We start from the raw sequence: 273,405 nt of genomic DNA, 5'->3' as shown, positions 1-273,405 counted from the left end.
GGAGGGGGTGATGAGCGGAAGTGCGGTCGCTCCCTTTTGGTGGTGTGGATTTTGGTTAGGGAGGTTTAGATTACCAGCAGGAGGGAGCTTGCATTGCAATCTTCCGTTTCTAGCCTTGGAAATACGGGTGTTGTTAAACTCACAGAGCTTTCTTTGATATAGGTATAGTATACTATATGTATATACTACTATAGTATAGGTCAGGAGTCCCCAAACTTGGCAACTTTAAGACTTGTGGTCTTCAACTTCCACAATTCTCCAGCCAGCATAGCTGGGAGTTGAAGTCCATAACTGTCTGGAGAATTCTGGGAGTTGAAGTCCACAAGTCTTAAAGTTGCCAAGTTTGAAGACCTATGGTATAGATTCTCCTGCTTGAGCAGGGGGCTGGACCCGAAGACCTCCAAGGTCCCTTCCAGCTCATTTATTCTAAAGTTTATAAAAGCTCCACTCAATGTTGGTCGCGGGTGGATTTTCTTTTAGGATATGTGTTTAGTTTTTGAAATATCCCCATTCCCATCCTTTCTCCTTGCGGAATTACTGGTTTTGAATAGTGGGTTCGGCGAGCAGAAGTTTAGCCATTGAAACCACGTAAGCATTTAAAGGCAGAATGTTTGTGTCATGCAAAATAATTGGCAATCTGAAGGAGATAAGATTGTATGCTTTTGTATGTGTGGATATGTGCACACATAAATTTTGCAGCAGGGTTAACAATGAAACTTGGCCAATAATATTAATATTAATATTAAGGCAAGTATGAGCAATTATCTGTCCATGGTTGCTTAAAAAATTGACACCAGAATTTCTTGCCATTTTTGGATGGGGACTGATGAAAACAGTAATACAAATCTTAAAATTGAGATTTTTTTTTTTAAAAAGGAAAATAGATTGTACTTCAGTTTTGCTTAGATGTGTGATTTGAGTCAACCGTTTCTGATATTTAGACCACCAAATCTTAAAGACTATGCAGATGGTTTGGAAGGGGTTAGTAGCAAAGCTAGTGTTGATATTGTGGAAATTAATGAAACTGAAAATTACAATGATGTTATTGCAGGGATGTGACTATCTAGCTAAAGTTGTTTCTCTGACATTCTAAGACTTAGATGTCTGAGTGATATCAAGATCTTTTGATGGAAATTCCAGATTGGGTGATAAATCTATTTTCAGATACTGAGGAAGATGGGGTAGTGGAGGAACAACTCATAGAGCTGCAAAATGACATTGAGCTGAAGCCAAAGTTTAAGAAATCGTACCAAGAGGTTTGGTTACAGAAAGAAATTTCTGATCGCTATCCTGCACTATGGACAGTGGTTAAGAAGCTCCTTGTTGCATTTCCAACATCATATTTAGTGGAACGTGGCTTCAGTGTGGTCATCCAACTTCTCTCCAAGCAAAGAATTTGACTCCAGATTACTGAACGTGGTGATTTAAGACTCCTGCTAAGTGACTTAAAACCAGACATTGGGAAACTGGTATCATTTCGTCAAGCCCATCCATCACATTAAGAATTTACTGAACATTGAAGTAGTTACTAAATGTTACTGAGTTTACTAAGTTACTAGTTACTAAGGTTCTTGATAAATGACTATCAGACTTTGAAAACCTAGTATCACTGGATCATGTTCAACAATTTTGTTGAATTAACATTAACTAAAAAAGTTTTTAAATTGGATTTTGAATAAATGTGCAATTAATTGTTGCAGTTTTGAATTTTACTGTTACTATCTTCCTTCCGTCGTGCAAACCGCCCAGTCACATGACCACGCCTACCAAGCCACACCCACAGAACCGGTAGTAAAAAAAATTGAATTCCACCACTGGGTGGGGGGCACTGAGGATCAGTTTGTAGCACCAAGGGGGCGGTGGACTGAAAAAGTTTGGGAACCACTGGTCTAAACGAAGCACAACTCGATCCATGAGAAATACACAGAAATCCGCCCTTGAAGACAAGGCACTCAACTTCAAGATACGTCTAGTGGAAGTGATCGCCACTAAGAAGACCACCTTGAGCGTGAGGTGCTGTGTACTAACCATCCTCTGTGGCTTGAAGGGCTCCTCCGTAAGAGCCTGAAGCACTAGTGGTAAGTCCCATGTGGGAAACGTGTGGACTACCGGTGGCCTGAGATTAGCAGCCCCCTTAAGAAACTGCTTGATCACCAGATATTGAGCAAGGGACCTGTCCCCTCACCCCCTAGCACTGTAGACCACCTGCCTATGGATGGTGTTGTGAGAAAGGCCTTTCTCCAACCCATCTAAAATCTGAGGAATCGAGGCCGTGGCAGGAGTCATGTGCGCCCTCCTGCACCAGGTCACAAAGGTGATCCACGTGGCATTATAGATACATGTGGTAGACTGCCTACACAAAGCCACTATTGTTCCAATCACTTTAACAGAGAAGCTGCGGCACTTAGATGTTCCCGCTCAAGCACCAGGTGGATGGGACAGGACCCCCTGGCACAGAACGTCCTCCCCAGGAACCCTCCAATGGCGGGGCTATAGAGAGGTACAGTAGATCCGCAAACCATGGTCTGCGAGGCCAAAAGGGTGCTACCATAATCACCACCACTCTCTCTGTGACCACCATCCTCAGAACCCTGAGAATGAGGGAAAGGGGGGGAAAGGTGTACAGGAGACCCTTCAGTCACTGGCAGCACAGTGCATCCATGTCCTCTCCTCCCCGAGTTGGGAATTGGGAGATGAATCTGGGAAGCTGGGCATTGGTCAGTGATGCAAAGAGATCCCTGAGTGGTTGTCCAAACCTCCAACAGATCTGGCGAAAAAGCTCGGCCTGAAGTTGCCACTCCCAGTGGTTGACAGTGGTCCTGCTGAGCCAATCTGCCTGCTCGTGGTCCACACTGGAGATGTGCTCTGCCATCACAGACAGAAGATGACATTCTGTCCAGGTCCCCAGTCTGAATGCCTTGTGCCACAGGGCCACTAAGTGGCCCTTGCTTGTTTATATGAGACTTGGCTGCAACATTGTCTGTCAGCGTCAACACAGGTTGGCTGGCGATTCAGGTTGCAAAGTGTCTGAGTGCCAGATGGACCGCTCTCAGCTCTAGCTAGTTTATATTGTGTTTTAAGTCTGCCGGGGATGGAGATCACTTTCAGTTTCCAAAGGCGACCGATGTTGGTCCGCTGTTCGCTTCTCCGGTAGGCTCCTTTTAGGAGCACAGGCGGTCTTGGAGGGACTACCTGCCGTAGGGTGGCTTGCTGGAACCCCCCGGATAGGCGGCAGCCATGAGGGGTTTCTAGTTTCACCTTAGGAGCCGGGGAGCATAGGGAGTGCATAACAGCACCTTCGCTGAATGGATTCTGGAAGGAAAGAGTTAACTACATGCAGCGGCTAAAGTGCTGGAGGTGAGAAATTTGCTCCAATCTCCTTAATTACTTTTAACTGACGAGTAGCGGCTTTTTTACAAGTTGTGGATTCAATCTGTTTGAAATAGGAAGATTGGAGGGGGGTTGCTTTTTTTCTTCTACCCCTCTCAGGCAAAGCAGCATTTGGACTGTCTCTCAATCTCAGAATGGAGATAGAGAGCAAAAAATTGAATTAGCCACTTGAACTAACTATGTGAAAAGATTTATATCATAATTGCAAGAGCTGATTGCTGAGTTGTTTTGAAAGCCTTATGGAAGTTTTTTATGTTCTGCTCCTGATCCCGAGAAGGAGCCAAGATGGCCTGCTTCCTTCTTCTTCTTCACACTTATAAATGAAGTCTGCCTTTTGAAACTACCTTTGAAGAAAGTTTGGCTTTATGTTATTCCCCCTGAAGGACTCTTGGAGCCTCTCCTGATATGTGGTCTTTCTGGATTTGGACTATTTGATTTCCTTTTTGTTTGTTTTTTGAGTGACTTCTTGGCTTGGAACTGTGACAGAGGGTTAATTTTCACTTTTGGATTTGCCTGTCTTCTCAGACTTGCTTGGCTACACGCTTCACAGACACCATTTCTTTTGCAAAAGATTTTTACTCTTTCTGAACTTAGACACTGGGGCCCAGAAAACCACCTACAGGCAAAGCAGCCTCGGCACTGACTTTTACTGCATCCACTCCAACGATTCAACAGACAAAAATTTCATCATTTTTACAAGGAAAGACTGGAGAGAGTTCAAAAGATTTATCTGTTACTCAAATGTTTCAAGCTATTATGCAGGGACAAAATGAGTTGAAAAAGGAAGTAGCAGATTTTAGAGATGAGCTTAAAAGTGTGCAGCAACAAATAACAGAAAATAAACAGAGAATTGGTGTGCTAGAGGAGGGCGTGGCTGGGCTGGGACAGAGGTTAAGGCAGTCCAGAAGGGGAATATAGAATTGGAAATTTTTATGGGAAAGATAGAACTTGAAAGAATATCCTTCTTTCTCAGATTCCAGAACCTACCGCAGACAGAAGATGAAGATCTTAAGGATATTATGAGTACAATTTTAGCAGAATATATTAAGAGATAAGGAATAGTTATGGTGGGATATGGATCTGGTTTATAGGATTAATTCAGCATATGCCAGAACATATAATGATCCAAGGGAAGTACATGTTAAATTCCTTAGGAAGACCACGAGGGATGAGATTCTAGGGGCTCAGAGGGGGGGGACCATTAAAATATAAAGATAAAGAAATTGCCATTCTTAAGCAAATTCTGAAAAAAATAAGAGATAAGAGGAGGAAGTATTCTTCCTTATCAAAGAAATTATATAATAAGGGAATTTGGTTTAGATGGTTATTGCCAGAAGGAATGCTGATCTTCTGGGAGGGAAACAGAATTAGAATTAACACAAGACATGAAGGAGGGAGGGGCTGCGGCTCCGCCTGGGGACAGGGGGAGAGAACAATAATGGAAAGACTCAGATCACAAAAATAAATATATCTGGAATATCATTTTAATTGTTGATATATTAGAAAGTAGCAAAAGAGATGATTGAACACATGGTTGATACAATGTATAATAAGATGCTGTTTCTGCTTATCTTTTATTTATTTATTTTTTCTGTAAAAAGTTGTGAGAATTGGAGAGATTCCTACCTCTAGCACGATGGAGCTGCCAAAAATTTTTTTTGTATATCCACCTACCCTTTTCCCCAAATTTTTTTAAAAAACCAATAAAATTCTTTCAAAGAAGTCTGCCGGGGACCACTGACCTTGTGCCAGCTGCGAGTCCAGCAATGCTCCCCAGCTGAAGAGGCTCACACCTGTGGTTAGAGTGAGGCGCATTGGATCCCTGAAGACTGATCCTTTCTGAAGAGCTGGTGACAGCCATCACCACCATCACAGGGACAAGAGGACCTGTGATGGCACCTTGATCTTGAATGACGCATTACTGGTGCTGTTGCATTGGTGTGAAAGAATCAGCCACTGCAGCATCTGGGCATGGAGGCAAACCCACGGCACTATAGCAATGCAGGAAATCATTTTCCCCTGTAGCTTGGACAGGAGGAGAACAGGGATAGACCGCTCTCTATGGACCTGCCTAACTAACTGGGTAATGCTTTCCCTACGCTCAGGAGAAAGATGAACCTTACCCTCCGAAGCATCAATAATAGCCCCAAGATGCTGCAGCCTATTGGAAGGAATCAAATTGCTCTTTGCAAAATTCACGAAAAACCCGTGTTTCTGCAAGGTCCGAATGGTCAAGGCTAGGTGAGATCCTGCCTGCTGGAATGAAGATGGCTGAACCAAAATATCATCTAAATAACACTGAACTTGAACACGTACTGAATGAAGATGTGCAGCCAAGATGACAAGGACCTTGGTAAAGGTCCGAGGAGCTGAAGTGTGGCCAAATGGAAGCGCCCTGCACTGGTAGTGGGTGCCCGTATAGCAGTGATGGCGAACCTATGGCACGCGTGCCACAGGTGGCACGTGGAGCCATTTGTCAGGGCACGCGAGGCGCTGCCCTGTCAGCTGGCCAATGCGCATGTGCGCGCTGGCCAGCTGAGTTCACCCTTTTTTAAAGCCATTTTTTGCCCTCCCCAGGCTCCAAAGGCTTTATAGGAGCCTGGGGAGGGCGAAAAGAACCTCCCCCCCGGAGGCCCTCCGGAGGCTTCAGGGACTGTCCAGAGGCTTCCTTGAAGCCTTCCGAACGCTTAAAATGACCATCCGAGCAAACCAGAAGTCACTTCCAGTTTGCTCGGAGGGTCTTTTTGAGCGCTCCGAAGGCGTCAGGGAAGCCTCCGGATGGTCCCTGAAGACTTCGAAACGCTTAAAACGACCCTCCGAGCAAACCGGAAGTCACTTCCGGTTTGCTCGGAGGGTCGTTTTGAGCGTTCCGAAGGCTTCAGGGAAGCCTCCAGACAGTCCCTGAAGCCTCCGGAGGGCCTCCAGGGGGGTGTGGGAGGCTCTTTTCGCCCTCCCCAGGCTCCTATAAAGCCTCTGAAGCCTGGAGAGGGCGAAAAAAGCATGTAGAATGGGGGGGGGTCGAGCGTTGTGCGCGCATTCACACTGGGGGTTGCGCATTGCATTATGGGTGTGGCAGCCTGCACACGACCCCCCTGCACTCCTCTCACTTGTGGCACATGAGCCAAAAAAGGTTCGCCATCGCTGCCCTATAGGAAAACCTCAAAAAATTCCTATGCTCTGGAAGAATCAAGATATGGAGAAAGGGAGATAAATTCCAGATGAAGGCCGAATCTAATAGTGTCGAGAACCCACTGGTCAGTGGTGATAGAATCCCACTGATCCACAAACAAGGAGAGGCAGCCACCATTTGGAGAAATCGGTTTGAGTTACTTTCCTCTGCGCAAGGGGTGACCGCCTCTCCCCCGAAAGGGCATCTTGTTCTGGTGCTGATATCGGGACCAGGCTCGACGATATGTCCTGTCTGATTGCCTATCCTGTTGCCTATCGCTACAGGGAGAGAAATACATGGATTGCTGGACTTCCTCATCTTGCAAGTGAAAGGAAAGTCTATGGTAGTATGGAGCAGGCCTCTGGTCTGACTGCTTGGTCGCCGTGGGCAAAACCTTCTTTTTCTTGCCAGTTGTGAAGCCATAAAAGCCTTCTGGAGGTCACCGACGTTGCCAAGGCTCTGGATGCATATTTCACTGCATGGAGAGTGGCAGCTGAGGAAAACTGAGTGACAGTCATTATTTTGTTCAAGTCCTGCTGCAACCATTGGTCATCCAGAGGAATATGTTCCTGCATCTGACGCAGCCACAGCAATGTGGTTTAATTAAAGAATGAAGTTGAGACCGTTGCCTTAATGGCCCAGGATGCGGCCTGAAAGGTCTTTCGCAAGTTAAGATCCACCCTTTTATCCTCAGTCTTGAGATTATTAGATATAACCCCTGAGACAAGGGAAGAGGAAGAGGCCAGTGCAGCCACTGGGGCATCTATAGTGGGCATTTGTAATGCCTGGGAAAATCCCGGTTTTAAATTGTAAAACCTTCTTTCCTTGCCCCCCGGGTGGGGAATGCCCCCGGCTTTTCCCATTGGTTTTTAAGAAGGCCATAAAAAGTTGGGGACCTGGAATCTCCACCTTAGGAGCCTGAGGCTTAGAAAAGAGCCCCCTTCCCCTTCTTTGCAGGCTGGAGGGTAACTGGGGCAGGAGATCCCTCCTCCAAATCAGCAGTGGCCTTAGCCTTGCATAAAAAGGAACTAAAGATCTGAGGGGAAAACAGACCTAAAATTGCTGGGGGGGTCTGGGACCGCCTCCTCCTCCTCCTCATCAGACAAATCTAGGTCAGGCTGAGGCCCTTTACCCCTCCCCCAGACCTTCATTGGCCAAGGAAGGAGAGGCTGGTTTATCCTGATTCAGACCTTGAGAGTGCGGTCGGTCTATACCACCTTGTGTGGTCCCCCACTGAGGCCATTCAGGTGAGGCTTATGGCCTCTGTTGCAGGCCAGTGGCTATGCCCTGGGATATAGCCCGGGCTATGAGCTGTTTGTAACATTCTTGAAGCTCAGGCAACAGAGGAAAACTGATAGTGGAAGAACCCCCAGGGATAGGGGCCTGTGGGGCCAGCTTGTGCCTAACCTGAACCATGTGAGCAAAGGGTTCCCCAGCCTCCTGCCCTGGGTTCTCAGGGGAAAGAGGGGGAGACAAGGATCCCTCATCTCCAGCACTATGTTCAGAGGACCTACTAGAGGGACCAGGAATGAGTGAAATATCAGGGAGAGATCTCGACCTAAGTGGAAAAGGCTAATCCTTGCCATTTGGGACTGCTGAGCCCTCTCCACCCTCATCCCCAATATTTTGCTCCTGCCTGTCCTGAGGAACTCTTGGTAGTCGAGGCTGTGGGCCTGGATCTAGTGCCCAAGGTGGAAGGAGCCTCCTCTGGGCAATTGCAGCATCCGCCATTTTGACTTCTCCCCCCCTCCTCTGCCAGGCAGTACTCACGCGGCACCCAAAATGGCACCCGACTGACTCCGTGACGGCAACCTCTCCCAGGCAAACGTCTGGTACTCCAATGGCCCCTGAACCTTGCAAGAGGCTTCTCGCTGCCTCTGAAGCCTTAGAGCCTCGCAGGAGGCTTCTTGCTGCTGCTGCTTTTCACATGGCTTCTGATGAGCCCCAAATCAAGCTGTCACAACTCCATTGCACCACGTGGCTTTGCTGCCAATCCCCACTTGCCAACAACACTGCTGACCTGCCGCCCGCACAGAGGCCATCCCCTGTTACACAGAATCTCAGCCCCCCCCCCAGCAGATTGCAGAAAGCTGCCTTTGCGGCCACTGATGCCTCAAAGAGGCGCTGGTCCCAGCGACACTCAACGGGCTCCACGTGGCCTGCAGGAGCAAAATCAGAGCACCTGCCAGTGCCCTCAACCCCTAAGCTCCTATGGCTAAGATGGACTGCCACTAATCAGGAAAGGCCAGGAGAGAGAAGGAGGGGAAGGTGAGAGTTCAGGAATAAGTTATCTCAAATCCAATTGGGGAGCCAACAAGAAAAGGTGTCTTTCTTGGGCTAGACTGAGTTGAAAGTGAGTCAAGCACAGGAAACAGAGAAGTGTGGCTTCAAATTTAACTAAGTCTCTGGGCAGATTGGACATGAGAATAAGCAATCCTGGACGCTTCCACAAGAACCTACGGAGAACCAGTATAATCCCACCACTGGCCAAAACTAGGTAACATAATCATTGATGATTTTACCTAGTTTGGGTAATGAAACATCTGCAACAAAACAACCAAGTTCAGAGACCACCTCACTTCAACCCTGCAAATATTGTTCTCAATTGTCTTCTATTGAATGCCTTCACCTTTTTATACAGAGCCTCTATTAACAGGCTAACAGAGGCTTTGTATAAAAAGGTGAAGGAATTCAAACCTGTATGTGTTGATCACTGTTTCCTATCAAAAATATTAGGAAACACTGAGTAATAGAAGTGATTGTACAGGAGAGGTGGAGCTGACGTGCTGTTACGGTGTACTTTCCATAGGACACTATGGAAGTTCACTGAATTCCTTCTGCCATAGGGTCCTGAGGGACCTAAGCCACCCTGGAGGGGTGGTGAAGAAGAGAGGACACTCCATAGATCACAAGGAGATCATAAACTCCTTGTTTGATCCAGAGGAAAGCTCTCAATCTGGCAGGAAGAAAAAGATGGCCATTGCGTGCCTGACTGAGGTTGTGACAGCCTGGCCGGAGAAGAATGGGTGAAGATTGAGGAGGAACAGGGTGGCGACTGGGTGAGACTTTTCAAACTTCTGTTGAGGAATTTGCCCCATTTAAAACTGACTTGAGTGACAGTTGGACTGTAAAAGAAGGGGGTGGATTTGTTTATCTTCCACTCCCTGAGAATAGAGGAAATTTGGACTAGTTATTCTAATGATAAAAAGAGGAAATTTGGACTAGTTATTCTAATGATAATATTAATTGGATTTTATAGAACTAAAACTTTTTTGGGAATATAAAACCCGGGCTCTGGAACCCCTAAAGGAAAAAAATGACTTATGTTAAAGGAAGTTAAAGAAGAGGGGTAGAAGAGAAATAAATCAACAGTGAAACCTGCCAGCCAAATAAAAATGTTACGGAGAAAGTGAAGAAAAGAAATTGAGATTAACGATTGACCTTGGGTGGTTTATTGAAATAACATTGTTACAAGACTCAGATAAATTGCTTGCTCCTGGGAACTGTTTACAGAGAGAACTGCAGAGAAAGAGAGTGGAAACAGTGTAGGTTTAAAACATTGTAGCTCTCTGATTGGATATGGATTTTATAAACTGAGCAATTAAAACTGGAAAATAATAGAAGGTGTTTATAAAGCAAGTAAAGAATTTTATCTTTTAGCTCTCCTTTTTGATGATTTATAACTTGTTTGATACAATTTTGGGGTTTGGCAGGCATTTGTGGATTACAATTTATCAAAAAGCAAACAACCTTTTTGAAGAGAACTTCAGACTATGGATATTTTGGCTTTGTGAAATACAACAGCTAAAAGTGAAGTGACTTGAGGTCTGAAAACAGACCTAGGAATAAGAAAGGAAATTGTTGCACTGCTTCAGGTGTATTCTTTAAGTTGGGTACTCTGGAGTATTGTTTTGTTTGATTTATTATTGTTTGTTTGATTATTGATTGGTTGTCTCTGTTAAATAATTATTACTTAAATATTTTATTGCTTAAAATTATGAAAATGACAAGCAATACAACTTTAAGCAAAACAGAAAAAATGCATCATCTGCACCATCAGCAGTATCAAGCCCAGAGAGTCAATGCTCTATAGACACCATGGTGCAGAACAAAAGATTAAATACTATTCAGTCATAGAAATGAAAACTATGTTCCAACTACTACAATAAGCCTTGGCTAAGAATCATGATGATTTGGGCGCAAAAGATGGAACAAAAGATGGAGGATAAATTAGATAACATCCAGCAAATAATCACTAAAAGTGAACAACGAATTCAGAAAATGGAAGAGAAACCGATAAGAAAGTAGAAGAGATGGATTACAGAGTGATTAAGATAGATAACGAGTGATCCATAATTATTCTGGAGATGGCTAGAGCAGAATACTTCCTGAGATTTCAAAATATTGAGGAGAAAAAAGGAGATCTTGCTGAAAAAAAATGGCAGAATTGTTGGCAGATGCATTGGAAAAGCGCAAACAGGAAGTTCTCTCTGAAATTGATGAAATATTTAGAATATACACAAGCTATGCGAGAAGGAAGAAACTTCCAAGATAGGTACATGTAAGATTTTCAAAGAAGGCAATAAGAATGGAAATACTTCAAAAAGCAAGAGATGCACTGTTGAAATACAAAGGGAGAGAAATAGCAGTCTTGAAACAAATACCCAGAACAGTAAAAGATACAAGGAAACAGTACCAATTTCTGCTAAGACAATTAATAAAAGATGATGTAAACTTTAGATGGCTAATATCTGAGGGAATATTGATGATTTGGATGGAAAAAAGACATAGATTAGATACAATAGATGAAGCAGAGCAATTCTATTATCAGCACTTTGCAGGATATGAGGAAGAAGACAGAAAGGAGGAAATAGATGGCAAAAAACAAGAGGAAGCGATAGCAGAGGGAAGCATACAACATGAAGAAACCAAAAAAAGCAAAAAGAGAGAAGGGAACAAGAAGGAACAACGGAACAACAAAACCTATCTATAAGTAAACAATGGAAGAAGAAACAAAACTGCTATCAATCAATAGAAATGGATTGAACAAGTGATGGGATTCAAAAATATTTTCTACTGGTTCTGTGTGCGTGGCTTTATGGGTGTGACATGGCTTTGTGGGCATGGCAGGAAAAAGATGCTGCAAATATCACCTCTGGATTGAACTCATCTATGAAAAGAAAAAAGGATTTTTAATAAATTAGAAAAATTAAAACTAGATTTAATCTGTCTCCAAGAAGTTCACATTAAAAAACAATACAGTAAACTATTAGAGTACCCCAAAATTGGGAAACTGTATTTTTCATTAACACAGAAAAAGAAAGAAAATGGGGGTGGCTCTATATATTAAAGAAACAATAAAAGCTAGATAAATCTTTGCAGATGAAGATGGGAGAATATTGATGGTGGAGGTAACAATGAATCAAAAACAGATGTTGTTGATAGCGATATATGCACCTAATAATAAACAAGATGAGTTTTATGGAAAACTTCATAAGAAAATTATAGAATTGGAATATGAAAATATCTGTTTGGTAGGAAACTTTAATGCAATTGTAGATATAGAACTTGACTACAAGAGTAGTAAAAGTAGTAAAACAGGTAAAAAGGTTAGGAAAACACTCCCAAAAACTTTTTTTTAATGATATAGGAACTCAAGATGTATGGAGAGAAACACACCCCAAGAAAAATCAATACTCATTCTAGTCAAATAAGCATAAATCCTGGTCTAGAATAGATATGGTATGGATGTCATCAGAACTGAAAACGTGTACAAGAGATAGAAATAGAATGCAATGCATGGGCAGATCACAATCTGATAAAAGTTGTATGGAAAGGACAAAAAAGAAAATTGAGCTGGACATTGAACCAAGTAATATTATAAGATGAAGAATTTATAAAAAATATGGGAAAAGAACTGGACTTTTTTTCAAAGAGAACAGGAAAGAAGAGGCTTCCTTGCAAACTGTATGGGATACTGTTAAAGCATATATCCGGGAACTAGTTATAACTCACATGGGGAAGAAAAATAATAATAAGAAACAAAATAAGAAAATGTTAGAAGAAGAACACAAAAGATTAAAATCGGAATTACAGAAAGAACCACAAAAAAAAAGAAATTAAAAAATCAAATAGATTTAATAAAACACAAAATGAATCCATTGGAAAAATATGAACTGGCACAAAAAAAATCAAAAGTGTAAAACAAAACTTTTTTGAAAATGCGAATAAACCAGGAAGTTGGTTGGCATATAAACCAAAAAGAGAAAGGGGAAAAATTAATAGATGAGAAAGTGACCCTTTATTATGAGAATGAGGATAAATAATAATAAAAGAGTATTATGGGAAACTATGATCAGGAGAAAATTCTAGAAAATAAAATACAACAATATTTGGAACAATCTGAACTCCCTAAAGTACCTGAAACAGTTAAATCTATGCTGAATGAAAGAATAACCATGATGGAATTGACAGAAGCAATTAAGAGACAAAAGAATAATAAAATAGGAGGGCCTGATTGGCTACCGGTAGAATTTTATAAACAATCACAAGATGTATTAGGCCCAGTGATGCTTGACGTTTATAATGAAGTTTTGCTAGAAGCAAAAATCTCTATTGAATATTGGCCAATATTTCCATTGAATGTGGATTATAAAATATATGCTTCGATAATAGCAGAGAGATTAAAAAGGGTTTTAAATGAATTTATATATGTAGATCAGAATAGATTCTTGCCAAAGAGACAGATTAAAAGTAACATGAGAATGATTTTAAATACATTGGAGTATTATGAAACACATCCTGGAAAACAAATGGCACTGATTTTCCTAGATGCACAGAAAGCATTTGTCAATGTTATTTGGCAATTTATGCTATTACAATTAAAACATATGGACTTTGGGAAGAGATTTATTAATATGATTAAAGCAATGTACCATAAACAATCAGCTAAGGTGATGGTAAATGGAGACATGACAGAGAACTTTGATATTAAAAAAGGCACCAGACAGCGATGTCCAATATAAAAATATTTTGAATGAAAAAGGGGAATTAAAAACTAAGCAGGAACTTAGTAGGGATGGACATTGCATGATGGCCACAAATGCAGATACAATCTTGATATGAGAAAGATGCTAAAATGTATGGTTTCAATAAAGAGTTAACATAACTGGACCACATATTAACTGGAATGGATGAAAAACTGATAAAGAAAATATATTGTTACTTATTAAGTACTAGTTGGTTGGATACCCGTGCTTCGCTACGGAACTGGAACAGCAGTAGGTAGCATTCTTCGCCATCATGCTCCATTATCCTGTAGCTGTAAAAGGCAGCAGCAGACATGGTCTTCTTGAGAGGAACCTTGGTGTTTGGGTCACACTGAGGTAGATTGATGTAATAGCCATCTTCTCCATGGCAAAAAATCAGATGGTACTAGAGAGTGTCATAGGCACAGTGTGTTTCATTGATTCGTAACAACCCGTTGTCTCTGCTGTGGAGAATAATATCTCTCTTCCCAAAATCCTGGCCGATAATGAGAACAGCCACTTCTGTAGTTGTGGGGTCATTGAAACGACCTCGGTGCTCTCCAGAAGGCTTCCTTAATCACCCCTTGAAGTCCTTGTGGCCCTTAGGAACAGAATCAACAGCAGCCTTAAATTCCAGAATATACTTGTTGTGTTCACGCAGCAACTTCTGCAGTTGGCTAACCAGTTGTGGATTAACACCTGGGTGGATTCCACAATGGATATCCTTCTCATTGTCATCATCACCAACAAAGCCTATCTGGAGAAATGAAGGCTGCTGCTGAGGCCCCACCATGATACTCCCTATCCTGTGGTAGACCTGCCCCTGCACTTTGAATGTTGGCTTAAAATTTCCCTCCTTCACCTCTCTGGCTCCAAAAGATGTTATTTGGAAGCATCTGTTGTACTTCCAGATAGCAGAAAGTGCTTTGCCATTGAATGCTGGTGGGTGAGAAGGCCATGTAAGAGTTCATGGTAGAGCTGATGGGGAGGGAGGTGGACTTTACTGCCACTGCAACACATCCCAGGACTCTCATCCTGCCACTTTAGAGCACGGCACCAGGCACAGGGTAACCGGGGTCCGAGATCAACAACTTTATCCCTGGAGTAATCAATCTGAGGTTCATATTTAAAACAAGACAAATACTTATTAGTCCAAGGCATTGATCTCATTTGTGACTGACTAATGTAGGGTTATTAGATGTATACTTTTTTACAGCCGGTCTACTGACTTGGGGATGAGTTTGACAATACTTGTGTGCAGCTTCCCTTACTTGTGTTTTTCTAATTGCATCTGTAAATCTTTTTCTGCGTCTTTTGCTTTTTTCCTTTAAGTAGTGTTACCGTAGAACAGTGGTTCCCAAAGTGGGATGACTTAAGGGGGCGCTAAGAGCAAGGGGCGGCGGCAGGGGAGCACTAAGGGGACAACCTGAAGGGGACATTCTCTCAGACACCTTTCTCTCTTGCTGCGCAAGGAAGTGAAGCCAAATTTGTTTATTTAAACTCCCACTCCAGCCCCCCTCCACCCTACATGCTATGGTTTACTACATTAAGATCCCCATGCTTCCCATTTCTTCTGGAAGCACGCAGGCCATGTGAGCGAGCAGGCGCATGAGGCCCCTCGATGATCTGAGGGGAGCCGGGTGGTGCCAAACTATGCCCAGCCAGCCTCACTCCCTCGCGGCTAAGGGTGGGAGCGCCTGAGATGCCGCTGAGAGAATGTCCCCTTCGGGTTGCTGGGACAGCAAATTTCAAGGGAAAACACAGCTGCTGGAATCAGTGCGCCTGCAACTTAATGCTCTCCAAGAAGCCTGCATTACCGGGAGTAGCAGAAGAGCAACAGCGGGCACCACTGCCACCTTTGTTGTCCAGCAGCCTCCTCAGGAGTCTCGAGTTGCGGCCATTTGCATGACTCTCCTGAGCTTCTTTTGGGAGGTGAAATGGCAGGCACCCCGCTAGCAGAGCCTCCGGGTGAAAGGCGAGTGGAGAGTGCAGTGACAGGAGAGGCTGGCCGTCCCTGGAAGCCAACTCTCGAGGAAGGAGACAGAGATGAGGCCCAGGGCTCTCTTTCCCTTCATCCTTCCTCCAAGAGCTGCAGGTGGCAGGGAAAATGAGGCTTTCACCAACTGGAAGGTATGTGTGTGAGAGAGAGTGGGGGTGAGAGAGGAGAGAGAGAAAGAGTAAGAGAGAATAAAAGGAAGGGAGAGAAAAAAAGAGACAAAGAGAGAAAGAAAAAGAAGAGAAAATAAGTGGGGGGGGAGAGACAAGAAAGAAAGAACAAAAGAAGAGAAAGGAAGAAAAGAGACACACACAAGAAAGAATGGATGGAAGGATGAAAAAGAAAGGAAAGAAAGAGGGAAAGAGATATAAGAAAGAAAAAGACAGAGAACTTATGATCACAATTGAGCCCAAAATTTTGGTTGCTAAGCAAGAGCATTGTTAAATGAGTTTCACATTTTACAAGTTGGCCACTCCCACCCGGTCACATGACTGCCAAGCCATGCCCACAAAATAGGCCACACCTACATAATAGGTTTTAAAATTTTTGAAACCCAACACTGGTATATGTGTATGTTTGTGAGGGAGAGAAAGAATAATTAAGGTCATTGATCTAAAGATGAAAAACTTTAGATAAAAGACAAAAGTGTTTATCCATTTTGGGTTTCTTACAAGAACAACTTTTTGTGTATGTTTGTGATAACTTAATGATATCTGTTGCAGTTTTGTGCTTTGTGATAATACCTTACTGAGATTACTTCTTTCAATGTCTACACAGGAATTATCATCTACTAGGAACAGTGACGTTGTTACTAAATTTTACTGAGTTTACTAAGTTACTAAGGTTCTTGATAAATGACTATCTGGTATCACTGGATCATATTCAATAATTATGTTGAATTAACATTAAAAAGGTTTTTAAATTGGATTTTTAATAAATGTGCAATTAATTATTAGTTTTGAATTTTACTGTTACTATCTTCTTTCTGTCGTGCAAACCGCCCAATCACATGACCTCCCCAGCCATGCCCACCAAGCCACGCCCACAGAACCGGTAGTAAAAAAAATTGAATTCCACCACTGGGTGGGAGGCCACTGAAGATCAGTTTGTAGCACCAAGGGGGCGGTGGACTGAAAAAGTTTGGGTACCACTGCCGTAGAAGGAACAGATTTGTATGAGGAGGAAAATCCATTGGTATTCATCTAGCTAGTGTCCAGTCAGTGTGTGAGTGTTGAGGGGTGTTTGGAAACTCAAACGGTATTTGCTGTGCGAACAAGGAGACAGGAAGGAGCCTGGGCATGGCTTAGCTCAATTGTTCTGTAGTAAAGCTGCTTGCTGCTGTGAAAGTAAAACTGAAACTCCTCTGCTTGTGTTTTGCATTTGTAACAGATTTCTTTTGAAGTGAGGAGGGGTTAATATGCAATATGAGATTGTTAAAAGACAGCAGAACTGTAATTGATATAAATGATTGGAGAAGGCCAGTAAATAAAAGTTGACACAAGCATTTATGATCACTAATACGAAAGCATTTATTTCCCATAAATGTAAATAATTGGAAAAAAACTATACTAGAGTGTACACTGTACACATTTGAAGAATACTTACAATGAAGTTACATATAATAGAAATTTTAGGATCACAGATGTACTGACAGTAAACTGTTGCTACACTGGAGTCTCAGAATTCTACAATACAGTAACATCTACACCATTAGTATTAGAGCTTTAGGTTTAAGATACTTATTAACTATTTCAATATTAAAAGAAAAGTAATACAGGGATAGCAAATTGAGAAACTACACATTTAATTTGTATTTGGGTTAGTGTTGACAAAACTCATTCTTTAGTCGCCATCTTCATCAAATACTCTTTATCTATTTTGAAGAGTCTCCATCCTTCTTCAGATGATAGATCAGAAGCTCCCCGTCTTTTGTAAAATCTAATGGAAGGTTCATTCCATTCTGCTACCAAGAAGTGCATACTGCTGCAACGGCATTTGACAGCAATCTGGAGAAAGAAAAATAGAACATGAACATAGGTAAAAGTGATGGCACATTTGTGGTCTAAGACATGGTACCTATAAATATTTAAATCTATATATGAATATATATTAAAATTAGTTTGAAATTTTAAATATTCCTTGTGCACTCATCTGAATTGCATTAGGAATTCCTCAAGAATTTCAGGTTCAGAGACAACTACCAAAAAAAAATCCAAATGTATTTTTGATTGCTTTGCAACCCAAGATATAAGTATTTTATAGGTTAACCTCAATAATAATTTTTTAAAACCTTCATAACATTATAAAGTAACCAAAAAAGTAGATGAACACTGCAATACATACATTTAACCTACAGGTGTTCTTCATTTAATGACCACTTGTTCAGTGACTGTTCAAACTTAAAGACAGTGCTGAACAAGTGGTAGTTAAGACTGGTCCTTGTACTTACAGCTGGTGCAATGTCCCTAGCCACATGATTATGATCAGGGCTTGGCACCTAGTTCATAATTACAATGTCACAGCACCCCACAGTTACATGATTGTAACATGTAATAACTTTCTTTGTTGGCTTCCTACAAGCAAAATAAATGGGGAAGCAGGCAAATGGCAACCACATGATATCCCTGGTTAACAACATGCTATGGTTTGCTGAAAATTGGCATTTAGGACCAGAATTTCTATTACTAAGCAGCATAGTCATGTGGTGTTATATTTTACAGTTGTATCACTTAACAATGGAAATTCTATTCCCAATTGTCAAAGTTAAGTGAGAACTTAATATAGCATTTAATATTAATAAATTTAATAATAGCATTTCAATAATATTGGCTTTATTGGACTAAGAATCCTTTACTGCTTCAATTGTATTTAAAAATAATTTTTTGAACAGGTTTTAGAACTATGACTCAGTGGGCTACTACGAAGAGCTCAAATGTAGATTGAATTAAGATCATGTAATATTTTTCTTGATGAGGAGAGTATCACACGTCAAAGTATAAATATATTTTGAATACAGCATACTGTAGTTAGAGTTATCTTGGCATGAGCAAAAAATGTTTTTATACAAGTGCTTCTTTCTATGAAATAATCCTAATCAAAAAAGTAATGTATGAAATTATGTATACATGTGTGGAAGCAAGCATGATTTACAAGCTTGGAAAATATGCAGAAGTAATTAAATGGTTTTGGGTACAGTAACTTTAAGTATATTTTTCTTATTTTGTGCCTTTTATATTTGTCGGCTTACTATTTCTAATTTCTATGTTTTATATAACTCTGCTTAGACCCAAAAGGGAATTACATGATCAGTATTTATACTGTATGTATCTTCTAAAATTATTTCCTGAAAACGTAAGATCTTTGAAAATTGTTCTAAGAGATCCATTAGATATTCATCAATAAGTAAAACAAAGTATGAATGTAATAATTTATCAGATGAAATTTCCATTTGTACTGAAGATAAATTAATTGATGTTACTTCCCCCCCCAATGGAAAGTCATAATCATCTATTTACCTGACTCAAATTCCTCAGAATTTCTGAACCAATGCCCGAGCCTAAAGATAGGAAAATTTTAATTTTATAAATCAGATTTGTATATGGCTTATAACATGATTCTAAAATATTAATGTTTAATATCTAAAGATACCTCTGAATTCATTCATCACAAAGAAATCTTCAAGATACAGCAATTTTCCAATCCATGGATCGTAAGTGAAATAATACATGGCAAAGCCCACTATACCATAACCTGCAATGAAAGTTATTTTTATTTTACATAGGTAGAACATCATTAAAACAGAACAGTATATTTCAAATTTTACATCCATTTGTCAAAATAGATATTGTAATCATGCAAAATTAATCTGTTATGCTGCAAAAGTAAACATTTAAAATTCAACAGATGCAATAAGCAGCAGCAGTTCAAGTAGAGTACAGATCCCCATCAATTAAAAACTGGTCAAATAAAATGTCATATTAATAAGATGTAGTTAACTGAACTTGCACATGCCCAGTAACTGTACAGTTGAAATATACGGCCAGTTGCGTCAGTTTGTCATTAAAATTAGATTTTTTTTGGTTAAAAATACTTTTTCCATATCCTATTTATACCATGTTGGAGCAATACAAACTTCAACAAATTCACAACGGCAGATCAGAATGCTGTGGTAATTTATTGTTTTTACATTTATACATCAGGACTTTTCCCAAATCAAAGTCCTTGATATTTATCTTCTATAAATTCTGAAGGTTTGTTTACAATGCAAAGGTGTTTTAAAGGAGGCGGCAGCATTTGTTTCATCTGTGACATCTAAACATTATTAAGAGCAGCTAAATCTTTAGTTGAATTGCAGCAGCCATTTTAATTTCTACCAGTGTTTTTCACTACCACTTGTAAAAAGGAGCAAGTGTTTACTTTCCAATTTTTGGGCTTTTCCAGTTCCATCTGTATAAGACATTACTGACTCCAATTTCATTTTATATTCTAATATGCTTTATAGATTTCTAAAAACAGAAATTACATATATGATTTCTGATCTACCGAGTGCTTTTATACTTTCTTCTTACTTGAGGTAAATGTTTGGGAATAGTATTTGTCCCTGGAGACCTTACCTCATATATCATGATCATCTACTTTATTGTGTAACGGATCTTTTAGTTACCTCCCCGCCCATCCATGTACACGGAAGGGCCATGTACATGGCGAAGCTAGAGACTGTAACCTGAAGATTGGGACAAATTAAAGAAAACGTGATTTAACAGAATTGCATTGCGATAAGTTAGGGTCAAACAAGAATAACCATGAAATGAAGTGGAATTACACTTTTTCTTCTTCTACTGTTATACCTGGATACCTGGTTCTCCATAGTCTTAAGGATAACTAAACAATTTTTTAAAAAGCAAAAACAAGAGACATCAAATTGGATTCAGAATTTGCTCTTGCCAATACGAGCATTCCTTAAATGAAATGCTCAATAGAATCCAGCCAGCAGGGAACAGGAGAGATGATTCTCTAACCCTCCCCTCTAGACCTCCCTCCACTGTCACTATTATGATATTCTGGATGATCCTCAGATTCTCCAGAGTAGATATTTATGTGGGTGGGAAGGAAGGAATCACTAAGTGTCTCCTCCCACTCCCTGCCAGCAGAATTGATCAATTAGATTAAAAAAAACCCTTCCATTCATGGAAGACAATGTCTGAATCCAAGATATATTTTCATGTTTTAAGTAATAACCTTGGAATAGTTATCTATAATTCTATTAAAGATGTTTAAACTTTGTTTTTTTCAAATTACAATGCTTAAGTTTCACCTTCAGGTGTCCAGTGTTCTTTTGGCATTTCTGCAACAAGGCAGTGGTAGAAAGGATGTTCTCCAAAACCATCCTCAAGAAGATCTGCAAAATGAGAACATATGGATGTTTTAACTACGATTTCCCAATGTATCTTGTAAATTAACCAGATTTATTTTAAAGTATACCATTACCTTTTTCAGTCAGTACTACTTGATCTTCCATATCTTCGTATTTAGCAAGCTCCTGTCCAAAACAAAATATTATGGCTAACTTTCTATTCCATTAGACATAAAGAGCCACAAGTTCATTTATTTTTATTTCGAAAGTTATGTTTTTAATCCACTATTTTTAATAGTATCACAGAGGTTAGTGATCATAAAGACTCCTCCTCCTTCTAAGAGGAAGGAATTCTTTGCCAACTCACGAGGGCAAAGATGTGTGTGTCCAAAAGGAAGAAAGGTTGTTTCAGGGTAAACAAAACAATCTCCATCCCCACCCCCAGGACTTTTACCTTTGCCCCTAAGTGAAATGCTAGATTTAACTTTAAAAAACAACAAGAAAATTAAACAAGTGGTGTAGTATAGCACTTTGGGGCAAAAGTAAAACTTAGTTGGAGATTGTTTGTTCAATATTTAGCAATAAAATATTGTCTGCTCTGTTACTTTATTGCAATAAAAACATGTTTGGTCTTCTCTTAAACAAACACATCTATAATTGCCTAAGTTTTTGTTTTATAATCTACATAATCAAAAAGGAAATAATATGATAAAATATATCTAGTTCGTAGTTTGAACAGGAGAAAAAAGAACAGCAAAAATTGGAGGGAAATTAAACAGAACATAAATACAATGCACATTATCTACAATTAATCACAACTACTTAATTTTGTAACACATTAAAGGTCAAGGTGACGCCTTTGTAGAGTTCAGCACATGAAAATATGTGGCACAACCAAAATGCTGATTTTTTAAAATGCCAGGTAACCTCTTTGTTTTCCTAAAGGAGAAATTGTATATAAAGAATAGCCAGAAAAATGGTAGTCAGGAACTTGGGTATTTAATGTTACTCTAGTGTCTAGTGGGTTTTACTATCGACCTTGCCGATGTCTCCCGATAGTCATATGGCCTCTGGAAGGCTGTTGATAAAAGTAGCCGAACCCATGTGGAGAATCGAATCGCCTTTCTGATTCCTGGACTAACCCTTCGCTTTCCCCACCCTCTTCCCCCGATGTCTCCCTCACATTTTATATTATGCAAAAAAAAAATATTTGTTCGGATAAGAACAAAAAGAGGAAAACCGGACGGTACTGGGGTTCACTTAAGATTTTTTTCAGCAGTCGGGGTTGTGTGCGGCGGCCGGGCGAGGCTCTCAGGCCGACACGAAGCGACGTATACCTTTATGAGGCGCAGAATATCAGCGCAATCCTCAGGCCGCGCGGCTCGGATATGGAAGGAGGCCATTTTCGGCGGCGTTTCCCCTTGCGCCCCCCCCTTGTCGCGAGTCCCCGATAGTTGAAGAGCAATAGAAGCAGTTTCTTCATTCGCGTCCCGGGCGCGGCGTTGGCGGGACAGGCACAGTCAAGCAGCCAACATTCCCTCGAGCACCGAGAACAAAGTAAAAGCCACTAGAGGAACGTCGGTAGCACTTACTGGCTAGATAACGGCCTCTAGAGCTTCTATTTATAGTCCAGCACAGTCCTCTCGGCCAATCAGAAACGCCCACTCCCACCCCCATTTCATCTTCCTACTGATTACCTCATCTTTCTAGGAAATGATTTCCTGAGGCTGCCTAAACAATGACTCAGGCAGACTTTGGGCTGCGTGGAGTACCACCTCATGGAGCAGTTCATTTTCCGTATAGTGATCTTTAAGCGTGAGGACGGGCCCCTAGGCAATCTAGATGCTTTGGAGTTCAGTTCTGATCAGTTCCAAGCAGTTTGGAAATGTGGGTTACTCCAAAACATCTAGAGGGAAGCCAGACTTCTTAGCTCAACGGTAAACCATTCTACACTAATCCTCTTTCAAACAAATCTTTTCAATTCTGTAGCAGATGTTCTTTCAAAAGGTCCTCAGAGTTAGAACAGTTGCAAACGCAGCATCGAAATGGGGCATGGGTCAGGGAAATAATCAAAACATGCTCAGTATAGAGGCTGTCATAGCAGTTTGTAAACTATTGTAGAAGAGGTTTGCAAATTAACCCATCATCCCTTATGCCAGGTGCTTCTGAGTCATGATCTGAACATGGTGCATGCTTATATCCATGATTCAGAAGCACTCAGATAACTCTAATCCTAATCTGCATCGCACAGACAACACTTACCATATTTTTCGGAGTATAAAACACACACAGTGTAAGATGCATCAAGGTTTTGAAAAGGCAAATTAAAAAAAAAAATTGCACTCGCAAACCTCCCAAAACAGCCTGTTTTTTGCTAAAATGGGCCCGTTTTTTTCAAAAGAAAAGGGCATGAATAGCCCTTAGGAGGCTTGTAGAGTGCTCCTGGTGGCTGGGGAGCAGGGGGCAAAATTGAGCAAAAAGTGGCCTGTTTTTTGCTCATTTCTGTCCTCCCCAGCCCCCAGGAGCTCTCTGAAAGCCTCCTACAAGCTATGTAAGGCCATTTTGGTGAAGGGGGTGGGGTTTTGAGAGGCAAAAAATGTATTCAGTATATAAGACTCGCCCAGATTTTCAGCCTCTTTTTTGAGGGAAAAAGGTGCGTCTTATATTCCAAAAATACAGTAACTGCAGCCAGGCAACAGCAGCCAGTCCATCAAACAGTCCGAAATCAGACCATGACTCAGAAATATCCGAACAAACAACATTCAGACTAATTTGCATCTCATAAAAATATATTTAAAGATCTGTACTCTGACAGACGAGCACAATTCAAAACGTACTGATGATGTCTCTTCGAACATTTGCAACTGAATTGTCAAGCTTGGAGCTCAAACCAACAGCCTACCAACCCAAGATATTAATATTTAAACACATTTCAACCACCTTTGGGAATCCAACGCTTAACACCACTCGTCACTGGGAGACCTTCACCTGCATAGCAGCTTCCACATGCTAGCAATTATTCTTCCTTCACAAATGCCTATGACAAAACATACTTCCTCAAAGCATTAACTACAGACTTCCAATCAATCATCCAGCAATAGCAACTTTTTAAAAATGTATGATCTGACTGATGATAACAGATGCTCACAACCATCTCAACAAATACATAAAATGCTTCACTGAGCAAAAGCTCTTATGCAACAATATCATTGGACCACAACTTATGCAAAGTTTGAACACAGCAATCGAAGACACAACAACAAATACAAGAGAAAAGAAGCACACTGCCCTGCAAAGCAAGTTATCCAGACTAAGAGCTAACAACTCCCTCAACAATGAACAAACCTGGATCAAAAACCTATCCAACCAACAACTCAAACATGAGGAACAATAAGTCCTGATAAAGGGACTCAACTTCAACCATAAAGATGCATCAAAAACAGAATTCCTAGTAAGCCTAGAAAATGCATTAAATTTGAAATACCACAGTGAAGAAGTCCAACAACAAATACATCAGACCGTTGTCCCGATGCTGAGACATAAACATATCAGCATACAGGGAAGAAGTCCAGAAGGTATCCGCATGGTGCTCAAGAAACAACTTACATCTAAATACTAGTAAGACAAAGGAGATGGTGCTAGGTTTCCAGGAGCACAAAGAGGAATCTGCCCCACTGTATATCGAGGGGGGCTATGTAGAGAGGGTTTCATCTTTTAAATTCTTGGGAGTGCTTATTAGTCAAGATCTCACCTGGAAAAACAACACGTGTCTCGTGATTGGAAAGGCCCAACAGAGACTTCATTTCCTTAGAGTCCTGTGAAAAAATCAGGTGGAACAATGGCTCATGACCTCTTTCTATCGGTCCACCATAGAAAGTGTCCTCACATATTGTATTACAGTATGGTGTGCTGGTTTAACAGCTGTGGACAGGAAGGCACTACAGAGAGTGATCAATTTGGCATAAGAAACCATTGGTTGCCCTCTGACACCACTGGATGACATGGCCAGATCTCGCTGCTTTAGCAGAGTAAGGAAGATACTCAGAGATGATTCACACCCTGGTCAGTGTCTCTTTGCACTTCTACCATCAGGCAGAAAACATCAAAGTATAGCCAGCCGAACAAACAGGTTTAAAGATAGTTTCTATCCTTGGGCTGTGAGACTTTTAAATACAACCACAATCACTCCATGCACACACTAGGTTTTTTTTTCTTTTTCTTTTTTCATTTCTGTTATAATTTTGCACCAGTGAGGTTAAAACCAATTTTGTTGTATTTAAGTACAATGACAATAAAGATTATACTTATACTTATAAACAACATTCCAGCATCTTTACAAAACAGGAACAACAGGCAATGAAGTCCCTCCAAACTGATAGCAATACTGTCATCCTACCAGCTGACAAAGGTTGAATGATAGTCTTACTAGACAAGGCTGACTACATACAAAAGGTCAAATAACTCCCTCAGGATATATCCACCTATAGGCACATTAACACCAACCCAACTGTGAAGCTGACCAACAAAAAACCCTTAAAAAGTTGCAAGAATCAAACCAAATCACCAAAGAAGAATATCAGAGAATGAAAGCAACCAACTCAAACATAACTCAGTTCTATTGACTTCCGAAAGTGCACAAAGAAAACACTCCACTCAGATAAATTGTCTCACTCCCTGGCACACCCGCTCACAACCTTGCAAAAGATATGTGGAGAAAACCTAAAGAACCTAATTGGTGATTCCCAATACTCCATAAACAATGCCGCACAATTCCTGGACAAGCTCAAACACCTACACATTGACAAAGACAAAACAATGATATCATTCAATGTTGCTGCATTATTCACATCGGTAATCTGAAACTACCAATTGACCTAATCAAAGAACTATTGGACAATGCACAGCCACCAAGAGAACCACTCACAACAGAAAGCATATGCGAACTACTCCAACTATGCTTGACCACCTACTTCAAATTTGATGGAGAGATCTATGAACAGCTGAAGGGATCATCTATGGGATCTCTTATATCCGGCCTAGTCTCAGAAGTTATCATGCAAAAGATGGAATAAATTGTACTTTCACAGATACATCCCAAGCAATGGGTACACTACGTTGATGACTCTTGTGATAATCAAGTGCAATCAGGTCAATCAAACCTACCAAATAATCAACAACATCTTCACAGATATCTAATTTATAATAGAAACCAAGAATGACAACAAACTACTATTTCTGGAAGACCTTGGACCACCAGTCAATGTTCCCTCTAATTTTTTTTCAGTGTGGGCGGAAAAGTATAGTGTTTGAGCGGCACATTTTCATGCCTGAACACCCGAATTTTTTTCACAGATGTTTCACAGAGCAATTGATTTATAGGATCCAAATTGGAATGGAGAAAAATGGTTTTGTGCATGCATGAGTGTGTGTGTGTGTGTGTGTGTGTGTTTGAGTGAGCGAGGGATCCAGTAAGAGAACTGTGCCTATTTAGAAAAGGTAAATTATTGCAGACATGATCAGTCGAAGACAAATATGGGGACAGGTTGGGCGGTAGAGAGAAAGTGATAAAAGAGTGGGAGAGAGGAAGAGAGGAAGAAAAAAGAGGGAAGAGAGACAGAAAGAGACAGAGAAGGAGAGAGAAAGTGACAGAAGAGTGGGAAAGAGAGAAAGAGAGACAAAGAGAAAGAGGGTGAGAGAGACAGAAAGAGACAAAGAGGAGAGAGAAGGGAGAAGGAGAGAGAAAGTGACAGAAGAATGGAAAAGAAGGAGAGAGAAAGAGAAGAGAGACAAAGAGAAAGAGGATGAGAAAGACAGAAAGAGACAAAGAGGAGAGAGAAGGGAGAAGGAGAGAGAAAATGAAGGAAGAATGGAAAAGAAGGAGAAAGAGAAGAGAGACAAAGAGAAAGAGGATGAGAGAGACAGAGAGAGAAGAGAGTAAGAGGAAAGAGTAAGAGAGAACATCTCATTTCAACCCTGAGGTGCAAATATTCTCTTTGATTGGTAATTTTATTTGTCCATTTACTATCCAATACTCTCATTTCTCCTTAAGTTCATTAAGAATTCCCTTCTTTTTATTGAATCTATCACAATACCTTGAGAACAACTTTTTCAGCATAGCTTTACAGCTATTTAAAATATATAGTAATTTAGGTCAGGTTTTCCGAACATTAGTCTATTTATAAGTCACTGTGTAAAGAAACAGAATTCAGAAAGTTGGCTTCCCTTTTTGTAGTTGCCTATTGTCTGCTTAATTTTCTACCTACATTTTTGATAACTGATATTCACTGTTGACCCAAGAAGCCCATCGTAGAAAGAAACCCTCCCTATGAACTTTGTTGGGTTTCCATAGAATGAAGTTTGATCTTTTTCTCAACCATACAGTAGCATATTCTTTCTAAGGAAGATATAATCAAGATAGTCCATAATTGCCTATCAATCTAACAGGATGGCAATTGACAATCTCTTTATATTTCAACTCTAACTCTTTCAGTCTTAAAGGTTTGGTGAGGAGAAATCCAAAAATTATTTTAAAGAGGAAAAAAATGTTTGCACAATTGCATCCATGGAGACATGTATATATACACAAAACACAGAGAAACCAACTTAACAAAGTGCTAAGTTTGCCCACCAACTCTCTCTCTCTTTCTCTCTCTCTCTCTCTCTCTAGCATTGAGTGAGTGAGAGAGAGAGAGAGAGAGAGAGAGAGAGAGAGAGAGAGAGAGAGAGAGAGAGAATATCCCTCCTTCCTTCAGTCCAACACTCTCGCTGGCATCCTGGCCAGATGAGAGGGACTGCAGGGGATCTCCCCGAGTCTAGGGCAGCAAGTCATTCGATGGGAAACTTGCCTCTTGGAAGGAATGACCTGGCTTGGCTCCCGCTTTCGATCTGCCGCCCAACGACCGAACGGAGAAGCGAAGAGGCAGGAGAGACAAAGCGGGAGCCAAGCCGGGTCATTCCTTCCAAGAGGCAACTTTCCCATCGAATGACTCACTGCCCTAGACTCGAGGAGACCCTCTGCAGTCCCTCTCGTCTGGCCGGCATGCCAGCGAGAGTGTTAGGCTGAAGGAAGGAGGGATACACACGCTCGTGCTCTCCCTCTCCCTCTCTCTCTCACAAATGCCAAATCCGAAGAGCTGCTGCTGGGAGCCCGTCCCATGCCTTCTCCCAACCCCCACACACCTTCTCTCAGCTACTTTCTGCCTTGTGGACCTAGAACTGATTGCTGACTCCAGGCTGGCACTCCTCTCCTATTATCGTGGAAGGCATCTCACAAAAACCACTGTGCGGCAGTTGAAAACTGCTGCGCGGTGTTTTGTTGCTGCGTGCGCGGCCGCACACCTGTGCAGCTTAGAGGAAACATTGCCACCAGTGGCCAACTTCTAACATCTATGTACAGGAAGGCAACACATACAGATCAAATCCTCAACTTGCACAGCAACCACCTAAAATGACATAAGCAAAGCTGCGTCAGAACATTGTTTGGGAGAGCGGAATCCCATTGTAACACCACTGAGACCAGATCAGCAGAACAAAAACACCTATAGAAAGTCTTCGAGAGAAACAAATACCCACGAAACTTCATCCAGAGATGCCTATATGGAAACAATACAAACACTCAAAGCAATACAATAACTACAACAGGAATAACAATGGCCAGATGAATCACAATCCCTTACATACAGAATGTCTCAGAAATGACAGCAAGACTACACCATCATGACCTTGTAGTAGACCACAAACCAACTTCAATTCTCAGACAGACCTTGTCAAAACTGAAAGGGCAGACAAAAACAAAACAAAGATCAGGCATTCTATACCAAATCCAGTGCAGCAACTGCGAAAAGAACTATGTTGAACAAACAGGAAGAAAGTTATCAACCAAACTGTATGAACACTTCCTGGCTATCAAAAGACATGACCCATTATCCCTCATGTCAGTCCATGAAGATTCAGAAGGTCACAAATTTGATTTAACCGGGACCACAGTTATAACCCAGTTGAAATCAAAGAGAGAAAGAGAATTCCTTGAAGCCTGGCTTTTCGCCAATAAGTCAATAAAAGACACATTGACATTAACCCAGTCTACCAATCACTGTGAATGAAAGAACTGCATCAACTACGATCCCAAAGGTAGTATTTAAAATAAACAAACAGGCACCCCACTGCACAGCAACAAAATTATAACCCATCAGGAATACAAGCTACAAGCATTTGCAGATGATTTGGTATTTATTCTTGAAGAACCATTTGAGACAGCACCCAAATTGTTGGAAAGAATAGAGGAGTATGGAAAAGTAGCAGGCTTGAAAATAAATAAAGACAAAACAAAGATTTTGACAAAGAACATACCATTAAGACGAAAGAAAGAGTTGGAGGAAGCTTTGCAGATTCAAACTACAAATAAAATTAAATATCTGGGGATATACCTATCAACTAGATGTAGCACTCTTAAGGAGGATAATTATATTAGATTAAAACAACAAATTGCGACTGATTTGATGAAATGGCAAAATCTGCAACTATCAATGTTAGGAAGAATCTCTACAATTAAAATGAACATTTTACCTAGAATTTTATATCTGTTCCAGACAATTCCAATTAGATTAGGCAAAAACCTTTCTGAAGACTTAAATAAAATACTCTTAAAGTTTATTTGGCAAGGGAAAAAAGCAAGAATAAAACTTAGACTGCTACAAGATGCTAGAACAAGAGGAAGATTGGGCCTACCTGACTGGGAGTTATATTATCAAGCAGCAAGCCTGATGTGGATTAAGGAGTGGGTAACACTAAAAAATTCCAGATTATTGAATGTAGAGGGTCATGATTTATTGTTGGGATGGCATGCTTTTTTATGGTATAAGGGAACGAAAGCACATGGTTATTTTAGAAGACATTATATAAGGGAGGCCTTGTTATTAAACTGGGAAAAGATTAAAAGATTACACTACTTAAAAACTCCAGCCTGGATATCAACTATTGAAGCATTTTCATATCCAATAATATATAAAAAGGAACAAACAGTAAGATATGTTGAAATATTGAATACAGAGGGTGAACTCAAACCTATTCAAGAGTTGAAACAAGAAGGAATAGAAATGAATTGGTATTCATACTTACAGATACAATCTAGATAATGAAGATAGAAAATCAATAGGTCTTTACAATGAAATAACTGAGTTAGATAAATTTTTAATTGGTACTGATGAAAAAGTAATTAAAAAACTATATGGATATTTATTAGAGACTAAATTACCAGAGGAACAAGTTAAAGAAACTATGATAGCTTGGGGAAAAAACTTTGGGTATGGGATAGATTTAGAAAAATGGCAGAAACTATGGTCTCAAAATTATAAAATGACAATGTCAATTGCATATAGAGAAAATTTGTATAAGATGTTTTACAGGTGGCATCTATCCCCAACGAGAATTGCAAGAATGTCCAAGAATAAATCGGAAAAGTGTTGGAAATGTCATCAGATACTGGGTTCATACTACCCACATGTGGTGGACTTGTATTGAAGCTAAAAGATACTGGACTAAATCCACATGTGGTTGGAGAAAATGATACATAAACACATAGATTTCAAACCAGAGATCTTTTTACTGGGAATCATACCAGAAATTTACAACAAAGACTTAAAATATTTGATTCTAAATGTTTTAACAGCAGCTAGAATCGTATTTGCAAAAAACTGGAAAAACAAAATGATACCAAGCAGGAAGAAGTTATTTGAAAGATAATGGAGTGCGCTGAAATGAGCAAATTGACATTTGAAATTAGAGAACAAGAAGACGAGCAATTTTATAAGATATGGGATTTGTTTTATCAGTGGCTGGAAAAAAAAACCTGGACATGAAAAATGTTTTATCTATGTTTTAATTGAAGGAGAAAAGTGAGAATACAATGATGTTGTTAAATAGACTAATAACAATACAATGTTTTAATTGAAGGAGAAAAGCAAAAACATAATAATCTTGTTAGACTAACAATAATACAATGAAACACTGACAAATATATGAATAATTTAGAATGTTTTGTTATAAAATGAAGGATAAAGATAATAAATGAACCAATGTATATTTGATAGAAGATTGGTAATATAATATATAACTCTAAGTGCATACCATAAAGATATCCTGTTGAAAGCAGTGAAAGATATACAAACATAAACACTAGGTAAATTCTTTTATATTGTAAAAATATTTAAAATGAGATAATGATTGCATAAAGGTATGTTGTTGTTAAGCAGACAATCAAGAATGTAAGAGAATTAAGCTTATTAAAAAGAAAGAAATATTAATCGTAATTGAACATATGCTGCACAATGAAAGTGAGGTTTTTGGCTATATTGGATGGAAAAACTGGGATTGTATATGTAATTGAAAATACGGATGTAAAAGCACTTGTAACCAAACGACATGCTATATGTAATGGATGAATTTTTTTTAATGTTGTCTTTTATGTTCAAAAATAAAAAAAAACATAAAAAAAATATAACCCATCAGCTCACAAGAAATTGGACCCCGTCTCACTAGCAACAGCCAGCCACTCAAACTATCAAACAAAGTGAAACCAGACCATGACTCAGAAGCACCCAGATAACAACTCTAATCCTAATCTGCATCACACAGACACTACTTAACTACAGCCCAGCAACAACAGACAGCCAATCAAACAGTCTGAAATCAGACTATGACTCAGAAATATCAGAACAAACAACATTGGAGCTCAAACCTAGGTAGGCAACTATCAGTCCAAACAAGGGTTACAGCCTTAATTTTAATTAATTTATCTAACCTTAATTTGTATTATTAACGGTGCTACTTCTGACAGGACTGATAAGAAGGTTAAAACGCTTACACAACAATTTTATATAAACTACCATGTAGCTGTGATATGGTAGCAACTATTAAATATTTTAATATAACTATTGATACCCTTGAGCAGCAAAAGCCCTGTCAGATCCTATGTCTATACCCACCCTATTTGTTGCTGTCACCTGATTTCAAGTGTTAGTGTCACATCCCTAAAAGTGATACTGCCATTCAATTGGGAGAAGGGGTGGGGGGGAGAGCTTGGATTCAATTCATTAGTATTGCCTATAAGAACTAGTATTTTATAACTTGTATACTGACACCAACATGCCCTGAGATCTTCTCACCTCTTGGGGAATGTATAGGAGGGATGGCCATGTGGGTTTCTTCATTTTGAAATACTTCATTTCAAGAGTCTTCACTTTCTTAAGTTAGGAGGAGAGGCAATCCTTACAGTTAGACTCACTTGAGGATCAGTTAAAGTCATCGTTGCCATTAGCTCCTCACAGTTTCTTTTTGGACTTTCTCCTTACTCTTGCTATGACAACTTTCACTCATGGTCCCTATTGATGAAGATTTAAACCCCTATCCTTTATAATTCTCTCCAAGGCCCTGGTAGAAGTTCTTCTCTTTGGAAATTCTTCTTGACTTGCTCATTGCTGGAATGGTGAGTGTTGGACTCTTCTTTTGGTGCGCCTGTCAGTGTTGTAGATTCAAATGTGTCTCAGTTCATTCTTGAATCTTTCTGAGACTTTCTTTCTCTGAATCTTCCAGTAGCTCCCACATGTTTGGGAATGAAACAAAAAACCTGCCTCCTGCTCCTCCAATCTCTTTCTTTTCTATCCTTTGTATTAGATTGCTTACTTTGCTTTTAAGTTTCATAGAAGTGTTTTTTCCTTCTCCCCCTATCTTATTTCTAGCTTCACTTTACCTACTTAGTGGTGTTGGAAGTTATCACCCAGCCCTCTCCCAGAAAAATGAAATATCCTAGGAAATATTGAAAAGGCAGAATATTATATTTTCCTGGATGTGAAAAAGGGAGAAACACATTTTAAACACAAAGTAAATTCCTCCAGCTTCCTGCCCATCCCCACTCTGTCAATGGGCCATTAAGAAGGCCAAGCTAGTCCACTTTACATAATAAAGAGTTCTCCTCTTCAGCTCCAGGGGGTTGGGAATGAAGGCATGATAATATAAACCTTTACTCAACTGACCACATGGCATCTGAGAATTCAACCAAACCTGGATTCAAAACTCAGCCTAGAGGGTTGCCCTTGCATGGGCCCATGTGAGTCTGACAGCCAATCAGAATACATTTCTTACACAGGAACAGGAAACAGATAGGTGGGGCCGAACAGATTATAAAAATCCCTGCAAGCCCTTCTTCAGCTCTTCTCTTCCCTTCTCTTCTTCTCCACCAACATTGAAGCATGTGATCACCTTTTCTGTTCAGGACTCAAGCCATGTGGTCCTATCCACCATTAAAACCATCTTTCCAAGCAGCCTCCCTGTCTCCAGTGTCTTTTCCCCCACTTGGAGCCGAACCCAGAAGGACATTTCTTCCAACAGTGGTTTCTCCAGTACATGGCAGAGAAAGAAATATGAGATTTTAAGACTAATGGCTGGCAAAAAGGAAACCGAACCCAGTAATCAAAGATGACAGCTCCCCGCAAGGCTTGTATATCTGAAGCACGATTGATGGAAAAGACTATTTCCCCCTGTAGAAAGTTATCACTCAGCCCCCTCCCAGAAAAATGAAATATCCTAGGAAATATTGAAAAGGCAGAATATTACATTTCCCTGGATGTGAAAAGGAAGAAACATGTTTAAAGAGAGAATAGCTCCTTGTAGCTTCCTGCCTCCACCCACTTTGTCAATGGGCCATTAAGGTGGCCAAGCCAGTCCCTTTACCTAATAAAGAGTTCTCCCCTTCAGCAGCAGTGGGATGGGATTAAGGCATGATAATATTGGTCCTTTACCCAACTCACCACATGGCATCTGAGAACTCAACTAAACCTGGATTCAAAACGCAGCCTAGAGAGTTGCCCCTGCATGGCTCCATGGGAGTCTGACAAACAATCAGGAGACAAGATCAAGATCAAATCCCAGAGAGGGCATAAAACAGGGGCTCAGCATCTAAGCCCTTCCTTCTCTTCTTCTCCACCAACATTGAAGCATGTGATCACTTTTTTCTGTTCAGGACTCAAGCCATGCGGTCCTGTCCACCAATAAACCATCTTTCCAAGCATGTCTCCAGTGTCTTTTCCCCCACTTGGAGCCGAACCCAGAAGGATATTTCTTTCATCACCCCCTCCCCCAAGTAGTGATTTCCCACGATTAAAGATTATTAGGCAGTTGATCAATGAATTCAAGAGCTGAGGTCTAAATTCAAGTAAGAACCGAGCGCAACTCCCTTTAAGCAAAGCGGCGCGTCAATATATCTGTTAGGAAAGAAGAGCACGAAGCCCTGTTGAAGAATGGGAAAGACTGAGCCAGTCTAGCCGGCAGAGCCAAGTTCCTGTTCCAGGCGTGGTCGTTGACAGGCGGCACCCGTGACTTACAGTGCGGCTCCAGCAAAGAGGGCCAAAGCAGGGGTTTCGCCAAAGCGATCTTTTTAGCGATCTCTGGAGCAAAATGCTGTCGCGCAGGTAAGTGATTTATAGCAACTTCGGCACTTTCCCCGATCCTGCCTTTGCAACAAGCTAGGTTGTTCCCAGAATGAAAAAAAAAAGAGTAACAAGTCGGGAGCGGAATACGCTTCCGTTAGGTTAGGCAAGTACTGTAGGAGATCTAAGGCGGTGGTTTTCTTTGTACAATCGAATCGTAAAACGAATCGTTTCCTAACGGCAAACACCAACATCCCCCACCCCACCCCACTGCGTGGGCCTAGAGCACTTCGATTTACGCAATGTGAGAAAAAAATACTGGGTGGAGAAAAACTACATTTGAACGTTGCTGTTCTGGATCTGCACTTTCTTTTCGCCCACCGGTAAACGCAGCACAAAATACAGATTCACTGTATTCTGGAGAGTTAAGATTTATTGCAGCAGCCCCTTCCATACATGAAGATCGTACTCTGTAATATCGTCTCTCCCAATCTTGCTTCCTTCAGTTGTAGGAGGTTTTACAGTCTTTGTGAAATCCGATATAATTTCGTAAACTATGCCTTACAACCCACCGAGGCTAAAACAATACCAAACAGTCACATAAAGTCTTACTGTATTGTGTGAATCGGGGTTTATGTTAAACTACAGTATAGTTGTCTTATTTTGGATTAGTATGGTTTGTTACTTAAGGTTTTAGTATGTTCTGAGATATTTAGAAACATTTTTCCAAATTTGGAAATTGAAGTTGCAAATTTTCCTTTTATTGTACATTGGGACATGGTCAAAGAAGTAGAACTGCAAACTCTACATTCTAAAAATGATGATATTACAAAGTGATTAATGTAGGGACAGGCTTAGAGAAATATATTAAAAATGCCCAAGCATCTTTGTAAATTTTAATAGTTTTCTTTGTTGCAATCTAGCAAATTTCAACTTTGAACTGAAGACTTAAAAAAATATATCACATACTATGATCTTCAAAAGTAACCTTAGAAAGCGGAGAGAGAAATAGAAGGCAGAAATGGATTTGTTTAAGGACTGATATGGTATCAGAGTAAATAAAAACCAGCTCTAGTTTTCCTTTTAGAGAATCCTGATTTTTACATATTTTTCTCTAAACTACAGGGCTGATAGAAAAGATGGATGACAACACCAGAGGGGAAAAGAGGCAAATGGAGGAGTGTATAAGCACACTAATGAGGATAACAATGTTTGGCATAAAGTCAGGCCCAGAATGGAGGAAATAATTTGGACAAAATTTGAATGGCAATATTTTTGGCCAACTCAAGGAAGATAGGCTAAGATTTAATCCAATAGTGGGGAAAAGCTACAAAATGGCATATAGCTAAGTGGAAATAATAGTCAGAGCTTATACCATATTCAACTATGTCAGTTGCTTTGGCCTAACAATCTCAAATACTGGAATGAAGTTTGGTGTCAGATGAAATCTCAGAGAAGGCTTATTTATAATTCTGGAAAGAGTAGTGTACAGGTTCCTAGGAGTACTCTGGAAACAGCCTCTGTGCAAAGATTCTTGTGAATTCCAAGCATGTGTCATATGAAGGTAGGGAGATACAGTCCTGTGCAGTATGCTGTCTCATCTCATTTCTTTCTCCATGTGCAAGTGAAAAAAATGATTTTGATATGTTTGATAATTATTCTTTTCTGGATAGCTTTTGAAATATTTTCCCCCTCAATCATTGGAAAGCAAATTCTTTGCTCATATGATTATATATGGATATAGATTAAATAGGTTATGGGATTCTGCAAGCAGACACTATTTATATCTGTTTTATGGCAACCTATTTTGCACATTGCGAGTTTAAGGTATTTCAAGGGTGATTCTGGATAAGAATTTTGGGGCTGTAATCCCAACATTTCTGGAGGACATTAAAATAGAAGAAGATAGTACCATTCAATGTATTGACTTGAATCTAGGATTAAAGGAGTCCAATGCTATGCTGATATTATTGATAATTCTGTATTTTCCTTTTGATGCAGATGTTTTTCATTAAGCAAAGCCCATCCTATCCTGTTTAGGATGCTGACATCATCTGGCAATGGCTCCCAGGTTATTCAGAATATAGAAGAAGGTAATAGGAAATTCAGAAAGCTATAATTGTCTGTGTTGCTGTTCTTTTTCCTCAGGTATAAAACTATGTAGTAATTTGCGTTTAGTGATTTATCTACCTATTTCTTAGAAGCTGTAGAATTAACCAGAAATATAAAATAATAAGGATTGTTTTTTAGTTTTTAGTGACAGAGCTTTTTATATCAAATATATTTTGGGCAGATCTTACTGGGTAATTAAAAATGTTTCTTTCCAACAGAGAGTTAGATGAAACAAATAAATATGGGAATATGAAACCGACGAAAAAAATTAAACTCATAGTTTGATTTTCTGCCATATTGTATTTGCCTGGAAATTAATTAATTTTAACTTTGAGGCAGAAGTAAGTTATCAGTACTGCAGAATATATTAATATGTACTTGAGCATACCATCTTGTGTGACTGACTTGAAAAATAATAGTTTTTCCCTTTTCCCTTTAAAAAAAATCTCTGATAGTCTCATTGTTTTTTTTCTTTCACAGGACATTTCCCCATTCATGTGAATAATGGTATGTTGTGGTAACCTGTATGCTTTTTAATATGACTGTTTGTCTGCTCTGTTATGCTTCTTCTTTCTTTATTGGAGGTTTAATGAAAACCTAAGTTCATATTTTCTGGCAATTCTGAATCATTCCTCTTAATGGTTCTAAATGGTTTATACTATTAAGCAAATGAAACATCTTACTAACCAAAATGCAAATTATGTATGTGTGCTGTTTTTCATAATTAACCTATAACTAGTTAATCACCTGAAATTTTATATCCTTTTGGCTTCTTTTTTAATATTTTTTTAGTTTTTAAAATGCAAATAATACAAACATAGTACATATACATCTAAATACAAAAAAATGAAAGAAAAAAAGAAAAAACTAATATTACAGTGCATCCCCACCCCCCAGAGACCCTTCCCCCTTATATTTCTTCATCTTTAACAACTAAAAGATATACAACACTTTCCATTTGTGTCCTTATCCCCTCCAAAACAACATATATTTTTGAATACGTTTATTCCCTTTGCCTTGCACCAACACTGATTTTATAAATCCCCCATATTTCATTATAATTGTTTGCTTTGATCATCCCCTTTTAAAATTTAATTTCCGTTAATTTATCATTCGTCCCAATATTTAGCTATCACTAATCTAGCTGCCATTATCAAATTTACAATCAATTCCTTTTTTGATTCATTTATATCCTATTTTTCCACCAGCAGCAGTAATGAAATTTTTGGTGACATGTCTAAATTTACATTCAAAAGTGTTTTAATTTCTGTAAACGCCATGTCTCATATTTTTTGTGCACTTTCACAATCCCACCACATATCCAACCTCTTTCTTGCGCTTCCAACAAATATTTGTATATTTATCATCTATTTGATTTAATTTATGTTGTGTTAGGTACCACCTCCATATCACTTTATATCAATTTTCTTAACTCTAACTGACATATTCTTATATACTCTTCTATTCCAAATATTTTTCCAATCATTATCATTTATTTCTCCTAAATCTGATTCCCAAATTAATTTTAAACCTTTTGCCTGCTCTTCTAATTCAGTTAATATTCTATATATTTTCCCAATTCGTCCTTTCCCCTATATTCTTCATTCATCTCAGATTCTTTTATAATCATTTCATTTATTTTAACTGTCTATCTTTCTTCTTGAATCTTTCTTCCACTTTTATCCATTTCTCTAATTGTATTAAATTCAACCAATTTAATTTAATATCTGCTAAAACGTTCTTTAGTTGTGTTATATTCTTTGTCTTGTTCTTCCAGTCTTCCCATGTACATATCTGTTTTTCTTTTATTTTACTGATCCATTCTTTCAATCCAATCTTAGGGAATTTCTCCATTTCTACCACCAGTTGTAAAGGAGAAATTCCTGGCAGTATCTCCATTTATTCCATAGTTCTATCAAATTTTTTAAGAAGGGATTTTCAAGCATCCTAGCAATTTTTAAATATCTTTTTTAAACCAATGTTTCTAGAGGATCACCTATTTCCCTTAATTATTTCAATTCCATATCCCTCCATATTAAATCTCTAGTTGCTACTATAATATCTGGGACCACCTTTAATTGATTAAGAGGTAAAGGTAAAGGTTCCCTTTGCACATATGTGCTAGTCGTTCCTGACTCTAGGGGGCGGTGCTCATCTCCATTTCAAAGCTGAAGAGCCAGCGCTGTCCGAAGATGGTTATGTGGCCTGCATGAGTAAATGCCGAAGGCGCATGGAATGCTGTTACCTTCCCACCAAAGATGGTTCCTATTTTTCCACTTGCATTTTTATATGCTTTCGAACTGCTAGGTTGGCAGAAGCTGGGACAAGTAACAAGAGCTCACTCTGTTACAGGGCGCTAGGCTTTTGAACCACCAAACTGCCGACCTTGCTAATCAACAAACTCAGCATCTTAGCTACTGAGCCATCACATCCCTTTTTAATTGATTAGCTACCCAATAATCTATATATATAAAAGTGCAATACCACTCATGCATCATCACAAAATCTCCAGAACCGTAAAGCCTACAAACTACAAACTTGCCACATATGTTCCTCTTGGTTTCTAGTTGCTTACTAAGAAAGTAAGTTACCATCATATCATTAGAAATTACCATCATATCATTAGTATTTCTTATATTATTGTTAACACACTCTGATGCTAAGGAGTTAGACGTTCTATTCCCCCTCCCCACCTGAAAAGAACTGTGTTCCAACTGCCACTTGGTTGTGGGTGTGGCCAGTGCATGACTCATCCCGCTTCCAGGCTGGGAGTTTAGACATTCTACTCCCTCTCTCCACCTGAAAAAACACTCTGATGCTAAGGCATTAGACAGAGAGAGAAGGGGATAAAATAGGAGAGGCCTCTTTGGGGCAAGTCTGAGGGAGAGAAGAGGATAGGAGAGGATCAATGGGGCCAGCCTGAGGTAGAGAAGGGGGAGAGGAGATGCTTCTGTGGGGCAAGCCTGAGGGAGAGAAGGGGAGGGGAAAGGAGAGGTTGATCGTAATTACTCATTTATTTTCAAGCTGTAAGTGTTGATTTATTAAGCCCAATCATATAGTTCCATAGAGAGCACACATATCCAGCTAGTTTCTAATGTTTGGAATATCCTCTTGGCTTCTTGATCTATGCTTGCAATTTATTTATTTATTGCATTTCTATCTCTACTTCTGAGCACTCCAAAAGCTATGTCGTCCCTACTTTCTTCCCTATGGGGGATAAAAAATGTGGCTGTCACAAATTTCATATTTAGATGAGAACTTGAACTCTAAATCTTAGTAGACTGGTTTGTTATCCATCAGAAGTTCTTATGCACTTACCTGCTTTCTGCCAGTGGAATACATTCCTTTTTTTGCTGACCAATCAAAGCAAATGAAAGATCCTCTCTGGCAGATATGAAATGTTTGGAAATAAATGTCAGGTCCAACTATATATTATTTCATCCATCCATCTTATTTATATCTTCTTTATAGGATTTATTCCACTTCTTATCTTGGTCTTATTTTTTTTCTTTCTCAGGACATCTTGTATCTTACTTATTGTAAGGATTGCCTCCCCTAGCTTAAGAAAGTAAAGACTCTTGAAATGGAGTATTTCAAAAGGAAGCTTTTATTAAGTAGAAAAGAAACCATTAAGTTCAAAGCAACATCTAAATCCCCTTAGGCAATGCAAGTAGAATTAAAGCAGTAGAGACCCCTCCCATTAGTTAGAATGCAGATTTTAGCCAATGCACAAGTGTGAAGATGTTTCCTTTACCAACTGCCCTGAGAACCAAACAAACATATATTCCCATGGCTAACTTCCATTAAACATTAAAGTGAATCGTCCCACATGGCCATCATAAACATTCTCCAAAAGGTGAGGGGATCTCAAGGTGCTTTGGCGCCAGGAAACCAGTTGTAAAATATCAGTTGTTATAGGCACCGCTAATAAATCAACTCCCAGTTGAATGGCAGTATCAGTTTTAGGGATCTGACATGCTGCCTTCCTTAGAAAAAGGAGAGATCTATCTGTGAAAAGATAGAAACAAAAATTCCATCATAGTATTTTAACAAAGTTTGTCAGGGTATTGGGAGTGAAATTTGTTAGGGCCCTAACATGGTGTTTAGCTACCCATTCATTTTGGGATGAGGGTAGATGCTTCCAAGCAACTAAGTATTGGGTTTTCCCCCTGTGGATCCTAGAGTCAAAGATTTCATTATTTCAAAGTGTTGTTCACCTTCTATCATGATGGAAACAGGTGATGTAGGTGCAGGTGGTCTGAGTGATGAGATTACCTCTTGTTTGAGTAAACTAATGTGAAATACTGGGTGGACTTGCCTGAGTGTCTTTGGAAGGAGTAGTTCTACTGTTACTGGATTAATGACCCTAGTGATAGGGAAAGGGCCAATGAAATTTGGCCCTAATTTCTTTGATGGCTGTAATGACTTCAGGAATTTTGTAGATAAGTATACCCTATCTCCAACATGGAAAGGTTTGGGTTCCATTCTTGTCAGCTTGAATTTTAAAAGCTGCTCTAGCTTCCTCTAAAGCTAATCTAACTACTGGCCATGTGTTTCGTAAAGTGTCTATCCACTCCTTAAGTGAGGGGATAGTGTGTTCTTCTGTGGGTAGTTCAGGCATGGGGCTGAACTCCTGGCCTGTTGCTACTCTAAAAGGGGTAAAACCAGTACTTGAGTGTACAGAATTATTGAATGCCACTTCCGCAAAAGGTAAAAGTTCAGTCTAGTTATCCTGTTGAAAATTAATCAAACATCTTAGATATTCTAATACCCACTGCCCTGAGAACCAAACAAACATACATTCCTATGGTTATCTTCCGTTATACATTAAAGTGAACTGTCCCACATATGGCCATCATAAACATTCCCCAAAAAGTGAGGGGATCTCAAGGCACTTCGGCACTAGGAAACCAGTTGTAAAATATCAGTTGTCATAGGCACTGCTAATAAATCAATTCCAAGCCCTCCCTCCTCCCAATTGAATGGCAGTATCACTTTTATGGATCTGACACTTATGTTTTTGGCCAAAGCAAAGCAGCCAAGAGTGCTTCCAAAAAAGGCTCTTATCCTCTACTTGCCCTTCTTCATTGGTGTTAATGAGGAGATCAGATACTTTCATTTTCCATTTGAAATGTTCTTTTATTTCTCCACAGTAAATTTGGCAGAAATGTGCAATGCTTCACATTGAAAGGAAAATAGGTGCTTCTGGTACATATGCATATAGCATCTATCAGAAATATCTTAAACAGTATGCTTTTCTTGCACAGTCCTTGGAAAGATGCAGCTGCTTTAAGCAACTGCTCACATGTTTACAATGCCTACTATTGCTTGCTCCCACAGTCTCAGCGAGAAGGGATCTGGTTGCTGCTCCCACTATTTTTTAATAGAGAAAATTCCTTTTGTGTATTTACTTGGATAAGATCAGTGAAACCTATTTTTAGCATTCTGTAATGAACAGATTGGCTGGGATGTGTGATACAATCTTTTTCAGACACAGACTATAGATTTCAGAATAATGTACAAGTTGTTTATCATGTATTTAGTTTTAACCATACTTATTTTACATACTTTTTACATTTGCTATATTTTTATAACTTATTTTATACAGTACCTATTTTATTTGCTCAATGCTGAATGTTGTCTGTTTATACTTTGAAGGTGCTTCTGACAGGAATAAAGAATTATGCAGTTAATGTTAAGGAGTTAATTGATACAAAGACAGTAGGATAAAGGAAAAGAAAATCTGACAGAACCTTTGGGTTTAACTCACTTATCTTCTAGGTTTAATGTTTGTATGTGCACACAGACACATAGTGAAGGTAGAATGAAATAGGATTCAAGGGGAACAGGGGCTATCAAGAATATAAATATAGACATATAGAAACTAGTGGAAAATTAATATATATATATTCTATAATTTAAATATAGCAGTGGGATAGAAAAGATAGAGAACTTAGAATATTAATAGAGGAGTGGAAGAGGACAAGGAGGAAAAGCCTGAGGGGACATTATTAAGGTAAATATATTGGATGGTAATCTGGGAGAACATATACAGAATTCTAGGAGAGCAGCACAGAATCCTAAAAGAGATGACAAATACCACAACTACCACCTTGAAGACAGGAAAGAAAACTGCACCAACTCCATCGGTGGCGATTGCCTCTCCATCCAACCAGAGATTGATTGAAGGAATATCCACAACAGAAAAATTGAACACCATACCAAATATGCAAGCAATGCAATCCACTTTACTAATGATCCAGGAAACTATGGTGAAGCTCCAAGAAAACATATGCAAAAATCATGGAGAGATAAAAGTGGAGATGCGAGAAGAGAAAAGAGAAGTGAAAAGTGATATCCATAAACTGGATGAGAGAATGGGCTCGATACAGGAAGCGATCCAGAAAAACGATCAAAAAATAAAAACAATTGAAACAAGAACTGAACAAAGAGAAAGAAAATTAGAATTGGTGGATCAGAGAATGATAGGGCTGAATAAGGATTTAGAAGATTCGTTGAAACACTTAGGGATGGACCGGGCCTCATTTTACCTAAGATTCCAAAATGTAATGGAGACTAAGGAAGAAGACCTGGGAATGGTAATGGCGGAGTGGATAGCTGAATCCCTTCAGTGGGATAAGCAAGAGATTTTAAATGAGTTGGATGAAGTCTATAGAGTATATATGAACTACGCCAGACATCATAGGTTGGCGAGAGAAGTTCACATACGATTTGCCTGGAAGAACATTCGAGACATTATCTACAAAATTACTAGAAAGGAACCGATGAGATATAAGGATAAAGAAATCATAACATTGAAACAAATTCCTAGCAGAGTCTGAGAACAAAGAAAGGGCTATCGATTTCTGGCAACTCTGCTGAATAAACGAAATATACTATTCTGACGGTTAACCCCGGAAGGAGTGTTGATATCCTGGCAGAATAAAAAAATTAAAGTAGATAGCTTAGACAAGGTGCAAGAACTTTATGACCAACTTGTTGGATCAGAGGAAGAGCATAGCAGCAGGGAGGAATTAGAACAGATGAGCCAAGGAGAAGACCGACAGGTTGTGAAAGGAAAAGACCAGGAGGAAAGAAGTAAGGAAAAGAAAGAATACCAAGAAGAAGAAGGAGTAAGAACAAAGACACAAAGAGCATGCACAGCACAACAGCAGCTGCAGCTGGCACAACAGTAAGAGAATGGAAAATGAACTGAAAGTGTTTTCACTAAATGTTAATGGACTTAATTCTCCAGTCAAAAGGAAACAAATATTCACAAAATTAGTGAAACAGGAAATGGATATTGTGTGCCTCCAGGAGGTACATATTAAGAAGCAAGATGAAAAATATTTACAATGTAACAAATTGGGGAAACTTTATGTGGCTTTGGCAGAAGGGAAAAAAGTGGTGGCGGGAAAGGAATAAAAGCAAAACAAATATATGCAGATACAAAGGGAAGAGTACTGATAATTGAGATAATTTTAGATCAAAAAAGTCTGTTGCTTGCAGCTATATATGCACCTGATAAGAATCAAAAGGAATTATATAGAAAAGTCCATGAAAAGATCATAGAGATCAGAAAAGAGAATATATGTTTAATTGGAGATTATAATGCAATTGTAGATATAAAGAAGGATTATGCCAGCGACCAGAAAAAAAATTAAAAAAAGAAAACTCTTCCAAAAACCTTTTTCAAAATGGTAGAGGAATTAAATTTAATAGACATTTGGAGAACCCTTAACCCAGAAGAAAGCAAATGTATGTTCTATTCTAAACCTCATAGATCCTGGTGAAGGATCAATATGATTTGGATAAATGTAGAATTAGGTAAAGAAATAGAGGCGATAGAGATTCGACCAAATATCTGGGCAGACCATAATCCCCTTGTAATAATGTGGAAAGGGCAAATAAAGAAGAGGAAGATAGACATTGAACCTACAAACTTTAAAACAAAGGAATATATTAAATGGATTACAAAAGAATTAGAATTATAGAGAAGAGAGCTGATGTCGCGACGGCACAATGTGAGATCTTGGTGGTCCGAGATCGCAGTCAAGTTCCTGCCGCTGGACGGTTCATATGGACCTAAACTGTCCTGTAGAGACGGTGATTGAGAAGGGCACCTTCTTCTGATCTCAGGGACACCGCAAAGTCCCTGAAAGATCCAGGAATAGCCTTTTTTTTCCGGTGACAGAAACGCAGCTAATGAAGCTGCTGAAGTTGGGACAGTTCCGGAACAGGAAGAAAGCGGAAAGAGAAAGTGTGTCGAATTGGTGAGGAAATTTTATTATTAGAGGAAGAGACTACCCAAGAAAAAAAATTAAGTTAAATTAAGATCAAAGACAAGACTATAGGTGGCGAGATTGATCTGCATTGAACTTAGTGTGTTATCCAGTTTCTAATTTCTTTTTTTTTCACAGATGGAACTTTTGCAGGGGCTCCCTATTTTTTTAAACTGAATGGATTAATTCTTTCTTCTTTTTTCACTTTTGCTTATACCTATGGATTAAAATTTTCCTTTTTTATAATGCTTGATTGGATTGGATTGGATAATGAAATTTTATATAAACAATATATGGAGATTATGAGAGGAGGTTTAAAAGCTTTATTTAGAATATATTATAAAGATGTATTGTGATTGAATGATTTTAGGATGATTTAATGGAATGTTATCATATAATTCTATTCTAGATTTTGAATATTATATATAAAAGGATGTAAAAACAATTATAGTCAAATTAAGGTTGAGATATAATAATTGTGATACACATGAATATAGGTGAATTTAAAATATGCAATTTGATATGAAAAGCAGGTGGTGACTATGGAAGAGATGCATGGAAATACTGTAACCAACTGACACACTTTCTACAATTTGTAATGGAAGATGGGTTTTTTAATTTTAATTTTTATGTTTGTTTGTCCTTGTTTAAAAAACAAATAAAAATTGTTTAAATAAGAATTAGAATTATTTATTTATTTATTTTTATTTATTTACTGCGCTTCCAGACCACCCCCTCTCCCAAAAGGGACTCGGGGCGGTGTACAGTCCATACAAAAAATACATCATAATATAATTAAATAGCTGAACAATTAAAATTGTTAAATAGGTAGAGTTAAAAATGGAGGAGGTTAAAAAGAAAGTTAAAAAGAACTGTACAGCTGAGTAAAGTATGTATAAATATAATTTTAAAACCCCTAAAATATCACACAAATTAAATTTAAAAGCAATACCCCTAAAATAACCAGTTAAAAATATGTCTACCAGGAGGTTACAGTTATAATTATGCCAGGCCTGCTAATCGGAACAGGTGAGTCTTCAATTTTTGTCGGAAGGAGCGGAAGTCAGTGGTGGTTCTAATGTCGGGGGGGAGGTCATTCCAGAGGGTTGGGCCCATCACAGAGAAGGCCCTACTCCTTGGTGTCGCCCGTTGGCATTGCCTAGTGGACGGCACCAGGAGAAGCCCCTCCCTGTGAGAGCAAATTGGCCGCAGGGATGTGTGTGGGAGGATGCGATCCCGCAAGTAACTAGGTCCTGTGCCATGGAGCGCTTTAAAGATGGTAGTCAAAACCTTGAAACGCACCCGAAAAACCACAAGCAGCCAGTGCAGCTCGCGCAGGAGAGGTGTTACGTGGGAGTACCTAGTACCGGCTGCGTTCTGGACCAGCTGCAGTCTTCGGGCGCGTCCCAAGGGCAGCCTCATGTAGAGAGCGTTGCAGTAGTCCAGGCGAGACGTCACCAGTGCATGAGTGACCGTGCGCAGGGCATCCCGGTCCAGTAGGGGGCGCAATTGGCGCACCAGGCGAACCTGGTGGAACGCCCCCCTTGCCACTGCTGCCACATGGTCATCCATTGACAGCCGGGCATCTAGGAGGACGCCCAAATTGCGCGCCCGTTCCACAGGGGGCAATTGTTTGGCCCCTATGGCCAGCGATGGAATCAGCTGGCTGAACCGAGGTGCCGGTAGCCACAGCCACTCAGTCTTGGAGGGGTTGAGTTTGAGTCTGTTGTCCCCCATCCAGACCCCAACGGCTTCCAAGCATCGGGACATCACTTCGACAGCCTCGTTGGGGTGGTTTGGGGTTGAAATGTACAGCTGGGTATCATCAGCTTACAGATGATACTCAACCCCAAAACCATGGATGATCTCCCCCAGTGGCTTCACATATGCGTTGAACAGGAGAGGCGAGAGGACCGACCCCTGTGGCACCCCACAAGTGAGTGGCCTCAGGGTCGACCTCTGCCCCCCTGTCAACGCACATTGCGTCCGGTCGGAGAGGTAGGAGCCGAACCACCACAAAACGGTGCCTCCGACTCCCATCCCCTCCAGCCGGCGCAATAGGATACCATGGTCGATGGTATCAAAAGCCGCTGAGAGGTCTAATAGGGCCAGGATAGAGGAACAACCTCTATCTCTGGCCCTCCAGAGATCATCAACCAACGCGACCAAGGCTGTCTCCGTGCTGTGCCCCGGTTGGAAGCCGGACTGGCGTGGGTCTAGATATTCGGATTCGTCAAGGTGTCGTGGAAATTGCTGCACCACCACATTCTCAACAACCTTCGCTAGAAAGGGAAGGTTGGAGACTGGACGATAATTAGCTAGCTCCGTTGGGTCGAGTGAAGGCCTCTTAAGTAAGGGCCTCACCACCGCCTCTTTCAAGGCAGTTGGTAAGGATCCCTCACCCAATGAGGCATCCACCAGGCCCAGAAGCCAGCCTCGTGTCACCTCCCAGGTTGCCAGTACCAGCCAGGAGGGACACGGGTTCATTGAACATGTGGTGGGTCGCAGCCGTCCACGCAATCTGTCCAAATCCTCGGGGGCAACAGAATCAAACTCCTCCCAGAATGTTCTCACAAGACTCACTGTTGACGGCTCGTCCGGTCCACTGGGGGGGGGGCATCCGCTCCGGATCTGAGCGACTTTGTCCTGCAGATATTCCCCAAACTCCTCTGCTCTGCCCTGCAAGGGCACCCCCCGCGTCCTCTGCGATAAGAGGGAGCGGGTCACCCTAAACAGGGCGGCAGGGCAGTTATCAGCGGACGCAATAAGAGCGGCACAATGTCTACGTTTTGCCGCTCTCAATGCCACAAGGTAGGTCCGTAAATAGGCTCTTACCTGTGTTCGATCAGATTCGGAACGTGAGGACCTCCACCTGCTCTCTAGACGTCTCCTATGGTGCTTCATCACCCTCAACTCCTCGGTGTACCAAGGAGCTCGGGTGGGTCGCTGCCGCAGGAGAGGTCGCAAAGGCGCAACCCAGTCTAAGGCCCCAGCCGCCGCCCTATTCCAGGGGGCCACTAGGTCCTCCGACCGAGCGCGGGTCAGGGCTACAGGTAATGGCCCAAGCTCCGTCTGGAACCTATCCGGTTCCATCAGGTGCTTGGGGCGGTACCAGCTTGGACAGTCTGGCTCCGCCTCCTCGCGGTGGGGGGTAGCGCCAGGGAAGTCCAGCCGGAGACATGAGTGATCTGACCATGACAGGGGAGTAACAACTAAATCCCCTATTCCCAGATCACTCGTCCACTGCTCAGATACAAAAACAAGGTCCAGTGTGTGGCCACCTTCGTGTGTGGGGCCCTGAATTAATTGGGTCAGGTCCATGGCTGTCATGGAAGCCATGAACTCCCGAGCCACCTCAGATGCTGCTCCCGTTGACGGCAGGGCCGCTGATGTATAGCGAGGAGCCAAGTATACAATCAGCAGACCCCACTGCCTCCCTGGGCCCCATTTCACACCAAGGGACTCACACCCGGGTATCTGAGGAACAGTGAACTCCCTCGGCTCTAGACATTCCCGTATAACTACCGCCACCCCACCACCCTTACCCAGGGCCCGAGGCTGATGGAATGCACGGAAACCCGGTGGGCACATTTCCACGAGGGGTAAACCCCCCTCGTGGCCCAACCAGGTCTCCGTTATCCCTGCAACGTCCAGCTCCCCCTCAGAGATCAACTCATTAATGAGGGGGGCCTTGTTGGTCATGAACCTTGCATTGCAAAGCATCAGCCGCAGGCCCTGGCTCTGTAGTTCCTGGCCACCTAGGTTGCGGGGGTTGGTACAAACGACCGGGCGTAGCCAGCAGCCACGGTCTCCCAACCGACCTTGTGATCTTCTCTTGTCCTCGCATCCCCCCCTCCCCGCGACCATTGTAATAAAACAACCCTCTGTTGGAATAACTTGTTCCTTCTCCCCCCCCACCCCGCTCACTTCCCTCCTGGACTCACCTGTTCCTCTGGCACTGGCTCCTCTCCCGGCCTGGTTGACCCCCCCCTCCCTGGAACCCCCTAACAACAATACAAAACATTTAGATAAAAATCCCCTCAGCTTCCGTTTCTTCCACCTCTCGGGGTTCACATTATCCTTTCAGGTCAATAAGAAACAGCATACCTCGTTACAAAACTTATGGGACACAATGAAGGCGTATATAAGAGGACTAACAATAGCCTGTACTGCTAAGAAAAATAAGGAGAAAGAGAAAGATTACAATACACTACAGGAAGAGATTAAACAGTTAGAAGCCTAATTACAAAAGAAGCCCGAGGATGAGCAAATTAAAAGTAAAAGGGCCCTAGCCAAGCACAAATTGAATATTCTGGACTAGGAGAAAATGCAAGAAACCTAAAGTTTGTAAAACAAAACCACTTTGTACACATGAACAAATCAGGGAGATACTTAACATATAAATTTAAAAAAGAAGAGAGAAGAGAATAATCCAGCAACTACAAGATAAGAACGGAAACTTACAAAGCAATATGGACAAGAAAAAGAAGATTGCACACGACTTTTTTCAGGAGCTCTACAAACAAGGAATTGCAATAGAGAAAACAAATGATTATCTGAAAAGAGAAAACATGACCCCGCTAACAGAAGAGAAAAGAGAAATATTAAATAGGGAGATAACATTAGAAAAACTTAAGGAAGCAATTCAAGGGCAAAAAACAAATAAGACCCCGGGGAGGGATGGGTTACCAGGGGAAATTTATAAGAATTTAGGTGAACCAATTGAATTGCTGTTACTGGAAGTCTATAATGATGTTTTGACAGAAGCAAAGTTACCAGAATCGTGGAGAGAGGCATATAACTCTCTGATCTTGAAAGAAGGTACAGATGGCACACAAATTAAGAACTATAGGCCAATCTTTCTTTTAAATGCTGATTACAAAATATTTATGAACATTATTGCAGAAAGAATGAAGAAATTATTAAATGAAAATATACATTTGGACCAAAAGGGATTCCTACTGATGAGACAAATAAGAAATAATATAAAAATAGTAATTAATATATTGGAGTATTATGAGACCCACCCAGAAAAAAAGGCAGCCCTGGTCTTTTTAGATGCCCAAAAGGCCTTTGACAAGGTAAATTGGCAATTCATGACCCAACAAATAAAAGAAATGAAGTTTGGAGATAAATTTGAAAATATGATAAGAGTCAATTTACTCTACCCTGAAAGCAAGTGTAATAATAAACAGGGAGATCACAAAACCATTTGAAATAATAAAGGGGATACGACAGGGATGTCCACTATCACCTCTACTCTTTATTTTACAATACAATACAATAGCAGAGTTGGAAGGGACCTTGGAGGTCTTCTAGTCCAACCCCCACCCTATTTTGACTTTAGAGATTTTATTAATAAGAATCACATCAACTTTGGGAATAAGAGGAACTAAAATTAAACAACAAGAAGGTCCAGGCGTTCGCTGATAACCTGGTATTCTTCATAGAAGAGCCATTGGAATTGGGACCAATACTAATACAAGAGAGAAAAATATGGAGAAGTAGTGGGCCTTATAATTAATAAGGAGTAAACTAAAATGCTAGTTAAAAACCTAACAGTTAAACAGAAGAGAGAGAAGGAAATGGGGTTGTGGATCACAAAGAAGGTCTAGGTATTTGGCTAATGGCAAGATGCTCCTCGATAAAAGACGATCATTACACGATCCTAATAAAGAAAGATTTAGAAGTATGGGGGATTTAGAAGTATGGGAGAAACTGCAATTATCATTGTTAGAAAAAATTGCGACCATTAAGATGAATATTCTACCTAAATTACTTCATTTATTCCAAACGATTCCTGTGAAACTGGATAAAAAATTCTTCACAGATTTAAATAAAATAACTACACAATTTATTTGGGCAGGTAAAACAGTATGAATAAAATTAATTGCATTGCAGGACAGCCGGAGTAGAGGTGGCTTTGGACACCCAGTATGGGAAACTTATTACAAAGCAGCAAGTCTAGTATGGATTAGCGAATGGGTAAATTTAAAAAATAGGAGAATTTTAATTTTGGAAGGGCATAACCTACAGATGGGATGGCATGCCTTCATGTGGAATACCAGAAGCAAGTTACACACATATTTTTACAGACATATATTGAGGGATTTGTTGATACGAACATGTGAGGGGATTAAAAGTAAACATTATAAGAAAATCCTGGGCTGGTTATCCAGTATGGAGGCAATGATCTACCCAATACACTAGACGTAGGCAAAATGGCCAAATACTATGAAATTTTAGACATCAAAGGAACACAAAAAACTAATCAGGAATTAAGAGACCAGGGAGTGATTATAGACTGGTGGCCATATCTCCAACTACAGTCTGGATATAAAAAAGATCGAGAGGAATTTGGAATTGATATAGAACCAAAGCAATTAGACAAACTGCTGTTGGGTACAGAAGAGAAATTAATATTGAGGATATACAATTATTTACTAAATTTTGGCATGGCAGAGGAAATAATAAAAGGACCAATGATAGCCTGAGCTAAAAATTTTAATCATAATATTGAGCTGAAAGATTGGGGAAGAATTTGGAATAAAAATTACACAATAACAAAATCTGCTGCATACAAAGAAAACTAATACAAAATGTTTTATCGGTGGCATTTAGCCCCCATGAGATTGGCAAAAATTTATCCGAACTTAAATCCAAACTGTTGGAAGTGTAAACAGGTGCAAGGTACCTTCTTTCATGCATGGTGGTTATGCCCGAAAGCTGAAAAATATTGGACTAAAATAGAAAAATGGTTACAGGAAATTACAAAAACCCAAATAGAGCTTAAAGCAGAATTGTTTCTTCTGGGGATCATTAAGGGAAAGTATACGAAAGAGATAAAATATTTAATTTTGCACATAATTACAGCAGCAAGAATAGCGCTCACACAATGTTGGAAAAGTGATACCATTCCGACTGTTTGATAATCCAAAAGATTCTTGATTGCGTAGAGATGGATAAACTCACATTGGAGTTAAGGGACAAGGAAGACTCAGAATATTGAAATGTACAGCTAGGAAACATAGATGCATAGATATAGGAATAATTAAGAATGTATAAAAATGTATTTGAATAACAAATGGTTATGTTAGTACTGTCAAAAAGGATAGTAACTTCTACAAAATTATTTTTAAAGGTATTTAATGTTTTAAATTAATGTTTCAAATTTACAATAAAGGCTTAAAAATAAAAAAGAAATAGGATTCAAGGTACAAAGAAGCAACTTGGATCAATCTACAGGTAGTCCTTGCTTACTGCCACAATTGAGCCCAAAATTTCTGTTGCTAAGCAAGACATTTGTTAGTTTTGCCTCATTTTATGACCTTTCTTGCCATACGTGTTAAATAAATATTTTATTGCACTTTTTTTCGATACATGCTTCTGTCACATGATTAACAGATCTGTGACATTATCCATACAACTGGAATCAATATTCAATACATTATATACATTCTATTTCCAAATGTACTGACCCTATGTACATTTCCATTTCTTATTTCTATTGTCTCTCCATTCATACCATTTCTCTCATACCTCATAGTATTCCGAATCATCCTTTCCCTTTAACTCTAATGTAAGCTTGTCCATTTCTGCAAAATCATATATTTTTTGGTTTACTAATCCCTCTGGCGGAACACTATCATTCTTCCAATACTGCACGAAAGTAATCCTTGCCACCGTTTTTATATGTAACATCAGGTACTTTAAGTTTCTATTGTACTTTGCCTTAATTATCCCCAGGAGAAACATTTCTGGTTTGAATTCTATTTGACATTTAGTTAACTCTTGCAACCAATTCTGTATTTTCAACCAATATCTTTTCGCTTCGGGGCATGACCACCATGAATGAAAGAAGGTACCTTGTCCCTGTTTGCATTTCGAGAATTTTGGGTTTAAATTTTGGTACATCTTGGCCAGTCTCAATGGCGCTAGATGCCAATGGTAAAACATCAAGGACACAGATTTTGTAATTGTATAATTTTTGTTCCAAATTGTTTCCTGGTCTTCTAATTCTATATTGTGTCCAAATTTTTTTGCCCAGGCAATCATTGGTTCTTTTACAACCTCCTCTGCCCTATCAAATTTAGTAAATAATTATAAAGTTTGGTTCTTAATTTTCCCTCTGGGCTTACCAACAGTTTTATCTAATTGTTGTAGTTGAATATTGAATCCATATTCATAGGCATCATTTTTGTATCACGATTGTAACTAAAAATGGCCACCAGTCAATACATATTCCTTGTTCTTTTAGGTCCTGATTGTTTTTGAATTTCCCTGGGCAATCTAAAATTTCATTGTACCTGTACATTTTACCTATATCTAATGTGTTGGGATCAATGTTCCCTCTAAGGTGCGCGGCTGCGTGGCCGCGCACGTGGCAAGAAAACACCGCGCAGCAGTTTTCAACTGCCGTGCAGTGATTTCTATTGCCACAGGTTCCAGAAGCTGGGAAGGTCCTTTGCAGGCAGCTAGGCCGCAGAGGACTTCCCCGGACTTGCTTTGATGAGCACGGGGTGACTGAGGGTAGTTGTGAAGCCCCAAAGCCCCCGCCGCCACCGGAATAACTGCTGCCACCTCCTCCTCCTCTAACAGCACTGCCGGATTTGCCGCCCGGCGCTGTGACTGAGGAGAAGCCGCCAAAGCTGCAGCCAGCATCCCCGCACGTGGCAGCGGCGCCTCCCCTCCGCTCGGAGCACCTGAGCTCAGCGCTGCGTTACCCCTGCCCCCTCCTCCTCCGCCGTGCTTTTGAGGAGCCATGAGGCTGCGGGAGCCAGTAGGAAGGTGGGGGGGGAGCAGGGGAAAAGAAAGCCTCATGGCTCCTCAAAAGCACGGCGGAGGAGGAGCGGGCAGGGGTAACGTGGCACTGAGCTCAGGTGCAAATCTGGTGGTGCTGTTGGAGGAGGAGGAGGAGGTAGCAGCAGTTATTCTGGTGGCAGCTCGTCGGCATCTTCAGCAGCAGCCCTGCCCACGATGAAGAAAGCAAAGATGGAGCAGATCCACGCAGATGACGTCGCTGCAACATGACTGGAGGAGGAATTCTGGGAGTTGAAGTCCACAAGTCTTAAAGCTGTCAGGTTTGAAGATATCTGCGTATTTTTTCTAAAGGGTTAGGGGTGCAAGGGTCTTGTAACTTGACAGCTTTAAGACTTGCACACTTCAAGTGCCAGAGTTTCTGAGACAACATGACTGGAGGAGGAATTCTGGGAGTTGAAGTCCACAAGTCTTAAAGCTGTCAGGTTTGAAGATCCCTGGATTTTTTTTCTAAAGGGTTAGGGGTGCAAGGGTCTTGTAACTTGACAGCTTTAAGACTTGCGTGCTTCAAATACCAGAGTTTCTGAGCCAACATTTTGGTTGCTAAGCAGGAGCGTTGTTAAGTGATACTGATATTATATAACACTTTTAATTAAGCGGGTACCTTGAAGAAACATAACTTTGAGTTTCAAATAATACTGATTTCGTTGTTGTCTTAGGTGACATCTGTGAAAAAAATTCAGGTGCTCAGGCATGAAAATGTGCCGCTCAAACACTACTTTTCTGCTCACATTGAAAAAAAATTAGAGGGAACATTGGTTTATTTATAATTTTATTTATTTCTTAGCGCTTATAGACCGCCCCCTCTCCCGAAAGGGACTCGGGGCGGTGTACAGTCCATATCAGAAAGACAATTAAAATTATTAAATAGATAGATACATAAATAAGAGGAGGATAAAAAGATATACAGAACTGCAATGCTAAGTAAATAATTTAAAATGTACAAAATTTAAAACCCCAATATCCTATAAAATTAAGTTTAAAAGAACAATCCCTCTAAAAACCAGTAAGAAATATGTATGCCAGGAGGTAGACGTTATAATTATGCTAGGCCAGCCAGTCGGAACAGGTGTATCTTCAATTTCTGTCGGAAGGAGCGGAAGTCAATGGTGGTTCTAATGTCGGGGGGGAGGTCATTCCAGAGGGTTGGGCCCATCACAGAGAAGGCCCTACTCCTTGGTGTCGCCCGTTGGCATTGCCTAGTGGACGGCACCAGGAGAAGCCCCTCCCTGTGAGAGCGAATTGGCCGCAGGGATGTGTGTGGGAGGATGCGATCCCGCAGGTAGCTAGGCCCTATGCCATGGAGCGCTTTAAAGATGGTGGTCAGAACCTTGAAACGCACCCGAAAGACCACAGGCAGCCAGTGCAGCTCACGCAGGAGCGGTGTTACGTGGGAGTACCTGGTACTCCCCATGACTACCCGCGCGGCTGCATTCTGGACTAGCTGCAGTCTTCGGGCGCGTCCCAAGGGAAGCCCCATGTAGAGAGCATTACAATAGTCCAGGCGAGACGTCACCAGCGCATGAGTGACCGTGCGTAGGGCATCCCGGTCCAGGAGGGGGCGCAATTGGCGCACCAGGCGAACCTGGTGGAACGCCCCCCTTGCCACGGCTGCCACATGGTCGTCCATTGACAGCCGGGCATCTAGGAGGACGCCCAAATTGCGCGCCCGTTCCACAGGGGGCAATTGTTCGCCCCCTATGGCCAGCAATGGAGTCAGCTGGCTGAACCGAGGTGCCGGTAGCCACAGCCACTCAGTCTTGGAGGGGTTGAGTTTGAGTCTGTTGTCCCCCATCCAGACCCCGACGGCTTCCAAACACCGGGACATCACTTCGACAGCCTCGTTGGGGTGGCCTGGGGTTGAGATGTACAGCTGAGTATCATCAGCGTACAGATGGTACTCAACCCCAAAACCATGGATGATCTCGCCCAGCAGCTTCACATATGCGTTGAACAGAAGGGGCGAGAGGACCGACCCCTGCGGCACCCCACAAGAGAGTGGCCTCAGGGTCGAACCCTGTCCCCCTGTCAACACATATTGCATCCGGCCGGAGAGGTAGGAGCCGAACCACCGTAAAACGGTGCCTCCGACTCCCATCCCCTCCAGCCGGCGCAATAGGATACCATGGTCGATGGTATCAAAAGCCGCTGATAGATCTAATAGGACCAGGATAGAGGAACAACCTCTATCTCTGGCCCTCCAGAGATCATCAACCAACGCGACCAAGGCTGTCTCTGTGCTGTGCCCGGGTCAGAAGCCGGACTGGCGTGGGTCTAGATATTCGGATTCATCAAGGTGATGTGGAAATTGCTGCGCCACCACATTCTCAACAACCTTCGCTAAGAAGGGAAGGTTGGAGACTGGACGATAATTAGCTAGCTCCATTGGGTCAAGTGAAGGTCTCTTGAGTAAGGGCCTCACCACCACCTCTTTCAAGGCAGTTGGTAAGGATCCCTCACCCAATGAGGCGTTCACCAGGCGCAGAAGCCAGCCTCGTGTCACCTCCCAGGATGCCAGTACCAGCCAGGAGGGACACGGGTCCATTGAACATGTGGTGGGTCGCAGCCGTCCACGCAATCTGTCCAAATCCTCAGGGGCAACAGAATCAAACTCCTCCCAGAGTGGTCTCACAAGACTCACTGTTGACGGCTCGTCCGGTCCACTGGGGGGGGCCATCCGCTCCGGATCTGAGCGACTTTGTCCTGCAGATATTCCCCAAACTCCTCTGCTCTTCCCTGCAAGGGTGCCCCCCGCGTCTCTTGCGAAAAGAGGGAGCGGGTCACCCTAAACAGGGCGGCAGGGTGGTTATCTGCAGACGCAATGAGAGCGGCACAATGTCTGCGTTTTGCCGCTCTCAATGCCACAAGGTAGGTCCGTAAATAGGCTCTTACCTGTGTTCGGTCAGACTCGGAGCGTGAGGACCTCCACCTGCTCTCTAGACGTCTCCTATGGCGCTTCATCACCCTCAACTCCTCGGTGTACCAAGGAGCCCGGGTGGGTCGCTGCCGTAGGAGAGGTCGCAAAGGCGCAACCCGGTCCAAGGCCCCAGCCGTCGCCCGACAAATCACAGCCTCCATGGTGGATAACCACCTGGGGATCTTCATATAGTATTTTCTCTTTATATCTTCCCAAGTTTGTATCAACACATCCCTTATTTTATGTCTGTAAAAATCCAAAGTGCTATGTTTCCCTTATCCCACAGAAAGGGGTGCTACCCCTTTTGTAAATTGTGCTCTTCCAATGTTAGAATTCTTCTATTTTTTAGATTTATCCAATCTCTAATCCATACTAATATCACAGCCTTGTAATAGAGCTCCCATGCCAGGAGTCCAAAGCCACCTCTAGCTCTACTATCATAGAGATAATTGTAGTGTTCCCCACCTTTCCAAATCATTCTTTATTTGTTGGAATAATTTTATATAATTGTCATCTTTTATCGAGGATTTGCCATTAACCAAATTCCTAAATATTTAATCTTCTTAGTAATTTGTAGTCTCATTTTGTCCTCCAGTTCTTTTTTCTGATTCAATGTTAAATTTTTCACTAAGATTTTGGACTTTTCTTTATTAATTTTAAGGCCCGCTACTTCTCCATATTTTTCTATTTCTTCTAATAAGATGGGGCCAGTTAGGCGGGTGTGAGTCCCTCTTTGTGAAATGGGGCCTTGGAGCTCAGGTGGGCCTTTTTGTTACATACCTGTCTCCCTGCTATGTTTCGTCGGCCCTGCCGGAGCTGCTGAATATATTAGCTGGATTGGCGGTTGATTTCCCCAGGCTTATGGTCCTGGGGGATTTCAATCTGCCTTCCATTAGCGAGACATCCGAGTCAGCTCGGGAGTTCATGGCTTCCATGACAGCTATGGACCTAACTCAGTTAATTCAAGACCCCACCCATAATGGGGGACACACACTCAACCTGATTTTTGTCTCTGGGCAGTGGATGAATGATCTAGATTTAGGGGATTTCTATTCAACCCTTGTCATGGTCTGATCATTTCCTCATCAGGCTTGACTTCCATACCGCTACCCCTCGCCGCAGGGAGGCGGAACCGACTAAATGGTTCCGTCCCAGGCACCTGATGGACCCCGAAAGGTTCCTGATGGAGCTTGGGACTTTTCCTGAATCCCTTGCTCACAGCTCAACCGAAGCCCTAGTGGAAGCCTGGGATAGGGCTGCCGCTGGGGCTTTGGATCGTGTTGTGCCTTTGCGGCCTCTGACCCGGTGTCGATCCCGGATGGCTCCCTGGTTTACTGAGGAGCTCCGGGAGATGAAACGCCGGAAAAGACGCCTAGAGAGTGGCTGGAGGGCCAGCCGGTCCGAATCTGATCGAACACTAGTAAGAATTCATACTAAATCCTACTTAGTGGCGATAGAAGCGGCAAAACGGCAATATTTTTTCGCTCTTATTGCGTCCGCAGATAACCGCCCAGCCGCCCTGTTTAGGGTGACCCGCTCCTTACTTAACCAAGGAACTAGGGAAGACCCCTTGCAGGGTAGGGCTGAAGAATTTGTTCAGTATCTGCAGGATAAAATCGCTCAGATCCGGACAGGCTTGGACTCTGACTGGGTAGATTCGGGTGAGCCGACGGGGATGAATCTTGAGGAGACAATCTGGGATGGGTTTGACCCTGTGACCCCCGAAGGCATGGACAGGATTATGGGGAGACTCAGTGCTGCCACTTGTGTGCTGGACCCATGTCCCTCTTGGTTAGTTTCGGCTTCCCGGGAGGTGACACGAGGCTGGCTCCAGGCGATTACCAACGCTTCATTGAGAGAGGGGTTCTTTCCCACCGCCTTGAAGGAGGCGGTGGTGAGTTTTCCCACCGCCTTGAAGGAGGCGGTGGTGAGGCCCCTCCTTAAGAAGCCTTCCCTGGACCCAGCTTCTTTAGCCAACTACCGTCCAGTCTCCAACCTTCGCTTTGTAGCGAAGGCTGTCGAGAGTGTGGTAGCACGTCAGCTTCCCCAGTACCTGGATGAAGCTGTCTACCTGGATCCGTTTCAGTCGGGTTTCAGGCCCGGGTACAGCACGGAGACGGCATTGGTCGCATTGGTTGATGATCTCTGGCGGGCCCGGGACAGGGGCTGCTCCTCTGTCCTGGTCCTATTAGACCTCCCGGCGGCTTTCGATACCATCGACCATGGTATCCTACTGCGACGACTCGGGGGGTTGGGAGTGAGGGGCACTGTTTTACGGTGGTTCTCCTACCTATCGGATCGGTCGCAGTTTGTGTTGACTGGAGGGCAGAGATCGACCCTCAGGCGCGTCACTTGTGGGGTGCCCCAGGGGTCGGTTCTCTCACCCCTACTGTTCAACATATATATGAAACCGCTGGGTGAGATCATCCGTGGTTTTGGGGTACGGTATCATCAATATGCTGATGATACCCAACTTTTCATCTCTACCCCAAACCACCCAAACGATGCCCTCGACGTGATGTCCCGATGCCTGGAGGCTGTGCGATCTGGATGGGGAGGAACAGGCTCAAGCTCAGTCCCTCCAAGACTGAGTGGCTGTGGTTTCTGTCATCCCGATTTGTGCATCTTGTTCCATCTTTGAGGATAGGGAGAGAAATTTTAGCCCCCTCAGAGAAGGCTCGCAATCTGGGAGTCCTCCTGGATACGCGGCTTAGTTTAGAAGAACATCTGACGGCCGTGACCAGGGGGGCCTTTTACCAGGTTCACCTGGTACGTCAGTTGCGCCCCTTCCTGGATCGGGATGCTCTGTGCACAGTCACTCATGCCCTCATCCTTTCTCGCCTGGACTACTGCAACGCTCTCTACATGGGGCTGCCCTTGAAGAGCACCCGGAGGCTTCAGCTGGTCCAGAATGCGGCCGCGCGGGTTATCATGGGGGTACCTAGGTGCTCCCATGTTACACCCCTTTTAGGCAGCCTGCACTGGTTACCGGTTGTCTTCCAGGTGCGCCCTAAAAAGTTGGCTTTTCCAGCAAGCCGGCCTGGCCTGTTAATTTTATTTAATTTTTAAAATTTGAGTGTTATTTAAATTGGATTTGTTTTTTGGACTGTTTCTAATTTCCTTTTAACTTTTGTACTATGTGTTTTTTAATGCTGTATGCCGCCCTGAGTCCTTGGGAGAAGGGCGGCATATAAATCTAATAAATCCAATCCAATCCAATTCACCCATAGTTTTATAAATTTCCCCTGGAAGGCCATCTGGCCCCGGGGTCTTAAAGCACAGCAAATGTTCTTTTGCTGTGCCCCAGGTGGAATTCTTGGGCTTCCTTATGGACACCCAGGGCATCCACCCCATCCCCTCTAAACCTGATGCTGTCAGAAACGCCCCCAATCCTACCTCTAAGGAGGAACTGCAGGCATTCCTCAGCCTTCTCAACTTCTACGCTCCTTTCATACCCCACAAGGCATCACTAGCCGAGCTGCTCCATTGGTTGCTTGACTGATCAGTGGCCTGGTGCTGGGGCAGCCATGAAGTGCATGTGCTTGCGGCTGTCAAAGCCATGCTTACATCAACGGCTGTCCTAGTCCAGTACAATGATGGGCTGACATTAGCATGTGATGCCTTCCCCTATGGTGGGGGCTGTCCTGAGCCATGTCCTTCCCAATGGCTCAGGAGCGCTCATTGCTTTTTATTCCCGGACACTCTCCTCCACTGAGAGGAACTATAGCCAGATCGACAAGGAGGCTCTGGCTGCAGTGTCCGGGATTAAAACGTTTCCTGACTACCTATACAGGTGGCATTTTACCTTGCTCACTGACCACAAGCCTCTCCTTGGGCTTCTGGCCGGTGACTGTCCTACCCCACCCATGCATGTCCAGATGGACAGTGTTTCTTGCCACGTATTCCTATACACTGCAGTATTGCTCGGGGAGGCAGCTGGGGCATGCTGATGCCCTTAGCCGCTGCCCTCTGCCACAGACAGAACCTCAGCCCTCCCTGGCCTCTTCAGTCCTGTCCATTGAGTCCATAAACTTACCCCTCTCAGTCTCTGATGTGGCTTCCCACTCCTTGGCAGACCCCACTCTCTCCTGAGTCTTCACATGGGTACAAAGGGGGTGGCCATTGGGGAAGATGGCCAATGATTTCCACCCCTTCAAGACTCACCTGCTGGAGCTCTCCCTCCAAGGCGGGTGCTTGCTCTGGGGGGACTGAGTGGTCATTCGCCCCTCTTAAGGTTCCAGGTCTTGGAGTGCCTCCATCTGGGCCACCCAGGCATAGTTTGCATGAAGGCCTTGGCTCGCAGCTATGGCTCGTCCAAGATGGACGAGGCTATCGTGACCTGGGTTGCACATTTTTCCGCGTGCCAGGTATCTTAGCCAGCACTACCAGCGGCGCCAGTCAAGGAGTGGGAGCTGCCCTGAGGCGCTTGGTCCAGGATCCACATTGACTGTGCAGGTCCATACCATGGCTAGGAATTTCTGGCCAGCCTAGGGATCCGCCACACCCTCACCGCTCCCTACCACCCCTCTTGTAATGGCTGGGTGAAACGAGCGGTCTGCTCGTCCAAGGAAGTGGTGGGGCGAATGGACCAAGGGGGATGGCCGGACAAGGTGGCGGCCTACCTTCTTGGCCAACACTCAACTCTATGCCCACTGTCCAACAAAAGCCCCGTGAAGCTGCTCATGGGCTGGCGCCTGAGAACGACAGGCTGCACCCACACTATAGTGTCTTATGGCCTGACAACCTGGGGGCTCTGCCACGCAAGTTCTGGGAGGGAAACTTGGTCTATGCTTGGAATTTTACAGGAGACCCTAGGTAGGTGCCTGCCACCATCACTCAAATAACCAGCCCCTGTTCTTACAGGACCGGCTTCCCAGATGGGCGAAATGGCGGCGCCACGTGGACCAACTGAGGCGCCGCCTTCAACCGAAGCCTTTCCCCAGTCAGGCCTCTCCTACGATGCCACCGCCTGCTGGCAGCCAGTCAGCACCCAGCCTCAAGCTGTCGTGCCGGTACCGCTGAACTTACCTGCACAGCCGAGTTGGCCTACTGGGGAGGATATTCGTGATGTCACCTTGAGCTCTACTCCCGTTGGGGAGGAGCTACTACAGTGTCAGGGGAAGAATATTTTCACCCTGAACTAGATGAGGCTTAGACCGCGGCGTTTCCAAACAGGCATATTCTTTAAGGTGCGAAGAAAAGAAATAAAACATTCTGGAGAAACATATTCTAATTAAAAACAAACTTTAATACAAAAATAATAAATGGAAATAAAACAAAATCTATCTAATCGTTACATTTTGGAAAAAGCAATCTGTCTACCAGCTTCCCGGCAGACGGACAAAGATCAAAAGGGAAGGAGAAGTCTCTGGAATGTGTGAAGTAATAAACATGTTAAGCATGCACAGTACATCATTGTCAGATAAGACCTTATGACCTGCGCAGTAACTCTTTCAGTAATTATTCAGTTCAAGCTAGCAAACAATTAACGCAGTGACACCACTTCTTTTGCTAGTTGGGCATGACGTCATCAAATCATCAATTAAGGCACATCTTCTTTCGCAGATACTCGTGTTGACCTGCGGCAAGTGGTTTGTTAAGCATGTCTGCAATCTGATCACGTGTAGAAACATATTGCAATTTAACAAAACCTTGCTTAACTAATTGCTTTGTGTTTTGATAACGAATGTCAATGTGTCTGGACCTAGAACCTGTGAAATGTGACTCAGAAATATAAACCACAGATACATTATCTTCCATCATGGTGATTGGTCGAATCGGACGTGTCCAGATATCTGTGATCAAAGCATCAAACCACGTTAGAGAATTACAAGCATCTGAAACACAAGCATATTCAGCTTCAGTAGATGAACATGAAACAAAACTCTGTTTTCTCACTTGCCAGTAAACAGGACATCCATTCAAGAACATCATGTAACCAGAAGTGCTTTTGCGTGATTTTTTATCACTTGCCCAGTCAGCGTCGGCATAGCAAATTAACTGTGGATGATCAGTGTGTGTTGGTTCTAGCAATAACTTCATGTGTTTAGTGTGTTTCAGGTATTTCAACAACTTCTTAATGCATGCCCAATGAAATTGTGTTGCCTTACCTACGTGTCGTGATAAAAGATTAACACTAAGAGCAATGTCGGGTCTGCTCCAACTACTAATGTATAATAGTGAACCAATGACTGAACGATAAAGTGTTTGATCCTCGAACTCAGGACTTGGTTCATGTGTTAAGTTGTGAAAATCTGTTTGCATGGGTGTCTTTGTTGTGTTAGCATCTTTCATGTTGCAATGATGCAGAATGTGGTCAATTTTCTAATCTTGTGAAAGACTAAACCCCTTCTGTGTCTTTTCAATCTGAACACCTAAATAAGTGCTAATGTGTCCTAAAGATTTCAGTGTGAAGTAGCTCTGCAAACTTTTGGCAAAAATCTCACTCATTTTCTTATTTGGACCAATGTAAACAATATCATCAACATAAACAAGAATTATCTCATGTGCATTGTTAGATCTTTTTGTGAACACGCATTCATCAGTTTCGGACTTAATAAAGCCCATTGAATTTAGTTTGTCAGTAAGACATAAATACCACATTAAACCTGACTGTTTCAGACCATAAAGACTTTTGTTCAGGAACCAGGTATCCCCTTCTTGCTTTCGGAATCCTGGAGGGCTTCTCACATAGATCTCTTCATCTAGGTCTGCATGTAGATAAGCTGTGTCCACATCAAATTGGAAAACTTCTAAACCAAGAATAGTTGCAGTGGTTAAAGCAATTTTTACACTTTCAGTTCTGACTGTTGGTGAGTAAGTGTTTGTGAAGTCCTCAGGATAACGTTGAGCGAAACCCTGAGCTACAAGTCTGGCTTTGTATAAAGACTCACCATTCGGTTTCTTCTTGATTCTGTAAACCCATCGAGTGCCAATGACTTTCTTGTTTGCTGGAGGTTTTGCAGGTGTGAATACATTAAGTTTCTTTAAACTGTCCATTTCATCCTGCATTGCATCATACCATTTGTCTTGCTCTGAATCAGGAAGCTGTTTGATTTGTGCGAATGTCTCAGGAGGAAGAGTAGCATTGCAAATCAAAGATAATGGTGTTTTTGTCAGTTGCCATGAATAACGTTGTGGAGGGATTCCTTTTGTGACCCTCTTGGAACGTCTTGGAACAACAGTCCAGTCTTCTTCTTCTTCTTCCTCGTCCTCACGTTCGTCGCTAGCATCAGCATCCGTGGCTTGCGAAGACAGAACATCAGGTTGTGAAGAACTGGTAGAAGGAATATCTGCCTGTGAATTGTCATCAGGCTGCGTGGCATCTGGAACAACATCTCTAGGAAAATAAACTCCAGGATCATTGGAATGAATCCTGGACCAGTCAATATCTTCCTCAAAATTAGCAGATTGTGAAATGACAATAACATGTTTAGGATCAATAAATTTGCACCATTTTGAGTTATCATCAATACCCATAAATCTCAGTCTCTTTGCTACTGGACCTCCCTTTCTTCTTTGACTTAAGGGAGTGTTCACCATAGCGTATGAACCAAAAATGTGGAGGTTCTTGAGGTCAGGCTTGTAGCCATACAGCATGTAGAAAGGAGTTTGATTGATTACACTGCTCCAAGTACGGTTGACAATGTAATTTGCATATTTGATTGCTTCACCCCAGTATATGCTACCGAGATTGGCATCTTCTAGAAGACAACGCATCATGGTTTGTAGATCTCCTTGTCTTCTTTCTACAACTCCGTTATGAGCCGGTGTATATGGAGCGGATGTCTGATGAAGAATTCCATTCTTACGCATCCAGTCCTGGAAACACTGAGACATGAATTCTGCACCACGGTCACTCTGGATTCTGGCGATGCGAACTTGGTATTGTGTAGAAACAAAAGCTGCAAAGTCTTTAAAGATCTGAAAGGTCTCAGATTTCTCTCTCGTAGGATATACAAATCCATATCTAGAATGATTATCTACAATTGTTAGGAAATACTTTCTACCACCAAATGATGGTGGGAAAGGACCCACTATGTCAGTGTGTACCAAATCAAAAATGCGTGTTGACAGGCGTGTAGCGTGTTTTGGAATTGCAGCTGCCTTGGATTTAGCTTTCCTGCAAACTGCACAATCCAAAAACACCTTACACCCCTTTAGATGTGTTGATTACCATCTTCAAAGCGCTCCATGGCACAGGACCTAGTTACCTGCGGGATTGCATCCTACCTCATACATACCTGCGACCAATTCACTCCCACAGGGAGGGACTCCTCCGGGTGCCGTCCACTAAGCAATGCCAACGGGCGGCGCCCAGGAGTAGAGCCTTCTCTGTGATGGGCCCAACCCTCTGGAATGACCTCCCCCCGATATCAGAACTACTACCGACCTCTGCTCCTTCTGACAGAAACTCAAGACCCACCTGTTCCAATTAGCTGGCCTGGCCCATTTATAGTCCCATTGTATACCTCCTGGCAAACATTTTATCCCGGGATAGTTTTTTAGGGGTAGTTTTTAATGTATTTTTAAATTTTAAATTTGAACTTTAACTATTATTGTACAGTAAATTATATGTTACCTCCTCCAGCCACACCTATACCTATTTCTATATGTATATTTATGTATATTTATTGTTTTAAATATGACTGTACACCGCCCCGAGTCCCTTCTGGGAGAGGGCGCGGTTTAGAAATCAAATTAAAGTTAAAGTTAAAGTTAGATCCAAACCTTTTGCGAACTCCGGCATCTTTCTAAGAACACGGAAACTGGCATGCCCCAATCTTCTGTGCCACTTGTGGATACACCTGGAATGCAAAGGTTTACCAGTTAGTGAATTCTCAACACTAATAGTTTCATGAGGAACCTCAGGTTTGCTCTGAGCAACCTGCTTCTGTTTTCTCTGTTTGTTGGCTTTAGGAGCCTTTGGAACAGTAACGGGTTCTCTCTCTGAAGCAACTCTCTCTGGGCCCGTGCTGTCCCTTTTTGGGGTTTGCATACTTGCCTGTGCTTGCTTTTTAGGCTTTGGCTTTAAGTAATAAACACCACCAATCAGCATGGTTTCAGCAACAATATCTCCATCTTTAACTATGTAACTTGCTTTTTCGAGGTGGTGAACCTGGAACTTTAAATCTCTAGACAAGTGACTTTGACTAAGCAAATTACTGGTTGCTGAAGGTATGTAATAAACATCAGGGATGAATGTATCGAGCTCTTCAATGTAAACAGTTCCTTTTCCCATGACCTTGCAAGTGTGGTTGGAAAAGGTGTACAGTTCTCGATATTCGGGCTCTGGCTCGCCCATCTCTTTGAAAAGTTCCTTTCTGTGGGTAACGTGTACAGCTGCTCCACTATCTAAAGTCCACAAAAGACGTCTATCATATTCTGGATCAGGTTGTGGAACGTTGGTTATGGCCAATGTTGCGAGTGGAGCTTGTGGATCACGCCTTGGACCACGACGACCTTGTCTTCCGCCTCTACCTCTGCCTCTGGAGTCTGTTCCTCTGGGCTGGTATGTGACGGGAGCTGGAACTCGTTGGGGAGAATCCCGGGTGTCATGTCCCACACGGTTCCAGGTGTAGCATTTTGGCATCCTTGGAGCATAGCCTCTTCCTCGGAAGGGACGTCTAGCTGGAGCCTTTGATGCTGGGGGTCGTTGCAGATGTGGCGTAGCTAATTTGATAGCTTCCTCCTCCACTAAAAGTCTGCAAACGTGGTTAACCGTGCGTTGGGCAATAGGCATGTAGTTAATCTTTGCAATGGCATCTTTCCATTCATAATTCAATGAGTTAATGATGATGCTAATCATTTGGATATCATCGATTACATGGCCACTTTCTCTCAATTCACTTCTCATTCTTTTCAGTTTGGTCAAATGTCCACCAATTCGTTCACCAGGTTTCAACTTCGAACCATGGAACTCAGACATAAGCAAACATGAAGATTCAATTGAAATGGGCTTGTAGCAATCTTCCAAAATAGCCCAAATTTGTTGGGCTGTTGCATCAGGTGGAAAGGTAACCTGGAGTTCAGTTTCCATGGACATGAGCAAAGTGGTGCTTGCTCTGGTCTCTAGATCTCTCATTGCAGGAGTCCATGGCTGGGCAGGAGGATTAAAAACCATACAGAGTGTGCCTTCTTTGCGAAGCAAGAGTGCAATTTCACTGACCCAGGCTTTATAATTCTCTCCTGATTCTTTAGTTTTGACTCACCAGTCAAAGGAGTGACAGAAAACGCCTGCTGAGGGATATGCATTTGAACAACTTGCTGTGCAGGTTGAAAAGCTGGTTGTTGAACCAGGGGGCGCTGTAATTGCACCATTGGTCTTTGTGTGGCAACATTAAATTGACCTGCTTGAGGGGGTGGCATTTGCCTTTGGCTTTTCCTTGTTCCATCTAGGGAAAATCCAACACCACCAGAATCTGAAGAACAAAGGAGATCACGTGACCTCGGTGACGTGTACATATCTCTCTGTTCTGATTCGCCTAAGGCAATGTTTTCTAGGGTGTGTGTCTTAGGTTGTTTAGAAGAAGGCAAGATGGCGTCCTCAGACATTTTGGAAGTGGGGAAACCCCTCCTACTTGCCTCTAATCTTTAATAGTGTTTTTTAGCTTCTAGGACTTGTTTTTCAAAGAATTCTATCCGATCACGATAGCTTTTCATATCTTCCCCAGGGCCTGAGAAGGATTCATAAGTTTTACTTTCTGCGTGGGGGTGTTTTTCCTCTGCCGGCAGTTGCCGCGAGGGCTTTGGCCAGACATCAATCGTTTCAAAATCTCCAAAAGTTTGGGAGTGAAGTTGCTCTGGCAACGTGGAACGTTTTGGCTTTGCCCAGAGTATGTCATAATCTCTTGGAGATATTTGGGAACGTGCATAATCAGAAGGGAGATTTACTGACCTCAGTCCGTAGATTTCACCTCCTTCCTCTTGTTGAAAAGTTGCCCCCACGGTTGGCCCGGCTGCTGAAGAAATCTGGTGCTTTGGAAGTAAGCTTGAAAGATCTTGCATTTCTGTGTCAGAAGAAATGGATCCCTCCGAGCGTGTTTCATATATGTCTTTTTTCTTTTTCTTCCTTGGCATGGTTAGAAAGTTGATTTACGCGTACCTCAGTAGCTAGATCATTCTTTCTAATTAGCCTGGTCGCTTATCTCTTAAAGATAGCTTGGAAGGAAACAGCCGGTTCCTTTTTTTAAAATTTTTCCTAATTTTTTAAAATAGAGTTAGAAAATCAAGGAGTATATGAAATCCCATGCACCACCTGCCCTACCACATATATCGGACAGACCAACAGAAGAATAAAGGCACGCATTGAAGAACACAAAAACTCAGTCAGAAAGGAGGAACCAACTTCTTCCCTGGTCCAACACCTCAAAGCCACAGGACATGATATAGACTTTAAAAAGACCAGAACTATTGCCAAAATTGAACACTTTAACAACAGAATAATCAGAGAAGCTATTGAGATAGAAAAACGGCCACACAGTATGAATAAACGAGATGATACCTCCCGCCTACCAGCCATTTGGAAACCCGCCCTCACTAACAAACGAGTCCCTAACACAAAAAATGATACCAGACCCACACTCACGAAAACCACACAGGATGTCACTATCACACATCCACGCAAAAAGCAAGCCCAAACCCACACCGAGGATGACCTCAAACCAGAAGCCCGACCACAAACCAGAATCCAGACCACAGCTGCATTATTAGCCACTTTAAACCCCTCCAATCCATACATGAAGCAAACTGATGCCCACCACGGAGATGTGGCACTATCACAAATGCGAAGCCAAACAACAGTAACGCAACTCACCAGCTCAAATCCCTCTGCAACTCAGACTAACACAAGCACAACCAAGCCCCCACCCATACAGAACATGCCCACATCCAATCAGAGCACAGCCAAACTCCCATCCAATCAGAGCACAGCCAAGCCCCCTACCAATCATAATACACCTCCTCCCAATCAGAATGCAGCCAAACTCCCACCCAATCAGTTCAAATCCCCACTGGCAGTTAAAAAAAGGAACCGGCCGAGACTTCACATTGCTCCTGGAAGCACCAAGCCGGAAGCACCAACCTGAAGATGATGAATGAGACTTCATCGAAACGTCGTGAATATACTTCCAATTCTATGCGGGAAAAAATCCGAACAACCAAAGAGGTACATATATATATATATATATATATATCTACGAAAACATATATGTGTGTGTGTGTGTGTGTGTGTGTGTTTGTTTTATCAGCACAAATACAAACACACACACACACACACACACACACACACACACACATATATATATATATATATATATATATATATATATATATATATATGTGTGTGTGTGTGTGTGTTGTAATTGTACTGATAAATAAATAAAGGGAGACTAGGATAGATCTATTTCGAGCTAATTAGCTCTCATCAGCTAGCCATACCCTTACTGGGATTAGAATCCGGGCTGTATATATCTTAGGCAGGAGTCTTAACCACTAAGCCACAGGTTCTCTTCCTAATCAGTTGAACCAGGGAAATAGGTATGTATTTGTGTTACAACCCCTGGTATGACTAAATATGGGAGGAAGGTCACTACTCCCTCTTTCTGTCCTTCGGCTTATCACAGAAGACCATGCAGGCAGAAAACCATATTTTTATTTTTACTGTTGCCTTTTTTTATATTTGTGTTGTAATTGTACTGATAAATAAATAAAGGGAGACTAGGATAGATCTATTTCGAGCTAATTAGCTCTCATCAGCTAGCCATACCCTTACTGGGATTAGAACCCGGGCTGTATATATCTTAGGCAGGAGTCTTAACCACTAAGCCACAGGTTTCTTCCTTATCAGTTGAGCCAGGGAAATAGGTATGTACTTGTGTTACAACCCTTGGTATGATATATATATTGTTATCATTATCCCTCCTTTATTTGACTATATCCTGCATCATATCATTCCCCCCCTAATAATCAAGACTTAACTGAATCTAACTTAATTCTTTTTTTTATTTTTATTGACCTTTATATATAATCCAAAAGGGTTTCTAATCTTCCTTTCTTGGGTACCATTCAATAATCATATCCAGTTATTACTTATCATAACACTACACATTGTATACATTATTATCATTTTCAATTATTTATTTAACTATATCTATTATCACTAAATTTCACTAAGTTTAGCTAGTTTTAAATTATACTCTTCCCTCTATCAAACCTGTATCTTTCCAGTAGCAAAACAGTCTCATATCTTCTGCCATTTGTGGTGTCAGTCCTCTAATCATCTCCTTAATCAACTTTGTATGGACTCCTCTTAGCAACTCTTTGCTTATAGAATCTCTAATGTAATTTCAATGCCCTTCTTCTGTTTCCTTAATCAGCTTATTTTTGATTGTCAGTAGTGTTATCAATGATATTGCTAATAAGATTTCTCTCTTTAAATCCATAAATTCTTTTGTTTTCCCTTCTTCTGTATCTTGTCATGGATTTCCCCTCCATTTAATTCCTCTTTCAGTATTCTGCTCTTTCCCTTTTCAGAGACAAACCAATCGCCATAAATATCAGCAATTTTAATTTCTTTATATTTATTTTCCTCTTCGATTTAATGCTGTATTTTGCCCAGTGGCAAAAGTATCAACTGCAATCTCAGAGCATTGAGATTGCACGTCATGTCGTCGTGACTTCAGCTCCTCCCCTCTTTCTTCTCTTCTTGTTGAACTTTTTCTTCAATTTTTTGGATTCTGTCCTCGTATTTCATCATCCAATTTTGCATATCTTCTATTTTTTCTTCCGTTTTAGCTATTTTTGTTCTATGCTTTCAGTTCGTTGCTCTATTGTCTCAATTCTTCTTTTTATACTCTCTCTTTACAAGGGTATCTAACTTTTCATTCTTGCAATCATCTCCTGTTTGTAATTTCTGTATTGCTTGCATGATTGCCTCTAAAGTTACTCCCTTCTCTTTTTCTTGTTGAAGCATAGACTGTATTGATCTTTGTCCTCCTGCAGGTGAGGAGGCAGAGGTTGTTGTTGTAGAACCAACAGGTGTTATCTTTCTGCTCATCTTCTAAGTTTTTTTGTATTTTAGTCCAATTAGTCTAATTAGTATCACAAAGATTTCAGCTTATAAAAGTACAAAGTTATAGATAGAATGAAAGGAGAATAAAGAGAGAGAGAGAGAAGAAAGAGAAGAGAGATAGAGATCTCTTACTTAAAAAGAAAGTGAAAGAGAGAAAAGAGAGGGAAAGGGAAAAAAAAATATTCAGTCCAATTTAATCAAAGTTTAGAGCAAGCCATCTATTTGTCTCCAATATCTTCAAAGTAGAAAAGAGAGCAAAGAAAAATAAAAAATCAATACTTCAAAAGCTTAAAAAAAAAAGAGGTCAAGGAGCCAAGGAAGGGGAAAAAAATCACCACTTCCCCAGCAAGATAATATATGCACTGCCACAAAGTTAGGAAAAAAAGATTCAAAGTCTCTTCTTTTTTTTTTTAATTTTAAAATGAAAGTTTTTCCAAGGTCACCCTGAGCTTTCCCTTAAAGCTTCTTAGTCTAAAGTGGATTCCAGATACTGAAAGTTACACAGGAAACAGGTGTGTAAACAACTGTCCTGCCCCTATCAGTTCTTAACCAAATAGCCTTCAAGAGAGCAGCTTCTCTCTAAACAGTTCAAATAGTAACACTTGGTAACAATGTTTCAAGTCTACTAGGTGGCAGAGTTAATTGTATCCACCCTCAATGCTTATTTTTTCCCGGCTCCATTTTTAACTTTTTTACCTTCAAAAAATAAGAATTCTGAAATACAAAAAGAAAAGCCAACAGAAAAAAGAGTCTTCAAAATTTAAATTCAGTGTCCCCACAAAGTCCAGAATTAAAAAAATATAAAAAGTGCAATAAGCCAATCCACATTGAATTACAATTGAAAGTCCAGCCTGGCTTCTGAGAATAAAAAGGGAAAAAAGAAAAACTTCAATTGGCCATCTTAAATCCGCCGCTTTCTCTCTGGTCAGTCTTTATTTTGACTTAAATTTCCAACTTTAGGGTGTTCTCTCTCCAATAGAAAAAAAAGATTTAAAAACTCTCACCAAAACGACATGCTTCTCTCCTGTGCTTGCGTGTAGGAGCTGTCAGCAGTTTCAGCAGCGTAGGGGCTGACTCGCGATCACTGGCAAAGGGGGCTTTTTCCGGGTCGCTAGAGACTTTGCGAGTGTCTCTGGGACCGCAGGATCTCCCCCTACCTTTCACCGTCCCTTTGGGATGGTTTAGGTCCGGATTGGACCGTCCAGATGATCCGAATTCAATGGCTGTCCGGAAAGTCCGGAAAAGTCATCATGACATCGTGATGTGAAGTAAATCTTGTATGGACATCTCTTGGCAACTTATATTTCACTGCTTATCTTGTGAAGGCTCGAAATCCCTCATCCGTTCCTTCCATCATCTTCCCTTTAGTTATCACCAATGCTTCTGCCAGAATTTCTATCATTACTTCTGCCAAATTTTCTCCCTTTTCTTCTTCTATCTTCTGGAATTTGAGGTAAAATTCTAGTCTATTGATCTCCCATTCCAATATTCCACTCTTATCTTTTTCAACAGCACTCATTCTGCTGTCAATATCTCCAATTTTCTTATCTCTTTGTTCATCTTTTTCTTCAGTTTTTTGAGCTCTGTCCTCATATTTCATCATCGTTTGGTGAGTTTTCACAATTTTTTCATCTATTTTTTCTGTTCTTTGTCCAATAATCTCCAATCTCTTTTCAACACTCTCTGTTCTTACTTGTATTTTTTTGAATTTCTTGCATGATCATCTGCAATGTCACTTCCTTTTCTTTTCCCTGTTGCAATATCATCTATATTGATCTTTTCCTTCCAATATTGCACAGGGGAAAACTCCCTAAGCCTCAGATTTACTCGATGACCACACGTGAAATGGAGGAATTATGAAATTTTATTGATTAAAATTTTAAAAGGGGGCTCATACAACCCGCCATATCCTGGGTGGCTGCACCCATCTTATTCAAAGAGAAGAAAGATGGCTCTTTTTGTCTGTATGAACTACAAGAACTTGAACGCCATTTGCGTGGAAAAAGTGTACCCTCTGCACCTCATGAAGGATATGTTAGCCCATTTGGACAAAGGGAAAATTTTCACAAAGTTAGACCTAAGAGAAGCCTATTACAGAGTCAGAATAAAAGAGGGAAATGAGTGGAAAACTGCTTTGAACTACCCTTTGGGATGCTTCCAGTTTAGAGTACTCCCGTTTGGACTTCATGGAGCACCAGTGGTTTTCATGCAATTAATAAATGAGGTGCTGCATGAACACCAACAACACATTCTACTCCTTACTATTCCCCCTCCCAATTACCCCACTAATGAAGCAGCATAGTAAAATAATAGAGAGTGTGGCAGGCCAAAGATCCTAAAAGGAATATGACTGCGGGCCTGACAGGTGGCCTCTCGGAAGAAAAACATTTCCTGAAAAGAGAATAACATAAAAGTTAACATAGCAAATTAATCACCTCTTTCCCCCCCACCCCCAGGGGGACACTTGGCTTACCGGGAAACTTCTCATGAAATTGTTCTACTAACCTATCCGCTTTTAGGTCCCAGCTTTTCACCCAAGTAGCTTTGGACAAAGGGTACCCCTTCCAATGCACTAAATACTGTAAGCATCCCCTATGCAGCCTGGAGTCTAAGATTCCTTTCACCTCATAATGTGTCTCCCCTTCTATCACTATAGGAGGAGGTGAAGCTTGGGTGAATGGTCTTATGCTGGACCCAATTACCGGTTTCAACTAGCTACAGTGAAATACTGGGTAAATCTTCCCTAGACTTCTGGGTAGACTGAGTTGAACTGTAACCGGGTTAATTATTTTCACTATTGGGAATGGACCTAGAAATTTTGGGCCCAATTTCTTGCTAGGCATTCTTAATCTGTATTTGGTAGATACAAAAACTTTGTCCCCCACACAGTAGGCGTGTTGGAGCAAGCAGTGTTTATCAGCTTGCTTCTTGTAGGCTTCTGCCATATCAGCTAGAGCTTTCTTCATATTTTCCCATCCTTTCTTTAGAGTGTCCACCCATTCATTCAGAGACATGGAGGAGGGAGGTTCTCTAGGCAGCTCAGGCATGGCAACAAATTCCATGCCGCTGGTAATTTGGAAAGCCGTTAATCCCGTGCTGCTGTGGACTGTGGTGTTGTACACCACTTCGGCGAAGGGTAGCAAGTCCAACCAGTTGTCTTGCTGATAGTCCACATAACACCAGATGTATTGTTCCACCATCGCATTAGCCCTCTCCACTGCTCTGTTCCTGCTTGGATGAACCTCTGAGCTCTGTTCTTGTGTGGACCCAATGGACCTCAGAACCTCTCTCCAGAACTTGGCTGTGAACTGGACTACACGGTCAAATGATCCTCTTGGGCACCCTGTGCAGGTGATAAATGTGTTTCACAAAATTTTTTGCTAATTTCTTTGCGGATGGCAACCCTGAACAAGCGATGAAATGTGCCTGCTTGGAAAACAAATCAATAACTGTCCAGATTACTCTATTCCCACTGCTGTCTGGGAGTTTGATGATGAAGTCCATTGCGATCTCTTCCCATGGTCGGTTAGTGCTGGCCACTTGTTGTAGTAGTCCAGGAGGCTTCTCCGGCAGTGTTTTCATCATTGCGCAAGTAGCACAGCTTTTTACGTAATCTTCCACCTCTGATTTTATCTTTGGCCATCAAAATTGATGCCTGGTGAGGTGGAGCGTTTTTAGGAATCCAAAGTGGCCTCCTAGTTCCGCCTCACGGCTTCACTGTAGAACTTCCAGCCTCAATCCCGCACGGATGTACAGTTTGGACCCCTTCCAGGCTAATCCATCTTCCATCGTTAGGATATCCTGGTTATTGTTGAGCCACTGGTCTGTTGAGAGCGCCAATTTCATAGCTGTCATCAGCTTATCCTGGCTTCGGTTACTGAGTTGGGCTGCCTTTGGTGGGAGTAAGAAATGATGGGGTGAACAACTCCTCCCTTCTTACTGTCGTACTGCGGTTTTCTCAATAAAACATCCCCCAACAAGTTTTTTGGTACTTATTGGATACCTAGAGGTTTTGTCTCTGCTGCAGGTGCTGCAGGTTCTGGGCTCTTGGGTTCAATCATCCCTGGGTGGCCCTTTGGCTCCACCGATGGTAGCGCCCCAAAAGCGATAATCAATTTCCTACTGCCGTCTTCCCACTTTATCGTAGGCTTCCACTTATCAAGCCATGCAAGCCCAAGATAATATATTCTGGCATCTCTGGAGCCACAATGAATCTGAGAAGCTCATAGTGGCGGCCCACTTGTAACTTTACCAATTCAGTCAGTGTGGCTAGGGCCCCTCCAATTAGCATCCCATCTACCTGCTCAACTCGAATGGGACAGGTCTTGTGCATATGCCTAGTTGCTTTACAATCGATATGCTAATTAAGCATCCAGTGCAGCCGGTGTCCATGATTGCTTCAACTTTCCCTTCCACCCCCGTTTCGAGTACTTGGAGCTTGGCTTGGAAGGTGAAGGGATGGATGGGTGCATTCATCATTGGGTCATCTTTGGCATTTTCCTCCTCCGAGGCCTCCCCGTTGGTAGGACTCTTCATCACCTTAGGTTGGGGATCCTCTTTCTGAGGTTGTTGACCCAGATGACTCTTTTCTGGTAGCATTTGGAGCCTTCTCTTTACCCCTGTGGCGGTTGGTGCGCATGTTTGTAATATTGGGGCTGGAGCCAGGCACTCTGATGCTCTGTGGCCGAGTTGACAGCAACGGCGGCATTTTATTGCCCCCCAACGGACGGAACCCTGTTGCATCTCTAAACCTAGGAACCGCATCATCACATTGTTCCGCCATCCATCCTGCAGCTTCCCCCTCATTTATCCCTTCTTCCATTGTCGAGAACCTTTCTCTGTAGGAAGGTGGGGGTAAGAACCTGTTGGGGCATTGCAGGTGAGACTGGACTCAGTGGGGGGCGTCAATCCCTGGGTTGGCCACTGCCCAGTTATCTGCCATGGTGCCATCTGCTGAGGGAGAGTAGGTGCCCACTGGCATCTCTCCCATCCATGACCTGGGAAGAAAACCCATTCCGGGGTTGCTTGATTCACAGGTTGCAGCCTAAACATCGATGGCTGACTAGGGGGAGACATGGCCCAAGCCCCTTTCTGCTGACTTGGTTGATTTTCCCACGTTGATGGCCAAGCAGGTGCCCACTGGCATTTCTTCCATCCATGACCTGGGAAGAAAGGCCAATCTGGTGGTGCTTGATTCACAGGCTGCAGCCTAAACATCGATGGCTGGCTAGGGAGAGATATGGCCCAAGCCCCTTTCTGCTCGCTGAGTTGATTTTTCCATGTTGGTGACCAAGCAGGTGCCCACTGGCATTTCTTTCATCCATGACCTGGGAAGAAAGCCAAATCTCGTGGTGCTTGATTCACAGGCTGCAGCCCCAACATTGATGGCTGATTAGGAAGAGATGTTGGCCAAACCCCTTCCTGCTGGCTGGTTTGAATTCCCCATTGTAATAGGGAATCTGTCTTCAACTCAATTGCAGGGTAATGAGTCATTTCATTTATCGCTGTAATGGGAGGACTCAAAATCTCCACTCCATGTTTTTGCCGAGCCTTGGCTTGGAAAGAGGGGGAGCATGCACTCACGTTTGGCTGCACAAGTTGGTCTGGGAGGCTCCAATCATCTTGCCATATGTGTGTGGAATTAGCCTTTCCACCCCCTCCGGCTGCATCTTCCCAGACGCTATAAATCTTCCAATTTCTTCCCACTCAAATTCCTTTGCACTTTGGAAGATTCGCAGAGAAGTGTCTCATCATCGGCTTCTTTTCTCAAAGGCTCTATTTTCATCTTCACTGATATTTTACACTGACCAGGTGAGGTCAGTGTTGGGAGTCAGCACCCCTCGCCAGCACCCCTCACCAGCACCTCATGCCAGGGTTGCTGGTGATTTATTTTAAAGTAGATTCGGATTAATGTCAGGGTTCCAAATATCATCCAAAATTAAATCAGAGTCCAAGGCAAAGTATTGCTCTAAGTTCCAATGTATTAAGAGAGACATGTTGGCACATCTGTGGAAAACCTAAATCTGAAAGCTTCCTGGGTTTTCCACCCAGTTGGAAGTTCATGATCTTGCCCCACAACCACAAGTCCATCACATGGTCCAATCTTCCACTTCCACACTGGCATTTCCACCCATCTAGTTCCAGTCAGGTGCAGAGGTGCGGAGACAAAGAATGACTTTGGGCTTCTAGAAAGGAATGTTTTATTTTGACAACAACACATTCTACTCCTTACTATTCCCCCTCCCAATTACCCCACTAATGAAACAGCATAGTAAAATAATAAAGAGTGTGGCACGCCAAAGATCCTAAAAGGAATATGACTGCATGCCTGACATGCAGAGGGGAAATTGCAACCTTGCGCCTACACTTCTCGTAAACTTACAGAAACGGAAAGATGTGCCATATGGGAAAAGGAAGCTTTTGCCGTCCGGTGGGCCCTGATAACCTGGCAACATTTCCTGGAGGGGGTGAAACACCCTTTTGAAGTACGGACTGATCATAAAAACCTGGAAGCATTGAAAACCCTGCATAAGCTGTCCTCTAAACAGGTATGTTGGGCACAGCATTTCAACCATTTCAACTTTATCCTAAAATACATCCCTGTAGGGAAAAATTTTATGGCAGATGCCCTGTCCAGGCTCCCCCAGTACAACAGCACGAAACCGATCGTGATTCATCCAGTCATCCCAGCTAAAAACCTAGCTGCCCCAATGGTCACTAGAAGCCAGGGGCCAGTGGATTTAGATGTAACCACAGACTTGATGGACAAACCTAAGGAAGGTCTCGCATCTGATGACTGTTTCAAGTAACATTCTGATGACGGCACCATGAAAAATGGCCTGGCTTGGGTAGGAGCTAAGCTGTATGTTCCTGCCAGCCTGAACACTGTTGTCCTTCAACGGGCCCATGAGTCGAGAATGGCGGGTAACTTTGGGTTTGTGAAAACTATGCATTTGATTAAAAGGCAGTTTTGGTGGCCTTCGCTGAAAAAAGACATTGAATCCTATATAGCCAGCTGTCCGGTTTGTGCAGCCGCAAAGAGACCACCAGGAAAACTGCAAGGACTTCTTCAGAATGTTGCCCGACCTGGTGCACCGTGAAAGGAGATATTGATGGATTTTCTTGTCGAAATACCAGAGAGTCTTGGGAATACTGTTATTTGGGTGATCACCAATCTGTTCTCCAAACAGGTCCAATTTGTACCTTGTTCTAAGATCCCATCAGCAAAATCATTGGCTAAATTGTTTATCTTACATGTATATAGGTTACATGGAGTTCCTGAATGCATTATTTCAGATAGGGTGATCCAATTCACCTCCCTCTTTTGGAAAGAGTTCTGTCTCTGTCCAGGGACTAAGCTCCGCCCACCATCTGCAGACCAATGGAGCTTGTGAAAGGGCTAACTTGGTTCTAGAGCGGTACCTTAGATGCTATGTCAATTATGAACAAGATAACCTTTTGCCACATGCCGAAGTGGCATACAATAATTCAGTACATAGCAGTACTGAAATGATTCCTTTTAAAGTTGTGTTTGGCCAGATTTTGTACCCATTCCTGAATTGCCTCAAGAGAAGCCGCAGATTTTGTCTTTGTCTGAGTGGAGTGATCAACTTCAACGTTTTTGGCTGATGACCTGCAAGGCTTTAGATGCGGCTCACCAAGCACACAAAAAACAGGCTGAAAAAAAAAGCGCAAAGCCAAAAGAGTACCAGATTGGGGATAGAGTGTTTTTGTTCACCAAATTCCTGCAAACTACCCAGAAATTGAAAAAATAGGCCCAAAATATGTGGGTCCGTTTCCCATTGTCAAAATTGTGAATCCTGTATCAATGAAATTGGAATTGCCAAAAGCCCTTAGGAGGGTTTTTCCTGTGTTTCATGTAAATTTACTGAAACCGGAACATACTTCTTCCATGCGTCCACCCCAACCCTCACCTCCTGTTCTGCTCCTTATCGAAGGATAGCAACATTTTGAAGTTAAAGATATATGAGATTCTAGGAAACATAGAGGACACATCCAATATTTGGTATCCTGGAAACATTTCCCCCTTCCCAGCCTGAATGGGTGAATAAATCTGATGTTAGGGCTCCCAGACTTTTATGGAAATTCTATGCTAGATATCCTGATAAGCCTTGAGTTTGAGGTATATTATTGTTATTGTTGTTTTTGTTTTGTTTTATGTTTCCCCAGGGGTGATGTCCTTTCTGAAGGAGGGCTGGATGTCAGCCTCTGTTTCGCGTGCTTATTATCGGCTGCCATAGAAACGGGGAGGGTGGGGGCTATTGGTATTTGGAAAGGGAATCTCATGGTACTGGAGGAGTTATGTAGAAGGGAGTTTTGTTCTCACCATCTTCTGCGCATGCTGATTGGACTTGGTCAAGGCCAACCGTCTCGCATACCAACCTGATGAGGCTTTTTGAAGATGCACCCCACATGACACCATAGGGAGTTACAGATTGGACACTGGGTTGGGGTAATTGGGGGGAGGGTGCTGGGTAATTGTTTGATATATACTTGTTCATGCCTTTTTGGCTCAGATCTTGCTTTTCTTTTGCTGCTATCTTTTCATAACCTATAAAAGTATCATAAATTCCGCGAACAATGGAATTGGGAGTTTTCTTTCTTGGTTATTGATGGAGGCACGCCTGACAAAATCTTTTTGTCACTCTCCATGATACTACCAAGTATCTTGTAGTACTATTAATATATTATTAATATATATCTCTGCTCTTAATCAATCTAATCTGATCAGGTTATTCAGTATATAATAAAGGTTACTGTAGATATGGATATAGATATAATAGATATAAATATTATATATATTTTATATACATGCAATATAAGTTAATCAAGATGCCACAATATATTTATGTTAATCACTGTGTATATAAATTTAGATATAAGTAAAGATGTAAGGATAGATATTAGTACGTCTGTTAATCAATCTATAAAACTATAAATATAGATACAAATCTAAGTTTCAATATAAATATGAGTAAAGATATAAGTAAATAAATAAATAATGATATAATTACTGGTGTAATACAAATTTAGGTATAAACAGTTAAGTTGGGAATTTTCTGATTGTTGGTTCCTGGGTTACTGACTTAACCACTTTATATTTATGTTAAATATGTATAAATATTTCTTTAAATTTTCTTAAGTTAATTTGATGAATTAATAACGGATCCCTTGGTAGTGTTACAATCAATGTCCAGTTGTTTCTCCTTGCTCCTCCTTGCCCCTTCGTTAATATCATATTATATTGTTTTTATCCTCTTTAATTCTCTTCCTCCTCCTTTTTCAACTCTGAGTCCCTCTGCTCCCTCTCTACTTTACTTTTGATCTCTATGCGTCTCATTTCTCTATCCGTCATTTTGGAATGCCAATTTATTCCTCCAACCTCTGTCTGTGATACTCATCTGCTCAGTTCCCTCTTACCAAAGCCCACGCTTACTGTTCCTTACCCTTCTCACTTTTCTCCTGTTGCTCAGGCTCACCGAATCTCTCTCCCCACTCCTCCTTCCTCCAATTCCTTCTCCTGTTGATCTCTCTGTCTCAATATTTTTTGTCCTTTCTCCTCTATTCAGTTTTTATGGTAAGTTCAGTATGCTGAGTCACTGCTCCTTCCTCTGGGTTGCCACTTGTTCTTCAGGGAAATCCCCCCTCAGCTGGAGCTATCTTCTTTTCTGAATAACCAAGACTTACTTTTACAGTCAGTTATTGCCGTTGTAGCTCTGGGATTTTGACCAAATAAATGCCACAGCCTGTTAAGTAAATCTTCTCTTTCTCAATCTCTCTGGCCCGTCACGGCCTCGGGTCCACCATAACACGATGACAGACACTTTCACGGTGGGTTGACAAGGGCTTCCTTCGTTTCAATGGGTGTTCGCCTTTCACTTTGCTGCCCTCCAGGCTTCCCCTCTATTCCGCTTGGCTCTCCAGGCTCACTGCGCCCCTGAGGGGTCCCCAAATGTGAAATATTTGGGGTCTAGGAACGGAGACCATTCTCTTTCTACGACACCACTGTGACGTCACCACCGGAAGCCCTTGCCACACGTGTTAAGTGAATCACTGCAGTTAAGTTGATTAAGTGAATCTGGCTTCTCCATTGACTTTGCTTGTCAGACAGTAGCAAAAGGGATCCCAGGACACGGCAACCGTCATAAATCTGAGTCAGCTCTCCAGCATCCGAATTTTGATTTTGACTATGGGGATGTTACAAAGGTCATAAATGTGAAAATTGGTCATGCCACTTTTTTCAGTGCCATTATAACTTTATACTGAACTGTTGTAAGTCAAGGACTATGTTTGTGATATAAATTTTTAAAAAAGATTTCAACTCTCATCTAACTCCACATTTCCATAGATGCTATTCCCTTCTGATTCTCCCACATTTCCTTAGAACCGAAGTCTTCAATTTTTAATGTTCCTTTTCTATTGAAGTGTGACATTTTGATTAAAGCATAAAGGTTGATGGTTATGATTGAGATGTATCAGAAAATGTAGGTGATTTGTTTACAGAATCTAGATGTGCATTTTCAGATTTGTATTGGTATCCTATTAGCTATGTAAGGGTAAACCTGCTCGTTTACATTTTCCTTGCAGTTTCTGGACAAATGAGTATGGATATGTACAGTGACATGATTTGAATATTTATTTTGGAATGTCAAAACTTTCTTGCTGGGCAACAATCAAGGCCATGATATCCAAATATTCTTGTATGATCCTTCATGGTATTGTTTTGTTCTTTTTTAATCCCTGTATGCCACTCAGGGTTGTGAAGGAGTAAATAGCCTGAAATTTAAATTCAAAAGAAATGAATAAGTTTTCTAGATAACTGGATATTTTTTTGAAAATTAGAATGTTACAGAAATGAGAAAGCATGCCATTCATTATTAAATATATCATTCATTGGAATCTCAGTGAACCTGGCCAGCTTTTGCTTTTCAGCTATTCTTTGCATGGCTTCTGTTTACACTTCTGTTTTTCAAAAGTGCAGTACTATAGTGGTCCTTGGTCAGGTTTATGCAAATTAAATATTTCTGACTGGGTTTTATTTTGTTTCAGTGCGAAGTAAATTGAGAGAGCTAGTGGGAGCATCCACCAATTGGAGGTATGGTATTGTATATATAAATCATGGTACAATTGGATTTCTTAGAGGTTAGGGTTAGGGAATGCAATACAATTTATTCTTGCAGATTAATAATGCCTTGTAGCTGCTTAATAGAGTAAACCTATTATTTAATTGACTAATGGGGGAAAGAGTGTGTGAGACTCAAATGCCAATTAAGTGCAAATGAGATTTTATACATGCCTAAATCATCAAACAAATTTTGTCCATTGCATCTGAAGTCTGATAAACTGAGATTTGATTGTTTTTACCCACATGGCATAATCTGATTTTGCTTTACCCTTTCTCCAGAGACCATGTGCAAGCGATGAATGAAAGAAAATCCTTACATACACTCCTTGCTAAAACTCAAGCTGACCTGCCTGCTAGGAAAATGAAAGACAGCTATATAGAAGTTATCTTGCCTTTAGGAAGTCAGCCTGAAATAAGAGAAAAATATCTCAATATGCAGAACACTGTCAGGTAAAGATACACTATCTCATTTTAAAATAAAATTAATTGTTGGTGCTGTAACATGCATACAGATTAATTGCTGTGTAATATTTTAGATTTGGTCGAATACTTGAAGACCTTGACAGCTTAGCAGGTATGTGGTACTTATATAATTTCATTTTTTCTAGTGATCTGATAGGTTGGAAAAATTTGAACACATTTGGATTATATAACATCTATGTCATTGTTATTAAACATACTGCATAGGAATAGCTTTGATAGTGGCTGTTCTCTTTTGCAACCATTGAACTGATATTACAATTAGCATTGTTCTTAATGATTGTGGTTCCTTGGGTAAGATGAAAATTCGTAATGAAGTGCCTCAGTGGGATCCATGAAGGAAGGTAGAAAAATGTATTGATCCTTTGAATTTTTTTCTCCCCATCTATTCTGAAAGCAGTTATAATGTATGCTTAATGAATTACATTGAATTAGTTATTTAGAACTCCTTTAAAAGTACAGATAACATTATTGTGACTTTCTGCATAATGTATTTTTTGTAGCAATGAAAAATGCTTCTGGAATAAGTGAGCATGTCATTTTTTCTTTACTGATTATATACCACCTTTTTATTTGCATAAACTCTATAACAAACATATAATCTGAAATCTGAATATTAAGTTCTGTGTAATCCAAATTGAAAAACAGTGCAATCAATTAACTGTTAAAAGTTTGGTAGCAGTTTTTGTTATTTTCCTGCTATGTTACTTTAAGTATTTCCAAGTAGTTGTTTACTAATAGAAGAGAATATATATTCATGTACATCAAGATTGAACTCTCAAGACCTTGGTGCTTTCTGAGCTTGATTGTTCATTTGTAGATGTTTCATTACCCAACTAGGTAACATCTTCAATGCTAGAAGGGTTTGTTCATTGTTTGTATATAGTAGCTTGACCTACCAGGGTACAGTGTATCCAGTACCCTAATCGAGGAACTACCATTTCAGACAATGAAGAAGTTAAAGAACAGCCTAAGGAGAAAACAACACCCCCACCAAAATTGATAGGGCAAGCCATTGTACAATATTACATGTTGTAATAAATAAAATAAATTATTCCTACTAGTCTTACTTTGGCAGACTGAACTCTCTTTAGTCATATTATAAGGCAGGTAGCTTATAAACTTCGTACATTTAAAAATGTCTTTGGATGATACAACGATCATGCTGAAAAGGTTTTCACCAGTCCTTAGGGGAAATATATAAGTTCGAAGAGTAATTAATAGAGCACCTCTATTTATTTGTTTACAGTTCTAATTTGTTATACTCATACAAAAAATGAAGCCACTCTGAGATCTCCTTTATCGATTGTTACAGCACTCGTGGATAAAATTGGTAGGTGTTTAATTGTTAATGGCTTGATATCTGTCTGGGAAGTTTACACTGTGTTATTCAGTGAAAAGCAGCTGAACTTTAAACTCTGATGTTGAGAAGGTGCAAAAGAGAAGACAAAGCTCTCCTGACACTTTTAGATGACCATTTTCAGGAATAACTACATGTTCTGATGAATATACATTTGTGGCCATCATGTCATTTTTGAATCTATCCTCTCCAATTTGTTCAAAAGTCCAACTGAATAAATATATCATTTCATAGGCTAGACCAGTGATGGCTAACCTTTTTCTAAAAGTGTGCCAAAATAGTTCATGTCCAAGCTATCACTTGCACGTGCTTGCCCCCGTGCATGCATGCTCAACCCCCCCTCCAGAGGCTGTTCTGAAGCCTGGGGAGGGTGAAAACGGTCTCCCCCAGCCCCCCGGAGGCCCTCCAGAAGGCAGAAACAGATTGTTTCTGAACTTCTGATTGGCCCATTGGGCCTGTTTTTCGCCCTCCCCAGGCTTCAGGAAAGCCTCCGGAGCCTGGGGAAGGCGAAAAACTGGCCCAACTGGAAGTTTGGGAATGGTGAAAATGGCCTCCCCAGCCCTCCAGAAGGCCAAAAATCAGCTGGCTGGAGCTGAGGGTTGCTGTGCCGGCAAATATGGCTCCACGTGCCACCTGTGACATGCGTGCCATAGGTTCGCCATCACGGGACTAGACATTATATCCTAGTATATTTTAGATACTGTATCTAAACAAAACAGAAAAGATATGTTATTACTTTTTTCTGGAAAATTAAATAATTGCATTTAACATTTTAAAAGACCTAATTCTTGCAAGATTACCAAGAGGGTCAATGTTTTTGCTTAAATTGCAGGAGTGCAGTGGAAAATAATTGATACTACAATGTTGCATGAAGCTGCTGCTGCCTGAAAAGGTTGCTGACCCCAAATTAATTTCTTAAAAGAAGTACTATCCTCCCTTAGATAAATGTTGATAATCAGTCCTTAGAATCTGTGCTCTGAACCCTTTCTTCTATCCTTTTAGGTTTATGGAAACAGCATATTCATCCTGATTGTGATATCAAGTTCACTGGGAATGTTTCCTGGGTTGGAAAAACTTCAATGGAAGTGAAGATACACATGCTTCAGGTTAATGACAGTGAGCTTCGTTTGCTCTAAGAGTTTCTGAATTTAGATTCTTACATTTGGCAAGCTATACTGTATGCTGTAATAAAATTCTGTGGTAGGTTAGCCAAATAGTAAAACAGTATTCAAATTATTAAGTAAAAACTGGAATGTAACACCCTTGTTTATTAAAGTGTATTTTGGTCTGTTTGAAGAGAATGTGATTTTTGACCGGCACAATTAAATTGACAAGGAGAATCTTACTTATGAACTCTTTTAAATAAATATTGGCAGTATATATTCTACTTAAATTTCCTTGCTTTTTTTTCTTTTTGGCATCCATAGAAAAAATAGTTCAGTTCTGAAACAGTGTATCAAGTTTTAATTGAATTATCACAGGATACTGTTTCTAATCATGTTTCCCCCCCCTCTCATATTCTCTTTTTTTAGTTACTTGATGCAATCTATTGCCCTGTGTTAGATGCAACTTTTGTCATGGTGGCCCGTGATCCAGAAAATAAACGGTAATATTCCTAGCAGTTTATTTAAAATAATCAGCGAGGAATGCAAGTGATGGTAAAAGGCGATGAACCTATGGACTTTCAATTATTGTGGTACTTCAGTCCGCATCAGCCCCCGGCTGTATTACCAGTGGGAAGCTGAGGGTTCTAGTTCAGCAATATCATAGGTTCTCCACTGTGTTCAGTCAGGTATAGATGTTTCCATTTTGTTTGTAACTTTCAATTACAGGTAGTCCTTATTTAATGATTCCCATTTCACTATTGCTAAGCAATGGTTAGCAATGGTTGTTAAGTGAGATATCATGTGACCATGAGTTGTAATTTCATTCAGACTTCCCCATTGACCTTGCTTGTTGGAAGCAACTAGGAAGGTTCCAAATAGGGATCACCTAACTGTGGGATGCTGCAACAATAGTAAATGCAACAGTTGCCAGGAGCCCGAATTGTGATCACATGACCATGGAGATGCTGTAACTGTTGTAATTTTGAGTCATTTTTTCAGCCCCATTGTAATTTGAACAGTTACTAAGCATGTTGTTTTTAAGTGAGGACTCCTTGTATTGTGGATAGCTGGGAAGTGTGACTCTGATTTCTGTGTCACCCATCCTCCTCAGATCTTATTTTTGCCCTCTATTCAATAAGTCATAATGTTATTGATTCACTTTGTTAGTTTTGAAATTGGCTTAAAGCTGTAGCAAAAAACTATGTTCAAAAGTATAGCATTTTATTTTTAATGTTAAATACGTGTCTGAAAATAGTTCGTTGCTTATTTTATTATTTTATTTATTTGAATCATGGACTTGAAAGGACTCCAGAATATGTAAAGGTTGACCTATTACGTTAGTATTTGTGACTTATTTGTTTACTTATTGTGAAGTTCCAAGAATTAATTTATGAGCCTCGAGACAAAGTTCAAAAGAAATCCAATCATTTATTAGGATCAACATTCTGGTGTGAACTCCTGTGAAGCCAAAACTGCTTTCGCTTAATTGCGCTTGAACTTTACCCCTGTATCCCCTCCCTTCTGTCCTGCGTCATAACTCATATTCTCCAACTAGGCTGTAGACATGAGATCCGACTCCAGCCATGCATGGAATTTCCCCCCTCCATGCCAGCCTGATAATAGTCATGGCAATGCTTTAGAAGTTGACATCCGGCTCTCCTCACTTCCCGAAAGCGACCTGTGTGACACAAAGACAATTTGAATACAGGTATATAACTTAGGGGTGTGTCCCTCCCCCAGGCTTGCTTGGATTTTCTGCATGGAATTTTGCTATGAGGCGATCAGCCTGGATATTTCTACTTTTCACCCCAGATGCCTCCGATAATGGGTAGCCCTTCCACTTGATTAAGTATTGGAGTTGTCTCCTGTGCCACCTTGAATCAAGGATTCATTGAACTTCATAATGAGTTTGGCCCCCAATGACCATAGGGCTCGGGGGTTCCCGGGGTAGTGGTCTCAGAGTGGATCCGATCACAGAATTTAAGAGGCTACTATGAAACACTGGGTGTATCTTCCCCAACAATCGAGGTAGTTTCAATAGCACTGTGACTGGGTTTCATAGTAAACTTCGGCCCCAGTTTCTTGCTGGGTACTTTTAATCTCAAATATTTTGTGGAGAGGTAAACCTTCTCTCCCACCCGGAATGGCTGTTGCGGAGCCCGGTGTTTATCTGCCTGTTTCTTATAGGTTTGTGCCGCTTTAGCCAGTGCCTTTTTGACATTTTCACAGGTCGCTTTCAGCATCGACATCCAATCAGTCAAGCTGACTGAGGAGGGGTGATCCCTTGGATACTCAGGCATTGGGACGAAGTCCATACCGCTCACTATTTTGAACGGCGTGAGTCCTGTGCTACTGGGGACAGCATTATTGTATGTGACCTCAGCAAAAGATAAAAGGTCTGCCCAATTGGACTGCTGATAGTTCACGTAACACCTCAGGTACTTCTCTACCATGGCGTTCAGTCTCTCTGCTGCCCCATTGGTGCTCGGATGAAAAGCTGAACTAAGACCCTGAGATAATAATAATAATACTTTATTTACAGTCACAGACCAAAACACGAACAGTACAAAAGGGACACAGCAGCCAGTCACCAAGAGCCCAACTAAGGGAGGTTACAGCTCTCTCCTCTAATGGTCACAGCTCTCAAGAAAAACCTGGAAACCTAAGAGATGATGTATGAGGAGACATCCCCAAGGCAATGCACAAACAAATCACAGCCATCAGGACCAGAAGGGACGATTTCAGGAAGAGACAGTTACCTAGATCTGTCCGCGCTATACATAGGGCAAAATAGAAGGACATGCTCCGCTGTCTCAACCTCGGCTGTCACAAGGGCACAGCCGCTTATTAATCGGGAGCCTCTTGAAACGACCATCCAGAAGTGCTGAGGGCAAGACATTGAAGCGAGCTAGGGAAAAAGCTCTTCTATACTTGGAAATGGCTAGGGTATAAAAATAGAAGCCATCCTCAATCCATAGTTATTAACTTGGTTGAGAGTCATGGGGGAGCAAGTTTTATTGGCTCTGGCTTGTAGATATTGTAAATCAATGTCCACGAGCCGTTGGACTATCTTAAATTGGGCATCCTTGAGGTCGTAGTTTCCCAAGGCATCCTCCGTGAAACCTAGCAGATGAAGTTTCTTCAGCAGCTCTTTCTCCCAGCGAGAAATATGGGAGTCCGTGAACACCAGGGAGAGGTAGCTGCCAGGAACTGCCAGAAAGAGCACCCAAAACCACCATTTAAAGGTGTTTATCCAGGCCATACATTCCACCGATTGAATGCCTAGTTCCAGGTATATCGGGGCAAAACCAACACAATGGGGAAGACCCAGAAGTTTTCTAAGGAAAGCAGCCTGGGTTCTTTCAATGCTGTCCTTGAAGCCCCGTATCCATATGGGAATGCCATAAAGAGTTTGGGCCAGCGTTTTGGCTTTGAAAATGCGTAGGGCAGAAGGAATGAACTGGCCACCCTGGGTATAAAAGAATCTTAAAATCTGCTGGTGACTACAGGAGGCCGAGTTCAGCACCTGGGTTCGATGTCTAGTCCAGGCACCAGTGTTCTGAAATTGAATACCTAGATACTTAAAATGGAAAACCTGCTTAACAGCATTGCCACTGATATCCCAGTTATACAATTTCCGGGCTCTAGTAAACACTAGTACTTTTGATTTAAGACCCTGAGATGATCCAATGGACCGCAGGAACTCCCTCCAGAATTTAGCCTTGAATTGGACCCCTCTGTCTGAGATAATTTTACTGCAGTCAGTAGATATGCTTCACGCACAGTTTAGCCAGCTTGTGAGTCGAGGGTAGTCCTCTACAGGGTATGAAGTGTGCCTGTTTGGAGAACAGATCTATTACAGTCCAAATCACCGTGTTTCCCCTACTTTTTGGCAACTCTACTATAAAGTCCATTGCGATCTCCTCCCATGGCCTCGTTGGCTCTGCTACTGTTTGCAGCAGTCTGGTCGTCTCTTCATTGTGGCTCAGATGGTGCAACTTTTCACGTAACTATCCACATCTTTCTTTATGCCAGGCCACCAGAATTACCTCCGGGCTAAGTGTAAAGTCTTTAGGAACCCCAAGTAGCCTGCCAGTTTGGCGTCGTGACTCCTCTGGAGAACTAGGGTACATAGGGATTCTGGGACGTAGAGTTTCGTCCCCTTCCATGCAAGGTCATCTCTTTTCGTCAAGATGTGTTGGTTGTTTTGGAACCAGGGGTCTGCTAGCAGTTCAGTTTTGAGTCTCGTGGTTAGGTCGCTTGCGGGTTGGTCTTGCCGATCCTAGCGTTACCGCCTGGTGGTTACTTGGGCAGCTATTTGAATAGAGGGAATGATGGCGTCCACTATGTGCTCCCATTCGCATTTGTACTGAGGCATGCGGGAGAGGGCATCAGCTAGAAAGTTCCTCCCGCCTGGAATATGCTTTAAGACAAAATCAAAACGGTTGAAGTATTGAGCCCATTAGACTTGTTTGGGTGATAGTTTCCGTGGGGTCCTAAGCGCCTCCAGATTTTTGTGGTCGGTCCAGACTTCGAACAGTTTCTGGCTCCCTTCCAACAGGTGTCTCCAGGTTAGCAGTCCCCATCTCACTGCGAAAGCCTCCCTTTCCCATGCAGCCCATCGTCTCTCTTTGAGCTTGTGGGAGGTGTAGGCATAGGGTTGTAAGTTTCCTTGGTTGTTTCTTTGAAGTAGTACCGCTCCCACTGCCACATTGCTGGCATCTGTCTGGATCACGAAAGGTTGCTCGGGATCAGGATGCTTCAGCACTGGCTCCTTTGCAAACATTTCTTTTAGTGTCTCGAACGCCTCTTGGCAGGTTAGGTCCCATGGTAGGGGTTGTCCCGGACGAGGTTTCATTCCTGGGCTCCCTGTTTTCAGGAGGTCTGTCAGGGGTTTGGCAATCTTCGCAAAGGAGGGGATGAATTGCCTGTAGAAGTTTGCGAATCCTAGGAAGCTTTGTAGTTGTCTGCAGGTGCGAGGGGGATGCCAGATTAGGACGGCTTGCACTTTTGCTGGGTCCATCTCTATTCCCTCATTTGACACTAGGTAACCCAGGTAGACTAACCGTGCACGGTGGAATTCGCATTTTGATACCTTGACGTACAGGTTGGCTGCCAGAAGTTTCTCCACTACTTGGCAGACCAGGGGTACATGGTCGTCCTTGGTCTCCGTGTAGATAAGGATGTAAATCTAGGTAGACGAGGACCTCCTTGTAGAGGTGCTCAGGCAACACCTTGTTTATTAATTGCATGAATACCGTTGGGGCCCCCTGCAGTCCAAAAGGCATCACTTTGAATTGAAAGCTCCCTTGGGGGCAGTTGAACGCTGTTTTCCACTCATCTCCCTCTGATTCATACTCGGTTGTATGCTTCTCTGAGGTCTAGTTTGGTGAAGACTTTTCCCTTGGCCAGATGAGATAGCATGTCCTTCATGAGGGGGAGGGGATATAGGTTATGTACACACACCACATTTATCCCTCGAAAGTCCACACACTATCTCATGGTTCCATCTTTTTTTTCTTTGAAGAGGACTGGTGCCGTGACCCGTGGCTTGGCTGGCTCAATGAACCCCCTTGCTCGGTTTTTGTCTATGTATTTGCGCATCTCTTGCATTTCCCGGGGCATCATGGCATACAGTTTGGGCTTGGGTAGTTTTGCCCCGGGGATGATTTCGATGGCACAGTCTGTCTCCCGATGGGGAGGCAGAACATCGCACTTGGCCTCGCTGAATACTTCTGCGAGGTCCTGATATTCTATCAAAATCAGTTCGGCCTCTGGGGTTTTGTCGGATGTGGTTGCCAGTTGTTCTCGTGGGCTCTCTTGGGGGGTTTCCAGTGTGGTTGGTGCTTCTGCTTGCTGATGTGGGAGGGGTTGGGGGACCCTTGATATCCTAAGTCTGCGGGTATCCCCTTGCCACCAGATAGTTGGTCCCCACTTGTCTAGCCAGGAAAGTCCCAGTATGACTGTGTCTGTCATTTTGGGGGCTATTATGAATCGAATTACTTCCCAGTGATCCGTTAGCTCTAGCCTCACTGGTTCAGTCAGGTGGGTGGCATAGGCTCCTCCCATTAGGGACCCGTCGACCTGCTCGAACTGGATCAGGTGGGCCAGTCTTTTTGCTCTGATCCACAGTTTCAGGACTGTGTTTAGGTTGATCAAGCACCTTGTGCAGCCTGAGTCTATTAGGGCTCCCCCTGTTTTCCTGTTTTTGGGGCTGTGAGGCGTATTGGAAAAAGGAAAGGGTGAATTGATTCACTCACCATTGGGTCATTTTCTCCCTCGTCCTCGCTGTCATATGATTTGGGCGACTGGTTGTCGCTTCCTGGGGTTCCATCACTTTCGCCTGAGGGGAAAGGGGCCTTTGCAGCCTGGAGGGTTTTCCCAGATGTGTTGGTGGTCCATTTGGGCCCTCGTTCTGGTCGTGCCCTGGGTGGTGGGTCTGGCCTTGGTTTTGGGGCTGGGGTTGGACACGCAGCTGCCATGCAGCCCATCCCCCTGCATCTGTAGCATTTCAGCGGACTTTGAAGGAGGGCTGGTCTCAGAGCCTGCTGTGGTACTGTGGTTCCCTGCCGGCTGGGTGGTTTCAGGTCGGGATGACCTCTCTCTTGTGTGTCCGGTTGCTTTGTCATGTCATTGGTGCGCAGCCCGCTGTCGACTTTTGTTGCTACTCGGAACCACTCAGAGAGTTGATTTGGGATGTCGCAGTATGCAGTTACTTGGGCAATTTGCTTGTCCAGGCTTGTTCTGAAAAAATGCACCAGCAGCCGCTCTGGTAAAGGAGGTAGCATTCCTATGACCCTCCTAAATTCACTGATGTGCTCTTTGATGGGGCGGGCCCTCTGCTTTAGGTTGCTGAGTTCCTCTTCTGCATATGGGTCCTCCTCCACCTCCTCAAATCTGGCCTCTAGCAGTTGCAGGAAGTCATCTATGTCTTGCAGTTGAGGGGCTCTCCTCTTGTGGAGGGCTGCTAGCCATTCCCTTGCTTCTCCCTCTAGACCCTCTGCGATGGCATTCACCATGGGTCTGGGGGATGGGTAGAGGTGCCCATAGCATTCTAGGTGGATATCAGCTGAATCAAGGAATAGGGCTAGCTGGTCTGAGTCTCCATCAAACTTTCCCCTGAATTGGGGTGGGTCATTAAGCCCTAAACCCCCAGCCTCCTGTCCGCCTTGGTATGCTTGCACTTGATATGGCTGGTCATCTTCTTCACCCCTAGTTCGTAGGGATGGAGGGGGTTGCCTGCTCTTGGCAGCCTGCCTGCTGCGTGGGAGAGGCACTGGTTGCCGTTTTGGACTCCTTCTCCTTCTATCGGGAGGGGGAGGGGGGCTGCGCTCCAGTCTGCATCTCCTCACTTCAACAGGATCAGATGTCCCTCCCCTCTCTTTTGGGCGGCATGATGGCCCCTGATCATGAAGGGTGGCTCGATAAAAATCCTCCCTCTGTTGCTCTTTTGCACTCCATCGGGATTCCATCTGGGGCTTTGGGAGCCTGACTTGTTTCCAGTCCCATCTCCAGTCCACCCTTGCCAGCTTGCTTGAGACCCTTCCCTGTATCTGGGGACTAGAGTAAGGGAATTTCCACCAGTACCTATCCTCTCTTGCTTCTGCTTCTTAGAAAGGCATCTCTGAGAGCACTTCCGGTCCCTGCAGGCGACGGACATTTGTCTGCTGCTTGTCTTCTCGGTAGGCTCCGTTTGGAGCACAGGGGGGCCTTGGAGGGAACCCCCTGCCATAGGACGGCTTGCTGGAGCCCCCCAGATTCGGCGGCAGCTGGTGGGGTTTTTTCCAGCTTCGTCCCAGGAGCCGGGGAGCAGAAGGGGGGCATGTCTGCCCCTTTGCCGAATGGGCTCCGGAGGGAATAAGTTAATCAATGAAACGTGGCCAAAATGTTGGTCGTGGAGGATCCTTCCTAATCTCTTCAATTAATGGTAATGGATAAGCAGCAGGCAATCGTAAATTACTGTTCAATCTATTTAAAACCGAAGATTAGAGGGGGGAGTTTTCTTTTTTTAACCCCCCCTCGGACAAAGCGGCATTTAAACTTTCACTCTCCACTCTGAAATGGAGAGAGAACAAAGGCTGATCTGCCACTCGAGCTAATTATGCGAGAAAGACTGAAAACACAGTTGCAAGACTGCATGCTGAGCTGTTTTTAAAGAAAATTAAAACTTCTGTCCTTCTCTCTGCGAAAGGGAGGAGTTAAAATGGCTCCCCTCCGTTCCCGTTTTTGCACTCATAAATGAAGCTGCCTTTTGAAACCACCCCGGGAAAAAAAAGACTTCTGGCACCTTTTAATCCTCCCCCCCCCGGGGGTGCTCTGGATCTCTTCTGCTGCGTGGACTTTTTGGATTTGTCTCTTCTTGGCGTGCCTTTGTGCCTTGGAATAGCGAAAGAGAATTAACTTTTTTTACTCTCGGACTTTCCTGCTACCTTGGTCTGCCCCGGCTGCACGCTCAGATGGCACCATTTTCTATGTGAAAGATTTACCATCTCTGAACTTAGACAATGGGACCTAAGAATTCTCCAACGGGCAAGTCACTTTCGGCCTCGGCCTCAGCTACCTCCAGTCCAAATATCCAACAGCCGAAGATCACTTCATTGCTACAAAAAGAAGTGGCTGGAGAGAAAGAACTATCTGTGAATGAAATGTTCCGGGAAATTATGAGAGGTCAAAACGAACTGAGGAAGGAAGTGGCAGATCTCAAAGATGAACTCAGAGGGATACAACATAACATAACAGATAATAAACAGAGAATAGTGGTGCTGGAGGAGGGGGCTGTCGGGATAGAGGAAAAGGTTAAGGAGGTCCGGAAGGTGAATTTAGAATTGGAAAATTTCATGACCAAAATAGAATTTGAAAGAATGTCTTTTTTTCTCAGGTTCCAAAATCTACCAGAGACAGAAAATGAAGATCTTAAAGACATTATGAGTACAATTTTAGCAGAATACCTTAAAAGAAATAAAGAGCAGATGTGGTGGGATATGGACCTGGTTTATAGAATTAATTCAGCATATGTTAGAATTCATAATGTTCCAAGAGAGGTACATGTTAAATTTCTCAGGAGGGCCACGAGAGATGAGGTGCTAGGGGCCCAAAGGGAGGGACCCTTAAAATACCAAGATAAAGAAATTACCATTCTAAAGCAAATTCCAAAAAAGATAAGAGAAAAAAGGAGGAAATATTCCTCCTTATCAAAGACACTATATAATAGTGGAATTTGGTTTAGATGGCTATTGCCAGAAGGAATGTTGATTTTCTGGGAGGGAAGCCGTATCAGAATTAAGACAGTGGAGGAGGCAGAGGCCTTTATTAAAAAACATTTTTCTCTCCCAGAGGATGAAGATACTAGAGGTGGGGAAAAAGGCAGTAATGTAGAAGACATGGGGAAGGGGGGGGGTTGTTTATTTATTTATTTATTTATTTTATCAGACTTATTAGTCGCCCCCTCTCCCCACAGGGACTCGGGGCGACGTACACAAGCAACGGTCTACGGACTACAAAGAAGGAGGTAAAAATAAATAAATACAATAATCAGAGAAGTTAAAACCCCAATAAGAATAGTTTAAAAGCTAACATTGACAATTAAAATTAACCAAGGGGTGGAACAGTTGTCGAGATTATGCCAGGCCGGCTAGCCGAAACAGGTGGGTCTTCAGTTTACTGCGGAAGGAGCGGAGATCGGTTGTTGTCCTGATGTCTGGGGGGAGGTCGTTCCAAAGGGTGGGACCCGCCACAGAGAAGGACCTACTCCTGGGCACCGCCCTCTGACAGTCTCTAGAGGACGGCACCCGGAGAAGGCCCTCTCTGTGTGAGCGAATGGGCCACAGGGATGTATGGGGCAGGACACGATCCCGCAGATAACTAGGCCCTATGCCATGGAGCGCTTTAAAGATGGTGACTAACACCTTGAAGCGCACCCGGTAGGCCACAGGAAGCCAGTGCAGCTCGCGCAGGAGAGGTGTTATATGGGAGAACCTCGATCTCCCCATGATTACCCGCGCGGCTGCATTCTGGACCAACTGCAGTCTCCGGGTGCACCTCAAGGGGAGCCCCATGTAGAGAGCATTACAGTAGTCCAGACGAGACGTCACCAGCGCGTGAGTGACTGTGCGCAGGGCCCCCCGGTCCAAAAGGGGATGCAATTGGCGCACCAGGCGAACCTGGTGGAACGTCCCCCTCACCACGGCTGCCACATGATCTTCTATAGTCAGCCGGGCATCAAGGAGGACGCCCAAATTGCGTGCCCGTTCCACCGGGGCTAATTGTTCATCCCCGATGGCCAGCGATGGAATGTGCTGGTTGTATCGGGGAGCCGGAAGCCACAGCCACTCTGTCTTGGAGGGGTTGAGCCTGAGCCTGTTGTCACCCATCCAGACCCGCACGGCTTCCAGACATCGGGACATCCCTTCGACGGCCTCGTTGGGGTGGTTTGGGGTGGAAATGTACAGCTGGGTATCATCAGCGTACAGGTGGTATCCCACCCCAAAACCACGGATGATCTCGCCCAGCGGTTTCATATATGTGTTGAACAGGAGAGGTGAGAGTAAGGGGCCTCGGGGTCGACCTCTGCTCCCCTGCCTACACACATTGCGTCTGGCCAGAGAGGTAGGAGCGGAACCACCGCAATACGGTGCCTCCGATCCCCAACCCCTCCAGACGGCGCAATAGGATACCATGGTCGATGGTATTGAAAGCCGCCGAGAGATCTAATAGGACAAGGATGGAGGAACAACCCCCATCCTTTGCCCTCCAGAGATCATCGACCAACGCGACCAAGGCTGTCTCAGTGCTGTGCCCGGGTCGGAAGCCGGACTGGCGTGGGTCTAGATAATCGGATTCGTCTAGGTGACGTGGGAACTGTTGAGCCACCACACTCTCAACAACCTTCGCTAGAAAAGGAAGGTTGGAGACAGGACGATAATTTGCTAGCTCCTCTGGGTCCAGGGAAGGCTTCTTGAGCAGGGGTCTCACCACCGCCTCTTTCAAGGCGGTTGGTAAAAGGCCCTCACCCAGCGAGGCGTTCACCAGCCCCAGTAGCCAGCCTCGTGTACCCTCCCAGGAAGCCAGTACCAACCAGGAGGGACACAGGTCCAATAAACATGTGGTGGCTCGCAGTCGCCCGCGCAACCTGTCCAAATCTTCGGTGACAACAGGGTCAAACTCCTCCCAGCGTGGAATCTCAAGACTAGCCTCGGACGCCCCCTCTGGAACACTGGGGTGGGTCCACTCCCTCCGGATCCGATCAATTTTATCCTGCAGGTATTCCCCAAACTCCTCTGCCCTGCCCTGCAACGGGGGATCCCGCTGTCCCTGCGACAGCATGGAGCGGGTCACCCGAAACAAGGCGGCAGGGCGGTACTCTGCGGATGCTATAAGGGTGGCACAATACTGACGCTTGGCCACCCTTATTGCCACAAGGTAGGTCCTTAAGTAGGCTCTTACCTGTGTTCGATCGGATTCGGAGCGGGAGGATCTCCACTTGCTCTCTAGGCGTCTCCTATGGCGTTTCATCGCCCTTAGCTCCCCATTAAACCAGGGGGCCCGGGTCGATCGTTGCCATCGGAGAGGCCGCAAAGGCGCAACCCGGTCCAAGGCTCCGGCGGCCGCACTATTCCACGCGGCCACCAGGTCCTCTGCCCGGGAGCGGGACAGGTCTGCAGGAGGTGGCCCAAGCTCCGCCTGGAACCATCAGACGCCTGGGGCGGAACCATCTGGGACAATCTGGTTCCGCCTCCCCGCGGCGGGGAGTAGCGCCAGGGAAGTCCAGTTGGAGAAGTGAGTGATCTGACCATGACAGGGGCGTGATGACTAAATTCCCTATACCCAGATCACTCGTCCACTGGTCGGAGACAAACACAAGATCCAGTATGTGGCCTCTTTCGTGTGTGGGGTCCCGAACTACTTGAGTCAGATCCATGGCTGTCATGGAAGCCATGAATTCCCGGGCTACCTCGGATGCCTCTCCCGTCGACGGCAGGTTGAAGTCCCCCATCACTAGTAGCTTGGGGGTCTCAACCGCCATCTCCGCGATCAGCTCGAGGAGTCCGGGCAGGGCCGTTGATGTATGGCGGGGAGCCAGGTATACTATCAACAGACCCAACTGTCTCCCTGGGCCCCATTTCACGCCCAGAGACTCACAACCGGATGTCTGCGACACAGTGAATTCTCTTGGAGTCAAATCTTCCCAGATGATTATCGCTACCCCACTGCCCCTACCCTGGGCCCGTGGCTGATGGAACCTGGAGGGCACATTTCACCGAGGGGCAACCCCCCCCTCCGGGCCCAACCAGGTTTCCGTTATTCCTGCGAGGTCCGGCTCCCCCTCTGAGATCAAGTCCCTGATGAGGGGGGCCTTATTAACCACGGACCTCGCATTACATAACATCAGCCTAAGGCCCAGGCTCTGCCGATCCTGTCCACCTAGACTGCGGGGGTTGGTACAAGCGACCGGGCGTGTCCAACAGCCCCGGTCTCCCAACCAACTATGTGTTCTTCTGGTGTCCTCACGCCCGCCCCTCCCTACGACCGTCGTTATCGGATTCCCCCCCATAGGAATGCTGTAACCTTTCACCTCCCCCACTCCGCTCCCCTCCATCCTGATCCCACCTGTTGACCTGGCTATATCCATACCCCCAGGTTGAGTAACCCTCCCCCCCTCCCTGGAACCCCTTAAAAAATTTAAAAAACATTTTACTAAAAAACCCCTGATCCCCCGCTTCCTCCACCTCTCTGGGTCAATAAACCCTTCATCGAGGTGTGCCCTCACCAGGGCGGGGGGGCATACCTGTAACAGGGGGGACCCTCGCAGTTGTAAAATATCAGCCCTTGAGTAGATTATGATGATGATAACTATGGCTATGGCAGGTCCAGGATGTAAATACATGTGAAAAGGCCAAGATGTAAATGGATAAATAAAAGGAGAGAGGAAGCCTACAACGCCGAACCATGATAGTCAATAGACCTCCATCGAGGCCCAGAGGCAGTTCTTAGAGTTCTTAAAGTGCTTAAATCGGAAATAGTCCTCCATCGAGGCCCAGAGGCAGTTCTTAAAGTTCTTAAAGTGCTTAAAGAGGCAGTTCTTAAAGTTCTTAAAGTTCTTAAAATTCTTAAAGTGCTTAAATCGGAAATCCGCAGGGGAGGGGCGGGGGGGATAGGCGAAGTGCCAAGGCCAGTTTCATGGCTTGTTGATCTTCTGGGGTCGCCCAAAGCCTCCGGCGGCCCCCCCTTGCTTGCTTCTTAAATCCCCACAGCTCCTCTCCAGCCCCTCGGCCTCCTGAATAGGCAGCTCACCGCGGTTAGAGAGATGGAAGGAAATATGGCACCCGATGTTTCAATGCCATCTCCGCCGGTGCCGCCATCATCGCCGTCGCCGGCTGGGCCCACACACCGCCCCCGAACAGTTTGTTCTCCTCCTCACCGACTCGCTCCCTCATGGAAACGCTCCTCCGCTCTTCCGTTCCTCTGTTTCTCAGCTGTCTCGCCATCCTGGCAGCCATGCAAGTCACATTTCCGGTTTTTCCGCTGCCGTGGCTCAGCCTCAGCGTTCTCGCAATCCTCCATCTCCTGTCCATCTGGCTGTCTGATTTTCCCGGGTCTCAGCTATCCCCCCCGGGTCACAGTTGGCTCTCAAAGACGGCCAGGTTTACCACTGACCCCCTCACGGTCCCCAAAATGACCGGTGGGGACCGAAAGCGCCCGCTATCCCTGCCAGGGAGCCCCATCATTACGGAGCTCTAGGAAGGTCCCTCCATTGCCCCGGAAGCTCCTCCTCCTTTTCACCTAGGGACAGGGAGGAGGGAGCAATATCGCAAAGGCTCAGGTCACAAAAATAAATATATTTGAAATATTATTGCAATTGTTTTTTTTAAAAAAACAGAAATTTTTATTAGTTTTACAAAAAGTTTCAGGAAAGGGGATAATGGATAAAGTTACAAATTTTGACAGCTACATTATGCAGGAAATGGCACTCCCCCCAATTCTCATAACTTTCACTTATTAATACATTAGATAATTACTACTTAGCAGTATTTTGACAGAATATTTTTACCTTATGTCTTCAAGTAATTTCAATCTATTTTATATCAAACAGAAAAAAATTCCCTGTATTAGCAATTGCATTATTTTTCTAATTCACTTTTGTGATCTAAGTTTTCTCAGTGTTGCCTCTTCTCCCCCCACCAGCAGGGCTCCGGCACCTCCCGTGTCTTGTGTATCCCGTGTGGTATCATCAGTTTTGTCTAGGAGCACTTTGTTTTTTTCCATGACGGCCTCTGCCTCCATAGTTGTATTAATTCTAACTCTAGTGTCCTCCCAGAATATCAGCATACCTTCTGGCAGAAGCCACCGAAACCAAACCCCTTTCTGGTATAGTTTCTTCGCTAAAAGCGAATATTTTTTTCTTTTATCTCTGACTTTCTTTGAGATTTGTTTCAGGATGATTATCTCTCTATCCTTGTATTTTAACACTTGCCCCCTTTGTGCACTCAGAATCTCATCTCTTGTAGTCTTTCTAAGAAATTTAATGTGAACCTCCCTTGGAACATTGTGTGTTCTAGCATGAATTGACTCTATAGACCAGGTCAATATCCCATCCCAACTGTTATCTGTCTTTTTTAATATATTCAGCCAATAGCTTTGTCATAATTTCCCTCAAATCTTCATCATCAGCCTCAATTACATTTTGAAATCTAAGGAAAAAAGACATCCTTTCAAACTCCATTTTTATCTGATGGTTCTCAAGTTCTTGGTTTCCTCTCTGGACCCCCCTCACCTCCCCCCTCATCTCGGCCGTCCCCTCCTCCAAAACTTCCAGTCTTTGCGTATTTTGAGCCGTTCGGTTTTGGTTTTCTCTGAGCTGTTCGTTCATTTCTTTCAGTTGATTCTTCACCTCCTCCTACCCCTTTAAGATCTTTTGGAGCATCTGTTGGGTTAAATCCTCCTCCGGGGCCTTGGGCTGTAACAGAGATGTTAATGTCTGTTGCCCGCTGGGGCTGGACGTTGAGGATGTTGGGGCAGAACCAGCAATGCCTGGTTTCCCAGGTGGTGGTCTTTTCGGTGCCATTTTGGTAAAGAGAGCTCAGAGATGTCTGTGTCAATGCAGTGAAAAGGCAACTGTAAAAGTGGATAGCCAAGAGAGATCACGAGGCAGGCAGTCCAGGCAAATAAAGACCTTTTCTATAGTTCAAATCCAGACAATAAAATCCATTGTTCCAAGTCCAGAATATAGTATATCAAGAAATATCTCTGAGTGTCACGGAGACAAAAACAAAATGCCAGCATTTTCCATGGGTGGAGTCAAATTTCAGAGTGCATGAAGACAGCGGAAGTGTGCCATCTTGCCTTGCCAGCACCGGGATCAGAAGGCAACAAACCAAAAGTTTTCAAAGTTTTCAAAAAAGTCAGATCATCACCTTATTTTCACAATTGCAGCAGAGTATTCATCTGCTGCTTGCTGAGAGTGTGATTTCATTCCAGAGCTCTCCCCCCTCCTCCTCATCCGGGGGTAGAGAGCAGTTCAAAGCCGCTTATCCAAGGGGGGGGGGGGAAATCCACCTCCCTCCAGTCACAGTTCCCAAGAACAGATTGAACGCTTTAAAAAGCTGGCAATCCTTTTTTTTTAACACTCAGAAAAGGGAACGGGGAGAATTTCCACCTCACCACATTGCAGCTGCAGCCTTCCAATTGCCGAATTCGCCCAGCTGTCTCGACGCAAAAGCGCACAGGAGCGTAGGAGCTCCTTGCGCCTCCCCTTTAGCCTCCTGGTGCCTAGGGCAATGCAGGGAGCCCCCCGCGGCCGCCGCTGACGCAGAGGACCCCCAGCTAGCCGCCTCCTCGGCAGGGGCCCCTACAAGGCTCCCTGTGCCCCCACGATCAGGGGGGAGCCCACCAAGAGCGCGCGGGGCAAGCAAAACATGCCAGTCGCTCTCCACAACCGGAACCGGAAGCCGAAATATTATTACAATTGTTGATATTCTAGAAAGTGATAAAGAAAGAGAGGATTGAACACATGGCTGATAATAATGCAAGAAGTCTGTATATGCTTATCCTTTACATGTTATTTTTAAAATTGCAGAAGTGTGAGAATTGGGGGGATTTCTACTACTAACATGGGAGCCACCAAAAATTTTCTGTGTACCCTATTACCCTTTTCCCATAAATGTTGTAAAACCAATAAAAAATTTTTTTTTAAAAAAAAAGAAAGGCACCTGTCAGCGTTCTAAATACCATGCATGAAATCAATCAGAGACCAAGGCAGAATCATCCTTAAAGATCCAATTTAATCCTACAGGCAAGTTAGCATGTCTATGGAATTCCAACTCTAATGTTCTTCCTGGAATTCCACCCAGTTTAACGTTCATGATATATCCCCACACCCCATAATCCATCACATGTTCCAATCATCATCTTCCACGCTGGCATTTACACCCCTCTGCTTCCGGTCAGGTTCGAGGTGCGGAGACAAAAGATGACCTTGAGCTTCTAGAATGAATGACAACAAAACATTCCACAATCCTATTCCTTTCTATTCCCCCCCTCCCAACTACTACACTAATGAAACAGCATAGGAAATTATAAGAAAGTGTGGCAGGCCAAAGATCCTAAAAAGAACATAACTACAGGCCTGACAGGCGGCCTCTCCTCAGAAGAAAAATGTTTCCTGAAGAGAATAACATAAAAGTTAACATAACAAAAATTTGCCACCTCTCCTCCCCCAATGGGACCCTTTGACTTATTGGGAAACTTCTCATGGAATTGCTTTACTAACTTCTCCACTTTTAGGTTTCCACTGTTCACCCAAGTAGCTTCAGACCAAGGGTAACCCTTCCAGTGCACTATGTACTGTAAGCGACCGCTATTCAGCCTGAAATCTACGATTTTTTTCCACCTCAGATTGTGTTTCCCTTTCTATCACTACAGGAGGAGATTGAGTTTGGGTGGATGCTCTTATGTTACTGGTTTCAACAAGTTACAATGAAATTCTGGGTCAATTTTCCCTAGACTTCTGGGTAGACTGAGTTGAACTGTAACTGGGTTAACTATCTTCACTATTGGGAATGGACCTAGAAATTTTGCACCCAATTCCTTACTAGGCATTCCTAATCTTATGTATTTGGTAGATACAAAAACTTTGTCCCCCACACGGTAGGGAGTTTGGAGCGAGCGATGTTGATCAGCTTGCTTCTTGTAGGCTTCTGCCGCAACTGCTAGAGCCTTCTTCGTATTCTCCCATCCGTTCTTTAGCATGCCCATCCATTCATTCAAAGACATGGAGGAAGGAGGTTCTCTAGGCAACTCAGGCATGGCAACAAATTCCATGCCACTGGTAATCTGGAAACCCGCTAATCCTGTGCTGTTGTGGACCACATCGTTGTATGCCACTACGGCGAAGGGTAGCAAGTCCGACCAGTTGTCTTGTTGATAGTCCACAAAACACTGGATGTATTGTTCCACCACCGCATTGGCTCCCTCTGCTGCGCAGTTCATGCTAGGATGAACCTCTGAGCTCAGTTCTTGTGTGGACCCAATGGATCTCAGGACCCCTCTCCAGAACTTGGCTGTGAACTGGACTCCGCGGTCTAAAATGATCCTCTTGGGTACTCCGTGCAGGCGATAAATGTGGTTCACGAACATTTTCGCTAATTTCTTTGCAGATGGCAATCCTGAGCAAGCAATGAAGTGTGCCTGCTTAGAAACCAAATCAATAACTGCCCAAATTTCTCTGTTCCCACTGCTTTCTGGAAGTTCCACGATGAAGTCCATTGCGACCTCTTCCCATCGTCGGATAGGGCTTTCTGCTGCAGGTTCTGGGCTCTTGGATTCAATCATCCCTGGTTGGCCCTTTTTCTCCTCTGAGGCCTCCCACTTGGTAGGACTCTCTGTCACCTTAAGTTGGGGATTCTCTTCCAGAGGTCGTTTGGGCTTTTCCCCCTCCGAGGCCTCCCCCTTGGTTGGACTCTTTGTCACCTTAAGTTGGGGATCCTCCTCCGGAGAATGTTTGTCCTTTTCCTCATCCGAGGCCTCCCCCTTGGTAGGACACTTCGTCACCTTAAGTTGGCGATCCTCTTCCAGAGGTTGTTGGCCCAGATGACTCTTCTGTGGTGGCATCTGGGGCCCTCTCTTTACCACCGTGGCAATTGGTACACATGTTTGTTCTTCGGCAACTCCCTCTACCGAGGCCTCCCCCTTGGTAGACTTTCCATGGTGGATATTGCTTCTCTGTAGGAAGGTGGGGTAAGAACCTTTTGGGGCAATGCAGGTGCACATTTTCCTGCCATACATCCTGCAGGCCTCTGGTAATCCCTTCTTCCCCTTTGGAGATTGCTTCTCTGTAGGAGGTGCGGTAAGAACCTTTTGGGGCATTGCAGGGGAGATTGGAACCGGTGGGGAGGTCAATCCCTTGGTTGGCCACTGTCCAGTTTTCTGCCATGGTGCCATCTGCTGAGGGAGGGCAGGTGCCCACTGGCATTCCTCCCATCCATGACCTGGGGTTAAGATACATCCCAGGGTTGCCTGCTTCACAGGTTTCAGTTCAATCAATGATGGCTGGCTAGGGGGTTTTATGTGCCAAGGACCCTCCTGCTGGCTTGGAGGAGTTATGGGCCAAGTAGGTGCCCTCTGCTGGCTTGGAGCATTTTCCCATGTTGATGGCAAAGGAGGTGCCCAGTGGCATCTTATCCATCCATACTCTGGGAAGAAAACTCAATCTGGTGGTGCTTCATTCACTGGTTGCAGCCCAATTTGTGGCTGGCAAGTGAAAGATGCTGGCCAAATCCCTTCTTGCTGTCTGGGATGATATTCCCATTTTGATAGGGAATCTGTCTCCCACCCAGTTGCAGGGTAATAAGTCATTTCATTTATTGCTGTCTGGAAGGAGTCAAAATCTCCAATCCAGGTTTTTTTCCAAGCCTTGCTTCCAAACTGGGGGGAAGGAGGGGGAGCATGCACTTAGTTGTCCGAAATGGTCCGGGAAGTCCATCAGAGATGATTGCGTGGAGATGGCTTGTATCTCCATTCCTTTCATCTTCTAACCGGGTGTAGAAAAGTCTTTTCCAGCCCCCTCCATCCTCTTGCCAGATGCAATAAATCTTGAAGCAGATTCCTTTGCCTTTGAAATATACAGAGAAGCGTTTTTTCAGCTTCTTATCTCCAAAGGCTTTCTCATAATTCTTTGCTATTTTACGCTGTCCTGGTCAGCGTTGGGAATTCAGCCCTCCCCATCACCTGCGAGGGGGCTGTGTGCTAGTGATTTTTTTTAAAGAGAGAGTTGGAATAATGTCAGTGTTCTAAATACCATGCATGAAATCAATCAGAGACCAAGGCAGAATCATCCTTAAAGTTCCAATTTAATCATACAGGCAAGTTAGCACGTCTATGGAATTCCAACTCTAATGTTCTTCCTGGAATTCCACCCAGTTTAACGTTCATGATATATCCCCACACCCCATAATCCATCACATGTTCCAATCATCATCTTCCACGCTGGCATCTACACCCCTCTGCTTCCGGTCGGGTGTTGAGGTGCGGAGACAAAAGATGACCTTGAGCTTCTAGAAAGAATGACAACAAAACATTCCACAATCCTACTCCTTTCTATTCCCCCCTCCCAACTACTACACTAATGAAACAGCATAGGAAATTATAAGAAAGTGTGGCAGGCCAAAGATCCTAAAAAGAACATAACTACAGGCCTGACAGCACCTCTGCTTGGCATTGCCGCATACCTCCAGCTGCAATCAATAAAAGCAGTTTTGGCTCTCTGTGAAGTTCCCAGAAGACAACCTAATTAATTTACAAGCATTGAGACAAAGTTCAAAAGAAATCCAATCATTTATTAGGATCGACATTCTGGCGTGAACTCCTGTGGAGCCAAAACTGCTTTTGCTTAATTGCGCTTGAACTTTACCCCTGTATCTCCTCCCTTCTGTCCTGCGTCATAACTCATATTCTCCAACTAGGCTGTAGACATGAGATCCGACTCCGTCCGAAGGCATGCATGGAATTTCCCCCCTCCATGCCAGCCTGATAATAGTCATGGCAACGCTTTAGAAGTTGACATCTCTACTGTTTATTTTGCCATAACTAGAGTTCTCTGAGTAGCATCTGGCCCGTTAAAATAAAACAAAATAATTCAATCAAATCAATTTTTTAAAAAAGTAGAATAGTAGAACAGAGCTAGATATAAGATAAAAATCAGGAGTATCAATATTAATGGCAATAAAAACTACAGTAGAATCTCTGGTCACGAATGCTTCTGACAACAACCAAATCGGGTTCCGACCAAAAAGTTCACAATATTTTTTTCGCTGCTGATTTCCCCTTTCCCCATTTGTTTTGTAAGCACCAAATTTCCAAAATGAGGTTCGGGTCATGACCAAATCGGTTTGTGACCAAAGTTATGGAACGAATTATGGTCATGACCAGAGGTTCTACTGTATAAGGCAGCAATAAAATGAATGGTGCAAAATACCAAATTATGTCAGACTATGTAGCTGTACAGTATTTTACATTGAAGGCAAAAAGGAGTTTTAGAGTGCAAAGGTAATGAATGTAGCTCTTATTTACAATTCCTTTTAACAGCTCGGCCTTATTGTGGATTTTTCAGCTATTGTAGGATCCATAGACATACTTAACCCCAGACAGGTGTTACGTTTTCACTTCCCTGTGTGCTCTGGCCCATGTTTTGCCTTGAAGGAAGATCTCCCTCCCCTGATAGAACAAAACATGAGTCCAGCAGCTTGCTTCTTGATTCAATTTTGTTCTTCAAAGCGCTGATTGTTGCATCCCGGTTGGAAGAATCCTAATCAGGCAGCATTTTCTTCCTAACAGCCTTCAGATCTGAAGTGCTACACTGTCCTAGTGGACTGCATTGTCTTCTTTAGCTCATTGTCTTTTCAAGTTAAATCATTTGTATTGTTGAGTAACAATAAGAAAAAGTGTTGTTTTAAAACACTAAAATAGACATGCAGGTTTCTCTTTGCAAATGAACTTTTACATAAGTAACTATGCTAGGTTGCAGCCAAAAACATTTCATTTCCCTCCTGTAATGCATATTGTTTTGATTTTTTCAAATACATCCTCAGACCAGCATTTATCAATCCATTAATTGCTGAAACCTCAGAGGAGGAAAAAATCTTCAATGAAGGAGAAAGTAAGTACTCTCCTAGCCTGGTTTTTTTTGGAGAAGGTAATGGAGAAATTTTGTTTTGTGGCCATTCCTAAATAATTGGGGGGGAAACATAGGTTCTTTGGGAGTGAAATAGTTTGGTACCTACAGCAGTCTAAAACACACAGATTTCATCAGTTTTGAAAAAAGGGTTGAAATAAAGCTGTTGGAAGCCAATTGTCATTCATTTTACATGTTTCATTCCATTGGTCAGAGAACAAAATCAGGCGGCTTGAATCTAGTAGGACTTCTTTACTGAAGGTTGCTCCTACTGCAGATGAAAGAAATATTATCCACAATATGTTCCTGAATACTCTGGATTCAAGGTAGGGAGTTCATTTATAAACATTTATTACAGTTTTCCAAACTCGATGCATTCCATGTAAACAATATTAGGATTACAATTTGGATGACTCCCAGACAGTGTGGTGCAGCAGATATGCTGCTAGACTGTGATTACGTAGTCAGGTTTAAATTTATTCTGTCATAAGTGCACAGTGTGTAACTTTGATCCAGTCTCTCAGCCTAACGTACTTCACAAGATGATTGTTAAAGAAAAGAATTGGAGGAGGGACAGTTTGAAAGCAGAATATGTTTATAGCATAGTGATGGGAAAGAATAACTAGATGTTCTTGGATTCTCCAACTTCTATATCAAATATGGGGTCTCCAGATATTGTACTGCAGTGCCATTAATCATCTTGCTTAGGTATCACAGAAGACAAGGTAAGATATGTAGGTGAACCTAATTCAGGGGTGGGTTGCTGCCGGCATTACTGGCGGTTTGGTGCAATTTTGCCCGTGTGCACTTGCTTCGCTCGCAAGTGCACCAGTCACACGCTATGCATGGGCGCAGTTCCCTATAAATAGATCTGCACATGCGTGTGGCAGGCCTGGGTTGCTGCTGGTTCCGGTAACCCAGGCTGGCATACATTAGCAGTTCAGCTGAACCGAGCCGAACTGGTAGGAATCCACCTCTGACCTAATTCCCATTCATGGTGATTTCATTCACAGCCTTTGGATGAAGTGGTATCAATGTAGTCTTAGATAAAGGTTGACATTCACAGTATTGGGATATGACAGTGTTCTTAACAATTTTATATGTCCTCCATTTTTTAGGACAGTAAGTTTTCGTAGTCGGGTATTACTACCCAATTCAGTATGGATGCAAGACACAAAATTAAAGGGTTTGGAGATCTGCCATCCACAGGTATTTACTGAACTATACCTGATGTAGACTAATCCTTTTGTTTGACTTTTGCTTCAGACTGGCACATGATGTGGTACTTTCTATAATACAGTAGCTATTTGGCAGTTTGATTTTTTGATAAATATTCATAGCCACAAAGTAATGAAACATCTTCAGAAATTTAACTGCTCTGTACCCTTAATATTTAAAGAAGACTTTGTAGCTATATTACTCAAGAAATGCACACCAAATATATAATGTGAGTATTGCCAGTTTCTGCTTGTAGCTCTGACTGGTAGCAATTTGGAGGGAATTTTCCTTAATTTCAATACACTGCAGCAAAGCCAAACAGTTTTGTAGTTTTATTAATCTATGGTTCTGAGGCGTTCTCTTTTAAAATATAACAAAAATTTTCAAGAAAGTAGACAAGCACTTTTTATAAAACATAATTACATACATTATATGCATCACTTCCTATATTGCAACTTATTTGGAGCAAGCAGTATTGTTAAGCAATAGCTTTTTTGTGTGTGCCTTTAAGCTAGGGTTGATTCTTGGTGCCTGCATGGATAAGACCCTGCCGTTTTCTTAGCAAGGCTTCTTGGAAATAGTTTGCCATTCCCAGGGCTGAGAGTGACTGGCCCAAGGTCACTCAGCTGGCTTCACACCTAAGACAGGACTAGAATTCAATCACCCAGTTTTTAATTGGATGCTTTAAGCATTGGATGCTATAACAAACTGGTTCTTGAGCAATAACTTGTTAGCACAAAAAAAGCACTTGAATCAGACAGTTACTGGGAATCATGCAACGATAGCTCTATGGATCTTATCAGTGATTCTTTTCCCTTCCAGAACATAATTACATACTAATATGCTTCCACATTGGTTTTAGCAGAACTTTCTAGAAATTTGACTAAATAGCTTCTAGCTTGCTATTATATGCTGTGTTTGCTGATTTTGGTGTTCTGCACAGAGTAATGACAAGTATGTAATTCTTCTAGAACAAAAGTAGCATTTCAGTTGATAGATAGAATAAACCTGTATTTATCTCATCTTGTTTTATAATATACAAATGACTAGGTTATTGTGATTCTGTGTTTTCAGATTCTGCACTTTGAATTTTTTAAATAGAATATTCTAATAATATAAATTGCTCTTAATTTTAAAGAGCTGAGGATGTATGCATGCACGTGTACACTGTCAGGATTTTTCTGACAGTGTCTTTTCCAACTGTGTCTTGGGAGTGTGTGTGTGTATGTTAGTCATAATAGCTGTGGTAGAGGGTGTCACTTTTGTTTTTGTTTTTTAAAAACAATATTTACACAAAGAGAATGGGAATTCTGTCAGTCTTCCCTGGGCTTTGTCTGCACCCTGTGAGCAATTGCAGTTTTATACAGTTTGAAAATCCCTTTAATACATAAATTTTAATTATTAAAAGTAAGTGGTCTATTTATTTCTTGCCCCACTCTAACCCCAATGAAGTCATTAAGAAATCTATTTATCATTTTAGGGAATAACCGTATTATAGTACATGGTTTGATAACCCCTATCTTTAGTAATTTGTGTAAATGCTCAAAATTCATTTGTCCTATGGATATTTGTGAATATAGGAGCGTAACATTTTCAACAGAATCTTTGGAGGCTTTCTCATGAGAAAAGCATATGAACTTGGTTGGGCTACTGCCTACAGCTATGGGTAAGTATTAGGCTATGTGTCTCTTCCTCTCACTTGAAATATACCATTGCCAGAATATTAGGGAAGGATGATGTCAATGTCCTCTTATTTAGCATCTGTTCCCAGGCGTTGGGGATCTCTTCTTCCCTTGCTTTGCACAATCTGACCAAGAAGCATAATGCACTTAAAATAAGTGTAAACTAGTTATTAAATACTTTTCTAAGTCACGTCTCACCTTTCCTCATTCTGAAACTGAATTGACTAAAAATATACATTGTTTAAAATGTTACAAGTTGTCCTTGACTTACGACCACAATTGAGCCCAAAATTTCTGTTGTTGTGAGACATTTGTTAAGTGAGTTTTGCACAATTTTATTATCTTTTTTGCCACAGTTGTTAAGTGAATTATTGCAGTTGTTAAGTTAGTAACATAATGTTAAGTGAATCTGGCTTCCCCATTGACTTTGCTTGTTAGAAAATCGCAAAAGGTGATCACATGACCCCCTGGGACATTACAACCATTGAGTCAGTTGCCAAGTGTTGGAATTTTGATCATGTGGCCATGGGGATGCTGCAATGGTTGTAAGTGTGAAAAATGGTTAAACGTCATTTTTTTTCAGTCCTGTTGTAACTGAACGAACACTAAATGAACTGTTGTAAGTCGAGGACTATCTATATAAGCATAAAATAGAAAATGAGGGAGAAGGCTGGTGGAAAGATGCTGGGGAGATTGGGAAGAAGGCCATTGGGCATATCAATGGCAGGTATGGGAAAATGCTGAAGCCATTGGGATAGGTAAGTTGGTGGGAAGATGCTGAAAAGAGGGATGACTAGCAGAAGTAGCAGCTGTGGAAAGATTTTTGGAAGATTGGAACTAGAAAATACCTTGGAGGTCTTCTAAGCCAAGCAGGAGATGGTATACAATTTCAGACAACTTCTGATGGAAAGCTGTTCCACTGGTCCTCATTGTTAGGAATTTTCTCCTTAATTCCAGATTATTTCTCTCCTTGATTAGTTTCCTTCATTTCTTGTCCTGCCCTCTGGTGTTTTGGAAAATCAATTGACCCCCTCCTCCTTATGGCAACCCCAAATACTGGAATACCACTATTATATCCCCCCTCGTCCTTCTTTTCTCTAGACTAGCCAAACCCAAATCCTGCAACCATTCTTCATCTTTTAGTCTCCAGGCCTTTAATCAACTTAGTTGGTCTTTGTACTTTTTCCGAAGTCTCAACATCTTTTTTGTAATGTGGTGATCAAAACTTGATGCAGCATTCCAGGTGTGGCCTTACATAGGCTTTATAAAGCAATATTAATACTTCATGTGATTTTGATCCTATCTGTTTATATAACTAAGGATTGTGTTAGCTTTTTTGGCTGCTGCCACATACTGCTAGCTCATATTTAAGTGATCATCCACTAGGACTCCAAGCCCCTCTCATAGTTACTGTTTTTGAGCAGATGCATAGAAAAATAAATAAATAACACTAATTAAATTAACTTAATTAAGTTCACTGCCATACCTTTTTTTCCATTTTCACAAAAACACTTAATTTTAAGTCACTATGTGATTATACAATTGTAACTGTATTGCCTGATATAATATTTTCACATATTTTAGGTTGGCCCAGTACAGTTAAGACTAATTTATCAATACTAATTGAATCCTGTATCAGATGACAGTGAATAAGGATGTAATTTTAGAATGCAGAAATTGAAATTTTCTTCATCTGTTAACCCCGTGTGGCAGAAATAACTTTGCTGAGATGATAACATCAATTCTTTCTATCTCATTCTGAGTAGGATACAGATAATAATTTATGACCACAATTGAGCCCAACATTTCCATTGCTAAGCAAGACTGTTGTGAATATTGCCCCATTTTCTCGCCACAGTTGTTAAGTGAATCACTGCAGTTGTTAATTTAGTAACATAGTTGTTAAATCAATCTGGATTTCCTACTGACTTTGCATGTCAGAAGGTTGCAAAAGGTGATCACATGACACTAGGACACTGCAACCATCATAAATATATGCCAGTTGCCAAGTGTCCAAATTTTGATCACATGACCATGGAGACGCTGCAATGATCATGTGAAAAACAGACATAAATAACTTTTTTCAATGCTGTTGTAACTTTGAATGGTCACTAAATGAATGGTTGTAACTTGAAAACTACCTGTATTGGGCTCTCACAGCAGTCAATATTACCAATTCAAGATTGTGGCAGCTGTAAGAAAGAATATTTATTTAATAATTAAACAAGCAGCATTGCAATAAAGTGAAGTCAATAGCTATTGATGATGTTACTAGACCAGTGGTCGGCAAGCTGCGGCTCGCGAGCCACATGCGGCTCGCGAGCCACATGCGGCTCTTTACACACTTTAATGTGGTTCTTCTGTGTGCCGGGCGTCCGCTCCCCTCCCTCCTCTCGGGCACTTCAAAACAAGCGCCTCTTTCCCTTTTTTCTTTTCGACCCACAATGATTAGGGAGGATCCTGAAGTTGGGCGGGGACGAGAAGCGAGGAGGCAGAAAAAGAAACGGAGGCTAAGGAGCTTCCCCCCCGCCTCCTCCCAGCAAAAATCTAACCGGGGAGCCAGGCGGGCAGTAGCAAATTAGCTGATCACGCCACGTGGAGGATCCTGAAGTCGGGCGGGGACGAGAAGCGAGGAAGCAGAAAAAGAAACGGAGGCTAAGGAGCTTCCCCCCGCCTCCTCCCAGCAAAAATCTAACTGGGGAGCCGGGCGGGCAGTAGCAAATTAGCCGATCACGCCGCGTGATCAGCTAATTTGCTACTGCCCGCCAGCTCCCTGATAAGATTTTTGCGGGGGGGGGGAGAAGCTCCTTGGCCTCCGTCTCTTTTTCTCCCTCCTCGCTTCCTGGGGCTCCACCAATGGGGGAGCAAGGCCCGCCCAGCGCCAGGCTTTGGGCTAACACAGAGGTCTGCAAAGTTGGCTGTTTTAAGACTGGTGGACTTCAATTCTCAGAATTCTGGGAGTTGAAGTCCACCAGTCTTAAGAGCCAATTTTGCAGATTCCTGGGCTAATATGATTGATGCCCTCGGTGGACTTCAATTCTCAGAATTCTGGGAGTTGAAGTCCACAAGTCTTCAAGCTGTCAGGTTTGAAGACCCTGGGTTTTTTTTTCTAAAGGGTTAGGGGTGCAAGGGTCTTGCAACTTGACAGCTTTAAGACTTGCATGCTTCAATGCCAGAGTTTCTGAGCCAACATGACTGGAGGAGGAATTCTGGGAGTTGAAATCCACAAGTCTTAAAGCTGTCAGGTTTGAAGACCCCTTGGGGTTTTTTTTCCTAAAGGGTTAGGGATGCAAGGATCTTGTAACTTGACAGCTTTAAGACTTGCGTGCTTCAAATGCCAGAGTTTATTGAAACTAAAAACAGTGTACCATCCTATGTATTTTCGGTTTTAAAAATGTGGCTCTCAAAATAAATTTCAATCGTGGTTTTGGCGAGATTTGGCTCAGTTGAAAAAAAAGGTTGCCCACCACTGTACTAGACAGTGTGTAAGGAATAGGTATCACCAGTACAGAGAAATAGAAAGAAAAGGTTGAGAGTTTACTGCTAGCTATAGGGAGCTGCAGTAGAGAAAAGACAGGAGAAAGGATAATTTGCAGATAATTAGTAGATTATGTTGACAGAAAATTTAGTTTGAGTCTATGTTATCTTATAAAGTTGCAAAGATCTTGTGTTTCCTGGAGGCATTATTTTTTAGGTGTACCCTTTAGCACTTGATCAAGTTTCACTTACAAAGGAAATTATTAAGATCATATCTGATATTAACGGTTATGTAGTTTTACATTCAAATGTAGGGATGTATGCTCTTGGCACTGGTGGAAAGGAAAACAAGTGCAGTATAAATCAAATAATTTTTTATTTGAAAATCATGTTATTTTTGAATGGCTGTGGAATTCCACATAATAGTTCACCTTATTCTTAGATAACATATATGAAGGCCAGTTGTTATTTTTACTTGTAGTTACTGTATCTTCTAGTAATAGCTTATGAATGGTAAAATCAGCTCCTTGGATGCTTAAGCTGATTTTAGCTTAGTGAAATAATAAAGTCTTTATACTTGCTAGTGTGTGTATAGTATGCTACAATAAGGAGCTATGAATCTGAGCAATAATCAATATGATTTCTTAAGATTTTTTTACTGGATTGTCATGTACACCTGAGAATATGTAGTCCAATGTGTTTGGAAAATATGCATAATTAAATTTCTATTTTATAAACTAATATTTTATACCATTTATTAAAAAAAATCAGGATCATAATAAGTTTCTAACATAGAATATAATTTAAAATATAAAACAATCCATGTCCATCTTTTAAAAGTATATGTATGTACGTGTAAATATGCATAATTACAGTATTTTTTTCATTCACCAGAAACGCCAGACCTTATGTGGTAGCTGTGGATGATATTATGTTTCAAAAACCAGTTGAAATTGGATCCTTACTATTACTCTCTTCCCAGGTAATAGACTAAATAGATCAAACTAACATTAAGAAGTTGGATAAATACTGATCTTCTTTAAATACGGGAAGTCCTTGACTTAAAATGGAAATTGGGGCTGAAATTTCCATTGCTAAGTGATGTGGTTCTAAAGCATGACTGCTTCGCTAGCAATCTCTGCAATCATGGTTGCTGTTGTTAACTAATCTGCACATGATTGTTAGGTAAGGGAACTTCCTGCTGTCTTCTCATAACCAAAGTCAATGGGGAAGCCAGCAGGAAGTTGCAAATCCCAAGCTGCCTGGCAGGTAAATGACTGGGAGTGTATGTTGAGGAGGGAGCAAAGGAGTGCTCAGAATTATGGGAGTTGGTGTATGAGGGTACAGGGGTGTGCAAATGGCTGGCACAATGCAAGCACAGAGTTGCTGGCAGAGAGTAGAAGGGTGGGGAAGAATCCCCCATTGACTTGCAACCTTACCTGATGTCTTCTCCATTGACTTTCTGTAGAAGCCAATAGAGAAGGTTGCAGGTGGTATTTATGGAGATTCTCCGTCATCCAGGTTGTCCCAAAGGTGCTTTTTCAAGAGGCAACTGGACTTTCTGGTTTTTCTTTGAAAATGTTTCACTAAAAGAACTAAAACACATCAAGGAAGCCCTTAGATTAGAACATGTGGCTATCCTAAGTGGGCCTTCATCAAAAGACCCTACAGGAGCTCCTCTATAAGAGACAACAAAGAGAGCAATAAACAAAGCAACATCATTCCATATGTTGCAGGCATATCAGAACAACTCAGGAGGATCTTCAGTCAGCACAACATACATGCACACTTCAAACCCAAAAATAAACTAAGGCAGAAGCTTGTGTACCCCAAGGATAACACACCCAGATACAAACTGAGCAATGTGGTATATGCAGTGAACCATATGCAGATCTGTACATTGGGGAAACAAGACAACCACTTCATAAACACATGGCACTACATAGAGAACAAACCCATTAAGATTAGATTCAGTAGTCCATCTGCATTTAAAAAACAAAGGCCACTCCTTTGAAGACAGAAAAGTCCACATTTTGGATAGAGAGGAAAGAGGGGTCAAAGAGGCCATCTATGTCAAAATTGAACAGCCCTCTCTCATCATCTATCTCCAGTTTACAACACAGTCCTTTCAACACTTCCAAGAAGGCTCCACACCTATTTGCACCATTCAGGTGATCCCGATGACATAGATAAACATCCAGGCCCTAACAACTCTCTTAAATAAAAGAATGCACATGACCAGCTGTCTGCAAGGAGTAAAAATCCTTCCATTCAGATTAACAGAGTTGGAAAGGATCTTGTAGGTCTTCTAGTAAAACCCCCGCTGAAACAGGAGATCCTACACTATTTCTGACAAATGGCAGTCCAGTCTCTTCTTGAAAGCTTCCAGTGATGAAGCTCCCACAACTTCTGAAGGCAAGCTGTTCCATTGGTTGATTGTTCTCATTCCCCACCATCCAGTCAAAGCTGAAGCTTCTTGTATGAGAAATGAAATGTCTTCAAAGAAAAACCAGAAAGTTCAGTTGCCTCTTGCAAAAGCACTTTTGTTGCAGATGGTGGTTACGTAATAGCGAGGAGCTTGGCAACAAGTTGGAAGTGTAAACTAGTTGCCAAGTGTCCAGACTGTGATCACATGACCAGTGGGGCACTGGGGTGCCTGGAACTTCAATGACCAGTTGTAACCAGTCCTCATAACTTTGAACTATTGCTGAACAAATTGTTATAGATGAGGACTATCTGTAATAAAATGTCATGCATGCTTTATTCATTTTTGAAATTCTATACCCAATAACCAGTTGATCCTAATTTTTAATTTTAAAGGTTTGTTATACTGAAAAAAATAACGTTCAGGTTCGGGTTCATAGTGAAGTTTATGATCCAGACACCAGGGTACACCACACAACCAATGTCTTTCATTTCACATTTATGATAGAGAAGGAAATACCAGAGGTTGTTCCCAAGACATATGGTGGTGAGTAATCATTTCACTAATAAGCATTCTTGTGATGATAAAGACGGGAACATTTGTTTTATCTATCTAGAAAGAGCAGGCTTAAAAAAATAAGAAAAATAATATTTTTTAAAAATGTAAAAAATAAAAAAGGCCCGAGAAACTGATCATGTGATCTTATGAAACTTGACATTTGTGCTTTTCTTTCAGAATCTATGTTGTATTTGGATGGAAAACGGCACTTTGATTCAGTTATGAAAGAAAACACAACATAGGATCAGCACAGAATTATAGCTTTGGATGGCTTTGAAAATTCAAAGTGGTTATCAGAAAACTGAAAAGCATTTTTACTCCAAAAACAGTACCGAAATATTATAAAGCTTTTAGATTTCTATCAAAGTATTTTTGTTATTATTTATATAAATATTTTAATGTTCTCATTGCATATATTTTTCATATGGCCAGCTTGGCATCACTTGTGTCAGGGACACCTGTGCCAAGTGCTAAGGCAGGACTTCCCCCAGACCCTCCCTCCCTCTCATTATAATCTTCCTTCCTTCCTCCTTCCTTATTTCTTCTTTCTTCCCCTCTATCCTTTTCCTTCTTTGCTCACTTCCCATCTTTCTTTTTTGTTGTCTCCTTTTCTGTTCCTTCTTGGATGCTCAAATGCAAAAGGGGAAACATGTCTCCTTTTGTTTTGTTTTGCTTTTACAATACCAAAAGCAGATTTTCTAACGTGGTAGTAAATACAAGCAAAACACAAGCAGAGGAGAGGAGTTTTAATTTCAGTTTCAGAGCTGCAGACTAGTTTGCACCTTTTGTACAGAAGTTAACCTAAGCCACACCCAGGCTCCTTGCTGTTTCCTTGTTGCTCACCCAGCAAATACTGTTTCAGTTTCCAAACAGCCCTCATTGGCTGACTTAGTTGCTATGCCTATTCATTGGCTGACTTTGTTACCATGTCTCTGCCAGTATGAACTCTCTCACACTGACAGGACACTAGCCAGATGAATACTGATGGATGTTGGTAGGCAGAGGCAGATTTTTTTTCTTATTTTCCTCCCCAAAAACTAAGGTGCGTCTTATACTCTGGAGCGTCTTATACTCCAAAAATACATTACATCATACAGCTGTGATACAATTGAATAATAATAATAATAATAATAATAATAATAATAATAATAATAATAATAATAATAATAATAATAATAATAATAATAATGCCACCACAACACGCCAAATATCACAGTTGTAGAGGGCCGAAGTGTACAGTTTATTGATATCGCTGTTCCAGGAGATGCCAGAGTCAAAGAAAAAGAACTAGAAAAAGTAATGAAATATCGCGACCTGGCCATCGAAACTACACGGCTATGGATGAAGCATGTAACAGTGATACTCATTGTCATCAGGGCACTTGGCACCATGTCCAAGAATTTTATAAGATACATCAACAAATTGCAGCTTCCTGCAATAACACCAGCAGAACTGCAAAAAACTGCACTACTCGGAACATCTTATATTTTAAGAAGGTACTTGGTTGATACCTAGGATGCTGGCAGCAAACCATATGAACCATTAGCACCAGTCAATAGTATTTGTAATGCATTTTTGAATGTTCAGTTGGCCGAGTTTTGTGTTTAATGAATAAAGTATATAATAAAAAATAGATCAATGGCAGACTGAAAATTATCTGTTACGAAAAGGTTCAAGATGTTAGCTTTGATATTTAAAAATTTAAGATAGCTAGGAATTAATATAATTTAGAAATCATATTCTGTCTATTTTTATTTTGGTTGGATTTTAAGGTAATGAAAAATGCTTTTTGATTGCACAATCATAAAAAGTATTTATGCTTTCAAAATAATATTGGCCATAACTATGGAAATTTTCAAGTGTCAATTCTTTTCTAAAAACCACTGTGAAGATTTTGGTAAGTATGTCGCACTGTTTAGCTGGGGTAGCTTTTTAGAAGCTGGAATCAAGAGATTACTCTTAAGTGAAAGTCGGAGACAGAACTGATCATAAGTAAAAGGACAACAATTCTACTGCACCTGCATCTGTGTAATTTATGTGGTGGTTTATTACTCACAGGAAATAACTGCTCCTTCAGGTTCTCTAATATACTTGGTTTCTTTAGAAGCATTTCCTTGCAATATGCAATAATCTGATATTTCTTATGATTTTTGATTTTATTACAATTTTTTTCATCAGGACTTTCTAGTTAAAGCTTATTTTCAGAAACCATAGTTGGGAAAATAAAACTGATCTTGGACATTGGAACATTGCTATTGAATATTCTGTCTCTTCATAGTAACCTAATAAATATATAACAATCAGATATCCACCCATCTCCAGTTTTATCCTGTAATTGTTTGAATTAGTTTCCTTTATTAAAGCTGGTTATTCACTCGCTAATAGTGAAACTTATTGTTTGGAATATTTAATTTAGCTATTACATTCTCTAAACGAGGGATGTCCAAACTTTTAGCAAGGAAGGTCAGATTTGGTGAGGTGAAAATGTGTGGGGCCAACCATTCAGCCTGACATTCTTTGAATTATTAATATTAATGTGCAGTGAAGGAAAAAACGCCAGCTGGCAGGGATGAGTGACAGGCTGAGCCGGTGGGGAAAAGAGGCTGCGGGCCGCTCAAAATTTGAAAATGGGCCGCAATTGGCCCCTGGGCCAGACTTTGGACATGCCTGCTCTAAACCAAGAGAGCAACTCCCTTGCTGGAAAGTCAAAGCATAATCATGAGCCTTATGAAATGATTAATTGAAATTTGAATTTGGCATTGCCAGAAAATCATTTGGAAATATCTCTGTACTATAGTATTTGCAAGAACTCAAACTATCAAGGGCCACCTAAATAATCTATATGAGATGCATGTAGTTTCCAACTGAACATTTTCTGCACACTACTGCCTTAAACATTTTCAAAATTCTCGAAACAATAAGATCCTTAAAAATATTCAAATTATCTTAACTCAAATATCAGTGTCAGAGTTTGTTGCAGAAATCAATCCAGAAAGCACACAGATAACTGATTCAACAGGATTCATTAACTTCTCTATATATACAGTACGGTGCAAAAGTTGTAGGCAGGTGTGAAAAAGTGCTGTAAACAAAGAATGCTTTCAAAAATATAAATAATGCTTGTTTATTTTTGTCAATTTTCAAAATGCAAAGTGCATGAACAAAAGAAAAATCTAAACCAAATCAATATTTGGTGTGACCACCCTTTGCCTTCAAAACAGCAGCAATTCTTCTAGGTACACTTGCACAGTTTTTGAAGGAACTTGGCTGTTAGGTTGTTCCAAACATCTTGGAGAACTAACCACAGATCTTCTGTGGATGTAGGCTTTCTCACATCTTTCTGTCTCTTCATGTAATCCCAGACACACTCGATGATGAGATCAGGGCTCTATGGGAGCCATGCCATGACTTCTAGTACCTCTTGTTCTTCTTTATGCTGAAGATAGTTCTTAATGACTTTGGCTGTATGCTTGGGGTCGTTGTCCTACTGCAGAATAAATTTGGGGCCAATCATACGCCTCCCTGATGGCATTGCATGATAAAGAAGTATCTGCCTGTATTTCTCAGCATTGAGAACACCATTAATCCTGACCAAATCTCCAACTCCATTTGCAGAAATGCAGCCCCAAACGTTCATGGAACTTCCACCACGCTTCACTGTTGCCTGCACTCATTATTGTACCGTTCTCCAGCCCTTCGACAAACAAACTGCCTTTTGCTACAGCCAAATATTTCAAATTTTGACTCATCAATCCAGAGCACCTGCTGCCATTTTTCTGTACCCCAGTTCCTATGTTTTTGTGCATACTTTAGTCGCTTGCCTTGTTCCCATGTCGGAGGTATGCTTTTTGGCTGCAACTCTTCCCTGAAGACCACTTCTGGCCAGACTTCTCCGGACAGTAGACAGGTGTACGTGGGTCCCACTGGTTTCTGCCAGTTCTGAGCTGATGGCACTGCTGGACATCTTCCAATTTCAAAGGGTAATAAGCTTGATGTGTCTTTCATCTGCTGCACTAAGATTCCTTGGCCGACCACTGCATCTATGATCCTCAATGTTGCCCGTTTCTTTTTGCTTCTTCAAAAGAGCTTGCACAGCACATCTTGAAACACCAGTCTGCTTCGAAATCTTTGTCTGGGAGAGACCTTGTTGATGCAGTATAACTACCTTGTGTCTTGTTGCTGTGCTCAATCTTGCCATGACATGAAACTGTCTTTCACAACCTTATTTTATTTATTTATTTATTTATTTATTTGTTTGTTTGTTTATTTATTTGTTTCGATTTATCAGTCGCCCCCTCTCCGCAAAGGGACTCGGGGCGACGTACAATTAAATCAAAAATACAAGTGTGGCATGGAGGAGGTGACATCAATATTTAACAGTCAAATACAAGCGAGAGCCACTAGGTAAAAATAAATAGCAATAAATTAAAACAGTTAAAACAATTTAAAAACCCCAAAATTTACGTTTAAAATTAAAATATTAAAATTGCCAGGGAGGTTAGAAGGTTCTAGTTAAGCCAGGCCGGCTAGTTGGAACAGATGGGTCTTGAGTTTCGTGCGGAAGGAGCAGAGATCGGTCATTGTCCTGATATCTGGGGGGAGGTCATTCCAGAGGGCTGGGCCCATCACAGAGAAGGCCCTACTCCTGGGCGCCGCCCTCTGACGCTGCCTGGTGGACGGCACCCGGAGGAGTCCCTCTCTGTGAGAGCGAATTGGTCGCAGGGATGTATGGGGCAGGATGCGATCCCGCGGATAGCTAGGTCCTGTGCCATGGAGCGCTTTGAAGATGGTAACTAACACCTTGAAGCGCACCCGGTAGACCACAGGGAGCCAGTGCAGCTTGCGCAGGAGAGGTGTTATATGGGAGAACCTCGTTCTCCCCATGATTGCCCGCGCGGCCGCATTCTGGACCAGTTGCAGTCTCCGGGTGCATCTCAAGGGGAGCCCCATGTAGAGAGCATTACAGTAGTCCAGGCGGGACGTCACCAGCGCGTGAGTGACTGTGCGGAGGGCATCCCGGTCCAATAGGGGGCGCACCAGACGATAATTTGCTAGCTCCATCTTGTCCAGGGAAGGCTTCTTGAGCAAGGGCCTCACAACCGCCTCTTTCAAGGTGGCTGGCAGGAACCCCTCACTCAATGAAGCGTTCACAAGTCCCAATAGCCAGCCTCGTGTGACCTCCCAGGATGCCAGCACAAGCCAGGAGGGACACAGGTCCAATAAACATGTGGTGGCTCGCAGTCGCCCACGGAACCTGTCCAAATCCTCGGTGGCAACAGAGTCAAACTCCTCCCAGCATGGTCTCTCAAGACTCGCCTCGGACGTCCCCCCTGGAACACTGAAGGGGGCCCATTCCCTCCGGATTTGAGCAATTTTATCCTGCAGATATTCCCCAAATTCCTCTGCCCTGCCCTGCAAAGGGGGCTCCCGCTGCCTCTGTGACAAGAGGGAGCGGGTCACCCGAAACAGGGCGGCAGGGCGGTTCTCTGCGGACGCAATAAGAGTGGCGCAATATCGACATTTGGCCGCTCTTAATGCCACAAGGTAAGTCCTTAAGTAGGTTCTTACCTGTGTTCGGTCAAATTCGGAGCGAGAGGATCTCCATCTGCTCTCTAGGCGTCTCTTGTGGCGTTTCATCGCCCTTAGCTCCTCGGTAAACCAAGGAGCCAGGGTGGTTCGTTGCCACAGGAGAGGCCGCAAAGGCGCAACCCGGTCTAAGGCCCCGGTAGCCGCACTATTCCATGCAGCCACCAAGTCCTCCATCCGGGAGCGGGTCAGGTCCACAGGAAGTGGCCCAAGCTCCGTCTGGAACCTATCCGGTTCCATCAAACGCCTGGGGCGGAACCATCTAGGACAATCTGGTTCCGCCTCCCCGCGGCGGGGGGTAGCGCCAGGGAAATCGAGCCGGAGAAGTGAGTGATCTGACCATGACAGGGGCGTGATGGCTAGATCCCCTACTCCTAGATCACTCGTCCACTGGTCGGAGACAAAAACAAGATCCAGTGTGTGGCCTCCCTCGTGTGTGGGGCCCTGAATTACTTGAGTCAGATCCATGGCTGCCATGGAAGCCATGAACTCCCGAACTGCCTCGGATGCTTCTCCCATCGACGGCAGGTTAAAATCCCCTCTAACTAAAAGTTTGGGAGTCTCAACCGCCATCTCAGCGATCCGCTCGAGGAGTTCGGGCACGGCCGCTGATGTATAGCGAGGAGCCAAGTATACAATCAGCAGGCCCAACTGCCTCTCTGGGCCCCATCTCACGCCCAGAGACTCACACCTGGATGTCTGCGGCACAGTGAATTCTCTCGGTTCAAGATTCTCCCGTATAATTACCGCTATCCCGCCACCCCTGCCCTGGGCCCGTGGCTGGTGGAATACACGGTAGCCTGGTGGGCACATTTCCACGAGGGGCAGACCTCCCTCGTGGCCCAACCAGGTCTCCGTTATTCCTGCGAGGTCCGGCTCCCCCTCTGAAATCAGATCGTTAATGAGGGGGCCTTGTTAACCACGGACCTCGCATTACACAGCATCAGCCTGAGGCCCTGGCTCTGTAGAACCTGACCACCTAGAATGCGGGGGCTGGTACAAACGACCGGGCGTGTCCAACGACCACGGTCTCCCAACCGACTGCACGTTCTTCGACTGTCCTCGCATCTACCCCTCCCTACGACCGTAGGTATCACAAAGCCCTCTATAGGAATGTTATTTTCCCTCCCCTCCCCCGCTCTGCTCACTTCCCTCCTGACCACACCTGTTTGCCTGGCTCTAACCACACTCCTGGCCTGTATAACCCTCCCCCCACCCTGGAGCCCCCTAAAATATTTAAAAAACATTTGATTAAAAACCCCCTAATTCCCCGCTTCCTCCACCTCTCTGGGTTAATAAACCCGTCATCAAGGTGGGCCCTGGAAAGGGCAGGGGGCCATAACTGCGAGAGGGGGGACTCTTGCAGCCATAGCAAGTCTGACCTCAGGTAAATCGCGATCTTTTAGCTGTAACAGGGCTTAGTACATAGTAGGGTATTGTAGTGCTGGTAAAGTTAATAAGTCAGGGCTCCCATATGAAAGAGGGGAAAAAAAACGAACGTCCACAGTAGGAGCCAGGAAGCAGTTCGTAAAGGCAATAAGGCGGAGATTCCAGTTCAGCGGGGGGACATATTAACAGCGAAGGGCAGGGTAGAGAAGTCGGGAAAACTCAGGCATAAACCCTCACCCTCCATTTCTTGTCCTGCTGATCCTCTAATGGCCTCCAGCGGCCCCCGGCGCCTCGGTCTTGCTCCTCTCTCCAGCGGCCCTCGCACGGCCCTCGCTGGCCTCTCCTCCGATCTAAACAGCTCACCACGGCTGGAAAAAATGGCGCTCGATGTTTCTTGTGGCCAACCGTAGCCGCCGCCGCTCGGGTTGCAGGGTCGTCGCCTGGGTCGCCGCCATTCCCCTAGTCGTTTCTCCACCGAACCGTCGCTCCGCCGCTCAAGCAGCCACTCAAACCACTTCTCCGCTGCTCGGGGTTTTGCTTCCAGCTCCAGCTCCAGTACGTTCCTCCTCCCTCCTCAGCATGTTCCTTCCTCCTTTCCTCCTTCCTCCTGGCTGTCTGGTCACCCTGGGGGACCAAATTGTTCTTAAAAAGAGCCAGGGTGGTTGCTAAATACATTCCCGGCCCTCGAGATGGTAAAGAGGGTCGGCAGCACCCCCTACCCCGTTAAGAAGCCCCCCATAATCAAGGGAGCTCAGAGGTAGACCGCCATTCTCCTAGGAAGCTCCTCCTCCTCTTATCTTGATAGCAGAGTTTGGCTGTTCCTCACCCAGTTTTAAGCCTCCTACACAGCTCTTTCTGTTACAGTTCATGGGTGGGTTTCAACCTACGTGTGACATTGATGATCATTAGCACCTGTTTGACATAATTGGTTGATCTTATACCTGACTATAATCCTGCAAAATCCCTGACTTGTGCAAGTGTACCTATGAGAATTGATGCTGTTTTGAAGGCAAAGGGTGGTCACACCAAATATTGATTTGATTTAGATTTTTCTTTTGTTCACTCACTTTGCATTTTGAAAATTGACAAACGTCAATCATTATATTTCTGAAAGCATTCATTTACAGCATTTTTTCACGCCTGCCTAAAACTTTTGCAAAGTACTGTACATAATAACACATGAAGTAATATATACAATACCAAGAGTGGTTCTTCAGTTTCAGATCAGAGCAGCAGACCAGTTTAGTTCTCAACACAGACTAGATTCAATTTCAGAGTTCAGAGAGCAGACCACACTAGTTTCATTTCCAACACAGAGCTTAATACAGACAAAGAGAACCTCTTCTATACAGGGCAGTTAAGCTAGGTCTACGCCACACCCAGGCTTTGAGCTGTCTCTCATGGCTCTGTCACCAAATAGTTCCCATTGGCTGACCCAGTTGCCATGCCTATATATTGGCTGACCTTGTTACCATGTCCTATTCCAGCCAGTCAATGGCTGACCTGTTGCCATGTCCTATTCCAGTTCATGAATATTCTGACAATCAGGTTCATAATTATTATGAAAGTATTCAAATTTTATTTATTTTAAAAATTTATATAGCAGCCCAAATTGTAAATAGCAACCCTGAGTGGCATGCAAAACAGTAAAACCATTAAAAAAAACCAAGCTCCAAATAAAATTTCTGAACAAAGAGAAGCACTAGTTATAGAATAGTGATAATTTGAATACTTATATATTTTATAGTCCAGTTGCAACTTTTAAAAATGTATCATCATTCTACTATATTTGGAATATTTACTCCTTAAGAAAAATTGGAAAACTTTTGTTGGAAGTGAAAAGTTTGGATTATGCTGGGTCATACAGACATCTGACTGTCCGTTATAGATCACTGCAACAACAAAAGTGCATTGCCTTTTCCATTAGTCAGGAATGCTATGCTTGTGCAGACTTTATTGCTGCTGATACTTGCACTCCTCTGAGTCTTTATAGCAGCCAATATCACTACAGTATATTGTCAAGGGGAATTATATATGTATATTATTATATACATAAATTTAGAGGCTGAAAGGCATTAAATAACATACATATGTATTGAACTCCTGATTAGGAGCAGGCTGGCGGGGGCGGCAAGCTTCCCCGAGGGGAGGCCTTCAGGCCTTCCCTTGCTGAAGCGGCGGGCTGGCGGCGGTGCGGGCAGCGGGCGGCAAGCCTCCGCGAGGGGAGGCCTTCAGGCCTTCCCTCACTGAAACGGCGGGCTGGCGGGGGCGGCGCAGGTGGCGGGCGGCAAGCTTCCACGAGGGAGGCCGAAAGCCACCCGCCCCCCCTCTCCAGCCTCGCCTGGCTGGCTAAGGCTGCCAGGTGACCTGCTTAGTGACAGTCTTACCTGTCCTGCTGCCTCTCTGCCTGTCTGCTGCCTGTTGCATCCATCCATCACATCGGAGTGCTGCTGATTCTGCCTGCTGGTAAGTAACCCGGTTTTTTTTCTTTTATTTTTTAAATGTATTTTAAAATAATATTTTATTTATTGTGCACAGAATTTTTAAAAATAATTTTACTTAAAAGTATTGAGCATAGAATTTTTTAGAATGGTTTACTTCAATTTATTGTGTGTGGATTCTTTTTTTAAATTGTCTTAGACTATTTAAAAAAAGATTCTATCCAAAATAAATTAAAATAAACCATTTTAAAATATTCTATACTCAATACTTTAAAATGTATTGTGCATAGAATTGTTTTAAATCATTTTATTGTAATTTATTGTTTATGGAATATTTTTAATGGTTTCATTTTAAATTATTGTGTGTGGAATAGTTTGAAATGGTTACAGTATAAATTATTGCTGGTGGAATAATGGTTACAGTATACTATGGCTGGTAAAATACCTTAAAATAGTTACAGTATAAATTATTGCTGGTGGAATACTTAACAATGGTTTTTAAGGATTTTTTTAATTTATAGAATATCTTTTTAAAATTATTTTTTGGGAATTTTTATTTTTTAATTGTTTATAAAATATACTTACTACAAGAAATGTTATTCCTTTTTGCAAATGTTTTCTTTGTGATGCAATATGTTGCTTAAAAATGTTCAGACCAGGTTTATGTATCTCAAAGTGGCTGCTTTTCTATGGGCAGGCCAGGTTGATGCAAGGCAGCTTTGCCAGATTTTGTGTGTTTCACCCTCGTTGTTTAGGTAATTCTGAGGTGGTTGATGGTTCTGTGAGCTTCCTGGCACTGTCCTTTATAATTTCCCACAATGCCTTGATGGTTTTCATTCCAGTGGCTTTGTCTTTCCTGTCCTTAGGGTTAGGAAAAAAAACTGGTTTCATTTGCAGTCTTTTTTGGGGGGAGGGGGGATTCTTATTTTTTAGTGTTTTCCTGGCACTGTCAGTTTATGTGGGTGTGGGTGTGTAATGTATTGCAGTTATCTACGCATTAATAATGATCTAGTAATATTACCTTATACATTTAGGGACCTTTCTTTACATAATTGGTGTTTTCTTTCATACTTTTGGATTTCTAATTTCTGTTTCCGTTAGTTAGCAATGCTAAAAAAATCCCATGTGAAAAAGTATTTAAAGCCTTCTTGATTTTGATTGTCAATTTATTTATTCCTGCACATTGTAATATTTATTCATTTTCATATCTCTGTTTTTCCACTGTTGTGCAAACACAATTCCAGCAGCTGCTAACATGTGTAAAATTAAATATATATTGTACTCCCTTTCAAATAGCCAACAAAATATTTCTGGTTTTAATTCCATATCTTGCTTTACCATTGCTTCTAACCACTAACTTCTGAATAGCTACTTGGACTGACCTAAGTACTGAACCTAATTCATATATTCCTGTTTTTTGGAACTGAGAACTGAATTTCAGAAAAAGGAAATCTGTATTGCTCTAGGAATATGACATTTATTCTTGAACTATCTTCTTGGATGAAAGACTATATCTTTCCTGTTTGTTGGGGGACATCCTTCCTGAAAAGATTGTACATTGTTGGGTGAAAACAGAGGTCCCTTCTGTTACCTGTAGTGTAGTCCTCAGCTAACAACAACAATTGAGTCCAATATTGTTTTAGTTCTTCTGCAGTTAGTATTATTTAACAGGATGAAGAGGCAACAGAGTATGACCGCTAGGACAGTCATCTTTCCTATGTAAGTAGCTGTTTTATTGCTTTGTGTGCTTGTTTCATCCTTAATATAGTAGTGCAAGCAATTAAAGTCTTGCTTTCTATGTCTGTCCTTTGTGCAGGTTTTTTGAGCAAAGTAAATCGATAAGGTGGTGTGCAGAAGACTGGCAAGCCAGGGATCCTTCCTCTGTAAGTAGCTGTCTTTATTGCTGGGTGTGGTGTGGTCTGTGCTGTGTTCATCCTTGAGATAGTGAAGTGCAAGCAATTAAAGTCTTGCTTTCTGTGTCTCTCCTTTGTGCAGGTTGTTAGAGCAAGGTGGTAAGGTGGTGGTGCAGAAGACCCAAAAAAGGAGAGTAATTTTCCTTTTCTATTATTTTGTGTGCTGGTTTCATCCCAATGCAGTGCATGCAATGAAAGAGTTCATTTCTGTGTCTCTTCTTTGTGCAGTCCATTCATTGGAGTCCGTGATACTGAAGACTGGCAAGAACAGTCATCTTCCTTCTGTAAGTAGCTCTTTTATTGTTTTTGTACTTATTTTAATCTTATTGTAGTTCATCATTGTGGGCAAAGAATTCAGTGACATCGTATTGGCCACTCCCACCCAGTCACATGGCCGGCAAACCACTCCCACCCAGTTACATGTTCGGCAAGCCACTCCTACCCAGTCACATGGCCAGCAAGCCACTCCCACCAGGTCACATGGCAGGCAAGCCACTCCCACAAAGGAGGCCACACCTACAGAGTAGGTTCCAAAAAATTTTGAAACCCACCACTGATCTTGGGTAATTGTCAGTTCTTGCACATGGCTTTTAATTAAATAGAAATAACTTAATACATCACTTCATAGTGCTTCACTATTTCAGTATCATTCCTTCAGTTTAAAATGCACACATGCATTTTATAACATAGTAGAACAACAAATAAAAAAGATGGATATTCCCTCATCATACAGAGTTCTAAATTCCCCAGAGATTGCTTTCTTGCAGTCTCCTTGCAAGGAGCAACTATACAAAGCACTTGCAGGTAATCTCAAGACTTCTCCTTGTCAGGAGAGGAATTATGAAAAACCACTCGTCAGCTCTTCATTCCATCAGTAATCAGCTTTCCTTTTAGTAAAGTTATCTTCGATTCACTGTATCCTTCCTGGTCCATCTTTTTCCTCAAACCATGAACAAGTACTTTTGAAAGGACATTAGGTTCATATACTTCCTTCTTTATTATTTTCAAAAATTGCTTGTTTTAAGATCCTTTGGATCAACATGTTTTACAACACAGGGTGAGTTTTCTTCAGTTCTAATGAAGGAAGTTTTAACTACAAGTTTAAGGACCTTGATTTTTTTTTTTTTGAATAAACAGCAAAAGGGTGATTAGAACTTTGATTTTGGAAAGTTGCAAACTAAGAATCTGAAATAAGACTCTGGAATTAATTGTAAGAATCCTTCCCACAGGAAAGTGCTTTTGTTTTGAATTCTCTTTATATGACTTTATGAATTTATTTTTTTACTACATTTTCTTTTTTTCTATTTGTTTCTTTACTGCATTTTCTTTTTTTAAATTCTTTTAATTTATTTTGTTTTACTTTACCTTTTTAATTGTAATTTTAATAAAATTACTATAAAAAAGAACCAAAAATCCAATGGGAATTAACAAAATTAATGGAATTTTATTTATAATTTTTAGTTGAAAGCTAAACTGTTTAGAAGAGAGCAGTCAGTTCACTTTACCAAAATACTTCAATTTCCCCGCAGGATCTGGAATTATCTGCAAAAGAAAAAAAAGTATTACTATCGAAACACATCAAAACACAGTCTTGATGTACATGTATGGTTGGTTTTGAAAAACTATATTATTAATCTACAGCCTAAAATTATTGTCTTACGTTACATATTTAAAAAACTTTATTTACAGCTGTTTTCCTTATCACCACATTTTCAAATAATCTTCAGATTGATTTAAAAACAGATAAGAGTTATCACTAACTCTCTACATTCTGTGATCTTACATAAATTCTACTTTATTTTAAAAAATGGAAATAGAAATTCTTTAATAGCTATTTTGGCTCTTCGCTTTAGTCCCATCCACCCTAACAATAAGTATCTGCAAGTATACTCACAACTTTGTCTTTAAAAATGGCCACGGTCAATGCCAGTTAAGGAGTTTTGTAAAAATAAGAAATTGTAAGTTTTTTTTTTAAGATTTGAGGAAGACAGGCTGATACTGGCAGAAAAAAAGGCTGAAACTTATTGGCTCTGATGTTTTTGCAATCTACATCTAACTTAAATAATCGTTTTCTTTTGAAGTGCTATAGAATTCAGAGAAAAGTTTGAATATCAATTCAATCTACAATATCAACTCTTAAGAAAATAGTTATATAAGGGGCATACTTCCCTTTGAAATAGATTTTTCCAAAGAATTCAAAAAATAAAAAATAAAGCATTAGAAATATAGGAAATAAATAGTTTGCTCACTGTGAATTTCTATCTTGACTGACTGAACTGAAAACTGCAATAATTTCTTGATATTATAATATTTGCATATGGTGAAGGAATTACTGCTACATGCTTCAAGCATACCTGAGAGAAAGTTCAGCATTTGAATAGATGTAAATAATTAGTAGTTCAGGTCTGGCATAGGCCCTAAATGCCACTATGCCAAGCAAGATGACAGGGTAATGAGATGTACCTAAAGCACATAAAATGTCACAGTAGTATTGCAGCAAACATTCATTTTCATGCAGGGCAGAAAACGACAGTTACATGGCACTAAAATTGCTGGCACACTGTTTTTGGCATATGGGTGACATTTCCCCATGTGACATTTTCTGTTAAGACTGTGTGTGTTAATAGGCATTTTTAAAATGATAATGCTTAAAAAATTCAACTTACTGTTTCACTGCCTGGTTTCCAGCCAGCAGGACAAACTGAGAAAATAATGAAGACTGAATTAACAAATAAACTTGTCTTCTTATTCTTGTTCTGTAGACTATTGAGGCCAAATATCTACTATAAAGATAAAAAAATATTTTCTGCAAATGAAAATTTGATGGCAAAATCCTAATTCTAAGTACCCAGGCCTAGTCTAGGCTGAGTGTTTTTCAGGAAACCCTTTGTATCTGGAACATATATGCTAGGATGTAGGCATTCAGCACTCAATAGCATTTTAATTTATTTCTTCATAAACTTGTTTAAGATCAAGAGTGATATAAACATGAAAATCTAATTTTTGCTGTGCATATGTTTAAAAATTTTGTTTTCTAATTAGATGAATGTTTAACTAAATTCAAGATTAGCTTCTGCATATTTTATTATGCTGTAATTCTTAAACCAATGACTTGTTTCCGGTACATGTGTTTAACTTCAACACAAAGTAGCATATTATTTATTTGAATATTAGTAATATGTTTTACAAGCAGAAAGTGCAGTTTAGACAACAAAAGTAAGATATCTATAGCATTTTCAAACATATTACTTTTCTCTATCAATACAAGCAAAGTATGCCAGATTCTCCAGTGACATAGATCAGAAACATCAAATTAAATGGTAGGTACTTAAGTAATTCTGCTGATCAAATGTGAATAATCTTCATGAAGATGTCAAATGGGTAGCAGATTACACATTTGACATAGATCTGATACCATCTTTGGTAGTGTCTATCTAGTAATGATAGAAGAGTTTAATGGTATAGTTCTGGTTATTACGGATCTAGTAATCTAAGTAGGATTTTTAAAAATCTGAATAACAATATGAAGAAAGGAACTATCCACTGCTTCCTTTTTTGTATAGTGAGGAGAAAGATACTACAATTTCAGGATTATTCCAGTTTGGGAGTTTTGAGGCAATAATGAACCATATTCCAAAGGTTATATAAATTTGTATTTAACTACTGTTACCACCAAAACATTTTTTTATTTATTAGACTTTTATCCCATCTTTATTACTTTAAAAATAACTCAAGGCAGCGGACACACACAATACTCTCTCTTCCTCCTATTTTCCCCACAATAACAAATATGTGAAGTTGGATTGAGAGTGAGCAGCCCAAAATCATCCAGCCAGCTTTCATGCCTAAAACAGGATAGAATTCAGTCTCCTGGTTTCTAGGCAGCACCTTAAATACTGCACCAAACTGAATAGATAAGTACCTTCTCCATGTTTGTCAGTATACTGGAATGCTTGTATTAGACGAAGGGTTTCATCTACTGATCTGCCAACAGGAAGATCATTCATTGTTATTTGTCGAAGAATTTTCTTGTCATCAATAATAAACAGACCTCTGTGAAAACATGAGAAAAATGAAAAAGAAAAAAAATCATTTTTGAAAATAGTGAAAGATGTATCTGATGCAACCCTTTTTTATACTGTATCCTAGAACAAAATAATTTTAAATCCTCTAAATAATTTGTACTGTTTAATTCCACCATCATTTGAATACATAGAACTTGGATTATTAAAACAATTTTGGTAATTATTAATCTAATATTTAAGGGTTGCACCAGGTAAGATAAATATTTGATTAAAAAAGTTGAACCACTTCATTTGTCACTATGTATAAAAAACCCAGAATAGTTCATACTAGCTGAATACCCGTGCTTCGCTTCGAAACTGTGATCGGATTTGATAAATCAACACTTACAGCTTGAAAAATAGCTGTGGTTATAATCAGCTTCTCCTCTCCTCTCCCTTAGGCTTGCCCCATAGAAATCTCTCCTATCCCCCTTCTCTCCCTCAGCCTTGCCCCACAGAAGCCTCCCCTATCCTATCCCCTTCTCTCCCTCAGGCTTGCCCCACAGAACCCTCCCCTATCAGGGGTGGGTTTCTGCCGGCATACTGCCGATTTGGTGTGTGTGCATGGAGATTTCATGATCGCAGCGTGAGTGGTTTTTGCTTATATAGAGAAAGATTATACCTAAGAGCATGTCCTTGGTCCTCTAGATAAACACCATAGTCTTTTGAAATCTGGTGTGTCAAATCAGAAAGCAGAGGTATCTTCACTGGTCCAAGTCCTCCTTGTTTTCGTGGTGTATTTATCCTATTGCAATAAAAAGTAGCCAAATATTCTATTAAAGCATTATTTTATACGTTACACTAATCTTGAATAGTTAATTAATGGTATCATAAATAAACATGTTCCAAAAGCATATTTAATCACAAAAATTAAAATTTAGTTCCATTACATAAAATTAAGCGAAAAAAAACTCTTAATGGAAGAGTAAGGCAGCCCTGTGGTTCTCACCCTTGTTGAGATACCTCAATAATGTTATTTATACCTCAATTAATTCAGATAAAATTAAAATTTATGGCATAAGGATTATAAATTGAAAAGCTATTGATTTGATAATAAAATTTTCAGGTATAACATGTTTGAATTTTACAGGACTATAAAACTGAATGGTTCACCACCAGTAATTTGCATAAGTAAAAAGATAGGGAAAAGAACATACCATGCTAAATGAGTGAACTGTGAATCTACTGAGCAAGCTACCACTTCAGCATCAATTGCTCTGAATTCTTCAATTCTGTCACTAAATGCTATTATTTCTGTTGGACACACAAATGTACTGAAGAGAGATTAAAATTAGATATTTTAAAAACTGAAATAATAGTTTAAATGTTGTATTATTTTAAATGCTGTATTACTCATGCAAGAATATCTTTTCCATAGTGTTTAAGAAAATTTCTTGAATTGTAACCTTATTATATTGGGTACCTAATACTCTATTCTGAAGATTTGAAACAAGTGCTATGCATGGACATATCCTTACAGTGCCAATATAACTGTATTTTATGACAATAAGATATTAATAAGCTCTTATTCAGTAGCACAAATAAATCAATTTCACATTTTCAACTTTTTTCAATAGAATTTAGTAAACTTCTGCAATTTTACAGTTGCAAGAATTTACAGTTGCAAGTAAAATGTTTGTGTATATTCTAAAATTTGTATCACATATTTACCGTATATCGTCCATTTATTACCGTGTTTCCCCCAAAATACGACCTGTTCTGAAACTAAAGCCTTGCCACATTTTTCGAGTGGACAAAAATATAAGCCCACCCCTGAAAATATACCTCTGGCCAGGCATAGCACCGCTCACCGACGTAGTGCTATCCTGAAAACGCCAAGCCGCAGGAGCTGGGGGGGGGGGGGGGAGAAAGGCGCTCACATTGCTTGCTGCCTTCGGGATACCGCTAGGTTGGGGAGTGGCGTTCTGCCTGGTTGGAGGGGGGAGTTGCTGGATGGTTGCTCCCTTGCGAACTGGCTCCCGAAGAGCTGGCCACAGCCTCAGGGGCGAAGCAGCCATGAGGTGACCAAGCTCACGAGCAACCACCCAGCAAACCCCCTATCTAGCTGGGCAGAGCGGCATTCACTAACTTAGGGGGTATACCTAAGGCGCCAAGCAACGTGGTGCTCTACCCGCTCCCCAGCTCCCGCGGCTTGGCACATTAGGGATACCCCCTAGGTCAGTGCATGGAGCTCTGCCCGGCTGGAGAAGGGGGTTGTGCGAACGCCTGTTCCGCCCCCAGCAGGCATGCCTCCTAGCCTCAACATGTCCGGGCCCAGCTCTCACTGCAGCTGCCGCCCCTCCGAGCATAACATCATCTTTGGTTCCAAACTCCCAAATTCGGCTGCCGAGTCTTCCAGCAGCAGCCACTCTAGGAGTCTGCTCTATGGTTGTGGGTTGGCTGCTGGAACACTCTGTAAGAGAGTCTTCAGGACAGAGAGTCTTCCAGCAGCCAGGCTACAGCCATAGAGTGCACTCCTAGAGTGGCGGCTGCTGGAAGTCTCGGCAGCCGAGTTTGGAACCGGAGAAGACGTTACGCTTGGAGCGCGGCGGTGGCAGCTGCTGCAGGGAGAGCTGGGCCTGGATATGTTGAGGCTAGGAGGCATGCCTGCTGGGGGTGGAACAGCCGCTCACGCAACCCCCTTCTCCAGCCGGGCAGAGTTCTATGCACTGACCTGGGGGTATCCCTAATGTGTCAACCATGGGAGCTGGGGAGCGGGCAGGGCATCACGTGGCTTGGCGCTTTAGGGATACCTCCTAGGTCAGTGAATGCCGCTCTGCCCGGCTGGATAGGGGGTTTGCAGGGCAGTTGCTCGTGAGCTTGGTCACCTCATGGCTGCTTCGCCCGAGGCTGTGCCTGGCTCTTCGGGAGCCGGTTCGCAAGGGAGCAGCCACCCGGCAACCCCAAAACAATAAGCCCTCCCCTATAATAAGCCCAAGGCCATATTTTGTAAGTAAAAAGAAAATAAGACCCTGTCGTATTTTCGGGAAAACACGGTATAAATTGTGCTTAAGATAGTCATGATAAAATAAAGTCTTCAAAGCTGGCCATTTTCAGCACTGTACATCCCTTGTCCCATTTTAATATTTTCAGACATTAAATGTGGTGGTGCAGTGGTTAGTACTGTAGGGCTAGCTCACTGCCCACTCCAGTTGCTTGATTCTGAGCGGCTCCAGTTTGACTCAGCTTTCCATCCTTCTGAGGGTGGTAAATGAGGACCTAAATGAGGACCTAGGGCAATATGCTGACTCTGTAAAGTCAGTAATTGCTTAGAAAGGGCTGTAAAGCACTGTGAAGCAGTATATGTCTAAATGCTATTGCTATTCAACATGAAAAAATATCTTAATTCCTTTCATCTTTTTTTGTCTATGTATGAAAATATCTATTAAATATTTTTCTTCAATAAACATATTGCAAAAACACATAAGTACTAACACATTTGCTTACAAATCAAGAGGATAAAAGAAGAAAATAACATATTTTCCTTCAAAATCTGCTAATTTCAGTTCTTTAAACTCTCCATTGATGACAGCTGTTCCCTCCCAGTCAGGTGCTGGTTTAGAAACTAAAACAACAAACAAAACATTTAAAATCAACATTTTGATTTTATTTCAAATAAATAGTAATAAATAAATAAACAGTGGTGTCACTCAAAGTGAATGGGTAATATTTTCATTCTAGTAAATGAAAACTGCAATTTTGTTTCAAAAACTGAGTATTTAGTAGACAAATTATTAAACATTTTTTAAACTTTTGCTTTTATTATTTACTGTAGCAACATAAAGTCTTACGAATTGTTAAACTACTAAAATAAATCCATGAATTATCAGTTTTTAAAACGATTTATGTAGAAATGCCATCCCAAATGTTTAAGGATTGAATCAATGCTTTTATTGTTGGGAATAATGGCTAAGCTTCGTTCTGTGAGGCATTATTTGAAATGTATAAAATAAAGTTAAATTATTTTTAAAATACTTTATTTTTTTAAAAAACATCACAGTAAAGGTTAAGCTATATAAAAGTAATTGCCTACTACAGACATTTATTATAAAGTACTGATGGTCTTCGATAGCTGGCAATATTTAAAGTCTAAAATAAAATATAAAATATTTGTGTAATAAGGCTGTAGATGTAATAAGGCTGTGGCTATTGCCTTTTGTTAAGGCAATGAATAGAAATGGATTATGCTGACAGTATATTGTATGCTACAAAAAAGGTAGCGTATTTTTTGGCGTATAAGACGCACCAAAGTTTTGAAGAGGCAATTTTTTTTTAAAGTAGGTAGGTAGATAGAGGGACAGAGAGAGAGAAATACTGTAGGTAGGGAGAGAGAGGGAGTAGTTAGGTAGGTAAAGGGAGGGAGGGAGAGAGAGAGAGAGAGAGAAATAGAGATAGAGAGAGAGAGAAATACAGTAGGTAGGTAGAGAGAGTGTGCGTAGGTCGGTAGGTAGAGGGCTAGAGAGAAATATATATAGAGAGAAATACAGTAGATAGGTAGGTGTTTCTGCTGGCACAGCATTTGATCAATGTAATTCTCATCAATCAGTTAAAGAGCTTTCCAAAAGGAAAAAAAAAGTTTTTGCACTCTGCAAACCTCCCAAAAACAGCCCATTTTTCACGAAACAGGCTCATTTTTTTTTTTAAAAAAAAGCACAAATAGCCTTGGGGGTGCTTGCAGAGTGCTCCTGGGGGGTACACCCCCCCCCCAAACAAGCAAAAAACTGCCCATTTTTTGTCAAACAAATTGCATGCATAGCCTTATGGAGGCTTATAGAGTGCTGCTGGGGTGGGTGGGGGGAACGGCCCATTTTTTGCTCATTTCTGCCCGACCCAGCCCCCAGGAGCTCTCTGAAAGCCTCCCTAAGGGTATGCACAGCCATTTTGGTGAAGGGGGCAGGGCTTCGGGAGGCAAAAAAATGCTGTATTCGGTGTATATGACGCACCCAGATTTTCAACCTCTTTTTTGAGGAAAAAAGGTGCATTTTATACTCCAAAAATACAGTAAATGTTTATGTTCATAGTGATAAAATATGCTGACAAATTTCTTCAAAGTATTACCGTATTTATCGGCGTATAACATGCACTTCCCCCCCCCCCGAAAAATAGGGGGCAAATGATGTATGCGTGTTATACGCCGATATAATGTTAAGAAGCCATGTTTTTACAGTTTAATACGGCCCTTTAACAGCCCTCCCTGCTCTATGTAAATGCGGCCCGCCCACGGCAAGCAGAAGACCTTTCAAATTTCTCTCCCACCACCTCCTTTTCGCGCTTTTCCTTTCCCTTTTCCTCCTTCAAGCTCCGTGCTCGCTGGAGGAAAAGGGGAGTGGGGGGGGGGGTATTTCCGAGTTCCAAAAGCAGAAGACCTTTCAAATTTCTCTCCCACCACCTCCTTTTCGCGCTTTTCCTTTCCCTTTTCCTCCTTCAAGCTCCGTGCTCGCTGGAGGAAAAGGGGAGTGGGGGGGGGGGTATTTCCGAGTTCCAAAAGCAGAAGACCTTTCAAATTTCTCTCCCACCATCTCCTTTTCGCGCTTTTCCTTTCCCTTTTCCTCCTTCAAGCTCCGTGCTCGCTGGAGGAAAAGGGGAGTGTGGGGGGGTATTTCCGAGTTCCAAAAGCAGAAGACCTTTCAAATTTCTCTCCCACCATCTCCTTTTCGCGCTTTTCCTTTCCCTTTTCCTCCTTCAAGCTCCGTGCTCGCTGGAGGAAAAGGGGAGTGGGGGGGGGGTATTTCCGAGTTCCAAAAGCAGAAGACCTTTCAAATTTCTCTCCCACCACCTCCGTTTCGCGCTTTTCCTTTCCCTTTTCCTCCTTCAAGCTCCGTGCTCGCTGGAGGAAAAGGGGAGTGGGGGGGGGGGTATTTCCGAGTTCCAAAAGCAGAAGATCTTTCAAATTTCTCTCCCACCACCTCCTTTTCGCGCTTTTCCTTTCCCTTTTCCTCCTTCAAGCTCCGTGCTCGCTGGAGGAAAAGGGGAGTGGGGGGGGGTATTTCCGAGTTCCAAAAGCAGAAGACCTTTCAAATTTCTCTCCCACCACCTCCGTTTCGCGCTTTTCCTTTCCCTTTTCCTCCTTCAAGCTCTGTGCTCGCTGGAGGAAAAGGGGAGTGGGGGGGTATTTCCGAGTTCCAAAAGCAGAAGACCTTTCAAATTTCTCTCCCACCACCTCCTTTTCGAGCACGCGCACACACAGGAAAAGCAGACAAGCAGGAGAGAGAAGAAAGAAGGCAGGAAGGCAGAAGGAAGGGAAGGATGGAACTGGAAGGGAGGCAGGAAGGAGGGGAGGAGGGAGTAAGGATAGACAAGCAAGAGGGAAAGAGGAAAGAAAGCAGGAGGGCAGAAGGGAGGTGGAAGGAAGGAAAGAAAAGCAGACACGCTGGAGGGAAAGAGGAAAGAAGGCAAGCAGGCAGGAAGGAGGCAGAAGGAAGGAGGGAAGGATGGAACTGGAAGGGAGCAGGGAAGGAGGGAGGGAGAAAGGAAGGATAGGAGGATAGGGAAAGAGGAAAGAAGGCATGCAGGCAGAAGGGAGGGAGGTGCAAGGAAGGAAGGAAGCATAGATAAGCAGGAGGGAAAGAAGGCAGGCAGGCAGGAGGAAAGAGGAAGGAGGGAACTGGAAGGGAGGCAGGCAGGAGGAAAGAGGAAGGAGGGAACTGGAAGGGAGGCAGGAAGGAAGGGAAGGAGGAAGGGAGGGTGGAAGGAAGGATAGACAAGTAAGAGGGAAAGAGGAAAGAAAGCATCTGAATGTACTAAACACGAGTCTTCAGGGAAAAGATGCTTCAAAGTTCTTTATTTGAAATTTAAATTTTTTTCCTGAAATTTCCCTCTTAAAATGAAGGTGCGTGTTATACGCCTGTGCGTGTTATACGCAGATAAATACGGTAATTCTTCACAATTTAGTGTACTGTATAGTTATATCTCTGTGTGTGTGTGTGTGTGTGTATAAAGATTATATATACACACGTATGTACATAAATTAGTGTGTATACACACACAGAGAGAAAAATTCATAGAAGCAAGTAGCTAATGCCACTGAAACAAAATTCAGACTTCAGATCATAACAAAAGAGACTGAATCGCAATTCGGGCTAGAAAAGAAAAATTAAATTCTTAGCTGAGCAATTTTATACCTATATATATTCTTTTTTACTGACCTCTATACTCTCAGTATATAATACTGTTAGTTAGAAAGACAACTGAGGATGTTATTGTAACATGCTTGTAACAGAATATGTATGCAGTATGGATATTTTAAAATGTCTGATATTTTAGAATTATTCCCCAAGAACTCTGTAATGGATTAATAATAAATTTTAATCTATAAAAATAGTCTGAAATAAACCAATAAACCAATGATAGACACATCAAAGAAAAAGGGGTAGCAGTTTTGTAAATAATTCTAGTAAAACTTACAAAGAAAGTCAAGTAGGTGTATGTCAGTTTGAAAGAATAGGTTTGTCTGTTGTACCATTTATTTAATTTATTATGAACTGCTAGTATAACAGCATTAGAAATTTTTAGAAATGTATCAAGTGTAGTAATATTTTTCTACCATTTCCGAACTAGGCCCCAAACAAATGTTTTTAAAAGAATGACTTTGATTCTCCTGCTTCTTTGTATGGCTCATTACACCAGAAACTTTCGTGACGTGTCCTTTAAAACTTGTCTGAAGTTTTATTTAGCAGATACTTGGAACAACATATAATATTTGTGATTGCTGTTCAATTTCACCCATTTCTTCTGTGCTCATAGTGGTTATCAAAAAGTTCACATTTCAATCCTTTTCTTAGTTTCTGAAGAAAGGCTTTTTATTAACTCCATACTGTTATTAAAACATCATATATGACAAGTGAGCAAGACTTGCTGTGACCACTCTTTTCCTGAAGGAACACTGCCATCACAATACATATCTTTCAAGCTCTACCACGGCCCTTTGTGTTACCATGCAATGCATCAACTTTCTCCCTAATAGCACTCCAAATGTGTAGGGCTTCCCACGGCCTCCCATTCTAAGTGCAAACCATTCTTGGAGCCCGACTGAGGAAGACCAAATGCTCTTAAGGACAATAAGATCAGGCGCTGCGGGAGAAGGATGGCCTTTCAAGTTGGGTCTTTGCGGCCCTGACGGAACAGGAAGCCCAACTTGCAATTAGGAAGGATACAGCTAAGGCGACGGGGAGAAGACGGAGCTTCGGGTCTTTCCCTCACTCAAGGACTGAAAAGACAAGGCAGAGACTGGCTCGGGCAGCTCAGCCTCGCCCCGTCCCTCTCTCCCGGGCATAAGGCGCGGCGGCCTTTTTGTGCACTTACTCTTGGCCTTGCTGAGGTGCAGTGAGTGGTCTTTGACGGGCACCCGCGATGCCTCGCCAGGATACACCTCGCCCCCGGCGTAGTAGTGGCACTTCTCGTCGCCGTAGCCGAAGCTCTGGGCAGCCTCAGCGGCGCCCACCTCCTCCGACATCGTGGCCGCCAATATCAGCAAAACCATGGAGCAGACTGCTAACAGTTCTGAAACGGATTTCAACCGCCGGCGCCACCCGTTCAGCCGCGCTGCCTCCTGGCTTTCGCTCGGAGGACCGCGCGTTAGCCTTCCAACCTCCATAGCCGCACGTCTCGCTGGCCCAGCTGGCAGAACAAAGGGGAAGGCAGGGCAAGGCAGGGGAGGCCTGGAGGAGGAGGAACCAACCAACCGAGCTGCTTTCTGGGGCGGGGCGGGGCGACGACCGTCCCACTCTGGGAGACGCGCAAGCGCGGTAACTGGCGCGCTTCCACGCTTCGTTTCGTAGAGACGCCCAACTGGCTGTGGCTATTTTGTGGGGATACCGGGGAGAAGTTGATTGGGAAGCCTTCTCCGTTCTCTTAAAGTAATTGGTCAAGAGCTTAAAGCTGGTTCTTCTAAAACTACAGGTGCGAATCCCGTGCCTTTAAATAGATTTAAAAGCCGATATATCAACGCTATTGATGTGAAAGGACATAGTGACACGAATCAATCTAACCCAGTGTTTCTCAAACTTGGCGACTTTAAGTCCTGTGGACTTCAACTCCCAGTTGAAGTCCACAGGACTTAAAGTTGCCAAGTTTGAGAAACACTGATCTAACCTTTGCTGTTTGCTTCTATTAAGGATTGCTTGTGCTATTCTGCTACAGTTAGGAATTATTTGTTAGGAATTAATTCTGTAAAAGAATTGTATCCTTTGCTATCAGGTTTCTCGCTTCTGTTACTTGCTTCAGAGCTAGGCACATCGTTGGATATATAACAACAAAATAGTTCCAGGAACATCGACCACTTCATTCAGTTGAAAATTGTCTTACTTTACAGCTGGGAGTGGGAGTGGGAGCGGGGCGGGGGGCGGGGCCGGACCTGTGCATAAGGTGGCAGCCCAGAGCCAAAGCGCCAGCGGGTTGGGGAGGGTCCTGAAGTGAGCGGGCATCCTTCCTGCAGCACCCAATGCTGGTACCTCTTCCTGGCCAGAGCTGGAATACTGCCAAGTTTAAGTGCCGGTACATTCTGGCCTTCCCTCCGGCGGGCCTAGGCAGCTGCTGGAGACAGATTAACCTGTTTCAGCGCCTGGCATCCAGTTGTCCTAGCTTTTCTCAAGCATTTCTTTGCTAATCTGATTTCCAGGTGTGTTGCATTTCTTGCCGTCATGTGCAGGAAAAGAAAAGTTTGTGGGACTAAAAAAAAAGTTCAATCAATCAATTCCAACTTCCCTCGATTTTTTTCCCCACGAGGTTGGAATTAATTGATAGAACTTTTGTTTTAGTTCCACAAACTTTTCTTTTCCTGCACATGAGGGTGAGAAACGTGACGGAGAAACAATGGACCTGGAAATCAGGTTAGCAAAGAAATGCTTGAGGGTAGGAGGGCATCTGGTCAGTGGTGGGTGGGGAAAGCGTGACGCTGCTATGCAATGGAGAAACAGGAAATGGAGCAGCTGGCATGAGGGAAGGAGGAGAAGCAGGGAGAAGAAAGTTTATTATTGTTTATTAACTCTTTTACATACTACCAGTATACATTTGTCACATGTTTGTTTAGCTACTGTGTACAACCTACAGCATCCATAAGCTTCCAAACAAAATCACACAATGCCTTAGTCCCCCAATGACTACCCTGATGTAGTACTTCTTCCATCAGCTAACACCCATTTACCCCCTCCATTTTTTATGGCTCCCAGTTTCTTTAACTCCCTTTTCTCATAACATTAAACATTCAGTTCCTTCTGCCTCTGCCATTTCCCCATGAACTAAATCTTTCCCTTTGCTATTAATCAACCCTTGTTCCAGTGGTGAAATTTAAAAATTTTTCCCTACTGGTTCTGTGGGTGTGGCTTGGTGGTGGGCATGGCTTGGTGGCCATGTGATCAAGTGGGCATGACTGCACAACTGACTCACACACAATGCAAAAGCAGCTGGACTTCACACAAAACGGCCTCTGCAACAAGCAGGAACCTCACAGAGAACTCAAAAACCAACTATCACACTTTACACAAAAATAACACAAAAGCTGCACAACTGATTCACACACAATGTAAAAACAGCTGGACTTCACACAAAATGGCCCCTGCAACAAGCAGGAACCTCACAGACAATCAGGCACAGCTGATTGTTGCACAGCTGATCATCCAAACTTTTTTTCACTTTTTAAAGCATTTTTTTACTACTGGTTGGGGGGAAAAGGTAGTAAAAAAATGCTTAAAAAGTTTTTAAAATGCACAGCTGATTGTTGCACAGCTCATCGTTGGAACTTGTATTTACTTTTTAAAGCATTTTTTTACTACTGGTTTGGGTGAACCGGCCTGAACTGGTAGCATTTTACCCCCTGCTTCGTTCTTCCCAAATTTTTCCAAAAGTATGCACTACTTTGAATCACTGTTTATAGTCCTTCTTTGTTCCTTCAACAATTTCAAAGCTTGATTTAATGCATACAATTTACAAATCTGTGTTGAGCAACTTAAAGGCAACATTCCAGCTTCTACCAAAACTTCTTCTCTTCCTTCTACTAGTCAGGAGGACCCATCTATAAACAAATTAGCTCCTTCTCCAAAGGGAACATCCCTTAAGTCAGATCTAACTCTAGTCTGTAATTCAATTACTTCAACATGTTGCAGAAAATGACAGGCTTAGACTTCTCAGGATACAGGAAAAGTTTATTTGGCAGCCAGGTTCAGAAAGCAAGCAAATAGCTAGCATTGGAAATTCTGAACAATCTTTCTTATTGATGCACGCATTTTTATACATTCTCAAAGCAGCGTAACACGGAAATACTTAACACATTTCTTATTGGTTATTTAAGGGGAAAAGCCTTATAAGTAGATGGGGGTCTTACTTCTCCTTTTGTTACAGGTAAGGGCTACGTGTCATTAACGAACTTTATTTGAACCTTGTGGTTTTGGACTTTTGACATAGGGACTTTTACTGGAACATGTTGTGGTTAAGGGCTGATGACATTTCCCTGTCCCTTTAAGCAAGCTTCCAACTGTCCCATTAAGCAAGCTTCCAACTGTCCCTTTAAGCAAGCTTCCAACTGTCCCTTTTATGCCACGTCTTCATTCTTATATTTTTAATCCATATTTTATTCCACTTTATTTCCCCCCTTCTAGACTCTATTAAGGCCCACAATTGAGTCTAGCCTGTTAGATTAACAATATAAGCATGCAGAATACAGAATAGCAGAAAAAGCAAGGATACAAGAATACACATCTCAGGGCTTATCTTCTGGAATCACTTTCTCTACTTCTAAGAGGGCAATTTGAATATAGGAACTGGTATCTGAGACTTCATCTTCCTTGAGGGTATGAGGAATTAGGCTTTCCATTAACATCAATTCCTTTTCAGATTGCATTTCTTTTACAGACCTCATAACGAGCTGTTTAAGCAAGGGCATTATGCAGGGGAGGAAGGCTAAACTTGCGATTCCACATAATAAAAGAAATAGCATTTGCTTAATCCATCCTGTTCCTGGTAGCCAAGAGAACCACGCATCTGTCCCTTGTAATTTTTGACCAATAGAGGAAGCTCGATCTCGTAGTTCTTGGATCACACCCCGGACTGTTCCTGATTTATTCATATAAAAGCAACAGTCCTCCCCCCAAAATACACATAGCCCACCCTTTTCAGCAGTTAGAAGGTCAATGGCTCGCCGGTTCTGTAATACTACAGCTGCTAGAGAATCAATTTGGTCTTGGACTTCAACCAAGGTGCCAGCAATTTGGTTCAGGCTTTCTTGGAATTCTTCCGACAGTTGCCTGAACTGTGTAATAGAATGGGTCATTCCACCTATACCCGTTCCTACTGCTGTCCCTATGCCCAGGATCGCTAACAGTGGAATTAGGAGTGGCACTCTTTTCTGGACATGTCCCATGAGGGGTACAGGGAGGGCCTGTTCCCCACTTACTACCCCCATTTTGGGGAGGAGGTGTACTAGGGTACATGTGCCAGTCCAATTGGTAGGCAAGCACAGATAGGCATTTCTCCCGCAGAGAAAGAAAACTCCATTTTCTCCTATACATACGCCAATGTTCATGGAGAAGGCATGGACTCGAAGGTTCCTTTCATTAGTCCAGACTTGTAAAGTTCCTGCTAGGAACATACCAGACAGGGGCTGCAATGGAACTTCTTGATTAGGGTCCATTAGCTTATTTCTGAGGACTGGTCCTTCAAAGAGATATTGGGAACTTGCATTTCCAGGGGGAAAGTAAACACAGACTCCCGTAGTAGACTGTATTGAGAGCCAAATGGGCAATCGGGGCGGTTGGAATGGCCTGGGGCAGCTTCCAGTGGTCAGATTCCCTTTCCATCGATTAAAAACAATTGGAGGTGGGAGTGAGAAAGTGACCTTTTGTTGGAAGAGCTTGTGAGCAGAGGGAGACATGCTGTGAGTCAATTTTACGTCTATTAGGGTTTTCCTGGGGGCTAGGTACATTTCAGATGGGCATTGTTCCTCTGATAGTGACCCCACAGGAATACCAGGCTCCTGATATCGTTTGATGCACAAGGAGGGTGACCCTATAATTTCTATGTCAACTGCTATGGGCCCAACGATGGGGAGATGGCTCATCCCTAGTCTTTTAAGTGCATCATACAGGTCGCCATGTAGCCGGGCTTCTGCCGATTTAGTTCCCCATCTACCTCCCTTGTCAAAGACTATCGTAGCTCTGGTCTTTTCCCAAAGATCTGACCCAACTGGCACCGCATGATAAGATGAGGGTCCAGCAGACAAACATAACCAGCATTTCTGGCCCAGGGCAGGGTCAGACTGATTGATTAAGCTTTGTCCTAATTCCAACACTCTTAACATGTAATCCCCTTGTCTTAACTGCTGAAGGGGTTCGTTTTCCCTGGGCTTTGCATTTTTCTTTCTTACAGGGTTTGTCAAATACCTAGCTGGAAGTGTTGGAATTGGCTTGCGGTTTCGTCCCCAAGCATAAATAATACGCCGCTGGCGGGAGCGGACCAGTTCCCCACTCTGTAACGTGTTTTTATCTTGTTCTCCGAAATTTTTGACATCCTCAGATTCTTCCTCTAGAGCTAAGGGCGTTTCTTGTGTATTTTCGCAACATGGGGATTTAATAGTCAGGAAGTTATCACTTAGCATGCCTTTTGCCAACAACAGCCAAAGCCACAAACAACTCATAATTATCCCTTTACACAATATTTTCCTTTCACACAGTTCCTCTTTAGCCTATAGATTCACTACATCAGGGAGAGGGATAGGATTATATATGGTTTGGAGGGTTACAGTATTGGCTTCTGACTCTCCACAAGACCAAATCTTATTTGCTAGAAACACACAACAAATTATAATAAGGATAATAAAACTTACAAAAGTAAAAGATATAGCAGTTACAGATATAAAAGCGTATACCGCCATATCTTGACAGGTGCTCGATTTCTCTAATTCATCTTGCAACTGATAAGTCGGAACGTTGTTTTTCCTTCCTCCAATTCTTCAGCCGTACGTCGAGAAACCAGCGTCCGGTTGTGGATTCAGTAGGGCTTCTTCTGCCCCGTAAGAGCTACCCGTTGCCGGTAGGGAAGCTTATAGGAGGCGTTTCTTTAGGCGTACTACTAAGGGCCGGGATTCGTCTGAGTCAGCCTCCCAGCGTTCTTCAGCGGCTGGTTTAATGCGGGTCCAATGAATCCAAGACTTGGATTCTAAAACTTTTACTGCAAGTGGAGAACACATAACTACAGTATATGGGCCCTTCCATCTAGGTTTCAAGTTCTCCCCTTTCCAGTGTTTTACCCACACTCTATCCCCCACCTGAATATTATGACTGGAACTTGTTAAAAATGGTGGGGTAAGGGAGACACAATATTGTTGGATTTCTTGCACTTTCTTATTTAATTCTCCCACCATTTGATTCACCCATGAGGCCCCCAGCTGTCCCAGGTCCCCTACGTGATTTTTCAAATTAGAACTTATTACCGGTGGCCGTCCAAACATCATTTCAAAAGGGGACAATTTAAGTCCTTTTCGTGGAGTACACCTTACAGACCAAAGGGCTAAAGGTAAGGCGTCTATCCATTTAAGGTGGGTTTCTAGACACACCTTAGTTATCTTTTCCTTAATAGTGCGGTGTGAGCGTTCCACACGGCCAGCGCTTTGGGGGTGCAGAGAACAGTGGAGCCTCCATTGGGTTCCCAAGGATTTTGCTAACTTTTGGGTTATTTGATGCACAAACTCTGGCCCATTATCTGATGATATGAATGAGGGAATTCCATATCGGGGCACAATGTCTTTGAGTAGGATCCTAGCTACTTCACGGGCTTGCTTCGTCTTTGTGGGGAAGCACTCAGGCCACCCAGTGTAATTGCACACCATGACCAACATAGCTTTATAAAGTCCACACTTGGGCATATCTGTGAAGTCAACAACTAACGAGTCCATGGGGTAATACCCTTTAGGCTGGCTCCCAGGGGGAAGTTTAGGTCCTTGCCTTGGATTAACTTGGGCACACGTGTTGCATCTTTCGCTGGCATGAGCACATAGAGAGTGAAGGCGGTCAATGTACGCTATACGTTGAAGTGCCTCAGCTAATGCAGTTTTCCCCATGTGTGTTGTTGAATGGGACTCCTTTACCACATGCCAGGCAATATTGGCGGGTACAAAGATTCTTCCGTCCGGAAGTACATACCATTCTCCCTTCTTTAGTCCGTTCAGGTCTACAGTCGCCTGGAGTTCCTCTGTCCTGGAATATCTAGGGCTGAGTTCTTTTGGTATTTCTAGTGCTACGTAAACAGGTATGTCAGGATAGCCTTGATCATCTCTGGTGGCTGCTAGTCTTGCTTCTTTATCTGCTGCCCTATTCCCTCTGGCTATTTCATCTTGTCCCTTCTGATGGCCTTTACAATGCATAACAGAGACTTTCTTTGGCATTTTTACTGCAGCAATTAGCCTTTCAATTAGGAAGGGGTGCTTGATTTCCTTCCCTGAGGCCGTTAAAAGACCTCTTTCTTTGTAGACAGCTGCATGAACATGCAAAGTGAGAAAGGCGTATTTAGAGTCAGTCCATATGTTTACTCTTTCATCCTTTGTTCTTTCTAATGCACGAATTAAAGCCCACAATTCTGCCACTTGGGCACTGGTGCCTTTTGGGAGAGGTCCACTCTCATGGACTTGGTCGAGAGAGACTATCGCATAGCCAGCATAACGTTTTCCCGTAGTAATGAAGCTTGATCCATCAGTGAATAAGTTATAATCTGCAGATTTCAACGGCATGTCCGTTAAGTCTGGTCTGCATGAGAACTGACTTTCAATGGTTCGCATACAATTATGCTCAATTTCGGGTCCTGGTATTGGCAAAAGGGTGGCAGGCTTTAAGGCATTTGTTTGCTTCAAGGTCACTTGTGGATTTTGAGTCAGGAGTGCCTGATATTTGTAAATTCTAGGGTTTGTTAACCACAAATGTCCCTTTGTTTCTAAAATCCCTTGAATTGCATGGCTGGTATAGATAGTGGTGGGCTATCCGAAAGTTAATTTATTAGCTTCCTCCATCAGGAGGGCAGTTGCGGCTAAAATTTTTAGACAATGGGGCCATCCCTTTGCAACATAGTCCAACTGTTTGGATAGATAAGCGATCGGTTGCTGCCAGCTTCCCTTTTCCTGTGTCAGGACTCCCAGAGCAGTGTTGCCTTTTGAATCCACAAAAAGATTAAAAGGTTTTTCCAAATTGGGGAGCCCCATTACTGGAGCTTGAGATAATTCTGCTTTTAGAGTTTCAAACGCCCGTTTTTGTTCCTTGAAGGGTTCCTTTTCACCCCCCTTCGTGGAGGTATACAAAGGTTTGGCCAAAAGAGCGAAATTTGGAATCCAGATTCTGCAATATCCAGCTGCACCTAAAAATCCTCGCAACTCTTTCCTGTTTGTTGGTTCCAGAATTCGGCAAATAGCCTCCTTTCGCTCATGTCCTATTGCTCTTTGTCCTTGACTTATGGAATATCCCAAGTATTTAACTTGGGTTTTTACTAATTGTGCCTTTTTTCTGGAGGCCCGATATCCCTTTTCCATTAATAGATGGAGTAATTGGTTGGTATTTTTCCAACAAGTTTCCTTCGTCTGTCCTGTCACTAAGATATCGTCTACGTATTGGAGTAGTACTTCTCCGGTTTCACAAGGCTGGAAATTTTCCAAGTCGGAGGCCAAGGCTTCACCAAAAAGGGTAGGTGAGTTTTTGAAACCTTGGGGAAGCCGAGTCCAAGCGTATTGCCTCTTACGACCTGTTAAAGGATCCTCCCATTCAAACGCAAACAGTTTTTGACTGTCCCTGTGTATTGAGATGGTGAAGAAGGCGTCTTTTAAATCTACCACTGAAAACCAAGTAGCTGAGGCTGGAATCAGACTCAAAAGAGTATAGGGATTGGGGACAATGGCATGTACAGTTACCGTGGCAATGTTCAAAATTCTCAGGTCTTGAACTGGCCGGTAAGAGCCATCTGGTTTTGGTATGGGCAAAATTCGGGTATTCCAGGGAGACTGTATTGTTCTCAGAATGCCAGCTTCCAAATATTTGACAATATGGTCCTGAATTGCCTGCGTAACGGATCGGGGATAACTTTTCTGTCTCAGGCGGACAGGCACAGCTAGAGGCTTCACTTGTATAATTATAGGTGCATGATGAGATGCGTGGCCGGGGGGGTTGTCTTCCGCCCAAAGTTTAGGTACTTTAAATTCCTGCCAGGTATCGGGGATCTGGTCATCTTGAATTACCATCACTCGCCATATCTCATCTGGGGGGTGCCTCATTGTTAGGACCATTTTGTCTTCTTCAAAGGACAGTCTAGCTCCCATTTTACATAGAATATCACGACCCAACAGCGGAACTGGGCATTCAGGCATGTATAGGAACTGGTGTTCTATGTCTCTTCCATTCAGGGAACATTTTAAAGGTTTCAACACAGGGCGTCTGTTTATCTGGCCATCAACCCCTTGGATGTTTAGTACATTATTAGAAATGGGAGCCAAGGGTTTTGTAATTACTGATCTTGACGCCCCTGTGTCTACTAAAAAGGTTACATTATTACCCCCTATCTTCATTCGGACCAAGGGTTCAGGGGGGGCTGGACTAAACCCTGGTCCCCTTCAGTCTTCAGACCTTTCGTCTATCATGGCTAAGCTTATGGCCTCCGCCTCGCTTTGGGGCAGTCTTCGGTCTCTGCCCGTGAATCCACGGGGCTTCATTCCTCTTCTCCCTCCCGGGGAATCATAAATCTTGACCTTTCGATTCGATCGACCAGGTTCTCTTCTTCTATTCTGTCCTCTTCCCTGCCCCCTTATCCCAGCTTCTAGTCTTTTGGGGCATTCTAACATCCAGTGACCCTCTTCCTTGCACCAATTACATCGACCTCTGCTCTGGATTTGAGATTTATTTGACAATGCAACTGCCAGCAATTCGGCTTTGCGTTGCATTCTATCGTTCTTCTTTTTCTCTTCTACTTTTTCCCTGTTCACAAAGACTTTGCGAGCAATTTCCATTAATTGGCTTATATTCATCCCTAAGGCCCCTTCTTGCCTCTGGAGTTTTTGTTTAATGTCTGGGGCACTCTGGGATATGAAAGCCATCGTTAGCATATGGGCATTTTCAGGATCCAGGGGGTTGATTGGGGTGTAGGTTTTATAGGCATCGATCAGTCTTTGGAAAAAAGCTTCGGGACTTTCGTCTGGTTTTTGGATCACAAGAGAGGGTTTGGACATATTTACTGGGGGTTTTGCAGCTTGTTCTAAGCCTTGAAGAATTAGTGCCTGGTAGTCCCGGAGGGAGGCCATGTCTCTATAGGGGTCCCACTGTGGATCTTGCCGGGGGAACCGTAAATTTAGTGCAGCTTGAAGGCTCCCTCCATCTGCGGGTTTCAAGATTTTTCCAATGGCACCACTCAACCTTTCTCTTTCTTCTCCATTAAGGAGAGTAATCATTATTTGTTCCAAATCCTGCCATGTTGGATTATGGGTTCTGATAATGACCCTAACCAAGTCAATGACTTCCTGAGGCTTAGTGGACAGCGGTCCGTAATGTTGTTTCCAATTCAACAGGTCTGTGGTGGTAAACGGGACGTATTGAAACAAAGGTTGGATCTCTACTTGTCCCTGTCCATCTATAACCCTTTGATCCATTTGGCGCAGTGGAGCTAGGAGCTGGCTTCTGGTTCGGGCAGCAACTGGGGAATTTCGTTGGGTTACAGGAGAAGGGGGTCTGCTAGGCGAATTTTCCAATTTCTGCTTTTCTCCCTGGTTACTTTGTCCTACTGCCCCTTGGTTGATTCCACCACCGGCATTCGAAGGCTGCCTTGGGTGATAGAGAGGGGCATATGGAGGGGGGCCTTCTTCTTCATCGGGCGCAGTTTGGAGGAGAGGCTTTTTCTCAGGGTGATTCATTTTAACCTTGCTTTTTTCATTTCCTTTTATCCGAGCCACACAAACTTTTACGACTTCCTTTTTACATTTACGGAGCCAGTCAGGATTTTGTTGCACTGCTATCTGCCACTGGTCAATATACTGATATTGATCTGGGTGACCAGTTTTAGCATCTACTATGATCTGATGTACTTTTGAAATGATGTCTGGATTAAAGGTGCCTTCGGGTTTCCATCCTACATTAAAGGTTGGCCATTCGTTCTCACAGAATTTTTTTAGCTCCCCTGGGTTGGGTTTGGGATCTCCATAGTCTCCACTAAAAGCTTTCTTGAAGTTTTTCAACATGCACTGGAGAGGCGTTCGAGGAACGCTCCCCCCCCTCCCATGTTCTATTTCTAAGACACTGTCACCGACCTGGGGTGCCGGAATACCACGGTCGCCTTCAGGAACTGCGATGACTTAACCACCCACACAAACCTAGAGCCTCTTTAGGATACGCCGGTTCCGTTTGGAATGGACGCTATCCCGGGCTCAGGGAGGTGATCAGGCCCCCTCTTCCACTCCTAACCGAGTGGGTCCACAATTCTTTTAATACTTGCCTGCAGGCGTCTTCTTTCTCAGCCGGCGTAAATTTTATTAACTTGTCCTGATCCTGGTCAGATCCTTGGATCGGTGGTGTCCTCCGGATGCCCAAGAGGGGTCATCGGCCCCCTTCCAGAGAAAGATCTCCGTGGCGCCTGAAGAAGGGCGAGATGGCCTCGATGGGGCACCGGTCGGTCCGTTCCGTCCTCAGCGAAATATCGCTCTAAGTCCTGCCGCGGTCGCCAGAATTGTTGCAGAAAATGACAGGCTTAGACTTCTCAGGATACAGGAAAAGTTTATTTGGCAGCCAGGTTCAGAAAGCAAGCAAATAGCTAGCATTGGAAATTCTGAACAATCTTTCTTATTGATGCACGCATTTTTATACATTCTCAAAGCAGCGTAACACGGAAATACTTAACACATTTCTTATTGGTTATTTAAGGGGGAAAGCCTTATAAGTAGATGGGGGTCTTACTTCTCCTTTTGTTACAGGTAAGGGCTACGTGTCATTAACGAACTTTATTTGAACCTTGTGGTTTTGGACTTTTGACATAGGGACTTTTACTGGAACATGTTGTGGTTAAGGGCTGATGACATTTCCCTGTCCCTTTAAGCAAGCTTCCAACTGTCCCATTAAGCAAGCTTCCAACTGTCCCTTTAAGCAAGCTTCCAACTGTCCCTTTTATGCCACGTCTTCATTCTTATATTTTTAATCCATATTTTATTCCACTTTAAACACAATAATGTTTAACATCTGATACTCCTAGTTCTCCTCTTAAAGCCTGAGCTGGATTCAAGCTAACATCAGTGGTTAATACTAAATCATTGTGTTCCATAAGTAAACTCTCATATTTTAAAACTCGTGAATCTGTCAGCCACTGACTGGCTTTTTAGTTCAAGATCACCCTCGCTTGATGAGAGGTTCTAACCAGAGGTGGTATTCAGCAGGTTCCGACCAGTTCTGGAGAACCGGTAGCTGAAATTTTGAGTAGTTCGGAGAACCAGTAAATACCATCTCTGGTTGGCCCTGCCCCCTCTATTCTCTGCCTCCCGAGTCCCAGCTGATTTGGAGGTAATGGGGATTTTACAGTATCCTTCCCCTGGAGTGGGGAGGTAATGGAGATTTTACAGTATCCTTCCCACCATGGGAAGCCATGCCCACCAAGTCACGCCCACAGAACCAGTAGTAAAAAAAATTGAATGCCACCACTGGTGCTAGCCACCAAGGCTCCTCCAAAAGTCAATTTTCTGCTTTCCATCACTAACACTGCTGTAGACCCCACTGCTTGAATACAGTCTGGCCATCCTTGACAGACAGGATCTAACATCTTGGACAAAAATGCCACTGGCTGTCTCTTTCCTCCCCACTTCTGAGTTAAAATCCCCAAAGCCATTTCCTTATCCATGTTTACAAACAAATGGAATTTTCTAGACCATAGGATGAAATCCTAAATATTCAAAATCAGTACATCTTGCACACAGACATAAAGGAGGAAGTAAAAAGAGCAACTTCAAAAAGAAAAAGTGGAAATTTAAAGGATAAAACCTTCACCCGTCTAGAAATGTTTAATGGTATGTGTCTGTCTTAATGAAGTATTCTGTTTTAATGAGGTATTAATCTTAATGAAGTATTTTGAGTTAACACACTGAAATATATGTGGGTATGCAAGTAAGCCGCTAGGCTATTTCAAAGGCTAAAATTATTGATACTAAATTTTAGTATCAATTATTTGCTTTTAATAAAAATAAAGTCAGATTCAGATTCCATTCAGATGGAAACAAATTCTAAACAAATTCTATTTACATAGCTTCCTATATGCAGACCAAAAACAGCGCAAACCAAAACTGCAAAAGCAGGTATCAGATGTCACATTTACCCTACTTTTCTCATTTCAATTAAGCAGAGAAAAAAAGGTTAAAGTGAACAGAAAAAATGCACCCCTCATTTCCTGCTTCTCTCACTCTTCTCAGTAAATAACTGCATTTTGCCATACATTTCTCTCACACATCTTCCATAGAATCTTTCTCATTTCTTTTCCTTGGAAACACTTGTTATTGCCTTTCCACTTAGTTCACAACAACAAAAAATCTGCAACTTACAGTTTCTTTGTAAGAAAGGGGATCAAAGTACTAGCCCATTTCAGTCTGGGGTGTGGGTCAACACAGAGGCATTCACACCAACTTTTTACCATCAACATCCTCACACATTTGTACTGCAATCAGACTGCTTGCATAAACAATTTCATATACAAAAATTTCATTTCATGCTTTCTCCAAGCAAACCAATCATTATAATTATCTCAGGGAGCTTTTCACAAGTCAATGAGAAAATACAAAGTTTTTAATACATTAAACTTAAACAATATTCTACAAACATTATTATTATTTATTTTTTATTTATTTAATTTGATTTCTAGACCGCCCCCTCTCCCCGAAGGGACTCGGGGCGGTGTACAGGTACCGAATTAAAAAACCTTACAAATAATCATAAATATAGTTAAAAACGAATTAAATTTTAAACCCCTGTACAAATTTATAAAAATTAAAAACTAAGCCTAAGACCAAAATTTAAAAATACAGGCTGGGGTGGGAGAGCTGGAATTAGGCCAAGCTGGCTAGATTAAACAGGTGGGTTTTGAGCTTCTTACGGAAGGAGCGGAGGCCCGTGGTTGTTCTAATATCAGGGGGAAGGTCATTCCAGAGGGTCGGGCCCATCACAGAGAAGGCCCTTCCCCTGGGCGTCGCCCGCTGGCACAGCCTACTGGACGGCACCCAGAGGAGTCCCTCTCTGTGTGAGCGAATCGGCCGAAGGGATGTATGGGGCAGGATACGATCCCGCAAATAACTAGGCCCTGTGCCATGGAGCGCTTTGAAGATGATAATCAGCACCTTGAAACGCACCCGAAAAGTTACAGGTAGCCAGTGCAGCCCGTGCAGGAGAGGTGTTACGTGGGAGTATCTAGTGACTCCCGAGACTGCCCGCGCGGCCGCATTCTGAACCAACTGCAGTCTTCGGGTGCATCTCAAGGGGAGCCCCATGTAGAGAGCATTACAGTAGTCCAGCCGGGACGTCACAAGCGCATGGGTGACTGTGCGAAGGGCGTTCCGGTCCAATAAGGGATGCAATTGGCGCACCAGGCGAAACTGGTGAAACGCCCCCCTTGCCACGGCTGTCACATGGTCGTCCATTGACAGCTGGGCATCTAGGAGGACGCCCAAATTGCGTACCCGATCCACGGGGGCCAGATGTTCGCCCCCAATGGCCAGTGATGGAATCAGCTGGTTGAACCAGGGTGCCGGTAGCCACAGCCACTCCGTCTTGGACGGGTTGAGCTTGAGTCTGTTACTTCCCATCCAGATCCGTACGGCTTCCAGACACCGGGACATCACTTTGACGGCATCGTTGGGGTGGTTCGGGGTAGAGATGTACAGCTGGGTATCATCCGCGTAGAGATGGTAATCTACCCCGAACCCACGAATGATCTCGCCCATGACCTATTGATACAAATATTAAAAATAATTCTGTTGCTGCTGCCATGGAAGGGAGGGGTGAGATTTTATGAGGTTTTATGTTGTGGATTTTTAATGTACTAAGCCATCAATAGTCATGTGTGTGAGTTAAGACAGCCATATAAATCTGTACAAATAATTAAATAATAAATGATTCTTAAAAGCAGCAAATATTTTCATAGTAACAACTGGTTAATTTTGGTAATTGCTATCATTAGCACGGAGAAATATTTTTATAGCTAGAGTAATTCTGGGGAAAATATTAGTAGACTAGATGGGCAGATGAAGAAAAATGTATGTTTATAATTTAACAATATAGATCCAAATTAGGTTGTTGTAAGAAATGCAGCAATAAAGGAATTGAAAATTGCATAAAAATGGTGGTCTGATAATGCTTCTTTACAAATCTACTGTATTGGCTATACTCTGAATACTGTGTACAGTTATAATTGACAGAATTCAAAGGATAGAAACACCATTTATGGAATAAAAATCCAGATGACATTTATTCATTGAATCTAAGTGTCTGCAGTAAACAAAATGAGTTGGCTTCCATTTGACCAAGGACCTTGATAATTTAGAGTGCAAGTCAACATATATAAAATCAAATGTCTGAAGTCTTTTCTTTTATAATAATTTTGTAAAAATTACATGTTTTACATTCTCCCATTTATGATCTGAGAATTTCTAGCCAGAAGTATACTCTGATACAGTCATGATATCTATATGTTACCTCCAGTATCAGGCAACATATGTCTATAATATATTTGCAAAGATTAACCACCGCATTGTGCTATTGTGTTTGGTTTTTCATAAGCCTCTATTTACCTATGGTAGTAACAGAATATTTAACTAGATAAACTAGTTAATAATTATCAGAAACATATGGTCGAAGGTCTTTCATGAACTCAAGGTCTTAATATGTTTGGGGCTAATCAATATAATGATTATGGTATGTACATTACCAGATATTTTAGGGAAAGTGTAATCTTACTACCAGTTCTGTGGGTGTGTTTTGATGGCGTAGTCTGGTGGTCATGTGACTGGGTAGACATATATAGGTGATCATGTGACTGGGTGGGCGTGGCTATGCAATCACGTGACGGGGTGTGGCCAGGTGATCATGTGACTGGGGTGGCTAGGTGATCACATGACTGGGTGGGTGTGGCCAATTGGTCATGTGACTGGATGGGCGTGGCCAATTTAGCAGTCTGTTTTGCCAATTTAGCATTAAACAATACACAGCAGTCCCCTTTTCTATTTTTCTTTTTAATACTACATGAAGTTTTTGCTCTAGTTTTTTTTTTTCCTAGGTGGGAGAGATTAGCAATGCTTGGGGAAGGAAAGGCATGCTTTCCACAGGTCTCATGGCTATATTTAAAGGGCCAACTAAAGGGCCGCCCCGAGTCCCTTTTTGGGAGAGGGGGCGGTTTAGAAATGTGAATAAATAATAATAATAATAATGTCATTGATGTTGGGAGATTCATTGATGAGGTGATAGTGACTGGATGTGTGATGTTTACTGGTGCAGCTGACTGGGTTGCCCCTGTGTCCCTCCAGTCCAGCTTACCTGCTGCCTGGTCACCTGCCTGCTGCCTGCATCCATTGCATAGAAGAGCTGCTGATTCTGCCTGCTGGTAAGTGACTGGGTTTTTTTCTTTATGCTTTATGGTTTTATGTTTTTTTAAAGGACATTTTATTTATTGTTTATAGAATATGTTTTTTAAAATGGTTTTAGGGAATTTTTTATTTATTTATTATTTATAGAATATGTACTTTTAATTGTTTTTAGAGAATGGTTTTTATTTATTGTTTATAGAATATGGGTTTTTTTAAAAATGGGTTTTAGAGAATACTTTTTTATTGTTTATAGAATATGGTTTTTAATGGTTTTTAGGAAATGGTTTTTTATTTATTGTTTATAGAATGTGGTTTTTTAAAATTGTTTTTAGAGAATGGTTTTTTTTTTCAGAAAATGTTTATTACAAGAAATGTTATTAATTTTTGGAAATGTTTTATTTGTGATGCAATATGTTGCTTTTAAGTGTGCAGGTTGGTGCATGGTTTGCGAGATTTTGTGTGTTTCTGTAGTGAATTCACTACAGAAATAAACAAAATCTTGCAAAGCTGCCTTGCACCAACCTGACCATAAAAAAGCAGCCACTTTGAGGCACATAAATTTTATGTGCCTCAAAGTGGCTACTTTTCTATGGGCAGGCCAGGTTGGTGCAAGGCAGCTTTGCAAGATTTTGTGTGTTTCCGTGTGATATCTGGTTGTTGAGGTAATTGCGAGGTGGTTGCTTCTTGTGACACCATGGCTGTTTTCATATGTGTGCTGCTTTGTGAGCTCCTGCAACTTGATGGGTTTTGATGGTTTCTGATTGCCCTGCTTTTGTTTTCCTGTTTTCCTGGGTTAATCTTGGTCCCAGGTCTTTTGTCTTTCCTATTCTGCACTTTTCTTGGTCTTCACTCATGGATCATCAGCTGTGTGATGATGTGGTCTGAGCCACTTTTTCACTGCAGAAATTAGATCCCATCTCTTAACAGGCATGCCAATAATGCTTATCGTCATCAGATTATTAATGTTTGGAACAATTAGGCAGGTTCTTTGCTCTGAACATATGAGGTTCATTTTTGAGAACTCCCTATCTCTTTCATTGTGTTATTATTATGTAAGGTGTAAGTGCATGCAATTAAAGTCTTTCTTTCTGTGTCTCTTCTTTGTGCAGGTTATTGGAGCAAAGTGGTGAAGTGGTAGGGTAGAAGACTGGCAAGGCAGTCATCTTTCCTCTGTAAGTAGCTGTTTTATTGTTTTCTCTGCTGGTTTCATTCTTAATGTAGTAGTGCATGCAATTAAAGTCTTCCTTTCTGTGTCTCTTCTTTGTGCAGTCCATTCATTGGAGCAAGGTGGTGAGATGGTGGTGTAGAAGACAGGCAAGGCAGTCATCTTTCTTCTGTAAATAGCTGTTTTATTGTTTTGTGTACTGGTTTCATCGATCCCGGGTAGCTCTCTGGTTTACCGAGGAGCTCCAGGAGATGAAATGCCAGAAAAGATGCCCAGAGAGTGATTGAAGGGCCAGCTGGTCCAAATCTGATCGAACACTAGTAAGAATTCATATTAAATCCTACTTAGTGGCGATAAAAACGGCAAAATGGCAACATTTTTCAGCTCTTATTGCGTCCGCAGATAACTGCCCAGCCGCCCTGTTTAGGGTGACCCGCTCCTTACTTAACCAAGGAACTGGGAAAGATCCCTTGCAGGGTAGGGCTGAAGAATTTATTCAGTATCTGCAGGATAAAATCGCTCAGATGCGGACAGGCTTGGACTCTGACTGGGTAGATTCAGACGAGTCGACGGGGATGAATCTTGTGGAGACTATCTAGGATGAGTTTGACTCTGTGACCCTGAGGGCATGGACAGGATTATGGGGAGACTTAGTGCTGCCATTTATGTGCTGGACCCGTGTCCCTCTTGATTAGTTTCGGCTTCCCAGGAGGTGACACGAAGCTGGCTCCAGGCGATTACCAATGCTTCATTGAGAGAGAGGTTCTTTCCCACCACCTTGAAGGAGGTGGTGGTGAGGCCCCTCCTTAAGAAGTCTTCCCTGGACCCAGCTTCTTTAGCCAACTATCGTCCGGTCTCCAACCTTCGCTTTGTAGCGAAGGTTGTCGAGAGTGTGGTAGCACATCAGCTTCCCCAGTACCTGGATGAAGCTGCCTACCTGGATCCATTTCAGTCGGGTTTCAGGCCCGGGTACAGCATGTCCTGGTCCTATTAGACCTCTTGGCTGCTTTCGATACCATCGACCATGATATCCTACTGCGACGACTTGGGGGGTTGGGAGTGGGGGGCACCATTTTATGGTGGTTCTCCTCCTACCTGTTGGATCAGTCGCAGTTCTTGTTGACTGGTTCTCTCACCCCTCCTGTTCAACATATATATGAAACCACTGGGCGAGATCATTCATGTGTCAGGCCTGCAGAGGTTCCTTTAAGAATCTTTGGCCTGCCACACTTTCTTATAATTTCCTATGTGTTTCAATAGTGTAGTAGTTGGGAGGGGGGAATAGAAAGGAGTAGGATTGTGGAATGTATGTTGTCATTCTTTTATAGAAGCCAAGGTCATCTTTTGTCTCCGCACCTCGACACCTGACCGGAAGCAGAGGGGTGTAAATGCCAGCGTGGAAGATGATGATTGGAACATGTGATGAATTATGGGGTGTGGGGAAAGATATGAACTTTCAACTGGGTGAACCCACAGGATGTAAAATAGAGTTGAAATTTCATAGCATAATGCCAACATGTCTGTCTTATTAAATTGGAGCTTTAAGGATAACTTTGCCTTGGAAAATGATTTAATTCTGCATGATATTTGGAACGCTGACAGTGAGTTTCTTCGGCACTGGGATGATAGTAGAGCATTTGAAGTAATAAGGAGCATAGCACATCTCTAGTGATTTATTAAAGATGGGGGTGAAGATGGGGGCCAGTTGGTCAACACAAGCTTTTAAACAAGAAGGAGTTATCTTGTCTGGGCCTGGTGCTTTTCCTGGCCTTTGTCTGTGAAAAAGACCTTGCACATTACTTTCTGAATCACCAGAGGTGGGGGCTCCAAAGGGATGGGGTCAGTTGAAAGAGGCTTGGCTGTTGTTGATGTGTCTGAGATGGGGAGTATAAAGATAAGGGGCAGTAATTTCCTCTCAAACCTACAATAAAACACATTCAGGTCATCTGCAGGTTGTCAATTTCCTTCAGCATGGAAAGGAGGTTTGCTGTAACCGGTGATATTTTTAAGGCTTTTCCACATGTTTGCAGGTTCACTTGTTAAGAACTGATTCTTTAGCTTTTCAGAGTACCTTCTTTTTGCTGCTCTGATCTTCCTTCTTAATACTTTTCTGGCTTAATTGTACAGCATTCTATTGCCTTTTCTGTAGGCTTCCTCTTTGGCATGACATATGCCAAAGATGTCTGCTATGACAGTGGCAGGTTAAGGCTCACTGGTGCCCCATCCTTTGTACATACTGTACAAATCTTCATTTTTTCCTTTCTCAACTTTGTGGTGCCCCCTTTGGGCCTGGTGCAGGGCTGGGTTCCTGCCAGTTCTAACCACTTCTATAGAAGAGGTTCCACAAATCTACCGTGCCATTTAGAACTGGATCCAGCTCCCTCCCCCCGCCCGTCCACACCACGCTTGCCCCGCCCGCCGCTCACCGATTGGCTGGCTCACCAATCTTGCCAGTAAACAGGACATCCATTTAGGAACATCATATAACCTGAAGTACTTTTACGTGATTTCTTATCACTTGCCCAATTAGAATCTACATAACAACATAATTCTGCATAATCAGTATGTGTTGGTTCTAACAATAACTTCATATGTTTAGTGTGTTTCAGGTATTTCAATAACTTCTTAACGCATGTCCAATGAAACTGCTTTACCTTACCTACGTGTCGTGACAAGAGATTAACACTAAGTGCAATGTCGGGTCTGGTCCAACTACTAATGTACAACAGTGACCCAATGACTGAACGATAAAGTGTTTGATCCTCGAACTCAGGACTTGATTCATGCGTCAAGTTGTGAAAATCTGTTTGCATGGGTGTCTTTGTTGTGTTAGCATCCTTCATGTTGCAATGATGCAAAATTTGTTCAATTTTATCCTCTTGTGAAAGACTAAACCCCTTCTGTGTTTTGTCAATCTGAACACCTAAGTAAGTGCTAATATGACCTAAAGATTTCAATGTGAAGTATCTCTGCAAAGCTTTAGCAAAAATCTCACTCATTTTCTTATTTGGACCAATATAAACAATATCATCAACATAAACAAGAATTATCTCATATGCATTGTTAGATCTTTTTGTGAACACGCATTCATCAGTTTTGGACTTAATAAAGCCCATTGAATTTAGTTTGTCAGTAAGACATAAGTACCACATTAAACCTGACTGTTTCAGACCATAAAGACTTTTGTTTTAAAAGCAGGTATCCCCTTCTTGCTGTCAGAATCCTGGAGGGCCTCTCACATAGATCTCTTCATCTAGGTCAGCATGTAGATAAGCAGTGGCAACATCGAACTGGAAAACTTCTAAACCAAGAATAGTTACAGTGGCTAAAGCAATTTTTACACTGACAGTTCTGACTGTCGGTGAGTAGGTGTTTGTATAGTCCTCAGGATAACATTGAGCAAAACCCTGAGCTACAAGTCTGGCCTTGTACAATGACTCACCATTTGGTTTCTTCTTGATTCTGTAGACCAATGACTTTTTTGCTTGCTGGAGGTTTTTCAGATGTAAATACCTTAAGTTTCTTTAGACTGTCCATTTCATCCTGCATTGCCTCATACCACTTCTCTTGCTCTAAATCAGGAAGATGCTTGATTTGTGTGAACGTATCAGGATGAAGTGTAACATTGCAAACCAAAGGCAAAGGTGTTTTTGTCAGTTGCCATGAATATCACTGTGGAGGGATTCCCTTTGTGACCCTCTTGGAACGTCTCGGAACAACAGTCCATTCTTCTTCTGCTTCATCCTCATCCTCACATTCATCGCTAGCATCAGCATCCACGGCTCACGAAGACGGAACATCAGGTTGAGAAAAACTAGTAAATGGAATATCTGCCTGTGAATCTTGGTCATCAGGCTGTGTGGCATCTACAATATCATCTCTAGGAAAATAAACTCCAGGATCATTGGAATGAATCCTGGACCAGTCAACATTTTCCTCAAAATTAGCAGATTGGGAAATCACAATTACATGTTTAGAGTCAATAAATTTGCTCCATTTTGAGTTATTATCAATACCCATAAATCTCAGTCTCTTTGCTGCTGGACCTCCTATTCTTCTTTGAGCTAAGGGAATGTTCACCATAGCGTATGAACCAAAAATTTGGAGGTTCTTGAGATCGGGCTTGTAGCCATACATCATGAAGAAAGGAGTCTGGTTTATTACACTGCTCCAAGTACGATTGACAATGTAATTTGCATATTTGATAGCTTCACCCCAGTATGGGTTACTTAGGTTGGCGTCTTCTAGGAGACAACACATCATGGTTTGTAGGACCCCTTGTCTTCGTTCTGCAACTCCATTATGGGCCAGTGTGTACGGAGCCGATGTCTGATGAAGAATTCCATTCCTACGCATCCAGTCCTGGAAACGCTGAGACATGAATTTGGCACCACGGCCACTCTGGATTCTGGCGATGCGAACTTGGTGTTGGGTAGAAACAAGTGCTGCAAAGTCTTTAAAGATCTGAAAGGTCTCAGATTTCTCTTTCATAGGATATCCATATCCATATCTAGAGTAATTATCAACAATTGTTAGAAAATCCCCCTCTGCCTGGACTCTCTGTCTCCTGGACTCTCTTGGCTGTTCTACTCTTCTAACTGATCCTTCTCTATATTGACTGGACTCTTTACTTCATAAACAATGGCATCTAAAAGACCACCTCCTGGAAAGTCAGGCTTTGCTGCCTCTGCCCCAACATCTGCAACCTCCAGTCCTAACACACAATCAACGTTAACAGCCTTCAAGCAACCTAAATCTATGGACCTGGAGTTTCATCAAATGTTTCAACAAATTCTACAGGGACAAGAGGAAATAAAGAGACAACTGAAGGAGATGAAAGAAGAAATTAAAGAGAACCAGGATAAAATTAATAAGAACTCACAGAGACTGGATCTTTTGGAGGATGGGGCGGCTGAGATGAGGGGGGGGATAGAGGGTGTGCAGAAGGGAAACAAAGAACTTGACACCCAACAAATGAAAATAGAGTTTGAGAGAATGTCTTTTTATCTTAGATTCCAAAACGTGATGGAGACAGATGATGAAAACATAAGGGACATCATGACAAACATTTTGGCTGAGTATATTCAGAAGGAGAAACAACAGATGGGGTGGGAAATAGACCTGGCTTATAGAGTAAACTCAGCTTATGCTAGAACACACAATGTTCCCAGGGAGGTACACATTAAATTTCTTAGGAAAAGTACAAGAGATGAAATCCTGAATGCACAAAGGGGGCAAGCCTTGACATATAAAGATAAGGAGATAACCATCTTGAAACAGATCCCCAAGAAAGTGAGGGAAAAAAGAAAACACTATTCGCAATTGGCGAATAAATTATACCAGAAGGGGGTGTGGTTTAGATGGTTGATGCCTGAAGGTATGTTAATATTCTAGGAGGAGACAAGAGTTAGGATTAATACACCCATAGAGGCGCAGGCCTTTATGGAGAAAAATAAACTGCTCCTAGAAAAACCAGATGACTCTTCAACAGACATACAAGACACGGGAGGGGCCGGAGCTCTGCCAGCGGGGGGAGATGGGGCGACAACAAGAAAGCTCAGATCACACAAATGAGTAAGAAAAGTCATTTGATATAAACTGACCGAAATTACCAATTGAATTTACCACACTGACTACATGTTATTACTTAATATTGAATCTTATGCAAATGTATACTATGAGTTTGGAGGGGGGGTGCATCTACCGTATTTCGCAGCTGCCAAAATTTGTAACTTTTCCCTTACCTTTCCCCTTTGTAAAATATAAAAAAACCAATAAAACTTTGTTTAAAAAAAAAACAATTGTTAGAAAATATTTTTTACCACCAAGTGTTGGTGGAAAAGGACCCATTATGTCAGTGTGTACCAAATCAAAAATGTGTGTTGACAGGAGTGTAGCGTGTTTGGGAATGGCCGCTGCTTTGGATTTAGCTTTCTTGCAGACGGCACAATCCAAAAACACCTTACACCCCTTTAGATCCAAACCTTTTGCGAACTCTAGCATTTTCCTAAGGACACGGAAACTGGCATGCCCCAATCTTCTATGCCACTTGTGGATACACCTGGAATGCAAAGGTTTACCAGTTAGTGAATTTTCAACATTAACAGTTTTGTGAGGAACCTCAGGCTTGCTCTGAGCAACTTGTTTCCTTATTTTCTTATTGTTGGCTTTAGGAGCCTTTGGAGTAGCTACAGGATCTCTCACTGGAACATCTCTCTCTGGGCCTGTGCTTTCCTCTTTTGGAGTTTGTATACTTGCCTGTGTTTGCGGTTTAGACTTTGGTTTTATGTAATAAACACCACCAATTAGCATGGTTTCAGCAACAATATCTCCATTTTTAACTATGTAACTTGCTTTTTCGAGGTGGTGAACCTGGAACTTTAACACTCTAGACAAGTGACTTTGACTAAGCAAATTACTAGTTGCTGAAGGTATGTAATAAACATCAGGGATGAATGCACCGAGCTCTTCAACATAAACAGTTCCTTTCCCATGACCTTACAAGGATGATTGGAAAATGAATAAAGTTCACGTAATTCAGGTTCAGACTCGTGCATCTCTGTGAACAATTCCTTTCTGTAGGTAACATGCAACACTGCACCACTGTCCAAAGTCCACAAAAACTGTGTGTCGTACTCTGGATCAGGTTGTGGATTGTTGGTTAAGGCCAATGTGGTGAGTGGAGCTTGTGGATCACGCCTTGGACCACGACGACCTTGTCTTCCACCTCAACCTCTGCCTCTGGAGTCTGTTCCTCTGGGCTGGTATGTGACGGGAGCTGGAACTCGTTGGGGACAATCCTGGGTGTCATGTCCCACACAGTTACAGATGTAGCATCTTGGCATCCTTGGAACGTAGGCTCTTCCTCGGAAGGGACGTCTCACTGGAGCTCTTGATGCGGACGGTCCTCGTAAATGCGGCATGGCTAACATTAGGGCCCCCTCTTCAATTAAGAGCCTGCAAACATTGTCCACTGTGCGTTGAGCAATAGACACATGGTTAATCTTTGCAATGGCATCTTTCCATTCATAATTCAATGAGTTAATGATAATGCTGATCATTTGAACATCATCAATAAAATGGCCTCTTTCTCTCAATTCTTCTCTCATTCCTTTCAGTTTGGTCAAATGTCCACCAATTTGTTCACCGGGTTTCAATCTTGAACCATGGAACTCAGACATGAGCAAACATGAAGATTCAATTGAAACGGGCCTGTAGCAATTTTCCAATTGGACCCAAATTTGTTGGGCTGTTGCATCAGGCAGAAAAGTAACCTACAGTTCAGTATCCATGGACATCAATAATGTTGTGCAAGCCTTAGTTTCTTATTGCAGGAGTCCATGGCTGGGCAGGAGGATTAAACACCACACAATGGGTACCTTCTCTGCGAAGCAAGATTGTAACCTCACTGACACAGGCCTTATAATTCTGTCCTGACATTTTTAATTTTGACTCACCAGTCAATGGAGCGACAGAAAACACCTGTTGAGGAATGTGCATTTGAAAAGCTTGCTGTGCAGGTAAAAACCCTTGTTGTTGCACCTGTGGTCGCTGTAATCGAACCTGTGGTTGTTGTAGTACAGCTGGGGCCGGTGCTTGAGCAGCAATATTAACATGACTTGCTGGAGGCGCAGCCATTTGCCTTTGCTGCATTAAGTACTGTTGTGCTCCATCTAAGAAGGCATCAGCACCACCAGGGGGTGCTGAAAATTGGGCCTGTGGAGGCACTTGTTGCATTGCAGCCTGAATATCTGAGTAATTTAATGACATGTTTGATAAAGTCTGTTGCAATGTTTGTAATTGTTCCTGGATTTTAACATGCATGTCCTCTCTCTGTAGTAAATTATTTTTGCCAGGAGATGGTGCTGCAGTTTTAGTTTTTGGCTGTAATATTTCTGCCTGCGTGGCATGTGCAATTGGAAAACAAAGGACATCACATGACAATTGTGACGTGTACACAGTTCTCTGTTCTGATTTGCCTGACACAATATCCTCCAGGGGATGTGCCTTAGGCTGTGAAAAAGGAGCCAAGATGGCGTTTTCAGAAATTTGAAAAACCGGAGAATCCCTCTTATCTGACTCGAGCATGGAAAAACCCTTTTTGGCCTGGAATAATTCACGTTCAAAAAATTCTATGTAATCACGATAGCTTTTTATAGCTTGCTCAGAGCTTCGGGGAGAATTATACATTTCTCTCTCTCTGTGGGAGTGAAATTGCTCCGGCTGTGAAAGCTTTGGCCTGGCACCAAGGGTTTCAAAATCTCTAAGAAGTGTTTGGGAACATGCATAATTAGAAGGAGGTGTCACTGACCTCGGTCGGAGCATGTCGCTTTCAGAAGCAGCCCTTTCTTCTTGAGACCTGTGTAAGAACATTTCTCCCAAGGATGTTTCTCCACCCAGTCCGGTTGCTGAAGCAAACGGGGCTTCAAGAGTTGTAAATCTGTGTAAGATGCTTTTCGCTTCTTCATCAGAGAGATTAGAGCCATTGGAATGTGATCTAAATTTCTTTTTCTGTTTCGGCATCTTAGAAGTGATTTAAACCAGTGTTCCTCAGTTGTGAGATAAATAATCTGTCTAAATTAGCCTAGGCGCTTATCTTCAAAGTAACAAGCAAGGAAAAAGCCATAAATCAACCATTCTCTGCTACCATTTGTCAGGGGTAAATTGAGCCCTGTAATTAATGAGGTATGAATCGTGGCATTTCCTTGAAGCTTACTTCTTAAATAAGCAAAATAAACCCAGATATATTCTAAGAAAAACATTTTATTGTAAAGAAAAATAAAACAAAACTTACTAAGCTAATGATTACATTTTGGCAGAGTTCCTGTCTGTCTCCTCTTTGGGTAGCAATACAATATATGCTTCTGACCATGATTTAGGTATTCTGCCCTCTGATATCACTTCATTCATAACTTCTAAAAGAGGGAGAAAGTAAAGTGAGTAGGAGAGATGTTAAAATAAAAATGGATATAATCAAACATAAAATAGATCTACTGGAAAAGGAAGAACCGGCACAAAAAATCAGAGGCACTAAACAGGATTACTTTGAAAATGCAAATAAACCAGGTAGATGGTTGGCATATAAATTGAAAAAGAGAGAGAGGCAAAGAAAATATTCCAATTAAGAGACGAGCAAGGACAAATTCATTATGGAAATGCTGAGACAAAGAAAATTATACAAGACTACTATGCTAAGCTGTATCAACAAGAGAAAATGGAAGAGGGGGGAGTTAAAAAATATTTACAGAATGCTAATCTTCCCCAGATACCAGATGAAACTAGAATAATGTTGGAAAGTAATATAACAATGATGGAGCTACTGGAAGCACTCAAAAAATAAAATAATGGAAAAGCCCCAGGTCCAGATGGATTACCAGTGGAACTCTACAAAACATTTGAAGAAATCTTGTCTCTCCCTCTTTTAGAAGTTATGAATGAAGTGATTTCAGAGAGTAGAATACCTAAATCATGGTCAGAAGCATATATTGTATTGCTACCCAAAGAGGAGACAGATCTAACACAAACCAAGAACTATAGACCAATATCTTTATTAAATTCAGATTACAAGTTATTTGCATCTATACTAGCAGAGAGAGACTCAAAAAGTATTTAAATAGCTTTATCCACTCTGATCAAAATGTTTTTTTTTACCAAAGAGACAAATTAAAGATAATATGAGAATGATTTTGAATACTTTGGAATACTATGAGGCCCATCCTGAAAAACAAATGACTTTGATGTTTCTTGACGCACAGAAGGATTTTGACAACGTGAATTGGCAATTCATGTTTTTACAATTGGAACAGATGAATTTTGGTAAGAAATTTATCCAAACTATACAAATAGTATATCATAAACAAACCGCAAAGATAATGGTAAATGGAGAATTGACAGATTCTATTGAAATAAAGAAAGGTACGAGAAAAGGTTGCCCATTATCACCGTTACTTTTTGTCTTAACATTAGAAGTCTTAAATAGAAAGATTAGAGAAAAAGAAGAAATAAAAGGAATGAAAATTAAAAAAGAAGAATACAAGCTGCTAGAACAAGAGGAAGATTGGGCCTACCTGACTGGGAGTTATATTGTCAAGCAACAAACCTGATGTGGATTAAGGAGGGGTAACACTAAAAAAATTCAGATTATTGAATGTAGAGGGTCATGATTTATTGTTGGGATGGCATGCTTTTTTATGGTATAAGGGAACTAAAGCACATGGTTATTTTAGAAGACATTATATAAGGGAGGCCTTGTTATTAAACTGGGAAAAGGTTAAAAGATTATACTATTTAAAAACTCCAGCCTGGATATCAACTATTGAAGCATTTTCATATCCAATAATATATAAAAAGGAACAAACAGTAAGATATGTTGAAATATTGAATACAGAGGGTGAACTCAAATCTATTCAAGAGTTGAAACAAGAAGGAATAGAAATGAATTGGTATTCATATTTACAGATACAATCTAGATATAATGAAGATAGAAGATCAATAGGTCTTTACAATGAAATGACTGAGTTAGATAAAATTTTAATAGGTACTGATGAAAAAGTAATTAAAAAACTATATGGATATTTATTAGAGACTAAATTACAAGAGGAACAAGTTAAAGAAACTATGATAGCTTGGGGGAAAAACTTTGGGTATGGGATAGATTTAGAAAAATGGCAGAAATTGTGGTCTCAAAATTATAAAATGACAATGTCAACTGCATATAGAGAAAAATTGTATAAGATGTTTTACAGGTGGCATCTATCCCCAACGAGAATTGCAAGAATGTCCAAGAATAAATTGGAAAAGTGTTGGAAATGTCATCAGATACTGAGTTCATACTGCTGTCAGGCCTGTAATTATATTCTTTTTTGGATCTTTGGCCTGCCACACTTTCTTATAATTTTCTATGCTGTTTCAATAGTGTAGTAGTTGGGAGGGGGGAATAGAAAGGAGTAGGATTGTAGAATGGATTGTTGACATTCTTTTGTAGAAGCCAAGGTCATCTTTTGTCTCAGCACCTCGATACCTGGCCGGAAGAAGATGGGTGTACATGCCAGCGTGGAAGATGATGATTGGAACATGTGATGGATTTGTGGGTGTGGGGAGAGATCATGAACTTTCAACTGGGTGAACCCAGAGCATGTACTTCCAGAGTTGGAATTTCCATAGCCGTACTAAATTGCCTGCGGAATAAATTGGACCTTAAAGGATGTTTTGCCTTGGACAATGATTTATTTCTGCATGGTATTTAGAACCCTAACAACTGCCACATGTGGTGGACTTGTATTGAAGCTAAAAGATACTGGACTAAAATCCACATGTGGTTGGAGAAAATGATACACAAATACATAGACCTCAAACCAGAGATCTTTTTACTGGGAATCATACCAGAAATTTACAATAAAGACTTAAAATATTTGATTGTAAACGTTTTAACAGCAGCTAAATTTGTATTTGCAAAAAACTGGAAAAACGAAATGATACCAAAACAGGAAGAAGTTATTCGAAAGATAATGGAGTGCGCTGAAATGAGCAAATTGACATTTGAAATTAGAGAACAAGAAGACGAGCAATTTTATAAAATATGGGATTTGTTTTATCAGTGGCTGGAAAAAAGAACCTGGACATAAAAAATGTTTTACTTATGTTTTAATTGAAGGAGAAAAGTGAAAATACAATAATGTTGTTAGATTAATAATAATACAATGAAACACTGACATATATATGAATAATTTAGAATCTTTTGTTATAAAATGAAGGACAAAGATAATAAATGAATTAATGTACATTTGATAGAGGATTGGTAATATAATATATAACTCTAAGTGCATACTATAAAGATATCCTGTTGAAAATAGTGATAGATATATAAACATAAACACTTGGTAAATTCTTTTATACTGTAAAAATATTTAAAATGAGACAATGATTGTATAAAGGTACGTTGTTGTTAAGCAGACAATCAAGAATGTAAGAAAATTAAGTTTATTGAAAAGAAAGAAATATTAATCGTAATTGAATATATGCTGTACAATGAAAGTGAGGTTTTTGGTTACATTGGATGGAAAATCTGTGATTGTATATGTAATTGAAAATACGGATGCAAAAACATTTGTAACCAAACGACATGCTCTATGCAATGGATGAAATTTTTTAAATGTTCTCTTTTATGTTTAAAAATTTAAAAAAATGTGAGAAAAAAAAGTAAATTGAAAAAAGAATGTGGAATGTGTGACATGCTCAGTGAAGCTGAGAGATAAGAGTCAGTTCATTCTACCGCATAACTCAGAATGTAAGCACAGCTGGCAAACCAAATAAACACAGTGACACACAAAGTTAACTCTTTCAGTTGCTCTGCTGGCATCTTGGACTATTGCAGATGCTGGTCTGTGCTGAATGGTCTCTCCTCCCTTTCCTGGTCTCCTTTCCAGATGTTTCTGCTCTTCTTCCAACAACTGACCAGTTAAATATGCCACGGTTAAATCCTGTTCTTGTATGGACTCCAGACTGGTTATAAGAGCATTCCATGAACTGTCCAAGGAACTAAGCATCACATACACCTTGTGTGCTTAAGTAAAAGTCATTACCCTTTCTTCCAACTCAAGGAATGTCCTCTCATATTCTGCAAATGTGAGGACATACACTCTCCCGGCTTCAGTGTGCCTTACATTGTTTCCAATCAGCAACATCTTACTGCCCGCAGTCTCTCTCACATACACACTGCACAACGCTTCTCAGCAATCTTTCGCAGACTGGAGACCTCTTACATGTAGCAGCTGACTGTCTTCTAAAGCAAGAATTATGCTGGTTAATGCTTTTTCATTTCTTCTTTGGTCATTATCATCCAGGACTGCTGGTGGATTAGTAACAATTGTCCACAACTCCTCCCTTCACAGATACACCTCCATCTTCACATTTCAGGAGAGGTAGGTTATCTTATTCAACTGATACACCAGGAAACCTACTCCCATTATGCAGATGGAGGCCATGCTGCCTGCTAATCACAATTTAAACCTCTTACTCTGGTGCAAGCTCACACTGGGTTACTCCTCTCTCTAAGCCCTCTAGTCACTCTGAGCCTCTTTCTGGACTAGGCGCATAACCTGTCAGAGTTGTGGCAGCATGACTAGTATTATGAGATAAACCCAGGAGCAAAACAGGCAGCACACAGAGCCAATAAGCTGTGCTGAATCAGGTTGCAATAAGTGCTGAAGCTGACCTGGCTGGTCAGAGTTTGCAGCAGCAATCACATTCAGAAAGCACAGTAACTGATTCAGCAGGATTCAAAATAATAATAATAATATACAATACATTACCAAAAGCAGGTTTTCCAAAGTAGCAGTAAATATAAGCAAAAACAAGCAGTTTCACTTTCAGTTCTCAGCTAAGCCCGGCTCCTTCCTGTCTCCTTGTTGATCACAGTCCAAATAGCCCTCATTGGCTGACTTAGTTGCTATGCCTATTCATTGGCTGACCTTGTTACCATATGTCAGCTGAGTACCATGGATGCTGGTAGGCAGAATATTTTCTTCTTATTTTCTTCCCCAAAAACTAAGGTGTGCCTTATACTCCGGAGCATCTTATAGTCTGAAAAAATGCAGGAACCCAGACAACACAATGTTGATTAAGCACTAACAAAATGTAAACAATAGAAAATTAATAAAACTTTATTTAAAAAAAAGATTTCATCTTGTATGTCCCTGAATTATCTGAATTATCTGTTCATTTTTTTGGGAAGTTGTTAGCCAAGAATTATAAATGATGCATATTATAATTTTTCTTTTAATTAAATACTTCAAATAATGATATGAATAAATTCAGAAAGTTTATATGTATGAATTGTATAAAACTATCTGCTCCAGATATTAATTATATGTATATAAGAAGTATGGCTTCATTGATAAAATTTGAACCTACATTTTATGCTGATATACACTAAGCCTTTATACTGCCCACTGAAAATTTTGCTGCCTCATTTTTCTCATAGATGAGGGAAAACTTTTCATTCTGATCTTTTGCTTGCTTGCCTGCTTGCTTGCTTGTCCCTTGTGTTTAAGAAATTAATTATTTAATTTTGAAAATAATTGACAGTGATTATTCTTAATCTAACCATCCAGCACAATCCGATTTCAGCCTTCTTTAATACTACCTCTAGCTTTCTTTGTCACAGTTACTTTCTAGAAAAGTAATCCACATCCCATTCAAGAGACCAGTTGGTGAAAAGAAAAGTCAATCAATATCATTTATTGTTCAAAAATTCAATAACTGTTCCTTGATCTCAGGGTTGGGAAAGAAGAAAACAGTTCATTTTGATAAAGCGGATATGCTTGCTAACACTGAGAAGGTGGTGACTTGAAAAGGAATAAGTATTATTGCTTTTCTCTTTTTTCTACATTTCTTTCATCTGTGAGATTTATTCCCATTCAGTTCCATCCATGGATCCCATTGAACCCTCTGCCATTCTAAGGATGTCTATCATGTCCTTGTAATGCAGTGGCAACTGACATGTTTGTTATATCTGTTGATTTATGTTGGTAGCTATGGCTATGCAGTTAAGGTCTGGTGTACTGTTGGAAGAAATTTCCATCTGGGTTCAGTTCCAAGTGAGAAGAAAGACACTGGAAACATGGAAGCTGCTTGGAAAGATGGTTTAATAGTGGAAAGGACCACATGGGTGCTGGGCAAAAAAAAAGTACATGGGTGAGAGAGAGATTTATACCTTCTATTGGGCTTTGAATTTGAGCTTGTATTCTGATTGGTTGCAGCCATCTTTTCTTTTGGATGTTTCGCCTGCCACATTTTCTATTATTCTATGCATTTTCTATTGTGGGAAAATGGGAGGGGCATTGTAAGGAGATGCTATGTAGCCATAACAAAATTCTTTCTAGAAAACCAAGGTCATCCCTTATCTTTGCACCTCTGCACCTGACTGGAACTGGATGGGTGGAACTGCCAGCATGGCAGTGGAAGATTGGACCATGTGATGGACCTCTGGATGTGGGGGCAAGATCTTTCAGATTCGGGTTTTCCCAGATGTGCCAACATGGCCCTCTTAATAAATTGGAACTTTGAGCAATACTTTGCCTTGGACTCTGATTTACTTTTGGATGCTATTTGAAACCGTAACACTCCCATGGGGTCATGCAGGGGCAACTTTGTAAGTTGTCTTTTGAGTCCCAGGCTTGGTTGAGCCTTGCTGGGTGATGCAATCTCCCCAGGTGCCATGTGATGAGTTTTGTTGCAAGATGGGTAGAGGGTTTATCCTATTGTGTCCTGAGGGCCATGTCTTAATCCCATCACCCTGGAGCTGAAGTGGGGGGGGGGGGCAGGGAGCTACTTTGTTTTTAAAACATGTTTCTCCTTTTCTCATCCAGGGAAATATAATATTCTCCTTTTTAATATTTCCTAGAATATTTCATTCTTCTAGGAGAGAGGTGGGCACTAACTTCCTACAATCCCTTCCTTTTTGCCAAAATATGTGGATAGAACACACATGTTATTCGCTAAAAATTAAAAATTAATCAGATCAAGGAGGCTTGCTTGGTGCTTTTAATTTTTCTGATGCGAAGGGGAAGACATCGATAGACAGCAGCAGAAGGATTCCTTCAGTGGCTCCCAAAAGGAGAGCTTTCAACTATGAAGGTCTAGCAGCCAGGGTAAAAGTTCTGGAAAGAAATTTACAGTATCCAATTTTCTATGCCAATTAATTTCAGATGTCAGATATCACTTTCTGTGAACTTCCAGTCAGGTTTCAAGCAAGCACAAGTCCCAAAATTCTTCACAGCCATGTTTTTTCTTTAAATAACTACAGGCTGCCCATTTGCAAGGGTTGGTTACTGAACCCGTCTTAGCTCTTACTCCAGTGAATCCAGGATTTGTGAGTCCAAATTGAGGTTAGCCAGTGTGCAATCCAGGCAATTTAGTATTTTTAAAATTACACACAATGAGTCCTGGGACTCCTACTTATGAGATCACCAGTGCAACATATCCTGCTTTACTGGGAAACTGAGCAGCATCATTTGTGTGTCACAGTCAGGGCTTGGGTTTTGGATATCTCTTTTTTGGTATCTCTTCATGTGAGGAAATTGCCTGAGGGGGATGCCCTTCCACCATGGAATTAGCAGGGAGATATGACTGCTTGGGCCTTAGTGCCACAGAAGAAAAAGAAGAAGCTCTGTGAGGAGATAGGTGAAGGGGATAGTTTCAGTCTAATTCTGAATGGTGTGTCTCTGTGCGTACATGTGTATGCAACTACTTTTACAATACAAACATACTGGACAAATTTCCCTCACATCAGACAGAAGTCCAAGGTTTTCAGAACTTGCTGTGGCAATCACTCCCAAATACAATCCCTACATGAATCCATTTAACTAATCAGTTAAAATGGTGAATGTAGCAAAGAAAGAAAACCTTACAATGAATTTCCACCCTCCCCCATAGTCTTCTGAGCTGTCTTCTGGGGATTGAAAAGAGTCTTTTGGTCTTTACTTGTCCATCTCAAGTCCTTTCTTTCATGTCTGCTGGGTGGCATTAGGCTTGGCTTGGTGATGAGGCTGATCAGTCAGATTTGGGAAGGTCTGCTCCACTCTGGTTGCTGTGATGGCTTTCAGGTGGATGACTGGATCCAAACCCAATTTCTGGCTTAAATGGATGGAACGTCTCCTCTGGAGGCAGCATCTGGATCAGCATGTTCTGCTTCTATAGGTTGAAGAGTCATCTGTGAAGGGCTGAAAGACATTAGAACAGTGTCCCCTCTTCCCTTTGTGGATGAGGAAAGGCATTGTAGGGGAATAGTTATAGTTATATAGTTATAGTTTATTTAATAATAACCCGCGCGGCTGCATTCTGGACCAGCTGGAGCCTTCGGGTGCATCTCAAGGGGAGCCCCATGTAGAGAGCGTTACAGTAATCAAGGCGAGAAGTCACTAGGGCATGGGTGACTGTGCAAAGGGCGTCCCGCTCCAGTAAGGGACGCAATTGGCGCATCAGGTGAACCTGGTGGAACGCCCCCCTAGCCACGGCCGTCACATGATCATCTAGCGACAGCCGGGAATCTAGGAGGACGCCCAAATTGCGTACCCTATCCACTGGGGGCAGTTGTTCCCCCCCAATGGCCAGAGATGGAACACATTGGCTAAAGCGGGGCGCCGGTAGCCACAGCCACTCCGTCTTGGAAGGGTTGAGTTTGAGTCTGTTGTCGCCCATCCAGACCCGCACGGCTTCCAGACACCGGGACTTCACCTCGACGGCTTTGTTGGGGTGGTTCGGGGTAGAAATGTACAACTGAGTGTCATCTGCATACAGATGGCATTCAACCCCGAATCCTCGAATGATCTCGCCCAGCGGTTTCATGTATGTGTTGAACAGGAATAAGAATAAGATATGGGGGTGGTGGAGTTGGGGGAGTTAGCTTGCAGGCAGAGTTTGAGGGGAAAAATATAAGTACTACAGTTATTAAACAGATAAAGCAATTATAACAAAATGGGGACCTCACAGATGAGAAAGAAAAAAACTGGGTTTACATGCTTCAGGAAAAGGATGGCAGACGAAATCATTTAAACATACTGTAAATGCAAGAATGATTTTTCCCCCCTTGTAGATGAACTTAAAACATTCACTTATAACTTTGGGCTGTTTTTAAATGTGCAGAGAAGGAAGGAAAATAAACTCAGTTTTCTTCACCCTATTTTGTGGGCCCAACAAAACTTGGTGAAGGCATTATCTTTCAGTGCTTTTTATCTTTTTTCTAAGAATTTAAAATGTATATCTCTAGGGATTATACATTTAATGGTTGCTATTACCTCGAGGGCACACAAAGATTTATACATGCAAAGACAAGAGAAACAAAACAGAAAAGGAAAATTCTCAGGTTTACACACACTGGTCATTCCCACTGAGAGAAAAAAGTGTAAAAGAGAAAAACCTGACAAACTCCATTTGTACACTCTAATTAATACTAATGAATGAAGTTGGGAACATTTATACTGATTCTCGATATGCTTATGGGAAAATCTGAATGGAACCTGGATTGAAAACAAATTATGGGAAATAATTAGCTGATGAAACAGCTAAGAAGCAGCACAGCAAGGGGAGGAATTAATGATTTTAATTTTTACTTTAGAATGTGATGTGCAACCTGGTTTCACTGACAATGGGGAGAAACAAATGGTTGATGAAGGGGTAGACAAAATAAATGGGAAATGGATAACCAATAAGAGATTATAAACAGTGAACAAACTCATTATGAGAAGCATAATAAAGTTTATTATGGAAAGTTTTCATTTGAAGAAGCAAAAATCACCACAGAACCTAATAATTACAATCTTTCCCAAGTAATTACTCTTTTTGGAAGTCCACATAAACGTAATAAGTGGACTAATCAGAATAAATTGGTGATTGAATTAAAACAGTATTGCCTGCCTAGGATTGTGTATATTACAAACACCCAGAAATGAAGCAGGAAAAGGTAATATATGTTCCTGTCCCTACTGATCATGTACTTACCTGTTCCGAAGCGGAAGAGGTAGATGCTTTGGGGGCGGTATTATATTTACCTAGAGGTTGGTTTTTGTATTGTGGCTTACATGCTTATGCATATGGACCTTCTAATGCAATAGGAGGCCCTTGTACTATTGGGCATCTAACTACCTTTATGGCAGTAACACTTTTTAAGGATGTCAATGAAGAAACAGAAATTTACTATGAAATGATGAATACAAGTCTCTATCATAGTAACCAAATGCCACAAAAGGTAGTTCCAAAAGATGCTACACATGATGCTGCTAAAGATACTGCACATGAACCAGTAGATGAGACACAAGTACATGAGCATGAACCTGGCCATGTTGAACCACCTATAAAAGGGAAAGAACCACACATAGCTATGTACATACATGTAAAACCCATTAAATAGACTATAACACCAGTAAAGCTTTCTGTGGATCTTAAAAGGAGTGTGGATGAATTAAATATGTATAGAGGGAAAAGATCTACATTAAATGATGCTTATAACGCTGGATGTAGCTGGACTCTTAGGGATGATTCCCTGGGTTGCTACTCAATATAACCACAGGCAACTTGGACATCTTGGTTGTGGTTTAGCAAAGAGTATAAATGAAACCTTATCTGCAATTGCTGCTTTAGCTGATGAAATGGGAGAAATTAGAAAGTCTCTTTTGCAAAACCGTGTTGCCATTGACTATATTCTATTGAGGATGGGACATGGTTGTGAGGAATTTGAAGGTATGTGTTGCTTTAAAATTAATGACCGTTTACAATTTATTGAGTCCAAAATACAAGCTTTACACAACATAATTACACATTTAACACATGTAACTGAGAGTACAGCCTTTAAGGGAATATGGGATCTTTTAACTTCCTGGATGCCTAGTTTTGCTTGGCTAAAGAACCTGTTTGTTGGGATCATCATTATTACAGTTGTATGCCTAATCACCTGTATTTGTATCAGATGTGCACCTATATGCTGCAGGTGTAATAACGCACAGAATCTCGCCGCTGCTCCACGCCGTGGAAAACAGGCGCATGCGCACAGCTCGGCAAATTAAAGCCTGGGAGACTTGTTGCCACTCGCCTTTGCAGAAGCTTCCCTCCGAAGCGTTCCGAGGGAGGGCTGTAAACTTCCCTCCGAAGTCTTGGGAAGTTCTGAGGAGCCCCCCAAGGCAAAACGCCGCTGCCAGGTAGCTAAAAGTACGTCTCTGATTCGTCTCTGTCAGTCTCTCTCTGATTCCCTCTCTCACTCCCTCTCTCTGTTCCTCTCTCTGTCTGTCTGTCTTACTCACACACACACACACACTGTGGTGACCACAGTGTGTGTGTGTGTGTGAGTGAGACAGACAGACAGAGAGAGGAACAGAGAGAGGGAGTGAGGGAGGGAATCAGAGAGAGACTGACAGACAGACAGACACACACACACACACACAGAGGGGGAGGGAGGGAGAGAAAGATAGACAGACAGAGAGAGAGACACACACAGAGTGAGTGATTAAGTGAATGAGTGAGAGACAGACACACCCACATACACAGAGTGACAGAGAGAGAGGAAGGGAGGGGAGAGAGACAGAGGGAGAGACAGACACACACACACACACACACACACAGAGTGACAGAGATGGGGGAAGGAGGAGAGAGAGACAGAGATACAGAGAGAGAGAGAGACAGATAGACACCCAGAGAAAATGACAGAGGGAGACAGAGAGGGAGGGAGGGAGAGAGAGACAAAGAGCCAGAGAGAGAGAGAGAAAGAAAAAGAAAAAAAGAAAGAAAGTGGGAGAGAGAGATGAAAGAAAGAAAGAAAAACAACATGTGACCACAATTGAGCCCAAAATTTTGGTTGCTAAGCAAGAGCGGCTCTCCAAATAAATTTCAATCGTGGTTTTGGCGAGATTTGGCTCAGTTGAAAAAAAAGGTTGCCCACCACTGGGCTAGTGTGGTGGTTAAGTTACTTTTCAAAAGCTATTTTTCTGATCCAAGATTTGAGAAGTTGTGCAGCGAACAACAAGCCCATCCATCCCATTAATAATTTTAAATCATTAAACGATGTTCAATAAATTGTGAATTTAAAGCTCGTGTTTAATTTATTTTTCAATTAACCTAACCTTAACGAACTAAAAAGTAGATTTCCAAATCCTTAAAAAGTCAAAAATTAAAAAAAATTGGATGTACCTATTAAAGGAGCCGCGGAAAAAATCCGAAGTGTTATGGGAGCCGCAAACCGAAAAAGATTGGGAACCTCTGTTGTAACACATTCAGCTTAATACCATATATAGAAAGAACTTTAGGAGGTTTCCAGAACTGGGAGGTTAACTAAGGAGGAACTGGATAGGTCAATGTGAGGCCTACCAAGAAAGTGCTGGTGTCAGTCTCAAGATGCTGACATAAGGGGATCGATTATTCTGTTATGATCTTATTATCTCCTTGTATGGTAGGCAGCAATTGGGGGAAGTTCTGTTAAAGGAAATATTTGCTGGAAACTGGTTAAATAGTTGCCAAAGGCATTCATATAACATGTATTGTGTAACACGACTTTATGTAACACAGACATTTAAGGAAATGAAGTGTTACCCCAAAAACTGTATTTAAACACTGTAGCCGAACCTATCAGACATTTTATTTCTATCTTTCATGATTGAGAATCCTTTTGCAAAAGCTTTACAATTGTATCTTAAATAAATATGCTTTTTATTGTTTAAGGTCTCCTTGCTTTTTGTTCCTTTATGAGATAGAGATTTATTTTTCTTACACCCACCATAAATCTCAGTTAAATTAGGGAAGGCACAAATCTTAACAGACATATTATGTTGTTGCATGGAAGATGGAGAGGAAGAGAGAGAAACAAACAAACAAACCCCTCAACATTCCTGTTTCTATATTTCCCTTTTCTTTTAAGTACTTTTATTTAACCAAATTGGTTTTCCAGTTTCCTCTCATCTTTTTACACAATTTGTTCACATCTTTTTTCAAGCAAATCTCCAAGGGGAGGTCCTATCAAGACCCTTGAGCTACAGCTTCCCATGTCCCCTTTCTGATGTGGTGTTCACTTTGGCTTAGCCGGGTCACCAAGCCTGTCAGTTTGCAGACAAAAAAGTGTTCAGGGGAGACTCTGGTTCCTTTAGAAAGTATGGGCACTCCCTTCAAAGGGAATTCAAGTCAATGGTTTCGGACTAACAAAAGAAAAGACTTTCCAGGAAGACCTGCTCCCCCTGGCAGATGAGTATTGGCCCCTCCTACAAGTTTTCTAAAGTTCAGGGCTTTGCTTAGTGCTGTGATGGCAAACCTATGGCATGCATAGCCATTTGTTAGGGCATGCGAGGTGTTGCCCTGGAGGCTTCCCTGAAGGCTCTGGAGGGCAAAAAATGGCCCTACAGACAAACCAGAAGTCACAGTTCCCAAACTTCCTGGTTGCCCTTAGGGCCATTTTTTGCCCTCTGGAGGACCTCTGGGGTGGTGGGGGAGGCTGTTTTTGCCTCCTCAGGCTCCTAGAAAACCTTTGGAGCCTGGGGAGAGTGAAAAAATGCAGCAAAAGTGGGGGGGGGAGCACTGGTCGCACATGCATGCAAGCTGGGGTCACATGAATATGGGTGTGGGCATGTCTGCACACAACCCCCTTGCATTCACCCCACTTTTGGCACCCGATCCAAAAAAGGTTAGCCATCACTGGCTTGGTGACTTCCCAAGCTGGTTACCCAAGTTTAACTCTCTCATTCATTTTTTTCATTCCATTTTCACACACTCTCTCTTTTCCCTAACAGAAGGTCCTGTGCTTTGGCCTGACCACTATACTTTCCAGAGTCTCTTGGTAAAACACACAGAGGAAGCAAGATCCAGCTGTGATTGTGAGAAGGGCACCCCACCTCTCTCTCACACAGACAGGCATACACACATTTCCCACTCTTTTCTGGGCTTTAAAATTAAAATTACTTTTTTAGACTATAAAATGTAGAGATACTCACCTTCTTTGCAAGCAGCCTTTGAGCCAAAACTCAGAACCCCTTTAAAACTTTGTTCCAAATGGCCAAGGTCCAGAAAACTCACTCAGACTCAATGGATCTGTTGCCAGCAAGGGAGGCTTACCTGGGCCAGGCCCATTTTCAGGTCAGCTTGGAGTACTATCTTTGAGTGCTAAATTGTTGGAAGAAATGTCCATCTGGGTTTAGTTCCAAGTGAGAAGAAAGACACTGGAAATATGGAAGCTGCTTGGAAAGATGGTTTAATGGTGAACAGGACCACATGGGTCCTGGGCAAAAAAAGCTCATGGAAGAGAGAGAGGGGGGGAGAGGGAGGGTGCTAACTTCTAACAATTCTATGACCATATTCTGTATCTATACTGACTGAAAGAGAGTTTTTTTAAAAAAAGAAACCATATCTTTATCTATATTATTTGAAGTTCTTCAAATGGAGATGACAGTGACTGAATCTGGTTCTTTGTATATGCAAAGCATGTGTTTATCTCAAGTATACTGTCCTTCCTTCAGTCGTTGTATTTTGGATATTTATCTCACTTCATCTACCATAAGACAAGGTTAAGCAAAGACATAATGGTTGGTGTTAAGTAAGTAAGCTCCCCGTTAGGAGAGCGAGTGCGCAGAGAAGCGTAATGAGAGTGGTATGGACAAACACGCACAAACCAGCATACAGGGACACCGAATAGTATAAAATATGGTAGTTTACTATGTGGAAATATAGAGGTATTCAGAGTCCAATTTACAGTCCAGACATACACGGTTCAGTCAGTCAGTTATCAAATAGTTAGTCTAGCATACAAAACAGCTAACAGTAGCAAACCACAGTACCTCACAATACACCGATCAGCGTCTAACAAACAGAGAGCTAACAGTCATTCTGGCTCACTCTTATGGCTGCTTGAGGTAAAAAGCCAATTACATCTCTCTAGCATTTAAAGTAACAGATACATTTGTTACAATCATAGCTTATATACATTGCCAAGCCAAGCCTAGGGTTACATCCCTAACACTCTCCCCTCTTTGGTTGTCAATGTATTTACACACAACTTCACATTCTCAATCCATAAACATCACAACATTGTTTATGTTTGACCATAACTTGAGTTTTAGTAAAATGATCAGCAATGTTTTCTTCAGACATACAATACTCTAGTGTAATCATTTTACTACTAACACTTTGCCGTACATTCATATATCTTAAGTCGGTATGCTTTGTCCTTGTCTTTACAGCAATATTTGATGCCATCTGGATCCCTGCTTGGTTGACTTCAAGTACAACAATAGGCTCACGTACATTAATTCCCATATCTATCAGGAGTTGCTTGTAACAAATTAAATCGGTACATAACAAGATAAACATGAAAATTCAGCCTCCATTGTTGATAAACTGAAATGCTTTTGACGAATAGACCGCCATCCTTTTAATGCCTTTCCCAAGAATATCGCGATACCTGATGTAGATTTACGTGTGGACACGTCAGTTGCAAAACTTGCATCAGCGTATGTGGTTAATATCAGTTCATCTTTAGGCTCTAAGTATAAGGCATAGTGTAGTGATGGCGAACCTTTTTTGGCTTGCATGCCATAAGTGGGGGGAGTGCAGGGGGGTCATGTGCAGGTGTGCCGCACCCATAATGCAATGCGCGACTCCCCAGTGTGCATGCGCACACTACAGGTGCAAACCCCCCCATTTTTACATGCTTTTTTCGCCCTCTCCAGGCTCCAGAGGCTTTATAGGAGCCTGGGGAGGGCGAAAACAGCCCCCCACCCCCCCCAAGCACCATCCGGAGGCTTCAGGGACCTTCAGGAGGCTTCCCTGAAGCCTTCGGAGCAGTCAAAACAACCCTCCGAACAAACCGGAAGTGACTTTCTGTTTGCTCGGAGGGTTGTTTTGAGCGCTCCGAAGGCTTCAGGGACTGTCCAGAGGCCTCCCAGATGCCTTTGGAGTGCTCAAAATGCTCGGAGGGTCATTTTAAGTGTTCTGAAGGCTTCAGGGCTAGCCTCCGGATGGTCCCTGAAGCCTTCAGAGCGCTCAAAACGAACCTCCCAGCAAACCGGAAGTCCGTTCCTGAACTTCCGGTTTTCCTGTAGGGCTGGTTTTTTACGCTCCGGAGGCTTTACAGAAGCTCATGTAGCCTCTGGGGGGCCTCCGAGGGGGGAGGCTCTTTTCGCCCTCCCCAGGCTCCTCTAAAGCCTCTGGAGCCTGGGGAGGGTGAAAAATGGCTTTAAAAAAGGCTGAACTCAGCTGGCCAGCACGCGTATGCACACTGGCCAGCTGACAGGGCAGCGCCTCACGTGCCCTGACAAATGGCTCTGCGTGCCATAGGTTCGCCATCACTGGCATAGTGTATTGTCTGTTTAAAATCTCTCGTTTAGCAGTTTACCAATGCCGTTCAGTAGGTTCGGCATTAAACCTGGCCAATTGATTAACACTATATGCAATATCTGGTCTAGACCAATTGCTAAGATAAGATAAACTACCAATTAGGGATTAATAAATATTCTTATCAAAAACTGGGCTTTTGATATCATCATTGCTAAATTCTTGACTCACAGGAGTTTTATCTGGTTTACACAGTTCCATTTTGAAATTCCTGAGTACCTGATTGATCTTCTCAGTCTGTCATATTTTATATCCTCCCCTAGTCTTATCTATCTTCAAGTTATTTCTTTATTTCACTAAGGTGTTTTATTTTAAACCACTTTTAAAACAGTGAAATAATCTCAATAGCCTTTTGCTCTGTTTTAGTAATCAATGCTATATCGTCTGTAAACAATAACAATAATGAAATCACACCATCGCTTTCTTGCTTAAATAAACAAGGATCAGACATTCCAGATTTAAACCCTATCCTTGCTAATTCCTTCACTATGCATTGATTCCACTCGTAGCCTGACTGTTTTAGACCATACAGGCTCTTTTTAAACTTCCAACAATCAGTGTTGCTCTCAGTGTTTAACCCTTCAGATTTCTTTAAATAAATAGTGTGTTGCAACGGTGCATGGAGATATGCTGTCTCAACATCTAAATGATTTACTACATATCCATGTTTAGCTGCCCAAACTAATGATGCACATAATGTTATGGCTTTTAAACTGGGTGCAAATACTTCATCATAATCATTTGCCAACTGGTTGAAACCTTGTGCTACTAATCTATCTTTATGGGTAACAGTCCCATCTACACTTGTTTTAATCTTGTAAATCCATTTACATCCTATTGCATTTTCACCTGGTGGTAATCTCACATTCTCATATACCTCCAGATCTTGTAAAGATTTCAGTTCCCTGTTCATTGCTGCTTTCCAAACTATTTGCTCCTCTTTAGGATACGTTGATAGTTCATGATACGTTGCAGGAACTTTATCTACTTGACATGCTATACTAGCTTGATATCTATCAGGTGGTCATGTTACACGGGTAGAACACCTAGGCAACTCAGGGCTCACTATTGGACTCTCTTGTTGCATCTGTTACCGTTCTTCTAACTCCTCCTGACTTTTCACTTCATCCTGACTTTGCACTTCTTGTTTAATTTTTATAGTTGTCTTTCTATTTTACCACTAGGAAATACCTGGGTTTCAATAACTACGTCATTGTTAAATTGCAGTTTATCCCAACCAACATGCTCAAGAAACTTTGCATTAGCACTGTGATAGATCTTAATTGTCCCTTACTCCCAGAACCTATAAGATCTATGGTTTGAGTCATAACCTATGAAAAATAATTTCCTTGCTCTATGTTGTCCCTTCAATCTGATCTGTGCTGGAATATGCACCCATGTAGGAATGCCAAATGTGTGCAAGTAGCTCAAATCAGGTTTCCTACCATGCCAACAAGTAAATGGTACTTCTCCAGTAGAAGCATTTACAACGTTGTTCAGTAGATGATTAGCACACATTATGGCTTCACCCCATAGTGTTTCAGGCAATTCTGAATCGGATAACATGGTTCTAGCCATGGCTTGTAATGTTTGCCCCCTTCGTTCTACAAACGAGTTATGTTGTGGTCTATAAGGAGCAGAACATTTATGCTCAATACCAGCTGTTTTTAACATTGTTTGGAACTTATAATTAGTAAACTCCATCCCATTATCAGTAACTACAGTAATAACCTTGGCTTTTATCTTTCTTTCCGCAAATCTTAACCAATTAAAGAAATGTTGAAACGTTTCTGTCTTGTCTTTCATTAAATAGCAGAAACCGCATCTTGAATAATGATCCATGATACTCAAAACAAACAGGCACCTCCCAAACTGGGCTTTATAGATCCGATTAGATCAGCAAAAACAACTTCCAGAGATTCCTTTGTTTTAAACCCATTATATCTGTTTGCTGGAGTAACCTTGCTCTTTTCCTGACTACACACATTACAATTTAAATATTTACTGCAAGATTTTAACTTTATTCCCTCTGACAATTTAACAGTTTGTTGCAGCATCTTGAAATTAATGATCCCCATACGCTTATGTAGCAGATGTATGCATTCATCATGTGGCTTCACATGATCATACTGTCAGCGTTCCAGATATCATGCAGAATTAAATCATTGTCCAAGGCAAAGTTATCCTTAAAACTCCAATTTAATAAGACAGACATGTTGGCATTATGCTGTGAAATTTCAACTCTAATGTACATCCTGTGGGTTCACCCAGTTGAAAGTTCATTATCTATCCCCACACCCCATAATTCATCACATGGTCCAATCTTCATCTTCCACGCTGGCATGTACACCCCTCTGCTTTCGGTCAGGTGTCGAGGTACAGAGACAAAAGACGACCTTGAGCTTCTAAGAAGAACCATAACAATACATTCCACAATCCTACTCCTTTCTATTCCCCCCTCCCAACTACTACACTAATGAAACAGCATAAGAAATTAATAAAAAGTGTGGCAGGCCAAAGATCCTAAAAGGAACAGAACTACAGGCCTGACAGGCAGCCTCTCCTCAGGAGAAAAATGTTTCCTGAAAAGAGAATAACATAAAAGTTAACATATTAAAATTTAACCACCTCTTCCTCCCCCAGGGAGACCCTTTGGCTTATCAGGGAACTTCTCATGGAATTGTTTCACTAATTTATCTGCTTTCAGATCCCAACTTTTCACCCACGTAGCTTCGGACAAAGGGTATCCCTTCCAATGCACTAAATATTGTAAGTGACCTCTATACAGCCTGGAATCTAATATTTTTTTCACCTCATAATGTGTTTCCCCTTCTACCATTACGGGAGGAGGTGGAGTTTGGGTGGATGGTCTTATGCTAGACCCCCTTACCGGCTTCAATAAGCTACAATGGAATACCGGGTAAATTTTCCCTAGGAGTCTGGGTAGGCTGAGTCGAACTGTAACTGGGTTAATTATCTTTTCTATTGGGAAAGGACCTAGAAATTTTGGACCTAATTTCTTACTAGGCATCTTTAATCTTATGTATTTAGTAGACAAAAAAACTTTGTCCCCCACTCGAAAGGGGGGTTGTAGGGAACGATGTTTATCAGCTTGCTTCTTGTAGGCTTCTGCCACATCTGTTAGCACCTTTTTCGTATTCTCCCATCCCTTCTTTAGTGCCTCCAGCCATTCATTCAGGGACATGGAGGAGGGAGGTTCTTTAGGTAGTTCAGGCATGGGAACGAATTCCATGCCACTGGTAATCTGGAAAGGAGTTAATCCTGTACTGCTGTGGACCGCATTATTATATGCTACTTCAGCGAAGGGTAGCAAGTCCGACCAATTGTCTTGCTGATAGTCCACATAACACCGGATGTACTGTTCCACCATTGCATTGGCCCTCTCTGCTGCCCCATTTGTGCTGGGATGAAATGCTGAGCTGAGTCCCTGCGTGGACCCGATCGATTTTAAGAATTCTCTCCAGAACTTGGCGGCGAATTGAACTCCGCGATCTGAAATGATCCTTTTTGGTACCCCATGTAGGCGATAAATGTGTTTCACAACATTTTCGCTAATTTCTTTGCGGATGGTAGGCCTGAACAAGCAATAAAGTGTGCTTGCTTGGAAAACAAATCAATAACTGTCCATATTACTTTATTACCACTGCTATCTGGAAGCTTGACGATGAAGTCCATTGCTATCTCTTCCCATGGTCGGCTAGGGTTGGCCACTTGTTGTAGTAGTCCAGGGGGCTTTCCCGGACAGGTTTTCATTGTTGCACAAGTAGCACAGCTTTTTACATAATCTTCCACCTCCGACCTCATCTTTGGCCACCAAAATTGACATCTAGCGAGGTGGAGAGTTTTCAGGAATCCGAAATGACCTCCTAGTTTCACATCATGACTCCGCTGTAGCACTTGCACTCTCATCTCTGCAGGGACGTACAGTTTGGATCCCTTCCAGGCTATGCCATCATTAATCATTAGGATGTCCATGGAGGGCCGCTTTCAGTTTGGTTTTCAGCTTATCTTGGCTTCGACTAAGTGACTTGAGCTGCCTTTTGGTGAGAAGGAAATATGATGGGGTGAAAAATTTCTTCCTTCTTACTGGGGTTTTCTCGACAGTGCATCTGCTAACAAGTTCTTCCCTGTGGGGATGTGTTTAATTTCAAATTTGAACCTTTGGAAATATTGGGCCCAACGAACTTGTTTAGGGGATGGGCAACGAGAGTTTCTGGGTTTTTATGATCAGTCCATACCTCGAATGGTATATCCCCCCCTTCCAGGAGATGTCTCCAGGTGAGCATGCTCCACCTGATTGCGAATGCCTCCTTCTCCCAAATGGGCCACCTTCTTTCCGTAATTGTGAGTTTCTTGGAGATGTAAGCGCATGGTAATAGGTGGCCTACTTTATTCTTTTACAGTAGCACCGTGGCTATCGCGACATCACTGGCATCCGTTTGGATTATGAAAGGTCACTCTGGATCGGGGTGTTGCAATATGGGTTCTTGGGCAAAGAGCCATTTTAAATTCTCAAAAGCCTTTTGACAGCCCATTGTCCATTTTAATGGTTGGTTTGCTTTTGGTTTAGTAGGGGAAGGCCCCGTTTTTAATAGTTCAGTCAATGGTAAAGTGATTTCAGCAAATGTTGGAATAAACTGCCTATAAAAGTTTGCAAATCCAAGGAAGCTTTGTAATTGCGAGTGCTTGGAGGTTTCCAATCTAACACCGCTTTCACTTTTCCTGGATCCATTTCTACTTCTTCATTGGAGATATGATACCCCAGGTAATCTAGCGAGGTCTTGTGGAATTCACACTTTGACAATTTTGCGTATAGTTTGGCAGCTAAAAGTTTTTTTCAGGACTTGCCGTACCAGTTTCACATATTCTTCCATGGTCTCAGAAAAGATCAAGATGTCATCTAAATAAACAAGTACTCTGCGGTACAGGTGGTCGTGTAGCACTTCATTTATGTACTGCATGAATACTGTGGGTGCTCCTTGTAGTCCGAAAGGCATGACTTTATATTGGAAGCTGCCTAAGGGAGCGTTGAAAGCGGTCTTCCACTCATCCCCTTTCTGGATTCGTATATGGTAATATGCCTCTCTCAAGTCCAGCTTGGTGAAGATCTTGCCCTTAGCCAAGTGGTTCAACATATATTTCATGAGAGGGAGGGGATAGGTATTCTTTTCGCATACCGCATTCAAAGCTCGTAAGTCCACACAGAGGCGAACTCCCCCATCTTTCTCTTCTCTGAAAAGCACTGGGGCCGCTATTTTCGATTTGGCTGGTTCAATAAAGCCTCTTTTCAAATTGATGTTGATGTACTTCCTCAATTCTATCATCTCTTTAGGCGTCATAGAGTACATTTTGGGCTTTGGTAAGGTTACCCCAAGTTTGAACTCTATTGCATAATCTGTGACAGTGTGAGGTGGAAGGTAGTTTCCGTCTTCCTCACTGAACACCTCCGCCAGATCCCAATAGATCTCGTTGGATTCCCGGAGGTTTAGTGTCTGCTGCGGTTGCTGCAGGTTCTGGATGGGTTGGGCTATTAGGTTCCAACGTTCCTGGGTGGCCTTTTGGTTCCACCGGTGGTAACGGCCCAATTCCAATAGTCAATTTTCTAACGCCATCCTCCCACTTTATAGTAGGTTCCCACTTATCCAACCATGCAAGCCCTAGGATAATTGACTCCTGCATTCCAGGGGCCACGATGAATCTGAGGAACTCATAGTGGCGGCCTATCACCAGCTTTACTAACTCAGTGATCTTTGTAGCCGGAGCTCCCCCAATTAGGGTTCCATCCACTTGCTCAAACGGAATGGGATGTTTTAGGGGTCTGGTGCGTATACCTAGTTGCTCCACTATTGACATGCTGATTAAGCATCGGGTGCAGCCAGTATCTATAATCACCCCAACTTCCCCTTCTACCCCCGTTTTTGGTATTTGGAGTTTGGCTTTTATCTTGAAGGGGCGGATAGGTGCACTCACCATTGGGTCGTCTTCCGGGTTTCCTTCCTCTTCCTCCTCTGAGGTGGCCGGGGCATTTTCAGTGGCTTCCCTCTTTGCCTCTGCTGGCTGTTGTGCCAGACGACTTTTTTCTGGGGGTTTTCTGGGGGTTTTCTTGATTGTGCTGGCAGGTGGTTGGCGTGGTTGTGGAACTGGGGCTGGAGCCCGGCATGTAGATGCCCGGTGCCCAAGTTGACCACAATGGTACCACTTTATTTTGGGGCCCCAGGAACAAGGGGTTGGTGGGGGCTTTTCAGTTTTCTGCCTCTGCGTTTGGTGGGCTAACGTTTTTTTGGCAGGGGTTCTGGTACCCGGCTTTGGATAGGTGTTAATCTCATGGTCCAGTATGATTGCAGTGGTGTACCATTCTTGGAGACGATCTGGGGTCCCCCTTACGGCACAAGCTTCTTTCAGTTTGGGAACTAAGGCCTTTTTGAACGTATAGACCAATAATCTTTCTGGCCAGTATCGTAGTCTCCCAGCTATTCTCCGGAACTCCCAAACTAATTCTTTGACCAGCCGACCCCCTTGTTGTAATTCCTGGATCTGGTCTTCAGCATCTACCTGTTAGGCCACATCATAAAATCGGGCACGCATCAGTTGGATGAACCCCGTTACATCATCTAACTCAGGAGCTGCTTCTTCATGGAGTTCCGCTATCCATTGTGCAGCCTCTCCTTCATCCCCTCTGCTATTTCTTGGATCAGTTCTCGATCCGTCGGGTATTGTGGGCCTACTTGGTCAATGTATGCCAATACTCGATTCATAAAGTAAGCTAGCTTGTCTCGGCTTCCATCGTAGGTTGCACGGAACCTTGGGGGTGTTGGAGGAGGAGGGGGTGCTGGTGGTTGAACCGGAGCAACCTGTTGGCCTGCTGCTTGGGGTGGTAAGCCCCTTTGTTGGGCCACACCCATCGGTTGGGCAAAAGCCTGCTGAGGCATTGGGGGGGGGCTGGACCCTGTGGTGGTCCCAGTCCCTGGCTCTGCCTAGGGGCAGCTATTTGGGGTGGCGCCATTAGTTGGGAAGGGGCAGGCGTCCACTGGCATTGAACCCATCCATGACCCGGGAAGAAAGCCCAACCTGGATTTGTTTGATTCATGGGTTCAGAGCCGACACTTTGCAGAGGGGGGGGAGGTGAAAGTGCTCCAGCCCCCTTTCGGCTGATTAGTTTTTACTTCCCAACTTTGTTGCACTTCAGGAGGGGGGTGGTGCTGATTTTCTGGTGGCTGTGTGCAAAGAACCAAGGTCTCCACTCCACTGCGCAGCAGTTTCTCTGCTGGGAAAGGATAATGTGGCTTTTGCTAGGCTCCACCCAGGTGGTTCTGGGGGCCCCAGGTTTTTTTTTCCACTCATATTTAGGCGTCGGAATTGGTCTTGAAGGCCCATCAACGAATGGCTGCGTGAGAGCGGCTGAGACCTCCATTCACTAGCTCTTCTCCCCATCCTCCAGTCGTCTGTCGGAGTTTCCTTGGGGGGGCCCTCTCCTTCTAGCAGGCATTCCTGAGAAGCTATAAATCCCAAAGCTTCATCTCGCAGGTCTAATTCCATCTGTGAGGAAAATCTTGGTTTCGGTTCCTTTCGCCGGGCATCCAGCTGAAGTTCCCTTTCCCTCGCCTCTGCACATTGAACTATTTATTTAGAAGGTGCATAGATAGTTTCGACAAAAATAAGCGATCCGTTATCCTTAGCCTTCTCTGCTGCATTCTTTCCTTCCTCCATCTTCACTGAATTTTCGTCCTGCCCAGGATTGGGCCAGAACTGGGATTCAGTACCCCTATGAAAGTAAAAAAAAATTTTTTTATGTGAGAGTTGAAATAATGTCAGCGTTCCAGATATCATGCAGAATTAATTCATTGTCCAAGGCAAAGTTATTCTTAAAACTCCAATTTAATAAGACAGACATGTTGGCATTATGCTGTGAAATTTCAACTCTAATGTACATCCTGTGGGTTCACCCAGTTGAAAGTTCATTATCTATCCCCACACCCCATAATTCATCACATGGTCCAATCTTCATCTTCCACGCTGGCATGTACACCCCTCTGCTTCCGGTCAGGTGTCGAGGTACGGAGACAAAAGATGACCTTGAGTTTCTAAGAAGAACCATAACAATATATTCCACAATCCTACTCCTTTCTATTCCCCCCTCCCAACTACTACACTAATGAAACAGCATAAGAAATTAATAAAAAGTGTGGCAGGCCAAAGATCCTAAAAGGAACAGAACTACAGGCCTGACACATACACTGAGTTAGCAGTGTGGGCATCAGATATAATATATAAACCATTTGTTAATTTTGCAATAATCCTATTACCTTCCTTTTCTATGATACAGTTATCTCCCCTAAAGGTTACTACATAGCCAATCTTAACTAGAGCTCTTACTGATAACAAATTAAATTTCAGTTTAGGCATATACAACATGGATAAATGCTCATTTACAAATGAACACCTTGCCATACCTTCACCAGATGCTTTCACCCTCCAACCATTTGCCAAAGATACATGTTGCTTGCTGGCAGACATTTTTATAAAGCAATTCTTATTTCTAGTAATGCACTGTGATGCTCCACTATCAACAACCCATGAATCATGGCTTATTGGTGCATTTCTAGAGATTGTCAAAGTAGACATACCTAAGTTGACATTAGCATTTTTCTTAGCTTTTCTAGTATTCTGTCATTTTGCATGTTTACAGAATCTAGCTATATGCCCCTTAGTCCCACAAGAAAAACATTTTCTAACAGTATAGGCAGTGGAAGGTGACTCTTCATATTGTGGTGGTTTTTCTCTCAGTTGTTCTCTTTCCAACATTCTTCTGGACTCTTCCAACAGGCGTGCAGTTATGTCAGACAATGTTAGTTCATTTCGGGTTAGGACCTCAAGGGAAGATACAAAATCATCATAACTCTTATCCAGTGAGGACAGAATGATGTAGACTTGATGTAACTCTGAGAAAATAAGTTCCTTTTCATGTAGCTCTTGGAAAATTCCTTTCATAAAGTTTAAATGAGCTAACATATCTCCACCCTTCAGAAGACGTGCCCTAAACAGTTTGTGGGTAAGATGCATATGTGCACCTACAGTGTCATGTACATATATCTTCTTCAAATTCTCCCAACATCTTGCTGCAGAATTCTCCCCACAAATATGAACTAACTGTTGGTCAGTCAGTGTTCGACCAATTATACACAATGCTCGTTCGTTGCATCTTTGAAACTCTGCTATCTTCTTGGCATCATTCTCATCATCTGGATTCCAAGAAGTCACGTCCGGTGGGTTATGTACAGCATCCCACAATCCCTCAGTACGCAGGAGTAGGCTGCACTTCATAGACCAGGAAACATAGTTTGTTCCATCCAACTGCGTTATCAGTGATAGATTTGCTGATGGTGCGTGTGCCATCTTCTCCATAATAGTAACACTTACAAATTAAACAGCTATCTGTATACGGTATTGCGTATCAACACCAACTCTCTTTTTAGCTATGTCTGGTACACTCTGGGCCCATAACCAGTTTTAAGTAAGTAAGCTCCCCGTTAGGAGAGCGAGTGTGCAGAGAAGCGTAATGAGAGTGGTATGGATGAACACGCACAAACCACATACAGGGACATAGTATAAAAAAATAGTAATTTACTATGTGGAAATATAGAGGTATTCAGAGTCCAATTTACAGTCCTAGTCATACACGGTTCAGTCAGTCAATTATCAAATAGTCAGTCTAGCACACAAAACAGCTAACAGTAGCAAACCACAGTACCTCAGAATACACCAGCATCTAACAGAGAGCTAACAGTCATTCTGGCTCCCTCTTATGGCTGCTTGAGGTAACAAACCAATTACATCTCTCTAGCATTTAAAGTAACAGATACATTTGTTACAATCATAGCTTATCAGTGACGTGCGGTGAGGTTTATGACTGGTGAGGCACTGACACAGTGCTGGGTTTCAAATATTTTTAGAATTGTGGACTTCAACTCCCAGAATTCCACAGACAGGCATGCTCAGTTCCAATTTAAAGCGACAGCATTTGTTTTTCTCCTTTGCTCCTTTCTTTTTCTTTTTCTTCTCCTTCCCCTCCTTCCTCCCTCTCTCCCTTCCTCCCCCTCTCTCAAACACACACACACACACACACACACACACACACAAGTTGGATTGGACTATCTCTCCTACCCCTTCCCTCTCTCACTCACTCTCAAACAAACCCCCACACACACAAAAGTTGGATTGGATATCTTTTCCAGTGGCTTGAAAGCAGCTCCTCTGCCATCCCCCCCCCATTCCCCTGCTGCCTTTCCCAAACACCTCCACCATTGCAAATGCAGCCTGCTGTCTGGGTGGGAAATGCCTGGAACACAATAAAGCCCACCCACCACCTCCTGCTGGCAGGCTGGGGTGAGAGGAGAGGCAGAGAAACCGGAGGGGAACCGATCTGAGCCTTCCAAAAGAAAGAGGCTGGGGGGAAGTGTGTGTACTACAGCATGGGTCTTTGCCTGGCTTCCTGCCTCCTCCTGTGGTCTCCTCAGTGCTCGCTTGTGCTCTCCCTCCCCAAGTGTAGTTTGATTGCAGGCGGAGCCATGTTGCCTTTTCAAACTTGTAATCAGTGAAGCTGGGCTAGATTTTTATATAGTTTTATCCAGCTGTGTGTGTGAGAGAGAAATGGATGGGGGCCTGGGGAGGAAGTCACTACACTTGGGGAGGGAGAGCACCAGTGAGGAGACCACAGGAGGAAGCAGGAAGCCAGGCAAAGAGCCATGCTGTAGCGCACACACTGGCCCCACAACCTGGCTCTGCCTACAATCAAACTACTCTTGGGGAGGGAGAGCACAGGTGAGCCAGGGTCCTTCCCTCCAGCCTTTGCCCAAAGCCCTGCACAGCACCAGGAGGATGAAGTTTGAATTCCTCCCCCTCCCTCCAACTCACACGTACCTTTTCCAGCTTTTTTTAACAGTTAAGCAGAGTCATCCAGGTGAGGCAGTAACTAGCTCAGCTTTTTCCTTTTACTTTTTTTTTCATGATGAAAGTGGTGAGGCTGTGCCTCACTTGCCTCACCTGACTGCACGTCACTGTAGCTTATATACATTGCCAAGCCAAGCCTAGGGTTACATCCCTAACAGTTGGCACCAGATCATTCAGTGTAATTCTTACTAGAGGGAGGAGGATTAAGCCCAACAAGCATTTCTCATCTTGACATTGTCCTGATATATGGAGATTATACCTGAAGATTTCTGAAGAAATTCTGGAAATGAAGTCTTCACACATTGGAGGGCATCAAGTTATAGAACTCTGTTCTAAACAATATTCTCACTTTGACTCTATGTTCCATTCTTGTATCCCAACTAAATTAAAAATTGTAAATTAAAATTGGCCTCCATTATTGCCATGAGAATATACTAGGTTAATATTTCAGGAAGCAATAAGTGTACTCCATGAGACTGCCTTATATTCACTGTTTCATCACATGTACTGGTTATCCTATCAATTGTGCACACACATATCTGAATATTATTATGAGAGAATTCTGTCCTGGTAGGTAGTACTAATCATTACGTGGATGGTTTCTTCTGATCTCAGGGTTGCTTGAGGATTGCCAGATAGTTGCCAAATATATCTTGGTGATGACACCCATCCTATGGAAAGCTGCTAATTTTGATTTTAGATATTTTACCAGAAACCATCTGTGAAACTTTTCTATTCTTTTTACTAGTATTGCTTTCAGGTGCTGTTTTTTGAAACAAGTTTCTGGATTGCTTTAATATGTTTGGAATTTATATGTGTATATATTTAAATTCCAAAATCATCAAATTACCTAATTTATTTAATTTTAAAATTTAAAAAATAAAACAAATTTAATAAAATTATTAAATTTTCAGCCAGTTTGAGTGAAGCTTTGCTTCTCAAGGCCTGATTAGTTAAAACATTCTAGGAGCATCCTAGAATTTGCAATATAGGTATATGCATGTGAAAAAAATTCTCATCTATGGGAGCTTTCTTGGGGTCAATTCAGCATGTGTTAAGAATATAGCTACAGATGAATTAAGACCAGAGGTGGGTTGCTCATGGTACACATCAGTACGGGTGTACCGGTAGCGAAAATTGGCTGAACGTTTGGGGACTGGTAGCAGTGGTGGCCTGGCCATGCCCCTGTACCAGTACAATCCCCTGGCCTGCCCCCACTTGCCCCCCCTCTGCTCGCTTGCTCTCTTGGCCCGCCAGTCCACACCATCTTGCCCTGCCCACTCACTTCCTTTGCCCATCCAGCCAGCAAGAGTTGAAGCAGTGTTGGTCATGGCTGAGAGCTTTCTTTGCCAGCCAGCCACCAAAAAGTTCTCCTTTTTAAAAGCCTCCAGTGATGGAACTTTAGGAACCAACCTGCACTTTAACCAACCAACCAACTGGGCTTAGTTTGGAACCAGAAGAAGAAAGAACCAATGAGTGGCTGTGCCCAGGTGTGTGGGGATGTTGGGCGGAGGGTGCTAGGTGGGTATGAGCTAGGAGGTCTCTGAGTGAGCACTGGGCAAACAGGCGGTGGATGACCTCGGTCTCCAGTTGCCGGCGAGGGTCTGCATCTAGCTGGGGGATTGGAGGGGGTGGCTGAGCGAGTGCTAGGCAAGCAGGCAGGAGGGTCTTGGGGTGGAGGGTGGGCCCCAAATTGTGCCCCACTGCAAGTGTCTCTCAGCCATTGTGTGCAGGGAGAAATCTTGCACAGTAAAGAAAAAATTCTCATGAGTGCGAGGCAATTAACAGCTTCTTGCATTCTTGGGAAGTTTTTCTTTTCTGTGCAAGTGTTTTCCCTGAACACCAACAATGGAGAGATGCTCACAGTGGGATGCAATTTGGGGGTGGCAGGTGGGGCAGGGGATGGGGCGAGCCGGGCCACCAGATGCACATCTTACTGGAGTCAGATGGCTCCAGATCTTGTGGCTTGAAAATCTGTGAGGTTGCTTTGGGAGGGGGCAGACAGGCCACATTTCCCCACTCCCTAGGTGCCTGCAGTCTCAGAGCCTGCAGTTTTGGAGCAAGCCTTTGCACAGTAAAGAAAATCTTCTCAACTGTGTGAGAAATTCTTAATTACCTTTATTGTGCAAGCTGCTGCAGGCTCTGAGGCTGCAGGTGCCCAGTGAGGGGGGAATGCTGCCTGTCTGCTTGTCCCCTCCAGAAGCAACTTCAGAAGTTTTCAAGCTCATCTAGAGAGCTTTAAAAAAAAACCAAAAAAGCTGCAAGATCCGGGGCAATGGGGTGCTGGGTAACCTGGTTCTGGGGATCCCACACAGAAAAGACTGATGGACTATCTCTCCAGATCTTGAGGCTTTTTCAGAGTTTTCTTTTAAAAAATGCCTCTCCAGATGAGCTTGAAAACCTGTGAGGTTGGCTGGCTAGGCTCATGAACACCGTTTGCAATTTCTTTTTGGATTTCATTGCTGGCTGCAGTTGGCCTTCTCCTGGTGATCCTTCCTCTCCGGGGTGGCCCTGTTGCTCTGGCCACATCCAGGCGGGTCCTGGGATGGTCAGCATCCCATGCACCACTGCCATGTGACTGCTCTGACAGTGCAGCACTCATCTGGACATGGTCGGAGTGACGGGGCTGGCCTGGAAGGTCTCTCCCAGCCAGGAAAGATCACCAGGAGAAAGCCAACTGCAGCCGGCAATGGGACATGAAGGAGCAGCCATCCAGCAGAGCCGGGAGTATCCCGAGGTCGGTGTCAGGCCTGCAGCCAGGTTCCTTTTGGGATCTTTGGCCTGCCACACTTCTATCTACTATGCTGTTTCTATAGTGGGGAAATGGGAGGGGGATAGTAAGGAGTAGGATGTGATGTAACCAAAATAAAATTCCTTTTAGATTGCCAAAGTCATCCTTTGTCTTGGTACCTCTATACCTGACCGGAACTGGATGGGTGGAACTGCCAACATGGCAGTGGAAGATTGGACCATGTGATGGACTCGTGGCTATGGGGGCAAGATCTTGAAGTTTCAACTGGGTGGGGAAAACCAGGAAGCTTTCAGATTCAGTTTTCCCAGATGTGCCAACATGACTCTCTTAATAAATTGGAACTTTGAGCAATACTTTGCCTTGAACTCTGATTAAATTTTGGATGTTATTTGGAACCCTGACATTTGGTGGGGTGGCAGGGAGGATGCGCGGGGCTGGAGGTGGCAGGGAATTTGGGCGTTAAGGCCACCCTGGCTGAAAAGGAGGAGCCAACGTCCTGACAATATGGACGCGCGGTCTCGATGCCCCAAGACTGCTGCTGATACTTTTGCCGCTGGATAGTCCAATCAGACCTAAACCGTCCCTTAGAAATGGTGAACAGGAAGAATACATCTTGCTGATCTCAGGGACACTACAAAGTCACTGATCGATCCAAGAGAAATTCTTCAAGCCGGCGACAAAAAGTTCAGCCCCAGGCTGATGAAGTTGGGACAGCCCCAGAACAGAAGGGAAGCAGAAAGAGAAAGTGTGTCCATCTGGTGAGGAAATTTTACTGTTTTGGAAAAGACTGCCCAAATTTTTTTAAAAAGTTAAATTAAATCCGAAAGCAGAAGAAAACAAGCAGCGAAATTAACCTATATTGGATTGCTTTGGATAGTGTGTTTCTTTTTCTTTGTAATTCTACTTTGTGGATTGAAGTGCTCGCAACCTTCTTTTCTTTTTAAAGAGAACGGATCAGTTTTTCTTATATTTTTTATTTTTATTTTTTAATCTATGGATTAAAGTCTTCTTTATTTCAATAAGGACTTTTATTTCTTGCTATTAATTCCATTTAAGAACTTTCTTTTAAGTCTGAAATAAAATTAGAGACTGGGAAACAATACTGCCACTTGGAGGCTGGAGGCTTGAGTTTTTGAAACAATGCACTTTCCCTTTTCCTTTTGATCTCACTGACTTTGTATCTCGAGGCTCTGCAACTTGTTTATAGAAAATGATAAGAAGCAAGGGCATGCATTGTTTATACAGGTGCACTTTGGGAGTCTTACTGGCAGTGAGAGAGAAAAAGAAACAGAACCTTCTTTTTTGAAGATCATAAATGAATTTGCATTTAAGCTAATTTAATATAAGAAGCCTTGAAAGCCAGAGTTGCAGTATCTACCAGCTTGCCAAAATGGCACAAAATTCAGAAGAAACATTAACTTTGCAAAACATCTTGGCTGGAATTCAAAATTTATTAGAAATAACAGAGAGAATCAAGAAGATGGAAAAATTAGAGTTTATAACAGCAAAAAATGATGGGGTCAGGAGTCACAAAAATTGAAGGAGAAAATGATTACAAAGACAAGACAATTGATTACTTTACCAGTGGAGTGAACGTGGTTGAAAGTGGGAAAAGAGGAGTATGGAAAAGGAATTAGATTGATAGGAACTCTACCTCGGATTTCAAGGCATGGAAGAAGAAAAAAGAGAAAAAATGATGGATTTAAGGAGAGAAAACTTCTCAGAAGCACAATTGACAACCAAAGATAAGCTGATTAAAATAGCAGATGAAGGGCATCGAGATTACTTAAGTGATGCTACAAGCAACAAGGTGTGGAGAGAAATCCACAAAAACTTTATGAAGGAAATAAATAAAGATCAATTCCACAAATGACAAAAGAAATAAGACTGTATTATTATTGGAAGGATACAGGCTGATATATGAAAGTTGATAATAAAAATTATTTAATTTTAGTAATTAGTGATTAGTAATTTAGTAATCTCTAGAGTGCTATGTTAAATAAATAATTGATAAGGATAATAAGGTACATACATGTGTTGGTTTGGTGAGAGGAAATTTGATATAATTAGTGAATGAATTTCTGTTAATAAATAACTATAACAATGAAATGACAAGGGATATAGTTAACAATATATATATATGCACTGGTTTAATAAAAGGAATTGGGATATAAATTGTAAACAGCGATTTGGAAAGGAGGATTAGAAACCTTGTTATCAAACATAATTAATTTTTACTTAGAACATGCTATAAAGGGTTAATGTTATTGGATGATATTAGAAATAATTAATGAAATGCTACTATGTGGTTGTGTTTTTAATTTTGGACTATTTTATGCAAAAGGACATTAAAACAATTATAGTCAATTGAGAATTGTGGGATGTTGATAGTAAGATTTATAAAGATTTTTGATTTAAAATATACAATGTGATATGAACTATAAGTAATGACTGTGGAAGAGATGCACGAAAGTTTTTTGTAACCAATCGACACACTTCTACAATATGCAACGAAATATTTTTGTGTGTGTTGTGTTTGTCTGCTTAACCAAAAATAAAAAAATTCTTTAAAAAAAAAGGCCACCCTGGCTGCCTTTAATAGAACATGGCAGCTGCTGGGCAGCTGCTCCTTCATGCCCTTTTGCAATTGGCTTTCTTCTTGTGATCCTTCTTCAAGGTCTCTCCCGGCCAGGAAGGATCGCCAGGAGAAAGCCAACTGCAGCCGGCAATGGGATGTGAAGGAGCAGCCATCCAGCAGAGCTGGGAGTGTCCCCAAGTTGGTGAGGTGGCTGGGAGGTTGCACAGAGAAATTTTTGCCAAGTGGAAGGGATGTGTGTGTGTGTGTGTGAGGGGGGGAGGGAGACAGAGAGAAAGAAAGAGTAAGAGAGAAAGAAAGAGTAAGAGAGAAAGAAAGAGTAAGAGAGAAAGAAAGAGTAAGAGAGAAAGAAATAAAGAGAAAGGAGGAAGGAAGGGAGAGAAAAAAAGAGAGACAAAGATAGAAAGAGAGAGAAAGAAAAAAGGAAGGAAGAAGGGGAGAGAGAGAAAAAGAGAGAGACAAAGATAGAAAGAGAAAGAGAGAAAGAAAGAGAAGGAAGGAAAGAGAAAGGAAGAAAGAGAAAGGAAGGAAGTGGGAGAGAGAGAGACAAGAAAGAAAGAAAGAAAGAAAGAAGGGAAAGAAAGAAAGAAAGAAAGAAAGAAAGAAAGAAAGAAAGAAAGAAAAAGAAAGAGAACTTATGGCCACAACTGAGCCCAAAATTTTGGTTGTTAAGCAAGAGCGTTGTTAAGTGAGCTTCACCACATTTTACAAGTTGGCCACGCCCATCCGGTCACATGACCAAGTCATGCCTTCAAAATATGCCATGCCCACAGAATAGGTAGTAAAAATTTTTGAAACCCACCCCTGATTAAGACCATTTAATGCTTTTGATCTATTGATCTTATACCTGTATTAATGAGCACAAAATCTTTGATTTCAGTGTTCTAAATTATTATAGTTCAGTATTTAGATGCTTAGATTACTATTACTATGGAAGACAGAAGAGATTGAATGATTTTGATGGATTCCTTTACAAATTAAATGAGGAAGGAGGAGCTAATGAATTTTATTATCTATTATATTACTATGCAAAAGAAGTCTTGCTATGGAGCATATCTAGTCTAAGAAGGAATAATAGTAATAAGCTTAACATTGCTGAAAATCTGACTTGCGGCTTCCGGTTGTTCCACAAACGTTGTCAGCAGGCTTTTTCTGAGCTTGTCGGATCAATAGGCTGTAGAGGTGTTTTTTAAAGATCTTTAATGCCTTGGACACTATTAAATTCTTGGAATTTATGAGGGAGAGATTCAGCTGTCGGGTTGAGCCACTTGTGTAGCCCTCCAGAAGGATTTATAGCCTCTGGAGTGCGGCAAGGAGTGCCCCCCTTTGCAGTTGTTGCATTCTCCGGTCTTTTGATATCCTCTGCTAATGTTTTTAGTAGAGCCAGACGCCGGGAACAGCCTTAACTTCTAACAACATCCCAAGAAGGAAGGAAGACTCTTGCAAGTATTTAAAGTTTTAAGTGGGAGAAAAAATCTTTTTAAAAAGAACGCTACTGCTGAGTTTGAGAGGCGTGGGCTTAGAACAAAGGATTCAAAATGGCGTTGATTTATAGTTGAAAACCTAAAGAAAACAAAAGCTAATTGCTTGCTGACAGCTGGGGCGGCTGAAATAGCTATTAACAACTTCTAGGTCAGTTTACATACTTGACCTACTTGGAAGAGTATTTTGTGAGAAAGCTGGGAAGAACTGTCCTCCTTTTTTTCTGTTAAATATGGCAACGGATCAAGGGGCGATTTCCTCAACCGCTACAATGAATCTCCAGGACTTGAAGGATTTTATAGGCAAAGAACTTAAAGAGATTAAACAAATGGTCCAGGACACTATAAAAAGGTCCGATCAAATTGATAAAAATATGCAAGCTATTGCAACGGGATTATCAGAGGTGGTTCTTAAGGTGGACAGCAAGATTGAGCAATTAGCCGTGGACTTGGAAACCAAAACGAAAGAAACAGATTTGAAATTTGTGGAAATGGAAGGGAATATGCAAAGGATGGATAATGAGATTATTATGATACAATTTAGATCTATGGAGTTTGCTATGAGACTTAGGGGCATAAGAGAAAACCCTAGAGAGGACTTAAGAAAAGCTTGTGCAGATGCTCTGGCTACGTTATTAAAAATGGATGACCCCAGTGAGATTTCAGCTAAGATTGACAAAATTTACAGAGTAAATTCACGCATAGCATCACAAAGGCAACTACCAAGAGATGTTGTGATATACTTTACTGAGAGATATTTCAGAAATGACATCTTGCAGAAGTCTCTTTACTCCGCCCTTCAAATAGATGGGCATATGATTGGTGTTTTTAAGGAGCTCCTGCCAGCGATGTTAAAGTTTAGAAGGGATTTTGGATTTTTGGTAGCTGAGCTGAAGAAGAGAGAGATACAATATAGGTGGGATGTTCCAATTGATGTTATATTCAGGTATCAAGGGGTAAGATATCGTTTGAATACAATAGATAAAGCTAGAGACTTTTATTACGAAATATTCAAGGAAAGTGCAACCCCTCCACGTACATCTACACCAACACCAGCAGATTTGAATGTCTCAGAGCAGAGGCTGTTTGAAAAAGAATCAGATGAACAAAGAAAGCAGTTGCCAAAAGAGAAGGAGGTGCAGGGTGCTGTAGGTGGATTTCGAGTGGACCCCTCCGGATCTCTGTTGAGCTCCTTCTTGGAAGAAGGACCGTCTAAGACTCTCATTGAAATGCCGATACTTAAACCTGTGGAACAACGTGTTACTAGATCCATGACTAGACAAATGCTAGAATCTCACAAGCAGGTGGACCCCCAAATACAATGTGCTAAGAAAGAAGTTAAGAAGCAAACTGGAGCCATGGGAAGAGCCGGGCCGAAGATTAGTGTTGTGGAGAGAGATCTTCAGCAAATGCTTTCAATGCTCCAGATCTGACCCAAAGATGCTTAAGCTATTATCTTGGAACGTGAATGGATTGAACTCTCCACAAAAAAGGAAAAAAATATTTCATTATTTGAAGCAATTTAATAATGATATTGTTTGTCTTCAAGAGACCCATATTAGGCTACAAGACCAGAAGTACTTAGTGAATTCAAAATTGGGAACACTGTATGCTGCCTCTAATTTGGTAAAGAAAAATGGAGTGGTGATATATATAAACAAAAGATTCCTAACCAAGGTTATAGAGGCAGACAACAGTGGTAGATATATAGCAATTGAACTTGATACAGACTTTGGTGCTGTTTTGGTTGTAGGAATTTATGCAACTACAAGAAAGTTTTTACAAGATGCTTCATTTAAAAATCTTAGATTGGAATTTTAAGAGTATTTTAATTATGGGAGACTGGAATGGAGTGATTTCGCCAAGGATAGATAAGAGAACAACGACCAAATTCATTACCAAACTACCAAAGGCTTTTTTTGACCTACAAGATGACTTGAAATTAAAAGATGTTTGGAGGATACAGCATCTAAATGAGATGGACTTTTCTTTTTACTCAGATAGACATAAATCCTTTTCAAGGATTGATTTCTTTTTGTTAACACCGGATCTACTTCCTAAAGCTAAGAAAACCAAGATATTCTCCAGGACACTTACTGACCATAGCCCGGTGTGGTTACAAATTGAGTTAGGGAAGAGGCCAAGAAGGTCTTGGAGAGTAAATGAAAATTTATTTAGATACGAAAAAAATGTTGATGAACTTAAAAAACACATGAAGGAATTTTTCAGTTTTAACATGAATAAGGGTACTCCCATTGAAACAGTTTGGGATGCAAGTAAAGCTTACATGCGTAGGGTCCTGATACATATGAATTTCAAACATAAACAAATTAGACAGAAAAGGAGAATGGAATTGGAAGATGAAATAAAAAGTAAGGAATAGCTGCTTATAGCAAACCCGAAAGACGAGGTGCTCCAGATGGCGCTAAAGCTGTTGAAAGATCAATTTCAAATGCTTATAGCAGAACAAACAGCAACTAACTTACAATTTGCTAAACATAACACCTTTGCTAATGCTAATAAACCTGGTGGGTGGTTGGCTTATACTTTGAGAAGGAACACGAATGACAGAATTATTGATAGAATTGAGTATGGAGGGAAGATGGTATATCAACAAGATTTGATTAAAAAATCATTTGTGGACTATTATGCTAAGCTATATGTACAGGATAATATACAGAATAAGTCAGTAGATGATTTTTTGGAAGGAAAAAGGGTTACTAAAATATATGTGCTTCAAAAGGCAAATTTGGAACGTCTGATAACTGCTGATGAGATTACTTTAGCTATAAATCATCTTAAACTAGCTAAGGCTCCAGGGACTGATGGTTTGACTGCAATGTACTATAAAACTTTACAACTGGAAATTATTTAATATCTTACACAACTATTTTGTAACATACAGCAAGGAGGTAAAATACCCCCCTCATGGAAAGCGGCTTTTATCTCATTGATACCTAAAGATAAAGAGGGCCCTAAGAAACTAGAGGATTACAGACCGATATCTCTTCTGAATACAGATTATAAAATATTTGCTAAGGTACTAGCCAACAGACTGATGCCGGTTATCCAAGAGATTATTCATCATGATCAAGCAGGATTTATTGAAGGCAGACACATGAAGGAGAATGTAAGGCAACTCATAGATTTAATTGATTATCTTGATAAGAATTAGCAGATCTCTGCAGTGCTGGTCTTCTTGGATGCAGAGAAGGCCTTTGATCGAGTGAATTGGAACTTTCTAACCAAGACTTTGGAAAAGATGGATATGGGACCACGACTTCGGCAGGCGATTGGAGCAATTTATCAGCAACAAAATGCACAACTTATTATTAATGGAAATTTGTCAACAACTTTCGAGATACAAAAAGGCACAAGACAAGGTTGCCCATTATCTCCATTGTTATTTATTTTAACTTTGGAAGTCTTGTTGAACGCAATTCGGGACTCAAAATCCTTAGATGGCATAACTATCAGGCAAAAGGAATACAGAACTAGAGCATTTGCCGACAATCTGGTTGTTACCCTTTCACATCCTTTGAATTCAATAATCCAGATGAAAAATATTATAGTAGAATTTGGCATGGTGTCTGGGTTTAGACTAAATCAAAACAAAACGAAAATGATGGTTAAAAACATGACAGAGACTCAAAGAAAGAGACTTGTAAGTTTAGCAGGCTTTGAAATAGTCTCCAAGGTCAAATATTTAGGAATACAAATTGCAGAATCAAACACAAAACTTTTCTTAAATAATTATGAAGTGTTGTGGCAAAAGATCCAGAAAGATCTTGAAGTATGGAAAAAGTTACAACTGTCCTTGCTTGGAAGGATCTCAGCAATTAAAATGAACATTCTACCTAGATTCATCTTTTTATTCCAGATGATACTGGTGCTTAAATCAGATAAAACTTTGTTAAATTGGCAAGCAACATTAAATAAATTTGTTTGGAAGGAGAAAAAACCGAGAGTAAAGATGAAGATTATGCAAGATACTCGCGAAACAGGCGGCCTTAGACTCCCAAACCTTCGATTGTACTATGAAGCTGCGGTATTAACACATGTAGCAGATTGGTTTGGGAAAACAAAAATGGAATTGCTGAATATAGAAGGCCATGATCTTGTTCTGGGATGGCATGCATATCTTTTTTATGAAGATAGGGTGGATAAAGTGTTTAACAATCATGTTCTCCAAAGTGCCCTGATGAGAGTATGGAAGAAGCACCGGCCCAATTGGGAGTATAAAATACCGCTTTGGTTGGATCTTGCAGACGCCATGGGGATTATGAATATTAAGTCACTCGGGGGTTGTTTATACAAAGATGTGCTTATCGCTGATGGGGACGAATGGAAGTTAAAAACTTTGGAACAACTGTTGGAAGAAGGAATTATTTTAAATTGGTTACATTATATACAGCTACAGCAGAGATGGGAAGAAGACCGTAGGGTCGGTTTTATGGATAAAGAAGTGGAACTGATCAAGCAAATAAAAGAGACTGGCCCAAAACAAGTTTAAAGAATATATAATGTACTGTTAGAAAGAGACTCAGAAAGTGAACTGGTCAAGGATTGCATGATCAAATGGGCTCAGAATTTTGATGAATTGGTTATGTTGGATACGTGGGAAAAAATATGGGTTCAGAATGTTAAATATACACAGTCACAGAACTTAAGGGAGAACTTTTATAAAATGTTTTACAGATGGTATTTAGATCCTAAAAAATTATCATGCATGTACCCAAATATTCAACCAAAATGTTGGAGATGCGGGTGCCTAGATGCTACCTTTTTTCATGTATGGTGGACCTGCAACAAGGTTAAAGCTTTTTGGATAAAAATATGGTGGGTTATGCAAACTGTATTGAAGAAAAGAATACAATTTACTCCGCAAATGTTTCTATTGGGTATAGCTAAGGATTTTACTAAAGGGGAAACAAAATTGGTTTTGTATATGGTCACAGCAGCTAGGTTGTTGATTGCGCAACATTGGAAGAAAGATTTTTTACCGACAATTGGTCAATGGACTCAGAAGGTGGCGGGGTTCGCCGAAATGGCAAAAATTTCAGCTTTTTTAAAAGATCAGAAGCAGGAGAATTATACACAGGAATGGGTAAAATGGATTGATTATATACAGAATAAATACCAGACTAGGAGGTATTATGTAGCCTTTAGGTAAGAATGTTTAGACTGATAGTTGATCAGAATAAACAATACATGGGATGCTTGGAATTGTTAGAGTGGTGTATAGCAGAAGTCAGGGGGGTGGTTGAGTGGGAGGTGGGGGTGGGTTAGGGTGGAGGGTGGGGCAATATATATGTATAAATAAACTAGAAGATGGGATTAATGAAATATTGTTATTTTAAGAGAAATTTATATTATGATTTATATATGTTAAATTAGCTTAGAAGATGGGATTAATGGGCTATTATTACTTTAAGAGAAACTTATATTGTGATTGTTGGGAGGAGAGGGGGTACAATATGTGAATGAGTAATTTACCTTTAGACGGGGGGAGGGGAGGGGGTAAAGTATTTGGTATAATATTCGAATGAGAATTTTTTTTGGGGGGGGGGTTGGGGGGAGGGGAGGGGGCATAGTATCTGTATGGGATTTATACTGTATGGTGGGGGGTTAAAAGGGGGAAAATTTGTTTGTATAAAACTTTTTCAATTAAAAAAAACATTGCTGAAAATCTCAGAAGGATTTTTAGTCACGTTTTTCCATGTGAAACATTCATTTCCTTGCAATATTTGATTAACAAATTGCCTTCCTGAGAAGGAAGTTTAATTATATTGTCTACTAAACATAATTTTTATATTCATCTATAGCAGGGGTGTCAAACTTGATTTCATTGAGAGCTGCATCAGGCTTGTGCTTGACCTTGGGAGCCAGGGTGGGCATGGTCAGGGTGGCTGTGGGTGGGGTGACATTACATGGCCAGCTCAACTTCGCTCATGTCGAGGGGTGCCTTTGGTGGCCCAGGCAGGTTTAGGGGTGATCCATTGTCTCTAGTAGAGGAAGGTGAGACCAGGGTAAGTGCCAACCACTTGTCCTCCAGAGGAGCCTTGCCTTCCATCTCTGGCCATGCAAAGGACCCCTGGACAGCAGCGCAGGCTGCCCAGAGCCCTGGGTAGTGGAGGGCAAGCATCTAGCCTGACCATCAAGCTCCTGAGACCCCACAGCCCAGCCCCACTTCCCCAAGGGTACACCTGGGTGTGCTTACCTCCTCCTCAAGGCTGCTGCTGCTGTACTCGCTCTCCTTGGGCACATTGCTCATGGGGTATGCAGGAGGGCAAAGTGTGTGGGTCAGAGGGAGGCCCACTCCCTCTCCATGCAAGGGACCTGGCTTTGTAACCAAAACATCTTCAGCAATAGATGGGAGACCACGAGAAGAGGTCAGGAGGAGGGGACAAGGGGATGGCGAAAGGGCAGCAGAGCTGCTGGTGGCCAAATGCTAAGGCAGGACTTCTCTCAAAATCTGACTCCCTCTCATTATAATTTCCTTCCTTCCTTCCTTCCTTCCCTCCCTCCCTCCCTCCCTCCTTCCTTCCTTCCTTCCTTCCTTCCCTCCTTCCCTCCCTCCCTCCTTTTCCCCTTTTCTTCTTTTTGCTTCCATCTTCATTTTCCTTTCTTTCTTCCCCTTCCCTTGTTTTCCCTTCCTTGCTCTCTTCCCCTCTTTTTCTTTCCTGTCCCTTCTTGGATGCTCAAATGCAAAAGGGGAAACATTTCTCAATGCCGCCTTGCCTTGTGATCAAATGCCACTTTTGCTAGTAGTTTGTGGCCAAAGACTGACAACAAACCAGGCTCAGTTTATCCCATGCTTGCATTTAGTGGGAGAGTCCACAGACAACAGCAAAACTGTCAAAATGTTGGCTGTGATAGTTGATCAGAGCTTCACTTTTTTATGTGCAACAGATTTAGTGTTTAGGAACAGCGGTAAGTAAGTTGCTTTTCTATTAATACATAATCTTTGAAAGAGCTCTCTTGTAGGGAGCCTGCCTTGGTCTAATTCAGACTGGTATATAGCAAAGGAAAATATTTATTTTATTTTAATTTTATTTAGTTTGTCAAACATGTACAAGATAACAGGTATAAGTATAAACATGGACATGAACAAGGGAAATGAGTCCAAATAAATGGGGACAGTAGGACAGGGATTGCAGGCATATTGATGTGCTTATGCATGCCCCCTCTTAGGAATCAGGTGAGGTCCATGGTGGACAGTTTAAGGTTGAAGCTGTGAAGGTTAGAGGTTGGAACAACAGAGCCAGGTAGAGCATTCCAGGTTGTTGCTAAAGTCATATTTTCTGCAATCTAGTTTGGAGCAGTTTACCATGAGTTTGTATTTATTGTTTGCCCAAGTATTTTCCCCACTGTGCTTTGTCCTGTTTTCCCCACTGTAAATGGCTATTTGCAATACACAAGGAGGAGATAATGTTAAATGGTCAAATGAAGAGGCAGGACTCAGGATAGTGACTACAGCTCTTTATTGCAGGCTTGGTAAATTCTGCTGCCTGGCTGTCAGACAGCTCCCTCTCTTAAAGGGAGCTGTTCGACCATCCAACCACTCAGGTTGCTCTATTTTCCCACTGGTAGCATCTGCCAATAAGTTTAAACTTTGCTGCTTCCCACTTGGAAAGTGGACTTGAGTGAAATCTACGTCCCAGGCTTCACTCCCCCTTAACCTATCTAACACCCCTCCCCTCTTGAAAAAGTGTTACCCAATCTGAGAAGTTCAGCTGACATAGTCATGCAGGTAGGCAGGGCATTGGTGGGTGCGACCTGAGCTGGCAGCTCAGTTGGAACAGCGGCAACAGCCTGGGCACTCGGGCCTGCTCCCGCTCTGGAGTCAGCCAATGGAAATGCCTGGAAGTCCTCCCTGGTCGTGGCTGACTTCACCAGAATTGACTCCTCGGGAATTCTTCACTGGATTCTTGGTTCCTCAGGTGTGTGTGTGTGCATTGCCTATTCGGGTTTCAGTTTAGTGTATGTGGACTTTCAGGTGGTAAGTCAATGTCTATTGGTGTATTAGTTGTTTGGGTAGCTCTTCTTGCTGCCTTAAGGCGGAGTGTCCTGTTCATCCCCGGAGTTGATCTATGTGCCTCCTCCATATCTTACCCTCTTCTACTTCTACTTGGTAAGAACGGGGACCAGTAATTGTAATTACTTTGGCAGGGACCCAGGAGGAACCCTCGGTATAGTTGTGGGCATATACCAAGTTCCGTATACTAAATGACCAGTGCTGGCTTGAGTCAGTGGGTGCCTTAGTGTTGTAACTTGGATGTGATCTATCTAATTGTGATCTTAGTTTGTGACCCATTAGTAATTCTGGCGGACTTCTATTTGTTGTGGTGTTAGGGGTTATGTGCTGTACTAGGAGGTACTTGTCTATTTTAGTTTGCCAATCCCCGGGGCCCATTCTTGCTAGTGCTTCTTTGGTGACTGCACCATTCTCTCCACTTAACCACTGCTGATGGATGGAATGGTGCAACAAGAGCACATTGGATTCAGGTGAGGGGGGCCTTATTGACAACGGACCTTGCGTTGCACAGCATCAGCCCCAGGCCCTGGCTCTGTGAGTCCTGGCCACCTAGAATGCGGGGGTTGGTGTAAATGACCGGGCGTGTCCAACAGCCACGGTCTCCCAACCGACTACAGAATCTTCGTCTGTCCTCGCACCCACCCCTCCCTGCCTAAGACTCCTGCCTAAGATATATACAGCCTGGGTTCTAATCCCAGTAAGGGTATGGCTAGCTGATGAGAGCTAATTAGCTCGAAATAGATCTATCCTAGTCTCCCTTTATTTATTTATCAGTACAAATATAACACAAATATAAAAGGCAACATTAAAAATAAAAATATGGTTTTCTGCCTGCATGGTCTTCTGTGATGAAGCCGAAGGACAGAAAGAGGGAGTGTGACCTTCCTCCCATATTTAGGCATACCAGGGGTTGTAACACACACACACACACACACACACACACACACACACACACACACATATATATATATATATATATATATATATATATATATATATGTGTGTGTGTGTGTGTGTGTGTGTGTGTGTTGTATTTGTGCTGATAAGTAAATAAAGGGAGACTAGTATAGATCTATTTCAAGCTATTTAGCTCTCATCATCTAGCCATACCCTTACTGGGATTCGAACCAGGGCTGTATTACATATTAGGCAGTTGTATTAGCCACTAAGCCACAGGCTCTCCTCCTTATCAGCTGAGCCAGGGAAATAAGTACGTATTTGTGTTACAACCCGTGGTATGCCCAAATATGGGAGGGAGCTCACTACTCCCACTTTCTGTCCTTCAGCTCATTACAGAAAGCCATCCAGGCAGAAAACCATATTTTTATTTTTAATGTTGCCTTTTTATATTTGTGTTGTATTTGTGCTGATAAATAAATAAAGGGAGACTAGTATAGATCTATTTCAAGCTATAGTTGGGCATACCAGGGGTTGTAACACACACACACACACACACACACATGCATGCATGTATGTATACATGCATGTATACACACACACACACACACACACACACACACACACACACACACACACACACATATATATATATATATATATATATATATATATATATATATATTTGTGTTGTATTTGTGCTGATAAATAAATAAAGGGAGACTTATCAGCACAAATACAACACAAATATAAAAAGGCAACATTAAAAATAAAAATATGGTTTTCTGCCTGGATGGTCCTCTGTAATGAGCCGAAGGACAGAAAGGGGGCGTAGTGAGCTCCCTCCCATATTTGGGCATACCAGGGGTTGTAACACAAATACATACATACATACATACATACATACATACATACATACATACATACATACATATATAAGATTGATAATATGAGATTCTATATAAAGTAAAAGTGAAGACTATGGTGAAAATGTTCAAAAAAGTTTTGTAACCAATCGACATACGAATTGGAAGATGTTTTCATGTTTTATGTTTGTCTGTACTTGTTTGTTTAAAAATAAAAAAAATGTTTTTTAAAAAAAGAATGTCAAAGGGGAATACTTTTTCTAGGCTTGGTCTGTAAATAGTGGATTTCCTTTTCCTCCGAAGGAGGTGGGTGGGTTGGGGATGGTATAGATACCAAATTATGTCTTTCTATACTGTCTCGCAGTGTAAAGTCCATTTGTAAAAACAAAGAATATATTCAATAAAAGAAAACTTTCTTTGTGAAAAAAAGAGCACATCAGATTCCATGCTCTGTTAAGAACACCTCGAATTGATTTGCTATGAATTGGGGCCCATTTTGGAGACCAATACCTCTGGTAGGCCATGGGTGGAGAAAAGTATCTGTAATACGCTTTGGCTGTTGTGGTGGTCATAAATATTACCTCTAGCCATTTCAAGTATGCATCTACAACTATTAGAAATGTCTGGCCCTGGAGTCGCCCTGCAAAATCAATGTACACTCATGACCAGGGTACACGTAGCAGCCCATTCAGTTATGTTCCTATCCATATTCAGCCACCAAACATAGCTCCTGGCCAATGCCATCATTTGGAACAATGTCAGGGTGCTCCACGTGCAGTGCTTCTATCACTTGTTTCCTCAGTTTATAGGGTACAACCACTTGATCCCCCCAGCAGGCATCCTTTTTGAGCTGACAATTCATGTTGTTGCACCAGAAATGGTTTGAAATCACCCCCCACAGGTTCATCAGCCCCCCCTCCATACCCTGTTTAGAACTTGCACCAAAGTTTTGTCTTTTGAGGAATGCCCCCTGAGCTTGTTTGGAGATTCTAGCAGGGGAGCAAGGGGTCCTTGACCGAAGATTGGTACACTCCTTCTATCTGGGATGGTCGTCCTCTTTCACTGAGTGCACAGCTTTGGGAGGGATGCACATGGAATAGTGAGGGAGGAATCGGCGTGACCTATGGCTTTGCCTGGCCAGTGTATTAATCGATAATTATACGCTGCCATGAAAATTGTCCATCTTGTCATTCATGGGGATAGATTGTTCGGTGTGGACTGGTCCCCTACAAGAATGTCCAGAAGCGGTTTGTGGTCCGTGATTAGGTATAGGTATTCATGGAACCGCTTGACCCCTGTCACAGCAGCCAGTGCCTCCTTGTTCAGTTGACTGTTGTTCCATTCCACTGCTGATAGGGGTTTTGGAGTAAAATGCAATTGGGGCTTTGGTTCCATTTGGCATCCGGTGAGAACAGCCCCTATGCCAAATGGTGAGGAGTCACAGGTTAAGGTGAGGGGCAGAGTCTCATTATATTGTACAATAATGCTGTTGGATGACAACAGTTTCTTAACTGGAGAGAAGGCAGAGGCTTCCTTCTGTCCCCAGGTCCACTTTGCCTTCTTGCCGTCGAAGTGATGTCCCGGTGCCTGGAGGCCGTACGGGTCTGGATGGGAAGCAGCAGACTCAAACTCAACCCCTCCAAGAAGGAGTGGCTGTGGTTACTGGCGCCCCGGTTCAACCAGTGGGTTCCATCACTGGCCATCGGGGGCGAACAACTGGCCCCCGTGGAATGGGCGCGCAATTTGGGCATCCTCCTGGATGCCCGGCTGTCGATGGATGGCCATGTGACAGCCGTGGCAAGGGGGGCGTTCCACCAGGTTCACCTGGTGTGCCAATTGTGTCCCCTATTGGACCGGGACGCCCTTCACACAGTCACTCTCGTGCTTGTGACGTCCCGCCTGGACTATTGCAATGCTCTCTACATGGGGCTCCCCTTGAGATGCACCCGAAGGCTGCAGCTGGTCCAGAATGCGGCCGCGCGGGCAATCATGGGTAGCACCAGGTACTCCCATATAACACCTCTCCTGCGTGAGCTGCACTGGCTACCTGTGGCTTTTCGGGTGCGTTTCAAGGTGTTGACTATCACCTTTAAAGCGCTCCATGGCACAGGATCTAGCTATCTGCGGGATCGCATCCTACCCCACACATCCCTGCGACCAATTTGCTCTCACAGAGAGGGACTCCTCCAGGTGCCGTCCACTAAGCAATGCCAGCAGGTGGCGCCCAGGAGTAGGGCCTTCTCTGTGATGGGCCTGACCCTCTGGAATGACCTCCCCCCCCCGACATCAGAACTACCACTGATCTCCGCTCCTTCCGCAAGAAACTCAAGACCCACCTGTTCCAATTAGCTGGCCTGGCCCAATCGTAGTTTTAATCTTCAATCCTCCTGGCCGGTATTTTAAATTTTTAGGGGTAGACTTTTAAGCTGTTTTTAATTTTTACTATTATTGTACAGACTCTATATTTAATTCGTTTTTAAGGGGTATCTAATATATTTTTTATTGTGTATATGGTTTTTTAGCTCTGTCTGTACACCGCCCCGAGTCCCTTCGGGGAGAGGGGGCGGTCTATAAATTCAATAAATAATAATAATAATAATAAATAGCAACAAGTGTAGAGGCTCAGCTACTGTCACCTTCTGGGGCAAAAAAACACTATAAAAATTTAACAGGCCTAGAAATGCCAGGAGCTCTGTTTGATTCTTCAGTGTGGGGGCTTCCTTAATGGCTTTGACCTTACTTTTTGTTGGGTGTATTCCTGAGCCATCAATTGAATATGCCAGAAATTCGACTTGGAGCATGACTATCTTGCGTTTGTCTTTTTTTTTTACATTCAGTCCGGCTTCTTGAAACCAACTCAGGACTTTCTTTAGTCTTTGGATGAGCTTGTCAAAGTAAGGTAGCACCCTGGAATACTCTGTAGGTGGCATTCCATTATGCTCTGAAACAGTCCTGGCACCACGCTTACCCCAAATTGCAGCTGACAGCATTTAAATGCCCCTCTGTGCATTACAATAGTTTGTACCTCAGCGGTGGCATCATCCACTGGTAGTTTCTGATATGCCTGAGCTAGATTGAGTCTTGCCCTTGCCTAGGGAATGCAATAAATGCTGCATGACGAGCACAGGGTAGGCATTTTGTTGCAATGACTTATTGATAGTACATTTATAGTCCGTGCAGATGTGGATTGAGCCATCCAGTTTAATTGGCATGGCAATTGGTGTTTCCCATTTAGCATGGTCAACTGGCTCTAAAACCCCCTGGACAATTGGTTTGTCTAATTGACTGTCTATTTTGGGCCAGAGAGCAAAAGGGAACCTGCGAGATTTCATTAGGATAGGAGCTATTTTTGGGTCGAGGTTGAAAGAGATGGGATTCCCTCTGTACTTGCCTAGACTTCTGTCAAAATGCCTGCAAATTCCTTGATCAGCTCCTCGATGTCATCATCTTGGACAGCTTGGGCAGCATGGATGTTAGACACAGGGCTTCGAACCATTCCAGACCCAGCAGGCTTGTCAGGTCATTGTTCACCACGGTTAGCGGCAACATTATGACAAAATCTTTGAATTTAACTTGGAAGGATCCCTATGATGGGGACACAGTTCCCCTGAGAGTCTTTTAACATTACATTTGGAGGCTTCAACTTACTTTTTTATAGTATTCCAAGATACAACAGTCTTGTAGGACCCCGTGTCCACCTCCATATCACATGGGAACCCCTCAATTTGGACTACGACATGGAATTTCTTTGAGTAATATATATCGGGGTGCCCTAAGATCATTTGGTGTGTTTCTCTTGCTTCTCTGGTGCAGTTTTCGCTTCTCTTAGACTTTGGAAATCATGTTCGTCAGAATCATTTCGGGGCTGTCAGCTGCCACTGCCGGTACAGGGCAGGTTGGTTGGTACAGCATACCTTTACTATGTGCCCCTTCTGCTCGCATCTTTGACAAAGGGCGTACTTGAATCTGCAAGCCACTCTGGTGTGATTTCCTCTGCATCTGACACAAAAGGTGGTCTTTCTCCTGTCTCCTGGTACACCTTCTTTCTTTTGGAATGCAGGTGATGGTTTCCTTGTCCTCATTGGTTGATTCTTCTTTCTCTATGCTCTCTTGATACACAGTAGCTGGTCTTTGTGGAGACTGTATGTCCCAAGCTTTCTGGATCGCCACCACTGACTTATTTGTAGCTTTGGCTTCTCTGGCTTCCTCTAGTGCCATTTTAAATGTGAGGCTAGGCTTTGCTAGTAATCTTTTCTGCTGATTTAGGTCCCTCAGTCCCAACACAAGCCTATCTTGCATCACTTCCTCTATATCTCGAAATTCACAATAACTGCAGCTTTTCTTATCGCGGCAATGCATTGGTTGATTGTCTCACCTTCCTTTTGGCTCTTGCAGTGGGATTCATGTCTTTTCACCATCGTTGATGGTGCACATAGTGTGTTCTGAGCATCTCCTGGAGCATTGTCCATAGTACCATCTGTACATCAGCTGGTTCAGATAGGGCTTGAGCCATGTTGAGGACTTTGGGTCTGCAGTAGCTTAGGAAAATCGCTCTCTTTCTATTGTCTGATAAACCCGATAAGTCATTTGCTTCCATGAAGCAATTGAAGCAGAGCATATATGATTTTCAGTTGCTGGGTTGAATGGAGCTGGTGGGGCATATGAGGTCATCTTGGCAGCTGATACAGATGTTCGCCTTGCTGTGATGATCGCCGATGCCACGTAGATTACTTTACTTTAATTGGATTTGTTAACCGCTCCCTCTCCCCTAGGGGACTCGGGGCGGTGTACAGACAGAATAAAAACATTATAAAAAACATTATATACAGCAAATTACAAAACCCCATAAAAACAAATTAAACATAAGTCTGTACAATAATGCCTAGATTAATTAATGATTAAAACCAAATTAAAATACCCCAATTTAAAATAACCAGTCAGGAAGATCAAGGGATTAGATCATGATTGCGATTGGGTCAGGCCAGCTAATTGGAACAGGTGGGTCTTGAGTTCCTTACGGAAGGAGCGGAGGTCAGTAATGATTCTAATGTCAGGGGGGAGGTCGTTCCAGAAGGTCGGGCCCATCACAGAGGAGGCCCTACTCCTGGGTGTCGCCCGCTGGCATTGTTTGGCAGACGGCACCCGGAGGAGTCCCTCCCTGTGAGAGCGAATTGGTCGCAGGGATGTATGGGGTAGGATGCGATCCCGCAAATAACTAGGTCCTGAGCCATGGAGCGCTTTAAAGGTGAGAATCAACACCTTGAAATGCACCCGAAAGGCCACAGGTAGCCAGTGCAGCTCGCGCAGGAGAGGTGTTACACGGGAGTACCTGGTACTCCCCATAATTGCCCGCACGGCCGCATTCTGGACCAGCTGCAGCCTTCGAGTGCATCTCAAGGGGAGCCCCATGTAGAGAGCATTGCAGTAATCCAGGCGGGATGTCACCAGGGCGTGAGTGACTGTGCGAAGGGCATCCCGGACCAGTAGGGGGTGCAATTGGCGCACCAGGCGAACCTGGTGGAAGGCCCCCCCAGCCACGGCTGTCACATGGTCGTCCAGCGACAGCCGCGTGTCTAGGAGGACGCCCAAATTGCGTGCCCGGTCCACGGGGGTGAGTTGCTCACCCCCAATGGCCAGAGATGGAACCCACTGGCTGAACCGGGGTGCCGGTAACCACAGCCACTCCATCTTGGAAGGGTTGAGCTTGAGTCTGTTGTCACCCATCCAGACCCGTACGGCTTCCAGGCACCGGGACATCACCTCGACGGCTTCGTTGGGGTGGTTCAGGGTGGAGATGTATAACTGAGTATCATCAGCATATAGATGATACTCAACCCCGAAACCTCGAATGATCTCACCCAGCGGCTTCATGTATGTGTTGAACAGGAGAGGTGAGAGGACCGAACCCTGTGGCACCCCACAAGTGAGTGGCCTCAGGGTCGACCTCTGCTCCCCTGCCAACACACATTGCTTCCGTCCGGAGAGGTAGGAGGAGAACCACCGCAGAACGGTGCCCCTCACTCCCAATCCCTCCAGCCGACGCAACAGGATACCATGGTCGATGGTATCGAAAGCTGCTGAGAGATCTAATAGGACTAGGATGGAGGAACAACCCCCATCCTTAGCCCTCCAGAGATCATCCACCAATGCGACCAAAGCCGTCTCCGTGCTGTGACCGGTCCGGAACCTGGACTGGCGCGGGTCTAGATAGTCAATTTCCTCCAGGTGACGAGGGAACTGTTGCACCACCACACTCTCTACAACCTTCGATAAGAAGGGAAGGTTGGAGACAGGACGATAATTGGCAAGCTCTGATGGGTCCAGGGAAGGCTTCTTAAGTAGGGGCCTCACCACCGCCTCTTTCAAGGCAGCTGGCAAGGACCCCTCCCTCAATGAAGCGTTCACTATTCCCAGGAGCCAGCCTCGTGTAACCTCCCAGGCTGCCAGTATCAGCCAGGAGGGACACGGGTCCAGCAAACATGTGGTGGCCCACAGTCGCCCGCGTAACCTGTCCATATCCTCGGCGGCAACAGAGTCAAACTCCTCCCAGAGTGGTCCCTCAAGACTCGCCTCCAACGTCACCCCTGGATCACTGAGGGAGACCCATTTGCTCCAGATTTGGGTGATTTTATCCTGCAGATATTGCCCAAATTCCTCTGCTCTACCCTGTAGAGGGGCTTCCCGCGGCCTCTGTGAAAGGAGGGAGCGGGTCACCCGAAACAGGGCAGCAGGGCGGTTGTCTGCGGACGCAATAAGAGTGGCACAATATTGACGTTTGGCCACCCTTAATGCCACTAGGTAAGTCCATAAGTAGGCTCTTACCTGTGTTCGGTCAAATTCAGAGCGTGAGGATCTCCATCTGTTCTCTAGGCATCTCTTGTGGCGCTTCATCACCCTTAGCTCCTCGGTAAACCAAGGCGCCAGGGTGGTTCGCTGCCACCAGAGAGGCCGCAAAGGCGCAACCCGGTCCAAGGCCCCGGCCGCCGCACTATCCCATGCGGCCACCAGGTCCTCCGTCCGGGAGCGGGTCAGGGCTACAGGAAATGGCCCAAGCTCCATCTGGAACCTGTGTGGTTCCATCAGTCGCCTGGGGCGGAACCATCTAGGACCTTCTGGTTCCGCCTCCCCGCGATGGGGGGTAGCGCCTGGGAAGTCGAGCCAGAGAAGCTAGTGATCTGACCATGACAGGGGTGTGATAACTAAATCCCCTATTCCCAGATCACTCATCCACTGGCCAGAGACAAAAATAAGGTCCAGCGTGTGTCCTCCCTCGTGTGTGGGGCCCTGAACTACTTGGGTCAGGTCCATGGCTGTCATGGAAGCCATGAACTCCCGAGCCGCCTCGGATGACTCGCCCATCGACGGCCGGTTGAAATCCCCCATAACTATCAGCTTGGGGGTCTCAACCGCCATCTCTGCGATCATCTCGAGGAGCTCTGGCAGGGCCGCTGATGCATAGCGAGGAGCCAAGTATACAATCAGCAAGCCCAACTGACTCCCTGGGCCCCATCTCACACCAAGAGACTCACACCCGGATATCTGTGGTATAGTGAACTCTCTCGGTTCTAGACTTTCCCGTAAAATTACCGCTACCCCACCACCCCTACCCCAGGCCCGAGGCTGATGCAATGCACCGTATCCTGGTGGGCACATTTCCACAAGGGGTAAGCCCCCCTCGTGGCCCAACCAGGTCTCCGTAATCCCTGCAAGGTCAGGCTCCCCCTCCAGAATCAGATCGTAGATGAGGGGGGCCTTATTGACAACGGACCTTGCGTTGCACAGCATCAGCCCCAGGCCCTGGCTCTGTGAGTCCTGGCCACCTAGAATGCGGGGGTTGGTGTAAATGACCGGGCGTGTCCAACAGCCACGGTCTCCCAACCGACTACAGAATCTTCGTCTGTCCTCGCACCCACCCCTCCCTACGACCGTCGGAATTATAAAAGGGCCCTCTAAAGGAATGTTCTCCTTCCCCTCCCCCATTCTGCTCACTTCCCACTCGATCCCACCTGTTTGCCTGACCCTACCCCTATTCCTGGGCTGGTTAATCCTCCTCCCCACCCTAGAACCCCCTAAAAGCGTTAAAAAACATTTTAAAACCCCCCCCCTGAGCCTCCGTTTCCTCCACCTCTCTGGATTAATGAATCCATCATCAAGGTGGGCCCTCGAAAGGGCGGAGGGCCATGCCTGCGAGAGGGGGGACTCCCGCAGCAGGATCAGGTCTGACCTCGGATACGTGGTAGTTATAGTCTCAACGGGGCCTGAGGTCATTCTGGGTGCTGCCAAGCTCAGTTCAGCTCTTTTGTCCTTTGTTCTCTTCAGATACCACCTTCGTAGCCAGTGGGGTCAAATGAAGAGGTAGGACTCAGGATAGTGACTACAGCTCTTTATTGCAGGCTTGGCAAATTCTGCTGCCCAACTGTCAGATAGCTCCCTCTTTTAAAGGGAGCTGTCCGACAGCCCAACCATGCATATTGCTCTATTTTCCCACCAGTAGCATTAGCCAATGAGTTTAAACCTTGCTGCTTCCCACTTGGAAAGCAGACCTGAGTGAAGCCTACATCCCAGGCTTCACTTCCCATTAACATATCTAACAGATACCTTCATAAGAGCTCACAATTCAAGAATACCAATGTTAACTTGGATTGTCAATAAAGTTCTGTCTCTGACAAAACAGAACACAACATTGCTTTCTCCTTTGAACTGGGGCATCTCCAACCAAGTTGTCACAGCCCCAGGCTGCAAGGGGAGAGACCTTACATACACACATGCACGCATGCATGCAGACACACAAACACACACATATGCATGAGTCAGAGAGATGAGCTGAGAGTCATGCACAGGGTTTTCAGGCACAGAGGCAATGACAGGGGAGGGGGGTCAAAATAGGAAGCCTCTGCCCATTTTTATTAAAAAAGAAAAACCTGTGGAGCTTCTTTTTTTGTCCACCCTCTCCTCAGTTGCCTCCATGCCGGGTGCCGAAAGGGCAGTCCTTCCCCCCGCAATGCCAGAAGCTGCACACCACCAACGTTCACCTTCCATGTCCCCCCCAGAGCCTGTGTGACCTCCTACCACCCATCATGTGCTGGTAGACAGAAGCGCCATGGGTCCCATGCCTTTTTCTTCCCCTCTCCTCCTCCATCTGCATTCAGGTAGGGATGAGGGGAGAGGTAGAGATTGGCAGCATGACTTTCCCATGCGGGGTTGGGGCAGTCTCAGTGAAAGGCCAGTGAGCAGGACATGAAGGCACCGGTGGAGGTGCAGCACTGATCTGCCACCTGGTGGTAGCTATCTAGGCTGTAGTGCAACCAGCCTTAGATCCATGCCACCGCCTCAGCCCTGTCCTCTGGCGTACACCCAGGAAGCTCTAAGTACATGAGGGCTAGTGTCCTGGGCGAAGGGCAGCATTCAGCACGCAGTCCCCAGGGACACCAGGCCCTGTGAACATGGCCAGGGCAGATCAGTACCCAGTCAGCCTGGGCCAAACCAAGATGCCTCAGTCTTTGCTGCAGGCCAGTCCTTCAATGTTTCCAGGGCAGATCCATGGGCCAGATCTAACCACGGGCCTTGAGTTTGACACTCCTGACCTATAGCACTCAGACTAGAATAAATGAGAGATTCAGAAAAAGGTACTGTAACTTGCATTGTTTGTATTTGATCATTCCAAACAATTATAGCAGCTTTTCCTATCCTGTTGCCCTCCAGATGTATTGATATAGGAAGTCTTAAGATTCACACACATTGAAAAGACAAGATAATCTGGAAATTTCCTCTTCGATTAGGAGTTTAGGTGATATATGTACAACTGTATCTAGTATTAAGCAGGGGTGTCAAGCTCAAGGCCCATGGCTCGGATCTGGCCCATGGGGTGCTTAGATCTGGTTCGCAGACCCACAGGCCTGCAGTGCCTCTGCCAGTTAAAATGGAGCCTGGGCAGGCCACATGCAGATGATTAGGATACTGGAGACTAAAGCATATGAAGAACGGTTACAGGAACTGGGTAAAGCTAGCCTAGCCAAGAGAAGGATCAGGGGAGACAAGATAGCAGTGCTCCAATATTTGAAGGCCACAGATAGGAAGGGGTCAAGTTATTTTCCAAGACACCTGAAGCCCAGACAAGGAATAATGGATGGAAAATGATAAAGGAGAGATTCAATCTAAAAATAAGGAGAAAATTTCTGACAGTGAGAACAATCAACCAATGGAACAGTTTGCCTTTGGGAGTTGTGGGAGCTTCATCACTAGAGGCTTTCAAGAAGAGATTGGACTTCCATTTGTCAGAAATAGTGTATGTGAAGTTCCCAAAAGTTGACCTAATTAATTTACGAGCCTCGAGACAAAGTTCAAAAGAATGTCATCGTTCCAAATACCATGCAAAAGTAAATCAGAGTCCAGAACAGAATCATCGTTAAAGTTCCAATTTAATAATACAGGCATGTTGGCATTGTGCTATGAAATTCAAACTCTGATTTATATCCTGAGAGTTCACCCAATTGAAAGTTCATGATCTATCCCCACACTCCATAATCCATCACATGTTCCAATCATCATCTTCCACGCTGGCATCTACACCCCTCTGCTTCCGGTCAGGTGTCGAGGTGTGAAGACAAAAGATGACCTTGAGCTTCTAGGAAGAATCACAACAATACATTCCACAATCCTACTCCTTTCTATTCCCCCCTCCCAACTACTACACTAATGAAACACATAGGAAATTATAAGAAAGTGTGGCAGGCCAAAGATTCTTAAAGGAACCTCTGCAGGCCTGACAAAGAAATCTAGTCATTTATTAGGATCAACATTTTGGTATGTTCTTCTGTGGAGCCGAAACTGATTTCTGGTTAACAGTCTTTGCACTTTACCCCTGTGTCTCCCCTCGCCTCAGTCTGTGTCATAAATCATATCCACCAACAAGGTGCTGCAGCAGGCTGTGAACTTTGCACCCCACACGCCGGCTGTAGAAATATGAGATCCAACTCTGGCTGAAGGTATGCATAGAATTCTTCCTCCAATGTTAACTTGATAATAGTCATGGTAATGCTTTACAAGTTGACATTCGGCTCCCCGCACTTTCTGAAAGCAATCTGTGTGAAACAAAAACAATTTGAGTACAAGTATAGGATTTAAGGCTACGTTCTCCCCTCCAGGCTTGTTTGGATTTTCTGCATGGATTTTTTCTATAAGGTGATCAGACTGGATATTTCTACTCTTTACTCAAGATGCCTCTGACAAGGAGTAGCCCTTCCACTTGATTAAGTATTGGAGTTGCCTCCTGTGCCATCTCAAATCAAGGATTCATTGCACCTCATAATGGGTTTGGCCCCCTATGACTTCCAGGGTAGTGGTCTCAGAGTGGATCGACCACAGGTTTTAAGAGGCTACTATAGAATAACGGGTGTATATTCCTTAGCAGTCGGGGCAGTTTCACTTGCACTGTGACTGGGTTGATGATCTTTACTATGGAGAATGGTCATATAAACTTTGGTCCCAGTTTCTTGCTAGGGAGTTTTAACCTCAAATATTTTGTGGAGAGGTAACCTTCTCTCCCACCAGAAATGGCCGTTGTGGAGCTCAGTGTTTATCTGCCTGTTTCTTATAGGTTTGTGCCGCTTTAGCCAGAACTTTTTTGACATTTTCCCAGGTTGCTTTCAAGCATCGACATCCAATCAGTCAAGCTGACTGAGGAGGGGGGATCCAATACTGAGGCATTGGGACGAAGTCCATGTCACTCACTATTTTGAATGGCATGAGTCCTGTGCTACTGTGAACAGCGTTATTATTGTATGTGACCTCAGCAAAAGATAAGAGGTTTGCCCAATTGGACTGCTGATAGTTCACATAGCACCTCAGATACTGCTCTACCATGACATTCAGTCTCTCTGCCACTCCATTGGTGTTCAGATGAAAAGCTGAGCTAAGACCCTGGGATGACCCAATGGACCACAGGAACTCCCTCCAGAACATAGACATGAACTGGACCCCTCTGTCTGAGATAATTTTTTGAGGTACTGCATGCAGGTGGTAGATGTGCTTCATGAACAGTTTGGCAAGCTTGTGAGCTGAGGGTAGTCCACTGCAGGGTATGAAGTGTGCCTATTTGGAGAATAGGTCTATCACAGTCCAAATCACCGTGTTTCCCCCACTTTTTGGCAACTCTACTATAAAGTTCATTATGATCTCCTCCCACGGCCTTGTTGGCTCTGCTACTGTTTGCAGATGTCAGGGTGGGTGGGTTCCCAGATATGTCTTCATTGTGGTGCCGATAGTGCAACTTTTCATGGAGCTAGGCACATCTTTCTTTACATCAGGCCACCAGAACTGCCTCCGAACGAAGTGTAAAGTCTTTAGGAACCCAAAGTGGCCTGCTAGTTTGGTGTCATAACTCCTCTGGAGAATTAGGGATCGTAGGGATTCCAGGACAGAGTTTCATCACCTTTCATGCAAGGTCATCTCTTTTTGTCAAGATGTTTTGGTTGTTGGTCACTTCCGGGATCGGACGACGACGGACATGTTTGTCCACCACTCGCTTCCCCGGTGGGTCCCTTAGGGGACACAGAAACCCTTGTAGGGGGGTCCTGCCGAAGGGCGGCTGGCTGAGGCACCCTGCATGTGGCGGCAGCCAGCTGGGGTGCTTTTCGGCTTCGCCTAGGAGCTGAGGAGCGGAGGGGGGGGCGAGAGACAGCTTTGCGCTGCCCACCCTCTCGTCGGATGGCTCCGGAGTCTAAAAGAAAAGTTGGAGAAGTGCAGCTGGAGACTGAAGGTGGGGATCCTGACCGATGCTCTTGGAGGACTTAGGAGAAAAGCAACAATCACTTTGTGAGTCTTTTGTGTTTCTGTCCTTGAAGAGAGATTAGAGGGGTGTTTTACCATTCCCCCCCTCGGACTAAGCGGCTTTGAAAATGGATCCTCGGGAAGAGAGAGGTTAAAAGACTGATTTATTTGACTTTTAATTGAAAATGACTTTCACAATTGCTGGAAACGACTCTGAACTGTCGTCTTAAAACAAAAAAACTTTTGGCAACTTCTTTCCCTGTGAAGGGGAGGGCCAAGATGGCACTCACCCCTCTTTCTTTGTCTTTATGCAAATGAAGTCTGTCCTCTGAAGTTACTCCCAAAGAGAGAATAAAGAAAAGTGGATTGCTTGTTTACTCTCCAAAAGGGAAACTGGGACCTCCTCCTGTGTAGGATCTTCTGATCTTTGGCTGACTTTTCTCTCCATTCATCTTGGTGTATTTTACTCTTGGAACTGCAAATTGGGTGCCGTTATGATTGTTTTCCTTTGGAGACCAGCGTAGCTGTGAAACCCTCTGACACCACTTCCCTTGGCAAGGATTTGCATCTCTGAACTTAAACAAACGGCGGCAAGGAAACCCCCTACCGGCAAAGCGCACTCAGCCCCCTCATCGGCTGCCCCAAGTCCCACGATGCAACAGTCTAGGATATCGTCAATGTTGCAGAAAGCAGTGGCTGGGGAGGATCCTAAGGAATTATCTGTTACGGAAATGTTTAAAGAACTTATGAAGGGACAGAATGAAATGAGGGCTGAGATCAAAGAAGAACTCAGAGTGGTTAAAGAACATATAGCTGGAAATACACAACAAATTTTGGTGTTAGAGGACGGAACGGCGGGGCTGGGGGAAGAAGTGAAAGCAATGCATAAGGGAAACATAGATATGGAAAACTTTCAGACAAAGTAGAATTTGAAAGAATGTCCTTTTTTCTTAGATTCCAGAACTTACCAGAAACAGAGAATGAAAACCTTAAAGATATTATGAGTACAATTTTAGCAGATTATCTCAAGAGAGATAAAAAACAAATATGGTGGGATATGGATCTAGCTTATAGGATAAATTCAGCCTATGCTAGAAGACACAATGTTCCGAGGGAGATACATGTTAAGTTTGTCAGGAGATCCACAAGGGACGAGGTACTTGCGACCCAAAGGGAGGGACCATTGAAATATAAGGGTGAAGAGATCACCATTCTCAAACAGATCCCGAAAAAAATAAGAGATAGAAGGAGGAAATTTTCCTCCCTAGCAAAAAATTTATATGAAAAAGGGATCTGGTTTAAATGGCTGATTCCGGAGGGGATGTTAATCTTCTGGGAGGGAAACAGGATCAGAATCAATACAGTCCAGGAGGCGGAGGCCTTCATTAAAAAGAATTTTCCACTCTCAGAGGAGGAACAGAGTGGGAGTAGTGAAAGAGACAGTAAAACACAAGACAGTAAGATCCAAGACGGGAAGGAGCGGGGCACTGAGGCTCTCTCTGGCGATAGGGAGGAAGAAGCAATATCGAAAAGGCTCAGATCTCAAAAATAAAATTATTTGGAACAATAGCAGTGATATAATAGAAAACGACAAAGAGAAACTTGTAGGAACACAAGACTAACAATATAGAGTAAGATTTGGTTTACTGTTTTCTTCTATAAATTTGTTGTACAATGTTATATAAATGAGTACCGTGCTGGGATCAGCAGTATGAAAGCTGCCAAAAAAATTTGTATACATATTTACCCTTCCCTATATATTTGAAAACCAATAAAACTTTGTTTTTTTAAAAAAAAAGATGTTTTGGTTGTTTCGGAACCAAGGATCTGCTAGCAGTTCAATTTTGAGTCTTGTGGTTAGGTTGCTTGCGGGTTGGTCTTGCCAGTCACGGCATTGCTGCCTGGTGGTCACTTGGGCAGATATTTGAGTAGAGGGAATGATGGCATCCACTACTTGCTTCACATTTGTACTGGGGCATGCAGGAGAGGGCATCAGCTAGTAATTTCCTCCCCCCTGAAATGTGGTTTAAAACAAAATCAAAACGGTTGATGTATTGAGCCCATCGGACTTGTTTGGGTGATAGTTTCTGTGGGGTCCAGAGCACCTCCAGATTTTTGTGGTCAGTCCAGACTTCAAACGGTTTCTGGCCCCCTTCCAACAAGTGTCTCCAGGTTAGCAGTGCCCATCTCACTGCAAAGGCCTCATTTTCTCCTGCGGCCCATCATCTCTCTGTGAGCTTGCAGGAGGTGTAGGCACAGGGTTGTAAGTTTTCTTGGTTGTTTCTTTGAAGTAGCACCTCTCCTACTGCCAAGTTGCTGGCATCTGCCTGGATCACAAAGGGTTGTTCAGGGTCAGGATGCTTCAGCACCAGCTCCTTTGCAAACATTTCTTTTAATGTTTCGAATGCCTCCTGGCAGGTTAGACCCCACTGTAGAGGTTGTCCTGGGCAAGGTTTTGTTCCTGGCCTTCCTGTCTTCAGGAGGTCTGTCAGGGGTTTGGCAATCTTTGCAAAGAAGGGGATGAATTGCCTGTAGATGTTCGCAAACCCTAGGAAGCTTTCTATCTGTCTGCGGATGCAAGGGGGTTGCCAGCTTGCCAGCTTGTACCTTGGCTGGGTCCATCTCTATTCCCTCATTTGACACTCAGTAACCCAGGTAGTCTAACCGTGCATGGTGGAATTTGCATTTTGATACCTTGACGTACAGGTTGGCTGCCAAAAGTTTTTTCAGTACTTGGTGGACCAGGGGTATGTGGTCAGCCATGGTCTCAGTGTAGATGAGGATGTCATCTATGTAGATGAGGACCCCCTTGTAGAGGTGCTTGTGCAGCACCTTGTTTATTAACTGCATGAACACTACTGGGGCTCCCTGTAGTCCAAAAGGCATCACTTTGAATTGAAAGCTCCCTAGGGGGCAGTTGAACACTGTTTTCCACTTATCTTCCTCTCTGATATGTACTCAGTAGTATGCTTCTCTGAGGTCTAGTTTGGTGAAGACTTTTTCCTTGGCCAGATGAGATAGCATATTCTTCATGAGGGGCTTTTTTGGCTCGCGTGCCATAAGTGGGGGGAGAGCAGGGGGGTCGTGTGTGTGTGTGCTGCACCCATAATGCAATGCACGACCCCCCAGTGCGCATGCGTGAACTACAGGCGCGATCCCCCATTTTTACATTCTTTTTTCGCCCTCCCCAGGCTCCAGAGGCTTTATAGGAGCCTGGGGAGGGTGAAAACAGCCTCCCCCACCCCCTCAAACGCCCTCCAGAGGCTTCAGGGACCTTCAGGAGGGTCCTTCAGAGGCTTCAGGTCCCTTCAGCAGTCAAAATGACTCTCCAAGTAAACCGGAAGTGACTTCCTGTTTGCTCGGATGGTCGTTTTGAGTGCTCCGAAGGCTTCAGGGACCATCCGGAGGCTTCCCTGATGCCTTTGGAGTGCTCAAAACGTGACTTCTAGTTTGCTCGGAGGGTCGTTTTGAGTGCTCCGAAGGCTTCAGGGACCATCCGGAGGCTTCCCTGATGCCTTTGGAGTGCTCAAAACGTGACTTCTAGTTTGCTCGGAGGGTCGTTTTGAGCGCTCTGAAGGCTTCAGGGACCATCCGGAGGCCTCCCAGATGCCTTTGGAGCGCTCAAAACGACCCTCCAAGCAAACCGGAAGTCCGTTCCCGAACTTCCAGTTTGGCCGTAGGGCCGGTTTTTTACTCTCCGGAGGCTTAACGGAAGCTCATGAAGCCTCCGGAGGGCCTCTGGGGGAGCGGGAGGAGGCTCTTTTCGCCCTCCCCAGGCTCCTATAAAGCCTCTGGAGCCTGGGGAGGGTCAAAAATGGCTTTTAAAAAGGGTGAACTCAGCTGGCCTGTGTGCTCATGCGCTCTGGCCAGCTGACAGGGCAGCGCCTCATGTGCCCTGACAAATGGTTCTGCCATAGGTTCGCCATCACTGGTTTAGGTTGTCTATGCACATGGCATTTATCCCTCGAAAGTCCACACACAGTCTCATAGAGCTATCTTTTTTTTCTTTGAAGAGGGCTGATGCTTCGACCCATGGCTTGGCTGGCTCAATGACCCCCCCTTGCTACACTTTTGTCTATGTATTTGCACATCTCTTGCATTTCCCAGGGTGTCATGGCGTACAGTTTGGGCTTGGGTAGTTTTGCTCCAGGGATGATTTTGATGGCGCAGTCTGCCTCATAGTGGGGAGGCAGAACATTGTACTCAGCCTCGCTGAATACTTCTGTGAGATCCTGATATTCCCTCGGAATCTGTTTGGCCTCTGGGATTTTTTCGGATGTGGTTGCCAGTTGTTCTGGTGGGATTTGGGGGGGGGTTCCTGTGTGGGTGGTGTTTCTGCTTGCTGGTGTGGGAGGGGTTGGGGGTCCCTTTATATCCTAAATCTGTAGGTAACCCCCTTGCCACCAGATAGTTGGTCCCCACTTGTCTAGCTAGGAGAGTCCCAGTATGACTGTGTTTGTCATTTTGGGGGCTACTACGAATTGAATTACTTCCCAGAGATCCGCTAGCTCTAGCCTCACTGGTTTAGTCACCCATCGACCTGTTCAAATTAGATCAGGTGGGCCAGTCTTTTTGCTTTGATCTCCAGTTTCAGGACTGTGGTTAGGTTGATCAAGTACCTAGTGTAGCCTGAGTCTATTAGAGCTTGAAAATCCTCTTGGTTTCCTGTTTTTGGGGATGTGAGGCGTATTGGAAAAAGGAAAGGGTGAATTGGTTCACTCACCATTGGGTCCTTTTCTCCCTCATCCTCACCTTCATAGGATTCGGGTGACTGGTCATTGTTGCCTAGGGTTCCACCCATTTTGCCTGAGGGGCAAGGGGCCTCTGCAGCCTGGAGGGCTTTCTGGGACATGCTGATGGCCTCTTTGGGGCCTTGTTCTGGTCGTGCCCTGGGTGGTGGGTCTGGCCTTGGTTCTGGTTCTGGGGTTGGGCACGCAGATGCCATGTGGCCCATCACCCCGCATCTGTAGCATCTCAGTGGACTTTGAGAGAGAGTTGGTCTCAGGACCCACCGTGGTGCTGTGGTTCCCCATTGGTTGGGCAGTTTTAGGTCAGGTTGACCTCCCTCTTTCATGTCCAGTTGCTTTCTCATGTTGTTGGCACACAGTCTGCTGTCGACTTTTGTTGCTACTCGGAACCACTCAGAGAGTCGATTTGGGATGTCATGGTATGTGGTTACCTGAGCAATTTGCTTGTCCAGGCTTGTTCTGAAAAAATGCACCAGCAGCCGCTGTGGTGAAGGGGGTAACCTTCCTATGACCCTCCTAAATTCACAGATGTGCTCTTTGATGGGGCAGCCCCTCTGCTTTAGTTTGCTGAGTACCTCTTCTGCATATGGCTCCTCCTCCTCCCCTCCTCAAACCTGGCCTCTACCAGTCGCAGGAAGTCATCTATGTCTTGCAGTTGGGGGGCTCTCCTCTTGGGGAGGGCTGCTAGCCATTCCCTTGCTTCTCCCTCTAGCCCCTCTGCGATGGTATTCACCATGGCTCTGGGGGATGGGTAGAGGTGCCCATAGCATTCTAGGTGGATATCAGCTGAATCAAGGAATAGAGCTAGCTGGTCTGAGTCCCTGTCAAACTTTCCCCTGAATTGGGGCAGGTCATTCAGTCCTACTCCTCCAACCTCCTGTATGCTTGTGCCTGGTATGGCTGGCCCTTTTCATCACCTCTAGTTCGGAGAGAGGGAGGGATTTGTCTACCCTGGGCAGCCTGCCTGCTGTGTGGGAGAGGCACTGGTTGCAGTTTTAGGCTCCTTCTCCTCCTATTGGGTGGAGGAGGGGGGTGGGCTCCAATCTGCATCTCCTCCCTTCAACAGGATCAGATGTCCCTCCCCTCTCTTTTGGGCAGCATGATGGCCCCTCATCCTGAAGGGTGGTCTGGTCAAAATCGTCCAGTTGCTCTTTTGCACTCCTCAGGGATTCCATCTGGGGCTTTGGGAGCTTGGCTTGTGCCCAATCCCACCTCCAGTCCACCCTTGCCAGATCACTCGAAACCTTTACCTTTATCTGGGAATTGGGGTAAGGGAAATCAACTTCAGCTGCCTTAGGGGCTAATTTCCACCAGTACTCATCCTTTCTTGCTTCTGTCACTGGGAAAGGCATCGCAGCTTGGATGTCTGGAGCTTTGATGTCTGGAGCCAGCTGCATTCCTCCAGCTGCAATTAGGCTCTCATCTGCCATGGTTGCCTGATTTTCCCTCCAGCCACCCAAATATTGGAAAGTGACTGGAGAGCCCGGGATTCAGGAAACCTGGAAATCTTGATAGATTTTTAAAAGTCAGTTTTGGCTCTCTGTGAAGTTTCCAAAAGATGACCTAATTAATTTACGAGCCTCGACACAAAGTTCAAAAGAAATCCAGTCATTTATTAGGATCAACATTTTGGCATGTTCTTCTGCGGAGCTGAAACTGATTTCCGGTTAATGGTCTTTGGACTTGACCCCTGTGTCTCCCCTCGCCTCAGTCTGTGTCATAAATCATATCCACCAATGAGATGCTGCAGCAGGCTCGGAACTTTGCACTCCACACGCTGGCTGTAAAAATATGAGATCCGACTCTGGACGAAGGTAGGCATGGAATTCTCCCTCCAATGTCAACTTGATAATAGTCATGGTAACGCTGTACAAGTTGACAGTAAGGCCTCCTGCCTGGTTGGAGGGGGTTGGACTAGATGACCTATAAGGTCCCTTCCAACTCTGTTAATCTGTCTATCTGTCTGTCTGTTTTTGCTGGCAGAGTGCTACAGGAGACTGTTGTGGCCAAAAACGGAGCCTCAATGAGTGACATCAAGCTGACCACGCCCTCTGGCCATGCCCCCCTTCAAGGTCAAACACAACCTTGATGTGGCCCTCAATGAAATCGAGTTTGCTGCTCCTGGTATGAAGCTTTGGCCTTGCTAATAAATCTATGAACATTAATAATATTTGCTGGACTAGTTCTCTCCCTGTCTCAGGTTTATTAATCTTTATTACTAATATTAACTCTATTGTACTGCTTTAAACAAAATGAGAGGTTTTTTTATTTTGTTCAGAACTGACATACTGTAACAACAATTATCTTTATTTAAATGAGAATATGATTTAAAAATTACATGGTCACTTTGGCCAGTTTGATTTTAATTGGGTATGAGCCATACAATGTTATTTCCTTGCTAGCTGCTGAAATAAATATATTTATACTTTACAATTGCAGCTTTTGTTTGGAGAAGGATTTTCCATTACATTCATTTTTATGATGCAGAAAGGAAAACAATTATGTCTCAGGACTTACTCATCCCCCACCCCTTGCAATGAATGGAAAATGGCATAACAGATTACAAAGAACAGAACACGGAATGAAATGAGTTTAGGACTAATAAAGAAGAAAATTGCCTTAACTGGAGGGACTAATTTAATTGAAAGGTAAAAGGCAAATATACATGCTAGTCTAATTAATTAAAATGATCTTGTTTTCTATAAGCCAAAGCATATCTAACCCAGCCAGAAATGTAAGAAGGAAACAAAAGTCAAGGTGGTGATGATTGCCTATTGCACAGGGTCATTCTTAACATTTAATTTTCTAAGGATCCTTTGTTTCTGCCCAAAAATCAGTTTGAAGAGGGAGAAAATGCAGTTGCACATTATACAATTGTTTTTCTATCTGCCTGGTTATATGAGTATTTCAAATTAAGGATGTAGTGTCATGGAAACAGCTTTTTTCTTTGGAGAGTTACTGCATCACTACAAGAAGCAAACAGGCTGCATGAAGAGTATAAGATGGAGCAAGACATATCTATCCGCACTATACTACTTTACAGAACTCTGAAAAAAGGCTAATCATGAGGGATTCTGAAATGATACTTACTCTGCAAGATAATTTATATTCTGACTATTTATAATCTACATAAATCAAGACCTCTAGTAAAAAGGTAAAGGTTCCCTTTGCACATAAGTGCTAGTCATTCCTGACTCTAGGAGTCAGTGTTCATCTCCTTTTCAAAGCCAAAGAGCCAGTGTTATCCGAAGACGTCTCTGTGGTCATGTGGCCAGCATGACTAAATGGCAACGGCACACGGAACACTGTTACATTCCCACCAAAGGTGGTCCCTATTTTTCTACTTGCATTTTTACATGCTTTTGAACTACAAAAGGTTGGCAGAAGCTGGGACAAGTAACGGGAGCTCACTCTGTTACATGGTGCTAGGGATTCGAACCACCGAACTACCAACCTTTCTAATTGACAAGCTCAGCATCTTAGCCACTGAGCAACCCCATCCCTAGACCTCTAGTGCAGTGGTGGGTTACGACCGGTACGCCCTGGCATAGGTGTACCGGTGCCTGCTGGGAGCACCAGATATTGTTCCAGAGGGCCTATCCACCCGCTCTCCTTACCTCTATTTGAGCCGACCGGGGCATTTGTGCACGCACATGGAGTGTACATCGTCTGTGCGACACTCTGGCAAGCAGCTGGAGAATCACAGGCAGTGGGTACACATGCGCATGCTGCATGCCTGCACATGGTGGGCACCCGGCCCCATTGCAGCGTACTGGTTACAATGCGATCTGGAACCCACCACTGCTCTAGTAGTTTGTCATTATATAATATTTCTATACTTTAATTTGCACATGCAATAGCAATGGTAATTCACCTATTTGTGAGTAACTTTGCAAATGATTGTGCAACACACACACACACATTCCAATTCACATATGAAACATAAATTTAACTTTGGAAGGATTGGCATGTGTAGAAAATATTATTTTAATGATATTTCACTTTTTCAAAAAAACATCTTTTAGACCAGTGGTTCCTAAAGTGGGCGGTACCGCACCCTGGGGGGGGGTTTGCGATGACTGGGGTGGGGCTAAGAGGCAAGGGGGAGCGGCAGGGTTGGAGGGCACTTCCTCAGCTGTTTAATGACCCCAAAGAAGAGCAGGGCGAGCAGGAAGGGCAGAAGGAAGAAAAGTGCGAGGTAGAGGAGCAAGTTGAATTCCCACTCCATGGCGCCGTGGAGGCCATCCCTCACGAACTGGCCCACGAGGCCCCCTGTTCCAGGGAGGGGCAAAATTAGGGTGTTCAGCCACCCCTGGCATCTCTTCTCCTAGGTCCCTATCCCCCATCTCCCCCCCTCCTTTCTTCACCTAGGCTGGGAGCCAAACGAAGGAGATACGTCTCACTGACTCCGGTTGGGAACAAACAACAATAACAAATCAGTTCATCACTTTAAAGAGCTGGAAGCTCACAGGAGTTGTTTGCACTCACAGATCCCGCTGAAAGAAACACACAGAGACACATGCACACACGCCGCACTTGAACAGATTTCCTTAGCAAACTCGGGATGTCCAGATAAATGTTCCGAGTCTTCAAGATCAGTTCTCCATAGGTTGATTGAAAAAAGCAGGGGGGAGCGCCGGGGGAGGCAGAAAATCCACATTAAAATAGCATCATCGTGGCAAAAGAGTCCAGCAAGGGCGGCTGCTGCTTTTGATCAACCTGTATTACCGGGGGAGTGAGCAAGTGAGAAGAAAAGGGCGGGATTGAAGGTGCAACGGACCGAGTCCTGCCACTCTCGGCGCAGGTAATGGAGCTCAGATCTGGTCAGCCCCATCCTGGTGGGTGCTGGAGGGCATCAAATTGGGAGCTCTACTAAGTGAGCCACAGAGGGATAGCGGGGCTTTTCTGATGTAAGACGAGTCTGCCTAGATCAGCGGGTCAACTGCTGTCCTTTCAGAAAGCGGTGAAGTTTTTTCTGTTCGTGGTAGAAAGAAATTATATTTCTAGCAGACTCCAGCAGCCCATTGCCTGTTGCACTGTTTTGTAGTACAGGCAGCCCTTGACATAGAACCACAATTGAGCCCAAAATTTCAGTTGTTAAATGAGACATTAGTTACCATAAGGGAGTTTTGCCCCATCTTACCACCTTGCTTGCCACAGTTGTTAAGTGAATCACTGCAGTTGATTAGTTAGTAACATGGTTATTAAGTGAATCTGGCTTCCCCGTTAACTTTGTTTGTCAGAAGGTTGCAAAAAGGGATCGCATGACCTTGGAACACAGCAATGGTCATAAGTATGAGTCAGTTGCCAAGCATCTGAATTTTCATCACATGCTCATGTGGATGCTGGAAAGGTTGTAACTGAAAAACAATCATATGTTTTCAATGCCATTGCAACACTGAATGGTCAGCAAATAAACTATGGTAAGTCAAGGACTACCCATAGTATTATGTATGTTTGCCTTGAGATATCTACAAAATAATAAAGGTGGAATAAAAATGTAATAAATAAAATCCACTACAAGCTTCTTGTTCCAACTGCCTTTATTCTTTTGGCCTATGCCCACTAATAGAGAAATCCATTGAATGGGGTATGTGTACTGCACAGCCATAGATGAGCAAAGCAACAAAGAGGAAGTCTCTAGATTTTCCTATCCATACCACATGCTATGAAGGATAGAAGATAATGTCTCTGAAAAAGTAGATATTTATCTTTATTTATTATTAGATTTATATCCTGTCTTCCTTTGCACAACTCAAGGTAGCCTTCCAGTGCTCCATCTCCTACTTTTCTCCAACAACAACCCTGTAAGGTGGATTTGGCCGAAGGAGAGTGAGCAGCCAAAAGTTTCTCATCTGGTGTTCATGATGAGATAGAATTAGTGGTCCCTTTCCTGCTTTCTTGTCTATCACCTTAACCACATTATGAGATTCAGAGCTTGTGATTCATTTATCTTACAGTAATACTCTGCCTAAAGAAATATTTACATAGAATTAAGTTCTATGTATTACTTTCATTGAATTGGTTCTGCTCCCCTGGATCTAAACCCATTTGCTTAATTATAAGCATTATGTTATCATAGCAAAGGATACAAGATATAGTGCCAATAATAAAATGGGTGTTTATATTTGGGTACATATCAACTGCACCTGATTATGCCATCTTTATAAAAATAAAAAAAGTATGCTGTGAAAAATAACAACAAGAAGGCACAGCCTGACAAGGCAGACAAGAACCTAACTTTTTTACAATCAGTTCGTGACAACTTGCAAAAGTGCCCAACACTGTCACACATGTTTTACAATGCTTCCCAACAAAACACTGATGGTTTGCGTGCACCATACAACATTTCATTGCTGATTGCTAAGTCTGGAAAGCCACATACTATTGGTGAAGAACTCATCCTATTAGTGAGGTTCTGAGTACTGTTTTGCATAAGTCACCACATGATATAATTAAGACAATTCCTCTCAGCAACAATTCAGTGCAAAGACGCATAGATGAAATAGCTGAGAATGTGGAAGATGTATTGTGCAGCATACTACGGACAACAGACTTTGCATTACAGCTGGATGAATCAACTTTGCCAGGCAATGAATCTTTCTTGCTTATGTGAGTAGATATAGTTCTACTTATGTGTGCTTTATTAAAGATGAAAGTTTGACTCAAGAGTTGTTATTTGCGAGGCAACTAAAACAGATACTAAAGGGGAGTCAATATTTCATGTTGTTGAGCAGTTTTTCAAAGACAAGAAAATTCCACTTACCAACATACTAGCTTATGCAACTGATGGAGCACCATCAATGACTGGTTGCTACCGTGGGTGCATTGCTTACTTGAAAAAAGCAGTGCCAAATGTCTTTACCATTCACTGTGTCATTCATCGTCAACATCTGGTTGCAAAAAAATCAGTGATCGCTTGCACAAGTCATTACACACTGCCATTACTGCAGTTAACAAAATTAAAGTACATGCTCTCAATGGTCGACTATTCAGAGAGCTCTGTGTTGAGAATGATGAAGATTTTGATCGTTTGCTGCTTCATACAGAAGTTCATTGGCTATCAAAAGGCAACTGTGTGAGACGCTTTTACAATCTTTTTGACACTTTTTTGAAAACAAGAATGCTTTGCTCAGTGGTGAACTTAAAGAGATCAGGCATGACATTGTTTATTTATCAGAACTATTTGCAAAGTTCAATGAAGTGAATTTGCAGTTGCAAGGAAATGAGGTCAATCTTATTAAGGCCAAATCTGTCATATCTACGTTTATTTCAAAGTTAATTCTATTCAAGTGCAATATAGGCTATCGCAAGCTATACCAATTTCCGAGCTTGTCTGAGCTAGAAAAGAAAGGTGGGATACAAGATGATGATCTTCAAGTTTTTTGTGACCATTTGGACATGCTGCATAAAGATATGTTTGAGCGATATCAGGATCTTCTTTTGATGGAAATTCCATCAAAAGTGATGATGGAATGGGTGATAAATCCATTTTCAGATACTGAGGATGATGGGGTAGTGGAGGAACAACTGATAGAGCTGCAAAATGACATTGAGCTGAAGCCAAAGTTTAAGAAATCGTACCAAGAGTTTTGGTTACAGAAAGAAATTTCTGATCACTATCCTGCACTATGGGCAGTAGTTAAGAAGCTCCTTGTTATATTTCCAACATCATATTTGGTGGAACGTGGCGTTAGTGTGGTCATCCAACTTATCTCCAAGCAAAGAAATTGACTCCAGATTACTGAACGTGGTGATTTAAGACTCCTGCTAAGTGACTTAAAACCAGACATTGGGAAACTGGTATCACTTCATCAAGACCATCCATCACATTAAGAATTTACTGAACAGTGAAGTAGTTACTAAATTTTACTGAGTTTACTAAGTTACTAGTCACTAAGGTTCTTGATAAATGACTATCAGACTTTGAAAACCTGGTATCACTGGATCATGTTCAATAATTTTGTTGAATTAACATTAACTAAAATGTTTTTTAAATTGGATTTTGAATAAATGTGCAATTAATTGTTACAGTTTTGAATTTTACTGTTACTATCTTCCTTCCGTCGTGCAAACCGCCCAGTCACTTGACACCTGCAGCCACGCCCACCAAGCCACGCCCACAGAACTGGTAGTAAAAAAAATTGAAGTCCACTACTGGGTGGGGGGCACTGAGGATCAGTTTGTAGCACCAAGGGGGCGGTGGACTGAAAAAGTTTGGGAACCACTGTTTTAAACCATATTCCTGGATACAAATTTCATAGTTCTGTCTGATAGCATTGTAAGTAAGCCTATGGAATGATTGTTCTTCAGTTTCATGTACTACTTCCTATGTCTAGGCCATCTCAAAGTAGTGGATATCAGATTAATATAATTGTTAATGTCAATGGATATAGTTCAATTTCTGTTGTTATTTCCCATGACCACTATGAATATGTAGAACTGAAACAAGACCTAGCACTACAGACTATTCTATAAAGAGATTGTTGATTGGCATATAAGGGGGATAGAAGAAGACAGGTATGTGGGGGAAAAACAAGTTGGCTTCACTTTTTTTCTTTATTTTAATTTAAAATGAGTCTTTTATATCATTTCTTGTAAATAGGTTATTCCAAATAACTTGGATTCTAAATATGGGCTAACATTCAATCTAACATTTACATTGAATGCCCAATTGATGGGATGTGAGAATGGATAGTATGCTGGCTTGCAAGGTAGTCTCTAGATCAGATTTCCTAGCTTGCCTAGAATAACATGAGTGATAAAACAGCTTTACTGTTTTGGCAGTAAAACTGTGCCAGAACCTGCTGTTAGGAAAGAATGTTCCATATGGCATTGGTATGACTAAGGCTGAGAACCTAGTCTGCTCTTTAAACAATGAAAGCTTTAGTTACCAAAGCCATGATAAGTGATGGAGGTCACTATTCATGAACCCGTTGATCGATCACTATGGTATATAGGAGATTGTGACCTGGAATGTAAGAAGAATGCAATTGAAAAGTAGTTAAAATGCATACATTTTATCACATGAAATGAATGATAAAATAAATATATTGTGTATTTGTGAAACTAAAGGAAATGAAAATGAAACAATAGTTCTGAAGATTATGAACATACTGTATTTTTCAGAGTATAAGATGCACCTTTTTTCCTCAAAAAAGAGGCTGAAAATCTGGGTGCGTCTTATACATCGAATACAGCATTTTTTGCCTCCTGAAGCCCCACCCCCTTCATCAAAATGGCCGTACATTCCCTTATGGAGGCTTTCAGAGAGCTCCTGGGGGCTGGGGAGGACAGAAATGAGCAAAGAATTGGCAATTTTGTGCCCCCCCAGCCACCAGCAGCACTCTATAAGCCTCCATAAGGTTATGCATGGAATTCTTTTGACAAAAAACAGGCCCGTTTTTGTGGAAAATGGGCCATTTTTTGCTCATTTCCCTCCCCCCCGAAGCTCTCTGCAAGCCCCCCAAGGCTTTTCATGACTTTTTTTTTTTAAAAAAAACGGGGCCGTTTTTGGGAGGTTTTGCAGAGTGCAAAAACTTTTTTTCCCTTTTGGAAAGCTCTTTAACTGATTGATGAGAATTACACTGATCAAGTGCTGTGCCAGCAGAAACAAAGTCTTAGGTGCTGCAGATTGTCAGTGATTTCCTTTTCCAGCACATGGATAAATACACCTGGAAACATCTACCTACCTACCTACTCTCTCTCTCTCCCTACCTAACTACTGTATTCCCCATGAGTAATTCAGATTGTCAGGTATTATCTGCATACAAAAATACATGTACATTCACACTGTCAATATCACATTTAATATTACTACAAATATTGTTTTCTCTTCTATCCATAAATACATTCAATTGCCAATTTGTGTAGAGATTAAAGCTTCAGGCTAGAAACCAGAGAACTTAATTCTAATCCTGATTTAGGCACAAAGCTAGTTGGGTGAGTGAACAAAATCTTCAGAAATACGAACTGTCTCCTACGACAACCACTCTTCTTTCCTTCTATTTATTCACCAGCCAGGGAGCCGGCCATTCAGCATCCATGTGTGCTTTGCTTCCCAAGTTGACTCATTGTCCTCCCATGTTCACCTCTCCTAACTGTTCTAGAAGATATGATGATACAGGAGTATGAACCAGAAGATTCTATTGGAAAAATATACTGTATATCTAAAATTCCATGTAAAATCAAATTAACTATGTTTATTGAGATTGCAAGCTATATATAAAGCTCAATAAATTGAAGCAAATAATTAGTGTGTATATATTATTGTGTTTCCCCAAAAATACAATCTACACCCAAAACAAGTCCTAGCCTGATTTTCATGCATGTGCCTAATATAAGCCCTACCCCAAATATAAGCTCTAAATAAGCCCCGCCTACCATCTGGTTATACAAGGTGGGGTGAAGTGAAGGTGTAAAAATCAAGCTAGGGTCAGGGTGGGGGGCATAGCTGACACATGCATCCCACATCTGTTTACCTTAGGACAGCTGCAGCAAGGCCTCTGATGCTCTGACACCTGTCATGCCACTGCCTAACTTCTTCTGCAATCGCTTGTGGCCGGACGCCACATGGCGCACTGACAGCCCACACCACCACCTATATGTTCATCCGAAATGTCTTCCAGCTGCACTGCTTACATGATAAAGTCATGTTGGACAAAGGGGCTCAATTTACAGCCCAGTTCTGGAAAGGGCTGAATATGGCCTTGGATGTGAAAATCTGCCTGTCATCGACGCATCATCCAGAAATCGATGGCAAGACAGAGAAAGTGATCAGGATCATGGAGCAATATCTGCACTGTTTCATGATCCATAAGCAGGAAAATTGGGTGGATTATCTGGCAGTTGCAGAGTTTGTGTTCAATGTGGGGTATCATCCTTGGTTCTTTCCCCTCATGCAACTCGGCTCAATTGTTCCGGTGGCTAATGACTATCTGGCCAAGTTACAGGCTGTCCATCAATTGGTGCGACAGTATCTGGATAAAGCCAAGGCTGATTATAAGAAAGTTGCAGACCGGTCTCAGTGAGAGATGCTGGCCTTGGCTGGGGAGGGGGGTCAGGTATGGCTGTCCACCAGGCACCTTCCATCAGACTGACTGGTCAAGAAGTTAGACCACTGGTACCTTGGCCCTTTCCCCATCAACATGGTCGCCTATCGCCTGACATTGCCACGCACACTGCGAGTCCATCTGGACTTTCATTGATCCCCCTTTGTTCCAGAATGGCCAGCCAATCAGACTATCCCCCGTCAGACCCATGTGATGGAGATGGGCTACCCGAGTATGAGGTTGCCAGCATACAGGATTCGTGGTGGCTGAAAGGACAGTTCTAGTATCTGATCAAGTGGAAGTGTTATGGGCCAGAGGATTTCACATGGGAAGATGTGACCTCTATGCATGCATCTGCTTTGGTGCAGGCCTTTCATGACCAATTTCCATCATGGCTGCACCCAGATTGTCAGACCCAAGGGAAGGGCCCTATGGTGAGGGATAGAGTTTGTGACCTGCCATCCGCCATCAGACTCAAATGATGAGGAAGTTTGGGAGGATCTTGGTGTCAGGCCTGTAGTTATGTTCCTTTTAGGATCTTTGGCCTGCCACACTTTCTATTAATTTCCTGTGCTGTTTCATTAGTGTAGTAGTTGGGAGGGGAGAATAGAAAGGAGTAGAATTGTGGAATGTGTGTTGTCATTCTTTCTAGAAGCTCAAGGTCATCTTTTGTCTCTGCACCTCGACACCTGACCGGAAGCAGAGGTGTAGATGCCAGCGTGGAAGAAGAATATTGGACCATGTGACCAATTATGGGTGTGGGGATAAGATCATGAACTTTCAACTGGGTGGAATCCCAGGAAGCAAATCAGATTTGGGATTTCATAGCACAATGCCAACATGTCTGTCTTATTAAATTGGAACTTTAGGGGAAAGTTTTGCCTTGATTCTGATTTAATTCTGCATGATATTTGGAACACTGACACTTGGGCCAGTTCTGGAGTCTGGGGAAGGCTCTGATGGATGCTCTGTCTCAGATGCAGAGATACAGCTAGGGCCGTCTGACATTTCCCAGCCATCACAGGCAGCTGCCTTTGGAGGCTGATATGAGTGAAGAGGAAGAATAGCTGGGGCCTTTTCCTGATGCATATATGTGCAGAACAGTTACGAGAGGTGAACAAGGGAGGACAATGAGTCAACCTGGGAAGCAAAGCACACATTGGATGCTGAATGGCCACTCCCTGGCCGGTGAATAAATAGAAGGAAAGGGGAGTGGTTGTCATAGGAGACAGTTCGTATTTCTGAAGATTTTGTTCATTGTGTTTCGTGACACAAAGATTGCTTGCCAGAACTTAATTTGCAGCCTTTTGGCTGGGAGCTCACAGCCTTGCAATTATCGCAAGGAACTGATAAGGTCTGTTACTGCAGTTAACTCCTTGAAGGACTATTGTCTTGACTTTTCGATGGGTGAAAGCAATTAATTCACAAGAGGTAAATAAAGAGGGTTTTTTCGTATCAAGAAGTCTGTTTCTTGCTTCTGCTAAGGCTGGGTCAGAACAAGGGTTTTGTCCAGTCGCTGAGTACATTGAAGAGTTTCATGACCTGACTTGCCACATAGATTGGCCAGAGGAAATACTCATGAGTTGGTTCAAAAATGGATTAAACGATGACATGTACAATGCCTGCATTGCCCGTGGAGCCCAAGTCGCCTGCATGGCTGGTGTGTCTTGGCTGAGGAAACTGAAATTGACCAAACTAGAAACCACTACTGCACAAGCCACTCCTGGAAGAGATCCTCACCAGAAGGGAGAAGGGATGGAACTAAGCCTTGGTCTGTCCTGCTGTGCTGAGCCACCTGCTCCAATTGTGGGAAGAAAGGCCACCATGTAGCCAAGTACCATGCAAGGATGCCCACCCAGAAGGGAGAAAAGCAAGTTGGAAGGAAATCCTCAAAGCCATCACTGCATTCCAGAGACACCGCTCTAAAGACCCATGCAGTCATTGAATTCCTGCCACAATTAATTACAGTGCGAGGTACTCTGACCCCTCTGGTGGAGGAACCCAATCAGCCAGAGAGCAACTATGAAGACCCTTTGATAAATGATGTTGTCAAACTGCTTACAAACCCTATAGAATTGTTAATTCCATTAACAGGCAAAAAAGTGAGACTAAAAGTATTGCTGGATTCAGAGTGCACAAGAAGCCCAAGAAGCCTGACTCTGGTCAGAAAACTGGGCATTCAACTAAGGCCACTAAAAACCCCAATCTCATTCTGCCAGCTTGATGGGTCCATTGTGGGGGGGCGGGCACCCTGGCCACATTTGCCATTGAACCTCTCAAACTAACTATGGCAAATCACTCCAAAACCATTGCTTTCATTGTGACACCAGGGATGGTCTGGCCCCTAGTTCTGGGTCTAACCTGGTTAAAGAAGTGGAACCCAAAGTGGACTGGACGGAGGGGACCCTCCAATTCCCTAATAATGAATTAATCCAGAGTGAGGAACCCCACCAGACTGAAATACTGCAGAGTGAGGAGGTAGCTGTGATTGCAGCAAATGGACCAGGGGTGAAATACTGCCGGTTCGGACCATTTCTCTCGAACCGGTAGCAAAAAATTCTATAATTTGCCCAAACCAATGTCAGCCTCTGTTTTGCTGCTTGCTTTTGGCTGCCATTGAAATGGGGAGGGGGGGGTGACATGGTATTTGGGAAGGGAAGTTTTCAGCACAGGAGTGAATGACGAAGGGAGTGTTTTTTTCTCACCATCTACTGCACATGCTGCAGATAGTGGAATTGCCGACAAGGCCAACTGTCCGGCATACCAACCAGATGATGTTTTTTGAAGATGCAACCCACATGACACCTGTGGGGGGGTGCGGATTGGACTGGGGGAATGGGGTTACCAGGGGGATGGAGTTGGGTCACATATTGATATCTATGATTATGCACGCCTTTGCCTCAGATCTTGCTTTGCCTAGCTGCTATCTACTCATAACCAGTAAAAGTACTCTTAATTCTGAAAAATGGAGTTGAGTGGTTTCTTTCTTGTTTACTGAAGGAAGCTGCCCTGACATTAAGCAAGATCTCAGTTTTGCATTCAACCCGACATTGGGAGTGGGACAGAAGTATGATTCTAAGGAAACTCCGATTGGGGTCACCACAAGGAGACAGAGACATGAGAGTGGTCCTGAAAGAGAAGATATTATCCCAGAAAGAGAGGAGAGCTGCAGAGGGACTATTCTGCCCGAGAGAGGCTGGGGTGGGGGGTGAATGGTGGCAAAGACCTATCTACAGAAGAGGCCAAGGTAAGAGTTGTTACCATGGCATTAGAAGATAAAGCAGCGGCTTGGATGGTTGCCTTGCATAACGCTGACTCCCCCCTACTGAGAGACTATAATAGATTTATGGCCATCCTGAGGAAATGCTTTGATGATCTACTCACAGAGCAAAAAGCTAGAACTAAATTTAAAACCCTTACCCAGGGGAACAGGCCAGTTGCTGAATATATACAGAATTTCGTGAATTGTCTGTTTATATGCGGGGTTGGTCTGAACAGGCCCTGTTGGATGGCTTCATGGACGGTTTAAACAAAGATATATACCAGAACTGCGTAACAGCCCCCCCCTTGCAGATTGCAGCCCTGGTGTGAATTGGCAGCGGATGTGAAAATTGATTTAACCTGAGACAAGTACCGTGATGACAGGGAAAAAGAGAAGGCTAACCTCCCCCAAACCCCCAAAGGAGCTCCAAAAGGAAGGGAAAGTTGGTCTACTAGCAAGCCTGGGCCATCATCTGTTTCCGTTTTGGGAAGGAGGGGCACAGAGCAGCAAACTGCCGCACCAAGATGGGACCAAAGCCTTCTTCTGGGAGAGAGAGAAAATCAGACAAACAGCCCGGGAAAAGAAGGGAGACCGCCATGAAAGGGGTGGAGCCTACTGCACAATTCCGTCCTACTCCAGGGGAGGAGGAACCATCCTCCTCATCAGAGGAAAGTGAAACTGAATCTGACAACGAATGTCTGGTAAGCTCCCGATCGGGCTCCATGACTATCCCAGTAGAACTTAAAGTGCCCTCTACTGGAGCGCAAGAAAAAAATGTTGGCCCTTTTAGATTCGGGGTGCACACGTTGCATCGGTAGCCCTGAGGTGGTGGAAAAACTGGGACTGAAATTGAAAACTTTAAAAGTCTCCATTGCTTTTTGCCAGCTGGATGGCTCAATAGCTGGGGGGAGCCCTTCCCATTTTGTAACTGAACCAATAGACATTTGGATGGGAACTCACTAAGAGACTATAAGTTTTATTGTCGTGCTAGGAATGGATCGGCCTCTCATACTAGGTTTGCCCTGGTTACGGAAGTGGAACCCACACATCAATTGGAGGAAAGGGTGGTTGTGCATCTGATCTGCTACACCCCCTGAGGGAGGGGGGCTCCAAAGCCTGTTAACGCTAAATCTAACCTAGCAGCCACAGGACAAGAAAAAATTGAGGGGGAGGAGAAAATCCCAAAAGAATATTGGGACCTAAAGGATGTTTCCAGTGAAAAATCCTCTGATAAATTACCCTCTCACCGCACAACAGATTGCAGTATTGATATCCTCCCGGGGGTAAAACTTCCAAAACCCCAAATCTACTCAATGACCCTCCATGAAATGGATGAATTATGGAAATTTATTGACAAAAATTTACGAAGGGGGTTTATTGAACCTGCCAGGCCCCGAGTGGCTGCTCCAGGGTTGTTTAGAGAAAAGAAAGATGGCTTCTTTCATCTCTGTGTGAACTATAAGAACCTAAATGCAGTGTCTGTACAAAATGTTTACCCCCTCCCTCTGATGAAGGATATGTTGGCCCAATTGGGCAAAGGGAAGATTTTCACAAAATTGGACCTAAGGGAGGCCTATTACAGAATCAGGATTAAAAAGGGAGATGAATGGAAAACTGCTTTCAACTGCTCACTTGGTTGTTTTCAATTCTGAGTACTCCCTTTTGGCCTACAGGGGGCACCAGTGGTTTTCATGCAACTAATAAATGAAGTTTTCCATGACCACCTATACAAGGGCGTGATGGTCTATCTTGATGACATCCTTATTTACACCGAAACACGTGAAGAACACGTGACATTGGTGCGTTCAGTTCTCAAAAAACTCCGCACGGCGGAGCTTTATGCCAAATTGTCTAAATGTGAATTTCATCAGGAAAAAATTGACTACCTTGGTTATCGCATCACAATGGCATCGAAATGGACCCAGCAAAAGTCCAGGCTGTCACCGAATGGGCACCCCCCCGCACCCGCAAACAATTACAAAGTTTTTTGGGATTTGTGAATTTTTACCGTCAATTTATTCCCTCGTTCACCAGCATTGCGCTACCCATTACAAATCTCCTAAAGTCTAAAGGAGAGGCCAAGCCCAAACCGGAGAAGCCGTTAAAATGGACTGTGAAATGTCAAGCCGCATTCGAAAAACTGAAGCGACGCTTTGCAGCTGAACCCGTTTTGAAACACCCGGACATGGATGCACCATTTGTCGTTCAAGCTAACACTAGTGATGTAGCAATGGGGGCAGTGCTACTTCAAACAAACACTGATGGGAACCTGCAGCCTTGCGCTTATACCTCCCGAAAACTGACAGAGACGGAAAGACGATGGACTATATGGGAAAAAGAAGCTTTTGCTGTCAGGTGGGCTTTTTTTTATTGTTCAATTTTTTATTGGTTTTAAAAAAAATTCCAAGGAAAAAGGGTTATAGGGTTATAAAACATTTTGACAGCTACATCGTGCGGGGGGGGGGGGGGGAGAAGCCCCCCCAGGTCTTGCAACTTTTACAAACAATGATAGAAAAGTATCAACATTTACCTAAGTATTAGCAGTTTTAAATTTAACACAAAATCATCAGTATGTTTCAATCATTTGTTTTGTATCACTTCTATGAAAGTACATTGTAGCAACAATTGCAATAGTGTTCCAAATCACTTTTGTGATCTGAGTCTTCTAGCTGTTGCATCCTCTCTCCCATCCACCGGCTGTGCCTCAGCCCCTCCCTCCATTATTTCTTGTGTAACATCCCCCATTTCACCTAAAAGAGCACTGTGTTTTTTAGCGAAAGCCTCTGCTTCCACTGGTGTATGAATTCTAATTCTGCTGCCCTCCCAAAAAATCAGCATGCCTTCTGGAAATAGCCATCTAAACCAGACCCCATTATTATATACTTTTTTTGCTAAGAAGGAATATTTCCTTCTATTATCTCTTACTTTCTTTGGGATCTGTTTAAGAATGGTTATTTCTTTATCTTTATATTTTAGTAGTCCTCCCCTTTGAGCTCCTAGAACCTCATCTCTTGTAATTTTTCTAAGAAATTTGATATGAACTTCCCTTGGAACGTTGTGTGTTCTTGCATAGGCTGAATTAACCCTATAGATCAAATCAATGTCCCACCAGAGCTGTTGTTTATCTCTATTAATATATTCTGCTAGTATTGTGGTCATAATCTCCTTGAGATCTTCATTCTCAACTTCTAGCAAATTTTGGAACCTAAGAAAAAAAGACATCCTTTCAAATTCTATTTTTAACATCTGATTCCCAAACTCTGCATTCCCCCTCTGGATTGTCTTCATCTCGTCTCTAATCCCAACCGCCCCCTCCTCCAGCACACCAATCCTCTGTTCATTCCGTGTGGTTTGCTGGTTCGTCTCTCTGAGCTGTTCATTTAAGTCCGGCAGTTGTTTTTTAATTTCGTCCTGTCCCTTTAAGATGTTTCGAAGCATCTGTTGAGTAGATAGGTCTTTTGCACTCTCTTCAGAGGCTTTAGGTTGTAGAAAAGATCCCATTTGTGACTGGTGTGCAGGGCTGGATGTGGAAGATGTTGGGGCCGACGAGGCCTTACCAGGTGGCAATTTCTTTGGACCCATCATGAGGCTCAGAGATGATTGTTATTCTGTACAAAGAGATGGCATCTGTGGGAGAGCACAGCCGGCAGGGATCACCAAACAAGCAGGTCCAAAGGAGAACAAGTCCTCTAGCAGAAAAATTAAAGCAGATAGGTGGGTCAAAATATTCCAAATCCAGGGGAATAACGTGTTTGAAGAGGCTCCTGGAAGTCTCTGGGGTGGAGGTTAGTTGAAAGCCATAAAGTTTTCCAAGGGAGGAGTCTCATTCATAAAGACAAAGAAAGAGGAAGTTGGCCATCTTGGCTCAGCCAGTATAGGTGATCAGGAAACAACAAAGTCAAAGTTCCCATAAGTAGTTTAAAAAAGAATCAGTTCAACCATCCTTTCTCTCGCAATTGTAGCCAAAAAAAAAGATTTTTTCCCCATTATTTAAGGGAAGTGAAAGTGGTTTTCAAACTTTCTCTCCCCCATGAAAGGGAGAGATTTTTCAAGTGCCGCTTTTCCGAAGGGGGTGGAATTCCCCCCCTCCAATCTAAACTCCTCCAGAAGTTGAAACAAGCAAGGCAGGAAAACTGCAAAACAGTCAGGAGTGTAAAAATAGTAAAAGACCTGGGGAGACCCCTCGGCTCACCACTCTTCAGCTGCTTCATTCCAATTGATTATTTCCTTCCAGGCTGCGTCCGGAGAAGCGTGCGGTGGCATTCAGCGTGCTCCCTACGCTCCCCGACTCCTGGGGCAAAGCTGGAGACACCCCCGCGGCCGCTGCCATTCCAGGGGGTCCCAGCAAGCCGCCCCTATGGCAGGGCGCCCCTCCAAGGCACCCTGTGCTCCCCTTAGACCCCAGGGGAGCCCACCGGAGCAGCGAGAAGGCAGACGTGAACGTCCGTCTCCCTCGGCTGCCGGAAGTCATCTCCACTGTCAGGTGGGCTTTGATAACCTGGCGACATTTCCTTGAGGGTGCTAAACACCCTTTTGAGGTGTGGACTGATCACAAGAATCTGGAGCCGATAAAGGCCCCTCGAAAGCTGTCTTCTAAGCAAATGCATTGGGCGCAACATTTCAACCAATTCAATTTCATCCTAAAGAACATCCCTGGAGGAAAGAATTTCATGGCTGATACATTATCCAGACTCCCACAATACAACAGTTCAAAGCTAAGCGTGGTTTATCCAGTCATCCCAGCGAAGAGTCTTGCTGCCCCAATGGTTACCAGAAGCCAAAGCAACTCTAATTTGGAGGTCACAACAGACCTCATCTGCAAACTCAAGGAAGGCCTTGAGTCCGATGACTGGTTTAAGGAACATTCAAATGAATGCACCATGAAAGATGGACTGCCTTGGATAGGCGCTAAATTGTATGTTCCTGCAAGCATGAAGTCTTTTGTGCTTCAACGAGCTCATGATTCCTGTATGGCAGGCCATTTTGGGTTTGTGAAGACTCTGCATCTCGTTAAAAGACAATTTTGGTGGCCTTCTTTGAAAAAAGACATTGAGTCCTATGTGGCCAGTTGCCCCATATGTGCTGGCGCTAAGTGGCCACCAGGAAAGCCCCAGGGCCTGCTTCAAGGTGTGGCCCATCCTGAATCCCCGTGGAAAGAAATATCAATGGAGTTCATTGTCGAATTGCCGGAGAGTCAAGGAAATACCGTGATCTGGGTCGACACAGACCTGTTTTCTAAACAAGTTCATTTTGTGCTTTGTTCCAAGATCCCTTCAGCTAAATCTTTAGCTAAATTGTTTATTACACATGTATGCCTTTGCATGGGGTGCCGGAACGCATAATTTCAGATAGAGGGGTACAGTTCACCTCCCTCTTCTGGAAGGAGTATTTGAAGTTGATTGGCTCCACCCAGGGGTTAAGCTCCACCCACCATCCTCAGACTAATGGGGCTTGTGAAAGGACTAACTCTGTTTTGGAACAGTACCTCTGCTGTTTCATCAATTATCAGCAGGATAATTGGGCTGAACTGTTACCACATGCTGAAGTAGCGCACAACAACTCTGTGCACAGCAGCACCGGTTTCACCCCTTTTAGAGTTGTATTTGGGCAAGACTTTGTACCCATTCCAGAATTACCCCGTGAAAAACCACAAGTTTTGTCCCTCTCCGAGTGGAGTGACCAGCTCCAACAAGTCTGGCCCATAGCCCACCAGACATTGGAAGCTGCTCATCAGGCACACAAGAAACAAGCTGACAAAAAGAGGGTGAAGGAAAGAGAGTGCAAGATTGGGGATCAAGTGTTTCTGTCTACCAAGTTTCTCCAAACCACCCAGAAGTCAAAGAAATTGGGGCCTAAATATGTTGGTCCATTTCCTATTGTGAAGGTCATTAATCCTGTTTCTGTACAGTTGGAACTACCGAAGTATCTCAATCGTATTTACCCCGTGTTTCATGTTAACCTTTTGAAACCAGTGCATACTTCCTCTGTTCGGACACCCCTACCTCCGCCTCCTGCCCCTCTTCTCATTGACAGAGAGCAGCATTTTGAGATCAAAGAAATTTTGGACTCCAGGAAATGTAGGAATCAGATTCAATATCTGGTCTCCTGGAAACAAGCTGAATGGGTTGATAAGTCCCATGTTAGGGCTCCTAGACTTTTGTGGAAATTCTACTCTACCTATCCCGATAAACCCTAACTCATGTTGACATATATATGTCTAAACTGTCTTGTTCCTGTTTTTTTCTCTCTGCATTTTTTTCTTCCTGGGATGATCTCCTCTCCTGACGGAGGGCCGGATGTCAGCCTGTTTTGCTGCTTGCTTTTGGCTGCCATTGAAACGGGGAGGGGGGATGACATGGTATTGAAGGGAGTGTTTTTTTCTCACCATCTACTGCGCATGCTGCAGATAGTGGAATTGCCGACAAGGTCAACTGTCCGGAATACCAACCTGATGATGTTTTTTGAAGATGCAACCCACATGACACCTGTGGGGTGTGTGGATTGGAATGGGGGATGGGGTTACCAGGGGGAGGGAGTTGGGTGTCACATATTGATATCTATGATTACACGCACTTTTGCCTCAGATCTTGCTTTGCCTAGCTGCTATCTACTCATAACCAGTAAAAGTACTCTTAATTCTGAAAAATGGAGTTGAGTGGTTTCTTTCTTGGTTATTGATGGAGGCTGCCCTGACACTGGTAGTAAAAAAAGTTTCTGACAATCAACTGTGACGATGCAGCGTGATCGTTAGAACCTTTTTTTTTACTTTGGCGGGGTTGATTCACCAGCTCTTTAGTTCCTCTTCAGGGTCTTCCCTGGCTTGTCTGGCGGTGGGATGGCTTCCATCCAGTTTGCAGAGGTTGATGGGAAGGATTTCCCATTCAGCCTTGAGAGAAAAGAAGCACGTGCTTGCTTGCTTTGAAAACTTCTGCCAAATAGAAAAATGCCAAGAGCAAGCGCATACTTCTTTTTTCTTAAGGCTGATTGGGGAATCCTTCATGCCAACCCCTGCAAACAGGAAGGAAGCCACCCTCACACACAAGCCAGAGAAGACACTGAAGTGGGGGGGTTCACCTTTGGAGCCGGGGTGCTTTCCTGCACTAACTCTGTGCCTTCTTCTGATGGTTCAGCACCCTCCTGCTTCCTTTTTTCCTTCCTTCTTTCCTCTTACCACTTTCTATTCCCCACCCCAAAAGCAAACGATGAGGATCAGGAGGCAAAGAGTTCCTCAATGTGGGGGAGAAGGGGCTAAATGATGGGGTGCTGTCTCCTCAAACCAGTGGGGGAGGGGGAGACTGAATCTGCTAAGCTCTAAAGGTAACATCCTTTGGCTCTTAGCAGCTCCCTTGCAAACCAGCTGCCTCTGTCTTCTTGCTCACGTGAAGATGGGGAGGGAGTAGTGGGGATGGAGAGGGTTGCACACCACTTTCAAAAGAAACATGCAGCCTGGCACTCAGGAGCAGCTCCAGAGCCTGTAGTTGCCGGAGGAGTGATGCTGTCTGTGGAGGGGAGGGGGGAGCTGTGGGAAGAGCTGGGGAAATAGCAGCTCCTTCTTCTTCTTCTTCTTCTTCTGCACTTCAGGTCAGGAAGGTTCCTTAGCGCTGAGCACAGCACTCTGCAGGCAAAGTGGGCAGGCTATGTGCCTGGTGCACATCAGAGGTCCTGCACAGCCACCACTGCCTGGATGCTAGAGGCTTCCCTGGAGCCATTTGCCAAGGGCACTCAGCAGCAAGGAGGAAGAAGATGGAGAGGAGGAGGAAGAAGAAGAAGAGAGCAACGGTCCTGGTCGTGTGAAACAAGGCATGAAAATCCACAGCAAGAAGCTTGGGGTGGGTGAGAAGGGGGAGCCGAGCATTTTGTTTCTCTCTCTCCCCTACTCCTCCGTCATCTCCTGGACTGGGTGGCCAAGGTGGAAAGGCAGGCAATCTTCGGGGCTAGGAGGCTTTGGGTCTGGCTTGGCGAAGGAGGCCAGGCTGGTCAGGTGCTGTTCATCGGAACATTTTTTTTACTTTTTAAAGCATTTTTTACTAGTTAAAATGTTTTAGAAAGTAAAAAAAAAGTTGGCTATGTCCACCCAGGAACATAACCCCCCCACCAAGCCACACCCACAGAAATCGTGGCAAAAGTTTTTAGATTTCACTGGAATGGACCCCTACCAGCATCCCTAGGGAATATCGAGATTTGATGGATGTTTTCAGTGAAGTGGCCTCACATGAACTCCCCCCCCCATGAACTTTGAGCATGGGTTCATCGAACCAGTGAGCCCCAAGGTGGCCTCCCTAGACCTGTTCTGGGAGAAGGAGGGCTCATTACTCTTATGTATGGAGTATAGAAATTTAAATGCTATTTACAAAGAAAATCTCTATCCTCTACCCTTAATGAAGGACATGCTGGCCCATCTGGCAAAGGGGATAATTTTTTTTCCAAACTAGACTTAAGTGAGGATTATTACCAGATCTGGATCCAGGAGGGGGATGAATGGAAAACAATATTTAATTGCTGTTGGGAAGTTTCAGTTCAACGTTTTGCCATTTGGGCTCCAAGGGGCTCCCGCCATTTTCATGCAGCTAATTAATGAGGTGCTGCATGAGCATTTGCATAAGGGAATGTTGGTTTATCTTGTTGATATATTGATTTATACTGAAACTAAGACTCAACATGTTAAATTGGTGCAGGTAAGGGCAGTTAAGTCGTTTACCAAACTCTCCAAATATGACTTTCACCAAGATGAAATAGATTACCTAGGGTACTGAATCTCTCACCAGGGAGTAAAAATGGACCCCTCAAAAGTCAGAACAGTTCTCGAGTGGGAAACCCCCACTCACAAGCAATTGCAGAGCTTCCTGGGGTTTGCTAACTTTTATAGACAGTTTATCCCCTCTTTTGCCCAAATAGGATTGCTGATTACAAATCTCTTAACAACCAAGAGGGTAGATAAACTGAAGTTGACAATGGACTGCCAAGCAGCATTTGAGAAACTGAAAAGACTCTTTTTGGTGGAACTTATGTTAAAACAGGTGGAAGTAATTAAGCCCATGATCCCAACTTCCCAATTAACAACTAAGGTGGTCCTACATTCTCAGGCAAAGAACGACCCCTCCAACTTAGACAATGCCACCACCACAGATTTCAAAAAATCCTTAGAAATGGATGAGTAGCTTAGTGCCAATAAACATACTTGCATAATAAAAGAGGGATTAGCTTGAGTGAAAGGGTGAGAACTATGCAATAATAATAATATTGGAGTAATAAAGAATGACAAGGGGAAAAGATGATTAGAGAAAAATTGTTGATATTTCAGAAGTTCTTTGGAAAGCTATCTAATTGAAATGACATAAATGTGAATAAAGTCAGGCATATATAGAGAAGAATTTAAATTGTAAAATTCAAAAAATAAATAAAGAAATAATGGAATCACAAATAGAAGAAAAGGAAATACTGGAAGTTATTAATAAATTGAAGATAGGTAAGGCACCTGGGTTAGATGGATTAGGGGTAGAATATTATAAAAATTTCAAAGGGCTATTGGTGCCGAAGATGAAGATAATGTTTAATAAAATAATAGAAGGGGAAAATGTTACATGTTCCTGATAGTGAAACCAGGTAAAGAGCATACAAATCCAGGATCATATAGACCAATATCACTTATTAATCAGGACGCTAAGATTTTTACAGAAATATTGGCAAATAAATTGAATAACTTCATAGAGAATTATATTAAAAATAACCAGTGTGGATTTATAAGAGGCTGACAAATGTCAGATATACTAAGAAGGGTATTAAACATAGGTTATTACATAAAGAATTAAAGGAAGGTGTATTAGCATTAGATGTATTTAAGGCCTTTGATTTTGTGGAATAGCCTACATTAAAGATATTAATAGAGAAGTTAGGTTTTAGTAAAAAATTTAGACATGTGATAAATCAACTATACTCAGAGAATAAAGTGAGTATAGCCATAAATGATGGTGTTACCGAGACAGTAACCTTAGGCAGGAAAATGAGACAGGGCTGTCCTTTATCCCCAGTTCTATTTGCATTATTGATGGAGGTATTGGCAAATGCAATTAGGGAAGATTTATTGAATGTAGGGATTGGAGTACAGAAGAAAACTAAAATAAATTTATTTGCAGATGATACATTATTAACAATTCAAAATCTGTAATTACTATAGAGAGGATATATTTACATCTGAATGAATTTGGGAAATATAGTGGATAACAAAAAAACTGGGGAAAATCAGAAATGATGTTATATAACCATAGTAAAGAAGAAGTGGAGATATTGAAAGGGAAATATAAATTAAAAATAGTAGATTGTATTAAATATTTAGGTATTTGTTAAGTAAGTAAGCTCCCCGTTAGGAGAGCGAGTGTGCAGAGAAGCGTAATGAGAGTGGTGTGGAAGAACATGCACAAACCAGCATATAGGGACACTGAATAGTACAAAATATAGTAGTTTACTGTTTGGAAATATAGAGGTATTCAGAGTTCAATTTCCAGTCCAAGTCATATATGATTCAGTCAGTCAGTTATCAATGTTCTCAGTTAAGGAATGATCCTTCAAACACGGTCCAGTATCAAATAATCAGTTTAGCACACAAAGCAGCTAACAGTAGCAAAAATACAGTACCTCACAATACACCGATCAGCGTCTAACAAAACAGAGAGCTAACAGTCATTCTGGCTCCCTTTTATGGCTGCTTGAGGTAACAGGAAATACTTGGGTGTCAATAACTACGTCATTGTTATATTCCAATTTATCCCACCCAAAGGATTCAATGAATTGAGCACTAGCGCTACAGTGTACTTTCGTAGTGCCTTTTCCCCAAAATCTAAATGATCTATGATTGGCTTCATAACCTACGAAAAATAATTGCCTAGCTCTATGTTGTCCCTTCAGTCTTACTTGTGAAGGAATATGTACCCATGCCGAAGCTCCAAATGTGTGAAGATAGCTTAAATCAGGTTTTCTACCATGCCAACGAGTGAATGGTAATTCACCAGTTGTTGTATTTACTACATTATTTAACACATGGTTACTACACATCATAGCTTCACCCCACAGTGTTTCAGGCAATCCTGAATCAACTAACATGGTTCGAGCCATGGCTTGTAATGCTTGGCCCCTTCATTCTATAAACGAGTTATGTTGTGGCCTATAAGGAGCAGAACGTTTATGCTCAATACCAGCTGATCTCAACATTGTTTTAAATTTAAAGTTTGTAAACTCAGTTCCGTTACCAGTTACAACAGTAATCACCTTAGATTTCATTTTTCTTTCAGCGAATCTTAACCAATTAAAAAAATGTTGAAATGTTTCTGTCTTGTTTTTCAGTAAATAGCAGAAACTGTATCTTGAATAATGATCCATGATACTCAAAACATAACAGGCACCTCTCAAACTGGGTTTCATAGGTCCAACTAGATCAGCAAAAACAACTTCCAGAGGATCTTTAGTTTTAAACCCATTACTTCTGTTTGCTGGAGTAACCTTGCTCTTTTCTTGGCTACAGACATTACAATTTAAATATTTATTGCAAGGTTTTAACTTTACTCTTTCTGACAATTTAACAGTTTGTTGTAGCATTTTTAAATTAATGTGCCCCATACACCTATGTAGTAGATGCATGCATTCATCATGTGGTTTCACGTTATCATACACGGAGTTAACAGTATGGGCATCAGATATAACATATAAACCATTTGTTAATTTGGCAGTAACCCTATTACCTTCCTTTTCTATGATACAGTTATCTCCCCTAAAGGTTACTACATAGCCAATATTAACTAGAGCCCTGACTGATAATAAATTAAATTTCAGTTTAGGTATGTACAACATGGATAAATGCTCATTTCCAAATGAAAACTTTGCCATACCTTCACCAGATGCTTTCACCCTCCAACCATTTGCCAAAGATACATGCTGCTTGCTGGCGGACAATTTTACAAAACAATTCTTATTTCTAGTAATGCACTTGTCAGGCCTGTAGTTATGTTTCTTTTAGGATCTTTGGCCTGCCACACTTTCTATTAATTTCTTATGCTGTTTCATTAGTGTAGTAGTTGGGAAGGGGGAGTAGAAAGGAGTAGAATTGTGGAATGTTTTGTTGTCATTCTTTCTAGAAGCTCAAGGTCATCTTTTGTCTCGGCACCTCAACACCTGACCGGAAGCAGAGGGGTGTATGTGCCAGCATGGAAGATGATGATTGGAACATGTGATGGATTTATGGGTGTGGGGATAGATCATGAACTTTCAACTGGGTGGAATTCCAGGAAGAAGAACAGAGTTGGAATTCCATAGACGTGCTAACTTGCCTGTATGATTAAATTGGAACTTTAAGGATGATTCTGCCTTGGTCTCTGATTGATTCCATGCATGGTATTTAGAACGCTGACAGCACTGTGATGCTCCACTATCAACAACCCATGAATCATGACTTATTGGTGCATTTCTAGAGATAGTCAAAGTAGACATACCTAAATAGCCATTAGCATTTTTCTTAGCTTCTCTAGTATTCTGGTGTTTTGCATGTTTACAGAATCTAGCTATATGCCCCTTAGCCCCACAAGAAAAACATTTTATAACAGTATAGGCAGTTGAAGGTGACTCTTCATGTTGAGGTGGTTTCTCTCTCAGTTGTTCGCTTTCCAACCTTTGTCTCGACTCTTCCAACAGTGCAGTTATGTCAGACAATGTTAGTTCATTTCGAGTTAGGACCACAAGGGAAGACATAAAATCATCATAACTCTCATCCAGTGAGGACAGAATGATGTAGACTTGATGTAACTCTGAGAAAATAAGTTCCTTTTCATGTAGCTCTTGGAAAACTCCTTTCATAAAGTTTAAATGAGCTAACATATCTCCACCCTTCAGAAGACATGACCTAAACAGTTTGTGGATAAGATGTGTATGTGCACCTACAGTGTCACGTACATATATCTTCTTCAAATTCTCCCAACATCTTGCTGCAGAATTCTCCCCACAAATATGAACCAATTGTTGGTCAGTCAGTGTTAGACCAATTATACACAATGCTCATTTGTTGCATTGTTGAAACTCTGCTATCTTCTTGGCATCATCCTCGACATCTGTATTCCAAGAAGTCACGTCCAGTGGATTCTGTACAGCATCCCATAATCCCTCACTACGCAGGAGTAGGCTGCACTTCATAGACTAGGAAACATAGTTTGTTCCATCCAACCGGGTTATTAGTGATAGACTTGCTGATGGTGCATGTGCTATCTTCTCCATGATAGTAACACTTACAAACTAAACAGCTGTCTGTATACGGTATTGTGTATCAACACCAACTCTCTTTTCAATTACATTCTGGTACATTCTGGGCCCATAACCAATGTAAGTAAGTAAGCTCCCCATTAGGAGAGCGAGTGTGCAGAGAAGCGTAATGAGAGTGGTATGGAAGAACACTCACAAACCGGCATACAGGGACACCGAATAGTACAAAATATAGTAGTTTACTATTTGGAAATATAGAGGTATTCAGAGTTCAATTTACAGTCTAAGTCATACACAGTTCAGTCAGTCAGTTATCAATGTTCTCAGTTAAGGAATGATCCTTCGAACACAGTCCAGTATCAAATAATCAGTTTAGCACACAAAGCAGCTAACAGTAGCAAAAACACAGTACCTCACAATACACCAATCAGCATCTAACAAAACAGAGAGCTAACAGTCATTCTGGCTCCCTCTTATGGCTGCTTAAGGTAACAGCAACCAATCACATTACAGCAGTACTTAAAGAAACAGTACCACCATCCTGGTTTATATATTGCTAACCCAACTGTTAGCTTACATTCCAAACAGTATTGACATCCCAAAAAATATTCACAAGTTAAAGAAAATAAATTATGAAAAGTTAAAGAAAGATATAAAAGTTAAAATGGATAAATGTGAGAAAGAAAAATTATCATGGTTTGCAAGAATTGCAATGCTAAAAAGTTTTATCAAAAATTAATTTTTTGTTTTGGATGATCCCAATTAAATTCTCGGATCAAGAATTAAAGCAAATACTGAGGCTGCTGGAGGTGTATTGTAATGGAGGTAAGAGAGCAAGAATAAGTAAAGCATTATGGTATGAACCATTAAAAAAGGGTGGGCTAGGTCTCCCAAATATTAGAAATTATTGTATAGCTAATCAATTAAAGGTGGTCCCAGATATTATAGTAATAACTAGAGATTTAATATGAAGGGATATAGAGTTGAAAGAGTTAAGGGAAATAGGTGATCCTATATAAACATATTGGTTTAAAAAGGATATTTAAAAAATTGTTAGGGATACAAAATCCCTTTTAAAAATACTTGATGGAATTATGGAATAAATGGAGATACCGGCTAATGGCAGGAATAACACCAGTGGTGGAAATAATAATAATGATAATAATAATAAACTTTTATTTCTAGACCGCACCCTTTCCTAGACAGGACTCGGGGCGGTGTACAGTCATGTTAAAACCATATACACATACATAGACATGAACATAGACGTAGACGTAGACATAGACGTAGACGGAGGAGATAAAAATATACTGTACAATTCTTAGTTAAAATACAAATACAATTAAAATTCCCTTAAAAAATTCCCCAATAAAATGTTTGCCAGGAGGTGGAAGATGGAACTATCAATCGGCTAAGCCAGCTAGTCGGAACAGGTGAGTCTTGAGCTTCTGTCGGAAGGAGCGGAGGTCATTAGTAGTTCTAATATCGGGAGGGAGGTCATTCCAGAGGGTTGGGCCCATCACAGAGAAGGCTCTACTCCTAGGTGCCACCTGCTGGCACTGCTTGGCGGATGGCACCTGGAGGAGTCCCTCTCTGTGAGAGCGGATAGGTCGTAGAGATGTATGAGGTGAGATGCGGTCCCGCAGGTAACTAGGTCCCATGCCATGGAGCGCTTTGAAGATAGTAACCAACACCTTGAAACGCACCCAAAAAACCACAGGCAGCCAGTGCAGCTCACGCAGGAATGGTGTTATATGGGAGTATCTTGATCCTCCCATGATAACCCACACGGCCGCATTCTGAACTAGCTGTAGTCTTCGGGTGCATCTCAAGGGGAGCCCCATGTAGAGAGCATTGCAGTAGTCCAGGCAAGACGTCACCAGCGCATGAGTGACTGTGCGTAGGGCGTCCCGATCCAATAGGGGGCGCAATTGACGCACCAGGTGAACCTGGTGGAATGCCCCCCTCGCCACGGCTGTCAGATGGTCATCCATCGACAGCCGGGCATCAAGGAGGACGCCCAGATTGCGCGCCCATTCCACGGGGGGCAATAATTCACCCCCTATGGCCAGTGATGGCGTCAACTGGTTAAATCGGGGCGCCGGTAGCCACAGCCACTCAGTCTTGGAAGGGTTGAGTTTAAGTCTGTTGTCCCCCATCCAGACCCGCATGGCTTCCAAACACCGGGACAACATTTCGACGGCCTCGTTAGGGTGGTTTGGGGTGGAAATGTACAGCTGTGTATCATCAGCGTACAGATGGTATCCAACCCCAAAACCACGGATGATCTCACCCAGCGGCTTCATGTATGTGTTGAACAGGAGGGGCGAGAGGACCGAACCCTGGGGCACCCCACAAGTGAGTGGCCTCAGGGTCGACCTCTGCTCCCCTGCCAACACACACTGCGTCCGGTCGGAGAGATAGGAGCGGAACCACCGCAGAACGGTGCCCCCCAGGCCCATCTCTTCCAGCCGGCGCAATAGGATACCATGGTCGATGGTATCGAAAGCCGCTGATAGATCTAATAGGACCAGGATAGAGGAACAACCCCTATCTCTGGCCCTCCATAGATCATCTACCAACGCGACCAAAGCCGTCTCCGTGCTGTGACCAGGTCGAAAGCCGGACTGGCGCGGGTCAAGATAGACTGCTTCCTCCAGGTGACGTGGGAACTGTTGCGCCACCACACTCTCTACAACCTTCGCTAAAAAGGGAAGGTTGGAGACAGGACGGTAATTAGCTAGTTCCTCCGGATCCAGGGAAGGCCTCTTGAGCAGGGGCCTCACCACCGCCTCTTTCAAGGCGGTCGGCAAGGACCCCTCCTCCAGTGAAGCGTTCACCAGACCCAGGAGCCAGCCTCATGTAACCTCCCAGGATGCCAGTACAAGCCAGGAGGGACACGGGTCCAATAAACATGAGGTGGCTCGTAGTCGCCCACGTAACCTGTCCAAGTCCTCGAGGGCAACAGAGTCAAACTCCTCCCAGCATGGTGTCTCAAGACTTGCTTCCGACGTCTCACCTGGTCCACTGAAGGGGGCCCATCCACTCTGGATCTGATCGATTTTGTCCTGCAGATATTCCCCAAACTCCTCTGCTCTACCCTGCAAAGGGGCTTCCCGCGACCTCTGAAATAAGAGAGAGCGGGTCACCCGAAACAGGGCGGCAGGGCGGTTATCCGCGGACGCAATAAAGAGCGGCACAGTGTCTACATTTGGCCGCTCTTAGAGCCACAAGGTAGGTCCGTAAATAGGCTCTTACCTGTGTTCGGTCAGATTCGGAGTGTGAGGACCTCCACCTGCTTTCTAGGCGTCTCTTGTGGCGTTTCATCACCCTCAGCTCCTCGGTAAACCAAGGAGCCAGGGTGGTTCGTTGCCGCAAGAGAGGCCGCAAAGGCACTACCCGGTCCAAATAGAGAAATTCCCTAAGATTGGAATGAAAGAATGGATTAGTAAACTAAAAGAAAATCAGATGTATAAATGGGAAGACTGGAAGATAAGGAATATAACACAACTAAACAACGTATTATCAGATATTAAATTAGATTGGTTGAATTTAATACAATTAGAAAAATGAATAAAAGTGGAAGAAAGATTTGAGGAGAAAGATAGACAGTTAACAAAATTTGAAATGATTATAAAAGAATGTGAGGTGAATGAAGAATAGATCGGGAAATTTGGAAGAAAAGGGAAAATATATAGAATATTAACTGAATTAGAAGAGCAGGCAAAAGATTTAAAATTAATTTGGGAATCAGATTTTGGAGAAATAAGTAATGATTGGAAAAATATTTGGAAGGTGATACCTAACACCACTTAAATTAAATCAAATAGATGGTAAATATACAAATATAATCTTATACCTACTGAAGATGTGTTTCCTTATACTGAAGTAGAGGAGGTAGATGCAATGGGACAAGTGCTATACTTACCTGGTCGCTTGTCTAGTCTGCTGTGTCAGTGGTCATCAGGATTTAGAAGGACCAGTCCCAGGCTAGACTAAGTTGTTCATCACATTAGCTTTTTATCAGGACCCAATTACTAGGCTGGAATTTATGGACAGCAAATTTGAGAGGTAATCTCGAGAGATAGCAGTCCTTTCCTGAGGTGAGATAAAAAATAGGACAACCCAAGTATACATTCTTTTACAAAAACATCTCTAGTGCCATTGTGGAATTTCCAAGTACTGTAATCCAAACAACAGTTCATAAAGTGAAGCATCTTTTTTTAGAGATGGAAAAGAGATAAAGGCAAACATTTTATCCAGAGAACCTAGAGCTCCAACATTAACCTTTTCACTGAATTTTTTTAATTGCCAATTAATCCCCAATCGCTTCATTACCTTTCTTATCACCTGGACAGTGAAATGTGTACCTCTATCACTATCAACCTATATTTGGGTATTATCCGCTCCAATATTATTTTTAGTGTCTTTTGAGCATTTGTCCTTGCAAGTGGAAATGCTTCCACCCATCCAGTTAATTTATTTATGTATTTATTCTTACACCCTGTATACATTTTTTCTTTCTTGCATGGCTATTGTATACATGCATCTACAAATATTCCCTTTTATAAATTCAATTAATGCTTGTGTTCCCAAATAAGTTCACTCATGCACTTTTTCTATTCTATTCCTCATAATAGGGAAGCGGACGGGCAGCAGGGGCAGCCGGAGTGTGTTTGTGGTAGTGCCTCCTGGTTTTTAATTTAATTTTATCAATTTTTAGCACTCCCATCAGATCCTTTTTTATTTAACTAACATTTTTCGGTGGAGATAACAGTATAGACCTTAACACAGATAAAAGTTTTTGTTGCTGACAAGGATTAAAAAGGCATGGGAAAAAGAAAGAAATGCCATGGCACCAGCCCGGGATCTCTCCCTCCATTGAAAGCAGCAAAACAACCAAGAATTGAGGAGCACTTTGTTGGCAAGAGATCTATATAAGTAAAACTAACCTCCCCTCCATTTCCAACAATCTTGAGAGATTAGAACGGGACCTGAAAAGAGATTTGGCAAAACAGCAGCTACTAGACTTTCCTGATCTGGGGGGGGGGGGGGGACAAACTGAAAGCCAGCTGTTCTCACAATCAATTAGTCCAATTACATCCTGTATGGAGTCTGAGTTAAGGCTAAAAAAGTAAAAAACAACAAGATAATTTAGAGTATGGAGAGTTTACCTTGGGAAAATTCAGCAGTTTATGGCAAAGCAATGCCTTCTCACAGCGCAAATGGTGGTTTCAATATTTGAACAACTAATTGCCATGGTTTAGAGACATTGAAAAAGATATAGTGGTTTTTCTTCAAGCAAAATAGAGGCACCCCCTCTAAAGTTCTTACAGCAGACTTGGTTAACTCCATATGTAGGGTAAGGAAGAGGAAAAAGAGCAAAGAGACAGAGAAACAGTTAAAGAATCGGGTAAAAAGTGGCAGTCCATTCAGAAAAACAGTCCCTCTCCAGACAAGGCAATGAGAGGGAGATGTATTAATAGAGAAGTCTCACCAGAAGTCAGGAAAATATCTCCCCCAATTGCAACAATCACATTGCCCACTACAAACACAACGGATTGCTCTTAGAATCCATATGAATAGACAATTACGGACATTTGGAATTCCAAAACTGCAATACTAAATTCCCTAAGCCAACTTCTTCACTGCCACAGGGGGCTGATTGATCTCCGGGCTGTGGAGTGGCTCCTTGAGGCCCCAAATTGGAAGTGGATTCGCCTGCCTTTCAAACAGCCCACCATACCGCAGATGCTATTTAAGATGAAGGCACATTTAACCTCCTTTCAAATCTTTCCCATCAGAGTCTTCTGTGAGGAAAGGGTTACACCCTTAGTTGTTAACATGCAAGCTCCCAAGGTGGCTGTCTCTTCCTCATTTTCAAGCTTGGGAAAGGGAGAGAAAGAAAGTGGGAGTCAGCCAGCCTTGTCTGGTGATTAGATGCTTAACAGCTCAGAAACTGGCCTCATTAATGCCTTTAGTGCTCTCTCTTTAGTGCCCAAGGAAAGAACAAGATAATTCAAGTTAAAAAATGTAAAGAAATCCTTATTGGTCACAATGGACACAGCAGAGCCACTTATAGATCTGGTGTCCCCAATAATTGAGCCTCTCACTTCTCCCCCAGAGGACAAGGAATTACATGAACATGAGATCATGTAAAATAGAAGCCAAGATCCAAAGGGGCCAGACACCTTCAGCACTAAACCAAAAAACTGAGAGATGACCCACGTCAGAACCACCATCTCAAAGAATGAATTATGACCTAATAACTCCTTGCCCTACACCTAGAGAAGAGGCATCGGAATGGCAAGCTCTGTTAGCTGGTGCTAAAACCTCTTACTCTGAACAAGTTCCTCAGGAGTTTACATAGGACTTAAATGGGACCCCCTACTTTTAGAGAAGGCCAATTCTGTGCATGATGACACCTCAATCCATTGCAACAACTCAACAACTTTTCTTTGTATAAATCAAGTTTTCTGATGAGCTACAAAAATAACCCACTTTCCCTTATAACCTGGAATATAGCGGGCTGGTCTGTTCCATCAAAAGACCAACTCTTTTTTGACTATATATCAAAATTTGACATCCTCTTCTTGCAGGAAACCTGGGCCTCCGCAGAGATACAGTTAGATGATTATTGGGTTAACTTAATCCCGGCTGTCCCAAGCAAGGTGGGTGGGAGAGCTAAAGGGGGTATTGTGACATTAGTTAATACATCCTTGCAATTTAAATGTGTATCACTGCCACCTTTCCAGCCATGGGTTGTGACTACCTTACTTTTACATAAACAGGTGGAGATTTTGCTTTTTAATATCTATATTACGCCACTTAATAAGAATAATTTGATCAACAAGATTTGGGACAGCACAGAAGATTTTATACCCCACAGCAGCAATAATTATATGGGGGGACTTAAATGCTATTTAATCAATTTAAGATCCACTATGATGAGAATGTACCAGGAGAATCCCTGCATTCCAGACAATTTAAAGACCCTAAAGCAGTGATGGCGAACCTATGGCACGTGTGCCACAAGTGGCACGTGGAGCCATTTGTCAGGGCACACGAGGTGCTGTCCTGTCAGCTGGCCAGCATGCATGCATGCGCTGGCCAGCTGAGTTCACCCTTTTTAAAAGCCATTTTTTGCTCTCCCCAGGCTCCAGAGGCTTTATAGGAGCCTAGGGAGGGTGAAAAGAGCCTCCCAGCCCGAGGCCCTCCGGAGGCTTCATGAGCTTCCGTGAAGCCTCTGGAGCGCAAAAACCAGAAAAAACCCTACGGGCAAACCGGAAGTTCGGGAACGGACTTCCGGTTTGCTCGGAGAGTCGTTTTAAGTGCTCCAAAGGCTTCAGGGAAGCCTCCTGAAGCCTTCGGAATGCTTAAAACGACACTCCGAGCAACCCGGAAATGACTTCTGGTTTGCTCGGAGGGTCGTTTTGAGCACTCCGAAGGCGTCAGGGAAGCCTCCTGACGGTTCCTGAAGCCTTCGTAGTGCTCAAAACGACCCTCTGAGCAAACTGGAAGTCACTTCCAGTTTGCTCGGATGGTTGTTTTGAGCGCTCCAAAGGCATCAGGGAAGCCTCCTGATGGTCCCTGAAGCCTCTGGAGGGCATCCGGGGGGGCAGGGGAGGGTGTTTTCGCCCTCCCCAGGTTCCTATAAAGCCTCTGGAGCCTGGGGAGGGCGAAAAAAGCATGTAAAAATGGGGGGAGCACCTGTAGTGCGCGCATGCACACTGGGGGGGTGTTGTCGCGCATTGCATTATGGGTGTGGCACGCCTGCACAAGACCCCCCTGCACTCCCCCCACTTATGGCACGTGAGCCAGAAAAGGTTCGCCATCGCTGCCCTAAAGCAAATTGGGCAGGTTTGTGTATAAGACAGATGACTTTACATTTGGACCTTTGTATCCTTAATGGGTCCATATGGGGTGACTATCGCACAGAATATACTTATCGGGGAGCAGGAAGAAAATCCACAGTTGATTACTGGATAATATCATATGACCTCCTGAAGTTCTTAAAGAAGATGGAGGTAGACTTGCAATTGGAAAGCGATCACGATTCAATAATCCTTACTCTCACTTTAGACCAGAAATCTCTAAGTGCAGGCACAGCCTACCTACCCAGGTTAAAGAGCCAAAATACTCAGGTAAAAATTAAATGGAATGAGAAAAATGCAAGGGAAGTTACTAAATGGATGTTAGTTCCAGAAACCATAGAGCTACGTACGTCTCTATTAAGGAATAAGTTTGAAGGATCTTACTTAGAGGGGTTTGAAACTTTAATTTCAAATTTGAAATTGGTTGTCAATAACAGAATACTACCTCACTCCAAAAGGCCGGTTTCAAAGAATAAAAAATGGTTTGATAGAAATTGTGTGCAACTAAAAAGGATATATAATATGGAGTACAGGAAAAGTAAAAATGCCCCTTTTGAGGATCACACTCACGACTTAAAGCAGTTGAAAGCACAATATAAGACCCCTCTAAAAGAAAAGAAAAGTGTGGCTCTGAAGGAGTCTTGGCATAGATTAATTACATCAGTCAGGAGAGAAAATACATCCCATTTTTGGTACATTACCAGAGGATTGGGAAAACCTCTCCTACCCCAGCTAATCAGGTACCGATTCATGCCAGGGGAGAATATTTTAGGGAGCAATATCCAGACCCTGACTATGTAACCAACAGTGATGTGTGGTGAGGTTTATGGCTGGTAAGGCACTGACACAGTGGTGGGTTTCAAATTTTTTTAGACTTGTGGACTAAACTCCCAGAATTCCACAGCCAGGCATGCTCAGTTCTGATTTAAAGCGACATTTGTTTTTCTCCTTTGCGAAAGAAATTTCCTTCTTTCTTTTTCTTTTTCTTCTCCCTTCCCCTCCTCCCTCCCCCCTCCCTCCCCCCCTCTCTCATACACAAGTTGGATTGGACTATCTCTCCTACCCCCTTCCCTCTCTCTCACTCACTCTCTCTCAAACAAACAAACATGCGCGCACACACACAAAGTTGGATTGGAGGAAAGAGCACCAGCGAGGAGACCACAGGAGGAGGCAGGAAGCTAGTCAAAGAGCCATACTGGAGCACACACATTTTCCCCCAGCCCTGGAAGGATCCAGCCCAGTTTCACTGATTACAGGTATGAAAAGGCAACGTGGCTCTGCCTGCAATCAAACTACACTTGGGGAGAGAGAGCACAAGCGAGCCAGAGTCCTTCCCTCCAGCCTTTGCCCAAAGCCCCACACCAGGAGGATGAAGTTTGAATTCCTCCCCCTCCCTCCACCCCACACATACATTTTCCAGCTGTTTCAGAGATGATTTCAACTCTGCTCTTGCCTCGGGTCCTCTGAAGACGCCCCGCCCAAATGAGTGCTCTCTACTATGAGGCAGGAGAACTGTGTGCCTCACCTACGTCAGGAATTTTTAAGCTTTTAACCCTTGCTTAACTCTGCTTGAGTGATCATAAAATGCCTAAAGTCAGACTAGACGAGGCATGCTGTTCTCCTGCCTCATAGTAGAGGGCGCTTTTTTAGAGGCTTTTTTAAACAGTTAAACAGAATCAACCATGGTGAGACAGCAAATAGCTCAGCCTGACCTCAGCTCTCACCTTTTTCCTTTTACATTTCTTTTCTTTTCATGATGACAGTGGTGAGGCTGTGCCTCCCCTGCCTCACCTGATCGGAGCCCTCAAGGCTAATAAGGCACCTGGTGCTGATAATGTCCTGCCAGAAATAATCAAAAAGAATGCCAGTTGGTGGGGTCCACTTTTAGCATCTCTGTTTACATTTATAGATAAAACAGGCCATATGCCAAGAGATTGGGGAGTAGAATTATCATACCAATTTATAAAAAAGGTAATAGAAATGACCCAGGCAATTATAGACCCATTAGCCTTCTGAGCATTATTAGTAAACTTTATGCCAAACACCTAAACTATAAACTTCAGGATTGGCTAATTTCAGGGGGTATAATCAAAGATGAACAAGCTGGTTTTAGAGAAGGAAGATCATCAGTGGATCACATCCTGGTATTCCACCATCTAGTACAAAAATACACGTATTAAAAAAATCCTCTTTTTGTGGCTTTCCTTGATATTAAGCAGGCCTTTCATTCAACATCCAGGAACACCCTCTGGGAGAAATTAAAATGCACTACTATCAATAAACGCCTCCTTTTCCTCATACAAAAATTGTATGACAATTCCACCTTGAAAGTGAGGTGCAATCCTCAAGGGACTTTTACTGGCCCAGTAAAGGTACAAAAAGAGCTACGACAGGTTGCATCCTGTCCCACTCCCTTTTTAACTTCTATATCAATCCCCTGATCAATCTCTTACAGAACCCTGATCTGCATCCTTCTAGCTTAGCACAATGCAAAATTCCGATTCTCCTATATGCCGATGATGCCGCTATTATTTCACAAACTCCTCTAGGACTGAAGAGAGCAATTAGGGCAACACTTGGCTATTGCAAGCAAAACAAGCTGGTCCTTAACTTTGATAAATCAAAAATTTTAGTTTTTACTAAAAGACCTAGCCAATACTCCTGGATCATACATTGCAAGCAGCCAATAGTTCCTCAAATGCAATTAAAGGTTTAAGGTTTAAGATTTATTTGGATTTATATGCCGCCCTTCTCCAAAGGACTCAGGGCGGCGTACAACATTAAAAACACACATCACAAAAGTTTAAAAAAGATTAAACCCAATTCCAAAAAGAACAAACTGATATTTTTTTTTAAAAAGAAACAGTACATTTAAAATAAATTAAAATTAACATTAACATTAACAGGCCAGGCCGGCTTGCTGGAAAAGCCAACTTTTTAGGGCGCGTTGGAAGGACCGGAGGTCAGGGATTATGCGGAGCTCTGGGGGCAGCTCATTCCAGAGGGAAGGCGCTCCCACAGAGAAGGCTCTCCCCCTGGGGGTCACCAGCTGACACTGCTTGGCCAACGGCACCCTGAGGAGGCCAACTCTGTGGGATCGTACTGGACGGTGGGAGGCTACTGGTGGCAGTAGGTGGTCTCGCAGGTACCCTGGGCCTAAGCCATGGAGCGCTTTAAAGGTCATAATTAATACCTTGAATCGCACCTGGAAAACAACAGGCAATCAGTGCAGGCAGCCTAAAAGGGGTGTGACATGGGAGCACCTAGGTACCCCCATGACAACCCGCGCGGCCACATTCTGGACCAGCTGAAGCCTCCGGGTGCTCTTCAAAGGCAGACCCATGTAGAGAGCATTGCAGTAGTCCAGGCGAGAAAGGACGAGGGCATGAGTGACTGTGCACAGAGCATCCCGATCCAGGAAGGGGCGCAACTGGCGTACCAGGCGAACCTGGTAAAAGGCCCCCCTGGTCACGGCCGTCAGGTGTTCTTCTAAACTAAGCCATGTATCCAGGAGGAATCCCAGATTGCGAGCCTTCTCTGAGGGGGCTAAAATTTCTCCCCCTATCATCAAAGATGGAACAAGATGTACAAATCAGGATGCCGGGAACCACAGCCACTCAGTCTTGGAGGGATTGAGCTTGAGTCTGTTCCTCCCCATCCAGATCCGCACAGCCTCCAGGCATCGGGACATCACGTTGAGGGCATCATTTGGGTGGTTTGGGGTAGAGATGAAAAGTTGGGTATCATCAGCATATTGATGATACCGTACCCCAAAACCATGGATGATCTCGCCCAGCGGTTTCATGTATATGTTGAGGGGTGAGAGAACCGACCCCTGGGGCACCCCACAAGTGATGCGCCTGGGGGTCGATCTCTGCCCTCCAGTCAACACAAACTGCGACTGATCCGACAGGTAGGAGGAGAACCACTGTAAAACGGTGCCCCCCACTCCCAACCCCCCGAGTCATCGCAGTAGGATACCATGGTCGATGGTATCGAAAGCCGCCGAGAGGTCTAATAGGACCAGGACAGAGGAACAGCCCCTGTCCTGGGCCCGCCAGAGATCATCGACCAACGCGACCAGTGCCGTCTCCGTGCTGTACCCGGGCCTGAAACCCGACTGAAACGGATCCAGGTAGACAGCTTCATCCAGGTACTGGGGAAGCTGACGTGCTACCACACTCTCGACAACCTTCGCTACAAAGTGAAGGTTGGAGACCGGACAATAGTTGGCTAAAGAAGCTGGGTCCAGGGAAGGCTTCTTGAGGAGGGGCCTCACCACCGCCTCCTTCAAGGCGGTGGGAAAGAACCCCTCTCTCAATGAAGCGTTGGTAATCGCCTGGAGCCAGCCTCGTGTCACCCCCCGGGAAGCCGAAAATAACCAAGAGGGACACGGGTCCAGCACAGAAGTGGCAGCACTGAGTCCCCCCATAATCCTGTCCATGCCTTCGGGGGTCACAGGGTCAAACCCATCCCAGATAGTCTCCTCAAGAATCATCCCTGTCAGCTCGCCCAAATCTACCCAGTTAGAGTCCAAGCCTGTCCGGATCTAAGCGATTTTATCCTGCAGATACTGAACAAATTCTTCAGCCCTACCCTGCAAGGGGTCTTCCCCAGTTCCTTGGTTAAGTAAGGAGCGGGTCACCCTAAACAGGGCGGCTGGGCGGTTATCTGCGGACACGATAAGAGCGGAAAAATATTGCCGTTCTGCCGCTTCTATCGCCACTAAGTAGGATTTAATATAAATTCTTACTAGTGTTCAATCAGATTCGGACTGGCTGGCCCTCCAGCCACTCTCTAGGCATCTTTTCCGGCGTTTCATCTCCCGGAGCTCCCCGGTAAACCAGGGAGCCATCCGGAATCGACACCGGGTCAGAGGCCGCAAAGGCACAACACGATCCAAAGCCCCAGCGGCAGCTCTATCCCAGGCTCCCACTAGGGCTTCGGTCGAGTTGTGAGGAAGGGATTCAGGAAAAGTCCCAAGCTCCATCAGGAACCTTTCGGGGTCCATCAGGTGTCTGGGGCGGAACCATCTAGTCGGTTCCCCCTCCCTGCGGCGAGGGGTAGCGGTATGAAAGTCAAGCCTGATGAGGAAATGATCAGACCATGACAAGGGTTGAATAGAAATATCCCCTAAATCTAGATCATTCATCCACTGCCCAGAGACAAAAATCAGGTTGAGCGTGTGTCCCCTATTATGGATGGGGTCTTGAATTAACTGAGTTAGGTCCATAGCTGTCATGGAAGCCATGAACTCCCGAGCTGACTCGGATGTCTCGCCAATGGAGGGCAGATTGAAATCCCCCAGGACCATGAGCCTGGGGAAATCAGTGGCCAATCCAGCTAATCCAGTGGCCAATCCATCCAGTAGCTCCGGCAGGGCCGATGAAACATAGCAGGGAGACAGGTATGTAACAAAAAGGCCCACCTGCGCTCCAAGGCCCCACTTCACAAAGAGGGACTCACACCCACATATCTGAGGCACAGTGACCTCATGAGGTCTGAGACTTTCCCTAATAACCACCGCTACCCCCCCGCCCCTGCCCTGGGCTCTCGGCTGGTGAAACGCCCGGAAGCCTGGTGGTTATAGTTCGCTAAGGGGCACCCCCCCTCATGGCCCAACCAGGTCTCCGTAATGCACGCCAGGTCCACTCTACTCTCCTGTATGAGGTTGTAAATGAGGGGAGACTTATGTACCACAGACCTGGCATTAAGCGACACCAGCCGGAGGCCAGGGTCCTGTAATCCCGAGCACCTGGGGGTGCAAGAAGGGCAATGAGGGTCGGAACGCGCGATTGCTCTCAAACAGAAAACTCCGAACATCATTTGGCCCTCTGCCCCCACCATATTTGCCTCTCCCACAAACAGTAGAGATGGTGAACTCCCCAATGGAATGGCTTAATGTCTCCCCCGGAATCCCAACCCTTCCTAGCCCTCCGCGCCCATTAGTTAGCGCTGGCCTGTGCCCTGGCAGACTCCCCCCCAAGCCTGTCCGAGCCATCCGAATCAACCCCCCCCTCCCCCCCTAAAATATGGTTTAAAAGCCCCTGTAAAAAACCCTTAAGAAGTCTCTTCTTCGCATGCCACCTCTCGGGATCCCAAGATCCGTCATTAAGGAAGCATCTTGATAGGTCAGAAGGCCATCCCCGGGAAAGGGGGAGTTCCCGGAGGGAATAAAGTTCTGTCGGAGTATAGCATAGAGGAGAGTGTGGCATCAACCAAATGGGATGACATCATGGGCAGATGGAATGAGGAGATGACATGTCCACAGGGGGGCAGCCGGCAGTGTTCAAGGGGGTAGCAGGAAGCTTATGTCCATCATAAGAATTGTCGATGTTGCGGACAATATGTAAGGATAACGGCCAGCTGTCCAAAATTGCAGCAGATGCTAGCTTGCGAGGTGGTAAAGCGGCCAGTGATGGCGGCAATGAGGACAGCGGCGGCATCGGCGGCTGCTCCAACTCCGACTCCAACAGCTAAGCTCCGCCCATGCCAGCCGCACTCACATCCATCGCCAGGGCCGCACTCCGTTGACCCAGTCCATAATATCACAGGAGGGGGTCCAAATGGCCAAAAGGCACAGAACGGTGGCCCAGGCAATGGCAGTAATACCAGGGGGGGGCACAATGAAGCACCCCCCTCCAGCCACGCCCATGCCAGCTCCCGAAGCCATCTTCCGCTGGCGTCAGTATCCATGCCAGCTGCCTCAGCCTCTCCCCGCTGATCTAAGTTATCATGTTCACAAGCAAGGAGGAGAGGGGGGGGGCAACCGGGATAACACCACGGCGTGGGGAGCGGCAGCTATAGAGACCCCAAGCCGGGCGTCCCACCGCCACCGCTGGCCTTACCCACGCCGGTTGCAGAGACCCCAGGCCGGGCATCCCGCCGGGCATCCCGCCGCAGCTGCTGACCACACCCACGCCGGCAGCCGACCGACGCTCTCCATTTTCCTGTCACCACCCCATTTCACTCACGATGTTCCGGCTATAAGGCAGGACATCGCAGCTCAAGGGTATCCCTCGAGGTCCCAGGAGGTTCTCATAGCTGGACCTGGAACCAACGATAAAATAGGGTAGCCCTGCAACCCCCAAGAAGGACAATCATCTCCCCGAAGCTCTCCTCAAATGCGACAGGAGACCATCTTGGGCATGCGTAGTGGAAGATACTTCTTTGGAGTTAAACACTTCTTTTACATAGGCAGAGGGGCAGTTAGTACCTGCTGTCTTAAAATTTTTCAACTCCAAAACATTGGCGCAAATTCTATATGGGGCACAAACAGGAATCCTCGCAAAGAAAGACTTCCTAGAAACCATACAAACCAAATTCCTGCTATCCATCTTAGATCCACCCAAAGGAACTCCAAATGCCCAGTTAAGAATCGAGACAGGCATGCCTCAAATTCAGATAAGAGCCTGGAAGATGATGATCATTCATTGGTTTTAAATGCATTTCTTTCCAGAGGGACTGTCCCCACTAGTGTTGCTTGACAACTTCCCCTCCTCCTGGAAACAGGCAATAGATCACAAGCTGGGCTCTTATGGGCTCTCACCAGTATTCTTTTTTTTTAAACAAAGTTTTATTGGTTTTTTTGAAAAATAACAGGGAAAAAGGTAGTGGAATGGTTACAAATTTTGGCAGTTGCGATGTGCGGTAGGTGCCCCCTCCCTCCATACTCATAATATACATTTACACAAAATTCATTACTAAATAGTAATATATAGTCAGCATATGAGTTCAATTAATAATTTCGATCAATTTATGTCAAGCAGATTATTTTATTCATTTTTGTGATCTGAGTTTTCTCAGTATTGCCCCATCTCCCCCCGCCGCCAGAGCTCCGGCCCCTCCCATGTCCTGTATGTCTGTTGTAGGATCATCTGGTTTTTCTAGGAGTGCTTTATTTTTTTCCATAAAGGCCTGTGCCTCTATGGGTGTGTTAATTCTAACTCTTGTGTCCTCCCAGAATATTAGCATACCTTCAGGCATCAACCATCTGAACAACACCCCCTTCTGGTATAATTTCTTCGCTAATTGTGAATAGCTTTTTCTTTTCTCCCTCACTTTCTTGGGGATCTGTTTCAGGATGGTTATTTCCCTATCTTGGTATTTCAAAGCTTGCCCCCTTTGTGCACTCAGAATATCATCTCTTGTACTTTTTCTGAGAAATTTAATGTGTACCTCCCTGGGTACCTTATGTGTTCTACCATAGGCTGAGTTCACTCTATAAACCAGATCTAGTTCCCACCCCATCTGTTGTTTCTCTTTCTGAATGTATTCAGCCAAAACACTTGTCATAATGTCCCTTATATCTTCATCATCTGTCTCCACCACATTTTGAAATCTAAGGTAAAAGGACATTCTCTCAAATTCTATTTTCATCTGTTGGATGTCAAGTTCTTTGTTCCCCTTCTGCACCCCTTCCATCCCCTCCCTCATCTCAGCCGTCCCACCCTCCAAAAGATCCAGTCTCTGTGAGTTTTTATTAATTTGGGCCTCGTTCTCTTTAATTTCTTCTTTCATCTCTTTCAATTGTCTTTTTATTTCCTCTTGTCCCTGTAAAGGTTGTTGAAACATTTGTTGAAATTCAGTCTCTGTAGTTTTAGGTTGCATCAAAGCTGTTATCGTTGATTGTGTACTGGGACTGGATGTTGTAGATGTTGGGGCAGAGGCAGCAAAGCCAGGCTTCCCAGGAGGTGGTTTTTTACGAGACATTGTTTATGGAATAAAGAGTTCAGTCAATACAGAGAGTGATCAGTCAGATAGGTAGAACAGCCAGGAGAGTCCAGGAGATTAAAGGTCCAGGCAGAAGGTGATTTTTCTAGTTACACTGGCAGTAAGATAAAGTTTTTCACACCAGGGAGTCCAAAAAGTAGCAATGAACAAGAGATTTATCTGAGTAGCACGGAGACAAAGACCGGAAGCCTGAAGTTTTAAAGGTGGAGTCAATTTTCACAGTTCATAAAGACAACGGAAGTGTGCCATCTTGCCCTGGCAGCTTCGGGTTTAGAGGCATAACAAAGTTTTCAAAGTTTCCAAAATTACCAGATCATCATTGCACTGTGGAGTTAAATCCAAAATTCGCTTTTAGTAAGAGCGTGACATCATTGGTTGGCTCTCCCCCTCCTCCTTCCCTTAGGGCTGAGAGCAAAATTGTTTCAAGCCGCCTGTCCGAGGGGGGGGGAGATCCCCCTCCCTCCAGCCGCGCTTCTCCAGCCAAGCCGAAAGAAAGGTTTAAACTGCTGGCAATTTCTCCAATATAGTAGATGGAATGGAAGGGAGTTTTCGCCTCACCGCACCGCGGCCGCGGCCTTCTGCTTGTTTATTCTTCCGTCAGCCTCGCAGCGAAGACGCCGGAGTGTCTCCCCATCATGGTCCCCATGCCTGGAGCGAGGCGGGCCCCCCGGCCGCCGCCGATCTAGGGGATCCCCCGCGGTACCGCTCCTCCGGCAGGAGCCTCTATGGGGCGTCCTGTGCCCCCCAAGGAGTGGGGAGCCCACCGGGAAAGCGCGGGGCGAGCAAAGCTTGCCCGTCGCCATCAGCCGCCAGAACCGGAACTCGGCTCTCACCAGTATTCTTAATGTCTCTAGGCTTTGACCAAGCAAAGCAAGTAGTAATCGATAGAATGAAGGACATGGAGTTCCAAGAAGAACTAAATAGGTTGCCTCTCCACAGTAGGGACAGAATCAAACAGGGTGTGTGGGAATTGGCAAGATATTTAAATGATCTGATCTTCCCAAAACAAAGAATAGTTTTCTTCAGAGCCAGATTTAACATTCTTCCTTCAGCATTCCTCCAGGCAGGTATAAGAGAACTCCAATAGCAGAATGGGTATTTATTTGGTAAAGGAGAAGTTTAAGATATCTCACATGTTTTATTGTACTGTGAGCTATACAGAGTCCGTAGGTCTGCATATAAGCTCCCCCTACTAGAGCGACTGCCAGGGAGGGCAGACAATTTTTATGTAGGCTTTAACCTCCAGGACTCAAACCCGTCTACTACACATGCAGTGACAAAATTTTGTGTTGCTGCAATGTCCACAAGAAAAAAATTGGTTACAGAATTATAACTGTCGTCTTGTACCAATTATTTGGACATATCTCTAACAATTTCTGAACCATTGTATTTACTCCCATTTTATCGGCTTTTCACCTACGTAAATCAGGGAGTGACCCAAAAAGTTTGAGAGCATGTATGTTATTATCCACTTTTAATATCAATACTTTTAAAATATATTTTAATGTCAGTACTTTTTAATATATTGTAAAAAGTAATGTCTATTGCTGGTATTTGACCATAATAAAGATATATTTGATATTCATAATAGGTGTATTTACTATTTGTAGTCCATCCTTTGTCATTCATTTTCCATCTATCTTTTCTACACTCTCATCTCTCTTCTGTTTCTCTTCATCATCTGTGAAGTAAGGTTTTACATCACATTCCAAAATAGGAATTAAAACCATTAACCGCTTTTCCTCCCCAATCGTGCCGCTTCTTTCACAGTTACATCTGCCAATCTATTACCCACAATTAGTTTCAAAGTTCCCCTGTTACCCTAACCCTAACTCTTCAATATGTATTACAGCTCACCATTCTGGTCTTTTGGCTGCCTTTAATATAGCTTTTATGAAGTTCACTTGCTTTAGCTCCTTCCTTTTAGTTGTTATCAACCCCCGTTCCATCCAAATGTTTTCAAAAGTTTGTAAAATTCCATAAGCACTTTGAATCAGTGTATATATTACCAATTACATTTGTTAAAATCTTTAAGGCTTGTAATAAGGCAAATACCTCACACCTTTGTGCTGACCATTCAGAGGGAAGCTTTCCTGCTTCCAAAATTTTTAGCAGTGTTTCCATTAACTACTGCTCACCCACTCCTTCTCTTTCCATCCTCTACTCAGGAGGATCCAACAATAAACAAATTTATTCTACCCTCTATAGGGCTATCTTCCAAATCCTCCTGTACTTTTGTTTATAAATCAATCGCTTCCATACAATCATGTTCCACATTTTCCCATTCCTTTCTCTCCCCTCCCCTCCATCAGTAATGCGATAGCAGCCACAGCCTGAATGCACAAAAGCTACATACCACCGGATCCATCAATTTTGAAAAAAAAATGCTATTGGTTTCTTTTTCCCAGCCCATGTGGGAGCCAGCACTCCTCTGGCTATGCCATCCTCCACTGCTACGAGGTTTCTCTAAATCAAGCTTAACACCGGACCTTGTATCGTAGCTTTCTTCCACTCTCCTAGTTTATCTATATCACATCACAAGTCATCTAAACTATTATCTCAAGCTTCAGAGAAATGCAAAGCTTGATTTAAGGCATATAATTCACAAGTCTGTAATTTATAATTTACAGGTAACTTTCTAGCTAGCCAAACCAAAGTCTGTCTATTTCTTCTACTACCTTCTCTTCCTATCTACAAACGAAGTAATGCTTTCCTCAAGGGAACATCCATTAGGGCACGATCTAGCATTTTAGAGAAATATGTCTGCCAGCTGCCTAAATCCTTCCCACTTCTGAGTTAAAATCCTCAAAATCACCTTATCCGGGTAACACTAGGCTAAAATAGCATGATTATCTATTCACAGCCAGGCTATTCAAAATCCAGGCTATCCTTGAAATCTCCTTAACTCCTTCGGGTGTTTTATTTCTATGACTTCCATAAATATTCCTAAATATTTTATCTCTCTTTCTACATATTGTAATTCCCAACTCAT

At 42.9% G+C, this 273,405-nt stretch overlaps 3 protein-coding genes and 1 long non-coding RNA gene across 11 annotated transcripts; 2 read left to right on the top strand and 2 right to left on the bottom strand.

The window, feature by feature from the left end:
- Positions 1-17,087: 17,087 nt before the first annotated feature.
- Positions 17,088-22,545, bottom strand: SAT1 (spermidine/spermine N1-acetyltransferase 1). Of its 2 annotated transcripts, none has more exons than XM_081946239.1 (6): positions 22,529-22,545; positions 21,071-21,122; positions 20,898-20,981; positions 19,232-19,333; positions 19,099-19,139; positions 17,088-17,589 (listed from the first exon to the last, which is right to left on the bottom strand). In XM_081946239.1, the coding sequence occupies exons 2-6, from the start codon at positions 21,099-21,101 to the stop codon at positions 17,419-17,421; spliced, it is 429 nt and encodes a 142-aa protein (XP_081802365.1). In that variant the 5' UTR covers positions 21,102-21,122; positions 22,529-22,545; the 3' UTR covers positions 17,088-17,418. The 2 variants fall into 2 exon arrangements, with proteins under 2 accessions (XP_081802365.1, XP_081802364.1); XM_081946238.1 differs by lacking the exon at positions 22,529-22,545 and adding an exon at positions 22,274-22,522.
- Positions 22,546-34,019: 11,474 nt separating this feature from the next.
- Positions 34,020-117,527, top strand: ACOT9 (acyl-CoA thioesterase 9). Of its 3 annotated transcripts, none has more exons than XM_081946252.1 (16): positions 34,037-34,399; positions 36,359-36,450; positions 36,950-36,976; positions 81,627-81,672; positions 81,982-82,152; positions 82,239-82,276; positions 83,432-83,515; positions 84,545-84,648; positions 85,075-85,148; positions 105,729-105,796; positions 106,026-106,137; positions 106,930-107,020; positions 108,610-108,695; positions 113,083-113,170; positions 115,009-115,159; positions 115,349-117,521. In XM_081946252.1, the coding sequence occupies exons 1-16, from the start codon at positions 34,386-34,388 to the stop codon at positions 115,411-115,413; spliced, it is 1,311 nt and encodes a 436-aa protein (XP_081802378.1). In that variant the 5' UTR covers positions 34,037-34,385; the 3' UTR covers positions 115,414-117,521. The 3 variants fall into 3 exon arrangements, with proteins under 3 accessions (XP_081802380.1, XP_081802378.1, XP_081802379.1); XM_081946253.1 differs by lacking the exon at positions 34,037-34,399 and adding an exon at positions 34,620-34,740; XM_081946254.1 differs by lacking the exon at positions 115,009-115,159 and having other exon boundaries at positions 34,020-34,399; positions 115,349-117,527.
- Positions 117,528-124,919: 7,392 nt separating this feature from the next.
- Positions 124,920-157,862, top strand: LOC309389128. 2 transcript variants are annotated; one of them, XR_014174897.1, is made up of 5 exons: positions 124,920-126,784; positions 155,029-155,134; positions 156,227-156,289; positions 156,387-156,453; positions 157,611-157,862. It is a non-coding gene; the product is annotated as an uncharacterized lncRNA (long non-coding RNA). The 2 variants fall into 2 exon arrangements; XR_014174898.1 differs by having other exon boundaries at positions 156,387-157,862.
- PRDX4 (peroxiredoxin 4) lies at positions 127,925-139,430 on the bottom strand. Of its 4 annotated transcripts, none has more exons than XR_014174896.1 (7): positions 138,866-139,271; positions 134,012-134,129; positions 131,722-131,838; positions 131,187-131,309; positions 130,423-130,553; positions 129,167-129,280; positions 127,925-128,042 (listed from the first exon to the last, which is right to left on the bottom strand). XR_014174896.1 is itself a non-coding variant. In XM_081947124.1 (7 exons), exons 1-7 carry the CDS (start codon positions 139,155-139,157, stop codon positions 127,992-127,994), a joined length of 867 nt encoding a protein of 288 aa, XP_081803250.1. In that variant the 5' UTR covers positions 139,158-139,270; the 3' UTR covers positions 127,925-127,991. The 4 variants fall into 4 exon arrangements, 3 of the variants coding, with proteins under 3 accessions (XP_081803250.1, XP_081803252.1, XP_081803251.1); XM_081947124.1 differs by having other exon boundaries at positions 129,167-129,201; positions 138,866-139,270; XM_081947125.1 differs by lacking the exon at positions 127,925-128,042 and adding an exon at positions 128,050-128,963 and having other exon boundaries at positions 129,167-129,201; positions 138,866-139,276.
- Positions 157,863-273,405: the final 115,543 nt, after the last annotated feature.

The sequence above is a fragment of the Natrix helvetica genome, assembly GCF_964273705.1.
Source record: "Natrix helvetica genome assembly, chromosome: 3".
Taxonomy (NCBI): domain Eukaryota; kingdom Metazoa; phylum Chordata; class Lepidosauria; order Squamata; family Natricidae; genus Natrix; species Natrix helvetica.
This window is presented reverse-complemented; position numbering and strand designations above follow the sequence as displayed.

Coding starts and splice junctions, on each gene's coding strand:
- SAT1 (XM_081946238.1), bottom strand. CDS start 22,339: ATGGCCTCCTTCCATATCCGAGCCGCGCGGCCTGAGGATTGCGCTGAT. Junction 19,140..19,231: donor TGTGATGAATGAATTCAGAG/GTATCTTTAGAT, acceptor TCCTATCTTTAG/GCTCGGGCATTGGTTCAGAA. Junction 17,590..19,098: donor TTCTGAGGAATTTGAGTCAG/GTAAATAGATGA, acceptor TTCTTTCTCCAG/ATTGCTGTCAAATGCCGTTG.
- ACOT9 (XM_081946252.1), top strand. Junction 82,277..83,431: donor AGACCTTGACAGCTTAGCAG/GTATGTGGTACT, acceptor ATTTGTTTACAG/TTCTAATTTGTTATACTCAT. Junction 105,797..106,025: donor AATCTTCAATGAAGGAGAAA/GTAAGTACTCTC, acceptor TCCATTGGTCAG/AGAACAAAATCAGGCGGCTT.
- PRDX4 (XM_081947124.1), bottom strand. CDS start 139,157: ATGGAGGTTGGAAGGCTAACGCGCGGTCCTCCGAGCGAAAGCCAGGAG. Junction 134,130..138,865: donor GCACCTCAGCAAGGCCAAGA/GTAAGTGCACAA, acceptor TTGTTGTTTTAG/TTTCTAAACCAGCACCTGAC. Junction 129,202..130,422: donor TACTGACAAACATGGAGAAG/GTACTTATCTAT, acceptor TTATTTTCTCAG/TTTGTCCTGCTGGCTGGAAA.